Genomic DNA, 248,555 nt, shown 5'->3' with positions numbered 1-248,555 from the left:
TTGACCCAGTAATCCCACTTCTAGGAATATATCCCAAGAAATAAAAAACACCAATCAGAAAGGATATATGCACCCCTATGTTCATAGCAGCACAATTTACAATAGCTAAGATTTGGAAACAGCCTAAGTGCCCATCAGCAGATGAGTGGATTAAAAACCGTGGTAAATCTACACAATGGAATACTATGCTGCTGTAAAAATAAAAGAACTCTGACCATTCGCAACAGCATGGATGGACCTGGAGAGCATTGTGCTAAGCGAAATAAGTCAGTCAGAGAAAGATACATATCACACAATCCCACTCATTTGTGGAATATAATCAACAACATAAACTGATGAACAAAATAGATCCAGAGACAGAAACATCGAACAGACCGTGAAACTTCAGAGGGAAGGTAGGGGAGGGTGAGAAGTGGGTAAGAGATCAACCAAAGGACTTGTATGCATGCATATAAGCATAACCCATTGACACAGACACTGGGGGGTGGGGGGGTGAGGGCATGTGCTGAGCAGTTGGGAATGGCTGGGGAGAGGTCAATGGAGGAAAAAGGAGACATACCAGTATGTAATACTTTATACAATAAAGAATTAAAAAATAAATAAAGTAACAGGACACCACTTAGAATAAAAACACATTACATAACAGCCAAATGACCCAAACCCTTATGTTAACAGGATGCATGGAAAAGTTTACATTTACTTCCATATATTTTTGTAAGGAAAACCTTTACTTCTATTTGTCTGTAGGAGAGGTAAAGAAAACTGTTAAAAGCATCTTTAACAAAATTGTAACTCCAAGAAGAATGATGGTGTTAGGTATTTACAGAAAAAGATGTAGGTAACCTGAGAAACAATTTTTGTGAACGTCATGGACCCATTCCTTCAGCTGTGAACCATCTTCCACTGTGATGTGCACACTACCTCTGAAGGTGAGCCAAAAATTCCAACTAACCTCAGTCCTCCCCCCACCGCCCAGTCACAACTTGAGAAACCACTGTGCCAATTTAACCTTTAAGATGTAATAAATAAACTTCGACAGCAATTTCCCTCCTCCTTGATCTGAAACTGTCAAGAAACCTCATACCGTTATTGACCGAACTCTACTGCCAGCAGCGGAGGCCAGGGGAGTCACGGACACCATGATGCCGAGATATTCTTGGGCAAAGTGATTTCTTCTTTCCTCTCAGATCCTCTTTCACCTTCCATAGGACCAGTTCCATGCAGGCATTTTCACTTGAATTGTGACCTCCAAACAGTGCAGAATATAAAGTAACACATGAGACACAAGATGGTTTATTGTGCTGTTATCCATGAATGTTTTCAAAACAAAGCCATTTATAGCAAAACTAGAGGCCCAGTGCATGAAATTCGTGCACTGTTAGGGTCCCTAGTGGCTGCCAGCTGCTGGCCGGGTACTCCCTCCCTTCCCCTGGCTGGCCCTGCCCCCTAGTCAACTCCCAGATTAACTCCCGGTCGAGGTGACAATTTGCATGCTATGCTTTTATTACATAGCATTGACACTGCCACTTACCAAAATATGATTTTTAACACCTAAAACAACCCCTAATGATTGCTATATAAATGTTTTCTATAAATCCAGAGTAGCAAGCATCTCCCTTTTTCTGTGGACCGTGTCGTGCCACATGGCCACTTCCCTGCTGGGACTGGATAGCATATCAGTAGCTTCTCCATGAACCTCTTTTCCAGGGAGATATATAAGAGCAAAGTGATGCCCCCCCAAAGGAGATCTGGCAAGAAGCTGGAAATATGGAGTGCTAGAAAAAGTACACTTCTCTAAACAAAAGAATGACATTAGATACAAGATTATACGGCTTCAAGAGTAGCTGAAATTTACCCAGAATATAAAGCCTATGGATCTGATGAGAAAAGTGGTGTCTGAGATTAAGTGAGAAAAATCACATGATCCATAATTCTAAAATAGGATAAAATCTGTATTTTGTACAATTAATAACAGAATTAGAGGAGTATCCCATGTATTAAATATATTTAGAAACATAACATTGTAACACAATTGACTTTCTTTCTTATTGTATACATAGGTGGGGTCTATATGGGAATGTACGAATATACAGAGTAACTAACCTCCATCCCAAGTCAGGCATTGGTAAACTGTGCATATTGCAATGCCACTAACAGGTAGTTGATGGCTGTACCTATTGTACTTGACTAACTTGTTTAAAGTTGATATATTTCATCAGAAAAAAAGAGAGAAGTTCTGGGAGCAAGACATACCAATCCAGTATAAAGCAAGCACACATATAATGAACCTACTGATTTGAGCTATACTTCTAACAGCACGCACATATACTTTACTCAGGGTGAGATAATGGAGCCCAATCAGTTTTAGAATCTCATTTGGTTTAATGAAAAGCACGTATGAAAAGAGGTCGTCAGCAAAATTTAGAATGGAATTAGCTCTCCATCCCCACGGAAGTTTTATGCACGAGTTCAAAGGATAGGCCGCCTGCTGAACCATTCTCTAGCCACCATTCTCAGTGTAGCTGCTGAGATGCTAGGACTGTACCAGGCAGTGGGCCTGTGATGCTTACGTACATAGGCAGCTGCTTTAGTCTCCACTGGTTTAGAGAACCCACAGAGAAGACCCACTATAAGCATTTCAGACAGCAGACTTTTGCCATGGACGCTGGCTTGTTCAGTCAACTCAGACTCAGGATTCTGATATTAATCATAAGCAAACGGTCCTTACCGTTATTCGGAATGATTCTCTGCAGGTAGTCAGCCGCGAGACTCTTAAGGGGTCTTTGTGAGGCAAGCCTAGCCGATGAGGAAGCAGAACTGTTGTGTCCAGAATCGGAGTATGAATTAACTGTCAAATGAAAGACAAGCCTATCAGAAGCTCTTAAGGACGATGACAGCAGCAACTCTAACTGTAGCAGAAGTGACTAACACAACAGCAGGTAACAGAGCAGTTATGTGAGTCACTAAGCACTTTACATGGATTATGTCATTACAATCTCCCAAGTAACATAATGAGGTATTTTATTGTGCCTTTTTACAGCCAAGGAAACAGGCTTTGAGATGTTAAGAAAGTTGCCTAACCTGAGTTAGTCGAGTAGAAAGAAATCAAATCATGAGAGCACCACCAGGGGGCAGCATAAGCACAGAGAGATTCCACCAATGGCAGGGTATAGGAAGAGCCAGGCTCCTCCCACCTTGGGACCAGTGGAGGGGCACACCTCAGTTCAGTGCATGTCCTTTCAGTGATTTCTGACCTGTCTCTGTGGAGGACCATGGACAAGTGTCAGTCCCAGTTAAGTCCAAATGCCCTGTGCTCACAAATGAAGTGGAATCCATTTTTACTGAGATTAGATAAAGCCTGAAATATGACAGGCGAGACACAGGGGAGAGCGTCCGGTAACAGCCTAGCAAGCCAGGTACCGCTTTGGGTTCATCCTTAGGAGAGCTGTAATTTGAAAAGGCGCTAAATAAGATCAGCCTCAGGACAAGCGTAGCTTAAAGGATGACCGAGAAATGAGGAGCTGGAGATGTCATGTTTAGCACCTACTACGCCACGCCCATAAGCACCTGAAAGAGTCATTTCATGTGCCAACCACCACAGGGGCACTGGTTCCTGGCTACAAGGTATTGAGTAAATAAAAGAAGGTGGTGATGGAGACCAAAAAAGAGAAATGACTTATTTGGATGAAGAAACAGTCTGGTTACAAGGAGTGAAGGAAACGCGAGGCTTTGGGATTTTCTGCTCTGGGTGACAGGCGGCATTCAGTCCCTGTGAGAAGTCCAGTTTGAGATGTGATGTCTCCGAGGCGACAGAAGGACATCCCCGTGAAGAGCTTTCTCACAGAAAACTGATGTCCCCAACTCTCTTTCCCACAGTTTGGCCAGGTGTCCGTGGAAGCACCTCTGGGCTTATCTGTCACACACAAAGGTAACACTGTGGTGTGAAATAAACATCTACACTTTGGACAGCAGCTTCACAGAGAAAAAGGCTAACATGCGCCTATGAAAATTAAGTGGCCTTACTTGTATTCCTTCACTGAAGAACCAGCCCTTCTCTGCATAAAGGCAAGTCCTAGGGTGGCTGAAACAAATCCCCAGGGAAGTCCCCCAAAGTCCTAGAGCTATGCTGTGGGGCGCGGCAGCAGCAGACACAGCCACCTGTGGCTATTTCAATGTGAATGAAACAAGGTGAAAACATTTTCCCATTTTCATTAGACACATTTCAAGTGCTCAATAGCTACATGTGGCTAGTGAAATACTGGATAGTGAAAATGTAGAACAGAAGATTCTAGATGTCTAGAATGGATATCTAGAGCAGCCATCGCCAACCAGTGGTCCGCGGACCACTGGCGTTCTGTGAGGTCCGAAAGGTTGGCGACCGGTGATCTAGAGCACTGTTTTTGAACAGGGGTGGCCAGTAAACTAAGTGACAAACTGTAAATATTTTAGGCTTGCAGTCCCTGTCAAAACTACTCAACAGCCTCCACGTACTGTGAATCAGCTATAGACAAAACGGAAATGAATGGTGTGGTAGCTCTGTCCCAATAGGAAATGAATGGGTGTGGTAGCTCTGTCCCAATAAGATATCTTCAAAAACAGGTGGCCAGCATGGGCCACAGTGTGCTGACTCCTGTTCTAGAACACAGACAAAGGACAGACCGTTTTAACCTGGAGAGTATTCAAGGTGAGATTTTCCAGCCTGTCATGCCAAGAGAAAGGAACATGACATTTCATTCTGAGCCCACCTATAAAATGTACTTGATTTAATGTAAAAAAAAAAGTATCTCCAAGTATGCGAATAAAATAACTTGATAAACTTAGTCCTCTTCATTTGATAAAGACAACGATTTTGCTTGATCATAATTGATGGCAGCCTTTCCTCCTAATCCTGATTAGCCAAATGATTGTAGTAGCTCTTATACCGCACCGACAGGGATTCTTGTCATCTTGATCAGCAAATCAAGCATTAATGATAACACAATGTTAATGAATACCATCTTAACATAGAATTTTGAAAAAATATGAGCCTGTAGTTCTTTACCTTTAGAGTATGTAGACTATGTTCATAGCTGTGTCCAGCTAGTACAGTGTCAGCACTGGAGAGGTTCAACAAGATGGCTTGCACATCGCGGATTGATGTTTTAGCGTTCTTCAAGTCATCCTCCACCACACCGGAAAACCTACCCCATAAGACACATAATGCATATAAGTCAAGGATATACCTCAGTGGATTTCATCCTTAGTTAGAACACTTTACTCACCCAAAGCGATAAAGATCGCTGAACAAAACAGAGATCTTACTTGTGTGACTGTCAACTATCTCTTTACCAGGTTATACTGGTAACCTAATAAAATTTATAATTTGGAGCATGGGGAAAGACATTATTGTAAGTTCATAGAGTTCCTTTATCCAGTTTAGTTAAGGAATGTGATATATAATCAAATATTTGGATTTAGAGGAAATTATCATAGAGCACTAAGGTTCATTTTATAACATTTTTAAAAGAATGCAGTGCATTGAATGCATTTGAAGTCTTTTTTAAGATTCAGTTTCTTTTATGTAAATGTAAGCCCTTCAGTTATCATTTGCTACTATGAATTATCAATAAGTACCAAAGTATTTTCTGACTTGTTCCAAGGAGTTAGGAAAGATCCCATTAAACCCATGAAAGACTAAGAACCAACAAGAGCATAACTTTAAATATATTACAATATTACCTGTCAATTATATCCCAATAAAGCTGGGGGGGGGGGGAGCACAATAGATGGAACTGCTAGGATATGGCCAAAATGAGTGGGCGGAAAAATTAAATGAGGTCAGGAGAGAGATTAGGACATAAAACTCAATTTCTGATAACAGCAACCTTTATTGAGTGTTTATGCATATAACACTTTTTCTGAATTGTGAGGGAATTTAGGTTAAAAAATCCTTATTAGCTGGCCAGTGTGGCTCAGTGTTTGAGCATCGACTTATGAATTAGGAGGACATGGTTCAATTCCTGGTCAGGCCATATCCCCTGGTTATGGACTCCATCCCCAGTATGGGGCATTCAGGAGGCAGCTGATCAATGATTCTCTCTCATCATTGATGCTTCTCTCCCTCTCTCCCCCTCTCCCTCTCTGTCCTTCTCTCTCCCTCTGTCTCTCTCTTGTCCTCTCTGAAATCAATAAAAAATATATTTTAAAAAACCTAGTTAACAGAATTCTCTATAATTATTCAATATTTATCATCAAAATTTTTTTTTAATTTATATGACCACCTTACTTCGTGTTCCAAAATTATTAGACACACACACACATCCATATGTATAAAAACCTAAGCGACCATTATGACTGAATGACCGGAACGACTGGAACAACCAGTCAACCAGTTGCTATGATGCACACTGACCACCAGGGGACACTCAATGCAGGAGCTGCCCCCTGGTGGTCAGTGTGCTCCCACAGCCAATCTACCGCAGCCAGCCAACCTCTCATGGCCCCTAACCCTGGTCAGCCAGGCTCCCCCATTGGCCCCGATCGGGGGGAGGGGACCAGCCGGCCAACCTCCTGCAGCCCCTCCTCCCCCTGACTGGCTGGCCTACCTCCTGCGGCCCCTCCCCTTTGCCAGCCGGCCCCCCCAATAGGCCCCAATCAGGGGGCTAGCCAGCCAACCTCCTCGGGTCCCTCCCCTGGCCGGCTGGCTCCTTGATAAGCCTCGATCACTGGCTAGGCTGAGAGACCCCATCTGTGTACAAATTCATGCACCGGGCCTCTAGTCTATCTATACTAATAAAAGTGTAATATGCTAATTAGGGTGGACATCTTCCGGATGTCCATCCGGACAAAGCCACAGTGGCTGCGAGGCCCAGGGCTCAGGCAGCCGTAGGCTCAGGCAGCTGTGAGCCCTGGCGGCTGTGAGGCCCGGGGCTCAGGCTTCGCAGCTGCTGCGGCCAACAGTAGCAGCAGCAGCGGGGCGATTGGAGCAGCGCCTTCCCCTGATCAACTCAGTCGCCTTCTGCAGAGGGAGGCCAGTAGGACATCTCCTGAGGACTCCTGGACTGTGAGAGGGGGCAGGCCAGGATAAGGGACCCCCCCGCCCCCGTGCATGAATTTTTGTGCACTGGGCCTCTAATATGTATATATAATGCAAAGTGTCCCCTTGGGAGTTCGACTGACTGGGAGTTCGATCACTCACATGACATGCGCTGACCACCAAGGGGCGGTGCACAATGAAGAAAGGCCCTTGGCCAGCAGCCCGCAGCCAGGGAAGGGAGGCCCCTGCCAGGAGCTGGCTGTTGCTAGGGACCCTACCTCTGTTCAAATTTCGTGCACTGGGCCTCTAGTATTATATAACATGATATTGTATATATTGTATAGCACTATATATACTGAGTGGCCAGATTATTATGACCACCTGACATTTGTAGGCAAATTAGCCGTACACTGCATTGTGTGGGATATGGAAGCCAAAGGCCTGTTCGAACACCTTTGCTGTCTACAATTACCAAGATAAAATGTCTTCAATTCGCACAGGAATACAAGGATTGGGCAGTTGAGCATTGGAAAAAAGTCATGTGGTCCCATGAATCACGTTTCCAGTTGCATCATGCAGATGGCAGAGCGAGAATTTGGCAGAAACAGCATGAAAGCATGCACCCTACATGCATGAGTACAAGCCTTCAAGCTGGTGGGGGCAGTATTATGGTTTGGGGCATGTTTTCCTGGCATGATTTGGGCCCTTTAATTCGTGTGGAACAACATCTGAATAGCACAACATACCTAAGTATCGTTGCTGATCAAGTTCATCCTATCATGTTGATGGCGTATCCCAATGGAGATGGCTTCTTCCAACAAGACAATGCGCCATGCCACGGTGCTCGTATTGTGCAGGAGTGGTTTCAAGAACATGAGGGAGACTTTACCTTGCTTCGGTGGCCCCCACAATCACCATATCTCAATCCAATTGAGCATTTGTGGGACGAAGTTAAAAGAGCCATCAGGCAGCTGGTTCCACAACCATCCAGTCTCACAGAACTGGACAGTGCTATTCATCAGGCATGGTGTCAGAGTCCTTGCATCACCTTTCAACATCTCATGGAGTCAATGCCAAGAAGAATTGCCGCAGTATTGAAGGCAAAAGGTGGCCCAACGAAGTACTGATGGGGTGGTCATAATAATCTGGCCATTCAGTGTATAGTATATACAGTACATGCTATTATATAATGCATATTATATATTCATTTATGTGTGTACAAATAATATTTGTTTATATATATATACTAGAGGCTCGGTGCACAAAAATATGTGAAATCGGGGGGAGGGGGGCCCCTCAGCCTGGCCTATGCCCTCTTGCAGTCTGGGACCTCTCGGAGGATGTCCACCTGCTGGCTTAGGCCTGCTCCCTGGGGGATTGGGCCCAAGCTGGCAGTCAGACATCCCTCTGGCAGCCCGGCAGCCCTTGGGGGATGTCCACTTACCAGCAGGGAGCAGACCTAAGCTGCAGTAAGACATCCTTAGTGCTGCTGAGGAGCCGGGAGAGGCTCCCGCCACCACCGCTCTGCTGGCAGCCATCAGCCTGGCTTGTGGCTGAGCAGAGCTCCCCCTGTGGGAGCGCACTGACCACCAGGGGACAGCTCCTGCATTGAGCATCTGCCCCCTGGTGGTCAGTGTGTGTCATAGTGAGCAGTCATTCCCAGTCGTTCTGCTGTTAGGGTCAATTTGCATATTACCCTTTTATTATATAGGATAGAGGCCTGGTGCATGGGTGGGGGCCGGCTGGTTTGCCCTGAAGGGTGTCCCGGATCAGGGTGAGGGTCCCGCTTGGGTGCCTGGCCAGCCTGTGTGAGGGGCTGATGGCTGTTTGCAGGCTGGTCAAGCCCCCCCCAGTGGGGACCCTCACCCCATGGAGGTTTGGCCAGCCTGGGTGAGGGGCTGATGGCTGTTTTCAGGCTGGCAACAACCCCTTTAGGGTGGGGGGTCCCCACTGGGGTGCCTGGCCAGTCTGGGTGAGGGGCTGAGGGCCATTTTCAGGCTGGCCAAGCCCCCCCAGTGACGGAAGCTCCCAGCCTCTCCTATTTTTCTTTTTATTCTGGGGTTTATTTACCTTCTATAATTGAAACTTTGTAGCCTTGAGAGGAGCTCAGAGCCGGCCAGGGCAGGTGGGAGGAAAGCTTGGCTTCCTCCATCGACAGGGGCAACCCAAGCCTCCTGCTCATTCCAGCTCCGTGGCCACAGCCAGTTGAAAGCAGGTATCTGGGGTTTATTTATCTTCTATAATTGAAACTTTGTTGCTTTGAGTGGAGCTCAGAGCCGGCTGCGGCAGGCGGGAAGCTTGGCTTCCTCCATCATCGGGGCAACCAAGCCTCCTGCTTGCTCCAGCTTCATGGCTGCTGGCCGCCATCTTGGTTGGGTTAATTTGCATATAGTCACTCTGATTGGCTGGTGGGCGTGGCTTAAGGCATAGCAAAGGTACAGTCAATTTACATGTTTGTCTTTTATTAGTGTAAATAAAAGTAATTTTAAGTACCATTGGAGAATTTGTTAAAGAAAATTGAACAATGAATACAATTGCACCAATAATAAACACTTCTAAATTTTCACTCCAGAAAAGATCATTTCTTTTTATATTATATTTAAATACATATATAAATATGTCATGTCATTGCTCATATGCCTTTAGGAAACCCATTTTAAATTGATCAGTAGTAATCCAAAGAGGACCACACCAAGACACATCATAATTAAAATGCCAAGAGCAAAAGACAAAGAGAGAATCTTAAAAGCAGCAAGAGAAAGAAACTCAGTTACCTACAAGGGAATACCCATACGACTGTCAACTGATTTCTCAACAGAAACTTTGCAGGCCAGAAGGGAGTGGCAAGAAATATTCAAAGTGATGAATGCCAAGAGCCTACAACCAAGATTACTTTATCCAGCAAAGCTATCATTCAGAATTGAAGGTCAGATAAAGAGCTTTACAGATAAGGAAAAGCTAAAGGAGTTCATCACCACCAAACCAGGATTATATGAAATGCTGAAAGGTATCCTTTAAGAAGAGGAAGAAGAAGAAAAAGGTAAAGATACAAATTATGAACAACAAATATGCGTCTATCAACAAGTGAATCTAAGAATGAAGTGAATAAATAATCTGATGAACAGAAAAAAAAATGATTAGTAGTATCATTGGTGTTTCATATAAGGTTTCTAAAAACTAAAGGCATATAACTTGTACCATCTCAAGTTACCATTGAGTTTGGATCAGTATTTTGTCATACTTTAATAACTAATAAAATAGAATCTGCCCTGAGCCATTACTCTGATGCTATTTCAAGGCAATGTATACTCAAGGTCAAATCTATAAGATTATAGAAATGTTTACCTAATGGGAATAATACTATGGTGTTCTGAGAAGGAACTGATTAATGATTGAACAAATGAATGAATAAGATACTTTATTCAATATTTTTGCCTGTTTCTCTAGACTCCTACCTACCACTCCAACATGTAAACACCATGGGGTCTGAGGCCTTGTCTCTTATTTGGGGTTTGTACCTCAGGGCCTAGCACAGTGTATATATAATTTTAGCAGGTACTTAATAAAATATATTTTTTAATGAAAACATGAATTAAAGGAAAATAGCACAGCTCTTGCTCTCAAGTTGAGTCAATAAAAGTACCTAAATTAAAACTTCACAGAAACTACTCATTGAATGTTCTAGAGTATCAAAAACAAATACCTTTCTATGATGCATACCTTGTGTTTTAGTCAATGACTTCTCCATCTGGTTTCACAATGTATTGCAGACCACCTGGGATCTGGGATCAACCACGGTCACTCGAGAAAGTTCCAAGCCTTTGGCTATATAGCACTAAAAGGGGGAAATATTAGTGTCATATTAAGGAAATGTAGTTTCTTTTAACATCTGAGATATATTAAAGAAATATTTCTAGCTAGAATATAATTTAATCATACCATTCAGTTTTGCCAACAAAAGCCAGTGGATTTGACAGTCATATGAAAGATGGTCTAAGGTTTTATTTCGCCTTAATGTTAGTAATATTTATGTTAATAAAATAAGTTCTCCCTCTTGGCTCTGCCTTTACAATTATTTTCATTAGAAATCAACCTTATCCAATAGAAACTTCTGTACTTCTGTGTGGTCTACTATGTTAGCCACTCGTCATATATGGCGAATGAGTATTTGAAACATGGCTGGTGTAGACTGAGGAAGTGAATTTTTAACTTTACTGAATTTTGATTTACTTAAGTTTAAATAGCCACATGTGGCAAGTGGCTACCATATTGGTAACTGCAGTTGCAGACTTTGCTGACTGAAATTGGAAAACCCTACCTCAGTTACATAAACATGGCACCCAGAGGACAACACACAATGGTATTTGATTTCTAAGCTGGAAGCAGTCTGCACTGTATTCACTTAAAGACGTGAGCTTGGAAACTGAACACTGCCCTTCTGTATTTATGACCATTAACTCTACAAATCCGCTTCCTGAATATCCTACAGGGAATAAATATTTAATTCACATGTTTTCTTGAAGATGGCCGTTCACATGATATCTGACACCCACAAAGCACTTTCCGTAGGTTAGCTCATCTGAGTCTCAGTCACTGGAGGTTATTACCCCACAATTTACAGATCAGGGCATCAAAGGAGACTTGCTCTGGGGTTGCAGCTGGTGGCGGTGGGGAAGGGGGGTTTGCAGGGGGAAGTTCCCAGCTCTCATGATTCCAAGTGCTGTTTTCTCATTCCTTTTTATTATTGATTCTCATATGAAAGATAAACCCCTATAAATATTTTACTGTCTCTATAAACAATAGTGTTTTAAAAAGTACTTATTAAAACTTTTATTCTGACTTTGGGGATAACATCAGTACTCATTACACTTTCTACCCCTATAATTTCAGCAATTTGAGGAGTAGAACCACCACTGGTAATACACAAAGGTCAATAATAAATAAAAAGGGGCTCAGGGCCCTAGCCGGCTTGGCTCAGTGCATAGAGTGTCAGCCTGTGGAGCAAAGGGTCCCAGATTTGATTCCGGTCAAGGGGATGTACCTTGGTTGCAGGCTCCTCCCCGACCCCGGTCCTGGTTGGGCAGTACAGGAGGCAACCAATTGATGTGTTTCTCTCACATCGATGTTTCTCTCTGTCTTTCCCTCTCTCTTTCACTCTCCCTAAAAATCAATGGAAAAATATCCTCGGGTGAGGCTTAAAAAATAAAAAAGAGGCTCATGGACCAACGCCTGGTTCCATCCTTTACTAAGCGGAACTCTGCCATGTCACCTAACCCTGTTCAGCTTCAGTTGCTTCACCTGAGAGTGTGTGGACACATTGCAGAGTGATGTAGAACTGAAAGCTAAAGCCTAGGAAAGTGCTTTATCTCACGTACAGTGTTCCGCACCGTTCCGTTGTAATTGTGCATTCAGGTAAAATCTAAAAGCGACACACCATCTCACAATTCACAGCAAGAACACCGTGATTGCCGTCAGGCGGTGGGAATCTGACAAAAGCCTTCACAAAGCCCCGGAGGCTTTCTTTTTGGACATGAAGCTGAAATAAACACTGCCAAATAAATTACTATATGTTTTTGCAGGAGCAATTAAGCTCATAAAAATTTCATCAACTGAAACTTAGCTGATTAATTCTTTCAAATGCTTACTGGTCCCCAAGGTCTGTGCTGGAGGCAGCGACTCCTGTTCTGAAACAAGCAGCACTCTGGGTGACAAACCCTGCCTTGGCAACCTGACACCGCGGACCCAAGGACACCTTCACAACAGCTGTACCATGTCTCTAAGCCACCGAGATCTGCAAACCAAACAAAAAATTAAAATTAAAAAAGCAAGCTTTGCAAGGCAGAGTGGCTGACCCTAGAGCACGTGTCTTATCTTACCCTCAAATACTTTTAAGGACATTACTGTGCAAGTGATCTGATGCTACACTCTGCACATCACGTTTTTAGTTATCACATAACGAACAGGAAGAATCGACTCCTGGAAGTGGAGTTCTTAGGGGTTGTACTTTGAAGGGGAATTACAACTGCCAATGTCCTGACCACCTTTATCCTTCCTCGTCCCCTCTTTCCCCCACTTGCCCTGGTGCCTCAGCTCTCCTCCTCCATCACTCCTTTATCCTGCTCTGATTCCACCTCAACTCTCTCTCAACATCTTCTCCTACTGCCTGCCCCTTCTTTCCCTCCCTGCTGGAGCCCCATGGAAGACTGGCTCCAATGACAACCTCTCCCCTCCTGTATCTCCGCTGTTGACCTGGCCCAAGAAACATCATCCAGTTACACAGGCCGAGACCACAATACAGATGTTGTCTTCAACCTTGACTGGACCTCCAAAATCCTGTGGTCCCTTCTTTTGCATCCTTGGCACTTTGTGCATTTTAATAGCAACAATCACAAGCCTTCAAATCTCTTTTATCCAGTCACTTCCATTTGTGAGATTTTAAGAAAGAAAAAAAAAAAACACTGATGAAACCAACAATTACTTAAATATAAGAACTGGGGGTGGGGGGGGCAGTTATGTAGCACAATAAAATGGAAACTATAAATGCCTCAACATTAGCAGTTAAAGGGAAATAATGTTTAGCTTCCAAAAAGCTGAGAGAGAGAGAGAGAGAGAGAGAGAGAGAGAGAGAGAGAGAAGAAACCAGTGAACACATGTGTATCTGACTCTGGGCCCTAGGAAGGACATAAATCCCTTTTGAACCTGCATATCTGCAATGCTCCACAAAAGCACAAGTCCTGATTTTGAGGTTAGAAGTTAATTTTAGTGAATAGGTGAATTTGAAAATACAGAATCTGCAAATAAGGTGGATGACCTTAATTTATGGGTAAAAGGCTATGCAATAACAATATGTCTATTTTAAAAATATATATATTTTATTGATTTTTTACAGAGAGGAAGGGAGAGGGCTAGAGAGTTAGAAACATCAATGAGAGAGAAGCATCGATCAATTGCCTCCTGTACACCCACTACTGGGGATGTGCCTGCAAGTAAGGTACATGCCCTTGACTGGAATTGAACCTGGGACCCTTCAGTCCCCAGGCCAACGCTCTATCCAGTGAGCCATACCGGTTAGGGCACCAATATGTCTATTTTTAATGAAAATGTTAGATAATGTGGGGAAAAAAATAAAGGATGTGGAAAATGCTTATTAAGTAGGAATCAATTTACTGACTGCCCACATGTGCCCCCTGGTGGTTGACAGGACATAAGTACCAGAATACACAAGAAATGGCAAGGTATGGACTGTAACGTGTGGAGAAAGAGAGGCACTGAGTCTAAATGACTTACATCAAACATGGCAGTGTGTGCAATTCTCTTTTTTTGGTCCATAAATATTTGGTAATACAACATATCCAATTCCATTTAATCTCCTGAAGCCTAGTGGGGAAAAGGTACAAATTATCCAATTTCAGCATAGTAAAGGCAAATTTAGCATGTTTTGTGGAGAGCCAATGCAATGCAAGGTATAAAATACTGGGCAGTTTTTTAAAAAATAATTTAATTTGGATAATTTGACAGGCATTGGTCCCCAGAAAAGATTGTTCTAAGTTGGGAAATCAAAAGTCACTGTATGTAACATCATCTGGAACTGTCAAGTCTGCAAGACACTGGATGGCCAAAAACCAGGGTTTTTGCCTTGTCCTTCCAATTCAGGGTGAGGCGAAAGTAGGTTTACAGTTGTTCATATGCAAAGTAATACAACAATTAATCAATAATAACATAAGAAAGTGTTCAGCGTACTCACAACTGTAAACCGACATTTCCTCACCCTATATATTATTATCAATCACAAGTATTAGAATACATATATTATATGCACGTTACACTATATATATTCTATAGAGTTTAGATATATAGAGACTATGTATTTAAGGGAGACCCCCTTAGATTTAGAAAAATGATTAAAAAAAAATTTGACCAACCTGCTTAGCATTCTCTCCCTCACAAGCTCCATTGTCTGTGACCTCAGGGAAAATTCAAAGACATTCCTCCATAGCATCAGCAGCAGCAGAGGGAGTGTCTTCAGTAAGCTCTGCGTCAAAATCAGATTTTGCTGAAGAGATCTGGGGTTGGCTTTGTGAACAGCGACATTCACTTTCTTCTTTTTGAGTACCATCAATTGTTTTTAGATGTTTTTTGCTCTTTGGATAACTTTCATTATGCTTTTCATTCTGTATTTCTTTGCCACTGAGAGATGCACAAGATACACTTTCTTCTGAAATACAAATATGCTTTTTATCACCCATCTTAGAAATGTGGTTTATGACACCACACAAGTTTATGTTACGTTTAATACCTAGTGAGGTTTCCACGAGTGATTTGGGTGGTTCTGATTTGTTACCATCATCATCTATTTGTATCGTTAGCTGGGTTTTATCTATGTTTTCCTCTTGTAATTTGAAGCGTTCTCTCCTCTGGGGACGTTATATGTATTCTTTCATCCATATTCTGATGTTTGAAGCCTCAATTGGTTTAGATTTCTTAGAAGTAGGCATGGTGGAAGGTACAGCTAGCACCAGGTCACCTTCATGAGAATCTTGAAGATTTATTTTAATTCTTATTGGTGAAACAGAAGGCCCTTGGCTCTCCAGGGACTTGTGACAATTTCAGTTGCAGATATATTACAGTGGTGGAAGTCTGCGTTTCAGCCTCATCCTGCTTGGCTCCAGATGCCCCCAGCAGCCCTGTGGAATAACTGAGCGAGGGATCGTCTTCAAGGCCTGTCGTTGGACATCCATGATTGACTCTCTTTGTTCTTTGATGGCTCATTCCTCCTCTCCTTTGGAAGAGGGTTATGTTCAGGAAAATTGTGTCTCACATTTGAGCCACTCGAGGAGGCCAGAGGGCTTCGTGGTAGCTCTTTAAGCATTAAAGAGAACTCCAGGAGTTTCTTCTGCTTTTCTCTAAGACTATTAAAGTTAGTCTTGACTGACTTCATTCCTCTGTCCTTTTCAATTCTTCCAGAGCTGTGCCTACTGTCGTCAACAGAAGGGGAGTTTTGTTTTACCTTTAAAAAAAATCACACAAGAGGAGGAACCAAGATGGTGGCATAGGTAAACACCTAAACTTGCTGTCTCGCACAACCACATCAAAACTACAACTAAAAGACAAAACAGATATCATCCAGAACCATGGGAAGGCTGGCTGAGTGGAAGTCCGACAACTAGAGGGAAAGAGAAAAGCACATCTAGACTGGTAGGAGGTGTGGAGGTGCGGAAGAGTGGAGGTATAGAGGTGTGAGCAGAAATGGGCTGGCAACTGGGTACGCTGTGGTCTTTTTCATTGGGGAGGGACATACAAACTCCTGACTGCTCTGAACTCCAGTTCTGGGTGAGACTCTGGAGACCCAGACTCATAAGGGGAGAATCTCACTGGACTGTCTGGCATCTGGCCGGATCATGAGGGTGGCTTTCTCTCAGAGGTGGTCGCAGCGTTCATTGTTCCTGCACGGGGCCGCAGGACATAGAGACCCAGGGACCTATCCAGGGCAGGGCCAATGGGCAACCATCGCTGTTTACTCTTCCCTGTGATTTCCTGAGACCATGCCCCACCCAATTTACAACCCCACCCAAGCTGTGTGCAGACGCATTTGCATATGAATGGCCTGGCCTTTTGCAACCTAACCTAACAAACTGCAGCTGGGTCAAAGAACACCAGAGCTTCCAAAAGAAGGACTAATGCTCCTCAGCAGCCTGCATTGCTTCATAGCTGTGCCTCATCTGGGCACCTTCAAACCCTAAACAAAGAGGAGGAATCTGCAGATCTCTCTGTAGCTCCTGCTGGGTGGCCTTAGGCAGTGGTGGACTTTGCACCTCCTTGGAGATCCAAGAGCCAATGTGCCCAGTGGTCAAAGTGAGACCACACCAGATTACAACTCTTCAGATCCATAAAAGACACACTCAGGGGGCAGACTCAGTGAGCACAAAAGCCCCACTGAAGCAAGTCCTGCTCCATAAGGGTGTCTCCAGCACAGCAGTTTTCCCATTGTAGACACAACTGGTCCTCACAGCCAATTGGTCTGGAGGTTAATTCCTCCCAGTGATACCAACAGCAATCAAGGCTTAACTACAACAAGACTGTGCACACAACCCACAAGGGGATGCACCAAGAGCATCCACCTCAGGTGACTGGGGAGGCTGAGCCACTGGGCCCTATAGGGCACCTAGCACACAAAGCCACTCTATCAACACAGGGAAGCAACCAAAATGGGGAGACAAAGAAACATGTCACAAATGAAAGCAATGGAGGAAAGCAAACTACTGGATATAGAGTTCAAAACCATGGTTACAAGGTTACTCAAGAATCTTCTAGAAACCTCCGAAAAATTTAGTGAGACCCTCAAGGATATGAAAAAGGACCAATTAGAAATTAAGCATACACTGACTGAAATAAAGAATAATATACAGAGATCCAACAACAGACTACAGGATCCCAAGAATCAAGGCAAAGATTTGAAATACGAAGAAACAAAAAACACCCAACCGGAAAAGCAAAATGAAAAAAGAATCCAAAAATACGAAGATAGTGTAAGGAGCCTCTGGGACAGCTTCAAGCGTACCAACATCCAAATTATAGGGGTGCCAGAAGAAGAGAGAGAGCAAGATATTGAAAACCTATTTGAAGAAATAATGACAGAAAACTTCCCCTACCTGGTGAAAGAAATAGACTTACAAGTCCAGGAAGTGCAGAGAACCCCAAACAAAAGGAATCCAAAGAGGATCACACCAAGATACATCATAATTAAAATGCCAAGGGCAAAATACAAAGAGAGAATATTAAAAGCAGCAAGAGAAAAACAGTTACCTACAAGGGAGTACCCATACGACTGTCAGCAGATTTCTCAACAGAAACTATGCAGAAGGGAGTGGCAAGAAATATTCAAAGTGATGAATAGCAAGAACCTACAACCAAGATTACTCTATCCAGCAAAGCTATCATTTAGAATTGAAGGTCAGATAAAGAGCTTCATAGATAAGAACAAGCTAAAGTTCATCACCGCCAAACCAGTATTATATGAAATGCTGAAGGGTATTCTTTAAGAGGAAGAAGAAGAAAAAGGTTAAGATAAAAATTATGAACAACAAAGTTCAAGTGAATAATAAATATGATGAACAGAATAAATTGGTGAATATAATAGAATCAGGGGCATAGAAAGGGAGTGAACTGACAATTCTCGGGGAAAAGGGGGTATGGGGAGTGTGGGAAGAGATTGAACAAAAATCAAACACCTATGGACGAGGAAAATGGTGGGGGAGGGAAGGAGTAAGGGCATGGGGGGGTGGGAACCGGGTAGAGGGGAGCTATGGGGAGAAAAAAAGAGGAACAACTGTAATAATCTGAACAATAAAGACTTATTTAAAAAAAAATCACACAAGATGAAATGCAGACTCCAGGATAGCCTGAACAAGTGGTTTTCTATCATTAACTCTTTGGAACCCAGCTTTAAACACAGGGAGCTGTTTACTATCAGCTCTTAGAAGGAGAAGTCAATGACCATCACTGTTGAAGCCTTTCAAACGTCTAGCAGCTCAGTGGTCGGCAAACTGCGGCTCGCGAGCCACATGCGGCTCTTTGCCCCCTTGAGTGTGGCTCTTCTACAAAATACCGACTTCTGCGCATGGGCCACGAAGTTTCAATCGCACTGTACGTGAGCGCCTGCACGTGGTATATTGTGGTATTTTGTGGAAGAGCCACACTGAAGGGGCCAAAGAGCCGCATGTGGCTCGCGAGCTGCAGTTTGGCGACCACGGGTCTAGCTCATTCCCATGACTAATTAAAGCACACTCGTGCCTTATCACTGTACAGCAGTGGGACAGGTCAGGCTTATACATAATTATTGAACTGTGTCAAATGTGACATAGATTGTATATACACTACTCACCTTACTATTTACCAAACACTGACAATTTGGAAACAATTCAAATTGCTGAATGCCTCTTACACAGAACTATTATTTAAAGCAGCAGTCTTTTAACTTAGTGGTCCCAACATTCTAAGGTCCCCAATATTATAGAATGCCTCGAACACAAAATAAAACAAAACACATACCCCTACCTACCAACAAACATTAACAAATCAACAAGTAAAACTAAACTCCAGCCCAGCCGGTGTGGCTCAGTGGTTGAGCATCAACCTATGAACCAGGAGGTCACCGTTTGATTCCTGGTCAGGGCACATGGCCGGGTTGTGGGCTTGATTCCCAGTAGGAGGCGTGCAGGAGGTAGCCGACCAAGGATTCTCTCTAGCATTGATGCTTCTATCTCTCTCTCCCTCACCCTTCCTCTCTGAGATCGATAAAAACACATTAAAAAGAAAACAAACTAAACCCCAGGGGTAGAAAGGGCTCCTTCCTTTCCACCTCTTCCCTCTTTCCAAGATAAGCCTTCCTGTATCGATTATGGGGTAATTACACACTTTTCCCTTCTCCCAAACAAGAGATTTCAGATATGAGGTGTGGTCCAAATTATGCTTTCTAAAACTCTGAATTTACCTTAGATAACTTTCATGTTTGGATAACACACATGTGCTTCCTCTTTACACAATGCGCTTTCTCCTGGCTTGATAGCATTTTAATTTATCATTCATTTTCTACTAAGACACGAACTCCATTGAAATCCAGAAGAAAGTGTGTGACAAGGTGTATGGCATTTTGATGGAGGAGGGAGAAGGGGGCGAGCAGGCACAAGGACAATGATCCCAGATCCAAACATAAACGTCTGGCTCTCATTTCTCTTTAAATAAACCTGGGAAGGGAAGTCAGTTCCGGATAATCAGCCAGAATTGCTTTCTGGCAAACGCTGGGTTTATTTGGCTGCCATGATTCAGAGAGGGCCGCGTAAGCAGTGCTCCGGGGTGCGATTGGGGGAGAGCGATTATGCTTTTCCTCCATTTCACAAGTTTAAAAGTTTTGCTTCTCAGCAGCTGGATTCGGAGGGCTAATTGTGACGCTGGAAGGCACACTCAGAGTCTCCGCTCAGGCTAGCGGCGATGGAACAGCGCCTTCCGATTTACAATGACTCCCTGCCCAGCCTGGGTCCGCCCCCTCCTTTCCACCAAAGCACAGGAAGCCCTTACTGACAACCCCACGCAAACCGTAGGAGGCCACGCACGCACGCATCTTACCAGCTCTGCTGCGCACCCTTCCAGGACCCTTGCTCCCAGGAGCTGGCAAACGCTGGTCCTTAGAGGAGCATGCACCCCCTCGCGCACCCGCAGAGCGGGGCAGCTGAGCAGAGCTTTCAGCTGCTCCTGGGGGAACGCCCTGTTCTCCCACCTAAAGAGACGCCTTGGGGCAGGGAGCCCACCCAACCATCTTCCCAACACCCCTGGGACGCCCCTCCCCGGGTTTCAGGAACTGGGCGACCCCCCCCCTCCCCCATAAGGTCATCGAAAAATGCCCCTAAACAGAACCCCATGGCACCCTCACTGCTCGGCGCCTCTCAGAACACACTCTCAGTGGGAAGGTCAAGGAAGGAGGGACCAGGGACTCGCCCCCGGTGTGAGGCCGGGAGGAGACTCGCGGGGACCCTGGAACAGCCGCTCTGGGACTTGCCCTGAAGTAGTTCAGGAAGGGAAACGTGGACATCCCTGTGTGAGGGCTGGGCAAGAGCAGGTTATGGGCGTCAGAGAAAGGAATAGGAGGGTGTTCAGAATGGGGGAGACACGGACAGGTTCCAGAGGGGTGTATGTCCTTCCCCGGTCAGGGGAACCTGCTCAGGAAATGCAGGCTTAGCCACGGAATAGGAGGTCAGCAGGGACCCAATGAGAGGACGACCCCTCCACTCTCTCCAGCCTGGGCTGCACGACCCTCCGGCTTCCACACCAGCGAAGTGGGGAGCAGATCTTGGTCACCAGCAAGGTCCCTCCCCACCCCAGTACCTGGACCACACTTCACAATGGGCCGTGCAAGCATGCCCGCTGAGGATAACAAGCCAATTTTAAAAAACAGTTATCATTTCTCTTAGCCATTTTAGCCAGAATAATGCTGTCATGACGAACTTGCTCACTCTACAATACTTGAGCACTGGAGACAAGTTATATGATTCAAACGTGACTATTACACCTATTTCCTACGAAGTCCTGGCACTTCCCAAGAATGGGAATGGTTGGTAGTCACCCCTCCCCCGCCCTCCTGCCAGTCTTCCCACCAGCCCTTTCTCACCCACAGACTCCACAAGGCTTTCGGCACCTGCAAGCAGCTGCAACCGCTTGCCTCGCTCCGTCCCCACTGCGTTTCTCGGGGCGGAAGGGCTTGGAAAATGACAAGAGTAACCCGCAGAGGGTAGCACGGACTATTGGTCAAGGCTACCACCACCGGCTCAGAATTATGGGTATTATTAGCAAGATCAGGACAAAGCGAGCACCTGCCCTGACACCTCTTATTCTGAAGGGGACCATCTTATATGGCCCGTGGCTACTCAGAGGCGGAGCTTCGGAGCTTCCCCAGCCAATAGTGAGGCTGCGGTGAGGTCGGGAGAGAAAGTGGGGATGAGCAATGATGCTAAGAATGGGTGGTAGGCCTGGCGGCACCTGGGTGTGAAGTGTGTGTCTGTCCTCAGCTGGAGGGAAGGAAAACAATTCTCCGGCAGCTGAAAGAACTCCCGAATTAAGGAGCCTCCTGCCTTCTGGAGGCAGGGCCTGCCTTGCTCCTGGACAACTTCCTTTGAATTTTGTTAAAAATTGGACTGTTAACCTTCGTGGATCACGAAACCTCAGTTTGGAAGCACATGTTAGCTTTGCCTCTCTCACATGATCTTGGTTTTTGTTTCTTGAGCTGTAAAAGAAACTTGCCTTTCCTAGGGGAGTAGAGGTCAGTGTGATGTAAAATACAAAGTGTCTCCAATACAGTAGGTGAGAATTTAGGACAATGAAACCTGTCGTAAGTTCTCCTCCTCTTTCCAGTCCACACATATCCACACATACCTACCTGATCCAGGCCCCTGAAATCCTTCCAGGCGAAACTGACTCACAAAAGGGAAAACATGTCCCCATTCCATTGGTCTTCTTTGTAAATTGCAATACCCCTGGGGTTATTAGGGCTGCATAAGTCACTAATAAGCTAAATTAGTCTTTGAGATGTTTTTCTTTTCTTCTAATAGAGCAGGGGTGGGGAACCTTTTTTTCTGCCAAGGGCCATGTGGATATTTATATCATCATTTGGGGGCCATACAAAATGATCAACTTAAAAAATCAGCCTGCTATATTTGGTCAAACATTTAAGTAACTCACTCCTAAGGCCTTGGCAGGGGCAGACCCAATGATTTCTCGGGCCTTAAACAGCCTGCGGCCGGACGTTCCCCACCCCTGCAATAGAGCATGGTGAGGCAGGATCCCTGGGGGAGGAGAGAAGGAAGGGCCTTTCAGCTCTAAAAGGCTCGGGTCCATGAATCCCCTTTAAGAGGTTACGTGCTGGGCCTCCTACCTTTCTCTTCGCTGGTACACCATGTTGTCTCAAATGTTTATGGAAACTTTAGAAATGGGAGGGAAAATAATTTATTTTTCTTACTGTTTGTCTCAGGGGCGCAGCCCTGATGGCTTTTAAACAATTCAAGAGTGCTAGGAGTCTTTTGTATTAATTTAGTTTCATCTCTTGATATGGCACAACTGTTTTGCCAGTAAAACATACAGGTGTATTCTTTTAGCTTTGGTGGTGGGAGGGGCACAGGTCATGGTGATAGACCTGAAAGTCCTCAAAATGCCCTCAGGTAAGGTAAATAGGTATGTAAGACCTCATTTAAATATTAAACAGCCTTGCCCTGGCCAGGTGGCTCAGTTGAAGCATCCTCCTTAGGTTGCGGGTTCAATTCCCTAATTGGGGCATATGTGGGAGGCAACCATTCAATGTTTCTCTCTCACATTGATGTTTCTCTCTCTCTCTCTCTCTCTCTCTCTCTCTCTCTCTCTCCCCCCCCCCCTTCCTCTCTCACTAAAAATCAATTAAAATAAAATAAGCAGGCAAGCAAGCAAGCAAACAACAACAACAAAAAAACATACCTTGGGTGAGGATTAAAAATGAAACAGCCTAGAGTGAATACGTTTCATAAGTCACTTTCTAGGATTATTTTTACTTGATGAGTTTTCCACACCTTAAATGATCTCCTTTTATTTTTCCATTAATTTTTATAACCGTGAGAATTTTATTGAACACGTCCTCCTTTTAAGACGCCAGAAAAATGTAAACGTCTCAGCAGAGTTTCTAAATCATGACATCCGTGTGATTCACAAAGAAAGATATTTTTTTTATGACACAAAACTAAAGTTCTCTATTTATCAGTGGGAACATCGCCACTCTGAGGTCTAACGCATGTATTCATTCGAGGTTGTCATGCCCATTCCTGGGTCCAAAAGGGTGCTGCTCTGCGGGCTCCTAGAGAAGGATGTGTCTGAGACGCCCTGGGCCGGCTGGAAGTAGGACAGCGATGCCAGCTCGGGGTGGACGGAGTACTGACGCTCAAGTTGCTTGTTATAACTGAAAAGAGAAAACATACCTCAGTAATTGTGGTAAGTGACGTACGTCTGCAGCGCAACTCAAAACGGTATCACAAAAGTTAAAACAGTGTATGGATTCTGTCCCATCTATCGCTGACTTGGTAGCACGCTATGTAAAGGAATGAACACTGTCGGGCCCTAAGCAGGTGTGCCATTTAGAACAGAGTCGTGGCCCTTCTGTTCCAAGGCCCTCAACAAAGGATGCCAACCAGATGCTCGCTACCCCTCCCAGTTGAGTAGGATGGTTTCTATTTCTAGAGGATGATTTTAAAATATCGGGGACCTGTTTAAAGAGGGCATTCCCTCAGAGACAGCCAGGCTTCTTTCTGAGTCAGGGAAATGTGGCCAACGGAATAGCGTGCGCATACATTTGGGAGTCACATTTCCGGACCGTCTGCTAGAGAGGCGGCTGGGAGCTTCGCAGGTGCGTGTCCCAGACCAGACCCTCCGGAGGTCTGTGGACTTACGTGGTCTTCAGCTTGTACAGCAAGGCGCTAGATGATGCCAGGAGGACGGTGAAGAGGAGGAGGGTGAGCAGGGAGATGCCCAGCATTAGTTTTAACTTGTCATCCTGTGTTGCTGCCCCCTGGTCTTCACTTGTCGCGTTCAAATCAGAGCCTGAGGAGAGAGAACATGCAACGAAAAGGGTCCTTGTGTCTCGCAGGGTTGGTTTTCTGCAGGGGAAGGATTACAAAGCCCCTGCAGGCCTTCCACCCTCGGGAGCAGTCACAGCCACAGCCACAGCCACTCTCCTGCCCTCGGGCAACGCAAGGAGAGGCTGTGGTGGCCCTGTACTCCTGACTTTTCCCGTGTCGCCTTCCCAGCGGTCATGAGAAGCTGTCTATAGCTCCATTTCACAGGATCCCAGAGTGCGTGAATTTGCCATGGCACGGAGCCAGTAAATGCCAAAATCTGGTTTCAAACCCAGGTTACTGGTATTAAAATGTGTATGCAGCAGACTTCCTCTCCGACTAGTAAAATCCAGTTCACGACTCTACAGCGATTACTACTGACAATATGGACTTACACACATCCCTCAAAAGAAAAAGATGCAGTTCTCCTATTGGGACATGCATTGATTTTTCTTTTCAGCTACAAGGAGGGTGTACCAGATGCTTTCTCCATGAGGCTTAAGAACTGAACTTGCCACTTTATTACTGAGAAGTGGAAACTTACCTCACTTTCCAAACTAAGTTCTATAATAAAGATATGTCCAGATCCAGATATGTCAGGTCATTTTACTAAATCTATTAATGGAAATATAACCTTGCTGTCAAATTTTTATTTTTTAAATATGTCTGACTTAATATTTGTATACTTAATTTATATAATGATGACTTTGCATGACCATGTTGGTATTTCTCCCCTTTACCCCAACATCCTCCCCAAAGTTTGAAAGGCTTTCATTATTTTCCAGATAATGTTGTTTTGGTAATAAGCCATGACAAGCTCCATGTCTCTATTCTCTGATTTAAAAAAATTGCAATTGTCAGAGTGGAGCGAACAGTGTACAGTTACCAAAGACTGAGATTTTGACTTTGAGGCAGAGTACTTTGGGAATAATCAAACAAATGTTAAAATGGACCATGCTCCTGAATTGCTTTGCTACTCCTTAAAAGGGCTTTTGTAAAGAGCTGTGCTTACAGTACATCTTGTTTGTCAAGGTGATGGTCCAAACCAGAGAAGGGTTTGGAGTTCCTGGCCGCTGGAAATTACGCACACTCCCACTGCCTCAGTTTCCCCATCTGTAAAATGGGGGTAATGCCAACGTCACAGAGTTGCTGTGAGGACGGACATAATAATGTCTGTGAAGCACTGGCATGTAGCATGTACTCAGTATGTGGTTAAAAAAATCAATCATGCTCAATTGATTTAATTACTTGAAAAGACAATATTTCTCAAGTGGCCCAGCATTTGTCATTCCTCCATCTAGCTCTTCTGAACAAAGATGCCTCCCTCCATTTTCTTGAAGCTCTGAAAGCAAGAGGCTGTACCCGTCACATAATCCAGGGCAGAACTGGTGTGACAGGCCTAAGATAGAGGACCAGATGCAACTTCTTTTCAATGCTTTATTTGCAAGACAGATGTTTGAGGGGCAGTAATATATTGCCTTGTCATGAGTGTTTTCATTCAAATCAGGCGTTACTGTACTCATGTAAATATAATTAACCCATTAATGAAAGTTACTGCATTTAAAAGCAGAAATTCTCTCATTCATTGCTGGGGAGGATGCAAAATGGTGTAGCCACTTTGGAAGACAGTTTGGTAGTTTCTTACAATGCTAAGCATAGTCTTACCATACAACCGTCAAGCGCAATCGCTTGGCACTCAAATGAGTTGAAAATGTATGTGCACACAAAAACCTACACCTGAATGTTTATAGTAGATGTATTCATTGTTGCCAAAACTTGGGAGCAATCAAGATGTCCTTCAGTAGGTGACTGGATAAGCAAACTGGGACATCCATACGAAGGAATATTATTCAGTGATGGAAAGACATGAACTTCCAAGCCATGGAAACCTACGGAGGAATCTTATGTGCATACTAGAGGCCCAGTGCACAAAATTCATGCACTCAGGGGGAGGGGGTTCCTTAGTCCAGCCTGCATGCCCTCTCGCAGTCTGGGAGCCCTCAGGGGGTGTCTGACTGATGACTGACTCCTGGGGAGCAAGCCTAAGCCATCAGTCGGACATCCTCAGTGCTGCCGCTGCACTTGCCAGCCATGAGCCTGGCTTCTGACTGAGAAGAGCTCCCCCTGTGGGAGTACACTGACCATCAGGAGGCAGCTCCTGCATTGAGCATCTGCCCCCTGGTGGTCAGTGCATGTCATAGCAATGGGTCTTTCTGCAGTTCGATTGGCATATTAGCCTTTTATTATATAGGCTTACTAAGCGAAAGAAGCAAGTCTAAAAAGGCTACGTACTGTATGTCTCCAAACTTACGACATTCTGGAAAAGGCAAAAGAATAGACAATGAAAATGTCAGTGGTTGTCAGCAGCTGGGCGAGGGAGAGGTGGACAGATGGAGTACAGGTGATTTTTAGGGCAAGGAAACTATTCTTTTTAAAAAATATATATTTTATTGATTTTTTTACAGAGAGAAAGGGAGAGGGATAGAGAGTTAGAAACATTGATCAGCTGCCTCCTGCACACCTCCTACTGGGGATGTGCCCACAACCAAGGTACATGCCCTTGACTGGAATCAAACCTGGGACCTTTCGGTCCACAGGCTGACGCTCTATCCACCGAGCCAAACCAGTTAGGGCAAGGAAAATATTCTTTATGGTACTGTAATGGTGGACATGTGACATCTGCATTTGTTAAAACCCATAGATTTAGAACACAAAGAGTGGGCCTGGGTGTAACTATGGGCTTTACTGTAGTTAATAATGCATCCACATTGGCTCATAAATGATAAATACGGTGCCACATTAATACAAAGTGTTAATAAGTGGGAAAACTGAGCAGGGGAATATATGAGAACTCTATAATTTCTGTTCACTTTTCCTGTAAGCCTAAAATCACTCTGAAAACAAAGTCTGTTCATTAAAAAAGCAAACTGCATTCTATACTTTTTTCACTTGCCTACTCCATTTGGTTTATCTGAGTCAGGAACAGAAGTTACAAAACAGGAAGACAGAAATAAATAGGTATGTGCAGTACTGTAACTGGAGAGCATGCTTGAAATCCGCAACTTTCACAAAAAAGGAGTGTGTGCTCTGCTACCATGTTAGCCTTCACACTCCCCTCTGACATACACCTCACCAGAAAACAGTCCCCCCACGCAGGCCTACAATGTATGCCGGCACGTATGTGTTCATTTCATTGAAGTATTTTGTTCTTACTTGGAATTGCTTGGAATAATTGATCTCTTGCTTCTTCCTCCGGCACTGTTTCATTTAAAACTGTTAAAACAATAAATTGGTGTTATGGGAAACAAAATTCACTTACTAACATTGTGTGCGTGTGTAATATCTACAATTTATTCTCATTTATTCATGCTAGTTATTTTTATAATATAGAGGAAATACAGGGTTAGGATCCTGCGAGGTCACAACATTTCCACCCACCAATCAATGCAAAGCCCTGTTTTATGTGTGTTTATGTTTAAAGACACTTTATTTTAGTACATATGGCTGATTCATTACATTGAACTCACAGCCAACTCCTGCACTATAACTCCCGCTAAACAAAGCTTATCTAACACACATTTTCTCCATAAGGTACATCACAGCCGTCTTGTGCTTAGGGACACTAACCAGTATTTGAATGCTATACGTGGGGGCCATTTTAAATAGCACAATCACCCACAGAAAACACGGAATACATGTTGCATGAAATAGGCCACAAAAATGACACGTATTTACAGTCTGAGAGCTGAAAAAAGAAGGCGGAATGCAGCCTTTTTCCACCTCAGCTAGGCATGTGAGCAACGGGCAATTAAAATGTTTTGCTGCTCTGAGCATGTCTGCACATGACTGCAAAATGTTCTAGTATTGCTTTGGGGGTTACAAATCTTAGGTGTTGGTAAATTCTCAAATACAGAATATGCAAATATTGAAGATTGACTGAATATGGCATATGTCTTACATTTCTATTGCATGCATATATGTGTGTGATATTACATTTATATATGTGTGCATCTACAGTAAACATGTAATACATATATGATATGTGCATTATATTTATAATGCATGCTTAACTATGATGTATACATTCATTTTATGCATGCATATATTTTGATAGGTACTTTGCATTTATTCATACATCTCCACGTGCTTAGGTGCATGCTGCTCCTAACACAAAGAGGGGCTATATTGGGCAAGAGCCTTATTTAAACTTTTTAATCTTAAAAAAATTGATTGCAACATTTGTAGGTGCATGAAACTTTTGGGAGGAGAATCAGAAAAAGCGAAACACTTGATCAACCTTCTGGATGTGTTTTGCATTTACATGTGATGATGGCAGCAAAATGTTGACATTTATTCTTAGTATTGGAACTATTTACATTGATCTTGGCTTTCTTACATAAGATTTTGGGACAGAAAAGAAATCGTTTTCCCAGTTACCTAACTACTATGACTTTACCTTTAGCTAACATTGTCCAAAATGCAGGCTCATTTGGAACCTCGGTTGTTTCTGTTTAAAAAACAAAATAGAACAGTTTGACAAAATAAGGTAATTTGGCTTTAGTAAATTTGTGTCAGAACATTCACTCATTCACTTGCTAGTTTAGTCATGTAATAGTTCCACCTTGAGCTCCTACCATGTACCAGACCTGCAGTTGGCACTGAAGCGACAGAAATGAACACCAGTCTTAATGGTCAAGAAACACACTCGCTTTTGAAAGCAGACAGGAATCACTGCTTATTATGTTGTAGGATAAGGAGGGCGTTAAAGGAAACGCACGGATGGTATTCATGGAGGGGCCAAAATCAAGTTGCAAAAGCTGGAAACCCTTCAAAGGGGAGATGGTGCTTTAATACAGGGGCAGAGGGCTAGACATTGCCAGGCAAACAAGTTCAGAAGGAGGTCATTCCACTGTGAGCAGACTCAGACCATAACAGGCTGGGCCAGCTCTCGGAGCTTCAGGAAGTCTGGAATGAAGAGCGTGGATGGGGCGTGTGACCAGGGAAGAGACTGAAATGTTCTTTAATGTTCAGGTCACGTCAGACTTGACTGCCCAGTTAGAGGTTAGAATGTGACCCCAAATTTAAGTAGTGAAACTTAAACTTTTACTCATAGAATGATATGCTCTAGGTATGCCTACAGTGCTGTAACTTTAAAATTTTGAATATTCTTTCTACATGGTTCTTTAGTATTTTTTTCTTCATTTACTTTTAGCAAACTAAAACTTTAGTGCAAATGACTAAAGATATTGAAGAAGTAAAATACCAGCACGATCAGATTTCTATTTTTAAACATATCAAAAGCTGATTAAAGGTTTTTATGTTTAGTGGTGTTAAAGATGCAAATGAATTTAGGGTAATCATATTAGTAACATACTTATATTGCATGAACTGGAGAAAATAGTTTCATGTAACAACAGGTCCATTGTCCTCAATTAGACCACTCACTCAAGACTTCCTGGGTTGTTATGGTTTCACAAATATTTTATAAGGGACAATATTTTTGGCAGGAAAGTAAAATGATTATTTTTTATTTTGCAGCCTCTTACTCACAACCCCACCTCCCTAAGTAATCTTAGGAAACACTAATCATTGCCTCTATGCAGAGAAAAGTTTATTTCTCGAGCAGGTAGAAATTTTTATGTAATTATTAAAAGTTATATTAAGCACTAGCCAGTTTGGCTTAGTGGATAGAGCATCGGCCTGTGGACAGAAGAGTCCTGGGTTTGAATCCAGTCAAGAACATCTACCTTGGTTTCAGGCTCCTCCCTGGCCCAGGCCCTGGTCAGGGCTGTGCAGGAGGCAACCAGTTGGTGTGTTTCTCTCACATCGATATTTCTCTTTGTCTTTCCCTCTCTCTTTCCCTCTCTCCAAAAATCAATGGAAAAATATCCTCAGGTGAGAATTTAAAAAAATTATATTAAAATGTATTAAATATTTATATATATTTATATCTTTATGTGAAATATATATGTATTTATGTTAAATATAAATACATTTAGCATAAATATATGCATAAATATAAATTTGATATATTTTATTAAAATAAAATTGTATTATAAAAAGAGCTCATTTTCTACCCCATGTCAAATACATCTGAAAATTGACCCTTAGATTTTCATGGTTTAAAATATTTTAGCGCCCTAGATGGTGTGGCCCAGCTGGCTGAGCGTCGTCCTGATTCCTGGTTAGGGCACATGCACAGATTACGGGTTTGGTCCCAGATTGGGTGCGTGTGGGAGGCAACTGATCAATGTTTATCTATTGACTAGATGCCTGGTGCACAAAATTTGTGCATGGGGTTTGGGGGGCATCCCTCAGCCCGGCCTGCACCCTCTCCAGTCTGGGATCCTGTAGGATCAGGCCTAAACCAACAGTCAGATATCCCTCTCACAATCTGGGACCTCTGGCTCCTAACCGCTCACCTGCCTGCCTGCCTGATTGCCCCTAACCCCTCTGCCTGCCTGCCTGATTGCCCCTAACTACCTCTGCCCTCCTAACTTGACCCCCTGCTAGCCTGATGGCCCCTAACCGCCTCTGACTCGGCCCCTGGCCTAAGCCTCAGTCTAGCCTCCCTTTGCAGGAGGCAACCTGGCAGATCAGGGGAAGGCGCCACCCCCATTTCCCTACTGCTGCTGCCACTGCCGGCCTGAGCCTCGGCCCTTCGCAGCTGCTGCGCCTTTGTCCGAAAGGATGTCCAGAAGGTCATCTGGAAGATGTCCACTCTAATTAGCATATTACCCTTTTATTAGTATAGATATTTCTCTCTCTTCCTCTTAAAATCAATAAAAAAATTATTTTAAAAAGATTTTAGAGTGACTTTGAACTGCAGAGTACAAGTTCTTTAAGCATGCTATTATTTTATGAAATACTCAGAGTAGTGAAACTTAAATTTTTACTCATATAATGACATGCTCCAGGTATGACTACAGTGTAGTAACTTTAGTACTTGGAATTCTTTGCATGAAGGGTTCTTCACTGGGTGTTCCAGATGTCTCATTGAGTTTATCTAGGAAGAGGGATAAGTGGGTTATCAGCATATTAAAATATTGACTCCACATCTGTGATTAGGCATATTTTTTAGCTAAAAAGTGGAACAAAGAAAAGGAGAGAGGGAAAAAAAAATCCCAGAAAGATGTTGATAATTTTTTGAGGAAACTCAAAGCAGGGGAAAGAAAAGGTAAAGTTGTTGCCTGAGGTGGGATTCATACGCCTATAGTTTTGTGGGATTCTGGCCCACAACCAGAGGTGAGGAAAGTCTACTGGATCAGACACACTGTCCCAGATGGTTCCGGCCCTCGCCTTGCAGTGATACCGTCAGCCCAGGACAGTCTGGTAAAGGAAGGCAGCATCAATTTCCTTGTAAATTGGAAACATATGCATGTTTACTACTTAAGACATAACTTTGGATATAAAGATGTGGGGCTACAAACCAAGGGTTTTCAGGCCAAGTGCCTGAATCAAGTGCATAGCTCAGGCGATCATATGTCCATCTGGACCTATGTCAGTAAGAGTGTATTTGGGGATCGTTGTGACTGGAGGACCATACTTTCCCCCATGAAGTTGGCCTGAAATTTCAGTTAACTTTGCTTAATACAGGAGTCAATCAAGTTCCATAAGCGGTACAGGCAGTCCCCCCTCGGGAGGAGTTCTACAGAGACAGAATGAATTCGGACGAAGCCTGCAAACAGCACCGTTACAGGAATCTTGGTGGCAAGAAAGGATGGAAAAAGAGATTGTTAACGGAGTTGACACTGATTCAGGCAGGACTAGAACAAGTGGCCAGAAATCCTTAAACTCTACCCTGCAACCCTCTTCATCGGTTCTGGAAAAAAGTGTCTGGACTGCTTCAGCTACTTGCCCTTGGAATTTCTGGACCAGCAGAATTATTCAAAATACTTCTGGAGATTTAATCTTGAGGGGGTGGGGGTGGGGGCTTGCTCCTCTGAAGCATCCCATCCATGTCAGCCTGTCTCCCTCTGTCAGAGCCCCGCTTAAATGGAACAACTGATCCCTATCCAACTTTCTCTGACAATCCTTTGGGGACCTGAATTGTGGGAACATAGGTTAGGGTTTTGGACTCTCTTCCCTGGTCCTCAATAAGCCATCTCCTAAGGGAATCTGAGGTACGTGGTCTGTTTTCTTCAACAGTCTCCCTATTCTGTGTCTTGTCCCAAACAACTCAAGAGCTTGTTTACTTGTAGGAGCAAAATTCCCACGAGTCAGCTGTCGCATTAGTGAATGCCCTTGAAATGTCCCCCTCTCAGTTATGTCCCAAGGTTTGAAACTGCTCAAAAATATCCCATTATTGTCATGTGGCTTTATTTACTAAGTGGGCTTACGGAGTCTGTCATTCATCAATATTGAAATGCCATTGCCAGAAACATCCTCTTTTCCCTACTGACTTCCATCCCCTTTTCCTTGTAATTCTGTTTTGTGGCTTATGTGTTTCGTAGATCTGAGCTGTCACATGCCGAGGTAATAGATGCGTTATATGCATTTGGAGATTTAATGGCCTCCAAAGTCATCTATCAAATAGTTATGCTTGGTGGAAAGGTGCAAAAGGAAGCCATGTTTGAAGCTGAAGGTATAAAGCAGAAAGGAGTAAAAATGTGGGTTGAAGAAAGACATACAATATTCTAGTCCTAAATTTAGTTATTTAGTTTTTAGTTCCATGCAAACCCAAAATAGTCTAAAAAAAATGTAAGAACCTCTCTGCCTTCAGAATTTCTCAGTGCAATAGGCACGAGTGTCCTTATTTAGGAATGAAGACTTCTGACATTAGCGCCAATAAGATCTTTTTCCTACCCAACACTCTAATGCTGTTTTGAAATATTGTTTTAAGAGATGTTCATATTTGCACTGGTGCCTTTCAATACTTACAGTTTCTTAGAGAAAAATCCACAGCAGTTGTTGCTTTCACGGATATTTCAGACTGGGAGCCAGTTGGAGTTTGGGTTGTGAACACATCTAAAAGCATAAGACAAAAGTTTTCAGCTGCCAAACAAGTTTAGACTTTCTGTTTCTTTACATTTTTCATCATATGATTTTTTTAAAGAACAGATGCAGTGACTAGTTTTTTAAAAAAAAGAATAATAAAATATTTGTGACATTCTTCATCTACAAAATAAGGAAGTGGACAAAGGTCAAAAATAAAATCTGTGGGGAAAAAAGCCAAATTAGTATCCTTTTGCTAAATGACTCTTTCTGAGAAGAAATAATTGGAGAATTTATGGAAAAACATATTTAAGTGCATAATAGGTACCAAAGTAGATTTGTCGATGTGTAATATTATCACTGTATTGACATTATCAGAAAGCCAAGTAAGGCCCGACTGCTATAGCTCAGTTGGTTGAGCGTTGTCCCATGTACTGAAGGGATGCTGGTTCGTTCCTGATCAGGGCACATGCCCAGGTTGTGGGTTGGATTCCCGATTGGGGCATATACAGAAAGCTACTTATTGATGTTTCTCTCTCTCACTTTCTCGCAAATCAATAAAAATAAATATTTTTTAGACAGGGGGGAAAAAAGCCAAGTAAGAAACACTCATTTGCATTGAATCTTCTGTTAGACTATGAAGCAGTTCCGCTTAAAAAGCATATACTTCAATAACAATCAAGGTCACCTACATACCTTCACATTGGCATATGCACAGAAAGGACCCTGCTTTCATTATTGTATGTGGAATTGGTTATAATGCAAAACTAATGGACATATCCACCTGACCCGAGTCAAATAAATTGGATAAAGATGGCTGATTAAACATATATATACATCTTCTCTTTCCAAAATACCATGGAATGACAGTTGTATATACATGAATGTATACATATTTAATACGTGTGTGTGTGTGTGTGTATATATATATATATATATATATATATATATATATATATATTCCCCCAGAACACACACATATGCATGAGTGCATGCACACACACACACACACACACACACACACCAGTGCTGTTAGTGTAAATTTTTAGAAGTTTCTGAGCTAGATCTATGGAGAACACAAGGAAATTGCAGTCCAATATTTGTGTTATGAGTTATGAAAGCATAAAAATTAGCCCTAACTGGTTTGGCTCAGTGGATAGAGCGCCGGCCTACGGACTGAAAGGTCCTAGGTTCGATTCCCATCAGGGGCATGTGCCTTGGTTGCGGGCACATCCCCAGTGGGGAGTGTGCAGGAGGCAGCTGATCGATGTTTCTCTCCCATTGATGTTTCTAGCTCTCTATCCCTCTCCCTTCCTCTCTGTAAAAAAATCAATAAAATACATTTTTTTAAAAAATTAAAATAAGGTGGTATTTGTCCTAGCTGGCTTGGCTCAATGGTTAGAGTGTTGGGCCCGTGGAAAGAAGAATCAAGGGTTTAATTCTGATCAAGGGCACATATGGTTGCAGGCTGAAACCAAGCCCGGTTAGAGTGCATGCGGGAGGCAACCAATAGATGTTTCTCTCTCATATCAATATTTCTCTCTCTGTCTCTCTCCGTTCCACTCTCTCTAAAACAATAAAAATCAATGGAAAAAAATATCCTCAGGTCAAGATTAACAACAATAACAAAAAATAATGTGGTATTTTTGCAGAGACAGACAGATCAGGAAAAAAAAGGGAATAACTAAATTTCAATGAGAATTTAGATTATATTAAATGTGAGTTTCACATGAGTAGGGCATTGGTGTTATACATTTGGCAATTACCCTTGAAACATGTAAATTTTTATGCCTATTTTATGTCACAAAAATAACTGAATTTAAGACCCAAGAGTTAAAAACAAAAATATAAAACTTAAGAAAACTAGGAAAATATTTTAATACCTATTCGGATAAGGTCCATCTAAGCAAGATACACAATGCATAAATTATAAAGGAATTAAAAATCTATTTTATAAAGTTTAAATTTTTCTCTGTGATTAATATACCTAAATAGGTTTAAAGATAAACCACAGCCTGGAAGAAAATACTTGTTACTTTTACTTTAGAGAAAAAGTTAATATACGAAATATAAAAATATCTCTTACAAATAAGTGAAAATATAATCTAATAGAAAAATGAGCCAAAGATAAAAACAGACAAATCACAGAAGTTGAAATTAAATGCCCAATAAATACAGAGAAAAATACTCAACTTCACAAGTAATCAAGATGCAAATTAAAAACACTAATAAAGTTTCTCACTTATTCACAAAATATGATTAACACTATTATTGTGAGATTAGGGAGCACTCTTGGGAGATACAATTTGGTAGGTACCTTTTGAGGGAAATGTGGTGGTATCTACCAATATTTTAAAGCTTTATCATTTATTCAGCAATTGCAGTATTTGGTATCTATCCAAAAAGAGATATACCCAAGAGTGTCTGAAGAGAGCATACATGGGAGAAACTGCCCATCATTTAATTCTTTGTAAGACAGTGGATAGAGAGTTCCAAAGCTATGAAAGGAGAAAAGTCAGTCATAAGACCATTCTTCACCACAATTCCATTTATATTTTAGATAAATGTGTGTGTGTGTGTGTGTGTGTGTCAGACAGACTTTTTCCTTTGCTCAGAGCAATCACCAGGCTCTTGAGTTATGTGTCCTCCGGTGAATCCAAATGGAGGCACATCTGAAGAGGAATGCCTGCACCCCGCAGGGCACAGCAGAGGCAGCTGGTGGTGGAAGACGTGACACCCCTCCGGGCTCGCTCTGGGGTAGCTGTGAACCACCTCTCTGAGCATCAGGGTGCTTTTGTTGTGTTGTGTTGTGTTTTGTTTTGTGTTTTTTTTTTACATTTAAAAGAGGGGTAATAATTCATCAAAGAAAGAAGTACAATTTATGGATTGTAGTTTTCAAAGTACTTCATTGTATATGTATTTCTATTTTTCTTTGATTGATACTAATAAAGAACCCAGAATAACTAGATTTCATCTTAATTTAAAAGAATTTTTAAAAAGAGTTTCTTAGGAACTTTTCACTTTTTAGAATGGTGGCCATTATAAAGACATAGGGAGAAAGCCCATATGAGGAATGGTGAATAAAGTTAATTGGGCCTCCCACACACCTTAAAGTCATCTCCTATGGGTTGAATTTTGTCACTCCCCCTACCCCGGAAAAAAAAAAAAGGGTTGAAGTCCTAACCCCCAGAACCTCAAATATGACGCAGTTTGGATACAGGGTCATTGGAGATTTAGTTAAGATGAAGTCACACTGGAATAAGGTGAGCTCTTAATCCAATATAAATGGTATTCTTATGAGAAGAGGAAAATTTGGACACAGTGATAGAGGAAGAATGCCGCGTGAAAACGAGTCAGAGATTGGAGTTCTGGTACTATAGTAGCCAAGGAATGCCTGGGGCTACCAGAAGCTGGAAGAGGCCAGGAGGAACCCTCCCCTAAAGACTTTGGGGAGAGCACGGTAGAGTCAAAATTTTGATTTTCAATTTCTGGCCTCTGGAATTGTGAGAGAATACACAGTTTGTGTGACTGTTTTAGCAGCCCTAGGAAACTCATACACAACTCCAAATAAATTCTGGTTATCTCACCATAGAATTAAGTTAGTTGTTACTCATGTGAGTAAGTAACCATAATGCTACAATGGAGCCCATGTTAATTATAGACAATTACCAAGATAACCTTGTTAAACTCCATAACATCCCAGGAAAAAGTTGCAGAAATTAAAAATTTCATTTTACACACTGAAATGTGTATAAGGTAAATTTAAGAAGTAGAAAATAATGTGATTATAGTTTTTAAAAAAGTTAAATCAAACCAATATAATCAGTTCTCGTAGATGTATTACTATTAACTTTAAATACTTACAATTTTTTTCCTCTTTAAAATGATGGTCATTTTTATCATTATAAGGGATGTTATGCTTAATTTCTTCTTTATGTTCTTCATCAACTAGAGGTTCCACATAAACCTCTGAAAAAAAGTATGACACACCGTACATCAGACATATGTTAATTTCTTTGAAGGACTTTCATTTTTTCCACAAAGGATTGGAAGCAGAGACTTCACTTCTAAATTGTACCATATTTCCAACAATAAAATTGCTACACGTCAATTTTCTAGGATAATGGGGTCATCTTCCTTATCTATTATGTCTGTGAAAGCTTCCCATGCTTACCCACCTTCATTATTGGAAGTCACATCACTAATCTCTGAGGAATGAACCCCAGATAAAAAAATAAACAGTATGAAATTCATTGGGACGATGTGATTGATCACCAATGTCCTGTGTCTCTCGGAGTTTCCTTCCAGTTGCCGGCAGGTCCTGTAACTAGCTGGGACATTATGACGTCACCGACAAAAGGTCAGAATGCTGGGGAGGGATTTCCAAACGCTTTGTGACTCCGTCTGCTGTCTGTTGTATCCTTGCATTCTAATGGTCTTTAGTTTTAAAAAAGAAAACATCATGATATTTTCTTTGAAAATTAAGCAATATGTATTCAAGAAATAATGGGAATTATCGGCCCCTGGATTTTATTTCATTTAAAACATTATTTTTCAATTGTAGTTGTCAACAGTACAAATAGTTTCAGGGCTCCAGCATGGCGGTTACACATTTATAGAACTTTCGAAGTGACCCTGCGAAGGTCCCCAGGATTTTAAAGAAGCATTAATGTTGTTGCTAATAAAATGAGAACACACCTTTTGGGTTTTCAAAGCATTACAACAACATCTGTTCTTTTGGATAACTGAAGTGAAAATGTTTGTTAAAAGCTAATCGGAGACACGAACATTCAATCCAAGTGCCCAGCACCTTCTGGTTCATGGGCTATCTTAACTAGAGTTCTTTAGGAAAAAAATTTTGAAACTCATTTTTCCAGGTTTTTCTTTATAAAATATAAAATATTTGTTTTACTTACATTTTTTTAAACGATGAAACCCATTTTTTGCCTCGCATACATTGATAAAATTATATAATATTTAGTCAGTCAAAAGAGGAATTTCATATAGATGATATTATCCACATATTTCTCATATATAACTCATAATCAGCAATAAAGCAAGCAATTAAATGGACACTATCATCAATATTCTGCATGATATTAAAGGATCAACTCACTTTCTCTCAATTTTAATTGTTGGTGCTGAATAGCCTCTCAGCATTAGATAACATTTATAATTAAAATGACACACTCATCAGTAAAAAAAACACATAAATTTAAAAAGACTTAAAAGTTTCCTTCGGTGCAATGAAGGCTCACAAATTAAGTCCAACCTGTGGTTTCTACATACCTGATGAATTAGAGAATCAACTTGAAGGGAGCCTAATTGCAGAAGAGGATGAGGGGAAGCAGAGAGAACTTAAACTCTTAGTATAATGGCAGCCTGATTTCTCACTGCCAAAGGAGGGAGTTCTAAATATCTAAACAATGAAAGGTAACTATGTGAACCCATGATTTCTGATATATATAGGTAGATATAGAAATAAATATAGATGTAAATGTGTATGCATATGAATGCATATATTACATACACATATACACTCATGCATACAATAATTCCCTATCTCTGTCCAATGGAGAATATGACAACAGTGCTATTCCAATTCCATGAACACATCTAGTCCCCAGGTCTTGGTGTGTGAATATTATTCTCCACTAAAGGAACCAGGAATTCTTGGAGAAATGGCTGGTTCCAGGGCTGGGGCAGATGAGTTTAGAAAAATAATTGTCAAGAGCCTAAAAATTGTTCCCACTTAGAAATTCCACTTCTGGGAAACTATCTAAATGAAATAATCATGATTGCTAAAAGAAAAACAATTAGTCAAAATTATGCTCATTACTTCCTTGTTTATAATGAGAAAAATTTGAAACAACCCAATACAAATGATAGGGTAATTGACCAAAAAATGTCATGAATGTTCACTAAATTGAATGTTAAACAGATATTAAGATTAAGTTTATGGGAATGCTTATATTATAATGTTAAAGTATAAATGCAGCATCTAGATCAGGGGTCCTCAAACTTTTTAAACAGGGGGCCAGTTCACTGTCCCTCAGACCGCTGGAGGGCCGGATTATAGTTTAAAAAAAAAACTATGAACAAATTCCTATGCACACTGCACATATCTTATTTTGAAGTAAAAAAACAAAACGGGAACAAATACAATATTTGTATTTGCATGTGACCCACGGGCCGTAGTTTGAGGACCCCTGATCTAGATCCAATGTGTGTACAGGTTTGGGCTGAGATCTGGCTGTTCACTGCAGCCTCTAGATTCTCCCACATCCCACGTACATTAGTGTGTATCGGTGCGTTGAGGTGGGGTTGGCATTCTTGCTGCTTCAGGGTTTTGACTTTCCTGCTCTCAAATACTATCTGTCCTTCAAGATTCATGCCACTTAGCCATCCCATTCTCCATCACCCACCCACCACTATCATCTTTTGTCCTTCTCTAAACCCGTCCCAATTCATTGAAGACTCTTATACCGATCTCCATTTCCAAGAACACCTCCCGAGAACTTACCGGCCACACAGACAACGCATCCAACTGCTTGGTCTCTCAGTTTGACATCCCACTGCCAACACTCTTCTCTTCTAATCTAACTTAGCAATCTACACCCATTCTCTTGGGCCTCAGTACCACACATCTCTGTTCCAGCTGTGAAATGTTAAACTCCCAGATCCTGAAATTAAAAGTAACCATTGGAACCCATGGATTTTGACATATATTTCTTCCTGACCTTATATTTCTATCTTCCAAATATTGATTTGGTTTCAATATTCTGCAAGCATCCCTTCTCCCGCTCAGATGTCCTTCTCACCCCACTCTGGGCCACCGTGGCTCCCTTTACCCTACCCTCACTCGTATGCCTCCTGGGTCGGACCCTACTAAAGGCTTTGGGATGGGGATTATCAGGAAGATGAGGGGAAGTAACAATGTACTTACTTTGAGATTTAGTGGACCCAGAAACATTCAGAGCTTCTGAACACGATTTTCTCTTCCTTTCTTCTCAGTGATCACCCTGCCGCAAATCTTGTTCTAGTTCCTTTCTCCACTATCTTGTATCTTCTCATTCAACTTGGAGTGATGATCATGTTTGCATCTTCTGAAAAGCCAAGGACACCAGTCTTTTAATGAAACTTAGAGGCCTCTAAATAGGTGTGCCAGCTACACCCAGGAAGGCCTGGCTAAGTCTTTCCTTATCCTGGTTCCATTCCGGCAGCTCAGAATGGGCATCTGGCTACTTGTAAGCTGCTATATCCCCTCACTGGTATGAAAGGGTCAATACCAGGAGGTAGTTTCCCTTGTCCACGGTTTTGCTTTCTACAGTTTCAATTACCCGTGGTCAACAGTGTGCTCCAAAAATATTAAATGGAGAATTCCAGAATAAACAATTCATATGTTTTAAATTACACTCCATTCTGAGCAGCGTGATGAAATCTCGCCCCATCTGCGTGGGACAGAAATCGTCCCTTTGTCCAGCACATCCACGCTGCATACGCTACCTGCCCGTTAGTCACTTAGGAGCCGTCTCAGCCATCAGACTGGCTGTCACTATATTGTGGTGCTCCTGTTGAAGTAACTTATTTTACTTAGTAATGGCTCCAAAGCCACCCACATACTTTATATTGCAGTATATTGTTATCATTGTTCTATTTTATTATTAGTTATTATTCATCTCTTATTGTGGCCAATTTATAAATTAAACTTTGTTATAGGTATTATGTATAGGAAAATCATAGTTTATTTTATACTCTCTGTGGTTCAGGCATCCACTGGGGGTCTTGGAACATATAGCCCATGGATGGGGGCGGGGGCCACTGCACTAGTCCCCCCTGGAAGACTAAGTCTGGGTGGGAACGCCACTGTTTTATTGGGCAACTGGAAGGTGCGAATCCCTCTGAATCAAAGGTGCATGGGCTCTCCCATCCCTGTGGCTGTGCTCCCAGGCTGGCCAGCCCGCTGCCCTCAGTCTGTCTTCCCCGGGCAGTGGCCTGGCGACAACATCTACCCGGGGGCAGTGAGCCCACACGTTTCCTCCCCGTCACTTTGACCATCTTAGCTTTCAGCGCATTTTCATCAGCCTCACCCTTTCTCCCGCGAAGGGAGCGTTCATTCCATCGCCTGAGACTTCCTCATCCTTGCTTCCCAAGGTTCCTTTGGGCTTTTCAGGGGGAACTAATTGTGTGATCCTCCTGGTGAAAGTAGCTTTGTTTCCAGGGTAGCAGGTGAACAGGGTAGCAGGTGCAGGAGGGATCATTTTTCAGTAAATAAAGCCTGTGTGTGGAAGGGGATACGAGATAGCAATTAAGAGCAGGGGCTCTGGAGACAGATATGTGGGTTCAAATCCCAGCCCCACCACCAGCCAGCTGCATGGTCTTGAGTCAGATTCTTGTGCCTGAATCTCAGTGTCCTCATCTGTGAAATGGAAAGAATGACAATGCTATTGACTTCAGAAGATTGTGGTGAAGATTCATCCGATCACCCGAGGGAAACGCCTGGCACGAGGCCCAGCGCTAAGCCAGAGCAGGGACTTCCCCGCTGAGCTCACACTGCCCCCCCGCTTGCCACGGCCCTCAGCCTCCACGTTTGCAGCAGATTGCAGGACGGTCGCCTCGCCATCACCATGCTTACCTCCAGGAACAGCCCTGAGAGGTGGATGGGAGAATCTACCTCAGGCACCCAGCAAGCACGGTGCTTGGCATAAAGCAAATTCTCGGTAAACAAGTTCCCAGCAATTCTTCCCCCTGGTGCCATCCTAATGTCCCCTCAGCGCCTGGCACGTCCTTCCCAGGACAGCCACTCGGGAATCTGGAGCTGCAGGTGCGGTCATTCAACACTCGCCTCTCCCATCTTCCCTTCCTCTGGGCATCGGTGAGAGCCGGGGGACCTTTCTTCCCCATTTCTCTGTCCAAGTCACGCAGAACCTTCCCCAGTCACTTAGGAGAAAGAATGCAAATTCCAAGGAAATAGCCTGAGCCCAAGGGTAGCACAAGCTTTCTTCTGAAGGAAAACTGTCAACATGGCAATAACCAGTTTGTGGCTCTTAGGAACTTTCTGGACTTGCAGTTTTTTATTTCTTTTACTTCAAACCCACCAGCTCACAGAGTTTTGCTGAATTCAGTGTCCAGATAATGCCCGGCCAGTGCTTAGTATCAGAGCTATGCCTCATGGTATCTGCACAACCGCAGGAAGCTCATGCCAGGACGGAAATGTGCTAAAAATTGTTCTTGAGAGTGTGAAATGGGGCTTCCATTTTGAATGAATTTTCTTTAACTTCCATGGGTCAGTATTTGCTGCATCTAATGGTTTACTATTAAGACAAAACCCAACAACACTCCTACCTGCTCCCCTTCTAACAAATGCTGCCTCCTTCTATGATCTGTAGTTCAGTTGTTTCATGGACAATATCGATGGTGCCCTAGGAACAGGAAGGTAAAAGTCATTCACTTCATCACGACATATTTACTAGTACTTCATCCACCTTAAATCATAGACTGGCCTTACATCCTGACGTATTCAAGGTCTCCTGATGGAACCAGGAACCGAAGAGCATTTACCCTCTGCATGACTCCTGGTGCCCTGAGAGGAGGCTGCACAAACCAGGTGGGTGGAGCAGATGCTGCTTTTAAAAATAAACGAGATTCCTGCTCATTTCTAAACTTAGTTTAGGGAATAGCTGCATTAATAAATTTCACAGCTGGGCCGGTGGCACAGTGAGTGTCAACCTATGAACCAGAAGGTCACGGTTCAATTCCCGGTTGGAATATGTGCCTGGGCGGTAGGCTCCATCCCCAGTGTGGGGCGTGCAGGAGGCAGCCAATCAATGACTCTCTCAGCACTGATGTTTCCATCCCTCTCTCCCTCTCTGAAATCAATAAAAATATATTAAAAGAAAGAAGTTTCACAGCTGCACATGGCCCTGACCTCTCAGCTGCATATTTCTAATTGTTCATGTACTGGCATGTATTTTATATTATGGTTTAAGAATTAATGCCACTTAATTTCTTGAGCAGAGAAAGAAAAATAGCAAAAAATTAACTGTTATAGGTCTGCAAACCTCTTATTGTCAAAGCTAAGATGTTCTGCTTTGGGTGTTTCTGTTTATTAATGCTTACTAGTCTGCTTGTCTTCCTTTAAGGATGAATACAATGCACGCTTTTTTTCTCACTTTGCAGCAAAGAACAAGACCTAAAAATTCCTTATGTACTCTTTTTTAAAAAATTCTTTATTGTTTACAGTATTACATGACTATCCTTTTTTCCCCCATTGACCTCTCCCCCACCACACCCTCTCCCAGGCACAAGCCCTCAACCCCCCTACTGTTTGTGTCCATTGGTTATGCTCGCATGCATGCATACAAGTCCTTTGGTTGATCTCTTACCCCCTCACCCCCCATCTTCCCTCTTATGTTGTACAGACTGCTCGATGCTTCTATGTCTCTGGTTCTATTTTTGTTCATCAGTTTATGTTGTTCATTATAGTCCACAAATGAGTGAGAACATGTGATATTTATCTTTCTCTGACTGGCTGATTTCACTTAGCATAATGCTCCCTAGTTCCATCCATGCTGTTGCAAATGGTAAGAATTCCTTCTTTTTCACAGCAGCGTAATTGCTTGCTGGTGAATCCTCCAGGACTTTCTGATTGTCTCCCTGGTTCCTTCCCACTCAGGAACCCCACCTTCACCTCTGGAATTACCCTCACATCACTCAGCAGCACTCAACACTAGTCATGCTGAGCTTGGTGTCCCCTGTTAGATCTGCTGTCCTCCCTAATCTTTGGGTCCACTTTATAACTGTGAGTGCACATCTTGTGAATAGAAATAACTTTCTGATCTCAGATGGACAGATCTGAGAAGCACCAATGCAAGCACTTGAACAAATATCCAGAAAATAAATGGAAAGCTGATTGCTATACTATCTGGAGCCTGTGTCCACAGGAAGGGGAATGGTGGGAAAGCCCAGTGCCTGGTGGGTGAAGGTGATTCCAGTGGTTAAGAGTATAGGGTCCTGAGCCCACTCATGTGGCATTAAATCCAGTTCCATCACTTTGTAACATTGACCATGAAATTGGAATAAACATAGATAACCATCCTTGTGGAGTTGTCACGAGCATTTGATGAGATTATCCATGTAAAATGCTGAGGATATATTTAATGTGTAGTATGCACTCAATAAATGTATGTTTATATTATCATTATTATATATTGCTTTTACTTAATCTCTCTGATAGCAGACCTTAATTAGGTACCTATTTGCTATTCATTCATTCATCCATCAAGGGTTCATTGAGCATCTACTGTGTGCTAGACACTCTCTTCTAGATGCTTGGGATACATCAACAAATAGACAGAGATCCCCAGTGTCATGAGTTTATATTTTTAATGGAAAGAGATAGTAAACAAAAGCCTAGTAAGTAAATTATCCTATATAATAAATGCCTACTGTGCTAAGTGTCCAGTTGCTGGTCATCCATTCAACCAAAGCATAATATGCTAATGGTATGCTAAGACTGCTCAACCACTTGCGATGACATGCACTGACCACCAGGGGGCAGATGCGCCGACCAGTAGGTTAGCTTGCTGCTGTGGTCTGGCTGATGATCGGGACTGAGCAAGACAGGCCTGACATGCCCTGGAGCCCTCCTGAGGCCCCTCCCTGGCTGGCCAACCTCCTGAGTTCCTCCCTGGCCCCAGTCGTGCACCGGTGGGGTCCCTCAGCCTGGCCTGCACCCTCTCACAATCTGGGACCCTTCAGGGGATGTCAGAGAGCCAGTTTCAGCCCAATCCTGCAAGCCAGGCCAAGAGACCCCATGGTGCACAAATTCATGCGTTGGGCCTCTGGTATAATATAAATGCTAGGGGAAATGTAAATTTGAGCACAGAAAGGAGGCTTGGGTGTCCTTCTGGGCAGATGCAATAATCAGGGACTTTACTGAGGTAACATTTAAGCAAAAACTTCAAAGAGAAGGAGTTAGTCCAAGGCCATCTGGGGGAAGAGCATCCAGTCAGGGGAACAGCCAATGCAAGGCCATAAAGATGATTGTGCCTAGTGTGTGTGAGGCCAGCAAGGAGGCTGGCGGGGGGTGGGGGGTGGTGGGAGGGGAGGCCTGGGATGGAGGGATCAAGGGGGAGCTGAGGCTTTTAATCTGAGCATAGAAAGTAGCATTGTAGGGTTTTGAGCAGAGAAGGGGCTATGTTCTCATCCACAGATAGGGCAGGGGTGGGCAGCTGGTTCCTCACTTCCAGCCAATGTTAAAAAGCCTCAGCAGCTTCCCCTTAACCACAGACTCCTGGGGGCCAAATGCCCCTGTTGTACCTCCATGGGATTATACTTCTGACTGAGACAAGCCCAAGTGAAGTCATTAGCCTTTAGACAAACAAACAAGTCACAATTTAGGAATTTTCCAAATGCTGCTGCCTCTTGTGGGAGTCAGCATGAAGTTTGTACAAACACATGATTGTAGATACATAATATGCACAATCATGGAGAACGGGTATCCGGAATATTGTTTCTGAGTTAATAACAGAGGATTCTGTTGCTACCTTTTCCGACTACGTTCTGTGAATTTCTTGAAGATGCTTAGACTCTTACCCTTTGCTGATTTGATAATATGTGAGGTCATGTCTCAGGCGTATGATATGATTTCCTCTGGAGCAGATGTTCAGCGTAATTGAATGGGCAGTAATACAGTTAGAAAATCAATCAAAGTTTAGCTAGATTGAATTGAATTTCCTCATTTAGTATTAATTTATCGTACTGGGATTTTTTTGCTTCTCTTTATTATTATGAAAACTCAGATGATGAACGTTGCATTAAAATAATGAGAAGTTTCAGTGAAAGTAAGGTATTCTGCTAAAATCTACTTCACATGAAGAAGGTAAGTCAGATAAAATGTATTATTGTTATAATGTGTGATGCTACCATTGGCTTTTCAGTGACATTTATCATTTTAGTCAGTGTGGCAATGAACTTTGCTTGGACACAGAGCTGAGAATTCAGGATAATTGAAAGGTTAGATAGACTGAATGATCAGCTTCATTTCTATGGGAAGTAAGCTTCTCAATTTTTGCTGTTGCAGGCCCACTGCAAGATGAAGAAATAAATTGAGTACACACAGAGAAAAAGACAGAATAGATAGATGATGGTTACATGTCCTTTATTGTTGACATTTGGATTCCAAGCTCACACAGAATTGATTTCATAAATGTTCTTTCACTTTATCTTGCCTTTCTAATTGATTTGTGTAGGCTCTTATTGTCAAACCCTTAATTTAATCACAAATGGAACTAAAAATAATCATTTTTCTGATGCAATTAGAAAAGATACTAGAAACTTTGAAATGAGAATACGAAGAGCTAGCAAAACAGCTTAACTGTCAGACTAGAACTGGACTCTTCCCTCTAAAAGTTACAAAAATTCTTATTTACTCCTTGAAAACTTCTTACCCAGAATTAATAACTGGCCAGAAAGAAATAGCCTGTTGTAAAGAGGTGTGCTTTTTTGTTTGTTTTTATTGTTGATATATTTTTCAAAGCAGGGAAAAATCAATTCTTTCCCAAACACACTTTGTTTGGATAATTCTAAGAGAGAATCATCTACGTCATCAAGGACCACAACGATCCAAGAACAAATGACAACAGGATTACCCAAGGGACACATCTGACCCCTTCGTACACACCCCTCTGACACATGGTCATGCCTTTCCTGCAGTGTTTCTTTTCTCACAGTGTGATGCTCACGGGGTGTGGGTGTGATGGAAGGCGAGGGGCCACAGGAAGTGCTGTGCTTCCACTGGTGACCAGATTGATGGATTGGCGTAAATCACCACAAAACGGTGAGAACCCTATCCAAGTCCCTTAGTACTCTGCCAATTAAAGAGGTGTTTAAAACAAACAAAACTCAAGGAGATACATCAAAATGGTTGAATATAATATAGATGATAATTTAGTGTGGGCAAACAGAACAGAAAATTTAACAATGTATAAAAATCAAGTTAGGATTGAACAAAGGCACAATATCATTTGTAGAAAACATGCAATAATTTTTTACATGTTCACTCTTGGCTCCATCCTAACGCACAGTGACATGGAGAGCTTTGGGAAGGTTTCTCGTTGGACTACAGAACTCTTAGCGGAGCAACAGACTTCCGAGAGAATTCTGCCAATGAGAGACGGCTAAGGGAAAAAAGGCTGAAGGGCCATTGGTAATGGTCTTGAGATATTTCATGGGTATGCAGACAAAGCTCTCATTAATTATGTTTTTACTTATTCTATTTAGTCTTTGGATCTTTCCTAATGTAGAGACAATTGACAAAGTATTGTAAAGTTTTATGAGGTCTGCATTGTATTTTGACATGATTCATCAATAAGAATGAATATTTACAGAGAAAGAAAATATGGAAATGTTAACAGCTGAAAAAATGTTAACAATTAATGCCTGTGAGGAAGGGTCTATGGATGTTCATTATAATCTTCCCTTTTTGAAACTTCGCAGAAAGAAAGAAGAGTGGCTACATGTATAATTCAACTAAAACATAGTGGGAGATGGAGAGCCAGCAGGTTCGGAGGAAGAAGCCAGGTGTCAGTGTCGGACGCAGAGCCAGGGGTGCCTGCGGGGCTGCCTGAGCTCAGGTCCTCCATGTACAATGGGATGTACTTATGATGTGGTCGAGCCAAAAAGATAAAAAAAACAAAAGCCCTCCTGTAATGATTTTCTTTAGAATTTGCCAGACAAGGTTCTGCGGGAATAAAAATGCTCTGTAATTAAAAAATAAGAGCCATATGCCAGCGCTTATCCTAGAGGAGTTGATTAGTGCAATGAGCGATATAACCAGGAGGAATCTGTTCCAAGGAGTTGAAAAAATATTTGTATTTTTAAATTGAATGGAAATTTCAGATGCACCAACAGTGACTAGAAATAAGCTTAAAAAGAATTAATAACAAATGTCTCCAGAGTCCAGCACCCTATGTGACGGAGATGCAGGAATGCAGTCCATTTTCAATGCAAAGCCCCGTGGTTGCCCCAGGTCCAGGCTTCCGAGCTCCTCCAGGTCCTGCTCTGTCCCAGCGCGCACTTGCTGTGTGTGGTCCTGCAGGGGCTCTTGTTCCTGTTTCTCTGGGTCCCTAGGACAGTCAGGTGTTCTTTCAGCCCCACATGAAGCTGAAACATCTCTGCCTGTCTTGTCCTCTCAAACATAAAAAAGCAGTGAGTTTTGCTGGCCAGAGCACAACCACACAGAGAGAGGTAGCAGCATTTGGATTCCATGAGTCAACTTTGACGAGAAGCAAAGTAAGGGTTGGGTTGGGAATGCAGGATGCCACCGAGCCCAGACACTCAGCCCTTTCTTAGTCTGGACGAAGAATGAGTTCATGCTCTTAGGCTCTTGTGGCTTTAATATGTTATGTATAATGAAACAGAAATCAGAGTTGCTTAGTTATTCTTTAATCGGTACTACATTACAATGCACTAATACATTCGTTTCTACTTCCCTCCACCAATGGCTATTTTGCCATATTCAAATGCTCACTGGAAGTATAGTTACCACCTAGTCACAGGCTTCCGGGGCCTCCACCACGTGGTGAATGAATCAGAGAAGTGACACTCACCTGGGTTTCAACAGGCAGGAAGTAGCCCAGAGTGGGCATCCTGTCTTGGGGAGGATGGAAGAAGGAAGTGCGCTGCAGCTCCACGGTTACCTTGGCAACTGTGGCACAATCATTGGGGCAGAAGCTAATTTCTGGCCATCATGTAATACAGCAGAGGCGAGGAGAGGGTGGAGGAAGAGGAAGCGGGCATTGGCTGGGTTCAGAAGCTCAGAGGGCCAGCCGGGAAGGTTAAGGCCGTGCCCGGGAGTCTGAGCTCCATGCACCAATAGCCAATTGTACTTTTGTTTTTTTTCACTGAAATTTGGTATTACCCAGCGACAGCCACGACCCCCCCCCCCCCAATGAAGAACAAACACGGCACTAATCTGGCTCAGGGCTTCTGCTCACCGTCCCTGGTCATTTAGAACTCCCTCCCACCCCTCTCCTCTGGGAAACAGGACCAAACATCTTAAGTGGAAAGAATGGCGTGGTTATAAAAACACATTCGGTTCAGGGTGAACTGGTGACTAGAAACCAGGCTCTTCCCTGTAGGTAAGTGTGCAGACCCCGCCGGGGGCAGGGGACAGCCCCCCGCGGAGTGTCCCTGATAGGATGCCTGCTAGGGAACCGGTGTGGATACTGCCGGGGCCTGGCGTCTCCAGCTCCACAGCCCTGCACACAGTCAGGCTACAGGAGCAGGGCAGGAGTTTGCAGGGACCGAACGGGAGGAAGGCTTGTTTTAGACAGACTCGCAGGGCATCCAGAGATCCAAATGCACTCGGGACTTAGAACACACAGACGGACATGTCGGCCGGCGGACAAGACAGAGGAGGGAACGCACACACAGTGTCTCAGTCTCACAACCCGAGTCCGGCCCAGCGCGGGCCCAGGCAGGGCTGCGGGGCTCGAGGCGTCCTGCGGACGGGGGTGGGTCCTTCTCTCGCGCCACGGGCGGCCACTCCGCAGGGCAAGGCTAGCAGCACTCAGGGTTAAGACGCAGAAGTGAGGGGCGTGTCTGTCGGGAGTCACCCCGGTGTCCCCCTCTCCGGCTCCTGGAAGTCCGAGCGCCATCTCAGCCAGGTCTCCTCCCGCCCACCTGGGCCTCCAGGAGCGAGCAGCTGCCCTCTCTCTTCCGCAGGGTAGGGTGGGGCGCTAGTGACACATCCGGCTGGTCATCTCCTTCTGGAAAGCAGGGAGAAGGGTGGTTAGGGAGCTGAAGGCAGAGTGGTGGCTTGTGGAAGGGTCTGACATACCCCTGTGACCTCTGGAGGCTTTGAGCAAGATGCTGCAAGCATGGCCATGAATAAGGCTTGGCTTGCAGATGTCGTCTGCTTCCTGTTTTTGTTTTTAAATCAAAGCATCTTTAAAAACACAGCTAACTGGCTGAAAATCCAGGCTGCTTGCTTTTTCTGAAATATTGCAAGACCCTTTAACTCCAGCCGCTGTGGAGAGCGGCTACAGTGTTTGGACAGGGTCAAGCCTCGGACTAGCGAGAGGGCACAGTCCTCTCGTGGCCACGTGCAAGTCCCAGCTTGGAGGGCAGGGCCCTCCCAGCACAATTATAGCCAACAGCTATAGTTAAAAGCTTGAACCTGTGGTCCAAACGCGTGGCCCCACGTGCCTGAGTGATGTGGCTTGACAGAGTTCAGGTGCATGTAATTGAGTAGATTCGAAACCCACGAGAACGTTGTAACCACACCCTTACTTTGCCTCCTGGAATCTGGCTATAAAATAAAAGACACGGCTTGTAGTCCGTGGCACTGTCGCAAGCTCTCCATCAGAGAGGACAGCGTCCCACCCTGACCCAGCTTTCATTCTCTTGTCTGTCTTTTCTCCATCCTTCCCCGCCCCCTCTCAGGCTCACCGAACCTGGATGAGCTGGCTCGGCACGAGCTGCCCCTTCAGAGGCAGGACATGCTTTCCAGGTTACCCCGGGCCCCACCACTCCCACTGGTCTCGCCATCAGGAACCAAGTACCATGTACGGATGGATAGGATCGTTGGATATATGCTGCTGTGTTTCTTGGAGAATAATTTCTCTTTACCTAAGTTTCCATCAAAGATTGAAAAGATGAAGCACAGTCTAAGTGGGTATAAGTCAAGAAAAGCAGGAGGGAAGACATTTCTTACTGGAAATGCAGACTATACTAACGGGTCTGACATGCAACCAACCACCTTGCCTTTTACCCACCCACCGCCCGGCTGGCTCTCGTGGGCATGTGCAGGGGCTAAAGGTGCCACCCGTTCCCATTCTGTGGGCCTCTGCACAGGCTGAGCCTCTAGTCTGTGCCTGCTCCTACCACATCCTGCCCTCTTTCCTTGGCTACTCGCCATAATTTTTCCCAATCAGCAAGAGCAATTCACTGCCTGGCACACCTTCCTACACTCCCTCCCACCCCACTGTGAAGCTAGCCACTCCCCCCGCTTGTGCCCACCTGGAGTCCTGCATGCAATGAGCTGGTCCATACTCTGTGTGTGTGCACGGACTATGGGCCTTCGCCACTGTGGGCGACTAAATGTCAGGAAAAAAAACCTCTCATTCGATCACACATGTGCTTCCACCATGTGTCCCTCACTTTGCACAGTGCCGGGCACAGGGCAGCGGCTCCTCTTTCCTCATCCAGGGCCTGGAAGGCAGGCTGCAATGAGCCCTGCCCTGTGCAGCATTTGGCAGGACACGTTCAATGTCATTTCTAGTAGATGAATGAGCTGCGTCCAAGTCCCACCTGCTGCAGCACTGATGCCAGAGGCTGCACCCCTTGCACACTGGCCCTGGATCACCCCAGCCTAGAAAATAGGAGTAAAAGGAGCTTGAGCATGGGTGTGTCCAGGTGCTCAGAGACTCTTGGAAAACATAACAATGTGTTGGTTAAAGAAATACCAGAACATACTAGTACATAGAAGAATTTAGCACCCCTAGAAGATTATTAAATGCATGCAAGTACATACAGATACATAAATTGAACAATTAAATGAGCATCTAATTAGGCCTATTACTTGTACTATGTAGCAGGTGCCTGGGAGATGAGGTTGCTGTTTGCAAGGAGCTATACTCTATCTTGGAGAAAGAGCTATAGATCACAAGCTAAAATATAATAAAATTCCCTGGCCAGGGTGGCTCAGTTGGCTGGAGCATTGTCCCATACACTGAAAGGTTGTGGGTTTAATTCCAGGTCAGGGTACATACCCAGATTTCAGGTTTGAGCTCTGGTTTGGGGTGTGTGCAGGAGGCAACCAATTGATGTTTCTCCCTCTCCCTTTCTGTTCTTTTCTTGCTAAAATCAATGGGGCATATCCTCGGGTGAGGACTTAAACAATAAAAAAAAAATTCAATGACATACATGCAAATATTTAGAGGAAGGGAGGCCATGAGGCATGGCAGAACTGAATTCACCCACATTTACAATTTTTAAAAATATGTTCTTATTGGTTTTCAGAAAGAGAGGGAGAGGGTGAGATAGAAACATCAATGAGAAACATCGATCGGCTGCCTCCTGCATGCCCACACTGGGGATTGAGCCCGCAATCCAGGCATATGCCCTGACCAGGAATTGACCTGGCCACCTCTTTCACCCACATTTAGATCCCACTTCTGCACTCACTACCCTTGTGTGACCTCTCTGTGCCTTTGGGTCTTGGCTGAAATGCCCCTTTTTAGGGTGCCTTCTCTAACCTCCGAGACAGCCCCACCTCTACCCTGCGGTGCCCATATTACATCATGTAACCCTTCCCCTAACCCTGTGAAGTGAGACTGCCACCCCTTTGGACTGAGGCGCAAACAGGCTCAGAGACTGAGAGCAATTTATCAAAGCCACACAGGAAGTGGCAGGGGTGGGATTCGAACTCAGGGCTGAGTGCAAAGGCCAGAGGTTCCTATGAATATGCATTCAGATGATATTGATTTAATACTGACTTATATATATAGTAATCACAGATGGTCGCAGTCATTCCTGAATTTTCAAAATGCCAGAGATGTATTTTCATCACCCAGACTCATGCCTCTTTGAATTACAGGTGCAATAAATACTCAAACACTTTCGTCACTAAAGACTGCAGGCACTAGAAGTAGGGAAACAAACAACAACAAAGCAGAAGAGGGAACCGTCTGAGAGCGCACAGGGGGCTATTCCGAAGCCCTTGGGCTAGTCTGTGAAAAGCCAGGACCGGCGCCTCCTCACACACCCTGCAGCCCCAAATGCAGGAGAGAAGCTGCCCCCTGGGATGCCTCCCGACATCCTTAGAGAGACAGAGCGCTTGCAACAGCAGATCAGAAACCCGAGGAAGGCAGGCTCAGCTGGATGCACCCTTCAAAAGCCTTCAAAGCTGTATTCTAGCACTTCCCCACGGGGTGGCGCACAAGGAGCTGGTTAAGAAACAATGGATTCTGTGGGGGGAAACCCCACACCCCAAACTGGCCAGGATAGGGATCCATAGTTTTCCTCCCCATCAAAGCCCTCCCGCAGGCCCTGGCAGGACCAGTGCACTCCTTCCTGGAGGACAGCGGCCTCAACCGCTCCTGCCCGGGGCTCTCTGCGGACGCCTTTGCCAGTGCAGGAGCTGGGCATCGGGGAGTATCAGGGCATGCCGCTGAAGAACTCCACAGGGTGCCGGCAAGGCTTCTGCCGCAGTTACGAGAATTTTCAGAGAAATATTCATAAGGACTGCATTTGGCCTGTATTTGAAGATTTTTGAAAGCACTAGGTGTTTTTTTTTTAAATAAATTTATTTATTTTGTTAATCCTCACCCAAGGATATTTTCCCATTGATTTTTAGAGAGAGTGCAAGGGAGCGGGAGAGACAGAGAGAACATCTGTTAGATATACATCTATTGGTTGCCTCCCACACATGCCCCAATTAGGGCCAGGGATCGAGCCTGCAACCCAGTTATGTGCCCATGACTGTAATCGAACCCAGGACCCTTCAGTCCAAGGGCCAGTGCTCTGTCCATGAAGCCAAACCAGCTAGGGCTGACGCTCTAGATTTAAAAAAACAAAAAATCTATCCTTAAGGAAAGAGGAAAGCTGGGTTTGGGTTCTCCTCAATCAGTAACACTTGCTTCCATGTAAGGGAGCATTGATTCCACCAAGCCCCTGGTTCCCCACTATCAACAGGAGCAATTTCCTACTCCGCCCCCTGGCAAGCAATGCTGTTTATAACAGGGACCTCCCCGCCCTTCACCTCCTATTGAGCGGACCCCCACCCACTCCCACAGCCCCTGGAGTCCTCCCCGGTCTCCAACAGGCCATGGCCTATCAAGGTTTTCAGTAGTTCCTCAGGCTGCTTGTTCTGGGAGAAGCTTTCTGCTCTCCCAACCTGGCAAACTTGACACCCTTCAAGACTCAACTGTCAGCTCCCAGGAGGGTTCCCGGCCCCTTCCTGGGCTCCCCATCACTGCTTGCACGCTCCTGTCACACCTCTCTCCACCAGCGGTGGGCTTCAGCATCCATTTTTCCCTGAAACTGAGAAGACCTTTAAAACCTTGTTGTATATGAGAGTATGATGTGGGATATGCTGGCCCTCACATAACAGGATATATGGTTTGATCCAATTATTTGGGAAAAAGTACAAGCAAAATATGAGTGCAACATAAGTGGATCAAACTATATGTACTGTAATTAGTATAATTTTGATCCATTCCCACAGGACGGCTACTGCTGGGCTGCCTGTTGACATTTTTTATTTGATCATCGAAGGGAGCAGAGGCCAGGGCCCTGACTGAGGAGTCGGGGATTGCGTGTTTAGGAAGTTCTTGCAGCACATGGGTTGAAAATCGCTGCACTACATCCCACGTTTCAGTAACCTAGTTTTTACATGAAACAGAGACAAATAATTGATGTCTACTGGGTGTCCGTTATTGTGCTAGCAAGCAATTTTAGCAACATTAGAAATTATAAAATAAACTCCAAAAACAATGACAAAAGTCAGGAATCGTAGACTCTGCTAAAGCTGGGAGAACACAGATATTATGTAGTCCAACCTCTTCATTTCAGAGGCGTGAAAACTCAGACCAAGAGAGCCAGTGACCTGCCTGAGGTGGCACAACTACATAATGGCAGAAACACTCTACCCTTCAGGTTGGTTTGAGAAAAGCAAGAGTGTGAACAAGTCTTTTTAAGAGCTGGCTCAGTGAGCTCAGGTAAAATCCCTCTCCCACCAGGCTCTCCTCAAGCTACACTCCTTCAGTGGCTGTCCACAGTCTGCAAACGGAGTCCCACCCTTAGCATACAATGCTCTTCTCAGCTACTCAGCCTCAGGTCCCAACTCTCCCCAACTCTCCTCTCGTGCTCCAGCGGTTCTCAACCTTCCTAAGGCCGCGACCCTTTGATACAGTTCCTCATGTTGTGGTGACCCCCAACCATAAAATTATTTTCGTTGCTACTTCATAACTGTAATTTTGCTACTGTTATGAATCATAATGTAAATATCTGGTATGCTATATGTCAGGGGTCCTCAAACAACGGCCCGCGGGCCACATGCAAATACAAATATTGTATTTGTTCCCATTTTGTTTTTTTACTTCAAAATAAGATATGTGCAGTATGCATAGGAATTTGTTCATAGTTTTTTTTTTAAACTAAAGTCCGGCCCTCCAACGGTCTGAGGGACAGTGAACTGGCCCCCTGTTTAAAAAGTTTGAGGACTCCTGCTATATGTGTTTTCCGGTGCTCGCGACCCACAGGTTGAGAACCGCTGTCAGCAATCCCCGTATATATGCTTGCATTTGCTCCTGGCTTCCCACAACCCCTCTCTCCCAACTCTGCATCCTTCAAGGCTCTTGCTCAGTGCTGCCTCCTGGACAACCTCTCTTGCCCCCCCCCCACCCCCCCTGTGCATCCCCCTGAAGTGGCAGGCCTTCCTCTTCTGGTTTCCCTGCGATCCTTGATCACTTCCTGGTTCCAGCACGCGATTTGCTCTGGGGAGATGAACCACATCTTGTTTCTATTTGGATCCGGGTGCGAAAGCTCTGACACATTCAGGGACTGAAAAACATTTGTTAATGAGACTAAATCCAACGGAGAACAAAATTATTAGGTCGATAGACCCAGTGAGATGAGAGGTGGAGGGAAATCTGCACTGAGGACCTACTCTGTCCTCATGCGGCACCTGCTCGGAGGCACTTGCATTTATTTTGTGTACTTCTTTCTCAGGACGCTACGAACTACACTTTGCTTTTTCTAATTTGCAGAGGAGGACACGGAGGCTCAGAGAATGGAAGGAACTTGCCCAACTTCACACAGCAAGCAAGTGAAAGAATAAGGATTAGCACCCGTATTTGGTTGACCAGAGAACAAAAATAAACAAAAAACATACTGTTTCCATTACTCTGCGGGGGGCTGGAATAAAAGGAAAAGAGGGAGGGAGGCCCTTTGTTCTTCTAGTGCTTTAACCCGTATTAGGACTAGCAGTTCCCGAGAAGGAGAGCCCTGCTGAACTTCGGTGAAAAAGACTTTTATGTAAATGAGACGCTCCCCCATCAACCACCAGGAGAAAACCAACGGCTTAAAACTGGGCAGTTTGAAGCACTCAACCTAATGGTAGGTTGGCCCTAAGAGGGAAGTGAATTGCCTCTCAGCTATGAGCACACACACATACACACACTTTCCCCACTAAGGGCTCTTTGTCAACACATTTTAAAGGTAATATGTTAAGGTAACTGCTGCTGAAGAGACAAAGGAGAAACAGGGAGTCACCAGAAAAGGCAGTCAGGCTGGTGCTCTTTCCACAGAGTGCTTCCTTGCCCACCTGCTCAGCCTCAGCCCCCGGCCCCGGCTGGAGCGTGGCCATGCCTCCCCTGGAATCAGTCACCAGTCTCCGCCCTGATAGAGACTTGGGAAGGTCCCTTTGAAATGCTGCAAGAACCACCGGGACATTTCTGCTGGGGCTGGGTTTGGGATGTGGGTAACACCAAAGCCGTATTATGGGGAAGATTTTCACTCCTGACAGCAAAGTTAGGCCCCCTGTGTGTGTGTGTGGGGGGGGGGGGGGGCGCAGGGGCGGAGAAGAGGGGAGAGATGCCCAGGTCAGAACGATGGTTCCTGTGTACCTTCCATCCTATAAATTCCATTTCTTAACAGGCTTTAAAACCACCAATTTGTATCTGCATTCTCCATTTGTTTCTTTTGTTATTGGCTACGTTTTCCCTTCCCTAACATTGTGTGGATCGAACATGTTGACATGAGAAATTCCATTTCTCTCAGGAGTCTTCCCCCCTTCCCTCCTCCATCCAAACAACGGTGCTGGTGACATCACTGCCAAGATTTCATCAGAACCAGCCAATCCCCTCGCTCCTCCAGGGTCCTCAGCCCCTGCCCACACCCGTCTCCCTGAGGCCATATTCCACACTGGGGGTCAAGCAGGTATTGGGCTATTTCTTTACCGAGATCACACTCACTGGTAGCAAAAGCAAGTCGCTTTGAAACTGTCAGGTCAGTACGAATCACTCCAAGATATGCCTCAGTGTACGTGGCTTGTTGTGAGTTAAAGGCCACTTTAGCTTCAGGCTCACGAGGGCCTTCTGCCCCTCCCTTAGCTTCCTAGAAGAGCTTGAATTAGGGGCCTTGTTCAATATGAAGAGATTATCAGCAATAACCTCTTCTGACCTATCTATCTATAGGGCAGGACACACTTCTAATTACTAAGCAGCTCTCTTCTCAGCATCCTGCAATGACCCTCTGAAGCCCTCCAGGCGCCGTACCTCATCCCTAGCCCAGGATGTCTTATGCACCCACGTGTCCTTTCTGTTTTTGAACCTCTCATGCATGCGGGGTCTCTAATTCATGTGTGGGGGGTTCCCAAACACATATATGTAATTAAATTTGGCCTTTTCCTCTTGCTAATCTGTCTCATGACTATTTGATCATTAGACCAGCCAAAAGAACCTTGAGTTTCTTCCTCCCCCACAAGGAGAAGCAGAAAAAAATGCAAGTTGACATAGCAAGGGATGACGCAATAGTTAAACCACGTGGTAATTCCTGAGTGCAGACACGGGCAAGGTTCAGTGAGGTTTCTTCGAGCATCAGACACTATGAGCAGCATGACCATCCTGGTGTCAAGAATTCCAGGAATAGATCAAACCCACAACGCGGGCATATGCCCTTGACCAGGCGGGACCCTTCAGTCCATAGGCTGATGCTCTATCCACTGAGCCAAACCAGTTAGGGCTTATGGTGATTTTGATTTGAATTTCTCTGATGGTTGGAGACGTTGAGGATCTTCTCATGTACCTGTTGGCCATCTGTATGTCTTCTTTGGGAAAATGTCTATTCAGATGCTCTATCCATTTTAAAATCAGTTGTTTACTTTTGCAATGGAGTGATATGAATTCTCTATATATTTTGGATATTAGCCTCTTATCAGATATATGCATAACAGATGTTTTCCCCATTCAGGAGGTTGCCTTTCATTTTGTCGATGGTTTTCTTTGCTGTGCAGAAACTTCTTAGTTTGATGTAGTCTTAATTGTTTATTTTGCTTTTGCTGTCAGATTAAAACAAATTATTGTCAAGAAAAAAAAAGAATTCCAGGAATGGGCAGGTGTGGTTTTAGGAGCTATAGATGTGGAAGCGGAGGTGATATTGTCTGAAGGTATTTGATAAGAATCAAAATCAGCTGTTGTCTCCAAATCCTTCATCTGAAGGACTCAGAATGCCCTGTGGCACCAGGCTGCCTACTGACTGCAAGGTCTACCCTCTCTAATCCCTGCTGGTAGCAACCCAGCAGCTGGGGAGGAGCTGCTGAAAGCCAGAGGCATGAAACTTGTTCCTACTCATCTCCACCTCCCAGCAGATAAAGTCCCAGCAAGTTCCAGGGGCTGCAAGCATCTCAGGACCGCCTCCCTCTCTCCAGCCTCACACACACCTTCCTTGTTTGCTTCTGTATCTGCGCTGTTTGTTCCGCAGGGAGAGTCCCATTCCCTTCCCCGGCCCGGAACACGCCTGTCCATCCACCCATGCCCTGCTGATGCATCTCTGAGGTTACACGCTGCAGAGAGCGAGACAGTGATTCAGAGAAAGGAAAAGTCTCGGCCCCAGGGCCTGTCAGACAGCTAGCTGTCCCTCAGACAGGGGGCGGTTCTGCTCTGAGGGGCAGGTTCCCCTTTTAAGAGGCAGCCCCGGAAAAACAGCAGGCTGCTTGCTGCAGGGAAATCCCTGGAAGAAGAGCAAAAAATTGAAAGAAAAACAAGCAAATACTAAACATCCCACCTGCCCTTGGGCACAGGGGGGCCTGGGTGTCAGGACCACAGCTGTCCACCTGCAGTCAGAGCTCCCTCCAAGCATCGTTTCTCCTCTCGCTTCCTAGAATCCAAACAGCTGCATGTGCCAGAGAAGGTAACATTGGTCCTTCCCAAATGCCTTGACAGTTCCCGGGGAAGGGCCCCCACCCTGCTCCCCTGGTTAGGCGAGTAGTTGCAGGGGCTGGGCACCGGGCATGACTTTCTCGGGAGCCCTCACTCCACCCACAATGAAGGCCCAGAGAGGACGGCTCTGCCTTGGCCTGTAGCAGGGCCACTCCGTGCCTTCTCCAGGGGTGCGAGCCCAGCTCCCCTCCCCCGCTGGGCCTCCAGCGGGTTCCTGGCCCTGGGGAAGGTCGCAGCTCCCAGCTCCCTGAGTCCACCTCGGAGATTGTGTCCTGCTCGCCCCCAGGGCTCAGAGCACTTTGTTCCTGTCCTCAGAGCCTTTGAAGCAAGGAGGATGCGGCTCCAGCCCAGGGCCGGAGCCCAGAGCAGGGGTCACGGGCAGGGCCTACACATGGTTTTTAGAACTATTAACGTAGTTGCATCTGCTCAATGGGAATTGGGAGAACGAATTCTGGTAGGAGACTGACACCAGCCACTTTGAATGAATTTTGGAGCAAGGCTTTAGACAGATAAATAACTTGGTGAATGAGTGAATGAATGAATGAGTGTCAGGTCACACAAATGGAATAAGGAAGATGGGGCAGTGGCGTAAAGCCTTAAGTAATCAACAAAAGTGTGCTGTGCTCCCGCCCACCACTCTTGCACTTTCCCCATGTGCCAGGCACTGTGCCCACCGCTGAATATCCATGATCTTATCCAATCCTCCCAGCTGCCTATGTCCTGAGGGGTGTAGTCCTCATTTTACAGATGAAACACCTGAGGTTAAGCACCCTGGTCAAAGGTTAGGGTAGTCAAGGTTGGAACGTGACGCCCCGTCTTCCTAACGAGTGCCCTGGCATCGTGCCCACGGGATCTTCATTCACACCCTTAGGTGCTTTCGGTTCAGCCTCTGAGTCAGCGGCCGCATGAAGCTGGCGCTGGCCAGGGGAGCAGGGACCGGCTGGGGAACCACTCGTGGGCAGCCACAGCTGGGGCTGCTGTCTTTCCTTGCCAGCATCCCACAGTCTGAATTCCTATGAGGCAGGCAGGGCAGCCAAACTACAAACATTTTTTAAAAAATTCCTCCCAAATTAAAGGACATGTGGGAGCCAACCAGCACACAGGAATTAAAAACGTGCCTTCTGCTTTCTGTTAGGGACGTGGGTGGCAAACGAGCCAAAAGGAATAAAAATAGAAGCCTGGCAGGCTGGCCCTTCCTCTTTGGGAAAAACCAGTATTTATTTGATTAATTCTGTTCCTAAACAGCAGCCCACATTGCTGACCCGGAGGGCGCGCCCCGACGGGGTGTGTGAACCTGTGCACATACTTGCACGCCCCGAGTACATGTACATGTCTGTAGGGATGGATAAACACACAGACCTGCCACCCACGGAGAATATTTACTCAGGCGATATACGAGTCACACTGCTCTTCTTTCCCCAGATCCTGCAAGCATTAAAAATAAGCCGCTCTGTGTAAACATACTCAGTTTCTTGATTTACATTGGTTCCTGTAAAGGCAGATTTACACATTTTTGAAGCTCTCTCATCTAACCTCGCCACGCACCATGAAAACCAGAGCCTGAATCAGAGCGTTTCACTGTCGCTGCATTTCTCACGGTCTCCTCCCCGAAGCCCCACAGTCCCCCCGCCCGTGCTTTGTAACATCCTGACTTACGCTGCAGACCTATCTGTGTGTCCTCCCAATGCCAGCCTTCTCACTGGGGCTCTGTTAGCTCCTGCCCATGGCAGTGCGTGAGTCCAACCTGACTTCTGCTCAAAGGGATGTGCCTGTATCACAGCGGGCGCAGACCCAGCCCTAGGGTGGCAGCTGCTCCTCCCTCCTCCTTCCTCGCTCTGCCGGCCCATCTCCCCTGCCTCCCTCCTTCCCACAGCCCACATTTGTCAGCATAGCTGGATTGGTTTCTGGTAGATACTCCTCATGCCCTTGTGCAGGGGTGAGCGTGGGTGACTGAACGCACCCATTCCCTTAGCAAGATGTAACCGATTTGAACATGGCCGGGCCCCCCGTCGGGTTGCCCAGCTCTTGGAAGACTAGATGTGGGAGGACAGGGTACGGAATTCTGCCGTTTGCCCAGGTCACCTGGCCGGCCGGTGAAGCGGAGTTCCACTCTAGGTCAGGTGGCAGGCACACACTTTTATTTATTCTGAAAGAAGCTTAATGGGTCCAACTCTGAATGACATTCAAGAAATCCTGAAGCAGCCTGATTCGTTATTTGGGTAAGCCATGAACTTTCAGGGCACGGGGCCCTGGAGGAAGAATTTACCTCCCTCGGGAAGACAAAGAATTCCATAGAAACCGGTCAGCCCGGCTGAACTCACCGCAGCACTGAGCTGGCCATCGCTCAATAAGACCTCTATTGTGTATCTGACGAAAATACACGGAGATTTTTCTTCCTCGGCGAGCCTGTAATTTAGGAAGTTTGTAGTTTCTTAGCAGCCTCATGCCTTTGATGGGAACAAAGGATTATGTTGATGGAGTGTGCAGACATGAAGCAAACTGAACTTGCATTTTAGTAAAATAAGTTCTACTGCTAGGAGTTTGGCTGCCACCAATTGAAACCTGTTCCCAGGCCTCCCCGGAGAGAAACTGAGCCTCCCCAGAGCTGTAGGGGCAATGACCATTTTGTGTCCCACTCTGTCACTGACGGCACCTCCCCGGTGGTCCTTCTCCTTCTCCGATGGAGGAACTGGAACGTGCAGAGCTGAGTGACTTACCCAAGCTTACACGGTTACTACTTGGTGGAGAGAGAATGTGAACCAAGATCTGTCATTCAGATCTTGTCAACGGGCCTTGGAATCTGTATTTTCTTTTGCGTCAGGGACCTCAAAATTGCAGCCCACGGACCCACGTTCAGTCCCACATGTTCCATATGGCTCATGAGTTGCGAATGACCTTTACACTTTTAAATTGTTGGAAAAAAATCAAAGGAAGAGTCATATATCATTACACATGAATGCTAGATGATATTCAAATTTCAAGTTCATTTAAATAAAGTCGTATCACAGACACACCCATTTGTCTGTCTTGTGTACGGCTGCTTCCCCAGTTCAATGGCAGAATTGAGCAGTTGACTGAGACCATGAATGGCCCACAAGCCAAAGCATTTAGCATCTGAATCTTTACAGAAAACGTGTGTTAAGCCCGCTCTGCAGCCTGCAGACACCATGAGAGGTGTGATTCTGTAGGCTTAGAGCCCCCGTGGTTATAAACGGGTCCCCATGCTGCCTTTCCAAAATCGCCCTGACCATGAACAGGCCAACATTTCTCCTATCTTTGGAGAGCAGTGATGCTGCACCAGGAAGAAAACACGTGTAAAACAAGAACGGAGGAAACTGCCTGCGTCCCTTCAAACTACACTTTGGTGCCTTTCAGAATGCAGAGGAGGCAAGCCCTCCTTTCTTATACTCAGAGCCCCAATTAAAGAGCCATAAAAACAATATGAGTTTTACATAAAGGGGATGTTTCATAGGACTAAAGCAATGTTTACCTGCTAGGGCTCCTTCCTCACTCTTTATTGATATTTTTTTTTGAAGCTGCAATTTTGGACTTTTTAGCGATAGAGATAGGAGTCGTTATGTGCTGTGTTGCAACCATGTGTTTTGTAGAGGGAATTTGTCCAGCGTATTCACAGTGGGTAGCTGCCCTGCTTCAGTCGAAGAGGAATAAGAGCAGGTTTGCTTTTCGTTTATGTACTTTTTGTTGCCCGTTTCCAACTGCACATCCTAAAGACTTGACTCGCATAGGAAAACAAAAATTAAAAATAACAATCGTGCTTAGTGATGAAGAGTTCTGGAGATGGATGGTGGTAATAGTTGCACAACCATGTGAGTTTGCTTAATGCCACTGCACTGTACACTGACAGACAGGATGGTAAATTTTATGTTATATGTGTTTTACCACAATTTAAAGTAAAATTTAAGAAAACGACAACAATAAAGGCCCCATAAATATCAATTTTGGAAAAAACAATCTCAAAAGCTTCAAGGAAGAAGATTTTTACATATAGTTCCATTAACAAAATAAAAAACGGAAACTCTCAGAGAACGGATTCTGAGAGATTTGAAGCTTCATCAGGAATAAATGAGCATCAGTGTGTGTGCTTGTACACATGTGTGTGCATGTGCTTATGCATGTGTTTTCCAGAAGATATTCATGTCCACTTAATTACTTCCCTCTGTTAACACTATCAATATTGGAAATAAAATGCTTACATGAATTCCTCCATTTAGAATAATCTCTCTTAATGCAAAATATCAAGCACCCTTGCACCGGCAACAGAAACCAAAATAAAAAGTGACTATGTCTGAGAACCTCTTGTAACTAACATCTTACACCCGCGACAGCAAAGACAGAGCCCACATCCAGTGAGCGCCTATCAGGTTTTTCTGTAGCACACGTTCAAAGGTTGTTGTCAACACCAGGGTAAGAGAAAGCTCTGAAAAAAGAGGAAACCACAATAGAAACCTTATATTATAAATGGAATGTGGAGATGAGAGGGCCTGCCAGTCTTAATGAAAACCCTTCCTCTTCAATCATTAGCTCGTAAAACTGAAACCAGCATGTGCTGTATGTGGGCAAACATCTTATTTGACTCCTGTCTGCTTTGCCAATGTTTTTCGAAGGTGAAGAAGATGCAGTCCCGCGAGTGGAGGCTGGGAGAACGCCAGCACTGTGTGCCAGTGCCCCAGAGCAGGGGTGGAGTGTGGTGGGTTTCTGAAGGCTCCACTGTTCGGGGTGAGCAATACAATAACAACAGCTGCTTACGGTCCAGGCCGGGCAGCGACAGGGTCAGCAATCTCAATGCCAACTGGCGATGACACTGGCCGTGTCACGTGAAAGCAGTGACAAAGGGACAGACGTGCTCTGTGTCTCCTGGTGCCTGCAGCAGCCCCGCCACTGCAGACCAGCAACGGTGAGGGGCACAGGGCAGCATGGTGTGGGGCCCACCTCGACTCCATCACATGGCCCCTGTCTTGTCTGCTTCGTACAAACCCTGTACACCCCCCAACACACACACATGCTTCACGGATGTTCTGGGCTTTCAAGAGGAGGAAAAACTCTACAAATAACACTTGAAGCTCAGACACTGTGGATGTGCTGCCAGGTTGTAATGGGCCAGACCCTCTGCTGCCCACCTCAGGCTCCATGTAAGGCATGAGTGCAAAACGATGGCCCTGAGGCAAAGTGCAAACCTAGAAAGAGTTTGTTGGGCCGTAGATTTAAAAATAAAATAAAATAGCCCTGGCCGGGTGGCTCAGTTGGAGCATTGTCCTGTACACCAAAAGGCGGCGGGTTTGATACCTGGTCAGGGCACGTACCTAGGTTTCGGGTTTGATCCTCAGTTGGGGCACATAGGAGAGGCAACAGATCTTTCCCTCTCTCCTTCTCTCCCTTCCTCTCTCTCTAAAATAAATAAAAATAAATAAAAATTAAAATAAAACAAAAATCAGCGGCTCTCATCATTTGCCATCATTTATAATTCTGGGGAGTTCACCTAGAATGTTAGACCTCCAGTTTCCTTTGCTTTGGAAACCCGGGTCTCTACTCCCCCAATGAGCTGGGGTTGCAATGGTGGCTGCCCCCAGCTTCCTCTTTCCCACCACCTCCTTGCTAATGCGTTCCTGCTAGATTGCCGGCCTCATAGGCTTTGAATTTGGGTCTTCTGATCTCCAGATATTCAACTTTCTGAGGCAAGGGTCATCCTTTCAGTTGCCCAGCATTTTGCATGAGCTCCTACTCACTGCCAACTCATTTGAGTTCCTCAGAAATGCACATGGCATGGGCTCAGATAGCAGATGGACTTGGCACGGCCTCACACCCAGATGCTGTTGAGGGAGGGGCGGGACCTTGGGGATCATCTGGCTGCTGGAGATCATCAGGACCCATGTGGCTGATCCACCTCAAACGGACTTCCCCAGCAGAGGCCAGTCAGACTGGGCTTGGGAGTCAGACTGCATGCGTTGCCTCCTGCCTCCGCAGAGCCAGGGGAGTGACACTGCACAAGTCCTCCTGCCCAATGCCTTTCCTCGCTAAAGCAGTCACCTCACAGAACTGTGTGCGCATTAAATGAGGTAATACTTAAACAAATTTCCTATAGCATCTACAGTCTACGGTCCAGAGACGATCCACAGCTTTACTCAAAAAATGTCCCTATTATGTCCTCAGAAGCTGGACATATGAAATTTAAAAAGTACATCGTTATTACAGACCATGTAAAGTTCTTCTGTGCTGAAATAGTTTAATAAGACATACATTTCTACCATAAACCTCTGTTCTAAATAATATACTATAGAAATACAGGAAGAGAGGGGACAGTGACAGCTAAGTCACTCTGGATCCACAACATGGCCAAATGAACAGATATCTAAACCTTCCCTAATCCGTGGATTTACAACTTACTTTAGGGGCAGAAACCATTTCTTTAGCGTAATCCTGCCTGGAAGCCACTGAGGAGAGAAATGGGACAGCTTTGGTTGAAGTGGAGGTGAGGTCCCCAAACTGGGCTCAGGCCTCACGCAGAACAGTCACAGCAGCTGTTGCTAGGGACCGACCACAAGTCTTAGTAATAGCCTGTCATTTTATTGGTACCAGCAGGAGAATTAAGACCGTTCCTATCGCTGTATTGATAGGAAGGCTCATGCTAAGACCAAGATGGGCCAGTGACTGTATCCCCAGCACCGAGCCAAGTGCCTGGAGCCCTGGGCCCCAGCAGCACTCAGGTCGGTGTGATGGGGGCTCTAACCCAGGTGAGGCCTCAGCTGGAAGAGGTGAGCTGTGTGTGTGGGGAGGGAGGGGAGGGAGGAGGGGAAGGAGAGGGGAGGTGGGGGGGGAGGGGGCAGGCAGTTGGAGGATGGTGATACTCTGCCAGCAGGGGGTGACAAAGACCACTATGGTTTAGACAAGGTACTAAGTGTAGGGTTGATACTGAGGGTAGGCTAAACTGGGGGAAGTAAGCCTGGGCTTAAGCAAACAAAAGTAGTTGGGCTAGATGTCATCAAAAATCCAAGATGGAAGAGCTACTCTTCGAGCCAGGCATCTTGTTGAACTCAGTTCTTAGAAATTTGGGAGTAGTTGATATGAGTTTCAGAGTGTGATGCCTGAATCACCTGCATCAAAAATACCTGGGAGCTTATAAAAAATGCAAATTCAGTCCTGGCCGGTGTTTCTCAGTGGTGAGATGTATCAGCTGGCGCACTGAAGGGTCTCAAGTTCCATTCCCGGTCAAGGGCACATCCCTGGGTTGCAGGTTTGACCCCCCAGCTATGGTTGGGGCATGTTTGGGAGGCAACCAATTGATGTGTCTCTCTCACATTGATGTTTCTCTCTCTGTCTCTCCCCTTCCCTCCTTCCCTTCTACTCTCTTTGACAAGCAATGGAAAAACATCCTCAGGTAAGAATTAACAACAACAACAACAACAAAAATCCAGATTCATGAATCCCATTCTAGATCTGCTGACTCAGAATTTCCAGTAAGAGAGCCCATGCATTTACATCCTTCACAAGCTCCCCAGATATTCTGTTCAAGAAGAAGTCTGAGGAGCACCACACTCAGTCTCACTGGGGTTCCTCCCGGTGTCACACTTGAGCTTTGGTTGGAGATTCTGATTGAATAGGTCTGAACACGTCTGGCAGGCAGGCAGTATCTGGGAGGAGGCCTGAGAACTGAGGTAGTTCCTGAGCTCTCCCCAGGTGATGTGCAGTGGAATGACTTACAACCATTCATAACTGACTCCGGAGTTGAGGGAAAGCCACCTGTCCCTGTGGCATGAATTCCTTTGGTTGATAACTTGCTGAAAGTGAAGATACTCTAATTGGACCTTAGAGTTCCTTGCCACTCCCCTCTTCAGTGTGTCTCATTAACCACCCAGGCAGCAGGAGGACAAAAGTTTTCCACAAAGACCTGTCAAGACATTCTTGGGAATACTGAGGTTGTTTGTAAAATAACTTGGATGCACTCACCAGGCATGCTTTAAAAATAAAGTTCATCGAGGTATATTTTCTCATCAAATGTACGGTTTGATGAGTTTTGACAGGTACATGTTTCCATGAAACCACTACAGTTAGGATAGGAAACATTTCTGTCATCTCTGAAAACTCCCTCTCGCCCCTTTGCAGCTAGTCTCCCACCCCTACCCTGGGCCCAGGCAACCACTGATATGCTTCCTGATGCTTTGAATTCACTTAGACTGCTCTAGAACTTGATATAAATGGGATCCAACAGTGTGTACTTTTTGGGTCTTGTTTCTTTGGCTCTGCACAATGTTTTTAAAATTTATTCCTAACATGAATTATTAGTGAATTATATTGCTCAGGGTATGACTTCGGCAGAAGGAGCAGGTTTCCGGGGTGAGCGAGGGCGGGTTCCTGTGAATTGAAAGGGAAGTGAGAAGGTGGAGAGGATTGGCCAGGATGCCTTCTTCCGGAGCTTGGCTGGGAAGGGGAAGAAGTGATCACTCTGAGTGCTGGGAGTTTTCCCTGAGGCAGGTGATTTCTGGAGCAATGAGCACTTTGGGGAGTGCTGACCTGAGCTGCAGGATGTAGGGAGTGACAGGAGAAAGGGAAGTGCAGGATGAAAGACAAACTGTACTAGGCAGACAGGCATGAGCAGTGAAGGAATGATGGGCCAAGTGCATATGGTCGCCAGGGCGAAGAACCTGGGTGCCTAGCAACGGGCAAAACTACAAGCCCTTGCAGTACCAGTCCCTTCAGCATTAACCCCTGGAGATGACATCTAGGCTTCAGCTGTGTTTCAGCTCCAGGCCCAGAGAAGCAGCAAAATCAGACAGAGGGACGCCATGGCTGACGTCAGGATGAGCTGTAGTGCCTAATGACCCCCTGACCTAGCACCGACCAGTCAAGAGGAGACCATGACCCTGAAAGGACACACCTGGAAAGCTGATGAAGATTCCACTGGGATCCTCCCCTGAGACCTCCAGATAAACATGCCTAGGATGGAGGAGCCAGCTCCATCTCTGGAGTACACCCTAACCTTTCCTTCCTCTTTCATATCTCTCTCTCTCTCTCTCTCTCTCTCTCTCTCTCTCTCTCTCTCTCTTTCTCTCCCCCCCCCCTATAACTTGTTTCCTGAGCCCATTTTCCCCCCTATGGCTCTCTTCTTCTACTCCTGAGACTTCCTAAATAAACTCACTCTTATAATTCGAGTCTTGGCTCTGAATTCTTTCTTAGCCAGAGAGAGCTCCAGAACTGAGGTTGATGAACTGAGGTCTAAGACCTGTTGCCATTTTTCTCTGTTAACAAAACATCACCAGTCAGGTTTTTGTTTGTCCGTTGTAGTTTAAAAATATGTCAAAAAATTATCTGATATTCCTCTCTTCGAGAGATAGAGCTTCATTCCCTGCCCCCTAAGTGGGGGGTGGACTTAGTGACTCGTGTCTAAGGAACAGAAAATGGAGGAGGTGATGGTGTATCACTTCTGACATCATTCCATGAAGATGCTGTCGCTTGTATCTTAGTTGCCTTCTTTGGGATCAGGGAACGCTGAGAGCAGAGCAGTCAGTGGAGACCTAACATGGTGGAGAATGAGGTCCTTTCTGGAGAGAGGGTGATTAAGCTGAGATTTTCAAGACTTAGGAGGACGTGGAGGTGGAGAGACTGCACGTACTATGGCCTGGAGGTGAGAGGACATGGCTCATTAAAGAACTCCATGAAGTCTCTTTGGAGTAATCTACATTTCACGTTCACCCAGACCTACCTGTATGCATTTATTTTTTATTTAGTGGTGCAGTTGCACTCAGATTCACAATGTAATAGGAATCTGTGGGCACTAATCTCCTGGAACTAATATTGATTAATACAAAGTTCTAGTACAAAATCTGGCCAGACTGGCTTTGTTGGTAGCTTGTATATCTGATCTTTATGTCTGAAATTATTCCATGGGAAGAGGTGTTCTTAGGTGACAACACAGTCCCTAGGTTAGGGACTGCCTCTAACCTCATCCTCATGCTTTGATTGTGGTGGGACAGGTGGGTGGTGGGAGAAGATATACCGCTGTATTTTAACAAGGAAAACCTTTTCACTTTTCACAGTCCCCAAGTTAATACTCATTTGACATCTTTTGGTGCCAAAGAATCTACTCTTATCTGGCCAGGAAATTTCAACTAATCAAGACCACACATGGCAGCTAAGATCTGGCAGGCTTATTTATATATGGGCATCAAGCCATCCTGACTATTCATATTTTCATGTAAATGCTTGTGAAGATGAATTCATTCCTGCTGTGATTGACATTCTGCAGCAATTTCAACACTGCAGGCACAGCGAAGTGTGACTACGATCCGGAGCCCCAGAGACCGGCAGCCAGCCTGAGGTATTGAGCTCCCCCCTGGAGCGGGCATTCTGACGTGGGACCGAGGGAGGGACACTGAACATGTGGCTTTGAGTCTGTTCTTCGTCTGTAAGCTGGGAGAGAAGTGGCCTAGCAAAGAGAAGTTGATCGTCCCAGGAGCTTAAAGAACTACACGGCAATGCTTCATTGAGACATCATGGGGACAACTTTGAACACATCTGGCAGGCAGGCATGGTGGGAGAAGGTGCTAACAGTGCATTTAGGCGGTAACTCTGGCAGACAGAGCCTCTAATTCAGGGTGTCCGAGAGATAGTCTCATGTTCACTGTCTACCCCATACAATAGCCACTAGACACAGGGGGTGGCTTTTGGGTACTTGACATGTGGCTAGTGAGATTAAGAAACTAATTTTTATTTAATTCTAATTAATTTACATTTAAGTAGTCACGATGGGCTAGTGGCTCCTGTACTGGACAGTGCAGCTCTAGGTAATGGGTCAGAGGATATGATTCTTTAACTGAGCTTCTTACAGAATGGAGGTGTAACTTATTTGACCATCATTCTGGCACTCAGCACAACTGCTGACTTACAGTGGGTTTTCAATAAATGCTTAACAGACCTTCAGCAGCCAGAAGAGGACTGACTTATAACCCAGAAGGTAGATTGTGAAGGCTGTGTAGTTCAGATTTCCCAAAGGGTATTTCAAACCTTACACCCACACAATGCTCTGGAGAGAAAGGACTCCCTGAGCAAACACAGCGACAAGTTCCAGCCTTGCTTGGAGGGTTAGGGTGCCCACCAGGGCACTAAAGAAACTGGAATACCTTTATTAACTATTTCCCATAGTTATTTGCCATGGAAACGCTTTTTCACATAATCCTTTTGACATCCCTTAGAACTAGTAGATTCTGGGGAAAATACTTTGGGAGATGCTGCAGTAAAGACGGATTCGGCGGAAACTTACAATGGATTCCTTGAAAGTAGGGACCTGATTTTCAGCACATGGCCAGCGTGTAACATATGTGACTGAATGATTTAGAAATGACTGCCAGGCAAAACCGGAGGCAGTCTGTAAACCACCCCACTCAGCAAAGGTAAAGAGAGAACAGTGTACGATTGGTAAGCCTGACGTTCTTAGTGGCATTCCTGCAGAACCAGGACATAATCTGACACGTAAGAATTAGATGGAGGTACGCAATAGCAAATTGGAACAGAAATAGTAAGAGTCATGAAAACATATTAATCGTTTTATAAGGCTCTGTATTTTAAAATGTAAGCAGTTAAACACTGAAAATTCACCCTAGCTGGTTTGGCTCAGTGGATAGAGCATTGGCCTGTAAACTGAAGGGTCCCAGGTTTGATTCGGGTCCAAGGCACATACTTGGTTGCAGGCTCAATCCCCAGCCCTGGGAGGCAACCAATCGATGTCTCTCTCTCTCTCTCTCTCTCTCTCTCTCTCTCTCTCTCTCTCTCTCTCTCTCAACAGGAATATGATTGAGACCAGGGCAGAGACATACAACAGAGTCACTTCTGGTCCTCATTTTTGCTAATATCTTAGTAATAAGGGGTTGGAATGAACTGTAGACCCACACTATAGTTTCAGCTAAAACTTAGTTGTAGTTATTGCACACACACTTATAGTTAAGTGTAATAAACTGTATACAGGCTATTCCATGGTATGAATTAATTTCTTTTCAACAAATCCCTTTTGTTCTCTTTTAAAACTTGAAGTTAGAAAAAACCAAAAATCTCTTCAGACCCAGTGAAGTAGAGAAATCTGGATGGGAAAAACACCAATCCAAACCCTCGGTCAAGATCACTGTACTTTGGCAGTGAGGGGCCTGAGCAAGGCTGGTCCCCACAGGGCTGGACACGTCACGCACAGGTGATCTGCAGGCTTCATCACAGGCTTTAGAATCACAAAGTTCTGCCTGCTTAAAATAGGGGCCCTCAAACTCCACTCTCTAGGAGGGAGCACCCCAGATTCAGGGAATCGTTTAGTCCAAGGTGACCACACACGTCCAGCTCCCGCAGTCACAGAGGAGTCTGTGAGACCACTGTCTGCTCCTCTGAGCATCTCTGTCACCTTGGCTCCCTGAGGGAGCAGGGGGCAGGCCAGAGACGGGGAGAGCACTCAGACCCCAGGTCCTGGGCACACAGGACGCTCGGCTTGCACATCTTCGGTCTTTGTTGTTAAGGCCTTTGAAAGCAACAGTTTGATTTTTCTGCTGATTACAGAAGTGGTCATGTTTGCAATAGAAAACCTGAAAAGCCCCAATAGGTCTATGTAAAAAACAAGCGTGCCCATCATTCCACCAAAAGAAAACCACTTCTGACACTTTTTGCCATATTTCCTTTCTCATCTATGGTGATGCTCACAGACAGTACTAATAAATAGATATGAGTAGAGTGATTTTCCAATACAGTTTTGAATTCTGTGTTTATTACTTAATACTATGTGCTGACAATATCCCCATTATTGTCTTCAACTCTGATTAATCATACTTTTGGCCCTGAGATAAGCCAGAGACCACATCTCACTCTGACCCAATAAAAAAACCCCAAAATAAAAACAAAACCCAAACAACCAAGCACCTACCATCCTACAAACCAGAAGCAAGAGCTGTCTGGAAATCAGCAAAGGTTGAATAAACAGGACTGACAAAGGCATGCGGCTGATGTTGCCACATTCCCAATAACCCAGCACAATGCAGTTCATTGAAAGCAACCCCACATTTCTTTGCTATTTTTCAAATTGACACTTTACAGTATGTCTGCCAAGGCTCCTAAAACAGTTTCTGGCAAGCTTTCCCACCCACCCATCTCTGGGCATCTGGGTTGCCCTGAACAACTACCACCAGCAGATGCCACGCTGGACACACACACACACACACACACACACACACACACACACACACAAACACACACACCATCTAAATGGACAAAGTCCCTTGAATGCAATCCCCAGTTACTCTGTGCCGGGCGCACCTCCTGCTGGCATGGTGAGCTTTAATTCATGAAGGCCTCTCTAAGGAAAGAGATGGCCACCTTGAATGAAAGAGGACAGGGCTGGTGAAACACCATGTCAGAGATCATAATCTCAGTGAGACAAGCTGGGGGGAGGCTCTAGATATGCTCTCTCATCGATGGGGAAACTGAGGCAGCAGGACTTTACATGCCTTGCTCAGGGTCAGACAACTCATGTGGTAACAAAATAGTGGAAAAGTCAAAGCTCTTTCTTTTCAACACCCGAGTCCCCGTCCAAGCCATTTGGCCGGAAGTCAAGGAACCCGCCCGACAAGACGCAGCCCAGAGGCCTTTGCACAGATGATGTTTCCAAAGAAAAGGCCCTTTCAAAAGCCCCACAATGGCTCTCCATTGCCGGCTATTTTGGGGAGCAGCTCTGGCTCATGTGAGAAGCTCTGCTTCTTTTCACAGTCCTGACCCGATCTTGCCATGACAGGCCAACCTTGGCTACTGCACTCACCCCAGCGTCTGCTGGGCCACCTCGAAGGGGAACACAGGGTGAGCATATGCTTGGACCTCGATGGGCTGTGCCAGGCCTTTATGAGACAAGGCTTTCCAAATCTGTGCTTTTCAAACTTTCTTCCCTCTGGTCCACCATTTTTATAGCTGTGCTTTTCGTGCTAAAGCTGGCAATCGTTTGGGGCATGAACCTCCGTCTGACTACAAACGGGGGCGGAGGGGAGCTCTGTGTGACCAATGGCAGTGAGGAGAGTCTGGCGGGATGGAGAGCAACGTGGCTTGGATGTTGAGAAGTAACATCTGTTGGAAGTAAAGGTATCAAATGTGAGAAAAAGATGAAATAAGGCGTGTAAAGAGCATGCTAGGACATCTGGAACTCAAGAAATGAAGCTAGTGTTTATTTCTTGAAAGGCCTGTGTGCCGCGCACATGGTAAGAACAGGCCTCAGCGACGGGGCGTCATGCGATGATGTGGGAGGAGTGAGAATGAGCAGCGCTGGTTTTCTTTTCCCTGGGAAGCCCTCCCAAATGAATTTCACTTCCCTCCCACCTCCCTCTCAGGCTTCCCTGGTCCTTACCCCAGGCAGCTGTGGAGGGTGTGTGGTTGGGGCCAGAGCAGAGGCAGTGAGGCAAAGCTCCGACTCGAGACACACATCACCACAAAGATGAACAGTGTTGCCTAACCTGTGGATCATGTCCATGGGCCGTGATCTCTATAAGATCTCATGAGCAAAGCAACAGAAATAGCTGTTAAATTGGTTGGACTGCAGAGAATAGGACCAGTGTCTTCACTGGATGGCTTCTCGGGGCCTTTAATCTGCGACTGCACGTTGTGAGTTTTTGAGGGTGGAGATGGTGTAGCCTTTCGCAAACTCATCTGATCAAGGAAAAGAAGCTGTTTCCCTGAGCATGACTCAGGACCGGCATTTTGAGGACTACTCTTAGCAAACACTGATCCTTAGATTTTGTTTTCTTTGCTTTACTTCCCCATCTCACCGACTTAACAACCTCCAACCCTAGAAAAGGGGAAGAGATGGTGTGCGCGAGAAAAATATCAGTTCTCAAATGTGAGCATCTCGGTCGCCGACAGTCTTGCCTCTCAGGATGTGGTCTGGGAACCAGCAGCATCGACATCACCTGGGAGCTAAGGTACACGCTCAAGTCCAGCCCCAGGCCCAGGTGCACTGACACAAAGCCTGCGTTTTGGTAAGAGGCCCAGGTGGCACATTCAGGTCTGAGAGGCAGACTGAGGTGCTTGGGTCTAGGCACGGACCTCAATAATTCTGACTGCTGTGTGCCTGTGGTGAGGCCCAGGTGTGCACATTTTAAAATAACCTCCAGGGGATTCTGACGGGGCTGGTGTGCAGACCCCCGCGGAGAAGCACTGACTAGAAGGTAACAGCCTGCGGTGACATCTCGTTTCATAGCAGCACTGCTACAAGGTAGGAAGTGGTATAGTCTCCTTTCCTGTAGAAATAAAGAAATGGAGCCCTGGAAAGACAAGGTGAAGGCCCTAGACCAGTGATGGCGAACCTTTTGAGCTCGGCGTGTCAGCATTTTGAAAAACCCTAACTTAACTCTGGTGCCGTGTCACATATAGAAATTTTTTGATCTTTGCAACCATAGTAAAACAAAGATTTATATTTTTGATATTTATTTTATATATTTAAATGCCATTTAACAAAGAAAAATCAACCAAAAAAATGAGTTCGCGTGTCACCTCTGACATGCGTGTCATAGGTTTGCCATCACTGCCCTAGACCAAGGTCACCCAGAGGTCAGCAGGTGCATTAGGGGGAACAGCCTCTCTCTTCCTCCCTAATCAGCTCCGTATTCAGCAGCTTCTGCATTGCTAATAGCCCGCTCTGAGTCAATTTTTGTTTTTAGTGAAAGGCCAACAAAATACTGCTAGCCGCGTGTGCTTGCTAACAACGATTCTGATGAGCTTGATCCCGTCAGCTGACTTCTAGACTGCCAAGGCCCCAGCAGCCTGCTTACTCAATCAGGGTCTGGCCCGCTTTCTAATTACCAGCAGCATTTGGACTCCTTGCCTCCAACTGTTAACTTGCTTGAGTTCAACTTGTATTTACATGAGAAATGGGTCCTTTGTCACGTCTGTGCCTCTGTCAGTCCTCCAGCCTCCCCTCCCTGTTGGAGATCAAGTGACATGGCCTGTGATTCCCTGGGTTCCCAGGCTGTTGCTGACCGGCGCAGGTCCCCACGGGAGCCAGGAGGCAAGCCCTGTGGTGGGTGGCTGCCCTGGCCGTCCTCAGTGCCTGGCCAGGGTGACCTCTTCCCAGCTTCTGAATTCCAAACTGTATTCCCACTCAGAGGCCTGATGGAGTGACCAATTGGCCCTGTTTGCCAGGGACGGAGTTTTCCCAGGACATGGGGTCTTTAGTGCTAACTCTTTGGAGGTTTGGTCCCCGTATGCCCGGCACATCACGGCACATGCAGCGTGTGAATATTCAACATCCCTGAGTGAGCTAGTCGGAGTCTGGAATGGAGAACTGGCTAGAGTTTCAGTCCCGTTTTTCTCTGTCAGGCCTAAGACTGAGGATGCATCTCTTCACTGCTCTGCACTTTATTTTGCTTTAAATCTCTTGCTAATCTGATAGGATGAAGCATTACTTCCAACAGTGGGTAAGTGAAGGTCTGTAGACATGTTCTGAAATGAGGAAGGCACCAAAGAATGAACTCATCATGTATAATCCCTTTTGATGGAGGTGGGTCACCCACAAAGTACTCTTCTCAATTCAAAAATACAGTTAGGATTTATTATGTACCAGGCAACATAGGCAATGCAAGCTATGTCACATACACTGCCATCCCTCCAAGAGGGAGACACCAATTCAATGAACTATTTCTGCTACCAGGCTACCAGGCAGATCACTAACATGGCAAAGGCCAAGGGATCTGGAGAAGAGAGCATTAGGGTACCTCTGCTTATTACATGCCAGCTACATTACATTCATGATCTCGCTTCACAGCTAACACTTCTTGAGCACTTACCATGAGATTAACCCATTTAACTTTTATAACAATTCTATTACTATACTCATTCTATGAATGAGGAAAATGAGGCTTTGAAAAGTCAACTATCTTGCTCAAGATTGCAAGTTAATAACGGAAGTCTCTAGGGTCTGAATCCAGAGAGTTAGGTTTTGTCCCCAGCACTGTATGAGATGGAATCTCTACCCTTGTGGGAGGCTGGACCCTCAACACAACCAGTGTGTTGGACACGCAACCGGGTGAGTCTGGGAGCAGAGGAGTGGGGGTACACTCAGTGGAAGCATGGCGGAGGAAAACAGGAGGTGGGGTCTCTGAATCTAAACTGTAGAATCCCAACGCATGACAGTGGGGGCCCTGGGAATGCTGATGCTCTAAGGGACACCGACAGGACAAATGGTGTCCTCTGGCCCCTGGCTGCATTCGAGTCTAAAGAATGTATGACTAGAATGTGAAGCCAAATGCCTGACTTCTTGGTCATCCTTCAAGGGCCAAAGATGAGTGGCAATCATTATTTTACATTTTTTAAGAGTGCATCTGTAAATCCTCAAAAGTATATCTTTCTTATGTACTTAGAACACCTGAGCAACTTCCTTTGCATATACTGGGCGCTTGATCTATGCAAATCAAATAAAAATAAAAATGTGTTGATTTGATATGCTGTGACTGACTTTAATACGTGCATTTGCAACAGTGGATTTAGAAGTTAGGAATTCTAGCACCGTCAGATATTGAAAGCGCTCATTTCAGTAATAACAATCCACAAGTACAGTATTCATAGTGGGCTATGCTAAGTATCCAGAGTTTGACATTGCATAGTTATTGTTCGTGAAACATCCTCAATACCTTTTTCTTTTCTTTTATAGGTTCTGGTTTGTGTAAAATAAATATATAATTTCAGATAATTAAGCATTAAAAACACTTGCTGTTAATTTGTAAAAGCATTAAAATTAGTCTCCCTGGAATCATAATTAACAAAGCATAAAGGTAGGAAGGATACTACCTGAAGCAAGATTTAAAGAAATATAAGTTTCTGATACCCTCCCCTCCACTGCTAATAATTCCTGGTTAATCCAGTGGTAGTTTTCCCCCCAAAGAGGCTCTTATCTAGAATAAAGGGCTTTAGGGGGCATTTCTGTGGCTCTGAGACTTCAGTCAGCTCCTGGCACGGCCAGGTCTTAGAACCCCAGTGGCCTCTTCTTCAGAAAATAACAAAGTTGTCTGATGGCAAAGAAAAGGGCTTTCTGTACTTTCTGACTTCCACTCAGCTACGTCCTACAATGGCCTTTATGTTTCTGTAGAAGTAGAAACTGATGTTCAGATCTGTCCATCTGATGCTCCGGCTCCTTTAGCTCAGTGAAACCAGCACTGTGTGTGCTTAGGGGCGCTCTTCGTCCTGGGGGACCTGCGGGTCAGATGAAGGTATTCCCTCCACCTGAGCGTGTCAGTTCTACACTTGCGGGAAGGAGAAGCGCGTTCTCTTCTCTGTGAGGTCAGAGTGGTTTCTCTGCTCTCTTCCTTTCATGGCCCCGCCCACTCTTTCCTTTGCCCTTGACATTTTCTAAAATTAGCTTTATCACTCTTCCCAGCATTTTACCAGTAACCCCCTTGAGCTGTTTGCATAGCCTTTTCTTCTTGAAGTGGCTGTTTACTCACGGCAGCCTTTACACAGGCCAGACTAGCCAACTCACTCAAGAGGCACTTTAGCTTCTTCCCACACTAGCTGTCCAACCAAATTCAGGACAATGTACTTCCTGTCTCCAAGAGCTTTCTAGAAAGCTGTTGTAATAAAAATGAAGAAAATTAGCACTTCTTTAGCCAATGATATGCCTTAATTATACCCAGAAAGTCTTGACCTCTTCCAGAATTCTTGAGTGATGCAAAAAAATAGTAAATAGCTACACTAATAAAAAAAAAAAAACATGCGAACTGGTGTCACTCTGCTATGCCCACAAGCCAATCAGGATGAGTATGCAAATTAACCCAACAAAGATGGTGGTTAATTTGCATAAGCAGGTGTGGAGCGAAGACTGAAGACTGAAAGAGGCTTGGATTCTCTGCTGCAGCTGGACCAAATACCTGGGTCCCGGGTGCGGGAGGAAAACCAGTGCCGGCAGCCAGGGGAAGGAAGGCCTATTGCATGAATCTTTGTGCAACAGGCCTCTAGTAATAAATAAAATGAAATAAAAAAATCTACCATGTATTCTGATAGCATTATAACAGATTTCAAGTTCAGAAACTCTAAAGGTCATACATGACATTCACTAACACCTTCTTTGCCAGATACAGGTACTGTATTAAACATGTGTTTTATTTTTTGTACTTGGATTTTTTAACATCTAGAGCAGCCGTGGGCAAACTACGGCCCGTGGGCTGGATCCGGCCCGTTTGAAATGAATAAAATTAAAAAAAAAAAAAAGATCGTACCCTTTTATGTAATGATGTTTACTTTGAATTTATATTAGTTCACACAAACACTCCATCCATGCTTTTGTTCCGGCCCTCTGGTCCAGTTTAAGAACCCATTGTGGCCCTCGAGTCAAAAAGTTTGCCCATCCCTGATCTAGAGTCTTATAGACCACGAAGGTCCCAGGGCTAGCCAGTCCTAGGGGTAGTAAATAATTCAGCCTCAAGCTATTTACTCACTCATCAATCCCTACCAACAGGACCCACACCCCAACCACCTCCTTTCTCTCCTCTTACACTTAGGTTCCTACTCCCCTGCCCTCATCACCCCAAGGCCAGCTACCAGATAACCAGGTAGCCCCTAGGCCCAGAGCCCTCTGAAATGATTCAAACGGGTTAATCTTAAACTTGCTTATCTGCCTTGCCCGTTCCTTCCCAGGGAAACCATAATACAGGCTCTTGCCCACATTCTCCCTGCTCCCTCTGCCTCAACCAATCCAGTTCCTTCCCTGTATGGCCCTCATGACACAATGTGCCCTTTCTCTTGGGATCTGTGAGCATAACAAACTATCTTTTGAGAGTTTGATCTGCTGGCCTCACCATACATAAACAGTAATGAAACCTTTATTTTAGAAACATTTACATAAAGAGAAAGTTAGATAGGATAGCACAAGATGACAGCCTGCTCTGCATTCTGGCCATTATTCAATGCACATGGATGAAACACAGATGCTCTCTCAGTTACATTTCACAAAACTGCCCCTTAATGTTTCAGGAAGAAAGCAGGATTTTACTATAAAGCAGTGTGTTATTCTGGCTAAAAAAGCCCTTTGTAGAGCTGACTGGAAATATCCATGATGGGCATCACATTAAGATACCACATGTCACGAAAGATGGTGGGTTTCCCAAGGCCCTTGGCTTCTAGAGTGCAGACTGGGTCTAATTGTAACAATAACTTGGGGATTCTTACCATTTGCAATAGCATGGATGGACCTGGAGAGCATTATGCTAAGTGAAATAAGCCAGTCAGAGAAAGATAAATACCACATGTTCTCACTCATTTGTGGAATATAATGAACAACACAAACTGATGAACAAAAATAGAGCCAGAGTCATAGAAGCATCGATCAGACCATCAAACCTCAGAGGGAAGGTAGGGGAGGGTGGGGTTAAGGGAGAAATCAGCCAAAGGACTTGAATGCATGCATATAAGCCTAACCAATGGACACAGACACCTGGGGGGTGAGGGTATTAGTGTGTGTGTGTGGGGGGAGGCAATGGGGGGATAAAGACAGATATGTAATACCTTAATCAATAAAGAAAAAATAAAAAAATAATAACTTGTGAAGAAAATGAATGCAGGCCCCTAAATGATAACAACAAAGTTTTGTATCAAATGTTCTGGGTTCTAATATGTTCTATTAAAACTGTGTTCCAGCCCTAGCTGGTTTGGCTCAGTGGATAGAGCGTTGGCCTGCGGGCTGAAGGGTTCTGGGTTTGATTCCAGTCAAGGGCACATGCCTGGGTTGTGAGCTCAATCCCCAGTAGGGGGCATGCAGGAGGCAGCCAATCAGTGATTCTTTCTCATCATTGATGTTTCGATCTCTCTCTCCCATGCCCTCCCTCTCTAAAATCAATTTAAAAAACACACAAAAAGTTGTGTCCCAGCGGATCTGTATGAAAAGCAAGGGTCCTGTGATGCTGTACTCTCGTCTGGTTTGTTTCTATCCCAGAGTAAAGGCTACTCAAGGCACCTTCACAGCTGCCACACAGAAGGTGCTCAGTATCTATTTACCCCCTGAAGAGATGCTTTTGATCATCTTTTGATAATAGTTAAGAGATGACACGAGAGAGCAAAGGTGTCCATTTAAGGGATTAAGTCATTAGGTGACTGGTGTTGGAGTTGAGAATTAAAGCTACTCCCTTTGGCCCAACCATTACAATCCCATTTTATCCTGCCACCTCTCTGAGAGGAATTTAAGACCTTTATTTGGTGGTCATGGACATTTGGCATCTTCTGACCTTCCACGACCTTTAAGTCAATCTCATTCTGCAATGCTTCCGCTAACATGGACCCATTAGTGAGCAATTTGCCTGGGCCCGAAAGTGCACTGTGACCAACGGCTAAGCTCCGGGGTGTGAATTGGTTACTGCAGGGTGACACTCACCAAGGGCTCCAGCTCCTTGCGGTCGATGAGGTTCATCTCCGTGACGAAGTAATAGAAGTGCTTGTAGCAGGTGTTGACGTGGGCCTCTGCGCCCATGACGATGACCCGGTCGAAGTGGTGGATGTAGACATGCACGAAGACGCGGAAGAGGCGACACAGGATCTTCTTGCAGATCTGGAGGAAGTTCTTTGGGAAGGGGACACCTGGAGAAGGCAACAAAGAGAGAACAAAACCATGACGGGAAAGCTCCGGTAGCCCCGGGACCAGGCGGAGGCTGAGAGCATCCTGGGCCCGGGTCCCCAGGCCGCCTGCAGAGGTGCCAGACACCGCCTAAGACAAGTGTTAAAGTCAAATGCCAACAACAACCAGGAAGAGACTCCCCAGGAAGAGGGAAAGGGCCTGGTTTGTTTCTTTGGGTCTATCTTATTTTGGTGCAAATAAGTGGGCAGAAATACTTATTTTTACATAGAAATGTGCACTCTCCCATATCGCCTTTTAATTTTTTCCTATCTTATAGAGCACAAGAAAGTTCATTTCCCTGCTCTAATATATGAAAACTGGTAGGAGGAGGGTGACCCTGCAGGGAGACTGGCATGCCCTGTCACAGGGTACTAGGGAGTGGTGGAGACTGTGGCAAACACAACTCTAGCCAGGGGTGGCCAGCTTGGGATTTTTCCAGATAATTCAATAATCTGGAGCTCTATGTGATTTGCTGCATTAAAACAAAACAAAACAAAACAAAACAAAAAAACCAACAAACAAACACATTAGCAATTAATCTAAAAGTTTAAAGAATATCACAGCTCAAAACAAGACATTTTTCTAAGATAGATGCGCCTGCAGGTTACCAGCGCACCAATTCTGATGGGAACTTTTCCTGAGACACACTGTTTCTGAGGTGGGCAAAGGCAGCAACCTTCAGGAATACCTCGCATTACATTCATTGCCACTTGATTGCCTTGAGGAGGGTGAGAGAGGAGGGCTATGTTTTTCATAACACCGACAGGGTGCGTGGTCAGACGAGGCACCCACAATCCCCTTCTGACGACAGCTACTCCCAGGTGGTCAGGCAGCAAACAGCAGGCCCGCAAGCCTATTCCTCTCTCCCCCTCACACAATGCCTAAGCGCCTGTGAGTTACACTGTCCTAAGCGATGACACGTTACGGATTGCTGAGTGAAACAGACTGTGAATTCCCGCTCTGCTCCTTTCTCAGCTGCTTGACCTCTCTGACCTTCAGTGTTTCTATATGTAGAATGCAGATAAATATTCCGATGATTGTAATTAGAAGTAGTACCTGTGCAACTTTGGTTTCCCACCTATGATAAGGGGGTCGTGATGAGGCCTTCCTTGCATGGCTAGGAGGGTGTTAACCCAAGAAAAACCCTCCCAAGTGCCTAGAACAGAGGGAGGGCTCACTAAGTGGGAAAGACCCTTCTCTGTGCAAGGCAAGGCCTGCAGCATGTAGCTGCTGTCATGAGGGAAATAGTTACCTTGTTGAGAAAGGTAGACATGATAGCCGGCAGGGCGGCCCCTGGCCCCCCAGAGCCTGGGGTTTGCTGTCTGTGCCTCCACAGGGTCCCCGTGGCAGCTGCCTGGTAAGGGACACTCTGTAAGTGTAATGGGATCACCTGGGACTCCCAGGGCAAGACGAGAGAGACGGCACATGGCTGGCAGTTGGCAGAGGCAGGACCTGCCTCCCGGGGGCGCAGCACTGATAGCGGCTTTTCTTCAAAAACAAAGTGGCAACATATCAAGTGAACCCGGGAGAGACTTGGGCACAGCTTGGCAGCTGACTGTCTGGGCAACAGATGCTGGGATTTGGAGGGGAGTGGGGAGGTAAAGCTGGGGAGGAGGTGCAGGGCAGCCCCTCAAAGAGTTCATGGGCTGTTTCCTCTGCTGCGGGAGAGGGGTGGGCAGGAGAACCCCCTGCTGCAGGCTGGAAGGGGGTCTGGAGCCTACTAAGAAGCTCGAGTCCCAAAGGGGATAGATCCCCTCGAAGACAAGTGTGCTCCCGTCAGAAGAGGCGTCCGGTAGCCCCACAGTGCCAGTGCCAGGGGTTGGCCTATGTGACCTGCGCAGCCCGCCCGTGAAATGGGCTTTACTCCTGTGTCACAGACGAAGGACACTGAGGCTCCGGTGCGCCGACGCACTCATTCCAGCAGCTTAGCTGGTGGCGGGGCTGGGATTTGGACCAAGTCAGCTTGCCTCTAAAACCCAAAAGATCTGGTTGTGTTTGGAGTGTGACTCTCTCTCTCTGCCAAGGATAGAGGCACAGCCCATTGCTAAGCACAACGAGGCATCTGCAGGTTACCCTTGGTAGCACAAAAAAAGAATTCAAAAAAAGAAAGGGGAGCCGTAGCTGGTTTGGCTCAGTGGACAGAGCGTCGGCCTGCGGACTGAAAGGTCCCAGGTTCGATTCCGGTCAAGGGCATGTACCTTGGTTGCGGGCACATCCTCAGTAAGGAGTGTGCAGGAGGCAGCTGATTGATATTTCTCTCTCATCGATGTTTCTGGCTCTCTATCCCTCTCCCTTCCTCTCTGTAAAGAATCAATAAAATATATTTAGAAAAAGAAAAGGGAGAGAGGGTGAAAAATGTCCACCCCTAGGGAGCCACAGACCCGAGTGATGAAGGTCAGCTAACACAATCCGCAGTCCCCAAGGAGAAATGTGTTTTCTCGCCCCTGCCTTAAGACCATGGATTTGAGACGAAGAGTAAAAGCCAACATTTACTGAGCACTTACTATGCTCTAGGGACTGTACCAAGGGCTTTACCTGGATTACCTGATTGAATCCTTGAACAACCCTCGAAGATAGATGCTAATATTGTTTCCATCTCACAGATGAGGAAACAGACTAGAATCCATTCCTCTGACAAGCTCTGAGCTCTTGGCTCTGCCCTCCACTCCACACCTGGTCTCTGGTCTTTCCTTTGGCCTTGACCTTGGTTTGCTCTCGCCTCTCCCCTTTAGGCTATGGCAGGGAATTTCCTTTTTTTTTTTTTTTAATGCATTTTTTTAAAACGTTTTTATTGATTTTTTAGAGATGGAGGGAGAGGAATAGATAGAAACATTGATGAGAGAGAAACATCATCGATCAGCTGCCTCCTGCATGTCCCCCATTGGGGATCAAGCCTGCAACCAGGGTATGTGCCCTGATGAAGAATCAAACTGGTGACCTCTTGGTTCATGGGTCGACGCTCAACCACTGAGCCACACCAGCTGGGCTGGGAATTATCTTAAAGTAGTTGAGAGGAGTTGGTTTTGAAGATTGAAGACTTTAGTTTAAAATCCTAGCTCTACAACTTACTAGTTGTCTAGGCCAGTGATCGGCAAACTGCGGCTCGTGAGCCACATGCGGCTCTTTGGCCCCTTGAGTGTGGCCACGAAGCTTCAATCACAGTATGCGTGCGCGCCCGCACGTGGTATTTTGTGGAAGAGCCACACTCAAGGGGCCGCAGTTTGCCGATCACTGGTCTAGGCAAATTACTCCATCACTCTCCTTCATCATGGAGAAAAACATTTACTCTGCAATGTTCTTATAATAGGATGTGTACAATGTCTGGCACCTAAGGGGGAACTTTGGGACTACGTCCTACTTCTGTTATTTCCCACCTGGCCTCAGGTAGGTAGGACATCAGGCTCCGAACCTCTGCTCGGGCTGCTAGTGAATGCTGCAAATGGCTCGTCAGGACACGCTCAGCGTGCGCCATAGTCAGCCCAGGCCAGCTCTGGAAGCTGAGAAGCCCCGACTGGGAGTCTTAGGGGCACTAGGTTTCACTGTGAGCCAGAGACAAAATCCCAGCTCGCAGAGCATGGGGTTGAGAACAAGAAAGTTACGGAGCATTTGGGAAATTCATTCAATATTATTGATGGTTCAGGAAACAATTATGTAGTTTGTATACCATTCTAACCCTTTCCTCCCTTTCTCCTCTGCCTTGCAGGTGTTCAGATATGCATGTATGTGCATCTTTGTATGTGTGTGTGTGCTTTTCAATAAACCTTCCTCAAAAGTGGGGAGTGGAAGAGATCGCGCCTTTGGATGTAGAGAACTGGGTGGCCACCCCTTTGGGGGACCCTCTGTCACTGGCCTCATGGTAGCAAGACAGGGAAGGGCTCAGCCCTGCTGATCCACTCCCTTCCCCAACAGCTCCAGAAGGGCCAGATCACAAAAAATTGATTGACATGAGAGGTTTCGTTTTTATGGTGACACTAGAAGTCTCCCATCTCCATAGCCACAGACAGGCAAACCCTGAGTGAGGCCTGAGATGTGCAGGTAGGATGTTGTCTAGTCCCAGTGACACCTGAGCAGTGGCATTATTGTTATTATTGTTTTTTCCCCACTGCTGAGATGACTGCTTTTCGACCTGCACTTTGTTCAGTACCTGCCTTGTAGAAGCTCAAATAATGTCCGTTTGTTTGCTTTTTTAAACTTATTCTATTGATTTCAGAGAGGAAGGGAGAAGGAGAGAGAGAGGGGAACATCTGTGATGAGAGAGAATCACTGATCGGCTGCCTTCTGCATGCTCTACACTGGGGATCGAGCCTGCAACCCAGGCATGTGCTCTGACCTGGAATCAAACTGTGACCTCCTGGCTCATAAGCCAACACTCAGCCACTGAGCCAGGCCGGCTGGGCTGTTTGTTTGCTTTAAATGAAACAGTCTAGCTCAGCGGTCGCTAACCTTTCGGACCTCACGGAGCATCAGTGGTCCACTGACCATCGGTTGGCGACCGCTGACTTGCAGGAGGAAGAATAAAAGGCTAGGGAATCATTTCAAGTGGACACTGGGCTAGTCTCAAATGGCAGCCTGAACCTGAGGTGCTGTGCAATGTCTGGGTCTGGGCCAAGGGCAGTCTATGGGGTCCACAGGGCATCCCTGACCTAGCTCAGGACCAAAGTCCACCCCCTCCCACTGCCAAGTTCACAGATTCTGTGGACACTACACTCTGGGTATATTTTAAATATCACTAATCCTGGGAGATCCTTGGCTAAAACAATAGGATCCTGAGGTCAAATATATTTGCAAAAATGCTGCTTTCACAGAAGTTGGCAGTATCCTAAACACAGGAAAGGATCTGAGAATTCCTGCAGCAAAAAGTCCTATTTAACTCCGGAACCTCCTTTCCCCGTATCTGTTGATTTCAAACACAGCATCTGTAATCAGCCTTCTCAGGTCTCTTTCTGGCTCTGTTCCCTATTAATAGCATAGCTATAGGCTAATGGCTTGCTGTCTCTGAGCCTCAGTTTCCCTATCTTGGAAGAAACTGGGTGTCAGCGTTATCTGTAGCTCAGGAGGTGGTTGTGAAGATTACATGCACCTATCAAAGGCTTTGCTGATGCCTTTCAGATAGTAGGCACTCTTCTGTGCACTGTTAGTTTTAGCTTACGGAGACCACGGAGACCGAATGTTCTCTGTAACATACGTTGGCATTAAATTCCTCCTGTGTATTTATTTCCGGGACGGCAGTCTTGGTATCAATACATCGATTCTGAACTTGCAAAGAACTTAGAGTGGCAGGTACTCAGTTAAGCACGGGGTTAGAGTCGGCCTTGGATTACTTTCTACAGGTTTCTCATACCTATGTCTTGTATTACTTTAAGTTCCCTGAACAAAGGAACTGTTTCTACTTCTTTTCTACCTTTAAAGCACCTGGCACAGGGCTAGGTAGGGAGTACTCATCAATCAAAATTGCATCATAAAAGAGCAGTGATCTTATTTAGTCAAGATGTGAATCCATCATCTCCTATTCGGGGGAGGAAGAAAGACCACAGGGGAGATGATAGCTCGCTGCCAGGGTCCTGGCACGGCCGGCTGCTCTCGGCTTTTGGTGGGAAGGGAGGAGAGCTCTGTGATAAGAACGCTGTGATCCAGGATAGGGTGTGGGAGAAAGAATCTGAAACTCTCCTCTTTATCAGGAAAGCCTCCCTTCTTTGCCTTTTTTTCAAACGGTGATAGTTAATTTTCAGTCATTGTACTCAATTAGAAAGTTAATGCCAGACGATATTAACCAGCAGTCTTAATCGATTGCATGTTGGAAGAATATGCTGTTAAACTTTGACTAGTCTTGTAATAACCCAGACAAGCCATCTGACACAATCCCAGGCAGATGTCTACGGATGCCACAGACACAACTTTTGATGGTTCGAGGTGGTTGGCAAGCATGAACTGATCTCCCAGCATCCCTTTCTCTATCCCACCCTCAGCCACATCCTATGACTCTCAGGACCGAGCAGGGCAATGTCAGACTCCAAGAAGTGGGCTCAAAGTGAGAAAATGTGTTCAGAATGTGCACAAAGAGGTGACGGACATCAAGGGTGGCCTTGTCCTGGATGGCTTGGGTCATGGGAGGGGCTTGGTCTTTGCACACGGGTCACTGAAATGGAGTCAGTGAATCCAGAACAGGGCCAGGCTGAGCTCAGGTTCGAGTGAGCCGAGCAAGAGGCCTGGGCAGAGGTCAGAATCCTAAACCGATCACTCATATGCGGTTTCAGCAGGAGTTTGCTCAACAATGCGACTCCAAGCAGGACTGCTGTTTGCGGGGTGATTGACCAGAGAGCTGGGGTGAAGCCGGCCAAGGAGGTGACCCTGCAGGGCCTGGGGTCCCTCTCGAAGGCCTGACAAGGCAGCCCACGGCTCTTCCTCTGGTGCTCAGCCAGGAGCCAGCATCTGAGAGAGCGATGGAGTTTGTGAATGTGTCTAACCACAGCTTTCTGATCTCCCGGCCACAGGCCGTGTGGGAGCTAAATCAAGCGTGGGACAGAATCCTCTTTCTGGGGCCCCGTGCCGATTTGCCTTTCATCTCCGACTCAGTAAATCGCCTTTCTCCCAAACAGAATTTAATAAAAATTCCAGTAAGGTCTGAGCTCCAGCCCACTTTCTTTCTTTCTCTTTCTCTCCCCCCCTTCCCCAGAGCCCTCGCATGCCCGTCTGGGCACCCCTGAGAGAGAGCAGGCTGTCTATTGGCTTGTGTGCCTGCTGTCCTGGCAGGGAGGCCGCAGGGGGAGACGCCCCTCGGAGAACACAGCAGAAATGTTCTGGACGTGGGGCCACCACCTGGGACACGGGTCCTACAGTCAGGCAAGGCCCTGGTGCACTGGCTGGCTGGTTGCAGCTCCTTCTGTTTCCTTGTTTTCCCTCTTTTCTTTGGAAGAGAAGCCAAAGGCTTAGGGATGAGACTGGTCTGTGATGGTGCTGGGCGGAATCTGGCTGTGGAGGGTGCAGTCAGTGCAAGGGCTCAGAGGTGGTCTGGGGGGAGTCCTGTCCCCAGACAGCCCAGGTCCGCAACAGCAGGCAGGCACTCCGCCTTGTCATATACCCAGTTCATGCCTCCTTTTCCTTAAGAGCTCAGCTCAAGGCTCCCCTCGTTCCCGGACTCAGGCTCCCTGTGCCCATTATCTGCTCGGAAACTTCCTGAGCAACAGACGCAGACGGTAACGCCACAGTGATCTGCGGGACGCAGGTCTGCCTCTCTGGGCGCTGCATGCCGACGGAGGGCAGGGGGTGGCAGGCTCTTCGGGTGGCTCCTCAGTGCCTAGGTGGGGCCTGCAGGGAGGGGCTGTGTGACAAATACGTGCACTGCTGGATTCTGAGTTGAGCTCGTGTGCCCTTTGCTTACCCTGAAATCAAAGCCCAACAAGGCGGGGGGCTTGGACTCACAGAGCCAGTTTGCAGTGCAAAGGGATCTGAATTCCCGTCTGTCCGATTCCAGAGGGCCCGTAGTTCGCACTGGGCAGGATCCCTGGCACGGCTCTCACAGCTCCGTTCCTGTCACCCAGTCCAGCTGCCAGAGCTGGGGAAGCAGAACTTGTTAAAGACGAAGGTGGAAACGGGAGGCTTGGTGACTTCCCCAAACCTGTGTCCCCGGTGAGGACAGTGGCTAAGCGTCTGGCTCTGGGGCCAAAGTGCCTGGGCTCTCCCTGCCTCCGTGGAGCTTCCCCGCTTGCCAGGGAGAGAGTTTGCTCACTTCTCAGGCTTCGCTGCCCTGGCGGGAGCTCAGCGGGTAAAGCATTGTCCTGCTATGACAGTGTGGTGGGTTCGATCCAAGTCAGGGCACATGCAAGAGTCAGCCAATGAATGCATGAACAAGGGGAACAACAAATCGATTTGGGGACCCCTGGTGTCAGTTTCTCCCTCCCTCTCTCTATAAAAAATTCAATAAATAAAAATAAAATAAAATAAAAGGCTTCGTTTCCTTATCTGAGGAATGGGGACAGCACCACCCAGTTCTGGGGAGGCTGTGAGGCTCACGCAGGAAGCACAGCGCCAGCAGGCACTCGAGGCCCCAGTGCCAGGCAGGTGTTCCCACTGCTCTCACCATGGCTCTTCCTCATGGAGCCCAGGGTGGGGGCGGGCCAGTGAACGGGCAGGTGGAACTGTCTTTCCCCACAGGGCCCACGCCTTCCGGAGAGTGGATTTGGGGCCAATGTGATCAACAGGAACCTGCTGTGAGCTGTGCAGCAGTTTCCACATGACACGAGATGAACCCTCAAGCCCTGGTCAATCCTTTGGGGACCTCTGATGGCTTGGCAGTTTACAACAACCTTAAAACTGTTACTCATGTCGGAGAGCGGTTGTGTCTTTGGAGTCCAACACGTGTGAAAACCCCTCCCCCAGGCATCAGCATCACTCATTCTCAAGAGCTCATGAATAAAAGCAACAGCCCGCCCACGTGGGAAAAGAAAACAGGCCTCCTCCCGCAGCGTGGCTGAGAACATACCATGTCCAAAGTGCTCACAAAGCAAAATGCCATTGGGTCACACGCTAAACACACACACACACACACACACACACACACACACACACACACGCACACACACCAGCTAATAACACAGACCTGTGTCTTAAAAACACACCTCCTCCCCCTCTTAGTTTACCGTCCGGCCCCTCCACACATCCTCCTGCCGCCTGTGAAGCGTATGTTTATCTAAAGGAGCCGCCTGCTCTTGCTGGTTCCTGCAAGCAGATGTTTTGTGTTATCTCCGTGAGCTCCCCAAGAAAGTGTCTGTTCCCCGCGCCAAGGAAAACAACCCCGGGGAGCAAGACTTTGTTCCTCTGCCTAGAAAAGGTCCCCAAACAAGCGGACAGCTGCGAACGGTTAGAAATAAAGTGGCTACTTCTTTATTCTCCGACTCCCTCCGCCCGGCCCCCGCGCCCCCTGGGTTACCCTCCGACCTGTTATCAGAGGTTGGACCAAAAGAAAGAAAAATAGACTAGCATGTGAGGGTATGTTCTCAACAGATTGTTAATTGCTTCCGACATGCCATTGGCCGGGCAGGCGGGGTGCTGTGTCAGCCACCCGAAGGAGCGACTGTCAACACGGTGTGCCTGTTGTCACACGTCCCCTTCCCCAGTGCCACTTCCCTGCCACCAGGCTGTTCCCATCTGCAACCCCATCTGCCCTCTGCTGTCATCGCATGGAGGTGCCGTAAATCAAGAAAGACCCAAGAAGACCTGAGAAAGGTGTTCATTCACTATGGATGGGCAAGAGAAGCCATAAAAACAAACGCTAGCCACTTCAGACTTGCCGAGTTTGCTGAAGATCAAATGGGCAAATGAGACGGAGGGAGATGAGAACATGATGTTAATGGGCTTCACTGGTGCTGGAAAGGTAAGCAGCAGGACCGGTACTGGGATCATGAGCCCCAGTCAGAATATTAAAAAATATATATATATTTATTGATTTCAGAGAGGAAGAGAGAGGAAGAGAGATAGAAATATCAAAGATGAGAGAGAATCACTGATCTGCCTTCTGCACACCCGCTAGTGGGGCTTGAGCTTGCAATCCAGGCATGTGCCCTTGACTGGAATCGAACTCAGGACCCTTCAGTCCGCAGGCCAACGCTCTATTCTGAGCCAAACCAGCCAGGACCCACTCAGAATTTGAAAATGACTCAGACGCTTTGTCGTGGATGATATATAGTGAGTATCTTAACAGACAAAACTTTTCTTTATTCACCAGCAAAATCCATTATCTGAAGGGCAATTAACACCTAGTTTTGTCTGGAAAGTTTCTGATCTATGAACTTCCCTCTAACCCACTGCCACTTCCCCAGCTCAGCTCCCATCACCTCCTGCCTGGTTGGCTGCAGTTCCCCCTTAACTGAGTTCCCTTCCTCTCCTCCAGGATCTCTCCCATCTCCACCTGGCAGGGCATCTCACCAGGACATTTGTTTTTCTGCATAAAATTCGAAAGCAGCTTCCGACTGCTTCAAGGGGAAATCAGGGCTATTTAACTGGGCAGGCATGACCCCCTCCGGTTTCATACATGTGTGTCTCTCTATCATCACCTCTGGATCCTCCCAACTTACATATAATAACCCAGCCCTCCTAGAGCTAAGCTCCTCTTGCTGGCTCACTTCTGGGTCAAAGTAATAGGAGAGCTAAATTCACAGACTATGCTGTGTACATTAGCCGCTGCTACATCCACGGGATACATTCCAAGATGCCCAAGGGATGCATAAACCCTCGAATGGTACCAAACCCTCTATCTTCTATGTTTTTCTCTATTCATATAAACCTATAACAAAGTTTAATTTATAAGGCATAGGAAGAGATGAACAAAAATAGCCACTAATAAAATAAACAATAGAACAATCTACTGCAATAAGAGTTCTGTAAACGTGACCCCTCGCTCTCTCTCTGACAACTGGTCTGATAACTGAGACGCCTACTAAGTGACTAAGGCAAGGAGCACACACAGTGTGGATTTTCTGGGTGAATCAGAGTGGGATGGAGTGGACAACATGGGATTCCATCATTCTACTCAAATGACGCACAAATTAAAACTTATGAATTAAGAGGTTTTCCATTTAATATGTTCTTACCTCAGTGACCACAGGTAACTGAGAAGGTGGGAAGGGAAACTGCCAACAGGGGGACTACTGTATCTGTAAGTTACCTACTTGAATGGACTCATGTATTCAAATGTCTTCGAGGGTCACAAAGGAACATGAGTCCGGTGAGTGGTGTGATACAACAGGGAGTGGTGCGGCCTGCGGCGGCCTGGAGAGTGCTCAGTGCAGGAAAGGAGAAGAGCCGCTTGGTCTTTGCCGATTGCTCTCAGCAGGGATATGGGCTCAGGATTGCTGGACCTTCTGGTCTCTCAAGAGAGTCCGGAAGTCTAGATTCTAATGTGAAATCTCGTCCTCGTGAAAATGCTGGTATTTCAAAACCATTAAGCAAACATTTTAAAGCCTTCTATTTATTAACATTGTTTATTGTCATGCCCAGTTTAGCCTAGAAAAGTTGATGCTCCATACGATAACTGCTTAATTCTTAAAAATGTCAATGTAAATAAAATAAAATAAAAAAGACACCCAGGTAGCCATGAGCACAGGCAGCACCCAGATCTTAGTTTCTAGCACATTCTTCAACCAAGGGAGTCATGGCTCCTGGGAGAAGCGGCGGGTGCGAGGGCTGGGGCAGGATGTGCACGGATGGCCTGGGACACCCTGCAGTGGGGGAAGAGAGGGGGCGAGGCTCCCCGCCTGTCCTTGGCTGTGGGGTTCGCTGGGGATCTTGCTTCTGAAGAGCACAGCATGGAAGGGGAGGCAGGAAGGAGAAAGTGGAGAAGCCTGGTGACCACTGCGCTGACCAGGTGATCGGGATCAACGATATCAGTGACCAGTCATGTTCATGGCCTTGGCATGCATTTGATATCACATGATGGACACATGGCCATCTTCCCAGAAACCATGAGAAAAACATGAAACAAACCCAAATTGAGGGACAGTTTACAAAATATCTGACAAGCACACTCCAAGATTGTCAAAGTCATCAGAAACAAGGGAAGTTTGAGAAGATGTCATTCATTGCTCAGAGAAGCCTACGGAGATGTGACGAGTAAACGTACTGTGGTATCTGGGTGGAATTCGGGAATAGAAAAAGGGCACTGGGGGGATGTGGTGAGATCTGAACACTGTGCGGAGTTTAGTTAATAGTAACGTACTGAGGTTAGTTACTTAGTTATGAGGAATGTATTATAAATGTAAATATGAATGTAATAGAAGATGTTGGGAGCTGGGTACGGGAACTCACTGTATGATCTTTTCATCTTTTGGGTACATCTAAAACTATTCTAAGTAAAAAGTTTATTTATATTAAAAATAACCACTCTCTGGCCAAGACTATTTGATCGGGTCCAGAGGCCATGGTTTGTGCCCTTTGGCTTCTGCACTGACATTTCTGTGTTTGCTGATGAAACGCTCTGATCAGGACTGGCTACATCGTTTGCAGAGCCCCTTGTTCAAAAATTATTAAGAATCTCACGATGGTGACAGCAGAGTACTAAGCAGGCACAGGGCCCTTCTGAGGGCAGGTCCCTAAGACCCTGCAGGCTCCACACCTGGGGAGCCGCATTCTCTGATAGGCGGCACAGTCTGGTCAGAGTTGTCCAGCGTGGAGTACCCTCCCTAGATAAAATATCCACCATGTTGTTTACTTGTTCATTCACCAATTTAAATAGCTAGCAAACATATTTATTTTGGAATGTGCTAGACACGAGAGATTCAGCCATAAACAAAGGAGTTAAACTGGCCTGATAGATCGTAAGGTCACCTTATATGGACATGAACGTGGGCACTGGAAGTTGGCCCTAGGACCTCCTCCAGGTACAGACATCCTGAGGTTCATCCCCTCACTCTATTTTCTCCTTTCCTCCCATCTCAACTGTAACACTACTTACTACAATGGGACTTCTGAAGACAGCAGATTTTTAAAATTCTAATATCAAATGTGTAAAATCTTTATGAGGCTCATTTTACAATATTTGCAAGTAAGTTTCAATTACATTGGCTCCCAAGAGAACTTAATGTTTCCTCAGCATCTAAGGCAGCGGTTCTCAACTTGTGGGTCGCCAACCTGTGGGTCACGACCCCTTTGGAGGTCGAACGACCCTTTCACAGGGGTCGCCTAAGACCATCGGAAAACACAAATATAATTACATATTGTTTTTGTGATTAATCACTATGCTTTAATTATGTTCAATTTATAACAATGAAAATACATCCTGCATATCAGATATTTACATTACGATTTATAACAGTAGCAAAATTACAGTTATGAAGTAGCAACGAAAATAATTTTATGGTTGGGAGTCACCACAACATGAGGAAGTGTATTAAAGGGTTGCGGCATTAGGAAGGTTGAGAACCATTGATCTAACGGCACCAGATATAAAATACCCTTCATTATCCTAAACCAGCAAACCCAGGAGTTGTCTTGTGTCTGTGTGAGTGTGTGTGCGTTCCTGAGATCTCATTACACCCACAGCCCCTCCCATTTTGCAGATGAGAAATGGGAAGCAAACTGAGGCAGAGTCACCTGCCCAAGTGATACAGAGATAGATGGTGAGCTGAAATTTCAACCCAGATCCATCCCCCTCCAAGGCAAACCTTTCTCTACCCTCTACCCATCAAACATCAAGACAGTGCCTTTAAAATTATTTTAGAAAGTGGCTCTTAACACAGGCATAGCTCAGAGATGTTGCAGATTCGGTTCCAGACCACCCTAATAAAGTGAATATAGTGATACAGTGAGTCATAATTTTTTTTTGCTGGTGAAGGGTCTTGCCTTCAGTTTATAAAAAAAACAACACCTGGCCCAGCTGGCATGGCTCAGTGGTTAACCTATGAACCAAGAAGTCATGGTTCAATTCCCAGTCAGGACACATGACCGGGTAGCAGGCTTGATCCCCAGTGTGGGGTGTGCAGGGGGCAGTCAACCAATGATTCTCTCTCATCATTGATGTTTCTATCTCTCTCTCCCTCTCTCTTCCTCTCTGAAATCAATATATGATATGTATATGTATATGTACATGTACATGTACATGTATATGTATATGTATATGTATATATCTAACACCTGTAAAGTGCAATAAAGTCAAATGCAATATAAAGAGGTGTTCCTGTAGCTACTTTTAAAAATACTCAACTAAAATAAATTACTGAGACCATTAGCCGACTTTAAGGTTTTCAATGAAACATGACTTCTGAGGAGAAGAGTCTGAGAGTTTAGGAATTTTCTTTGGGAATTTGGTGGAGGTGGGTGGGGGGAGGAAGAGGAGTGAGAAGACACAGGTGGCTAAAGCAATTGCCTCTCAGGGACTCAGATTCTGAAGCAGGGGTGAGGGCTGCAGGCGGGTGCCTGCCAGCAGGCATGGTTTCTTCGGACTGCATGGTATTTTTGAAATGCTGCCAACATTTAGACATTGGGAGCTATAATTCAAAGATCAAGAATTCTGACTCCTCTTGGAAAAACTCGGAAGACCTGGCACAACTGGACCAAAATTCCCTCATGGCAACAGCTAAGTGATGCCGGCTCCCTGTAACTGGGAGGTGCTACACTCACCTGGGCAGCCCAATCATTTCATTCATTTGTTTTGCCAGCCTGGACCCTTTAAAGAAAATGTTGCGGGTGATTATACTAGTAGATTTGATTGCGGTAAATGATAGGCACTTCCTGCTAGGTGCCCTTCGAGGAGAAGATGCCACCTCAGAATGGTGCCCACGGCCCTGCCCCTGCTCCTCTAGGTTAGCCATCAGTCCCAGCGGCAGTGGAAGCTGGTGGTTTTGTTCTATTGGTTGCATGGAAAATCCCTGTTGGAAAACCATTACACTAGTGGCGTTCCCCCTGAGTATGCAACACTTTCAGATTCCTGCTTCCGTCCAAGCCCCTATGAGCATTGCAGAGGGACAGCCCTCTTCCTACCGCTGCGTTTGGCAAAATGTGCAGAAGGCAGCACCTGCTAGTTTTCAGAAGGCAACCCCAGGGGGAGCAGTGACAGAGAACTTGAGGGGTGGTGAGGCAAAGGGGCTCAGTTTTGCAGCACAGCAGCTTTCTCCCTGTCTTTTCTTTGTTAACATGCAAAGGCGGTCTTCAAGTTACACCGGCATGACTTTCTTAGCACCTGCATATGTGCAGTACACATGGGCATTGCTATATCCCTGTTACTGTGGCACATGTAGTCTATTCTACATGCACTCACTCCATGGTGCCTTGGTGATGTCCCACAGAAGCCTGTGGGCCAGCCGTACTCCCTGGAGCAGAGAAAGAAGGCCCACCCACCCACTGCATTCATCCTGAGGCCCAGGAGCTCCAGGCCCCCTTGCAGAGCACATGTGCCTGCCAGCACCACCTCTCCCAGATTCCTACTAAGGTCCTCACACTTCCTGGGCCCAGAGGCATGAACACACTTTGGGATGGTAATCAGGAATTTTTAAATGCTTTCTAGTTCTCAGAAAAAGCTTCCAACCTATAAACCTATGGTCTGTATTTCAGACGGGTCGTTGGGAACATATATTATAAAAGTAAGTGACTGCCTAAATTCTTTTGGTCTAATAATGAGAAATATTTTAAAAATTAGAAAATGCTGTTAATTATAAATACCACCATCACTTGCAATCTCACCAAGAAATAACCACTGACAATATTTTGGCGTGCAGTCTTTTTACTTTGCACATATATGTTGTATACAGTCTTTCAAAAGTCAGATTAGAATCACATTATACATTCAGTTTGTGTCCTCCGCTTTGCACCTAACATAATATCATGAATATTAAATATTCTTTGAACAATAGTCATATACCCATTACACAGGTTTAAAAAGTGCCAAGACGAAGTAACGACTGGATGAGTCTCCTTGAGCTAGCTTATCTTGGGCAGTTAAGTCAGCCTCTGACAATTTCCCTTGGTTAGATTCTTAGGAGTGCGTTGAATCCCATGGCTAATATAAACAGTTGTGCACATTTTGCACTTTACTTCACAGTAGGTTTGTTTTGTTTTTATAGAGAATATTAACATTTCCCTTAATCTTGAAATAAAACGAGTGGCACGACTTACCCTGCAGTTGGTACTCCCTGGCCCACCCCTGCGGCCCCGCAGTGGGAATGCCTCAGCTGGGGAGGCAGACATTGGACTTACACTAAAGCTGTAAACAGCAATTAGGAGTCTTCCTTTGCATTTAGGAGAAGTTCTCAACCCTGGCCGCACATTAGAATTATCTGGGGAGCATAAAAACCAAAGCTGGCAATGTCCCACGCTAGAGCAACCGAATCTGAAATTCTCCAGATGATTCTAATGTGCGGCCTTGGGTGGAGGCAGTGGTCTACAGCAGTGACTCTAAAGTGTGGTCCCCAGACCAGCAGTGCCTGCTGTTGGGAACTTGATAGAAAAGCAAATCCCCAACCCCTAGCCTAGAGGCACTGACCCTCAGAGCAGTGGATTCTGGGACTCGGGCCCAGCCGTCTGTGTTTCACCCGCCCTCCCGAGAATCCTGGTCTGTGCTAACATAAAGAGCACTGGCCTAGAAAACTCCTTTGTGCATAATCCTGGCTCAAGGATTAGCCTGCTTAACCAAGCAGGGAGGCTGGTTGAAGATTCACAGAATCTGGCATCAGACAGATTCAAGTTTAAGACTCTTGTCTGCCACTGAATTAGCCTCTCTGAGGCGCAGTTTCGCCAGCAGAACGTGGGGGTGACATGAATAGTACCTAACCGCATTGGGTTGTTATGAGGATTAAATGGGAAAAATAAGAAAACGTATTTACTGACGTAGGCAGAGCTTGATAAATATTTGCCGTTATCATTCTCTAACAGAGGTACCGTTATTATTGGTCAGATCAGGCAGGAAGCCAGGACAAGAGGAAAAAGCCAGCTGAGCTGGGGGCTTGAACATCCAGAACAGATGTTTGCTCCCTGCCTCTTCCCTCCTACAGGCCGGGATGTAGATTCCACCTGCTGTTGGCATGAACAGACGTGCCTCTCAGGATGGGAAGATAAATCATTCTCCCAGGAGCTGTCTTCAAACTGAGGAAGTGTTAGGGGCAGAAGCAGAATAGCGGAGGCTAGCTATAGTTATAAGAAACATTAATTGTGCTCTGTTACCCACGGTTGTTTTGTTCTGATTAAAGAAGGCACATTCTCGCCTGGCTGGGAGCTGTGCCTGGGAGTTAACCTGGAAATGAGGCCCATCCTCCTTACCCGAGAAGCACCTGTTATCATGGAAAGATTAACAACCTCGTTGCCGCCCTTTGCAACCCTGCAGCCGGCATTGCCTGCAATCTGTAGCCATTATACCCATCCTTAGCCCTCTTGCCTACTTCTCCATGGAATCGCTGTCCTTCTACCCCATATAAACAGCTGGTTTATAGGGGATTGCAGAGCAGGTTTTCATGGATGACCTGCTAGCCAGAACCCAAGTACAGTGGGGCCTTGACTTACGAGTTTAATTCGTTCCGAGACCAGCTCGTTAACTCAAATTACTCTATCAACTCAATGCAAAAAATCAGCGAAGAGACATTTGGTATCTCAAAAAACGCATTAGTCGGGACACTCGTAAGTCAAGGCCCCACTGTACCGAGGTTGCAGAACCCAGGTCCAGTCTCACCCCATGGCTCTCCCAGTCTGCCAGCATGATTGGGATAAATGCTCATATAGGATTCAACCCTGTCTCTGCTTAATTGGCTCAAGTAGTAACAGGCAGCCTGGACCCATTGGTTGTCCAGTTTCAGAAGGGCTGTAAATATGACCAGAGACTGGGGCTTGGTCATCTGGATCTGAAAACTGCCGGGGGTGGGAGGAGGGGGAGCAGGGAAGGGGACCCTGCTGATCCTGAGACTTCAAACGAGCCACCAAAGCAGCGGATGCTTGTTGAAGCAGCGGATTGCTCGGCTGAATGTTTGGGGGTGAGGGGTCCAAGGTGTGCACTTCTAATAAGCTCCCAGGTGATGCTGGTGCAGCTGGCCCAACCACACTTTCTACGATAAATTGAAACTTCGTGAAACATTGAACTGTGACCTATAAAAGTTCAAGAAAGGAAGCAATGTTCTCCCAGACGCACACATTTCCTCTGTAAAATTTAAATTCCACATTTGCCCTAGAACAGGACTGGAAAACTTCACAGATGTGCTGATGGCCATCTTTTCATTTGAACCCCAGGGCCTGTGCAGGGGATAGGAGAGGTGTGTGTGTGAGGGGGGAGGGGGGGGAGGAGGCTGCGGCCCTCCATCTGCTCTCCCAGGTGGCGGTGGCGGGAGAGAAATCATTCCCAGTTGCACCGCCTCCTTCTGAGGCAGGCAGTTAGACATGAGCAGAGCCAGGACCGGGGGCCAGGTACTGAAGGTCACCAGGTGGCAAGCCAGGTGCCTAGCAAAGGACGACTGCAGGGTGGGACCTGGCCCCCAGCGTGAACTTTCCTCCTCTAGCACATCACTGGTCATGAAGTTCGGACCCCTTTTCCTTTCCTCCTGGAGATAACATCTAGGCCTCGGTTGGTTGTATTTTAGCTCCATGCCCAGCAAAGCAACAAAACCAGACCAGAGACCCCAGGGCTGCCCTGATGACCAGTTGCATGGAATAATGACCCCTGCTCTGGTGCTGACCAGTCAATCCGTGGAGACCTAGACCCTGAAAGGGAGGGCACACCTGGAAAGCTGCTGAATAGTCTATCAAATCTCCCCCTGGAACCCCTAAAGTCTTCACCCTTAAAACCCTTAGGATGGAGGATCCAGCAATCTCTCCTTCCCAGGAGCACGCCCACACCTTTCCCTTTTCCTCCCCACCTCCTTCTCCCCCTGCAGGCAAGTTACCCTTACCTTCCTCACTCCCAAGCCCCAAGGGCCCTTCCTTTGCCTCTATAACTTGTTTCCTAAGCCCATTTCTCCTAGGAATCTGCCTCTGTGATTTACCCAGTAAATGTTCCCTGACAGTTTGGGTCTCGGCTCTGAATTCTTTCCAGAACCCAAGTCCCGAGGTTGCTGAACCCAGGTCCAGTCGGACCCCAGGGGTCTAACACCCGGGGGTTCCCTCTGCCTACAACACTTCCAAGAAGCGGATACCTATCAGTCACTTAGTGAATACTGTTTGTATACAGTGTCATCGAATCTTTCCTGCAATCCTAGGAGGTAGTTATTACAGTAAAGTCCTCACTTAACATTGAGGATGGGTTCTTGGAATCTGCAACTTTACACGAAACGACATATAAGGAAACCACAGGATATCCTGGCTTACCATAGGCTAACTGATATACAGAAATACGCTATGAGAACTAAACTCTCCTTTATATCCATGTCTATGGTGAACCTGGTAGGAGTTGCGGTTTCTAAGAACCCATAAACAGCACTGGGTGAGGACTTACGTGCTTGTGTCTGAGTGTTACAGATGAAGGAACTGAAACTCAGAGAGGGGACATTTTCTGGAGACACATGGTAACAAGCACCTTCAGAAATCAGATGTTGAAACCTCTGCTTTTCCCTGTCTGACCCGTACAGTGGGAGGAGAGTCCTTGGTTCAAGACTAAAAGTACCATGTGCGTGGTTGGGTACGAATGGGCACTGCTGGTATCGGGGTCTGACTGCGCCTGAGCCTGAGCGGGGTGGGCTGCGGTAATGGCGTGGACTCAGCATCTGGGCAGGGGTGACAGGACCACAGCCCATAATCCTCCACAGCGAGCTCTGGTCTTAGCACCTGGACAGACTGAGCAGGAGGGGCAGGTGGCCCTGACTCCATCCAGTTCTTTGCTCGCCACCCTCAAGGATGTGGCCAGGTCGATGACATCTACCCCTAGTCCCAGGTCCAAAGGGACACAGCCAGGGACTGGTCCCAAAGCATCAGAACCAGGCCAGCTTAGCTGAATGGCGAGGGGATAGGTGTGCCAGGGTCTGTTCCCCTCTCGCCTGCTGGCCACGCTTTGGCTTTCTGGTCCACTCTCCCAGCCCTTGCAGCCCGGTGCATTCCCTGACCCAGAACCCCACCTGGGGACCATATGCATCTTTGTATTATATGACTGAGCAGGGGTGGAGCCTGGGTGTGTGACTCCAGTGACCAGGGAAAAAGGAGGTCTTATCATGGAGGGAGGCCAGGGGAGGCCTGGAAAGATAGGGTTCAAATTCTGAAAGGCTGTCATTTGGAGGATGAAAATAGCAAGCCTCTGCCCAGGGCCCAAAGCTCACAAGCACTGCCGTGGAATCCAAGCCCGTTTCTCTCTGACTTGAGCCTGTCCTTTCCTCTCCCTGTTCCTCCTCCTTGTAGCCAGAGGCAGCCCCTGCCTTCTCAGGCCCAGGTTCATGTTGCCAGAGTGTGCAAAGTGGGGTGCACTGCCTCAGGTGGTCGTGAGCTCCTCCCCCAAGGAGGCGTCAGGCAGAGGCCACTTGCTAGTGTTGTCAGGGAGGGCACCCAAGCAAGGGAGGGGGTCCCACCCCTGGCTGACATTACAATTACCTGCCTTGTTTGTTAACAGGACAGATTCCCAGGCCTTGCTTCTAATTCCCTGGGGTCACAGGTACAGCTTGGGAACAGCCAATTAAAAAAAATAATAATATCTTTATTGTTGAAAGTATTACAGATGTCCCTATTTCCCCCATTGACACCCCCCACCCACCCACCCGGTTCCCACCACCCTCCCCGACCCCAATCAGGCCTTCACCACACGGGGTTATGCATATTTGCATAAAAGCAACTTCCAGGATTCTAATGCAGCCTTTGGGAATCCCTGGAGTCTCCTTTAAGTCCGAGGCTCTCTGACTATAGGGCAGTGGTTCTCAACCTTCTGGCCCTTTAAATACAGTTCCTCATGTTGTGACCCAACCATAAAATTATTTCCGTTGCTACTTCATGACTGTTATGTTGCTACTGTTATGAATCGTAATGTAAATATCTGATATGCAGGATGGTCTTAGGCGACCCCTGTGAAAGGGTCGTTCGACCGCCAAAAGGGTCGCGACCCACAGGTTGAGAACCGCTGCTATAGGGACTCTGGTGTGAGACAGTGCCAACAGTGGGGTGTCACTGCCGGTGTTGGCAGTGACAACAGTACTAGCTAACTGTTGAGGTCTTACTCTGGGCCAGGACGAGCACACGACCTCCCTAATCCTCACAAAGACCTCGCGAGGCAGGTGCCACTGTCGTTCCCATTTCACAGGTGAGGAATGAGGCACAGGAAGATTTTCCCTGGCCCGGGGCTCGCCACGAGGACTTCCAGGAGCCGGGCTGTGAGCCCAAGCCGCTGGCTGTGGGTCCTCACTCCCAGCCACGTAGCGGGTGAAGGCACCAGATGAGAGCCGACCCAAGGCAGGTTCTGACTAAAACCCACCAGCAGTTACTCCCCCAAATAACCAAAACTGCACAGCTCGGGGAGCACCAGGAGAGGGAAGCAGACAGACCGTGACGTGACGATGAGAGCTGAAAAGTCGTAGAGCTCTCAGCTAAAAGTCAAGCCATCTCTTTGGTCCAAATGAAATATTTGGGGTTTTTTTAAATGCGAACTTTTCAGTATGGCATGAAGTGCGCCCAGGGAATTCCTCCTGCCATTTCCTCATTTAAAAACAAAACAAAACTTGCTCCTTAAAAATGGAATGTTCAAACACAATGGCATTGAATATATTGACACAATGGTTAAAACATTAACCTCAGTGAAACTCCTGATCTGCTAATTCAACAGAGCCACCCCTGCCTTTCTGGGAAAAGCTAGGTCACCCCGTACCTTGCAAGGTGTGTCCAAACCTTCACCCACCACGTGGCCTGGAGGCCACCACCAGGAGGGCAAATTTAGCACAGAGCCTTTCTCAACCAAATATGTTCTTACTGGGCAGCTCTAAAGTCTTAGGAGGACCGAGTACCAGAAAAAGAGGTGGGATCTCTGTACTGAGTGCTGAAATCCCTGGGCACTTTCCATGCTGAGCTAACCTCTCATTAAAGTTGGGGGGCAAAGTGGTGGAGAGGTAGAGGAGGTCCCGCCCCCCAGCACTGCCAATCACCCTTGTTCTTGCTTCCAACCCAGGGTTTTTAAGCTATTCTTGCTGTTTAGTGGTCCTCTCTCTCTCAAATTTGCTAGCCCCTTGTGGAACTGGTTGAAACAGAGAGAGCTGGAACAGCCTGAATGGGGTCCACCAGTCAGAGATGGCTGGGTTTCTGTGCTGCCTACAGAGATCAGTTTAACCTGGGAGAGGGCAGAAGCAGAGCCAGCCTCTCCTTGCAGACTCGGAAATCACCTGGGGATGCCAGTTCATGACCCCATGACCTCTCACCAGTTACTCCCATGCCCTGACTCCCTCTTCGCACCCAGAAGCTGGAAAGTATGTACACTGTTCAGAAGATCAAGGCCTACCGTTCCCCAAGTCCCACCTCCCAACCCCCATGCTCATGCCTCGGGGCAGAGAAAACCACCTAATAAGTCAAGCACCTTGTGAGTGCCTTCATGCTGACTCATACAAATGGCTCCGTGGCTCCTACCTGGGCTGAGAAACGAATTCTTATCAGACCAAGAATTCCCTGGACCTTGCCCTCCCAGACACAATAACAACGCGATTAAGTGTGGGTTTGTAGAGGTAGCTGGTTCTCCAGGTGCCAGGACAGGGGATGCTCAGGGGCCAGTCCCAGTGCTATTCGTCCAGAACCGAGCTAGCAGACACTGCTTCCTGCAGTTCCAGGGGCTGAAATCACCAGCAGCCCACAACCCTACTCAAAACTCTACAGCAGTGATGGCGAACCTATGACACGCGTGTCAGAGGTAACACGCGAGCTCATTTTTTTGGTTGATTTTTCTTTGTTAAATGGCATTTAAATATATAAAATAAGTATCAAAAATATAAATCTTTGTTTTACTATGGTTGCAAATATCAAAAAATTTCTATATGTGACGCGGCACCAGAGTTAAGTTAGGGTTTTTCAAAATGCTGACACACCGAGCTCAAAAGGTTCGCCATCACTGCTCTACAGCAACGTCATGGACTTGCAGGACTTGGTGCGACGTGGTCTTTATGTGTTAAACATACAAACCACTAAACAAAAACTTACTAAGCAAGAAGGTACAGGGGGAGGGAAGAGTACAGTGAATAAGATACTAAGCGATAACAGATGAACAGAGGGAACAGACGTGAGAGAGAAGAAATGTCATCGAGATACACTGACTGCCAGCCAGGCACTATTCAGGCACCTCCCGGAAAGGCGGGAAGGTGAAGGAGAAGGGGGTGGATCTGGGACCAGCCTGCCGAACTTACATCCTGGTACACGGTCACTTGGACGAGTTACAGGACCGCTCTGTGCCCCCCTCTGAGCTCGTAACAGAACCTCACCCACAGGACCTCCGGAGGATAAAACAATTTTGTATGCGTTGGCTCTCACAGCAGAGCCCGGTACACAGGAAGTGGCCAGAGCAGTGGTCGGCAAACCCATTAGTCAACAGAGCCAAATATCAACAGTACAACGATTGAAATTTCTTTTGAGAGCCAAATTTTTTAAACTTAAACTATATAGGTAGGTACATTGTTATTAACTTAATTAGGATACTCCTAAACTGGCCTTTGCTGAAAACGTCCTCAATCTGATTGAGGTACGTTCGCTGAGGTCGACCCCTTCCAACTCTCCCATCCCACTCATCTTGTGTACTTGTTCCGAAAACCGATTTCTGCGCATGGGCCACGAAGTTTCAATCACACTTTACGTGTGCACCCGCACGTGGTATTTTGTGGAAGAGCCACACTCAAGGGACCAAAGAGCTGCATGTGGCTTATGAGCCGTGGTTTGCCGACCACTGGGCCACTATTCATGGGGTTCTCGTTTAACCTTTCTGTCTCGCCTTTATCTTTATGAAGTGTATAGGGTCCAAGCTTTCTAGTTGGAGAAACCAGGTCACAAGGGCAGTAGTGGAGGTTTGGGAGTTCAACCTCAGGCTCAAATGATTCCAAGACGGCAGGGACCCGCGAGGGTTACAGGAGAGAGGCCCGGGCACCTGTCAAAGGGACTGACAGAGGGGCTGTGGGCGGCTCCTGACTCGAGTTTAGAAGGGCGAGCAGGTTGTTTAATGTGGATGTGAGTGTGGGAGCAGAGTATTTTCCTTCCACATTAGGAACAGAGCAACGCTCTAAAACTGTGAGCCGGTGCCTGTAAAGAAGGCCTGGGAGACGTGTGCATCTACCAGGTATGCAGCCCTGCTCAGCGCGAGGCGGCTGCTTTCTTCTCTTGTTATTTGTCCTGTATTCCACCCAGCACAGGGGGCCTCTCACACACGCTGCGACCCCCCTCACTCGCTACTCTCTCTGTGCCGGTGTGAGGTATTGTCTAGCATGCCCCAGAGATGGCTCCGGTGTGGCTAGATGTTACTTAACGAAATTTTAAGGGCATCAGAGTTAAGTAAAATACTGTTTATTCCAGCCCTTTCCAAGTGTGTCTAAGCATAATAAAACAGGTGGCAAGGAATTCTACCATAAAGAAAGCAGTTTACGTTTAATGCAATGTTTTCTATACCTACTTGGTCACAGAGCCTTTCTTATATAAATAGAAACTTGGGGGGATGTTGAAGATCCCTGATTAAATTTGACTTCCCTGAAAGCGAGGGATGACTATTGCCACTCTGCAGGTGAGAAAACAGACGGTGGAGAAGCCACCTCGAGATGCCCAGCTCTGCTCCAAAGTAATAAGACTCTCCATTCCCCAAACCCAAAACCCTGCACTGTAACAGCCACCAGGACTGCCTTTTGCTTTTCATTTTTAAAACTTGCAGGCAAAACTAAGTATTAGTTGAATTAAGTGACTTGGCCCAAATCACAGAGCTGCTCAGAAGAGGAACAGGAACTGGGCCTAAGGTTTCTAACTTTAAAGTTTGTAACAAGCTGGGATTCCCCTATCATGAACGGTGTGAGCGCGCACCTGCCTGACCCGAGAAAGGGCCAGCGCTGACCTCCGAGGGCATTTAGGGTTGGTTCCACTCATCTTGCCAACTGGCCAGCACACACCTCATTGGACCCATGAAAACAAATTTGGTCATTTGGCAAATAAACTCATTCCCATTAACACCCTCATTCGGCAGTAACACTTACTCTTCCGGAGGAAACAATAGTGGAGGCGGACGTGCATCAGGGTTGGACACACCCCGCAGCAACGCTCCCTCCATCAACACCTCCCTCCAGCGTTTCCCTGAGGCTGCCAAGTGCTCAACCCCACGCCACCTGCTGATCTGTCTTCCTGGCCACAGGGTGCCAGCCTGTGCCTGGGAAGGGGAGCTTGGGTGAGGGAGAGAATGTGAGCCTGGTCCTGGGCCAGCAGTGCCCAGACTCCAGTTCCCCCGCCAGGAACCCAGATCATGTCAGGGGAAGCAGGATGAGCATCTGGGCACCACTCAGGTGTAGAGGCAGGCATCTTGCCTAGAAATGAGCGTCAAACCCAAACCGTTTACTGCTGCCTAGTCCTGCCATAGAGCAGGAAGCAGGATGGCAAGAGGGAGCTGGAGAAAAGGAGAGTCGGGAGAAGGCTTTCCTGAATTGTTTTCTAGCCCAGTTTCCTCCATAGCATTTACATAGTCACCTGAATTCATAAACCATCATGTGTTTCAGGAACAGATGATATTTTGCCAATTCATGTCCCTCAGCTGAAAGAGCCCTCAGCCCTTCAGTGTCAGGCCCTGCTGGGCAGCGAGACTGTGCCAAGGTGATGAAGAAGGCGGGCAGGACTGAGCAGAGGTTTGAAAACTGCTTCTGCTGGTTACAGAGGTGCCTGAGGGGCCCTGATGGGCTGGGGTGTGAGAGGCTGAGAGCCAGGGGTGCTCTCTTGCCCTCTCTCCTTACTCTCTCCCCACCCCCTCAAGCAGGTCTACTGTGATCTGTTCTGTTTCCTGGCGGTGGGAGCTGCTGGGAGGCTTAGTTTCTTGATGTTTATAAATCCCGGGAGAATATTAGAGGGTGCTTTCTGCAGGACTGGTGCAGGAGCACGGCTGTTACTCAGCATGCGAAGCAGATGCCACTATTGATTGCCCTAATGGTTCCGGCAGAGGACACACACTTACACTTAATTGTTTGCTGACAGCTTCTGAGCACAGAGCGGAGCGCTGGCCCGGCCTGGCACAGCCCCAGGCATCACGTGCTCCCTTTGACAGTCTGTATGGCAGCTGCTGGGACAGGCCCTGGAGCGCCTCGAGCTTGGGATGCTTCTGGTGTCAACCATGATGGAGACGGGTGCCTCCGGGCACGGGAATGAAGGAGGTTCTCATTTTCCCCACAGACATGTCTAGGGTGACTCTAACCTCGCAAGCTCTGGTCACCTGGAACGCAGTACACACATGCGCAAGAACCACGGTCAGCCCGCCTGCCGCTGCCTTTGCTTTGGTGTGTGGTGCTCACAGGTGGAAGCAGCCCATAGGAGACACTGGGTGCCCGAGAACGAGTGGGAAGTTTAAGTCCTGGCCCCACTGCTGCCACGCTGGTGGCCTGGGTAGTCGACGCCTCTCTTACAGCCTATATTTTCTCATCTATACATCAGAGGGCAGTGAAGGGGTTACATTGTGAATGTAAGGTGATAAGCACATTAGATAAGTACCTGATATATCTTAGCCATGTCCCATCACAGCAATAACCCATCGGATGGTCTGGAGCTGGGAGTGAGGCTCATTAAAACAAAAGTCGAAAGCAGATTGAAGGAACTGCTGTGTTGATGGCTATTTTCTATCTTCTGAAGAATATCATGAAAACATTTTTTTTCCCCAGAAGTTAGAATGCATAAATGCAAGAAATGCCTCTCCTTAGAGAAATCCCCTGGATAGAAGCTCTTTTAAAAGAAATTTCAAAATCTGTAAATATAAAAACGGGGTCAGGTGTAGCCCTCTCCCCGCTGTCATCACATTCTTGATGGCCCTTAAGGCCCAGTCAGGTGAGTTTCACTCATATTTTATTAGCTACAGGAATTGCATTTCATAAACAGGTTCTGAAGAAAAATGTCACGAGCTTATCTTTCCGGGGGCCAAGGCAGCAATCCGAGAATCAGCTCAGGACTCGCGTTACACCCCTCATCCCAGCACATTTCTCTCTGCAGTCTGCTTGCGGCAGGGGGGTTCGGGGAAGAATGTGAGTGTTCAGCCACTAAACCCGGTGAACTCCGCACACCTGTAACTTCACGGCTGCCTGCAGCTGCACAGCCATGTAAATGTTTGTGTTGGCTTCTCCGTGCCATCTGGAAGTGGCAGCTAATGTGGCAGCGCTGCTCTTGGCGCCAAAAATAAAGTTACAAGCCTGTAAAAGTACATCCCTGAGACTTAAAATCTGTGACCTAAGTGTGTGTTAGAGAAAAAAAAAGTGAAGTTAGATGCCTTCTTTAAACAGAGGGAGGAGGCGGAGTAGATGAATGAACGATTGCATAAAATATTTCTCATCAGTGGGAATCGCAATTTCTAAAAGACTTATGCGTATGGGGATTTTCTACTGTAGAGATTTTGTAAATGTATAAGCATGATTAAGGATTGAAGGTGATGTACTGAGCAGGCAGACCATTTTATATCCACCTGCCCCATTCTCCCATCAGATGCCCTTTGGAAACAGTAAAGCTATGAGGATGGACTGTGGGGCGGTGGGGGGAGCAGACTGCCTGGGTCTGAACCCAGCTGCTATTTAACTATCAGTGTGAGCTTGGGTAAACCTCTACAGCTCAGTTTCCTCATCTGTAAAATGGGGCTGATAATAATACTACCAACATCATAGTGTGGCTGTAATATTTTTGAAATACTTAGATGTGTATAGGGCACGTTTCTATATAAATGCTAGCAGCTGACATTTTATTATTAATTATTATTATTATTATTAATCCTGATTGTCATCAGATTCTCCCATTGTTCCTCCTGCAGGAGGAAGTGCCCCAGAGTTCCCTGCATCAAAACCAACAGTGTGACCTCGCAGGAACTTCGTTTCTTTTCTCATCCAGCCCCTGACTCACCTGCCTGCTTCTTCCTGGCATGTCCACTCCCTAATCCATAAGCCCTCAGGACAATGAGGACCTGGTCAGCATTACACAATCTTAGAAACCAAGCCTTAGGCCCGTGGACCACAGAGACAGATTTTCAATCAAACTGAAGATAACATCTAGGTCTCAGTTGTGTTTCACCTCCAGGCCCAGGAAAGTGGTGAAACCAGACAAAGTGACATCCTAGCTGCTCAACCCCCTTCCCTAGTGCCCACCCATCAGTAGAGACCACGACCCTGCCCATGACCCTAACTCAGTCCCCTGTATAACCCATCTCCTAGAAACCGTCGGGGAGCCAGGTCTTGAGGATTAGCTCACCCGTGACTCTGGGGGTGGTGGGTCACTTCCTACACATAAACTTTCTTTGCTGCAAGCTCCTGGTCGTGTCTTTCTGGGCTTTGATGTGTGCAGGCAAACTCAGCCCTTTAGTCTGGTCACAACAGGAGCATTTTAAGGGCATCTCCATGGGCCTGTATTAACATTTCAGACTGCTTGAAAGTCACCTTGAAAGACAGGAAGTTCTGAGAGGCTGGGATGAAACACAGGTCTATTCAATGGAGAATGCAGTTTGTCTATGGCAAGGGGGACGGCACGGGTATTAGCATGTAGGGCAGTGCTTCTCAGCTGGAGGTGACTTTGCTCCCTGAGGGACATCTGGCAATGCCTGCAGACCCGTTTGGTTGCCATGAATGAGGAGCAGGTGCTGCTGGCATCTGGTAGGTAGAGGCCAGAGATGCCGAGGACAGGCCCCTTCTCCGCCTCCCCTTAGCAAAGCATCTGTCAATAGTGTCCAGGTTTAGGAACCCTTGTTAGGGTGGACCTTGGGCAGAAAGCATCCTGGCCCCACAGGAGCATCCGCTGAGATTGCATCTGGTGTTAACCTCCTGCCACCCAGGAGCGAGGCTAGTTTCCGAAGGTGCCCGACCTACTTAAAACAATTAACAGCAGATGCCACTCCTGCAGGGCAGGGGAGATCTGTTACCGAGATTCCTGGTTCTCAGAGAGGAGACTGAGATGCTGGCCTCATCCCCAAGCTCCCTGGTAGTTTCCCTTTCAGCAGTGCCTAGGAGGCTATCGCTTTAAATATGTTTCGTTTCATGCATTGAAGCATTTACTTGCAAGGTTCTAAGGCAGTGGTTCTCAACCTTCCTAATGCCGCGGCCCTTTAATACAGTTCCTCATGTTGTGGTGACCCCCAACCATAAAATTATTTTCATTGCTACTTCATAACTGTAATTTTGCTGCTGTTATGAATCATAATGTAAATATCTGATATGCAGGATGTATTTTCATTGTTACAAATTGAACATAATTAAAGCATAGTGATTAATCACAAAAATATGTAATTATATATGTGTTTTCCGATGGTCTTAGGCGACCCCTGTGAAAGGGTCGTTCGACCCCCAAAGGGGTTGTGACCCACAGGTTGAGAACCGCTGTTCTAAGGCCTCTGAGATTTGTTTTAATTTAACATGTATAAAACATGCTCAATGAATTCTTTCCTCTCCTTCCAAAACATGCTCCTGCCTTGTCCATATTCTCTGTTCCTCAAGCCAGAAGCCCAGGCAGCATCCTCCACTTCTCCTTTTCCCAGGCAGATCTCGTCGCTCCCACCTCCTTAATACGCCCTGAATGCTTCTCTCTACTGACACCACCCTTGCCTGACTGCTGTGGATAGCTTCCGTAATGGACTTTTCAGTCTTGACAATTTCTAATTAATTCTCGGCACAATGCTCTGAGTCATTCTTTCAAAAATAGTAATTAAAGGCTATGAGTCTTGACATCCTTTGATGGCTTCCCACTAATGCTTCACATAAAATTCAACCCCCTCACCATGGCCTGACATAGCCTTAGAGTAGGGGTTCTCCAAGAGTGGTCCCCAGACCAGCACAATTGGCATCAGCTGGAACGTGTGTAAAATGCAAGTTCCCAGGCCCCGCCCCATCCCAGACCTACCAGGTCAGAAACTCAGGAGGGGGGCCCAGTGCTCTGGGTTTTCACGAGCTCTCCGCTGTGACGCGTGCTGGGGCTTGGGAACCACTGCTTTAGTGAGCTGGCTCCTGCCTACCTCTCCCTCCTCTTGCTCTGCTCTCCTCCTTTCCGATTACACTCCAGCCAACGGGGCTTCTTTCCACTTCCTTGAACTGCCAAGGTCTTTCCTACTCAGGTCTTGCACCGGCTGCTCCCGCTGCCGGGACATGGTTCCTGTCTCTGTCCTCATACTCAGGTCTTGGCCTCTGACCACTCTTTCCAATGTAGGCTTCGGCCTCTGTCTTTAATTCTCTGTGGCTACAATCTATTGATTCATAGCACTCCCCACCACTAGTTGCTTTCTCTCTATTTTCTTGATTACTTGCTATTATCGGGCTCCTCTATTAGTCTATCACCTCCACAAGGCCAGGGCCATGTCTGCTTTGCTTGTTAATGTGTATACAATGGCTACGACAGTGTATGGCACATAGATGATCAATACATTAAGCGCATGAAGGCATTAACACCCTTGAGGTCCTTCAGGTAGAGTACAGGAAGAGAAAATATGTGGGATACTGCTCCCCACTTCAGCATTTGAATGAGGCAGACATAACTAGTTGATCACCAGTGTTTCCCCTAATGCCTAGATATGCCCTCTGAATATGTCATGATCATTCACTCCAAGCATTCTCTCTCTCTCTCTCTCTCTCTCTCTCTCTCTCTCTCACACACACACACACACAAAATTGTTACTTGCAATGGAAATGAGACAAGTATATCAGTTTTCTAAATAATATTTAAGAATAATTTAATTGATAATATCATTTGTGTGCCAGAAATATGATAACATTTCACAAGCATTATCCTGTTTCACAGTCCTATGATCCCTATATGGAAGATATAATTAATTGTTCCCACTTACAGATTAAAAACGGAACTGTAAGATAATGTCACCTGCCCAGGTTCCCACAGGAAGTGGCAAAGAGAGGATCGAAAGTCAGGATGGTCTGATTGCAGCGCCTGAACTCACTGCTGAACCTTTTCACTGTGGTCAGAACAACACGCGATACAGGCCATCCGTGAGGCGGACAGTGGAGCGCCTCACCCAGGCGAAGGTGTCAGGGAATCCCAACGGAATTCTGAGGCAGGGGCAAGTCAAAGGCGAGGGAAGCAAAAGGTGGGAAACAAACGTGTAAACCCTTTACCCACACCTACTCCTTTATTAAAAGAGGTCATAGTGGGGAAGGAGGAGGAGAACTTTGGTAAAACGTGCTCCCTTCCTGGGCCGTTTGGCTGAGCACATTCTATTCAGAGGTGCTGCTGCCTACCCTTGCACCCAAGGAAAGTCTTCTTTTTGAATATGGGCAGCATATCTGACCTCTGCAAAGGTCACCTGTATAAGTGAATACTGGGGTGTGGGCAGTGCTGAAAAGGAGACAGCTGGGAAGAAGACAGCTTTTCAAGCCGCCTGTGTGTCCCAGCTAAGCGGATCCATCTCTCCTGAGCCAATAATCCTTCCATGCCATGAGTTCTGTTGTTGTTGGAAGAATGCTGTTCATGTGAAAAATGTGATGGCAGAAAATGTTTGGAAACCATAAATCATTAAAGTATTTTAATAAAAGTCAGTGTTTACACTAAATATCCTCACTGGGTAGGATCCAAGAAAGAAAGAATTCTTAGTTGATTTTCACCAGAGGGAAGTCTGCATGGAGGTGGAATTGATCGCACAGCCTTCGCTTCCCCGGCAACTGACTGATGCCACGCACAGGACGAAGACCTTCCCGGTGGGCCCAGGGTTCAGCTTGGAGGTACGATACATTTAGTGAAGCAAAAGTGATTTCAAATGGAGGCAATATTTTAAAGATTAATTTTACTTAAATTGATTTTGTAAGGAAGTGATTAAAGCAAATCAGACGATTCTTTCCAATATCCTAACCAGAAATCCCATATAATTCACAAATTGACCTTGACACTTTGCCATGACTCAAAGATAAAAGAATCTTGAGGTGGGGGAGAGACCGTTCATATGAGGTCCACCACCTCTGAGTGAGGATTTCCAGATCAGCAGCATCAGTATCCTCTAAAAAAGGTCCTAAGAAACTCAAATTTGGGTACCACCCCGAACTACTGAGTCAATCTCTGAAGGCAGAACTCTAGAATTGAAATTTTAATGTTTCCCAGAGAATTCTTAACTAGAACCATTTTTGGTAGAATGTGAACAACCTAGGACACATTCCTGCATCATACCTGGGAGCAGGTAAGTCTTGAACGTCATTACATCTCCATGAGAAATACCAGCCGCAATCACATCCTCGGCCCCTCCACTCTGAGGAGTATCACAGAGAGCAAACAGGGGCACGTAAGACATGTGCATGTATTTTGAGGGAAGCAAAACAGTGTCACATAGTAGGACCAGACTTCTGGATTTCAAAATCCAGCAAAATTTTAAGAATTGGGCAAACAGATGACCATAAGTTGTCTCCTTTATTTTGCCAATAAAGACAATTAAAAATGCCTCATCAACTCTCACTATCATTTCATAAAAGAAAGGGTACTTAAAACACCAAAAAAAGAAATGAGAAGGAAAAAAATTAACCTCAGAATAAAGGACAGCCCTTCACATGGAACGAATTGAAGGGTAAGTATGAGGCATGTGTCGCCATGTCCTCATTTTCCTCATTCTGTCGCAGGCAGCATCGACTCCCGCGCTGACATCTGGGAGCCCTCAGGCAGTAGAACAGTGGTTCTCAACCTTCCCAATGCCGCGACCCCTTAATACAATTCCTCATGTTGTGGTGACCCCCAACCATAAAATTATTTTCACTGTTACTTCATAACTGTAATTTTGCTACTGTTATGAATCGTAATGTAAATTATCTGATATGCAGGATGTGTTTTCATTGTTACAAATTGAACATAATTAAAGTATAGTGATTAATCACAAAAACAATATGTAATTATATATGCGTTTCCCGTTGGTCTTAGGCGACCCCTGTGAAAGGGTCGTTCGACCCCCAAAGGGGTCACGACCCACAGGTTGAGAACCACTGCAGTAGAGAGACCAGAGTTTCATGAAGACAAAAGCCAATTCTAAGCTCCACCCCTGTGAGCTGTGTGGTTTGGACATCACTAACATGACAGGTTCACCCCAGCTTGCTTATCGATAAAGTAAGGATAATTGTCATTGCAGCCATCAATGATCTAACATGAGTTGATCAGCTGTCACATGAGGGGCTTACAGATGTCCTCCTGTCCTGGTGTCCTCTTCTCAATGGCTGTGCCATCTACTAAGACTCTTGTTGGATGTGAGATAAAGACTAGAGATGAAAAGTAGGAAGAAAGGGCTGGTTAACCAACTGTTCCCAGACGGTTTTTTAAAGCCTTTCTTGCTTTGGGTTCTGATGGAGTTTCACATTAGAAACCTTTGGTACCTGACTGTTACCAACTATCTGAAACGTGTTCTCTGCCTTGTTTGTCACAAATTGCTAGGGGTACAAGTAAACGCCTGCCACATGTGTTTAAAATACCTTTTTGCTTTTTTCTATTACACCTATTTATGAGTAAATTATTTCTCCAAAGTAAGAATAGTCCCAGTGGTTATTTGTAAGTGGTACAGAAATGTGAATGTGTGGAGAGAGAGGGGAAGGAGTTGTGTAAAATGATAGAGAGAAGCTCACAGATAAATATTGTTCCGCAAACAAATTTTTTTATACAAAGAATTTAATAAAATACCTTCAGAGCTAACAGTTTTTGGAGTGCTTGCTTATGTGTCAGCATTCCCCTAAGCACGCTACACGCATCGTCACATTTTAGCACTCGCAATCACCTACGGTTGTCTTCCCCACTTTCATACGAGGAGACCAAGGCTTAAGTGGATACCTGCCCAGCGTCACCGGCTGGCGAGTGGCAGGGGCAGAATGTGAGTCTAGGTCCGGGAATGCAGGGCCTAACCCCAGACCTAAACCTCCTCTCTAGGTCAGAAAAAAATACAGAGAACAGAGATTGTGTTTAATGTTTATAAACTGGAAAGAAAAGCTGTTTTCTCTTCTTTTATTCTTCTTAGAAGGCAGTTGGCCACTTTGGCTTGTGTTTACCTTCGTGAAGGTAGAAAGAAAAAGAGCTTTTGGAATAACTCATCCAGAAACCCCGAGAGCATCCATGTCTCGCACCCGAGGCCCTCTCAGCACGAGTTGGTCATTGTACCTCCTAAAGGGATGGCCCCCTGTCTCCCAGAAGGACTCACCCAGGCCCCACGGACTGCACAGCAAGTGGTGGCCAAGGGTCTGTCACCCAGCCTCCTCCCAGGCAACGCGGGGAATGTTCCTTTGGAAACGGCTCTAAATCTGTCACGTTAGGCAGCTTTGCTAAGACTCACTTTATTAGCTAGCACCAAGAGCTAATAAAACATGTCAGGAAGTCTCTGAAAGCTGTAACAACATTTCCAAAGGTCACTGCCGACACTCCGGACTTCAATGACTTTTTAAAGGAAAAGAAAACACAGGCAGAGGCCCAGGGTTCCCAAAGCGGTGGCCCCCGATGGGCGGCACAGGCTGACGCCCCACACTGCACCAGCCGGGGGATAACTTCTGCCCGGAGGGTGAAGGAAAGGCCCAAGGCCGCGAAAGGGCAGTGGGGAAGGTGGCACGGAAGGAAAGCAGGACGCCAGGCCTGAGCTCACAGGCGGTACTCTCTCCCTTGGCTATTTAGGTTTGAGATTTGGTGTGGGAGGGCATCCAGTCACACCTGCAATAGACTCCTTATACACAATGGCACCGGTAGCAGGGAAGTGATTCATTTCAGGTTAACCACAGCACATCGGGCATTCCTCTTAATACATGAGGTTTTTTTTTTCTATTATACAAGTAAGCATACTTTTAAAAAATATGTTTTTATTGAGTTCAGAGAGAGAAAGGGAGAGAGAGATAGAAACCTCAATGATGAGAGAGAATCATCAATCGGCTGCCTCCTGCACGCGCCAGGCTGGGGATCGAGCCCACAAGCCAGGCATGTGCCCTGCCTGGGAATGGAACTGATGGACCTCTTGGTGCATGGAATAATGCTCAACCAACTGAGCCACACCGGCCGGGCAAGCGTACTTTATAATAGTAATCAAATATATTTTAAAAGGGGGAGGAATGATTACATCACCTTAAAGGCTGGGAACGCAGTTTCAGGTTTCAAGAGCCATGCGTTGACATTTGGGATGTTTCAATACAAGTGTCTGAGAGCCAGTGATTCTGCTAGACTGGAAATTATAACCATTGAGATTTCCATTCACAGTTGATAGATAGGCCCAGGCCCAGAAGAGACAACACATTTTTATCCTGGTGTCGGATAAAAATTTTAGACGTGAAAGCTGAACTTTGTGGTGAGGGTGTGCAGGGCTGACGGGTCATCTGCAGAGTCAGCCAGTCAGAATTTCATCTTGTAGAAGCTCAGCGTGACAAGTTGGTCTGCCCCAGATGGAGAGCGGCAAGTTCTGTCCTGCTTTGCAGCGGCTGCTGCGGGCTGCTCGGGCGCACAGCTTGTACGGGGCTGTCCTGAATAATTTACTGCAGCCTCCAATAGGGAGCGAACGTGAATCAGTTCCCTAAACATTCAGATGCTCAGGGAACTGCAAAAACCAGAGATACCGCAGGGCTGAGCTGCTCCGTCCCTTTTCCTTACTCTGTTTTATTTCTCCTCTTCTATTTCCTAAGGCAGACAACACCGCAGCCAAAAGGGCCTAGACCTAGAAGCTCCTGGGGGCTGAGCCCCTGCTGTGCCTTGCCTGCCTCCTAAGTACAGGCTACTTCTCCACTCCTCTCTGTTGCATCTACATGATAGAGATAATAACAGGACTAGCCTCAAAGTACACTTGGGGGATTAAATGAGATATGCTTTTTTAAAAAAACTTCTTATTGTTATCAACAACTTTTTATTGTTGATAGTATTACAGATATCTCCCTTTTTCTCCTCCTTTACCCCCATCCTTCCAGCCCTTACCCTCCCCCCATTTCTTCACTACCCTATTGCCCGTGCCCATGGGCTATGCCCATCTATATATATAAAAGCCTGAATGACCATTATGACTGGTCGGCCAGTCGCTATGATGCGCACTGACCACCAGGGGGCACATACTCAATTCAGGAGCTGCCCCCTGGTGGTCAGTGCACTCCCATAGCTAACCTCCCATGGCCGGCCAACCTCCCATAGCTGCCCAACCTTCCATGGTCCCTCCCCACAGCTGGCTGGCCCTGATCGACCCTGATCAGGACTGGGCAAGACAGTTCCGATCGGCCCCGATCACCGGCCAGGTCAAGGAACCCCAACCATGCACGAATTCATGCACCAGGCGTCTGGTCTATAATAATAAAAGTGTAATATGCAAATTGATTGAAAGGCCGAACAGTGGAACGACCTTCCAGACGACCTTCCGGACGAAGCTGGGGCTGTGAGGGTCAAGGCTGTGAAGGCTTACTCTTGCACAAATTTCATGCACTGGGTCTCTAGGAAGCGTATATGTTCTTTGGTTTATCGAGATATGCTAGTCTGTTCCATGTCTCCATGCTTTGGGTGTTATTTTGTTGATAAATTCATTTTGTTTATTAGATTCCACATATAAGTAAGATCATGTAATATTTGTCTTTCTCAGATTGGCTTATTTCACTTAGCATAATATTTTTCAGGTCCAACCATACTATCCCAAAGAGTAAGAGATCCCTCTTTTTTACAGCTGCATGTTTGTTTGTTTTTTTAAAAAAAAATATATATATATTTTATTGATTTTCACAGAGAGGAAGGAAGAGGGATATAGAGTCAGAAACATCGATGAGAGAGAAACATCGATTAGCTGCCTCCTGCACGCCCCGCACTGGGAATTGAGCCCACAACCCAGGCATGTGCCCCTGACTGGAATCGAACCCGGGACCCTTCAGTCCGCAGGCCAACACTCTGTCCACTGAGCCAAACCAGCTAGGACAGCTGCATATGCTTTTAAAGCTCTCAGCAAGAAGCCTGGCCCCAGTGGGCACTCAATAAATGAAGGAATTCACTACACTGTGTTCCTGGCCTGGCAGCTCTCTGAGGGCAGAGGTCATGTCTCTCCTCTTTCAGATCCTCCAGCACAAGGTGCCCGGGCACACAGGGAGAAGGGCAGCTTTAAATATGCTCGAGAACAAGGTAATTTGGTTTGATTTATTTCACTTTCCTTTCCTGGTTACCCCTCTCCCTCTCCCCCGCTCCCCCCCGCCACCTCCCAATTTTTTTCTTCTCTAAAATAGTAAACCGTGTTTCTCTTGTATCGCTTTCAGATGTATCATCAACAGCTGGTTGAGTCTGTCCAACTCTCTTCCTATTTTTTTTTTACTTGTTCTAGATATATTTATCTTTCCTGTATTATTTTTGATATTCAGCATTCCTTTCTCACTTCCTCTTTTCATAGCTTTCTGCCCTGGGAAAACAATTTTTCTCTCAGTTATTGAGGTTCTGGTGAGTTTGCCAATATGTTATCCCTCCCCCAACCCTACTTACCCCAATTCATATGTACCCAGAATCATCCTCATTTATTGGACTCTGAGGTTACCTACTTTCTAATAAATCCCTTTTCCCACCCAGGTTGTCAGTCAGTTTCTGTTGCTTGCAACCACAGGGCCCTAATTGATCCCTGTTTTGTTTATTTTCTTCCTCTCTAGTCATGTTTCTTTTCAACTTCATGGATGGTCTTTCATCTGTACCCTAGACCTGTGGTCGGCAAACTGCGGCTGGCAAGCCACATGCGGCTCTTTGGCCCCTTGAGTGTGGCTCTTCTTAAGCCTTAGGAGTACCCTAATTAAGTTAATAACAATGTACCTACCTATATAGTTTAAGTTTGAAAAGTTTGGCTCTCAAAAGAAATTTCAATCATTGTACTGTTGATATTTGGCTCTGTTGACGAATGAGTTTGCCGACCACTGCCCTAGACTATCTAACACCAAATGTTATCTCCTTCTTCACTGAACATGACAGAATTTATTCCATTCTGTGATTAAGGATAACATCACCTCTTTTCTAATAAGTTCAGTTCTCCTCTTAACTAGCACAGTGGCTCCATGAAATTCAGTTACCTTTAAACACAACCTGATTTTTTTGCTGAGTAAAATGTTAATGGTAGCATCCTAAGTGCCCTAAGACATAGCTATCACGATTTAAAATGGTCTTTATGAAGAAAAATAGCTACCATCTGCTTTAACTCTATTTATTTTACAGTGTGGAGAAAAGAGGAAAGACTTTTAATGACTTGCACAAGGCCAAACTACCAGATAGAGGGCAGATTAGAATGCAGTCTCCTGATACCTGGTGAAATGCTCTCATCATCTTATTGAGCAACTTATGAGGAAATGCTATTTCGGATCAAATCCAAGCACATTTTCTTTGTGAGGTCGAAAAAAAAAGCCTTTGTCATAGAACAGTAACGTCTATAAGACAAACTCATAATAAAGACATCTAAGATTTGTTCAAATCAAAAAGAAGTTAGAACCCTCGCTGGTTTGGCTCAGAGGATAGAGCATTGGCCTGTGGACTGAAGGGTCCCGGGTTCTATTCAAGTCAAGGGCACATGCCCGGATTGCAGGCTCGATCCCCAGTAGGGGGCGTGCGGGAGGCAGCCCATCGATGATTCTCTTTCATCATTGATGTTTCTATCTCTCTCTCCCTTCCTCTCTCTGAACTCAATAGAAACATATTTTTTAAAAGTATGCTTACTTGTATAATAGAAAAAAAAACTCCCTCTTCCTTCCTTTCTGAAATCAATAAAAATATATTTAAAGAAAAAGAAGTTAGAAAAGGAATCAAAGAAGAGGAAGATAGGTGGTAAGGGAAAATGCCTGATGTTATTTCTTCTACAGGAAGGTGCAGGAATCCTCCACAACAAAATCATTCCAAGTCATTTGCCAGCCAACACATAATGAGTTCTTAGGTGCAGTGAGCTGGTTTAAATTTGAGGGTCTCCCTCTCCCAAAAGAGCATTGGGCAACTCACCCAAAGCAATGAACCAGTAAAAGAGTTCTTTATTTTAAATTCATATATAAAAATATTTAGTTTTCTTTTATCCCCAAGGAACAAAAAGCCATAGTCTTTTAAAACTCCTTGAGTGGTTGAGTGAAGGAAATATTTAGAAATGCACTGTATAATACATGTATGGTTCCCCACAATTTTGTTAGATACACTATTGTGACATTGTGCTCCCCAAGGAGGAGCACCAAAGGCACATGGCAATGACACGCATCTTCAAATTCCTCTGATCTAAAATCTGCTTTATTGCAGAGCAGAGGCAGCTTTCTGAGTTTTTTGTTTGTTTGTTTGCTTGCTTGCTTTTTACAGGATCTAACTCAGACACCTTTTAAACTTAGGGCTTTGGATAGTACTTAACTGTTAAACACATAAGCAGTAGTCAACCATATTGTCACTATATTGTCAAATATATGGCTTACATGTCACCAGGCTCCCCACCACACTTCCAAAGCAGGTGCCACCAGTTGACTACAGCACTCTTTTCCACCAAATGGTCTCAGAACCTTCTTTCTCAACACAGTGCAACAAACAGCCATAACCTACAGGTAAACACACACACACACACAACCCACTTAACATTTCTCTATTAAACTACCCTGGTACTCATGCCTGCTTATTCAATTGCTAGAGTTTCCCTAGTTCTGTTATTTAGTAAGCTCATTAATTATGAACCGATAATGAAGAACCACATGTATCAGTTACAAATGATTCTAAAAATGTACAGAATGCCTGGGCTATTAGTTTCCCCTGGTTCTCAAGAATGTATAGCTGGGCCCTAAGGATCCCCATGCACTTCAATAATCTACCTCGGCACTTCCCATAACATTTCATTCTACACCTCTATAATTGAAGTAAAAATATCATCAAGTTGGGGGTTGGAGGTAGGAGTATTTTTTCGTAAATCCAGCTCCAAATTGGATTTTTTTCCCCTCAATTCAAGACATAGGCCCTGATCTCTTCAATTTTATATCCTCCTCAAAGTCAAAGTAGGAATAAACCCATATGACAGGCCTAGGATTAGACACTGTGACTCTGAGTCTTACAGACGTGCCCCCTGAAAAGGGTCAAGATTGATATATAAACACTAGGGGCCCAGTGCATGAATTCGTGCACCTTGAAAGGAACTGTGGGCTGCGAGGCTGTGGTGGGCACAGGGGCGGGTCTTGGCCCATCCTCCGCACGGTGCGGAATAACTGAGGCCAGCACCATCAGCAGGTGTGAGCGGAGCCACTGCCAGCATTGGTGTGAGAGGTGGCTGCCGGCCCCAAATCACCCCTCAGGAGCCGGGGGGAGTTGGAGAAGCCCTCAGGGGTGATCGGGGCCAGCAGCTGCCACTTGCACCCACTGACAGCACTGAGTAATCGGGGCTGGTGCTAGGCACTGGCAGTGGGTGTGAACACTGGGCGGGACCATGGAGCGCGGGAGCAAAGAATTTTCAGTAACCACCAGAGGCTCACTCCGATGACAGCGACCGGTGCCCGACCTTGGTCTGGTGCCATGGCTAATGCCTTCCATGTTTCGTGCTCTGTCGCTTGCTGCTGACGCCTGCCATATTCCGTGCATGCCCCCTGGTGGTCAGCAGACGTCATAGTGACCGGTTATTCGGTTGTTCCGCCATTCAGTCTAATTGCATATTAGGGTTTTATATTAGATTCTCATTTAATTCAAGGCTTTTCTTCCACTGAATCACAGCATATTTAGGATTATCATATACATTAGAAAGCAATAGCCAAATAAATGCAAATCAATAGGGTCTCCATGAATTATTATGCAGAGCCATGCATTACAAGGGAATAAACCAATAGTGCCATAATATTTTGAAGTTTTCACTAATTCTCAGTGATTAGCTCCTCTCCTTGCTCCAATGAGTGAAGTCTCTGAAATTTGACTACATCTCTACTATTAAAAAATACTTTTAAAAAAGTTCATAGAACCCTCTGAAGAATCTAATATTAACAGTAATAGTAATAATGATAATAATAGAAGCTCCCTCCTGAGAATTGTTTTTATGATTAGATATTTTATAATTTATAATTTATAATTTCAGTAATTTTTTATGTGCAAATAGGTGCTTACAAAATACTTCATAGTTCATGTAATTCACTTGCTCTTCTAGAGCAGCTGAACTGTACTCCCAGCAGGTGCACCTGGGACCAGAGGCTCTCAGCCTCCTCACCATCACCTTTGGGGCTGGATAATTATAGTAGGAGGCTGTGCTGTGCAGGGGGCGGGGGGGGGTAGTAGTATGTGCCTACTAGATGCCAGGCGTACCCTCCCAGGTGTGACAACCAGAACCAGAAATATCTCTAGACATTGCCAAATGTCTCCTGGGGTACAGAATCATTCTCAGTTGAGAACCCCCGTTAAAGACATTCATCTATTCCACACTAATCTCTCCCTTTTTCTGAGAGCTGATCCAAGACAAATCTTTTTTTTAAAGAATTTTATATATCTATATCTATATCTATATCTATATATGTATATATATGTATATATACATATATATATCTTTATTGATTTCAGAGAGGAAGGAAGAGGAAGAGATAAAAACATCAATGATGAGAGAGAATCATTGATCGGCTCCCTCCTGCATGCCCCCTACTGGGGATCGAGCCTACAACCCAGGCATGTGCCCTTGGCTGGAATCAAACCCGGGACCCTTGAGTCCGCAGGCCAATGCTCTATCCACTGAGCCAAACTGGCTAGGGCCCAAGACAAATCTTATGTATGGCATCAAAAGATCACCCTATTGGGATATCCAAGTAAAAACTAAAGTGATTTTACCTTTAATCACAGCATCCCTTGGAAGAGCTCATGTGCTACCATCAATTCATTGTCGAGCAATAGAATCCAATGTCAGACAGTGAGACCAGCATAGGATGCGTGTCCTGAAATGTATCCCCTCTTCACCCCGCCCCACCCCACTCCCAGTCAGGGCAGATAAATCATCACCTCACTTATTGCCTTCTTCCCTTGGGGAGATAAAGTGCACTGGGGACTTCCAGAGCTCAGAGCAAGAACTAGCCAACAGCAACCATCTCCTAGGTAATTTTGGGCAAGTTATCTAGTCTCTTAGAGCCTCAGTTCTCCAAGTCACAAAAACCAAGATAATTCCTACCGTACGAGAAAGGAAGAAAACAACATCTATAAAGCACTTAGCACAGAGCCGAGCATATGGCAGCTGTGTGAAACAGTGTTAGGCCTGTCACTCCTCTTCACAGGGCATCTAAACCGGCCGCCACAGGGTCTGGCGAGGTCACGATGGAGACAGCAGAGCTGTGTGGAAGAGCAGGCAGCCTGTGCACCCATGGGCTGGGGTGAACGGGGAAGCTCAACATGTCCGAGGGGCAGAGAACATTTTGGAAGCATCTCTGTGTAATGCTGCCACGCCTTTTCTCTGTGTAATACTGCCATGCCTTTTTTCAAATAAATAATTACATAAAAAGAAGTGCCTTTTTAAAGTCATGTATGATCTGAATGAACAAAAAGAGACATCTACACCTGTTGTGACAAATTACGCAGAGGTGCATACAACATCACTTACTTTAACCCCACCATCCCCATCTTTTGCTGCTGGTAGGCTGAACTGCATGAAATCGCTGACTTTCAACCACTTTCTTTTATCTGCAAACTGGCACCTTCTCAGGGGTTGATCTACGTTTCTGAGGGAAAACAGCCTCTTTCAAATATCTAAAATGTGAGGTTCTCAAGTGGAGGTCAAGGAAATGATTCCTAGCTACGCGTGAAAAATTCTGAGGGAGCCCACCCGAGATGTACTACTATGATGGGTGAAAAGTCTATTCTCCCCCATCTTTCTTTCCTTCAGAAACCCAGGGTGCTCATCTCAGAACTCCCAAAGGATCCTCCTGCAAAAGAGGCAGATGCTTGACCCGAATCCCAGCAGGGCTCTGAGTTAATCCCAGGGAGGAGGGATAACTCATCTTAAGCTGCTAATAGGCTCTTAAATTATAAAAACTGTCTTTTCACCTCTATGAATCCTTCCACTCGTCAGAAGGACAGAGAAATAAAAACTCCCAAACCTGTATATTCAACCCCAACTCCTTTCCCAAGCCTCAGACTCCCTTACCTGACAGCCAACAGATCTCCCCCTTACTCTCTTATCTGGACATTTATTAAAATGTCCCTACATGCACTCCTGTCCCCCTGCCCACCCCCGTTCCTGCCATCTGTCTCAGCTAGTGCTGTCCCTGTGGACTCCATCTCTAACAAAGGTATCCGTCAACGCTGGCTTGAGGGTCTCTTTTCTGTTTCCCACACATTTCAGTAATTCTGACTCAAGCGTGTCTCAGGCCCGGCTGTTCCTCTTGAGTCTGCCTCCACCACCTCCGATCAGGAGCTTGCTCCTCACCTAATTACAGCTGCCTACTCAGCTTCCCTCTCACTAGTCTCCTCAGAATCGCTCCCAGGGTCCTCATCCCCAAAATGTAGCTTTAAAACCTTAAGATTGGTTGGACATTGTCCACAACACGTCCCCGTGGCATTTAACTGAATGAGAATAATACATATAAATGACTTACTTGGTCTCTGGTAGAGAATAATAATACTTATTATAACTATTAATTGCATTGTTAATTGTATATACAGCTCTTCAAAATCTGGCCACAACCTACCCATATTCCTGCCACTCACCTAAAACAGCCACTTTTCCAACCACACTGACTTCCTCCTGGTTCCATAGCTCAACTTCCTGCCTTTGCACATTCTGTTCCCTTTGCCTGGAGTGCCTGCCTCCTTCCTTCCTTTCCGAACTGCCAGGCAGTTACTCACCTTTCAAGACTCAGTTCAAAATCCCCTCGTAGGTGGTGAAACCTCCAAACTCCTCAGGTGAAATGAGTCATTTCTCTTCTCCGAGGGGTATTTTTATCCCCCTGCTACAGGAGACCCCACGTTTTATGGTGACTTAGCCATCTGCAGTCCTCTCCATGTCACCCTGTGAACACCCCAAGAACAGGTGCTCATTCCCATCTTCCCTGTATCTAGCATGGAGGCCAAGTTAGACAAGGTCTGTGTATTGGTGGTAAAAGGATTGGCCAGTGGCCCGAGTGCATGATGGTTCTTCCAGTGTTACATTACATGTATAAAGGTAATTACTTAAGGGAGACAGTTTTCCTTATATGCTTTCTATTCCCTCTTTTAGTGTTACCCTAAGGAGAGAATAACATGAAAAATTAGCTTAGCCTTCTGTGAAGAGGGCAGAAGCACCAAGACCGAGAAGGAGGACCTCATGGGGTTCCGCTGTTCCTCCATGTTATGGTACAAATTACTTTACCTGCTTTGAGAACTGTGTTTTAATCTCTCCATTCTAAGGGAAAGAAACCTGTTCAAGCTACTTGAGCAAGTGAGGGATGGACTGTGTTATAACATTGCACCTGAGAGTAGACAACGAGGCACAGAGATGGACTGCAGGGAGGAAGGGAAGGGCGGGCCTGGGTGCTCCTTTCTCTCAGGAGCCACGTGGCTTCACTTCCCTGCCTCACTCTAGTCCCTGGGCTTTCTCTCCAGCCTCCTGTGAGGCTGTGCTCACTCTTCACGTGACATGCACAGGAGCCCCTAATGGCACCCTCAGCTTGGCTCCCCTGACTTTTCAGCTCAAGGGCTCTAACGACTTCCCTCAGGGCCTAAGCACTTTTAAATTAATTTAAATAGGAAGCCATTAGAGCGAGGTGGCTTTATGCCTTAGTTCCCTATGTAAACAAGCCAAAACGTGAGCCTGAAATGCCTCCAGCTTAGGAACTCAGAACCCAAGGACAACCAATCACAAACAGCCAGCTGGGCTTTCCCAGAGAAGGTGCCTGCTCAAGCACAGTCGACCCAGTCACTTCCTGTCTTTGCTTCTGCCTCTTCTCTCTAAAGGCCTTTCCCCTGGCTCCTGCGGTGCAGTGCTTCTAACCACTTCCAGTTTGGCGCTGCCAGGTTGGAATAACGTTTGCTCAAATAAACTCTTCTAGATCTCAGTTTATCTTTAACAGTACAAGGCCATGAGGGAGGTGCTCTGGTTGGCACAGCTTTCCCTGTGGCTGGCACACAAGCTACATGGCATAGGCCCACCTATTGGTGGGCCTGGCTCAGGTCAGGTGTCCACCCTGGTCCAGTCACCTGTGTCAAAGAGGAATGGGATCACATGGGATCTCCTGTGGGGCTATCAGCAAGGATGGCTAATCTGAGAAGGCTCCCAGGCAGTATAGCTACCTCCAAAGATACCTGTCTCCAGAGGGGACATACAGATAGGCAACAGACATATGAGAAAATGCTCAACATGACCAAACATCAGAGAAATACAAATTAAACCCAGAATGAGATACCACCTCACTCCTGTCAGAATGGCTATCACCAATAATCAATAAACAGCTAGTGTTGGTGAGGATGTGGAGAAAAGGGAACCCTCATACACTGTTGGTAGGAATGCAGATTGGTGCAGTCACTTCTGGTATTTAGCTGAAGTCATCCAAAACACGAATTTGAAAAATTTATGCACCCCTATGTTCACTGCAGCATTATTTCTAATAGCCAAGATATGGAAGCAACCTAAGTGTCCATTGACAGATAATTGGATAAAAAAGTGGTGCGTATATACAACAGAATATTACTTGACCATGAAAAAGAATGAAACTTACCATTTGCTACAACATGAATGGGCCTAGAACAGGGGTGGGCAAACTTTTTGACTCGAGGGCCACAATGGGTTCTTAAACTGGACTGGAGGGCCGGAACAAAAGCATGGATAGAGTGTTTGTGTGAACTAATATAAATTCAAAGTAAACATCATTACATAAAAGGGTACGGTCTTTTTTTTTTTTAGTTTTATTCATTTCAAACGGGCGGGATCCGGCCCGCGGGCCGTAGTTTGCCCACGGCTGGCCTAGAAGGTATTGTGCTAAGTAAAATAAGTCAGATGATTTCACTTATATGAGGAATCTAAAAAATAAATGAACAAACCAAACAGAAACAAACTCATAGATACAGAGAACAAACTGATGGTTGCCAGATGGGAAAGGGGTGGGGGCTGGATAAAAAAGGTAAGGAGGCCTGGCCGGTGTGGCTCAGTGGTTGAGTGTCAACCTATGGACCAGGAGGTCACGGTTCAATTCCCGGTCAGGGCACATGCCCAGGTTGTGGGCTTGATCCCCAGCGTGGGGCCTGCAGGAGGCAGCCAATCAATAATTCTCTCCCATCACTGACGTTTCTATCTCTTTCTCCCTCTTCCTTCCTCTATGAAATCAATAAAAATATATATATTTTTTAAAAAGCAAAAAGGTAAGAGGATTAAGAAGTACAAATTGGCAGTTACAAAATAGTCATGAGAGTGTAAGTACAGCATTTGGAATATAGTCAAATATATATATTAATCTTCACCCCAGGATATTTTTCCCATTGAGAGTGGAAAGGAGGTGAAGAGGGGAGAGAGAGAGGAGAGTGAGAGAACCATCAATATGAGAGACAGATAGATTGGTTGCCTCCCATATATGCACCAATCGGGGCTGGGATTGAAACTACAACCCAGGTACCGCCTACCTTTGACTGGGAATCAAATCCGTGACCCTTCCATATGAGGGCGGATGCTCTAACCACTGAGGTCACTGACTAGGGCGAGTCAATAATAGTGTAACAACTATGTATGGTGTCAGGTGGGTACTAGACTTATTGAGAAGATCAATTCATAAATGTCTAACTACCAGGCTGTACACCTGAAACTACCTCAATATTAAATGTGAACTGTAAGTAATTGAAAACATTTTAAATTAAAAAAAAGTGGTAAGACAGGAAGTTAGAAAATAAACAAACAAAAGTCCGAGGAGACTATCAAGTCAATAAAAACTGCCATGAAGCCGGGTGTTGGTCATTGTCATCACAGAGCACTGCATGGTGTGCCTTCATTGTCCCATTTCCAGCTGGCTCCTCAGGGCTGTGTGGACACTAACAGCATTCACTTGGCCCTGTGGGCCCCCTGGGCAGATGAGAGAGGCAAAGCGCTGAACTCCAGCCTGACAAGCCAGGAAAGGTTAAGACTGTTCTGTGCAACTCCCAGAAACCTGCTGGCTTCAGGGACCCAGAGACAACCAACAGCATGCAATCCTGCGATAAGCCTTTGGATAGAGGAAGACCGTTCCAAGGCACTGTGTGTGGCTCAGGCTACTTACTGTACTTTTTGTCCAAAGATCCTTCTTAATTGATTCCCTGCATCTCTCATCAAACATTCAATCTCCCCTAGGGAAAAACAGATTAGCAGGGAAGAGAGTCCTGGAGAAAAAGAAGGGTAGGGGGTGCAGGGCAGGAATCTGGTATCTGGGCCTGGAGACAACCAGGACAGGGTCTGGATTGATCAAAAAGACCTGGGGTGGAGGTGTGGGGGGTGGGGTGGGGGTGGAACGGGGGCAGCTACAGTGAAAAAGGAAGACTTCACCCAGCCATACATATATCTTTAAATTTTCAAGTAATGGCCAGATTATGTCTCTAGATTTTAGTATGAACTCACTTTTAGAGGAGCGGAATGTTCTTTCTGGTTTTGACAACAAATAAAGAAGGAACAAACTATAAAAGGTAAAACATTTAGAAGAAGATCGGTGACTTTTGATTATTTAACCTGCAGCAAACCACAAATATGCATGGGGAGAAGGGAAAAAGGGAAAAATGGCTGAGGTCCACAAAGACCAACACACCACGTTATCTCCGAGAATCCTCACCGCTGCTCACGCCCCCCCCCCCCCCTCGTGTTATCTGGCGGGTCTGGGGGCGGCTGAAGTGGCCTGCAGGTCACCATCTGAGTTTAGAAAACAAGCTCAGAGCAGAAGTCAGGGAACCGTCCCCAGAGGAGGCTGATGACGGCCTTCATTTCTCACGGATTCAGAGCTGGTCTTTTCAACTCAAGCTACTGTTTACAGAAGCGTTGCCACAGGATTATAATTATGGGTTTTGTTTTGTCATAAAGAGAGGCTGACTCCTCCATCAAAGGAGGAGGGAACAACTCACTCCGAGGTGTGGAGTGAATCTCTCACACTCGCTGCTCGCTGGGACTCCAGTGGGCTGCTTGGGTTCAGGCCAGCACCTGGGCCTTGCGGCCTGGAGAGCTCCAAGCTCACGGTGGGCAGCAGGGCCCAGGGTTCTCCCTGCCTCTCCCCCTTCTTAGAGAAGCGCTGGAGGTGGAGGAGGCCAGGGAGTCCTGTGCTCCCCCCAGCCAGCTCTCCCACCTACAGGACTTCCTCCTGCTCCAGGGAAACTGGCCACTCTAAGGCCTCAGGTGTCTCTGGCAGACAGGGATCCCCGCAATAGCCATTTGCTCCCCAGATTGCTTCCCCTTAACTTCTTTCACTGGCTTTTCTCCCATTTTTGGCCCTAATCCTGAAACTTGGGCTCCATGATCTTTGACTATCCATCACACAAGTAGCTCCAAGGACCCCAGCCCTCGTCCTGACTGTCCTCATTGCTACCCTCCCTGAATCCTCACAGGCCTTTTCATCACTAGAGGCCATTTCTGGGCACTCAGTCTGGTGCCCAGAGCACCAGCAGCTCAGCAGTGCTTGAGGGGGTACACCCCGCAGGCTTGAGTCTGCACCTCTGAGAGACTGTGGTAAGCCCAGAGTAGGATCTGTTGACCTTCTACGTCATGAAAACCATATAGATTAATATATAGGTGACTTAGCTGCTGGAATAATGCATGTACCACTTCTGAAATATACCGGCAGGCTCCGTAGAATTGATAAGACTGACAAACCACACTGGGGCTGGAAGTAGACAGTACCCTCCTCCTAAGAGAAATCCACTTGACACCCTCCAGCATCTGTTCACTGGACTTGTAATGGACCAAGGAAGGCGGGGCTCAGTCTTCAGCCTGCTGCAGTCCCAAAAATCTACACTTCTGCACCCAGATGAGAAGTGCATTTTTCTATCAACACTTGAGGAAAGGGGCAAATCCCCAGCTTTCCCCTCCTTCAGTCTACTTCCTCCTGGACACAGCATTCCATAACATTTGGTTACAAGAAGCTACATTTCCCCAGTGCATTATGCTGCATCTTGAAAAAACATGGTCACTGTCCCTGCAAGACCCCCTATCCATCACTGGTCACTAATCCCCATTGAGTGTTCCTCCTGTTGCAACCTCACAGTTCTGTCTTAAGGTCCTGCTGGCCGGGCCCAGTGGGAGCAAGTCTCTGGTTCTCCTCCCTCTGCTTCCAGCCCCCCAGCATCATTGCTGGGGAGTGCGACTGCTCTGGGGAGCTCTGGGCTTAATGGATTTTGCAGCACTTCCCCTTCCTTCCTGCTATAAAGCTCTGGCTTAGCATGAAAGCGGCGCAGATCCCTGAACCCATGGCACGCTGCCTGCCTCTGGAAACTCATCGCTGTGCTGCAGACCAGGCTGAGCACTGGCCTGTGTAAGAAGCCCCCTCCTTAGTCATAACAAGCATCCCAGCTACCATTTACAGAGTGCTCGCTGTGTGTCAGGAGGCCTGCACGCACTCTGTGGGCACTGTGGCAGTTAAGCCTCATGCAGCCCTGGCAGAGAGCACTGTCTGTCTTCCTACATTCTGGTCAAGGAAACAGAGACTTCGGTTATTAACAGGTCAGGTCACATTGCTAGTAAGTGATGGAGCTGGAATTCATCCATTTGACAGGTATTATTAAGCTCTTACTATATGCCAGCCTCTCTTCTAGGGACTGGGGATACATTAGAAAGTGAGACAGCCTAAAATTCCTTCCCTCATGGAGCTGATTTCCTTCTGGGGTTTAAACTCAAAGCTGTTTGACCCCAGAGCTGGAGTCAAATGATGATTAAATTACTGTCCCTGTACAGTTCAGAGGTGGCCACAACCACAGAGAAAGACGTGCTTTAAATGTTTGATCGCAACCACGATGAGATAGCACTCCACACCTATTGGATGGCTATTATTTTAAAAAATGTAAAATAACAAGTGTTGGTGAGGATGTGGGAAATTGGAACCCTTGTGCATTGCTGGTGGACACGTACGATGGTACAGTTGCTATGGAAAATAGTTTGGCAGTTCCTCAAAGAGTTAAACATAGAATTACCATATAATCCAGTAATTCTACTTCTAGGCATATACTCAAAAGAACTGAATGCAGGGACTTGAACAGATACTTGTACACAAATGTTCAGAGTAGCATTATGTTCAGTAGCCGAAAGGTGAAAATAACCCACTTGCCCATCCATGGGTGAATGCATAAACAAAATGTAGTACACACACAGTAGAACATTATTCAGCCTACAAAAAAGAATGGGATTCTGATACAAGCTCCAACATGGATGAACCTTGAAAACATTTTTGCTCAGTGAAATAAGCTAGGCACAAAGGAACAAATGTCATATGATTTCACATATATGAGGTACCTAGAATAGGCAACTTTAAAGAGACAAAGTAGAATAGAAGCTATCAGGGGCAGGGAGGAAGAGGGGGCTGGAGAGTTAGTGTTTAATGGGTGCAGAATCTATGTTTGGGTTGATGAAAAATTCTGGAAATGGAGAGTGGTGACGGTTGAACAATATTGTGAATGTACAACATGGTGACTGCACTAAATTATACACTTAAATAAGAAGAATGGTGAGTTATATTATATATATATATATATATATATATATATATATATATATCCACAATAAAATAAATAGATTTTTTAAAAGTTTGATCATAAAGGAAATCAGCCCCAGAGCTAGAACTCAGCAGCCAATCACTGAGAACCCTTGGGATGGGAGCAAGTGCCTGTTTATTCTGTCATTTGAGTTCAGAGTGAGCAAGCATTTCTGCCCAAGGCACTGAGGGAGGAAAAGATGCCAGCTCTCCGCAGGCCTCACTCAGCTCATCCACCCTCAGTGGGGCCAGGTATCCCTGAATGTACAGGCAGCACAGTGCAACTGAAATGAATACAGTGTGATGACAAGGGTGGGAAGGGGATATTTCAGTGACCCGGTTCAAGAGTTTTTAGATGCACCTGGCTAGGAAATTTTTAGAAAGAGGATTTTTGCCTTGAGTTTCTGGAAATTCTCTCTGTTTGAGAGTACAATTGCTCTTGTGATGCTCTTGTGATGAATGCATAATTCACATCTTTCTGGAGTTAAGCACAGCAAGCTGAGCCCTTAAGAGTGAATGCTCTGACCAGGGCTCTGCACCCCCATTACTCCCAGTGAGCCTTGCAGATGAAAAGCAGGCTGCCTGGCTGGTTTTCAGGCACACACACCAGTGTCACTATCTTCAAAGTTATTATGCTTTTTTCCTGTTTGTAAATTAATGACGATCACTGTAGATAATTTGGAAGATGCAGAATCATAAAAAGAAAGACTATTGCTCATAACCAAGTCAGCGAGAGATGAGCACTGCTCAATCAACTTGGTGATCTAATTTTCTTTCTCTCATCCTATATAATAAAAGGTTAATATGCTAATTGACCGAACAGCAGAATGATTGGTTGCTATTTTACACACTGGCCACCAGGGGGCAGACGCTCAATGCAGGATCTGCCCCCTGGTAGTCAGTGCACTCCCACAGAGGGAGCGCTGCTCAGCCAGAAGCTGGGCTCATGGCTGGCAAGCACAGCGGCAGTGGCAGGAGCCTCTCCTGCCTCCACAGCAGCGCTAAAGATGCCCAACTGCTGGCTTAGGCCTGACTGCCAGCTTAGGCCCAACTGCCGGCTTAGGCCTGGGCCTAAGCTGTCAGTTGGATACCCCCCGAGGGCTCCTGGACTGCAAGAGGGTGCAGGCTGGGCTGAGGGACCAACCCCCTGGTGCATAAATTTCATGCACTGGGCCTCTAATATATAAATTTCATGCACTGGGCCTCTCTATCTAATAAAAGAGTAATATGCAAATTGACCATCACTCCAAAACACAAGATGGCCACCACAAGATGGCCGGCAGGGGAGGGCAGTTGGGAGGAACCAGGCCTAAAAGGGAGGGCAGTTGGGAGGATCCAGGCCTGCAAGGGAGGGCAGTTGCGGGGAACCAGGCCTGCAGGGGAGGGCAGTTAGGGGTGACCAGGCCTGCAGGGGAGGGCAGTTAGGGGGTGACCAGGCCGTCAGGGGAGGGCAGTTAGGGGTGACCAGGTTGGCAGCTGAGAGCAGTTAGGGGCAATTGGGCCTGCAGGGGAGCAGTTAGGCATCGATCAGGCTGGCAGGGGAGTGGCTAGGGGCAATCAGGCAGGCAGGCTGGCGAGTGGTTGGGAGCCAGCAGTCCTGGATTGTGAGAGGGGTCCCAGATTGGAGAGGGTGCAGGCTGGGCTGAGAGACACCCCTCAGCCCATGCACGAATTTTGTGCACCGGGCCTCTAGTATGTATATATATATATGTATATATGTATATGTATATATCCTATCTAATAGAGAGAAAATATGCTACTTGACCCTCAGGCCGTCACAAAGATGGCAGCACCCATAGCCAATAAGGAGGGAATATGCTAATTGACTGCCCCACCCTCAAAGATGGTGATGCCCACAGCAAATAAGGAGGGAATATGCTGTCTGCCCCGCCTTCAAAGATGGCAGCGCCCAGAGCCAATAGGAGGGAATATGCTAATTGATGCCCCACCCTCAAAGATGGCAGCACCCACAGCCAATAAGGAGGAAATATGCTAATTGACTGCCCCACCCTCAAAGATAGTGGTGCCCACAGCCACAAGATGGCGGTGCCCAGTCCCTTCAGCGCCACCACGTGCCTGCCTCCAGAGTCCCCCAATCCTCTCAGTCCCCCAGCTGCTCAGGGCTTGCCCAAGGCACAGTCAAGCCTTGGATGGTGGCTGCCCAGCCGACCAGGGACGCCCGAGGCTCAGGTAACCAGGGCCGGCCGAGGCTTGCGCTGCCGGCAGTGGCAGCAGAGAGGTGTGATGCGGGCGTCACCTTCTCCTGATCACCAGGTCGCCTCCCGCCCCTGAGGGCTCCCAGATTGTGAGAGGGGGCAGGCCGGGCTGAGGGACCCCCCTCTAGTGCATGAATTTTCATGCACTGGGCCTCTAGTGTGTGTATATATATATGAACTGTACTAGATACATATAAATTATACCATGAATGCATGAATTATACTACAAAACATGAATCATGTACTATATATAAGCTTGTATCCCATTTCTCTTTAACATTATACTGCATAAATATTCTTTGAAAACATGATTTCTAATGACTGCCTAAAATTGTCTTGTTGATCTCCCTCAGGATTTGGCAAAGTCTTTTGAAGATCCGAGGCAGTGCCAGCTGTGCTAAGTGAACCGACAGGAAGGGCCTGGCTCGCACTTGAGGCATGACACATATAAACACACAAGTAAGTCAAAGGGATGCAAAGGCAGAGCCCAGGGGAGTTCAGGGCAGGGAAACTGTTCTGCCCGATGCTGTAACGGTAGATACATGACATTATACCCTTGTCAAAATGCATAGGCGGCGCAACACAGAGTGAAGTCTACTGTAAACTGTGGCTTCAGTTAACAATAATGAATCCACTGGTTCTTCCATTGCAACAAACGTGCCCACTGATGGAAGATGTAAACAATAGGAGAAACTGTGAGGGGCAAGAGGCATAATGGAACTGTGTACTATCTGCTTAGTTTTCTGTAAACCTACAACCGCTCTAAAGAAAGTCTTTTATTTAAGAAAAATAGAGGGTGCTTGTTAGCCCCAAACCATTTATTATTGGTGTGTTTTATGCAGTCAGACAAAGTGAAGTGAAACAATTCAGGTCGTGTGTGCCAGGATACCATGGGGCAAAGGACATAACAAATACTTGGTCTTGGAATCTGCCCTTATGTTAAAAAAATAAAATAAAACGAAAACAAGGAGGAGCAGCGTACCTCCCCCGTCCAGTGCAGTGGTCACAGGGGACTCAGATTCTGGGGATGAAGACATGACTGGCCATGTTCGCTTCCTCACTGGAGGTTCTTTTCCAGAGAAATACCTTAAAATCTCCTGGCCGACTCTACCAGGGGAGGGAGTGGGTTCCACCACAGAGCCCCATCTTTCTAGATTCAAACGCTTCCCTGACACCCAACAAGCCATTCCTGACACTTAGTTCAGGCCATGAGGACACATTCAGCACCATGAATCAATTCCTTTTGTTTCTGTCGTTTTTAGGGTTTTTTTCTTTTCCTTCCTCTTTTCCCCTTTCCCTTTCCTTCCTTTCTTCCTGGTTAAAGTACTGAGTTCCACTTTCTCCAGAGCAGGTCTTCAGGATTTGCAGCCATGAGTCCAAGGAGAACTTGGAAGATGTAAACAATAGGAGAAACTGTGCTGGGAGAGAATGGCGAGGCTCGTGCTGACGGCCCTCTCAGGATGAAGGCGAGGGCTGCGTCCATCCTGCTTTATGCAGAAATGGTGACTGACAGCTTAGCTCAGATTATTACAGCTCATCCCAAAGTCCCTGGATTGCAGCGGCCTATTTCTCAGTTAAATTCCGGTGACCCGCACACAGACCCGTGATGTATGCACCCACGGCAGCCCTACCTATGGAGACATCACCCATCGTCCGCGGCCACAGAGGACTGGACCATGAGTGGAGCAAGCTGGACTGTCCATTCAGATGGATTCTGCTCTGACAGGTTCCCTTTACAGAGTTAGCCTTTGCCATGTTGGGCCAGAAAGCACAAGGCCACCTGACCACACAGGAGTACAAAACACCCAACTCGGCCCTGACTAGTTTGGCTCAGTGGATAGAGCATTGGCCTGCGGACTGAAGGATCCCAGGTTCGATTCCGGTCAAGGGCATGTACCTTGGTTGTGGGCACATCCCCAGTGGGGGGTGTGCAGGAGGCAGCTGATCGATGTTTCTCATTGATGTTTCTAACTCTATCCCTTTCCCTTCCTCTCTGTAAAAAATCAATAAAATTAAAAAAAATGTCCTCGGGTGAGGATTAACAAAAAAGAGAGAAATAATTTTAAAAAACAAACAAACAAAAAAACCCACCCAACTCGGTAGCGTCCAGAGCAGCGGTCCACAGTGGGAGGAGGGGCCGAGGGACAGGAGTGGGCTCCTGCACCTGTCCACTGCTCCCGCCCCTGCGGCCACAGCCCAGCTGTGCATCTCAGCACGGCAGGGGGCGGGGGCAGACATAGGAGGGCGAGTCTTAACTTTGAAATGTTATTGCTATCTTGGATTGGATTCATTCTCACTGCTGAATTCTGACTTTCTTGTGACTTTGATGTACGATTGCTATTAGCTGAGAGTGAATGCGAAAAGCCACCGCCTGTAAGAATTTTGTCTGAGAACAAGTGGGGAGACCACCACCCTAAGGACATTTTTTAAAGAAACAGTAGGAGACAAAGAACAAAGCTATACTTTGGCTGCAACACTACGTGTATCCACTAGTGGACTCGTTACATACGTGCCGAGGTTTGTTCTAGAAGCTTACACGTGGCAATTTTGAAGAGAATGGATTGGAGAGGGGTCACAAGTGAGGTTGGCGTACAAAATCGGAGGGGCTGCAGCAGTGCACTTGGGAGATAATCACAGAAATGGCAATGAAGAGACGTGCGTTAGAAGGTACAAGCAACAGGAGAGATTGAGGGTAGACTGAGGGTGGGGTGAGGGAGAGGAAGGAACCAAGGACTTTTCCAGTTTCTGGCCTGAGCCCCTGGCAGAAGGTCTTGGCAGAACTGTGAGCTGGAGAATCTTGCAGAAGCACGTTTGGTGCAGGGCGGAGAGGGGGACCCCTAATACATTCCAGGCTCAGCAAGTTGCTGAGGCTCTTTTCAAACAGCCTTCTACAGAGTGCTGGATTCTTTGAGGTGAACAGAAGGCAAGTGCTGGCTTCTGAGATGTATTTTAAAAACTGACTTTTGCGTTGGCTGGAGTCAAGCTTTCCGTTAGCGTGGGAGCAACAAAGTACCCGGTGACATCTCCCCACCAGGCCACGCCCTATACCTCTGAGTGGATTCTGCTAGAGAAATGTGTGCCTCCTCTTGCCAAAAGATGCCAACCCGTACAGGTAGCACTCGCTGGCTTCAGAGGACCTCGGAGCAATACTGTGAGTAACCAGCATCCCTGACATCGGGCTGTGAAGCTGCACATTCACTTCCCACTGTGCAGAGCACAAACATCTGTCCAAAGCCACAGGCCTGGGTGGATGCAGGCAGCCGTGAACCCGGGGGGCTCATTCATCTCCACGCCAGATTGTTACAGATGTTCGCAGCCGCTGAGAACCCATTCGGAGACCCATGGCCTCCGCTCAACTAGGGCTGGGCAGGGGGTGACCCCGAGGGTTCCTCCCATGAGGCAAGACCCGCCTCCTGCCTCAGCAAAGCGAATACAGGGATTAGGTTTAAAATGTCAGAATTGTGAACGAAAGGCAGTTTTTGTTGGCTCCTGCGACTGAGGTTATACTCCCTCTGGCCCTGGATCTGGTGGTAAAGAACCGGTTACACGTGGTGTAATTTTCAAAGTGCTGCCTCACGGCTTACATCAGCAGCATCAACATGAGATGGCTCGGTCACAAGGGTTGTTCCTCCCCAATAAGTCAGATGCATGTCGGCTTTCCAAGCAGCTGTGTGTAGGACTTGCTGCTCAGATCTTCAAAATTCTTAAACGAAATGAAAACCTTCTGCAGGAGAGCTGGGAGCAACTGTACTCTAACTGTGGCTTTTAAAATCCTTTAGAACGAAGGAATTTTACAAAATGGCTTTATGTGTGCACACAATCTGTCAAGATAAAATACCAATTTTTTTCTCAAACATATGCTAAAAGTAAAATTTTACTATTTTCTTTCAGAAAAAATACTTAAAATTATGATTTAATCGGTGTCAATTACCTGGGCTTGAAAGTTGCTCTAGGGCTCTGTAGTATTTTAACATTCAGAGTGGTCTGCTGAATGGTATATGGAAACTCTGTGGACTATTTCCGTAACTTATTTCTGTAACTATTTCTGTAAGTCTAAGATTATGTCAAATTATAAAATAAAATTTGAGAGATCAGGACATGGTTCGCTCATCTCCACATTTTCCCATCCGTGACTTCTCTCTCTAAAAGTGCTCTTTCCCACTGATGAAAAAAGTCTCTGATCCATTTAGGGTGGGATCACTAAAAATTAAATGAGGTGGGCATTGTATTTTATATCAGCCTAAATGTTTCAGTACTTGACCCTACAAGTTAGCAGAGGGAGAAAGATCCTCATTGTCACTTCCAGATGGGAAAAGTCCTGGCTGCCTCACATGGCCTGGCGTTGGATCTGAAAACCATTGCATCGTCTGGGGACACCAGACAGACAGACATCGACTTCACTGAAGGGCTGCCTTGCTGAGGAAAACACAGTTTCATCACGCTTGGTTCTACAGTGCATGATGAGTGGATTCCACCATCACTCATAGAGGTTTTAATTTGGGAATTTTTGCACGTATTTAGCTAACTCATGCAGACATAGGATTAGATTTGCTTTTCATATGTAGTCACCTTTGAGTTATCTATAGTTACTCAACTCTTGCAATATGTTTTCATCCTCTTATTATGTGACAATAAATGTATTTTGGGTTAATACATTATTCTGACTGGTAAAACTATTGCACATAATAGTTTTCAATGTACAAGTATTATTGGATTATGAATGATTATAATTTAATAAACTACACTCATGAAAAAAAATCAAGTATTTCTATTCAAGCATTAAGATTTCCTTCATAGCCTTGAAGGACCTAAAACTTTATTATAGGTGTGCGTAAGGATCAATTAAAAAGAGAAATCTAGTAAGTGGCATCTCGGGAAAAGAAGCTTTTCTTGGATTTGAATATGAGCAAAATTGGTGAAATGGCACTAGTAGAGGGACCTGAGAGAGCATCTGGCCTAATCCCCTTGTTTTGGGATTTTCAGAAGTTTCAAATGGCTGTTACTTAATTTGGGGTTGTGGTGGGGTAACCTCTGACAATCTGGTAAAGCTATAGATGCTCTACCTATAAACTGTATTCTTACACAGATATAATTTGAAGGGTTGTGCAGAACCCATGGAGTCTTTTTTTCTCCATTTTTGTAAAGTAAAAACAAAAGACAAGCACCACCAAAACCTGCAAATGTGTTTATGACTGTTAGAATAAGCAAAGGAAAAATAAAGATACATACCAAGTTTTTATCTTTAGTTACATCTGGAGTTTTGAACTGGGGTGAGTTGAGGGATAAAAGAAACAGTTTTTTTGAGACTTGAGACTTTTGGTGTTGCTTAAATTATCAGCACTAGGATGTACTGCTTTTGAAACACAAAAACCTGAAATGAATGAGAAAGGCAGGGAGAGGAAGAAGGAGAGGGAGAGGGAGAGGGAGGGGAAGAGGAAGAGGGGGAGGGGAGGGGGAGAGGGAGGGAAGGGGAGGGAGACGGGGAGGGACAGAGAAGTCAAGACAGTGCCTGGGACATTGCTGAGGGAGGGAATGAATAAATACAGGAGTAGGTAATTGAATGCTACCTCTCCTCAGGTCCATAAATTATAAATGGAAAATGGTAAGGACTGAATATTCAATTCAGTTTACAAATCTAGGGCCCATCCTGCTTCCCAAACAGGTGGCTAGCTAAGCAATTTACATTTGAACTTTCATTTCCCAGTGTTTCCTGAGTTCATTCACTTTACCTTCTCTGCATTAGAATAAACCAAGTAGCCACCATTTCATGCATAAATTAAGTCCAACTTTACTACTTGCTTTCAGAGACTTACAGCAGAGGTGTTTGGTGAAGGTGAAATATGCTCAACACCTATCTTGGTGTCATTTCCTAATTCTGCTGATGTAGTCTGACCTAGGTTAAGTTTGGACATCCTGAGGAAGTTAAAGATACCGGTGGAAAGTGGCCAAGCCATCATTTCTAATCAAGACAGCTGCAGACAGATTTTATCTTTCTGTTTTCACTTCTTTGCAATATGTGGTTTTATATCTTGCCAACAATTCAAGGGAGTGAGGCAGTTCCTAAGCTTTCTGTATGACAATCTTTGTGAGATCAGCCTCTGGTGAATATTAATGGCTTTGAAAAGATAGCATCTGGAAGAGATAATCCTAGCACCGGTTGAAGCATGTACATCACTCATTGTTCTTTGCCTTAAATTGCAGTTACAGAAAAAAAATGATCAGAAAACAGTACATTATGATTTCTAAAAGTTATTAAATGTACTTAAAAATTTTAAAGATGTGTTTTGAAAATTAGTTTTCTGTGTCTTGAATCTATAGATAGAAAAAGATAAGGATATATAACTCTTGGGACTTGATAAGGTCAGGAAAAAAGTACTGTTCAAAGAAACAGTATACATCATCATCCCAATAAAATTAAATAAGCATGCATTTATGGGGGTGTAAAGTACAGCATAGGGAATCCTATATAATAAAGAGGTAATATGCAAATTAACCCTCACACCCTCACAAGATGGCTGCCTACAACCAGGCTGGCAGGGTGGTTAGAGAGGAACAACCAAATGACTAAACAAGCAGGCTGTGTAGGGCAACCAGGCCAGCAGGGGGGCCGTGAGGGGCAACCAGGCTGGCAGATGGAGGCAGTTGGGCGCGACCAGGCCAGGAGGGGGTGCAGTTGGGGGCAACCAGGCCAGCAGGAGGGGCAGTTGGGGGCAACCAGGCTGGCAGATGGGGGCAGTAAGAGGCAGCCAGGCCAGTGGGTGGTGGCAGTTAGGGGTGACCAAGACAGTAGGTAGGGTGCAGTTGGGGGTGACCAGACCAGCAGGGGGGCAGTTGGGGGCGATTAGGCTGGCAGAGGGGGCAGTCAGGGGTGACTAGGCTGGTGGGGGGCAGTTGAGGGCAACCAGGCCGGGAGGGGGGAGCGGTAAGGGGTGACCAGGCTGGCAGGGTGGGGACAGTTAGGAGCAACCAGGCCAGCAGGGAGGGGGCAGTTAGGGGTGACCAGGCTGGCAGGGGGGGCAGTTAGGGGCAACCAGGCAGGCAGGCAAGTGAGCGATTAGGAGCCTGCAGTCCAGGGTTGTGAGAGGGATCTCTGACTGCTGGTTTAGGCCCGATCCCTGGGATTGGGCCTAAATTGGCAGTCAGACATCCCCCAAGGGGTCCCGGATTGGAGAGGGTACAGGCTGGGCTGAGGGGACTCCCCTCCCATGCACAAATTTCATGCACCAGGCCTCGAGTCCTATATAATAAAAGCATAATATGCAAATTGACCAAGAGGTGGAAAGGCAGGCCAGTGGGGGGCGGGGCCAGTGAGCAGACAGTGCCAAGCCAGCCAAAGTGCATGCCAGTGGGCAAAGGGAGGGGACAGAGATGGGGGGCAGCAGTAGTGACCAGTGGTGGTGGAGGGGCGATGGGGGGGGGGATCCCCTGATCGGCCCGCCCAGCCACCAGGCCTTTAGTATAGGCAATAATATCCTAATAACTATGTATGGTGTCAGATAGGTATGAAGTTTTCGGGATGATCACTAATATGCCTGAAACTAACACTGTATTTCAATTGTGATTGAAAAAGAAAAAATGATTAAAAAAATTAAATCGGCCCTAACCGGTTTGGCTCAGTGGATAGAGCATCAGCCTGTGGACTCAAGGGTCCCAGGTTCGATTCTAGTCAAGGGCATGTACCTTGGTTGTGGGCACATCCCCAGTAGGGAGTGTGCAGGAGGCAGCTGATCGATGTTTCTCTCTCATCGATGTTTCTCTCTATCCCTCTCCCTTCTTCTCTGTAAAAAATTAAATCGGCATGAACTGTAAAACTACTGCAGGGTGTAGGTTTGGGCTACGTTCTGCATAGAGAACAAAAAGACCAATCCATGGAAACTCAGGATGGCCGGATGCCATTCTCTCCAATAAACATTCCTGGTGCTGATTCTGTCAGGCACTCACCCTGCCTGTGACTTGGGGTCACTCATTTTACTACTTTGGGCTTTAGTTTCCTTGTCTGGAAATTGGGCATAAAACCTGCCCTGCTGACTTTACATCATAGTTGGGACAATTGAGTGTAAAAAAATGAGCCACTAAGCATTACAAGTCTTCCAGTTATTATTATTGCAAGTAAATACAATAATTTAACATGTTCTGTAGATATCTTTGGTCCCCATACATGAGGCAGGATAGTAACTCTTTTAAAAAATTATCATCTAGCTTGCTTGGCTCAGTGGTTGAACATTGACCTATGAACCAGAAGGTCATGGTTCAATTATGGGTCAGGGCACATGCCATGCCCAGGTTGTAGACTCGATCCCCTATAGAGGGTGTGCAGGATGCAGCCAATCAAAGATTCTCTCTCATTATTGATGCACAAATTAGGTTCCTCCCACTTGCTATAGATAGGGCCCCAGGGTTATAACTATGCATCAATAGCAGCCATCATGCTTTTGCCCATAGCACTCGAACTCTAGCTAGGCCTTGCTACATCTCCCAGGCCTGTGTCCATCTCATTCTGAAGGCACTTGTATTTCAGCTCTGGGAGATATGCCTGTAATCCTTGCAATAAATGTCTTGTCTACCACCTCCAATTTAGTGTTTATTTGCTCAAATGACTTCAAGTTACTTTTGTCAGAGAAAAATCCTATTTAAAGTCATTGGGGGCAGATTTAGTTCTAGAATTTGGGATTTTTCAGAAATAAGAATGGTAATATGGAACATATACTGCCTATTACATAATACCCCCAGCAGCACAGTGACAGTATCTTGGAATTGAATAGATTAATATCTTTGTAGTGAAACATAAAAATGGTCATACCAAGTTAAATCACGTCAGAAGAAAACATGTATGCTTTTCAGACCGTTCCTGGACTCCAGAATGGCTGGTGATAGATTGAGAACCATATTTATAACCCGAAGCCCAATACAGTGGGCTTTACCAACCTGGACATGGTCAGGGTGGGGTGGGAGACAGTATTCAGTGTGTCCATCAGAAAGCCTGCAGCCGTTTCACCAGCCCTCTCCTCACTTCATTTCTCTTTTCCTAGAAACCCTGTCCGCAAGGTATTTTCAAACTTAATGCATTTCAAGCATACATTTTCCCATCTGCTCATCAACCAAACCTCAGATACTTGAAATGTAGACCAGAAACGGCATAGAATAAGTAAGGAAGACTGACTGCAAGCTGACCTGTCCACTGCGCTGATTCATTGAGCAGAAGGAGGGTCTGCTCCTCTCTGAAAAGAAAAGAAAAAAAATAGTGCATCTCAAAGGACTGTGTGTTAAGCCTTTAAATATAAGGTCTTATGTCCCTCTCTCAGTAAATTTTAGGGGGTAGGTGCTATTATTATCCCCATTTTATCTGAAGACATTGAGACTCGATATGATTAAGTAACTTGCCACTAATTGGCAAGATTGGAATTCTAACTAGACTGGGTTTATACCAGAGCCCACATTTCATCTGTTTAACTTGGTGTCAGTAAAGTCATCTACATTGAGTGGTACTCAAACCCAATAGTCTCCGTTACAAGCATCTTCAGGGAGGAAACACGGGCCATATGTTGTGGTGGTGTTGTCATTTTCGTTTTGTTTGTCAGGGACAGGGCAGGAAGGTGTGTGTGTTGAGAGGTGGGAGGAGTCTTGGGGAGAAATGCAGTTTTTCAAGCCCTTCTCAGTGCACCAGGCAGGTGACCAGGCTGCTGTGAAGCGAATCTCTCATTTGGGCACATAATTCCATTCCTGCGGGGACTTGTGAAGCTGCCTTGGGAATGTCGATGCCGTGCCTGTCATGGAGCTCCAGGTCATGTCTAGGCAGCAGCTGCCGCTTCTTCAAAAGAAGTCCTAGCTCAGCCGAATGCTGATCTCAAGATAAGACATGCCACGTCCCCCTCCCAACACAGATGTCCAAGGGAAAATGAACTGCCCCGGGTTCCCCAGGACTCAGCTTCCCGACTTGTTCTACTTCCTTTGCCTGGACAGGGAGGCCTGGCTTCAGGCAGAATCGACTCCCCTTCCCCATGAATGCGTTGGAAGAAAACTCAAGAGTTCATTAGAAGCACAGAGAATGGGATGGGCAAAGACGCTTGATTTTTCTTGCAGAACCCCATGCCTGTGTAGGCAAGATGGAATTTGCAAACATGTACGGATTATCCTAGGTGCCAACTTCAGCAGAGGGCATCCAAGTTGGCCCCAAGCAAAGGCAGAGTGGGTGCTACATGCTCCCCTAAATGCAGATCCTGGCACTCCTGGGCAGGGTGTGCAGGAAGCCGCCAAGGCCTGACTTCACACCCATCTGCCGTGGAGCTCGGGGCCCTGACGCAGCCCTAACACAGTGCTGCTTCCATTTCCCCAGCCTGGATCCAGTGCTCAGCCTCCTTGGTACAACCCACAGAGTTTATGTTCTGCAAAAGGCGAAATTTCAATGACTGAGGTGGCACCCATGTTCAAGCATCCCAAAAGAGCATCTGGTTACCTCCTAGGGAAAAGGAAGTGCCAGTAAGAGCAAACCACTTCACCTGCCAGACAATTCCCGCGTGGCCGACATCAAACATTCCTTTAAAGTAAGCAGTCTGAAAGAACTGTCTGCACAGACAGGCACAGTCTTTTTATAGCCTGCTGCCCGTCTGCCCAGTTACTCAAATGGTGCCTTAATGTCAGTGCAGGTGTTCATGTCTGTGTGAGAAGTAGGTGTGTAAAAGCCACGACTAAAATCTTGTATTTCCTAGATAATTTGAAAGGAGATTTCATTCAATTTTTGGCTCTTCTCCCAAAAAAATGCACAGAACAATAAAGATTCTGTTCATATCTTTGCTCTTGTCTCTGATCTAGTTGGAATTTGAGTTTCAATAGTGGGTGGGAGCCCTAACTGGTTTGGCTCAGTGGATAGAGCATCGGCCTATGGACTGAAAGGTCCCAGGTTCGATTCCGGTCAAGGGCATGTACCTTGGTTGTGGGCACATCCCCAGTAGGAGGTGTGCAGGAAGCAGCTGATCGATGTGTCTCTCTCATCGATGTTTCTAACTCTCTATCCCTCTCTCTTCCTCTCTGTAAAAAATCAATAAAATATATTTCAAAAAAAATAGTGGGTGGGAAATGAATGCCATTGGGATTTCAGTGTACCTGTCCAAACTTATTTCCCATCATGCCCCTCAGGAACCCTTACAGAGTTTGCCTTACCTATTCTTCCATTTCTTTGGCTCAACCTTTGCTCCCCTCTCTCCTGGGTCAGGCTCTCCAGTAGATTCTCCACCCAAGTCCGCCTGGCCCCACCATGCCTGTTGCAGTGGTTATTATACCTGTGGGCCTGGCTACCTAACCTGAGCCTAGTCCACCATTCCGGCTCCACCAAGTGATGTCTCAACCCACCTCCGTCTCCAGCTTGGTCTAGCTTAAGAGCTCCAAAGTCACCCGTTAGACATAATCTTCCCTCTAATAACAGCCACTGCACACTGAATGTTTGGTCTATATCATTCTATAGGCTATCCACGCATTTGGCAGCTATTTATTTATTGTGGAGTAAGCACTGGGAAAGGGAAAATGTCCTTGTGATAAAGGAGCTCCTGATCTGCTAGGTCTGTGCTTCCCACACTTTGACATGTATATGGACCACCAGCAAAAATTAGTGAAATAAAGATTTTGTTCCATGAATCTGATGGATGCAGAATGACCAATAGTATCTCACAGCAGACACCAGCCAGAATCTCGGTTTGGGGCCTGAGATTCTGCATTTAAACAATTTCCCAGGTGATTGTAGGGCAAATCATACTTTGAGTATAAGGTAGTGGGGAAGTTGATGAGCAGGTAGAGAGGGTGCCAACGTGGGTACTGCTTACGTGGTCAGTGATATTACAGATGAGACCCAGAGGATGACTGAGAGTATGGCAAGCCAGCACGGCCATGGCATACTCAGCCCCAGGGTGCCTTATGTGTCCAGCAGCTCAGCCAGGTTCAGTGACCCTGAGGGGTGCAGTGAAGGATTGAGAAAAGACAAAGAAGAGAAGAAAGCTGGGTCTGGGTGGGACGCTGTCCTCTCTGATGGAGAGCCTCTCTAGAGAGCTAGTGACAGTGACACGGACTACAAACTATGTCTTTATTTTATAGCAGTGGTTCTCAACCTTGGCTGCACATTAGAATCACCTAGGAATCTTTAAAATCCTGATTTCTGGGCCTCATCCTCCAGAAATTCTGTTTCTTTGTTATGGGGTGGGGCCACAACATTAGTAACAAAGAAACAGAATTTCCAGAGGATGAGGCCCAGAAATCAGGATTTTAAAAAGATTCCCAGGTGATTCTAATGTGCAGCCAAGGTTGAGAACCAATGTCTTATAGCCAGATTCCACAAGGCAAAGTAAGGGCATGGTCAAGATGTTTATAGCATTCTCGTGAGTTTCAATCCTACCCAATTACATGCACCTGATCTCTATCAAGCCCACATCACTCAGGCACATGGGGCCACGTGTTTGGACCATAGGACTAGGTTCAAGCTTGCAACTATAGCCTTTGGCTATAATTGTGCTGGAAGGGCTTTGCCCTCCAAGCTGGGACTTGCATGTGGCCATGAGAGGACTGTGCCCTCTCATTAGTCCAAGTCTTGAACCTGTCCATACACTGTAGCCGCTCTCCACATGAGAGTTGGCCAGAAATAGCTTGGTAGGTCTGTAAGGGGAAATGAGCGGTGGCAGAGGCAAAAGGTAAAATACAGATGTTGAATTTCTATTCCCTGAAGTCAGAAAGCCTGAACAGAAGGAAGTACTTCATGGATTGATGACTTATTGCCAGGAGAGATGGCAACCCATCAAAGGTGATGGCTTCAGGGTGCATCTAAAATGGCTGAATGGCAAGTGCCGGGGCTCCCAGCTCTGCCAAAGATTCCTATGCCCCAAGGTTGGCACAAAAGCAGCACACTCAAGAGGACCAGGTGGTCACCAGTGTAGATAAAGGACTGGCTGGCACTGAGCCAGGCCCTGGAAGCTCTGTCAAACTCCGAGGAAGGACAGAGGGCCCCAGCAGTGTTGGAGGGGCGTTCCCACCACCTGGTGGGAAGGGGACTGTACTCAGATATCAGTTAAAAAATTAAGGAAAATAAACATGACATTCTGCTCACACTCACGTTTGTGTTCTTGATCCACACACACTTCAGAAGCTTAAGGAATTCAAAATGGTTTAGTCTGCAGATGACATAAGGGGACACTCTGGCCTTGGGTCTGCGCTGTGGATGCCAGGGCGCAGGGGAGAGGCCAAGTGTAACACGTCGAGTGGTTCTCACCAGCCCTAGGCGCACTCTGTCACACTCACTTCAACTAATACGTTTTTAGTTAGCGTTCGGCTCCAGAATAATGTGGTAAGATGAACCTCTTGGAAAGCACAGTTAATTACAGCAGCCAGCACACCAGTGAACCGCATAGCCCCACAGTGAGATGTGTGTTGTTTGGAAGTGGCCTCCTGGGAGGAGATGGTACGTGCAGGATGACCAATAGTATCTCACAATAGACACACCCGCCAAAACCTGATCGCTGAGGTCATTGGAAAAGAGAATCAGGGGGGAAGCGCTCCTACAACATTCTCATCCCACTCAGAGCAATTTTTCAGAAGATCGGAAACAGTTAAGAGAAAAATATATCTGAAAATCGTTAAAATAAACAGGGGAAATACTCTTGGAAGCTAGACCGTGATTCGTTTTCTGATTTGCGGTGTCAGGAGCTGGGAGCCGGGCAGAGCACTGGGAGTTAGGGACCTGGAAAGAGGAGTATGCAGATGGAGGCTGCGGCTGATGCCTGGATGGAAAGCTGGAGTCAGCCCACGAGTGGAGGAGGGCTCCCAGTTTCAAGGTTACCATTCATGGTCATGAGGCTGAAGTGTCATAACTATGAGTTTCAGGTTGCCATTCGAGGAATAAGACCATCGCCAGGTAAAAGACAAATGGCATCTCTCACAGTTACTGTGAAACCCGGTACCGGGGAGGAGAGGGGTATGTTGAGGATTAGATCTAAGATCGTGTCTGGAGCAGCAAGATCAGTGCTTGAAGCTCAGGTCTCTGGAGACCTCTGCTCAGAGCTGCCTGATGGGCCTGCGGGTGTTGATTGCCTTGCAGGAAATTCCCGGTGTGGTTCTTTAAACCACCTGCCTGATGAACCTTCCGGATTTAAGGAGTCATCGCTTCTCCCTCACCAGTTACTTTCACCATCCACAACTGTGGCCAGTCAGAAAGATAAGTACCACATGATCTCAGTCATATGTGGATTATAATGAACAACATAAAGTGATGAATGAAAACAGACCCAGAGACATAGAAACATCAAACAGACTGTCAAACCTCAGAGGGAAGGGGGGGGGGGCGTAGAGGAATCAACCAATGAACTTTTATGCATAACCCATAGACATAGACAATAAGGTGGTGAAGGCCTGGGGAGGAGGTGGGCGACGGAGGTCAATGGGGGAAAAGGGGGACATATGTAATACTTTCAACAATAAAGATGAAAGAAATTACATTCTATAGAAATAAAGAAGATGAAGAAGAAGGAAAGCAGGCTCCTAGGGAAATTATAAGTGACAAACGCTTAGGGAGCAAAGGTTTGCAAACTGTGCTCCTCGAAGCTTTAGGGGTCCACGTTACGAGTGGGGGTGGAACTTGAGCTGTTCGTCCACCACGGCAGCAACACAGATGCAACGTTCCTCATGTTATTTGAGGTTCCATGTCTTTGCTTGAAAGATATACACAGGTTTAAGACCAGTCAAATGATGTGTCTCTGTCAACAGCATCATAGCAGGTATCTTGTAGTGGAAACAACTGAAGGGCTGAAGGGCTGAAGCCAAGATGAAAAAAAGCAGAGTGTGTCCAGGTGGAATTCAAAGGAGATGGAAAATTCCTAAGAGGTCATCACGCAACACAAAAAAGCTCATCGGGCCCATGGTGGTGCCTACGAAGCGAGGGTTTCTGTGGTATCGTTTTAGAAGTATTTTCTGTGAGAGCAGGCACAACAGCTCCTGGCTCCTGCCACAGCGTTAACCTTCTGACCCCCCTTCAGAACATTAACCACGGGGATTGTGTCCCACCATTTGCTAAGCTGCGGTCCTGCTTACCAGAAAAACATTTCCCCGTCCAGGATCAGATTTCAGACTCGTAAGCTCCAAGAATTTTGGCCCCTGCTAATTTAGCCATTCCTTAAACAGGTTCCTCCACTTACGAAGGGCTGGGATTTTGTTCATAGCTAGAAAAACGGATTTCTGTGATGTGTGGGAAACTCGACATTCCGTTTAAAGAGAAAAAGTTTCATTTTTTCAAAATAATTTTTTGCCCCACGGAAAGGACATTCTCTCTGTTCCCCAAGGAGGAAATGTGGGGCTGCCGTACGATTAAAAAACAAACAAACACATCCCATGAATCACATCCAAAGAATCAGAAGTTAAACAAACCACATCATTTTCCTCACATGACTGGAGATGTGTGGGTTTTATTTCAGTCGTTAATCTAACCCCCACGCTCCCTGAGATTTAAGTGATTTAACAACCACATGTGAGAGGCTATCCAAGGATGAAATGGAGACGGGACGGGGACAGATTCATCTTCTTGGCTGTTTCTTCCCCCATCGTCACAGATTCAGAGGGAGCCCAGCCCCAGAGAGAGGAGCGCCTCACGCACTTCTGGAAAGATAAGCCTTCCCTTGGGGAGGAGAGCTGGACCTCCAGGGGCCACAGGCGCTGACTACCCTGGAAGGAGCAGGAGGACTTCTGATGTCAATCTTTCTTGCAAACCAGTGAAACCCAGATAACTGTCCCCTCCCCACCCTCATTGGCTGCCCCCTCCCCTTCTAGTCTGTGTTTTGAGTGGTGGAGTCCCGTGACTGGGGAGGTGTGATTTTGAAATGGAAAACGCTTGAGGCAGCCCCAGAGGAAGAAGAGAAAGAACATTCTTTTCCAAAGGACACCAAGCAGCCTTAAATAAAACTATTTGTTCGGAAAAGGTCAGTAAAGCCATGCTTTTCCCATTTAAAACTGTACACAACAGAGCAGCATGAGGGATCAACACAGCTCCGTGCACCAAGAGACCTGAGACACGCCCAAATTCCCCCAAACTTGCCCCAAACTCCCTTGGGAACAGGGCTGAGGTGTCACACACAGAATTGATGAGCTGAGTTTTCGGGCATCTCAGCGCCAGGCAGCTTAGAGCTGAGCTAAATAAACCTTTCAGGGCTGGAAGAGACGAGCACCAGCCTGGAAAAAAAAGGTAACGTTAGAAACAGTCCAGCATCCAACACAAGAGCAAAACACATCAGGCAGTCAGCTGTCACTTTCAGGAAAGAACCGCCTTGCACAACTGAGAGAGAAATGAGTTAGAAGCAGCGGTCGCCAACCTTTCGGACCTCACGGACCACCAGTGGTCCCCGGGCCCACCGGTTGGCGACCGCGGAATTAGAGGGAGGCAGCCTGTTACTACGGTGGCCACAGGAAAGAGCGGGGAATCTGAGGTTTTACTTCTAGTCATCTCTATGAGGCTCATTTTGATCACCCAGCCCGATAGGACGCTCCTCCTCCTGCAATTCTGTAAGATTTCTTTCTGCGAACTAAATTTTCTCTCCTGCATCGTAACTCCATCACACAATTATTGCCCTCCGACATGCTATATTAGAATAGTCTGTATCCTGACACAGCTCATTTACGTTGGTTATCTTGGTAAAGCTTGTATCTTCACTGTGAGATGGCAAGCCACGGGCAGGGAGCTCTGTGGGCTGCTCCTCCTGTGCCCGGCAGTGACTCCCCCAGGCCCAGCACATGGCAGTCAGCAGCAGGTCTCGTTTGAACTGAACTGAACCCCCGCCAGGGTCGCATACCCTGACCTGGCACACCCTCAGAGCAGGCACCGTCGTCCCTCAGCGTCCACACAGCGTTGGTTCCAGGTCCCCATGCGGATACTAAAATACAAGGATGCTCAAATCCTTTATGTAAAGTGGCACTGTATCTGCATGTAACCTATGCACGTCGCACTGTAAACTTTAACCTCTAGATTACTTATAATACCCAATTCAATGTAAATGCTACGTAAGTAGTTGTTGTACTGTGTTGTTTAGGAAAGAATGACAAGGAAAAAAAGCTTGTATGTGTGTTCAGTACAGACACTACCGTCATAGGCCTAACTACACAATTTCCTGAATCTTTTCCAGTCGTGGTTGGTTGAATTGGAACCCAGATACAGAGGGCCAACTGTAGTGCCATTGACAATCCTTTCGTTAATAGAGTGTTAGCAACTGAGAAGACCCCGAAGTCTTCTAATTTCATCTCCTCCTACCCAAAAACAGTATTGGAAATGCAGCGTTCCCAACCTTCCTGTTTGTTTTGTTAATACTCACTGGAGGGTATATTTTCCATTGATTTTTCAAGAGAAAGTAGAAGGGAGGGACGGGGGAGGGGAAGAGAGGTGAGACAGAGAGACATCGATGAGAGAGAGACACATCGATTGGCTGCCTCCCGCACATGCCCCAACCAGGGCCAGCGATCGAACCTGCAACCCAGGTATGTGCTCTTGACCAGGAATTGAACTCGTGACCCTTAGGTGCATGGGCCAATGATCTAACCACTGAGCAACTCCCACCAGGGCAGAGTTTCCAACTTTTAAATGAGGGTGGGGTTTGATTCCAAACTGTGCATTAGCCAGTGTCCCTGGAGGATCCTCTTCTGCCCTCTCAATTCTATGCCCTCTAGTGCAGGCAAAGGGAGGTCAAAGGAAGGCATCCGGACGGGGGAAGTAGGAAGAGGCGAGAGAAAGCTGCTCCCAACCTTTGCTAAAAACACAGAGCGTTTCCCAATGACACTGGACTCGCGGTTCACCTGGAAGATGGAGAGTGACGCCAGGGAATGGATTCAGAAACACCCTTTTTTCTTCTCTCAGACCTTAATAAAGATCAACATTTCCCTTTCAGGAAATTGTTTTCTAAAGCAGACTTGCTGATTTTCAACCAGGCTTTTCCCAAATTTTAAATCAGAAATTGCTCCAGTCCCCATGTGCCCTCTTTTCTGGCTCCACACACATTCTCCACCATGTCTGTCTCTTGCTATAGCTGCTCCCTTCACCCACGTTGGGCAGCAAGATGATTCTAACCTGAGAGGCAGCCATGACATAAGCCACTCAGAGGTGAAATCGGTGTCAGATGTTCAGTGAAAATGGGAGTACAAACCTCATTTATTGTCACAAAAATCAGAGATGCAAAATGCCTCTGAGATAAACCAACCTCATGACTTCTGCCTTAAAAAAAGAAGTATGCCACTAGGCTGGGAGTGGCTCAGTGGTTGAGCATCAACCTATGAACCAGGAGGTCAGAGTTCGATTCCTGGTCAGGGGATAAGTTGTGGGCTTGATCCCCAGTGTGGGGCATGCAGGAGGCATCCCATCAATGATTCTCATCATTGATGTTTCTCTCTCTCTCTCCCTTCTTCTCTGAAAGCAATAAAAATGTATTTTAAAAATAAATTTTAAAAAAGAGAGAAGTATGTCTCTCACTTCTTGCCAAGGACCCCAAAAATGAGCCTGCAGAGCCCATCTCCACCCTTCCAGTTCATCAAGTCTGAATGAATTCCTGGAAGCGGAACAGCTGCGGGAGGGTGCCCTGTGCATTGTCAGGGCCTTTAGAATCCCCGTGATTTATAGGGCAGAAAGAAGCCTTTCAGTGCCTGTGGAAGGCGCATGGGATTCTTAATTTATGGTTTAGGAGTTGCAGACGATAGCAGTAAACCCGCTAAGCTACTGAATCACTGCCAAGGGCAACCTCTAACAGAGCCTGCAGAGGTCAAGCAACTTCTTACCTGCCAGTCAAAGGGCTCTTGGCTTACCCAAGGCATTTTGGTTGAACAAAAAGAGAACTACTTGAGTGAGCATAAGCCAACATGGGCAATTTGGTGGAAGAAAACAAGAGCAGGAAATGTGACCCAGCAACCTGAGGGGATGGAAATGGAGCTGAGAGGTCCAGGTCCGCAGCCCTCACTCACCCTCTCTGAAGATGCAGGGCAGCTTCCAGCTGCTCCTCCAGCCACAGACAGACACGCTCTGCTTTGGAACGAGGACCCGGGAGCTGGGTGGGCTCTGATAGGCACTGATGTAGACGGAATAGGAACTCTGGGAGGACGGTGCTGCCGTTAACTGTTTTTGCCTCTCCTGGACTCCTCCCTGCCCCTCGGCAGGTTGACCTCTCATGTGCCTGTCATTTCTGGGCTCATCTTACTTAACCTTTGAACACCACTCTCTTCCCTCTGCTCCTGGACACCTGGATTTCCTCCAAACTGACTTCTCAAACTCCTTCACCAGCAGACCCCTGCTCTGCCTGTCTACTACCAGGTAAATGTGGTGTCCCTCAGGCTTCTGTCCTAGCCTTCCTCTTTATACTTTAAAGTCCCTCTTTCAGTGATTTCAGCCACACCTATGGCTTCAGTGTCCTTCATGTGACCCACCTATTTTCTGAGTCCCAGACCTGTATATCTACTTGCCAGACCCATAATCCTACTGGGAAGGTTCAGAGGCACCTCAAAATCAGTTCATGCAAACCACCACTTCCCCAACCTTGGTAAAGGGCTCTAACTCAGTCGCTCCAACTGGAAACCAAGGTGTTATTCTTTACATTCTCTGTTCCCTGCTCTACCCCCATATATCCCATCACTGATTGGCCCTCTCTCATCCGTCTAATTCTCTCCACACTTGATTTAAGCTCTCCCCACCCCTTCCCTGGGCCACAGCAATGGTCTCCATGCATCCATCCTTGTCCCTCCCCAATCTATAGCCAGAGGAATCCTTTACACATGCAAGTCTTGCCATGCCACTCAGCTGCTTTCAGAGTCTCCTTATGGCCATAGAATAAGGTCCAGAGTTCTTCTACGGACACCCATGGCCTGGTCTCCCAGGCCTGCGAACCCCTGTGTCCCTCCTGCCTCACTCACTGCGCAGCACTCACATTGGCCTTCAATCCTTCAGACAGGCCCAATTCTCTCACCTCGGAGCCTTTGCACAGGTTGCTCTGTCTTCTGCACAGACCGCCTCCCTACCCTACCCTTTCCTCCTTGCTGAATCTCACTCACGCTCTGGTCTCAGCGGAAAGATCACTTCTGAGCGCCCTCGGTTATAGAGATAGAGATAGAGATAGAGATAGAGATAGAGATAGAGATAGAGAGAGAGAGAGAGAGAGAGAGAGAGAGAGAGAGAGGCAGGGGGGGAGGGAGAGAGAAAGAGCGTTTGGGAGTATTTGTGTGTGTGTTTGTTTGTATTTTGTATATTTGGTGCACTGCATTTTCCTCTGCCAAACATACCTGTAATGATTTATTCCACTTGTTCACTCACCAGCTTGCACAGGTACTGTGCCAGGCACTGCTCTAGGCACGGGCTGCAGCACAGATTTGGAGCGGTTCCTGCACTCAGGGGGCTCCCATTCTTTGTATTTGATTGTAAGTTTGTGAGCAGAAGTCATGCTTGTTTTGTTTAGCACTGTATCCCACTGCAAGCTGGCACACTGTCTAGCACGTAAAACATTCAGTAAATATTTGCCAACTGTCTGGTTGGCCTCCCAAAGTTCCTCCCATACTGGGCACATGGTAAGTAAATGTGCATTGAATTAGGCAACTTCTTTCAGGCAATCATGCCCATAGCAAAAGGTATTCTCTCAGATTTATGATGATAATTTTCAGTTTTAAAAATTTTTATTAGGATTTACCGGTTCTCTTAACCCTGTCAACTAACACAAATGAATAAAGGAACAAGACCACAATTTCTGAATGGAGATAATATTAAGGAAATAGAACAGGATGACCTGAGATAAACCAAAGGGATCTATGTCACATTATAGCAAATGGATAGAAAAGTCCCCTCCAAGGAGGGCAATTGTGAGCTGAGACCTGGATAACAAGAAGGAGCCAGATATGTAAAAACCCAGAGGGAGGGCTACCAACATAAGGAACAGCAGGGCAAAGGCCTAGAGGTGGGAAGCGGAGGAAAGACTAGCTGGGATGTGTGTGGGGAGGGTTGTTTGAGGAGCATCAAGAAAGCTTAGGATGGCTGGAGTCTAGGGCCAGGGGCAATGGTGCCCTCAGAGGTCAAAGAAGTAGCCAGGGGCCTGCTCACAAAGGGGGCAGCCGGCCAAGGGAAGAGTTTAGGACATTTTTCGGTAGAGAGAAGATCTTGGGTTTTTTAAGCAGAGAATGAACAGATCTGATTTATACTTTTTAAGGAAATGACTCTCTGCTCGGTGAAGAATGAGCGAAACGTTTGTGCCCCTCCTGGCATTAAGAACCTCTTAGAATATCAAAGACTACACTACGAAAAGATGAGATTGTTTTGAGATCAAAAGTCTGACTTCACTTGGGGCTATCATATAATTGTAAAGGTATTTGATGGCTTTAGTCCTTTTTGATGAGTTCTGGTCCTCACTGACAGCAGGGAGACACAGACCCCACCTCACTGGACACAGTCAGTGAAGGGGCCATGGCTCTGTTACCAAATGTGTTTACTCATATGAGATCTATTTATTTACTGATCACCGATGAGTATGATCCACTTGCTGTGCATTAGAAAGAACACCCAGTCATTTCTGATAAGGATCTTCCTGCAACCGCTTGACACTGTCAGCAGAGCTCTTGCATTCGAGATTCACTGAAGCATCTTACGCGTGTCCAAAGCATTATTTATGAGCAGTGAGCCGTGCTATAGAGGCGAGAGCCATCCTTATGGACACAGCTGCCTGTCTTGTATCTGAAACTGCTTATCTCCAAAGAAAAAAGGAGACTTTCAGTTTTTTATTGTGTCATTTTAAAAAGTGTATTGCTGTATTTTTAGTCTGGAGCCTTCTTCAGAAAGCATGGGATAACAACTTCGCTAAATCCTACTGAAAACAAAAAGACGTCTAGAAGCTATGTTGCTCTTTCTTTTCTTTCTTTTTGCTATTTCTTAAGTGAAGGCCTGCTGGGTGAGATGATCAGAGGCCTCTCCATGGGCCCTCCTAGAATATGCCAGGTGCATTTTTTCTTTTCTTATTTAGTTGCTATAGCATTAAGACATTGTGATGCAAGCCAGTCACTGTTTACCTCTTAGAAGTCACATTCACAGACACAGTAACAGTGAGTGTACAGTCAAGAGCACTGAGAATTCTTATGTACATATATTAGAGAAAGAGAGTGAGGGGGAGAGAGAGAGAGAAACATTGGTTTGTTGTTCTACCCATCTATGCATTCATTGGTCGATTCTTGCACGTATCCTGACCAGGGATCAAACCCCCAACCTTGGTGTATTAGGATGACACTCTAACCAACTGAGCTATGGGCCAGGGTAAAAATTCTTTTAAGGAAGGGGCTGCACCACACTCAGTCACTCAGCCTTTCACCACCGCTTCAGCTTGGGCAAAGGAGCCAAGCATTAACCTTAGAAGAAAACCTGATCAGTAAATTAGGGCACTAGCAGCTGGAAGAGAACTGGAGTTGGAGCCCATTCCTGCCCGAGTCTAGGAGCCTCACTTGCTCCCCGCTGAAAGCATTGCGCCCACCTGAGGTTGAGTCTGGCTTCAGAACTTCTACTGCTGGATTGGTGAAATCTAGCTTTTTAAAGAAATCTATCCTTATGGACCTATTTATTGGGTAATTTAAAAGGTTCACTTTGCTCGGCCAGCATGGCTCAGTGGTTGAGCATCACCAGGAGGTCATGGTTCAATTCCCAGTCAGGGCACATACCTGGGTTGCAGGCTCGATCCTCAGTAGGGGCCTGCAGGAGGCAGCCAATCAATAATTCTCTCTCATCACTGATGTTTCTATCTCTATCTCTCTCCCTTCCTCTCTGAAATATACACATAAATAATGAATAAAAGGTTCATTTTGCTAACATCACCTTTTCAAATTGTTTTGGAAAAGGCTCCACTATTTTATTTGAAAACCTTGAGTGCCACTTTGGCTTGTTTTTTTTCTGAGCTGACGGAGTGCCCCATGGACCCCCTCAATGGGCAGCTGCTGGTTAGCCCGGCCGGGGGCCAGGGGCCTCAGGCAGTGAAATGTACACCTGTGGCACCTGAAACAACAGAGTCCAATCAGCCCCCTGGTGAGTCACCACAGACTGATAAGGGCCGCCACGGTTCATGGCTATTATAAGAGTCAACATGTTTAAGACTACAAATATTTCATGGGCCCCAAAGTGTCAATTTTCTGAGGGGTGACTGAGAAACCACGGCTCAAGCCCAGAAAGCTGCCTCTGCCCCTGTCTGTCGAGGGGCTTGGGGCCTCCAAGGTCTTTGTTTGGGGACCTCAATAACTTATTGGTACGTTTATTACCAATAACTTATTGGTGCAGCTTCCCATATGGGAGACAACATAGCAACTGCTTTGCAGAAATAACACAGTATTGAAGATATTGTTAGTGATCATGGTAGCTGATATTTACCAAACACTTTATACATATCACGCTCACTGTATTATCTTATTAAGAGCTCACAGCAACCTTTTGACCCATGTCTCCTGGGGAGAAAATAACCCAGGAGAAAAAGGGTTAAGAGACCAGAGAGTGAGAAGGGAAGGCGACAGCGTCGCAGGGTCTGAGGGTTACAGGGAAGGCGCTGAGTAACATGGGTCTGCTCATCTGTTCAATGCGAATCTAGGGGTGCTAGACGAGGCTAGTTGGCATCCTCTCATACACTTGTTCATTTTTTCCCTCCTTTTCTTCCTCACCAGTGAGATTTTTATCTTTAAAAGACACACACACACACACACACACACACACACACACACACACACACCATCAGCCCTCACCACACAGGAAAAAGCCAGTGAGCCATCTGTCCCGTCTTATTAAGGGAGTTTGTCCCACTGGTAACAGTCTTCCCAGTTTCCACAGACCACGAGTCAAAATCAACGCACAGTATTGAAGGCACAATGAGAGAGGAACACGGCATGACTTGAAATATCTTATTTCATCCAGGCAGGATTTCTTCTGCAAAGGCCTCAGACAGCCTTCCTGCTTCTTCAAATTATCCTTTTGATTTTGCCTCTCTCAGTCTTTGAACCTGTTTGTCTATGAGTTTATGAGAAGGTATGCGTGCACGTGCCTAGAGTCACAGGGGTTTGCAGCCGTCGTGAAAAACACAAGGATGTCAGAAAGAGCTAGGCCTTCAGAAGCCGAGGGACCTATGCCTTTCTGAGATGCCGTTTCCTCATTTGGAAAAGGGGTCAAAACAAAAACCCGTTCTAAAAAGGCTGTGAAAAGTAACTGAGCTCTGTAAAGCACCTCAGCTATTGTAGACAATGAACAGTAGACAATGTTTTTACAATAATTGCATAAAGGCAAAGCTAGATATGACAAAAAGTAGGTGTGAAGTTTGCCCCCAACACCCACAGTAAAGACATGTGTCATTTAGCAGAGATGTTTTATAAACCCCATTCAAAAACTAGTCTGTCCACAGACGGTAGCTCCTATCTGGCCATTTGCAGGTTGCAGGAATGTGGACAAGCCCGTCTAAAGCTGCCTGGTGGTTGTCTCCATCACAGTGGCATTGTCGTGAGACTCGGTAAACGCTGAATTCAACTACCTCTGCTGATATCAAGAGCAGGGACACAGATAATCCAAATGGACCGATACTTTCTAAATTATTCATTCAATTTCTTTCCAATAATAGCTACCTTGCAACATGACTTAGGTCTTGGCTATGATAGCCTATAGGAATATGTATCAGTTGATGGTGAAAAGAAACACGTAACCTTTCTGACCAAGATAGGAAGCTGTCCTGACTTGAATACTGTTGCATATCATTTGCAAGTTAAATAACTGGTGGTGGTCTACCACACTCTATTGTATGGCATAACAACTATACTACAGCAATCCCATCCAAATTTTAAAATACTCCCTATGTGCACATCAAGGACTCTCAGTTAAGCGTGTAGTCTGAATGAGCTCATGGGGTCAGTGTGAACATAGTGCTAAGGAAATCAGAGGGTGCATTTTTTCAAACACTAATTAGCATCTTTTGGTGGTCCTACAAAAGTCTGTGCGAAGGAAACTGCGTGACATGAACGCTGAGGTTAAAAGCCATCAGTACCGCTGGGTAAACACCACAAAGCATGTGTCCAACTGGTCAATGGGGCCCTAACAACAGTGTCGTCTAACTGGTTTCTACTGCCACAGTCTCACCAATGTCACCATTTATCACAGGGACACTGTGAAACCCTCAATGCGATCTTAATTTGTGTTTATTCAACCAAAAATGCCAAGTGACTACTAGGTGCCTAGGACTGGCCTCCCCATTGCTGTATCTACAGCAGTAGGTCTCAAAAGGACTTTAGGGAGTCTTGGGAGTCCTTTCAGGGGTGCACAAAGTCCCCCCCTTTCCAACTACATGTCTAAATAAACCCAGACTCAAACTTAAAACACATATCACAATAGATTGAAATTCAGAAGCACATAAGAGAATCCAGGTGTTTTCTATTAAACCAGACACTAAAAAGATTTGCAGAAACCAAAACAATGCCACTCTTGTCCTCAGTTTTTTGTTTGCTTTGGGAAATACAGTTTTTTTAATTAAAAATTATGTTTATGTTACTTTGTGATGGGTTTATTAATATCTTTTCAATGAATTAATTAGTAATACTTAAAAATATTTATAGTTTTAATTTCTAATATGGTAACTGTTGATAGATATAACCCATGTTAAAAAAAAAAAAGAGCTTTGAGATTTTCAATATTTTGTTAGTATGAAGGAGTCTGAGGAGCAAAAATAAAATGAGAACCTCTGTTCTACATCTATCTTATTTAAATCTTATAGCATCCCACCTGGCCGGGGGGCTCAGTTGGCTGGAGCATCCTCCCATTCTATTCCCTGGGTTTCAGGTTCCATCCCAGGTCAGGGCAGGTGTGGGACGTGGCCAACTGATGTTTCTCACATCAATGTTTTTCTCTCTCAAATCAATGAACATATCCTCAGGTGAGGATTAAAAAAAAAATCTTACAGCATCCTGATTCCCTTTCCCAATTTTAACTGTCTTCTTAGAGCTCATCACTACCAAAAAGTATACATTTTTATTGATCTGTGTTCTTTGTATGCCAGTCGTTTGTCTACCAGCTCTCAGGTCCATTCCCTACCCTTCCTCTGCAACATACATTTCCCAGGATCCTTTGCCCAAGGCAATGGGAAGCACTGGCAGGAACTTAGGGGAGAGCAGAGCCCAGTTTCTCCGCCTCTCTCTCCTTCAGACTCAGCCTCTCCTCTGTGCCTGCTCCTCCTTTTTGTGTCTAGTCCTGGGTGTAGTGGTTTGTGCTCTGGGTTCCACCAGATTGCTTCACCATCCCAGTGTCCCTTTCGGTTCTCCCCACCTTTTGCGGGGAGAAACGTGTCTCAGCTTCCTCCTGTGAAAACAGGGATAATAAGAATGGCCAACCGGCGCTGCTGTGAGGATTAGCAAACACACACATAAAGAACTTGGCACACTGCTCAGCCCAGAATAGGAAAACACGGTAGTGAACATTATTATTTGTGTATTTTAAACTTTGCAACTGCTGCCTTCCTTACAGAAAAAGTAAACCTGTTGCTTTCAGCTGGTGTTAAAGTTTTGATTATTAGCTGAGATTCTAATGGACATGGAAGTTATTTTTCCAAGATAGCTACTGTAATTATGACACGATCACTTGCTTTCCTCAATTTTTACTTCAGTTGGGGAAAAAATGTGCAGAGAATACTGCAGGAGAAATTTTATGTAATAGAGCACTACAAGCTGCAATAAATCAGAGGTCTTCCCTTCCTCATCCCTGTGGAAAGGAAATAAAGCTCAAATATATTCAGCACTTAATCCGGTGCCGGGAACTAGCTAAGAGCTTTCTATGCATCATGACACTTAATTCTCACAGCCTTTAAAAGTGGCCATTATCATTATTACCCCCACTTTCCAGGGCAGGAGACGGGCTCAGAGAGGTTCTGGGGTGGCCAAGATCACACAGCCCGCAGGAGAGGAACAGCTTTGAACCTGCACTGAAGATGAGCCCTTACCTGAAACCTATTTTTGGAAAACAAAAATAAAGCCATCCAATAGTTAATGCCTACAGATGGTTTCCCACGGGACTTGGTGCCCGTAATTAACATACTTGCTCATGTTTCTCTTCCATGGCACAGAAAGACAGACACTCTCAGCCGCAGGCTTCTTCTTTCCCACGTGGGATGGCCAAATAGAAACGATTTAGCTGAGAGCCATAGCAGGGAAGTCCTCAATCTCCAACAGTTTTCTTCACTCTGCCCCTGCTGGCCATGGGAGGAGGCCCTGGCTGCGTCAGGCAATCAGGTGATGCTAAAGGTCGTCATCCACAAATAATTGCTGGTGGTCCTCAGATGCTGACACTCCATGGTGCTGCCCACAGGCGGGGGGTGGGGGGTGGGGAGAGGGGGGGAGGGGGGGAGGAGAGGCTCCCTCACTGCAGCCGCACCGGAAGCCAAGGAGCCTGTCCCTGCTGGCGGATTCCGGAGAGTATGACACGGCGGTGGACAACAAAATAAACACCTGACTACCGGCTGGAGTTTCCTCCCTGCATCATCCCGGCTCTCCAGCCCTGGGATCCTGGGCTGGATGATGCCAAAACACCGAAAACCTATTGCTTCCTTTGAAGAAAGATTTTTCCTTTTCCTGAGTCACAGCTAACAACTTCAGTTTGCACTCCACATCATTTCATTAAAGAGGTATTCACATATGAAGGGATCCTTTGCCAATCTTTCTTTATTGAACTCTCTCTGAGAAATGAAAATCGTAGCCAAATGACAAAAAATTGAACGGCCTCCAATTTCCAGGAGCACACCTGTTCTGCATATGACCTATGGAACCGATGGATCAATTCACATGTGCACAGTGGTGATTCACTCACCACGTGTCCTCTCAGCGCAGCGTTAGGCTGGGTGCTCCGTCCCGTGGCAGAAACGAGAAGGTGGAACTGGCTTCATGCAGGCCGTGTGCGGGCCTTGGGCTTTCCCTGTGAAACACCTGCAGGTCTATTGTGGACCCGTTCCTGGTTCTGGCGGTCAAGGCCACACAGTTAATCTCATCCCATCAACGTTTACCTTTTCCTCTGCTGCTTCCATAAAATGTAGCAAAGATGAAGGAATATGTATTATCAACTCCATAGCCAAGTGTTTCATGTAATGATGCATTTTCATCCCAGGTTCTTTCCTTTCTCATCTGACCAGTCTATTTTTTCATGGTACTATGTGATATTGAGAGAGCTAACATTGGATGCATACCCAACTTGTGCTAAGTGTTTAAATGTAGCATGTTATTTTATTCTAGAGGCCCAATGCACAAAATTAGTGCAAGAGTAGGCCTTCCTTCTCCCGGCTGCAGGCACCGGCTTCCCTCTGGCCACCAGCAGGCACCCGAGCAGGCACGTGGGTCCCGGACTTCCCTCGCAGCCCCATCTTCATCTGGAAGGTTGTCCAGAAGGACATCCTGTCTAATTAGCATATTACACTTTTATTATTATAGACTAGAGGCCCAGTGCACGAAATTCGTGCAAGGGGCTCAGCCCTCGCAGCCCCGGCTTCGTCCGGAAGGTCGTCGTCCAGACAATCATTGTGCTGTTTGGTTTAATTAGCATATTAGCTCTTTATTATGTAGGATTAGTGACAATCCTGTGAAATAAATACTTTGACATGCATTTTATAGACAAGCAACCGGGTTAGAGAGTCTGAAAACTTGCTAGTAGAAGTTGGTAACTGGGAATCAAACTCAGGTCTTAGACTAAACTTCTGTTTCTTGCTACCACCCCTCCTTCCCAAACTGGCTTATCTTCCCAGAGCACCCACTTTGCTAGATAAAGACTTAAGGGAAGGAATAATTATGTGACAGAACACATGGATAGAATTATCATTTAGAATATGAATTTAACATGAATTTTCAAGATAAAGCACCAGGAAAGCATCTTCAGAGGCCTTGCAGGTGTTTTAAAGGAAAAGCTTGTGAAACACTTTCTACATATGGAAGTCTAGGGCAGGTGAACCATACGGCCTCTTTTCAAAATGAGGTTATTTCAGTATCTAGACGCTCTAGCTAGCAGGGAAGCAGAGTGAAAAGGCTATAGTATCAGGGCCCTGCTGATACGCTCTGCTCAGAAAACAAAAACCTGTGCTCTCGTTAGAACTTGGTTGGGACATCAGTGACAACTCCCGTGTGCTCTTGGGGACATCACCCCTACTTCAAGTGGCTTATATAGGGTGTCCCAAAAGTCACACAAGAAGTAATTTTGATAGAAAACACAGGTTTATAATTAAAAACTGTAAATTTTTTATTGATTCATAAAGTATACAGTATAGGGTTATGTATGGAATAGCACATCGGGTAAATGGCCTCCACAGCTTTTCTGGCACATACACAAAGCCGTGGTCTTCATTGGTCTTCATTGTCCCTGCTCCTGGGCCATAATTGGTACTTGGTAATGCTTATCAAATTGAAGGGATTGAAATCAAAGGGTAACAGATATTAGAATCTGATTCAATAAACCAATTAAATTTGGCTTTTATTTTTTGTTATTGTTGTTGTTAATGCTCACGCAAAATTCAAATCTGGCGTGAATTTTGGGACACCCTATACAATGGTCTGTCCAACTCCATATTCTGGTCTGGGCAAGAGTTCTGGTTTAGTCCTCTTTCTTCATCCCATTGCACTTCCAGGCCTCTGGATACATTTCCACATCCCTCACATTTGGCGATGCCTCTCCACGCAGCACTGATGCCCACAATGAATGCAGCCTCCCTGGGCTGAGGATGGGCCCCACGTCTACAGCCACCAACTGAGTAAGAGCAGCAGATGCCCTTCCCCCACCCATCACAGCCTTTGCTTTTATCTCTGCTTTCCACGGGATATCACATATCCCACGTCCCTGCCCAGCTGATGCTGAGATGTAACAACCTGTCACCTGAGATGTGGCCCATTAAAGTTACATTGCACAGGTAATGGAGAACTCAGTGCAGGTCCGGACAGCAGGTAATCAGCCTTAACCTGCAGGGCAGCCTCATCTGGGCTCCCTGTCTCCACTCCCCTTCCTCTCTGCTTCTTAGCACATGGACGCCCTCACCATGTCTCAGAGGTATCTCTTGGGATCTGTTGAGTGGGGGTGGTTATTTAACACTGTTGTGATGAACTCAGCCACCAAGTCACTGAAGCATTGGGTTAACAAGGTGGGGGCGGGGAATTGTGGTCATCACAGTAGACCATCAATTCTCCAGCAGCTGGTGGGGGTGGGGAAGAGCGGATTCAGCTGTCTCTGCATGTTTTCTATGAACAGACAACTGGACAAATGTGAATAGCATCAGAATCTAGAGCGGCAAGATGTAAAAAAGCAGAACCTCAGAGTTGCTGTCAGTAAGGGCCCTGTACAATTTGCCTCGGATGAAGGGCCTGTCCCTTTCCACGTCCCTTGCTGTGACTGATGGGTTTGGCTGGCCACATTGCTTAGAGAGGACTTAACATTGGAGGTAACAGGCAGGATGAAGAATTGTTGATTCTGGGGCAAGAACATCACAGACACGAGATGCTGGAGGAGGGGCGGGCAGGAGCTGCGGAGCTGGGTGGCCTTGGGTCTGAGTCCTGGCCGCGCCTGCGTGACCCTGGGCATGGTACTTACTCTTTTCCATCTGTGAAATGGAAATCAGATGACCTGCCTCAACGGTGCTGTTTTACAGGTTAGATGACACGATGCAGCTAAAACGTTTAGGGCGTGCATGTTCAGAAAATGGCAGCTTTATGATTATACCCTCCCAACTAGGAAATTCTTAGGGAGTCAGCTGATCAGATCCCAAAGGCAAACCACATTTGCAAAGCCTCGGAAAAACTCGCCAGTTCACAGGGCTACCTTGGGGGCTCCGTGCCTGGAGTTGTCTGAGACACCGTTTCCCATCCCCTTGAGAGCTCAAATCCAGGTCACCTTGCCCAACACTGATTTTAACGAGTGGCTTGCCCTAGAGGTGACTAGTGGGCCCTCTCCCCATTTCTCCAGCTAAACTGTTGCTTTGACATTGGGCACGAGCAGATTTAATACTCAGTCTTCTGAAAACCAAACAAGAAGATTCATCCAGGCTTTCTCCTTTAAGAGTGAGGCACTCATCCCTGAAACCAGGAGTTGGTCTAGCTCCTAAAGGAACATTACAATTTCCCCAACTCTCTGAGTGACGAAAACCTGATTTATAACCTCATCATGATGATTCAGCAATGAAGATGGCTAATTTTTTAAAAATCTTGTTGAGTCTTTTACAACCCATTTTATTCTTCTGGGGTGTTGTTCAGAAATCGTTTAGTGGTCTACATGAGTTCTGGTTAATAGCTATGTAGAAATGTATGCGGAGAGGTGACTAACACATTTGTTTTTCAGCACCTCTTCTGGGTGCTGATGGCTCTGAGCCATGAGTTTTTACTCACACCGCCTCATTTAATCTTTACAACAGCCCTGTGAGATCAGAATTATAATCTGTATTTGACTAAGAGAGAAATGTTGGCTCAGAGGCCATACCAGTGTCGCAAGCATCTGCAATGCAGAGCTAGCTGACCTCCTCCAAGCCTCTACACAAGCCCAGTGTTGGGTCTACCAGACTGGAAACCTATGTTGTTGATGTACATTCTGTCTTACCAGTATTATATACATTTCTATCAAAATTAAAATACCACGAGGGAAACATGCAACAGAAAATGCAAAGTTACAATTTAAAGGCTCATTACAAACTCAGTTCTCCAACAGCCCATGGCTGAAAAGCTCATCTCTATGGACAGTTTTCTAGTCTCGTGTTTCCTGCCACAATATTCTGAGAGAGGATGAAACTCAGCTGTAGTCTCATGAGAAAGGTTGCCAGAGGGATGCAACTCTTCCCACTATGCCCTTGGCCGCTGAACAAACTACTCACGTTAGCGAACGTGCAGAGCAATTTGGAGCAACTAGACCTTCTGGACGTTAGGGAGCCTGCTCAAGGACAGGATCTCTGTTTGCTCTCTTGGTGCCTAAAATAGAACCTGCTTCCAAGCAGGTGCTCGACAAACGTTTACTGAATGAATGAATGAATGAATGAATGAATGAAGGACCAAATGGCAGTAACAGGTAGTCATGAGCTCACAAAGCCTTTCTTGGGCTACGTCATCCTCTGCCCAATCTTGGGATGCTACGTGGGAACAGCTAGAGTGGCAGTAAACCCCTCAGGCATGCCGGAGGTAATTAGTTAAACAGGAGTGAACAAAAACAAAACCAAGTAAAAACAAAACCAAGTCGTTTCTTTAAAAATTATAGCAAAAACTGGGTTTTCTGACATTTTCTCCATCCTAGACAACCTCCTAAAACCATTGAAGTCTTTAGTTATGTGAAGGAAAATTTACAAAATAATGATACATACTGTGAATGGTAGTGGATGACAAAGGCATAGATTTTTGGCCAGACACTCTTGAGCTAAAATGCTGACTTGTGAATGACTTGTTAGCTGTAAAACCGGAAAGCCCCTTAGATTGTTTAAATATCAGCTTGCTCATTGGTAAAATGAGATATTTAATTCATTGAGTTATTATAAGGATTAAGAAAGATTAATAGTGTCTGGCACTTAGCAGGCTCAATAAATATGAGTTCCCTTCCTCACTCCTTCCCTTCCTTTCCCGGATCTTTCCTTCCCTGACACCCATTTATTCTAAAACCATAGAGGTAGGTGAGATCATGTAATTATTTTTAAAAATGTTCTTATTGCTCCACATTCAAAGACTTTTTTAAAACATGAGTTGGGGGAGCTCTAAGTTTTCTACTCATTTTTTTTCTGAGTGTCAGATCTAAGACAGTGAATCCTATTACATAATAGAAAAATGGGAAGCTGAGGGCTAGGACACAAAAATTATTGTAATTAGACAGATAACAGAGGGGGGAAAGGTTGTGGCTTCGTAGGCTTCCTATTTTCTGTCATCACCTCTATAAGTGGACAGAGATACAATTGAAGAGGAGATGGCCTTGCTTCTGAAGTTACTGCTACCTTAGGAGCGTTAATGGGGACATCTGTTGGCTTTTTAACAAAGGAAGCTGGAGAGGATCAAGGGAAAGTGCAGGAGACTATGGTTCACGAGGGAGCCACATCTGTTTGGTATTTCCCCAACTGAGAAAGCTCAACTTCTGAAACAGCCCCGGTCTCCTGGTTACCCTGGGATCTAGGAGCAGATGAAAGCTTTTCTTTCCTCCATATTTCAATGGTACTGATCAACAGCTGTTTATATCCTTTAATACCTAATGCAGGGCGAAGCCTTCACATCTGTCAGTATTTTCCTGCTCTATTTCCTTGGATCACAGTGGGGAGGAGGCGAAGTTGGAGCCCCTCCCACTCCCCAGAAGTATGCCTTGGGTTCAAAGCTGTAATGCTAAGCAGAAGTCCCGGATTCTCATCCACCCAGGGTCTGCTGTTTGCTGAGAATTCTTCTCTTACTCTATCCTGACAGGTGTCTTGATCATTTCCATGATAATGATGACTCATAGCAGCACAAAGATCAAAAAGAAGAAAAGTAGGCTGGAATAGGGGGAAGGAAGAAGAGCAGGAAGTGAAGTCTAACGAAGGAAGTGGCTCCTGAAGATAAGTTATTTCAAAAAATAGCAAAACTATGGTCTGAGGGCAAATAACAGAGGTGAGCAGGAAGCTCATGAAGACCCTCAGGGTGACGGTGGATGGTGGTTGTTTTTACTGAGCCCTAACATTTCACCTTGGAAAAGTAAAACAGGGAAAATTAAGTTTTGTGGAGGCAAGGTACACAAAATACCCAGGATGATACTAAAGGGATTCAGAGACATTTGTTTAACTTCACTTTGATCATCAGCAACACAGACATGTTGGGATTTTATAAAAATTATTTTTCCACCCGTCCTTCCATCCGCCCGTCCATCCACCCATCCATCCTCCCACCCACCCATTCAACAACTTATAAGGCACCAAGACTGGATTAGTGCTGAGACAGTCAAATGAATATGACATATTCCATAACTGTAAGGGGCTTACACTCAATTGACGGAAGAAGACATGGTATCAAGGATGCAAGAGAAGACGGTGAATCCAGAGGAGAGAACAGTGTGGATAAAACCAGAGAGGTAAGAAACACACGGTTTCTGGGGAATGAAAAGCATTCTGGATGGTTACATTAAACAGAGGATAGAACGCTGGGTTCTTATTAAAAGTGCACATTCTTAGGTCTTACCTAAGAGATTCTAATTTAGTTGTTAAGGGGGGGGGGGGGAACCAAGGAATTTATATTTTTAACAGAAGCCCCAAGTAATTCTGACACAAACAAAAGTTTGACAACTCTAATTTATATACATCAACATTTCCCAAAAGATGATAATGATGTTCCATTTTAAAAAAAGCCAGCAGGTTCAAATTAAGAAAAACTACATATTAAAGTATTATTCCTTTCTTGGAGATTTATAATGCATATTAGCATATTAAAAGTCTTACAATAAAGAAATCAATTTCACTCAGGACTTCCCAAACTTATGTTTTCATGGGGGGAAAAAATCATGGTGCATCTATTAAGATCTCCCAGAACATTGGTGGACTATGGAGCATAAATTGAAAAGGTTTCTGATGAGGAGAGTATGCCCCCCAAACCAAGTGAATGACTAAAAAAATGTCTAGAAAAAGATAGCAAAGTCAGTTACTCTAGGGGACATGGTGACACCCCCTGATTTCCTCCAAGCAAAGTCTAAAACCACCTCCAGGAATTTCCTCACCCTCAAGTAACACACCATGGCCCTACATGGTAGCCACAGCTGCCAGCAAGAGCAGAAGTGCCCAGAGTTCAAAGCATCAGGAAGCAGGAACAGAAGGGAAAGGACAAAGAGGAGGTCTCCTGGCCCACATTTATTTATCTTTATTGCAAGCACGTGCTCTGCGCAGAGCATTGGCAGTGGCTGGTGATGCTTTTGGAAAAGAAAAATTCTTCCCAACAACAAAAGAAGCCTCTGACTGTCAAAGAAAGTGCAAAAAGACATGAACCTAAGAAATTCTCACCCACTGGAGGTGCCTATTAGATGGCTGGTGAGAGGGGTTGGAATCTGCCCTCTTCCTCCTAGTCTGGTGAGTCAGGGTTTGCAATCCCCCCCTCCCCACCCCACCCCCAGCCCCCGCCAACCTCCTTCCTGAACAAGGGGCAGCAGAGAGAAATCGCATGAGGGGACTGGACAAGTCAAGGCAACACCATGATTCTGAGCAAATTGGTTTCTGTGCTGAATATTTCAAGATGTACACACTGCCTTAATCAATTTATGCACTTTCTTCTAGTATTAACTTAATTACTTCCATACGCCCCACCTCAAGTTTCCATATGCCACATGGGGACACACGCATCCCAACTAGAAGTGATTTCAGCAATGCATTTCAAATGCTTCTTTTATCCGCCAACCATTTCAGAGCTTTTAAATAATACTTTCTAACAGCACAAGTATTTTTTCAGTCATTCCACAAATATTTCCTGAGTGCCTACAAGGGTTTCCGGGCACCATGCTAGCTAGACACTGGAGATATGACAATGGAAGTAAGGAGATTGCTCTTTCCCACTGAGCCTAGGGCCTAAGAACCCTGAATTTTAAATTCAGTCTGTCAGTGCATGGAAACACCAATGATCAACAGCATAAAGAAATAAATACAAGGTGTAGAAAAGGTTTGGCTCTTCCCCTTGAAGAGTTTTATGATTCAGAGCACAAGGGAAACAAAATCATTTGCATTTCAAGTATCCTGGTGAGTCTAGCAACTACACAAGGTTCTAGAGTTGACAGCATAACCTGGGATAAATAACCTGTGATCAAGAGAAGGAAGAACAGAATGGCAGGATCTTTATTTTCCCAGAATCCTAACCCCTTGTTTGATTGGTCCCCAAACAAATCCATGGGTTCTCCCATTAGGATTTTTTAACCCGAGAGGTAAATACCATAACTGCACCAGAGGTCATGTAACTTAACTAGTTAATCAGTTAAATAATAAGAACCTTACCAGAATGACTGGGTGGGTTTGAGGTCTAGTCCTAAGGAAGCCAGCAAGATCAAATCCAACACTTCACCAAGACAATGTTCCCCAGTATGTGACAGGTGTGATTTCATGATTGAGGTCCATGAAATTATTGTGTATCCACAAATGATATTTTTCAAAATTTCAATGAGGTTCTTAGATATAGAAAAAGAAACTGCAGGTGTGTGAGAGATGGAATTTGGGGAAACATTGACTGATGACGTGTGGTATCCAGTGTTCAAAGGCAGTCCTGGAAGGAACCTCTACAGACCTTCTGAGCTCAGTTGGGATGTGACAAAATAACCAAGAAACTGGCCATGGACTTACCCACGCATGTTGGAAAGATGTCTTCGTTGTTGATCTGGACCTCGATCCAATCCATAAGCAGGTTCATGTACTGGGGAGCGGGCAGTGCGGTCGGCTTCTTGTACTTGAGGTCATCCTGCCACCGATACTCATATTTGGGGCCCCCTGACATCACAGGGCAGGTCCTCTCGGTGCAGAACTCGCAGATGGTGCCGTAGATGAGGTTGATCCGATTGAAGAAGTCCACCACGTGCACGGCCACCCAGTCGTTCTGGTCCTCCCCGCTGGGCAGCTGCACCGCCGCCTTCAGGTCCACGCCTGAGTTGAGGGATGCCTGAGCCCGTTTGTGGAGCTCAAACCTCTGTGTGCCAGGTTCAAATTTCCTCTTGGGCCGGAAGGTCTTGTCCTTGTTGAACACCTGCTTCAGAGCTATGGACATGGTCTTCTCCTTTTCTTCCTTTGTTTTGCAGGAAGCAAAAAAGCACCTGGAACTTCTCAGTGAGAGATCACAACCCAACAGAGTTTTCCACTGCCAGCCCTCTGGCCCCAGTCTTGCGGCCTGCAGCTTCTGTCACTTTTAAATGGCCCCTTCCATTTTCCTCTCGAGCGATTTCCAGGGGAGTCTCATGATCTCATGTTTTTTCCTAAAGGAGAGAAAAGAGTCTCATAAATGCCCAGGTTGCATTTAAGAAATGGCAAAGGCTTAGACCAGATTTCCACTTTGCATTTAGCTGTGCCCACTTCCATCCAGGTATGTGGATGTGGAGGTTAAGCCAAACCCCTGGGAATCTGTATTTGTGATCTTGGTCAAGTCTCTGGTTACTCCTCCCTGTGTGATCATAGGCCCAATGGACCTCTCCAAGGTGTTATGGATGAACATGGTATTCAAGATAGATAACAAATCCATCATGCCATGAATGATTAAACAAAGAGGCATCTGTCTGTGCCTTTATCTGGTGCAAGGTGCTAAATTGGGGGAGGGGTACACAAGAGTTTTGAAATGGGCACAGGAAGTCTACCTGCCTATTTTCCAACCCAGAGCCCCATCAGGACTCCTGCCTTATATTGTAGGCATATTAAATGGTTAGAACAATACTTCTCAAATGTTAATTTAGGATCTTGTTAAAACCCAGGTTCTGACCCAGTAGGTCTGAGATGGCACCTAAGAATCTACATTTCTTTCTTTTTTATTGTTTTGTTAATCCTAACCCCTTCACCTGAGGATATTTTCCCATTGATTTTAGAGAATGGGAAGAAGAGAGAGAGAAAGAGAGAAAGGGGGGGGGGGAGAGAGGGAGAGAGAGAGAAAGAGAGAGAGAGAGAGAGAGAGAGAGAGAGAGAGAGAGAGAGACATTGATGTGAGAGAGACACATCAATTGGTTGCCTCTGGCATGTGCCTCAACCAGGGCCAGGGATCAAACCTGCAACCATGTCCATGCCCTTGACCCAGAATCAAACCCAAGACCCTTTGGTGCACAGGCAAGCACTCTAACCACTGAGTAACACTAGCCAGGGCGGAATCTGCATTTCTAACAAGCTCCCTGGTGGTGCCAAATCTACTGGTCCACGGATGATGCTTAAACTATCAAGGCCTGATCTAAGAGATCCTATTAGAAATGCAGACTCTTGGACCCCCTCCCAGACTTAGTAGATCTAAGTCTGCATATTAGCAAAATCTAAGAAGTAAATGCTTTGAGGAACACTAGTTTGAAGGGGTGCCTGATTGGCTGAGGAAAGAGATGATTAAATAAACTTTCATTTGGTGTTTTGTGGGCATCATAAACATAGTTTTCTGTTGAGTTTGCATATGTGTGTGTGTGAGAAAGAGAATAACCCAGAGACGCACTGTTTTGAATACAATGGCCTTGACAGATGGTGACAATGACCGGGTATTTTGATCTTGAATGATTTGGACAGCACAGCACCCTGAAGCTAGGAGATTACCAGTGAATACCTTTTCATAAATACCAGCTAGAACGTGGCTGCTGATACTGCTGCTACAGCCTCATGCAGAAAAGCTTCTTGCACTAAATAAAATGTAGTGTTGGCAGTAATAGTCATTATTCTCTGTCCTTGTTGTCTCCAGGAAGAAAAGAACAAGTCATAAGTTTTGTTCCCTGGGTAGAAACTATAAGCACATTCTATATTATGAACAGCACCCACTACAATGCTAGTTCTCAATAAATATGTGAAACCAATTGTTCTTTTAACCAATAAACATTTACTAAAGGCCTTTTATGTGGCAGACATGGGACTAAGGCAGAAAGGATACAGAGCAACTAAAAACTTGGTCCCTTCCCTTTGAAAAATCCACAATGTGATGTCTAGCTTTGAGGTTAGTCTTTTGGGTTTTGCTTTTTAAGCTACAAAGTTAAAAGCGCCAATATAAATAGTGATGTGATTCCTGCCCATTGCTACCCAGGTTAGAATGAAAAAAGATGATAATGAGGTCTTGTAGAAGGAGAAACATGGAAATCCAAATAAACAGCATAAAACTGACAGGAGCTCCATATGTTCTCCATATTTCCAGCTTAATAGATCAATTATAGAAATAAAACATGATGTGCACTATAAAAATATGCAGGAGAATTCAGCAGGGCTCTAAGGGAATGTTGACAAGGTAACTAAGCAACACTGGCAAGGAAAGTTCTTATTTTTCTTTTCCTATTGATGTGTTCTGCCTTATTTGTTAAAAAAAATGAGAGCCCTTGCCAAGGATAAGGAAGAAATAAAACAAATCTCCCATTCAGTCCTGAGAGATCCATCTTCTCTAAAGAGACCTTGGTGGCACAGAAGGGTGGGCAGGACAGAGAGGAAAGGGACTAACGCTGATATTAGCTGGGAAGAAAGAGGATGAATATCTCATCTGTCGGATGAAGGATTCCTCCTGGCAGGACCACCTGGCAAGGCAACTCCCTACAGGAAGGCCATAAGAGAAATGCCCCAGAAGTACCCCTCATGAGGGAGCTACCATGTCATGGTCATTCCTGGGGCTCCAGGGGCTACAGTGGTGCCTGGTACAGAGCCAACTTCACCGAATGGTTGCTGAATGAATGAATGAATGAATGATAGTGCATGAAGAACCTTTTGTATAAATGTGAAACCGCAAAAGTGAAATGCAATTGGACCTCCTGTCTTTAGTTCTTTGGTGGCTCTACCTCAACTGTAAGCCCAGCTGCTGGGCTGCTCTGAAGTGTCCTTTCCTGAAAGATCTAGGCATGTGTCCAACATCTCTTTCAAATGGGCCATTCGTCTCCACTGGTACCTAAAATTTCCGTCTCTTCAAAATTGAAGAATGACTAGTCTGATTTCTCATATTCTCACTGTATTTTTCTCTTTATGGCTGGAACAGTCTGTGGAACCTTCTTCTCATACCCCAAATATTGAATAAAAATAGGTTTATATTTTAAAGTATGTGTGTGTGAATAAAATGAACATCATCTGACCTTCCCAGGATCCAATAAAGGATCTGCCTATAATGGTATACTAATGCTGCTGTAAAAAAGAAAGAACTCTTACCATTCACAACAGCATGGATGGACCTGGAGAGCATTATGCTAAGCAAAATAAGCCAGTCAGAGAAAATAAATATCACATGATTTCACTAATTTGTGGAATATAATGAACAACATAAACTGATGAACAAAAATAGAGCCAGAGCCAGAGAAGCATCGAAGAGACCATCAAACTTCAGAGGGAAGGTGAAGGTGGGATGGGGGTCGGGGTGGAGGTAAGAGATCAACCAAAGGACTTGTATGCATGCATATAAGCATAACCAATGAACACAGACACTAGAGGGGTGAGGGCATGTGCTGGGGGGTGGGGGTGGCTGGGGAGAGGTCAATGGGGGGAAAAGGAGACATATGTAATACTATATGTAATACTTCAAACAATAAAGAATTTTTTTTAAAAAAGGATGTGCCTAAAAATGTGATTCTATCAACATTTATGTACTGTTTTACTCCGGCCTACTTATTAGGCGCTATCTTTGCTCACAAGGCAATCCCCAAATTAAAGATTCCTGCCTAAGAAACAGCCTTGCAATTTTTTTGTGTGTCCAACTAATCTACATCCTCAACTTTGAGCTGCCATATTGTTATACTCTAGATCAGTTAGTGCTGGAGGCTAATTCCAGCAGGTCATAAATGCAAGAAGTTCATCAAAAGGTTGGTGAACCTTGAGGCTTCAGCAGGGCTGAAGATACATATTATTGCCTGCTGGCCAAACAGCTGAATGGCCAAAAGCATCTCCCCAAACCTGAAAATCTACCCAAGTTATTACCTGCTGCTGAACATCTGTAGGTAGTTCCCCCAATGTAATACTTTACTGCTTACCAAACCTTACCTTTGATATGTAAATCTGCTTTACTTTAGGGCAAAATGTGTGACTAAAAAGCCCTGGAGACAGAGATTCAGACAAAGCTTGGTTATTAGAACTAAGCTTCCCCTGGCTCCCCCATGTATTCGAATTTATATTTCTAGTCTGTTTATAAATTTACACACAGCCCCTTTTCCAGATTCCTTGAACCCTTGTAGATTCTGAGAACAACCCTGGCAAGTCAGCAGAAATACTACGGCCTCACTTTAACCTTGAAAGACAGCCATGATTGAAGAGCTTTAAAAAGTCCATGTTATTTCTTAACACAGATGAAATCAGGACAAATAGGTGGAGCCCTAAGAAGTCTGCCACATGACCTTCACTCCCCCATCATCTTCTAGCTTGTCAATGTCCATTCAAGTTGTATTCTCACTGTTTCATTTACATATTTATTGTGTAGGACATTTTAGCATTAAAAATATGAGTAAATATTCCAAAGATAAAAACATGGCGTGCAACCTTGCACAGTGCAGCAGCAGAACAGGGGGGAGCGCTCAGTGCACAGGTGTCTACGTCAGAGACCCACAGGGATTCTCCCTTTCACAAACTCAGCACTGCCATTCAGAAGAAGACACCGTGGTGACAAAAAGTGGAAGGGTAGAAAGGGTGTGTTTATTTGGTGTGGTTTCATTCACTACCTACTCATGTTCTGCTGAAGAAAACACAGATTTAAAAAAAAACGTTTTTTAATGAACATAAAATTCCCTTAAATAAAGGCCTTTCTGAGGCCAAGAGACTGGCTTGGATTCCCAATAATAAGGAAGATGGCAAACCTTTGGTCCACACGTGGATAGGATGGATCCAATGTTACCACAGTTTTAAAAATAAATAGTGAAGGTAGAATTGTGATAAGATAAATGCTCAGTTGACCCACTTATAATTTATGAAAGACATACTAATTATTTTAATAATTTTTTCAAAGAATAGAAAACTCCAAGTCAGTTACCACTTACCCTATTATTTCCAGATCTTTGGACTGGCTAGGAAATATTTCTGTGTTTAAAAAAAGACACATGATTTGAGAAAACAATAGCTAAGGCAAGTGGGAGAATGGAGGGTCGGGAGGGCACTACAGATAAAGATAATGTAACAGCTTAAATTAAAACAAATTAAGGCAGAAAAAAAGGTGTTTTTAGTTTTTCAAGCACAGGTATATACTAGCTAATATACCATCCCTCAGAACCTCCGTCTGATACATGGGAGAAAGGTCATTGTCAATTACCATTCCCTTCTTTCTCTTTGAGACAGGGTATGCCAATTCTTTCTCGGAAAAGTCTTGCTTTAAAGGAAAAATACTCAAATTCAAGGAAGTTCATTCCTGTGACTGTCAACAGACTTATTTCATCCTAAACACTCGAAGTGAATTTGAGTCTTGGGGTCTGGCAAATTTTACCCCTGGCACTATGGCAACTTATGTATGACATCTGGAAACACTGCAAGAGAGTACAAAATGGGCCAGAAGACTGAAAATTAGAAAACATACTTCTAATTTTCAAAAGGGTACTGTGTTAAGCTTGGGAGTGGTGGGTAAAATTGACACAACTGCAGGGAGGATTTGAAAGCAATACAGCCACGCAGCTGAGAGCGCAGCATCGGTGGGGTTGCTGTGAACGTTCAGGAGGGTATCTGCAAAATGTCTGGAACACAGTGGCCACTGAGTAATGTGGTTGTGCCATCACCCTCATCATTATTACAATCATATTAGGATGCACATTTTAATAGTCAGATTATTGAGAGACCGACCAGCCACCTAGAATCTTAAAATTCTATTCAACTTCATTCCACAACAGTGACAATAACTCACATTTATTTTGCTACTTATTTTAATTTTCACAACAACCAAATGAGTAGGCATTATTATTTTCCCCATTTTAGGGAAACTTGAGATACAGCACGACTAAAATGTTGTCTCCGGTAATAGAACCAATAAGTAGTCAAGCTGACTCCAAAACTCTCAACCCCAATTAAGACTGCCTCTTTAGACCGTTGCGTAGTTCACACACACACACACACACACACCAGGGGAACTTCTAGGGCACATCTGAGGGGGCTGGCGAGGGGGGTGGGAGAAGCACAGCCCTAGCACACAGTCACATGCCACTCCCAAGGACACATGTTTCTTGAACCTTTGTAATCTAGTCGGATGACCTGGATTCAGGTCCTGGCAATCACTCTAACCGACTATGTCTTTGGACAAGAAACCCTTTATGAACCTCAGTTTTAACTTCTTTAAAGGTAATAGTACTTATTTCTCAAGGTTATTGTGAAAATTTAAAGAGACATTGCCTGTGAAAGCACTTCATAAGTGGAAAACCACTACAGTTATTAACAGGGTGATGAGTAACAAATGAAACAACAACTTCTGACATGACACCAAGAAATCATATGAGTAATGAAAAATAATTCAATGCAAATGTGTGTTTATAAGCAAGAGATAGGGAAGGGGGTAGGGGGAAGGTTAACAATGGAGCCCTGGATAGAAGAAAAGAGTAAAATCAACACGTCATTCTTGCTTCATTTGGATGGACTTCTCATTCTCATGCAAAAGGAAATAATATTAATCCAAGTAATTTGGTGGTGAGTCAATAGTCCTCGACATTTATAACCCACTTAGCTTAACATTGTGAGGGAATTCCAATATTTTTTCAAGTAATAAAACCCACTGCAATATTATCTCATGAATTTTGGTATACCAGGGCAAACACTTTTTCAAATGAAGTATAAAAGTTATTGTTTTAAACTTAAAAATGCTTTACATTTAATACAGTACCCCAGGTGATGACTCAGCAGGGATCTCTGTGTTCAGGTAACAGGAATAACTTTCTGATCTGGCTGGAGGATGAAGGCTGCATCCCCAGAAACTCTCAGGAGAGAAAAGACAACCCTCTACCTGGGAGCTTTTCAATCTGCTGAGGTGAAAACAGATGGACAAAGAGGATAACACGAAGACAAATAATTAATGATGCTATCCTCTCTACGCTCTTGAACAGGCCCACAACAACTACAAAAGAGGTTTGAAATAAAATAGAATCAAGCAAGTAACTGTAATTGATATGGCCGCCTGGAGAACTGGAGAGAGCCCTGCCTTTTGAGTCCAGACTCTGCCCTTAACTAGTTACCCTCTGGGCTAAACACGATCTCTTGTTTCCACATTCTTCTTTGGTTAAATGAAGGTGCTAACGTGAATATCACAGAGTGTTTGGGGGATGAGTGGGATGACGTACGTAAAGGTGGGCAAATATCAGTGCTATATTTATTAACCCCGATTTCTCATGTATCAGGTTATCTCAGATTATTAACTAGCTTCATGGTCAATAGGGATCCCAACCAGACCTGGTCTGGTCTTTGACTTCTTTCCCACAAGACCTGAACACCTGGCCCTCACACTGTATAAAAGCTTGGGAACTTTTAGAGGACAACCCCATTTCCTCACTCCTGCTTGTTATGAGGAAGAATTTTCCCTATGTCCACGACTGGCCTTTCTCTGTCCTTTTACTAAGGTTGCCTCGGGGCAAGTGGAGGAACAAACTCACTTGGTAAATTTGAGAAGAACCAACTGGTCATGCTCAGCTGCAAGCCTTACCTCCTGGGAGGTGCCTGCCCGCCTGAGCGTGCGATTCGCTCTTCCCCAACTTCCTGAGGAGCGGAAGCCTGCTCTGCCCAGCACTACATGGGAAACGGTGGGTAAACCTGGCCTTTAGATTTAGCACACACACTTGGTTATGGCCTGCAGCCTGGCCTCTATACGATGACCTATAGGATGGTCTGTTCCTGCAGCTGCTTCCGTCAGCTTCTCCCCAGGCCATGGAGAGGAGAGCGGTCTTGTCTCCGGGAGGCCCTCTCGGAGACCCCAATCCGAACCAGAGTTAGTCGTTTTCTAGAAGAGCTTCCTTATGACATCCGCTCAAGCATAACCTACTTCTGTGCAGAGGTTCTGTGTCTACCTCCCAGGCACCCAGTCTTCTCCAGAGCTTTCTCGACGAGAGAGAGCCCAGTTACTGCCCAGCCACAGGCACAGAGTGGGGATGCTCAGGGCAGAGGACCCCTCATCTGTGAGGCCTTGAGAAACCTCCCCAGCTATCAGAGTGTTCGGTTGACAGTCCCACGCTCTGCCAGTGGCTGCTGTCCAGGGCCAGTGCTCCCCGTGGGGAATCTAAACACTTCCACCCAGAAAAGGCCCCTCCCTCACCCCACCTCATTTTCTCAAACGTCTCCCTGGTTTAACTTGAAAACTCTGCTCAAGCAAGGGGAGAGAGGTGGAGAAAGAAGGGGGGGAGAAGGAAGGGATGGCTGGTCACGCCTGGCAGGTGAGGTCTGCACCTCAGGTGTACATCTCTCTCACTCTCATACGGTGACCACCCACTACGCTCTGTTAGTCTGTGAGGCCGGATCGCACCGTAGACCTCACTGCAGCACTAACACCTAACCGAGGGCCCGGCTCATGTTCTGTGAGGGAGCTATGTATCCAAGTCATTTCTGATCAAATACCGCACAGACTGTTCCTTCTCCAGCTGAGAGGGCCCAGCTCCTGGAATCATGATGAGACACGATCGACAAAGAAACCTCGGGAAACAGAGACACCACGCAAAGAGCAACATCAGCCCTGCCATGTGCTTCCCGGGCCAGTCCAAGCAGCTCACACATTTTCGTTTTCCAGCATCCACTGAAAAGGCAGCTCCTTTAGAAGCAGGCCCAGCTTTAAAAGAATGTTTAAAAATTCGTGATAGATCTCTGGAACATCTTTGCATGGCGCTATAAAGACCTCTCCCTGTGTGTGCTTTAAAAATATGCCTCAAAGGAAAAATAATGGGTTAGAAAGGAGGTCATTCAGCTTGGGGAACTTTTTGTCTCTAATAAGAGAAGAGATGTATCACATCACCTCCTTTACGGCAAACGCTGTGTCTGTGAGTTGGTTGCCCATCCCCAAGCTCTTGCCTGTGCTGCATCCACCCTCATCCCCTTACACCCTTCACACCGGGTGTCAGCAGGCCTCCTTGGCCCCTATCCCGTGCCCTCTGCCACCCTGCACAATACATGCCATGAAATTCATTTTCCTCCAGCCACCTCCCTGCCACCCACCCTCCTGTGGCTGTGGGGAGGCCTAGAGAGAGGTCATAGCTGATAGCATTTTACAGCAAGAACAACCCTGGAAAAGCACTCAATTCAATTCAACCTCTCACTGTACAGAAACAGAAGCAGCCACACCTAAGCAGCCCAGAAAAGTGAGGTGAGGCCCACAGCGCAGACCGGAGCTAATAACCTCGGTGCCTGTGTTCCCTCCACGGACCTCTTAAATCAGTGGTTCTCAACCTTCCTAATGCCGCGACCCTTTAATACAGTTCTTCATGTTGTGGTGACCCCCAACCATAAAATTATTTTCGATGCTACTTCGTAACTGTAATTGTGCTACTGTTATGAATCATAATGTAAATATCTGATATGCAGCATGTATTTTCATTGTTACAAATTAAACATCATAGTGATTAATCACAAAAACAATATGTAATTATATATGTGTTTTCCGATGGTCTTAGGCAACCCCTGTGAAAGGGTCGACCGACCCCCAAAGGGTCGCGACCCACAGGTTGGCGACCCACAGGTTGAGAACCGCTGTCTTAAATGCTTACACAAAATTGACACCTACCTGCCCTCCACTTAACTATCACTTTCAACACAAACCATATACATACAGTTTTTTCCATCCCCGGTAGGTTTTAAGCCTTTTAAAAAATAAAAATAAAAGCAACATAACCTTTTTCTTTTCCACCCAAATGAAGTCTTATGCAGGATTCAATTCTATAAAAATGGATAAAATTCTCTCTTCTGTGGTTGAAGCAGGCAGAAGGACTCTCACTCTTAGTGTACCCACTCCCAACAGCCACTGAGACCCCTCTGAGGACCTGCAGGCGTGGCTCTACCCATCAGACAACTCGGGACTCCCAACGCCCACTGCACTGGCCCCTTCCTCACTCACCACCTGCCACCAGCCTTCAGCCTTCAAGGTCTGGAGAGTGGCCACCACCTCCAAGCAGCCTCTCCTGACCTTTGCTCCAAAGCTCTGAATGGGTAGCCCTTCCTCTGCTTCCAAACAGCCGGAATCAGGCGTTATTCTCATGCTTTACCCCCCCCCCACCCCCCACCCCCCGCAGGCCCATTTATAATGAGGGCCCAGGGCCCACCCTACTGGCAGCCCCCGCATATCCATGGAAGCAGCTTCAAACACCGCGACTGCCCCCCTGGTGACGGCTCAGCCCGCCCCTTCGCCTTCTCTCCAGACCCTTCCCCCTCTGGCTCCGTTTCCGCTCAGTCTGAGCCCTTGCCTCTTTCCAAGCCCATGGATGGGGTTTGGCTTTCTCTCCTGAGTTCCGCACTCTTCCCCCAGCGCTGCCTCTCATTTTTCTCTTTCATTTTTCTCCTCTTGAGCTCTGGCATCTCTGCTAGAAGGGGCTGGCTGTGGAAGAGGAAATACAACCCCTCCTCACCCTGAAACATCTGTCTACAGCCTGACTTCAAGCTGGCCCTGCACCTGCCTCAGTAATGACGGGAAAACCAAGGTTGCCCCCTCGGGCCCCACCCTCACCTTCAGAGGTGGGTGGGTGACTCGGATGCACTCTAACCTTTAAAGACTCCCTGAAATGGGAGTTTCGTACTCCAGGCCTGGCATATCCTGGGGCTGCCTGGGCCAACAGTCGCTCCTGCGGAGAACGGACAGATAGAAACACAGTCCTCGGAAGGGTTGAATTTCCAGCAGGACGAATGAGAGGAAAGTCCTCAGGGGAAAGGAGACAAACCTGAGTCACACTGGAGATTGGAGACGGCCCTCCCCTGGTGGGTCTGCCTGCCACGCCACCGATGGAGAGCCTGGCTCGCCTGCCACCTGCTGCCTGCGGTGCCTGTGGGCCGTGCTGTCTGTGGGTCTGAGATCAGGCTGCCTGGGTGTGACTCCCCGGTCTATCGCTTTCAGAGCTGCCGTCTCTTGAGCCTATTGTGTAACATCATGAAACTGTAGTTTCCTCTTTTATAAAACGGAGATAATAAAGTGACCTGTCTTGTAGTGTTGTGAGAATTAAATGACATCATCCAAATAAAGCATTGGACACAGCCCCAGGTACCAGGTAAGTGTGTCATAATTACTAGCTCTTCATTCTTATCATTCATGCAATGCTTTCTTTTATATGTGTACTAGAGGCACGAATTCGTGCACAGTGGGGTCCCTCGGCCTGGCCTATAGGATCAGGCTGAAACCAGCTCTCTGACATCCCCCCCTGAGAGATCCTGGATTGCGAGAGAGTGCAGGCCAGGCCGAGAGACCCCACTGGTGCACGATCAGGGCGAGGGAGCTAGGCTAACCTACAGGTCGGAGTGTCTACCTGCCCCCTGGTGGTCAATGCACGTCATAGCGAGCAGTTGAGCGGCCTCAGCATATCATTAGCATATTACACTTTGATTGGTTGAACGGATGACCGGGCACCCAGCCTATTAGGCTTTTATTATATAGGATACCCCCTTCTGGACAGGTGACTCCATAGGCTTTCTACTTTCTCGCCCTTATAAAAATACTCTTAATTAATTCTGCCTCACAGGATGTGGGGATGATAGAATAAGACAGTAGGCAAACAAACGAACAAAACAGAAACAAGCTCATAGATACAGGGAGCAAACTGATGGCCGCCAGATGGAAGGAGGGTTGGGGAATGGGTGGGAAAGGCGAAAGGTATTAAGGAAGTACAAAATGACAGGTACAAAAATAGTCATGGGGATGTGAAGTATAGCATAGGGAATAGTGTCAGTAATATAATAAGTGCGCATGGTGTTAGATGGTACTAGAGGTATCAGAATGATCACGTCATATGGTATTAAACATCTAGTCACCATGTTATACACCTGAAACTGATATAATATTATGTGTCAACTGTAATTGGAGAATTAATTAATTTTAAAAAAGAAGGCAGGTGGAAAGAGGTCAGCAGGGGTCTGGCACACTATAGGACAGGGGTGGGAAACTTTTTGACTCGAGGGCCACAGTGGGTTCTTAAACTGGACCGGAGGGCCGGAACAAAAGCATGGATGGAGTGTTTGTGTGAACTAATATAAATTCAAAGTAAACATCATTACATAAAAGGGTACGGTCTTTTTTTTTTTTTTTAGTTTTATTCATTTCAAACGGGCCGGATCCGGCCCGCAGGCCATAGTTTGCCCACGGCTGCTATAGGCACTCAGTAAGAGCAACGGTTACCGAAGAGGCTGGCCCACCTTGGTCACACCCGGAGCCTTCCCTCCCTAGGTCTCCCTCCAGCCACTGGGCAGAGGAGCCCTTCAGAAAACCAGGGGCCAGGTTGAGAAGGTTCCTCAAAGAACCACAGGGAGCCACTGGCCACAAAGCCTGTGTGGATTGGACATTTACACTTATTGTTTTATGATGGGAATTCGAGCTTCCTCACAGCAGTGCCAGAAAAACTCATCCTGGGTCCAGGGGTGCGTCTTTAATACTAACTATCTCAATTTGGATTTTGTTATGTAACCACCATGTGTAGACTTGCCAAAAATGTTAAAAATAGAAGGCAATAAAAACAAATCAAAGAGAAAACCTTCTCCTAGTTTCTAGACCGACTTGCATGGAAACAGTGACCCCACAAAGGCATGACGGTGTCAATTTTTTCGTTCACTTAGGGGAGTGTTTTTTGTGTTTCCTGTTGTTTTCTGTGGGTCGTTTTATTTATTATTCCCACACTATTCTTTAATGACAAGTGAGGGTGCCACCACTCTTCTTAAAAACAATAAAAGCCACAGGGGAGGCAAATCAGCCTTTGCCAGCCTCCAGAGGCCTGGGGATTTGCCCAGAGAAGTGTGCTGCTCAAGCACAGCGTGGCAAACAACTGCCCCAGGCCCTGGGCTGAGCCAAGCCCCTGCGGTGAGGACTTGCTTTATTTTTGGTCCAAGTACAGAGTCCAGGAAGCCACATCTACTGACTTCTTTTTCATTTAAGATTACACATTCATCAATGAGCCTGGTTGAGAAAGCCTCCATGAGAGATTTTCTCTCTTTGTTCCAAGAAAGAATAGGAAAAACAGAAACACAGACACCATTCCTAGGAAAACAGCACCCGCCCAGCAAGAGACCAAAACAGGTGTGTGCTATCTCCTACTCTCTCTTTAAATTGCATTTTATCCCCCCCCCCGCCCCCCCCCCCCACACACACACAGCAAGCAGCTCCCCAAGCTGAGATAGTTTTTGGTTTTATATAAGTGCCAGATGACTCAAATTCCTTTTAGAAGAAGGAGGTGTAGGAATCTATAAAAATGCTGATAAGCATTTAACCACAAACACACTGACAACTACACATGGTGGTTACATAACAGAATCCGAATGGAGATAGTTGGTACTAAAGACCCACCCCTGGACCCAGGATGAGTACTTCCATCAACTTTAGTTAATTAAAAAAAGGTCAAAGGCTTAATATAGTCGAAGAAGGAAAAATACAAATAAATACAAAAACTAGTAAGACTGCCATACTAAAAAAAAGAAGAAGAAACCCATTTGAGTCACTTCAGCACATCTCAAATGCAGACCTCTACATAACGGATCAAGGTACACCGTTTGCAAATATTTCTATTTTAAATCATAAGATGGCTGCTCCCAAACTGTAGAAATTGAGAGTGATTACACAATGAGCTGGTGCTCATTTGATCTCCCCTAATTTGCCATAACCCAGCGTGGCTTCTAGAAAAAGACAAAACCTGACAGACCACGGCAGGACGGCCAAGGAGCCCTGATTTATTGCAGCTTTGAAAGGCCATTGCACCAGGATTTTCATTTCTGCCCAGAATGCAATCCACACGCCTGGCCTCGAGGTCCTGAATCAAATACACGTTTTTCTCATCTAGCAGAGAGATCTTGTGAGCTGTGAGCACAACCTGCCCAGGTGCCTGGGGAAGAGGGGAGGGGGAGGACGGGGTCGCGCTGGGACATGGAGTCACTCCTTGTTGTGCCCGTGGCATCAGACTTGGCTAGCTCGCAGAACGGCCCAGACAGGAAGAAGGCAGGGCCTTGGCCTTCAAGATGTCCAGTAAGAGAAGTTTGGCATCACAAGCCGAGAAGAATCTCCTGCCTGGCGAGCTAGGTCCCTAAACTGATCCAAAGCAAGGAGGGCCTCACAGCTTCTAGGGGCAACACAGGGACCTGCAGACGGGCCGTGGGACACAGTGCAAGGGAATTCCAGTCTTTTCTCCACCCAGGGGCCTAGCCACAAACAGGGAAAGTCAATAATGGACCGGACCCCATGAAGATGTTCCCTCAAGGTCATCAGAGGTCATGCACCCTCCCCAGCTCACAGGCGTAAGCTCCTTGGCATTCATTTGGGAAGCTGCCCAGAGAGTCTAAGCTTTCACCTGGGGCACCTCACCTGAGAGCAGCCATAGACACTTGAAACACTGATTGTTTCATTTTTATAACAGTCTAGGTCAGTGATGGCGAACCTTTTGAGCTCGGCATGTCAGCATTTTGAAAAACCCTAACTTAACTCTGGTGCCGTGTCACATATAGAAATTTTTTGATATTTGCAACCATAGTAAAACAAAGATTTATATTTTTGATATTTATTATATATATTTAAATGCCATTTAACAAAGAAAAATCAACCAAAAAAAATGAGTTTGCGTGTCACCTCTGACACGCGTGTGATAGGTTCGCCATCACTGGTCTAGGTTTAGGGTGGATTTAATTTTATAGAGCTCCCTCAAATTGTGTGGGTAGGAGATAAAGTAATCCTGATAATAATTTGCATTTCTTCCAACCATAACCCTGTAAACAGAGTGGGGCCTTTTAAGTACAGGTGCTTTCTGACTAATGATGAAATACGTGACACCTCACCAGTCCATGGCCTGCCAATATCTCCTGGGGACTGAGGCTTAGAGGAAGCGAGTCAAGTGGAATTCCCCCAGAGCTTCCCAGCCCAACCTGCCTCTCCCCATCGGTTACCTTGCCATCCCTCTCATGAAGGCTGACGGAATAAACCTCACCTCAGCCAGCAAACAAGTGGAGGCAAGGACATCTCGAATGGCACAACCCAGGTCAGCACACCCTAGACCAGTGATGGCGAACCTTTTGAGCTCGGCGTGTCAGCATTTTGAAAAACCCTAACTGAACTCTGGTGCCGTGTCACATATAGAAATTTTTTGATATTTGCAACCATAGTAAAACAAAGACTTATATTTTTGATATTTATTTTATATATTTCAATGCCACTTAACAAAGAAAAATCAACCAAAAAAATGAGTTTGCGTGTCACGCGTGTCAGAGGTTCACAATCACTGCCCTAAACTAATTGCCGTGATGACAGGGATGGCATGTGCCTGCTGGTTAGAATCTTCCTATCATTTCTGTTATGAGACACACAGCTATTTCCCATTCTGGGAAGTTTTGAAGGGGCAAGGAAAGGGGAGACAGGAAAGAAAGGTATCTTCATGGACAAAATCTGGCAAAGGTGCATGGAGGATCTACAACACTTCCTAAATAAAGCACACCCCACCTAACCCAGTCTCTCTCTCCCCTATAACTCTGCTTTAAAGTTCTTCATAGCTCCATCTGGTTTTACTGTGTTTTTTATTTTTATTTTTACAAAGCCATGATCTACAGATCTGGCCCCTGGATACCTCTTCCTCTGCAGTTCTTCCTGTCACTTATCTACCCACATTGGGCTCCTTGATGTTTCCATAACACACCAAGTTCACTATCATTTGAGGGGTCTATTAGTTTGCTAGGGCTGCCATAACAAGGTAACACAAGCTGTGTGGCTTAAATAACAGAAATTTATTGTCTCAGCGTTTTGGAGGTTAGAAGTCTGAAATCAAGTTATTGGTAGGGTAGTTGGGTTCCTTTGAGGCGCTATAAAAGGATGTGTCCCATGCCTCTCTATTTGCTTCTGGTGGCTTGCTAGCAATCTTCAGTGTCCCTGGGCTTACAGACTCATCACCCCAATGATGGTGTTCTTCCCAGGAGCCAGTCTGTCTCCAAAATTCTCCTTTTTATGAGGACACTGGTTTGCTTAGATGAGAGGCCCACCTTACTCCAGGATGACCTCATCTTAACTCATTATAACAATTATAGCAATGATCCTTTTTCCACATTCTGTCACATTCTGAGGAACTGGAGCTTAGAACTTCTCTATATGAATTGGGGATGTGGGGATACACTTTAACCCATAGCAAGAGCCTTTGCAATCACTGTTCCCTCTTCCTGGAAAGCTCTTTACCCAGTGTGGTTGCCATCAGGATACGCCTTGCAGTCATCCTACTGACAGGGACCATAATTGACAAAGAGTCATAGCTGCTATGCTCTGAAATCCGTTCCTGCATTTATGCCAAAGTCATGATCTCCACGACCTGGTCCTACCCAGTGACTGAGAATGTTGGAGATACCTAGGCAAGCCTGTTCCTGGGAGATAAAAATTCACCTGACAGGTTGTCTTTGGTTCAAGAACTCTCCTCAGTCTCGTCAAACTCCCTTAGCACAGCACTCTAGGCTGCTTCCACTCACCATTCCTTCCTCGCCTTTTCCTAATGCCATACTAAGTTCACCCAGGTCCTCCTTCACTTCCAAACACATATAAAATATAATCCAGTGTGGTAATCTGGTGAATGTACTTCATGGACCTATAAAATAAAACTTTTACTTTGTTTTGTTTAAATCTTTATTGTTGAAAGTATTACATATGTCCCCTCTTGTTCCCCCCATTGACCTCTTCTAACCTGACCCCACCCCCTGCCCCAGGCCTTCACCACCCTATTGTCTGTGTTCATGGGTTATGCATATATGCACCCTTCCCCTAAAATATAAGTTTTTAAAAATACAGGCCAGAAATGAGTAGAGAACCCAAAGCTGAAGCCGAAGCAGTAGGCATGAGAGCAAATGCATCACCAGAGGGGGATGAATCTGGATACAGCTGCTTCACCAGAGGGGGATGAATCTGGATACAGCTGCTTCAGGGCCTAGAGCTGGGATTTTAATGACCAGGTTAGGACAGGCGAGCCCGTGCCAGATAGGAGACTGGAACTGAGGTAACATCACACAGTTAGAATTATTGAAAACCTCCCTCTACATAAAAACGAGACTAGAAAAACTACCACTGCTTCCTAATAGTTCAGTGAAGAGGCAACTAATAGTAAGTCTGTATTCTGCCCCAATCTCAGTGTGAAAAAAAAATGCATCTAGTGAAAAACACAAAACATGCACAAGCATGTTGCCCAAATATACATTATTTAGGTTATGCAAGAATCCTGAGCTGATAAATCACCATAAAAATGTCCCTAGGACCACAGTAAGCTCTATAGAAGCAAACTCAAATTGTTATGTAAAAATATGTTCATAACTCAGGACTCAAAAGACTCCCTTAGAATAAACAATTCCTGCTGAACAAACCAGACAAAGAAGCAAACCAATCAGGAGTCATATACACAACAAGCAGAATTAGCATCCCAAGAACTAGTAGTAATAGAATAATCTGATAAATCTAAACTCTAACAATGTTTAAAAGTATATTTAAAATGAAATAGTCAACTGATATAAAAAATATGGTCAGAACTGGAAAAAAGAAGTAAGTAGAATACTAAATATTAAAAATACAATGTTAAGTTGCATATTAGATACAGCTGAAAAGAGAATTAGTATTAAGAAAGATACTTTGCCTAACCTGCCTGAGGGCCCTGGGCAAAGCAGACCTGGGTGCACAGCTCAGTCCTTCCTACATGCATCCAGGCCATGCATCCAGAGCCATAAGCTGTGGATAGCTGATGGCTCTAAATAGGATCCTCAGCGCCAGTCACAAAGACTGAAGAAATTACTCGTAGTGTAGCACAGAGAACATAAAAAGATAGAAAGTGTTAGAGGATATAAGACAGAGAACAGAATGAAAAAATAAAATATATATTTATAGAAGTTCCAGGACACGGGAGTAGAAAATTGTGAAAGAGGCAAAATCGAAATGATAATGGCTAAGAACTTAGCAGAATTAAAGTAATACTTGTGTTCCTCATTTGAAACATCATAAGCCCCAAGCAGGATTCAAAAGAAACAGAAAACCACACACACACGCACACACACACACACACATGCATACCCCTGGACACATTGTGGTAAATTGAAGAACACCGTAACCAAAGACAGTCATGGAAGCAACCAGAGAGAAAAATATAGTTTAACAACCTAATAATGCTAATCAGATTAGCAGCAAACTTTTCATCAATGATAGAGACTAGAAGAAAATGGAATAACATATTCAAAGTGGGAAGAGAAAATAACTGTGAAACAACTATTTGATACCCAACTAAATTACCACGCAAAATGAGTGTGAAATAAAGACATATTCATACAAAAAAGAAGACAATATCTAACTCACAGTCACTCCTTAAAAAACTAAACAATAATAATGTTTCATATGAAGTAAATTAAACTAAGAAAAAGATAAACAATGATGAGTAAAGGAGATGATAAACATTACAGTCACTTTATAATCACCCTACTGCTTAAAAATTTTTAAAGATTAATGGGGGAAAATCATAAACAACTTGGAGCTAAAATATTAGTAATAATATGGAAGGATAATTAACTTAAAATATTCAATGGCCCTTGTGTTGTTTGATAAAAGAAAAAAAATTATTTGAATGATTATGTAAAAAGTTAAAGGGCAGTTTAAGTGGAAGCTACACTAACATTCTCCCAAGACCAAACAGGAATTGCAACTAAAATATAGAAAAATCATCCTGAATAACCAACAAAAGACAAGCTGGAGAGAAGCCTTATAACCAAGGTTGTAAAGAGGAGGCCGCATCGAGACTGGTAGGGAGGGGGTAGCCACAACAGGGCTGGCCAGGCTCCCACAGGCAGCAGCTGAAGGGATATCTCAGCTGTGGGGCATTCACCCTGAGAAGTCTTGGGTCTAAACCCGGAACCAGTCTTCCCAGCCCAGAGCACCAGAACTGGGAAAGGTGCCCACATAACATCTGGCTATGAGAAGCATTGGGGTTCTGTCCAGCAGGGACAGATGGCTAGATTACGCAGACACCCCTTAAAACGGTGATGCACTAAATTTCGTTTGCAGCCACTTACCTTGGGCTCTGGCAGGAAGAAGGCAGAGTGGACTAGAGCTGCAGGATGAGAGCCTGGGGTAAGAGCAGAGAGGAAAACCTTCAGGATCCATGTGCTGAGTCATTCCCTCACATGACAGAAACCATCTTTCTCAGGCAGAGCTTTCCCATCAGTGCAGCTTTTGCCTGGGGGGAAGAAATTGCCCCCTTGTTGGAAACCCTCTCACCCCACCCTGTGGAGTTCTGAGCTCTACAGCCTGAGGCTCCTTTAGTGGCTGAGACCAACAATCTGCCTGCAGGCAGAAGCTGATTTCTGGGTACTTTGAGTCTTTGCTTAACCTGCCTCAAGGCCCTGGGAAAAGCAGACCTTGGTTCACAGCTCAGTCCTTCCCAGTGTGTCCAGGTCTAGCAGGTAGAGCCACAAGCTTTGGATTGCTGATTGCTCTAAATAGGGTATTCAGTTACAAACAGCGTCTGACACTGTCCTGTACCAGAGCCCTCTGAAGAGGCCCCAAACCCATAAGCTCAGTGGTAAGCTTCAGACAACAGAGCAGGATCCAATAAGCTCCACAAGTGGTATATCCATAGGTAAATATCCAAGACAGGCAGAGGAGAATTCTCCTTCCCGTGATAAGCAACTGCACAGCAGACTGCACGCTATGTTGGGGGTAGAGTCTGAGAGTCAAGTTCATGTATGAATGAGCCAATAGCAATGAAGACTCAATTACAACAGGAGGGCCAACACAACATGCACAAGGAGCATTATTAGAGCACACAGGTCTGGTGACCAGGGAGACTGCACCACTGGATTCCACAGGTCAACCATTACATATAGCCCAGTGATGGTGAACCTTTTGAGCTCAGCGTGTCAGCATTTTGAAAAACCCTAACTTAACTCTGGTGCCATGTCACATATAGAAATTTTTTGATATTTGCAACCATAGTAAAACAAAGATTTATATTTTTGATATTTATTTATATATTTAAATGCCATTTAACAAAGAAAAATCAACCAAAAAAATGAGTTTGCGTGTCACCTCTGACACGTGTGTCATAGGTTCACCATCACTGATATAGCCACTGTACTAAGATCTACCTAATACATAGAAACAAACCCAAGCAGGCATCCAAAATGGGGAGACAAAGAAATAAGCCCCAAATGAAAGAACAAGAGAATTCTCCAGAAGAAGAGCTAAATGAAATGGAGGTAAGCAACTTATCAGATATAGAGTTCAGAGTAATGATTATAAGGATGCTCAACATCATGAGAAAAGATATAGAAACTATGAAAAATGACCAGGCAGAAATAAATGAAGGATTACATAACTGAAATAAAAGACACACTGTAGGGAATAAATAGCAGAGGAAGCAGAGGATCAGATCAGTGAATTAGAAGACAGGGTAGAAAAAAAATCACTCAATTAGAGAACCAAAAAGAAAAAACAATTTAAAAACAGGAGGACTGTCCTGGCCGGTTTGGCTCAGTGGATGGAGCGTCGGCCTGCGGAATGAAGGGTCCCAGGTTCGATTCTGGTCAAGGGCATGTATCTTGGTTGCAGGCACATCCCCAATAGGAGGCGTGCAGGAGGCAGCTGATCGATGTTTCTCTCTCATCGATGTTTCTAACGCTCTATCGCTCTCCCTTCCTCTCTGTAAAAAATCAATAAAATATATATTTTTTTAAAAAAAATAGCCCTAACTGGTTTGGCTCAGTGGATAGAGCATCGGCCTGCGGACCGAAGGGTCCCAGGTTCGTTTCCAGTCAAGGCCATGTAACTTGGTTGCTGGCACATCCCCAGTAGGGAGTGTGCAGGGGGCAGCTGAATCAATGTTTCTCTCTCATCGATGTTTCTAACTCTCTATCCCTTTCCCTCTCCCTTCCTCTCTGTAAAAAATCAATAAAATATATTTTAAAGAAACACACACAAAAAAAACAGGGAGGTCAGGCCTAGCTAGTTTTGCTCAGTGGTTAGAGTGTTGGCCTGTAGAATGAAGGGTTGTGGGTTTGATTCCAGTCAAGGGACTGTACCTCGATTGCATGCTTGATCCCTGGCCCTGGTTGGAACACATCCAGGAGGAAACCAATCAATGTGTCTCTCTCACATCGATGTTTCTCTCTCTTTCTCTCTGTCTCTCCCCCTCCATTCCACTCTCTCTAAAAACCAATGGAAAAAAATATCCTGGAGTGAGGATTAACAAAAAAAATAACACAAAAACAAACAACAACTGGAGGACAGTTTAAGGGAGATGTGGGACAACATGAAATGTTACAATATCTGCATCATAAGAGTAAAAGGAGAAGAGAGTAAGCAAGGGATAAAGAACCTGTTTGAAGAAATAATTGCAGAAAAATTCCCTAAGCTGGTGAAGGAAAAAGTCACACAAGTTTAGGAGGCACAGAGAGTCCCAACCAAGAAGAACCCAAACAGGCCCATCCCAGACACATCATAATTGACATGCCAAAAGTTAAAGACAAAATCTTAAAGGCAGCAAGAGAAAAGCAATTTGTTACCTACAAAGAAGCTTCCATAAGGATGTAACCTGATTTTTCAACAAAAACTCTACAGGCCAGAATGGAATGGCATGAAATATTCAAGGTAATGAAAAGCAAGGATCTAAAACCAAGACTACTACATACAGCAAGGGTATCATTCAAAATAGAAGGTGAAATAAAGAAATTCCCAGAAAAAAAAAAGACTAAATAAGTTTATCAACACCTAACCAGCATTACAAGAAATGTTAAAAGGACTGCAGTAATAATTAAAATAAATAGAGAAAGAAATATAGGCATAAAGAATTATTAAAATGGCTATTAATAAGAACCTACCAATAATAACCTTAAATGTTAATGTATTAAATGCCCCAAACAAATCAAAAGACATAGGGTAGCTTAATGGATAAAAAAAACATGATCCACATATATACTGTCTACAAAAGATCCACCTCAGAACAAAAGACAGGATGAGAATGAAGGGATGGGAAAATATTTTCCATGCAAATGGAAACAAATAAAAAAGCTGGGAAAGCAATACTCTCATTGGACAAAATAGACTTCAAAATGAAGACCATCACAAGAGACAATAAAGGTTACTTCCTAATACTAAAGGGATCGATACAATAAGAGGATATAACCCTGGTAAACATATATGCACCTAATATGGGAACATCTAGATATATTTTTTTAAAAAAATTCTGGAGGACTTTAAGGGAGAAAGCAACAGCAATACAGTGATAGTAGGGGTCTTTAACACCTTACTGACTTCACTGGATAGATCTTCCAGACAAAAAAGAAATCAACAAGGAAACAGTGACTCTAAATGACAAACTCAATCAGATCGATTTAACTGACATTTGCAGAACATTTCACCAGGAAGTTGCAGAACATACATTCTTCTCAAGTGTACATGGGGCATTCTCAAAGATGGACCACATGTTAGGACATAAAACAAGTCTCTAACAGTTTAATAAGATTGAAATCATATAAAGCATCTTTTTAGATCACAATCACATGAAGTTAGAAATCAACTGTAATAAAAACACTCAAGGCCAGCTGGTATAGCTCAGTGGTTGAGTGTTGACTTATGAACCGGGAGGTCATGGTTCAATTCCCAGTCAAAGCACATGCCTGTGTTGCAGACTCAATCCCCAGTAGTGGGTGTGAAGGAGGCAGTTGATCAATAATTCTCTCTCATCATTGATGTTTCTATCTCTCTCTCCTTTTCCCTTCCTTTCTGAAATCAATAAAAATATATTGTAAAAAACACACCCAAAAGCATTGAAACACATGGAAGCTAAATAACATGTTATTAAACAATGAATCAGTTACAAATGAGATCAAAGAAGAAATAAAAAACTTCCTGGAAACAAATGAAAATGAACACACAACAACCCAAAATCTATGGGACACAGCAAAAGCAGTCCCGAGGGGGAAGTTCATAGCATTATATGCCTACCTCAAAATCAAGAAAAATTTCTAACAAACTCTATAACTGTACAACTTAAAGAATTAGAAAGAGGACAAGAAAAGACCAGAGTAAGTAGAAGGAGTAAGTTAGTATAAAAATAACAAAGATTAAAGCAGAAATAGATGACATAGAGACTGAAAAAAAAAACACAATAAAAAAGAGCAATGAAATCAAGAGCTGTTTTTTTGAAAAAAATAAACAAGATTGAATGACCTTTAGCCAAATCGTCAAGAAACAACGAGAAAGGACCTAAATAAATGAAATCAGAAACAAAAACTGACACCACAGAAATAAGGATTGTAAGAAAATACTATGAACAACTATATGCCTACAAGCTGGATAATCTGGATGAAATGGACAAATTCCTAGAAAAATACAATCTACCAAAACTGAATCAGAAAGAATCAGAAAACCTGAATAGGCCAATATCAACTGATGAAGTAGAAGCAGTAATCAAAAAACTCCCAGCAAACAAAAAGCCCTGGTCCAGATGGCTTCACAGGGGAGTTTTACCAAACACTCAAAGAACTGACACCTATACTCCTCAAACAGAGAAACTAAAAAAAAAAAAAAAAAAAAAAAATCCCATTTGTCACTGCAATAAAATAAAAATTAAGATACTTTGGAATAAACATAATGAAGGAGGTAAAGGACCTGTACTCAGAAAACCACAGGACATTGAAAAAAGAGATAGAGGAATATATAAACTAGTTGAAGAATATACTGTGTTCATCAGTAGATAAATGGATAAAAAAGCTGTGGTACATTTACAGCTTGGAATACTATGCAGCTGTAAAAAAAAGAAGAATATCTTACCCTATGAGGCAGCATGGAGGGGCCTGGAGAGTATTATGCTAAGTGAAATAAGCCAGTCATGTGATCAAGTATCACATGATCTCACTCATTTATGGAATCTAATGAACAAAATAAACTGATGAACAAAATAGATCCAGAGACATGGAAGCATGGAACAGACTGAGGAATCTCAGATTGGGGCAGGGGGGAGGAAGAGATTAACCAAAGAACTTATAATCCATGGACATAGACCGTCGTGTAGTGAAGGCCTGGTGCGGGGGAGAGAGGGGATAGAGGGAGTCAGTGGAGGGGAAAAAGGGACATCTGTAATACTTTCAACAATAAAGATAAATAAATAAAAGTCAAAGCTAAGTAATTTTAGGGGAAATGAGAAAGAAATGGAATATGTAACTTTCAAAGTAGTAGTGGGGGGGAGGGGGAAAAAGGAAGACTCGCTTGAGACGTGCACAGACAAATAAACCCAGAAAGAACTTGCCACCAGCAGATCCTCACTAAAGAAAATACTGAAGAATGTAGTTTGAGCAAAAGAAAATTGATCACAGATGTAAGGCATATAAGAGGAGATATAAGAAGGAATCGCAAGGATATAAGAAGACATAAGATTCTGAAACATAATAAAGAATTGAGAGGACTGAAAGTGGTAAATATATAGGTAAATTAATACAAGCATTGATGCTCTAAAAGAACAACAACAACAAAAATGCTTTGTGGGATGTTTAAGAAGAAAAAATACATAGTTTTAAAATACACCGAAAGACTAGCACAAGAATTAAAGAAACATGAGCGGGAAGGGTGTTGTTCAGAGGAAGATAAAGATACTGATCGCTTTAGAATTGGGTGAAATAAAAACAGACTGTAAGTTTTGGAGTGGTACAGAAGAAAAAGTGTAGTGAGACACAACAAGCAAACAAACAAACAAACAAAAACACACACAACACAATCAATCCAAAAGAAGACAAGAAAGGAGAGAGGATGCATAGAAATTGTGGAACAAATGGAAAGCACAATGGCAGACATGAAGTAAAATGTATCAGAAATGATAACGTGTAGAGTCACCAAATGCTCCAGCTAAATGATGCCTTCTGGGCAAGCGAGATCACAAAAATGAGTCAACAGTAGGTCTAGGAGAGCAACAGCTCCGATGAAATAGTAACTGATGATTCCTCAGGGTCAGGGAGTCAATAGAGCAGAGTGGGGCCTGGGGCAAATTGCTGAGTCTATGAGTCTGAAGAAGGTAGCTCTCACAGATTGTTGCCACCGTGTAGGAATACAAACCCAGTGTCAGGTTGGTCAACAAGGCTGGAAGTTCAGTATTTGTGAGAAATTTGCATTTTAAACATTGGCTACTAATTTTTGTTTTGTTTTGTTTTTTAATTCTCACCCATGGATATTTTTCCATTGATTTTTAGAGTGAGTGCAAGGGAGGGGGAAAGAGAGAGAGGAACGTCCATGAGAGAGAGACACATTGATTGGTAGCCTCCCGTACATGCCCAGACTAGGGTGGGGGATTGAGCCTGCAACTGAGCCTGTGATATTCACCTTCTGAGTTACATGTGCTTGACTGAACTTGAACCCGGGACCCTTCAGTCTGCAGGTTGACACTCTATCCACTGAGCCAAATTGGGCTAGGCTACTAATTTTTAAAGACGAAACACCAAAAGAAAAAGAAAAAAAGGGAGAGAAAATGCTATCAATCCAGTAGGTAAGAGGGAAAAAGATAAAATGATGCAAAGAGCATGGTAAATAAAATGCAAAAACAAGAACAGAAAGCAAAAGAAAAACCCTTGCAAAGCCTAGCAGCATGAATGGAAGTGATGGCTTACACTAAAACACCACTGAGACCCACACCCTGTAATTTCCACCCTGCTCAACCTTATCATTTGGCTGAAGAGACCTAACATTAACGGATGGGAAAAACACTGCATAATCCAGACGTAAAGTACATGGAGCCCCAGTGGTCACTCAAAACTCCATATAATGTCTGGGTGTTTGTTCCACCAGTTCTGCTTACGCCAGGTCTCCTCTGGGGCTTACTGGTCATCTAGATTTATCTAGCTGTTAATAAAAATAGTAGCGTTAAAAATGGGTAGAGAGGAGGAAGGGTAGAGAGGAGGAAGCAAAGGTGGGAAAAGAACCAATGACAGTCACCTTCTGTTCCTCTGAGTCTGTGATCTGAGCCAGTCCTGGGATACCAGTTCTTGCCCAGGGCCTAGGAGGTCAGGTTCAGCATGGCTCCCAGGGTCTTCCAGACCCAGCCCAGCCCCTACCAGGATGCAAGAGACACCTTTGCCAGTCCCGTACCCCTGCTGGCCGTTTTCCTGTCTTCCTCCCAACTTCAAGCCAGTGCACTCCCCAGGAGAGCATTCTCTAAGGTTGCTTCAGTTTCCCGACGAAATCCCTGCATGAGGAATGCAGCAGATGGCTATTTTTAAACTTAGTTGGACTCTGCAAAAATATGTGTAATAAGACCAAGAAAATTGTGTTTATCATAATTCCAGAAGGCACGAGGGGTAATTGGGTTGGCTGGACAGGGCCTGCTCCTGGCAAGGACTGCAGCCATGGTGGGGACCAGCCTCCTAGGGTCTTGTCTGTGGACAGGCCTCCTATTAAAGTGGTCTCATCACCCGTGTAGCCTGGCTCCAGTGCCTACAGTCTAACCTCATCATGGGTGTACGTAAATATTTGAAGACTTAAGGGAGATACATAATTATGTCCAGAATGTAAAGAGAAAAACACAAAAAAATAACAACTGTTCAAGTGAAGGTCTACAAATGCATGATGTTTATTTCTTAATTGTTAAACCTAATATTCAAAGATATTTTATTCTACATGAAAACAGTTGGCTAAATTTTCTCACTTTCTAATACGCAACAGTAACACTCCTGAGAAATCAGAGCCGGTCAAAACAGAAGGAGTTACTCACAGTCAATTTCAAAAGCCAAATTATAGAAATGCTTGTCATCTCTCGCAGCAAAACCTTACATTTAACGCAGGGCGTGGGTGCACATTGACATGTTCGGCATGTGTGTGGGAGGGTCCTAGGCCTCAGAAGGTCCTACAGACCTGGCCCTGAGCAGCCAGAGGGCCAAGGAGAGCGGGAACCAGCAATGCAGGGGACAAGCGGAGGGTTGGTCACGGTTGAGGTGGTCCCTCCTCTGCTCCAAGTCTCATGAAATCATTAATAAAACTACTGACCCAGGAAAACGCTGATTTCCACTGGGTTTCTTAGAGAAATGGAAAAAGGATAAGACTTAGGACCAGATCAGATTCTGAGTGGAAGTGTGGAGACTGCACAATTCAGGAGAAGGGACAGAAAAGCAAAAGGGTATGTGGGGGGGGGGGGGGAGTGGTGGCGGGGGACGGGGGAGGGAGGAGCCAAAGGGGAGCCAGAGCAGGGGTGAGGGGTCAGAGAGCAAAGGGGAGTCAGAAAAGGGGTGCGTGGCCATGTTGAACTCACATACCAGAAATTGGGGTTCAGACCAAGTTCTACCTAAGTCTTTGAGGGGCAAGGATGCCCCCAAGTGAGCAATGTTACCTGTGTTTCATAACGTATGCTCCTCTGAAAACACACAACCTGCTGAGACTGCCCAGGACTAAAGAGGGGCTAAAAAGAGAGGTGATCAGGGGCCCTTCCTCAGGGCTGCCCCTCAGAGACTCAGTCCTTAGGAGAGAAGGGGAGGGCTGGTCGGTGCTGCCAGAAGACCTAGATCCAACCAGGTCTCCCGGATGGTCACGGCAGCGTGCGGCCCACCCGGTGGGGCTGAGAAGGTGGGGTCTGCACTTCAGTGGCAGTGAACTGGTACTGAAAACAAAACAAAACAAAACAAAACAAAAACTCGGGTGGAGCAGGAAACCATAGGAAGTGCACATTTCTCCCCGAGCAAAGCGCATGGGTGGCAAGCTGTCAGCACAGAGCAGAGTGAGGCCATTATGTGGGGCTTGTTTCTACTCTAAATAAAAAGCACGAAGAACTTGGAAACGTTTGCTGTCAGCCTCAACTTCGGAGTCACCCTACCCCATGCTCGCGGAAGGGCCACCATCTAGGCTCCTTGGGCAGCGGGCCCAGGATGATTCCCTGCTGTTTGCCCCCGACCTTGTTCCTGCTGCTGCCTTTCAGGTCTGCCCACCTCCCCAGCCAGGCACCTGCTCTGTGGGCTCGGCGCCTGCATGAATCAATCCCTCAGTTCTCTCTCTCTGCCCTCAGTGTCCATGCATCCTGGGCTTTTTCTGCAGGCACGCATATCCAGGCCTCAGGATCCCTTGGGTACCAGCCACTAAACCATCTCCACGGAGCCAGACCCAGGTGCCACCTTGGATGCGCTAGCCTGGGACTCTGAGACATACAGTCACAGCGACCAGTACACCTCACTTAATAGAAACTTGAGTATTGCCTTCAACTGATGACACTTGGCCCACCCTGGACAACTGGCCCTGCCCCTGTTTAAACAGACCACCCACCCACGCTCCAGACATTCTTCATTGCCAGACGGACCGTGCTAGCGGATGTCTCATTAGCATCCAGTGCACAGACTGATAAAATATTAATAGCAATAAATCACAGCAAACAGTTCGATATATTACGCATCACTATTAGCTATTGCTAGCTATATAAGTACCAACTCAAGGAGTTGATATGCAAGCCTCTTTGTAATAAAAGGATCAAATCCTACATTTAATTTGTCCAATCAATATTTATTGGGCACCTGCCAGGTCAGGCTGGGTTTGATGTGGTGAACAAAACAGACATGATTCTTATCTTAATGGAGTTTAGAATCCGGTGGGGGAGAAGCCGTTAAACACACACACACACACACACACACACACACACACACACGAAATACAGTAACCAACTGCTGTGTGCTATGAATGAGAAGGGCAGTGCTACAAAAGAGGACAGTGGGGCAAGGGCTTGTTTATTTTTTAAAAAATATATTTTATTGATTTTTTACAGAGAGGAAGGGAGAGGGATAGAGAGTTAGAAACATCGATGAGAGAGAAACATCAATCAGGTGCCTCCTGCACACCTCCCACTGGGGATGTGTCCACAACCAAGGTACATGCCCTTGACCGGAATCGAACCTGGGACCCTTCAGTCCGCAGGCTGATGCTCTATCCACTGAGCCAAACCAGTTAGGACGCAAGGGCTTGTTTAGATGGTGGCCCAAGGATGCCTTTGAGGAAGATACCTGTGCACAGAGACCCCGGGGATCCAGGACCACCTCTCAGAGTTGACGGAGCTTCCAACCCAGGAGCACTGGCAAGGGAGAAGGACTGAGCTGGGCCCACCACACTCTGGTGCCCTTACAACACCACAGAAGTGCGCACTGTCTAGGGCAGTGATGGCGAACCTATGACACACGTGTCAGAGGTGACACGCGAACTCATTTTTTTGGTTGATTTTTCTTTGTTAAATGGCATTTAAATATATAAAATAAAAACCAAAAATATAAGTCTTTGTTTTACTATGGTTGCAAATATCAAAATATTTCTATATGTGACACGGCACCAGAGTTAAGTTAGGGTTTTTCAAAATGCTGACACGCTGAGCTCAAAAGGTTCGCCATCACTGGACTCTAGGCCCTGCCTTCACCATCACCCTCACTCTTGCAGATCCTTTGCACAGGTCCTAAGAAGCAGCCATACTTCCCCACAGGGTGTCTGCTGTCCCTCAGCCTCATGCCTGCCTCTGACACACTGCTCTGAATCGCCCCTGGGGCTGGCGGTCTGCAAAGGATTTTCTCAAGCTCCTTTACCTACAGGTTTTCTATTGTGCTGTAGATGTGGGAGGTAGAAGAGGGAGATCATCAGAAAGAATAAACACAGTCTTCCTACATTTAGCAATTCCAGGGCAGCAGCTGCTGGAGCAGCAGCAACAGGAGGTGACTGAGAACTCTTAGCAAACCGCCTCGCTCGGCTCAGCATCGAGCCCAGCAGGTATCGCGGAGAACTGCAAAATGTTCACAAGAGATTCGAGATGGGCATCACCTCTGCACGCCCAGTGGAATACCACGGCCCAGGGAGGAGGCGAGGCTTGCTTACATAATGCACACTTCAAGGCTGCCTGTGCCCACTTATCTAGGCAGTTTCAGCCCGGGCGAGGAGAAGGACTGGTATAGGGCTATAACCACCGCATGGCAGGGATGAACTGTTCCTACTTATTATGGGAGGACTGGTAACTTGCATGACTAAAAAGGTGAATCTTCATGTTTCAAATGATGATGCGGGGTGGGATTTTAGAGACATACGGTTCCCACCCTCGTTTTGGAAAATTGGATGTTGTTTTTCAGCTTCTCTCTGCTGTTATACGTACACATATCCCTTTGCACAGCCTTTGTCCATAGTACCCCCTTTCACTTCCCCCAGCCCATCTCTCTCTCTGTCGTGGTTTTCTTCCCTGTCACTTCACAGCCCTGCATGGAAAGCAGACAGAAGTGTTGTGTGTGGGGACCCCTCACTCCCAAGCAGGTCTGAAAGTAGCAGGCGCCTCTGCAGAGACTGTGGTTGGACCTTAGACCTACACCCAGCAGCTGCTGATCCTGGGCTCTCACTTTTGAAAGCAGTTTCCAAATGCACTACGCTCATTTCTCTCAACACAGGAAGAGAGAACAGCTGTGTTGCTGATATAGAGTGCAGCTTAAATTGGAGGTGATGGGGCATTGATTTCCCCAATCGGGAGATGAACGTAAACTGTGGGTGGGGGGAGGGTAAGGGTTGGAGGGCAGCTTCCAAGGTGCACATCTGCAAATAAAAGCATAGGTTTCCTTGGCTGAGAAGAGGCCCCCACGAAGGCAACTGTCACACCAGATGAAAAAGGAATATTTTCTTTTTGGAAACTGAGGTTCATACTTTCAGTGAACAAACATGTGTAGATGACCTACTCTGCATCGGAGGAAACTCTAGGCCCCGGGGAGATGAAGACGAATGAGACACAGTCCCTGCCCCAAAGGTGTTCATGGTTTATGAGGGAGGTTTAGACACACACACACATGCGCGCGCGCGCGCACACACACACACACACACACACACACACTGACATATTAAAAATATTATCCTGAGTGTTTGCAGAATTATGAGTTTGCTTAAAGAGGAAGAAGCAAGTAATGGTATTTAAGAGAGGGACACAAGACATGAGTTTCCCACAGGACATGAGATTTGAACTTGGACATTTAAAGATGAGTAGGAGCTTGTCTGGTGGGAGACAAGAAAGAGCATCCAGGAAAAGAAAGAGTGCATGCAAAGGCGGGTAGTGTGCGAGCACTTGGCCTGTTAGGGAAGGGGCTGCTGTGGCTCAGCCTGTGCTGGGGCGGGGAGGGGAGAGGAGGTCTTCAGAGGTTACCTGACTTGCCCTAAGCTTCCAAAGTAGCATAGCTCCCAGGCCCCCCTGGCCAGGCTTTCTCACTCTCCTTCAGAGCTCTTTTCACTGGACCACGGTGCCTTCGTTGCCAATGAAATGCCCTCAGGTGCTGTGGGCCCAATGGGACGCTCAATGAGATGCCAGATGAAAGCATGGAAAAGTGAACGATTATAACAAATATGCCAACCTGAAATAAAGATTATTTCTCAAAGCCCCAAATAACACATCATGTAGTCATTTTTCTTAATTTAGAAAGTAACATATACCAGGCAGGAGGAAGATGGTAATAATAATGATAAAAATTGCAACAAACGTTCCTAGTACTTTACACTTTTAAAATCCTCTTTTACGTATATTATTTCATCACAAGAAGAAGAGAATTCTATAGTATGAACAAAATTATTATGCAGTCCGTAACTAAAAAGAACAATATATTATTTATAACTGTTTGAGGCTATCACTGGTGTCAAAACATAAAACAGATGCCTTCATGCCGAGGGATTTGGTGCCAACTCCACATAAACCAGAAGGTTAGAAAAGAGAAAACAGAGTATATTCATGCTGTTTATTAAGGAGGAAGCCCGTTCACTTTCAAATGCTGGGGGGCTTTGAAGTGATGAAAGACAGCGCAGTGACAGGGGCAGAGAAATGAGTGCAGCCGAGTTCTCCAACATTGTAGGCCCTACAATAATTTTACCAGAATAAGGCTTATTTTTATTCCAAAAATAATCACTGTCAATCAAGCTGCTTCGTTTTGGAGAGTGGGGGTAAAGACATATGTCAGGATCCACCATGCTTTTTCTATATTCTAGATTTGAAAGCTAATTCCTTTAAGATCAACATAGGCATTTGCACGTTTTATAAGCAGCTTTTACTTGGCACCATCACCTTTATAGGCATATCTCCCACAACTCCATTTTGAGATGCCTAAATTGGAAGCAGTCTTCTCATCTCTCCCTTCTCAAATGGAGAGCACTTGTAGTGAAGAAAAAGGAATTTTGCAAATGAGATTTGAGAGTGGGGGTGGTGGTGGGCCGGTGTGTGTGTCCATGACAGAATAAAAGCCAATTGCAGAGTTTGCAGAGTATTTTTTGTTCGATTGAAAACCCTGTATATGGGCATATCACTTGTATATGTTTGCATGAGGAAGGAGAAAGGTGTGGCACAATAGAAGCTGGTCTGGAGGAAGTGGAGGAAGGAAGTGGGAATGAAAGTGAGGGAAGACATTGTTAGCTTTTTCTTCATATATTCTCATCATGTTCACACTTGTTACAGCAATCATAAAATGTCACACTTTTCCTCTAATTGAAAAGGAATTGAATAGAAAAAAACTTGACAAGGAAAACAGACCCCATGAGTTAAAAAACAAAACAAAACACACAACCCTTGTAAGAATTGATTCAATAAGCAGGCCTGAGTAAATTCCAGCCCATAGCAGAGAAAGAGTCCCCGAAGGCCCACATATCTCACAGGGAGTGTGCCAGCCAAGTGACCCCCATAGTGGAGACTCCTAAAGATCTTCAGAAAATGTATTCATCTAGTAACACCAAGCACCGTAAATGAGCAGGCAAGTGGGATTCAACCCAGGACCAAACTGCTTTTGGAACCGGCGGCCGCCAGGCATTATGCTGGCAATTATTCATTGTATCTGGAGAAGAAAATCCACTCGTTTTGGACTGTTTGGGTTAGCATGCTAAATTTCTATCACAAGACCCGCATATACAGGGAACTAAGTGTGAAGCGAGCATTCAGAGACGCGTCCCAGTCCTGGGAGCCTGTGCGTTCTGCAGGCAACACGGCGAGGCTCTGGCAGCCTCCTGCCTTCACCTTCTGGCTCAGCTGGCACTGCCACATGGCCTTGGACGATTTCTATTTTATTTTTATATATATATATTTTATTGATTTTTCTACAGAGCGGAAGGGAGAGAGATAGAGTTAGAAACATCGATGAGAGAGAAACATCGATCAGCTGCCCCCTGCACATCTCCCACTGGGGATGTGTCCGCAACCCAGGCACATGCCCCTGACCGGAATCGAACCCGGGACCCCTCAGTCCGCAGGCCGACGCTCTATCCACTGAGCCAAACCGGCCTCGGCATTGGACGATTTCTAATGTGCAAAACGGGCGGGCATTCCTTTCTTATAGAGAGATGTGAATAAGAACATATATTTAAGTCGCTTAGCAGCCACACTGGCAAGCAGTAAGAAGCAGAGCTATTATTACTAAATCCTCCCAGCACCCATTGATCAAGAGTGGGCGCTCTCTGCTCACTCTTTCCGCACATACATTTGTAACGGGGCCCCTCCCTCATCCACATATGAGGAGCTTTAATCCTGTGACAGTTTGGATCCTGGGGATGTTGTTAAAATGCAAATTATGATTCAACAGGTCCGGAGAGTTCTAACTGCTAGTGATGCGGATGCTGCTGGCTCATGTGCCTCCATCGGAGTAGCAAAGCTCTAGGGTAAAACAGTGATAAATGAAAATACTAGCAAAATGAATGAAGCTGAGGGAGATGGGGTGGACTGAGTGAGGCAGGGTTAGCTACGCCCAGCCTGTGCCTGCACACTTTGGGTGCACTTGCACCTGGAACAGTTCTCACAGGGCTGTCTTCCCCTGTCTACTCCACGGGGCTGCCAGCACCCTCAGGCCCAGGAGCCCGTCCTTAGGGTCTAGAGAGGCTACTGCACTCCTTGCTGGCACCCAGTTCAGTTATGAGTCAATGAAGGAATGGATCCCCGAATGTGGTGAAGGAGTGAAATTCAGGGAAATCGCTGTTGGTTAATGTTAAAAACCTAATGGGTTTGAATTTTATATATATATATTTTTTTAAATATATTTTATTGATTTTTTACAGAGAGGAAGGGAGAGAGATAGAGAGTTAGAAACATCGATGAGAGAGAAACATCGACCAGCTGCCTCCTGCACATCCCCCACTGGGGATATGCCCGCAACCCAGGTACATGCCCTTGACCGGAATCGAACCCGGGACCCCTCAGTCCACAGGCCGACGCTCTATCCACTGAGCCAAACCGGTCTCGGCTATATATTTTTTAATTACTAGGCTAATGTCACATATTAGCGTTGTTGGGGTTAAGTTCTTCATTGAGCTTGATATTCAGGCAAAAGAACCATCAGGAAAGATGAATTCCAGGCATTCACCCTAGATATATAAAGTTTCAAGAGCTCCCTTTATGGTAAATTAAAAAGGAAAGATCCGGAACTTGCTTCTCCTCTCAGGTGAAGTCACCTGTCCTAAGGAGGAGTAGCCATAGTTCCCAATACCTCAGAGACACTGTCTCTTACAAAACAATCATGCTGGCAACACATTGCTAGACTTAGCATAGATTCTCTTCTGAGGCATGTAATAGGTTTACCCCTCTATGCTACTCCAGATTTCTAAGGAATTAGAGTAAAAAAAAAAAAAAAAAACAAAAACAAAAAACCCATTCATTACTTTTATGACAAAATATAACAAGTTTTCCAAACGAGGCTTCATAGTCGTATAGTATTTATATGGTACATTTTACTTCGTGAACAACTGGAGATTATACTTGCTAAGTAAACTATTATGGAAAAATCTTGTTTTACTGCTAGGAATTAGAAACCTCATTAGACTCAGGAGGACCACTGAAAAATTTAGATTTTATTAGCTAACACCGAAGCACTTGTTCAAATTTAATCTGTTTACATAACGTGCTTCTTTTCATCAGGACTTCAAGTTCAAATTCAACCGGTCAGTTCAGGGCCTGTCGCTGTGTGGTTCTTTTGTTGCAAACTGGGACACTGTGCATATGGACAGTACAGTGTCCACTTCTCAACTCCTCCAGATATGTTTAACATGTTAGTTCTGCAGCCTAAATGCTCAAAAGTATGAGTGTGGTTAGCTGTGGTTCATCTACTCAATAGAAAAACAGGACTCAGATCAACAGTGCGTTAAATGTACAATAGAGCACACTTTAATTAGGCCTGTTTTAAAATTCCTCTCTGATTTAATCTAGTCGTCCGTCCCCCCCCCCCCCCCCCCCCCGCCCCAGGCAGCCAGGCACTTGAACCTTTGTCAGTAAAGGAATCCTCCTTTTCTGACCGGATCCTTCCGGAGAGCACACAATGTCCCTACACTGCCAGGGAACTTGAAAATCGTTCTTTAATTAATGTTTTCGGTGTCCCTGTGGTCTCATTACACATTTTGTTTTCTTTGTCCCAGAGGGTCTCAAAGAAAATACATGTTCCCCAGCAGGCATTTATGTTTTCGTACAGAGGAGCTGGTTTTCCATTCATGATACAAAACAAATGGATGATGGTTAAGATGGCCCAGACTTTTCCCAGACATTTTCATAGCTGGCAGCCCTTCACTCTCCTCTTCCTACAACTCAAGAAACTTACATGGTTAACCTTCCTCATGGGTAAAAATATTTAGGTAAAAGGAGTTGAAGAATATTCAGAGTGGCTTCCCAGAAAGACATTCTTAGAAAAGCTCTCTATTTAGGGTTCTCCTAAAATACCATTGGGAGGGTCAATTTCTACAGTCTTTCTGAAGGTCACAAAAAAAGCCCAACTATAACCTTTGACTCACAGGTCACTTCTGGGAATTTGTCCAAATAAAAAATCATAGATGTGTACAAAACTTGGAATTGAAAGCTTATGAATGTTTGTATTACAACAACGTTTATCATTCAAATTTGGAAAGATTTCTTTCCAAAAATAGGTTAATCATGGAGTAGCCATATAATGTAATTCTATAAGATCTTTGAAAAGCTTTAACACAAAACTTAAAGATATGAAAATGTTTATGATTTAGTAATACACAAATAAGTAGATAATGAAATGGCATGTCTAGAATTATCGCAGTTTAAAAAAAATATATTTGACTGAAAAAAGTAAACTTAAAGTGAACAATAATTATCTCTAGATGGTAGGATAGAGTGATTTTCAATTTCTTCTTTTTTACTTCCCTGCATTTTTGTAGTTTTATATTTTATACACTAAATAAATCCTACTTTTGTAGTTATAACATAAAATGCTCTCATTTTTTTTCTCTTATCAGAATGAGCACAGTCTTCATATATGTAGAACTAATTAATTACTAGATTAGTAGGAAATAAAAAAAGATTAGTGAACATAAAGCTAACTTACTATATAGTTTTGGCATTAACTTCTTATACGTAAATAAATTCCTCCACTGGGTAGATTCCCTACCAACTAGCTCTAATTTCTACTAGCTGATCCAGTTTTTCTGACGCCGTTCAGTGATGCTTAGTAAATCCAAATGAGAAGCCGAAGAAGACAAGGAACTACAAGGTGCAAAGGAAGCTGGCCTTGGCGGTATACAGAGAGGTGGAAACCCCTGAGTATGAATGACTGGGGCTTCTGGACAACAGGATAATGGGAGAGGGAAAGGCTATTCCAAGGACAGCTGCCAGCTCCTGCTCCCACTGCCACTCCCCTGCTGCTGCCCCCCTCGGGGCCAGGATTCCCAGCCCAGGGAACCACCGCTGTGGTGCCTGTGGCCTCCCTGGTTTCTCACACTCCCAAAGCTCAGAGGATAAAAGGCCGCTGTGTTGCAAGCTTGTGCCTCACAGAATAACCACAGGACTCCAAGTGCTTAAGAAGACGTTGCTGCTTTTCATATCAATCACTGCGTTTGCTGAGCTACTCCCCAATCTACTGGGAGGTACAAGGGTGGACATTGTTTAATTGGCTTTGGGAGTCTTATGAGCTGTGCTGGGCCATTAATTAGAGGACTTGTCAGAATTAAGTATGTGACGTGTACGCTGGGGAGGGGGAGGCTGGTTCTGCCATGGTCTTGGAAAACCATCTGCAGATGCCCCCTTGGACAGACTTACGAGAAAACAGAAGGAAGTTAGGAGAAACTCACTTCTTACTAAAAACGTTCAAGGCAGCCAGGCCCTCAGGTTTTGTTCAGGTACCTAATCTCTTTGAATACAAATACCATTAGTCATGCTTAAATTATGTGTTCGCAGTGCCAGAATTTTCTCCTCTGACCCACAGAGGAAACCCCGATGTGTAGTACCAGGCCCTCATGTGCTTCCAGCTGGAGATAAAGACAAACAGCGCTGGGGCACCCACCGTTTAGAGGGGGCAGCTACTCAGCACTAGCAGCAGGTGCTCCTGTGGAAATAAAGACCGAGAATTGCTCGATCTTTTCCTTTCCCAGAGGAGCTAGTTATCCAGATTTTTATGTAAAACTGTTTTTACAGGTTGACAGCTAAAAAGGAAAACCAATGCTTTCTATGAGCAAAGGAAACATTTCTGAGGGCCAAAGCAGGCCCATGGGATGCCAGTTTGTAACCTCTGATTCAAAAGATCTTAACCTGGAATTGACACAGTGCATGTTACTAAATTTATCTGTATCTGCATAAATTACCATCTGATACACGGACTAGAAAAGAATCGTGAGTTTAAATTCCAAACTGCCTGGCCAGTGTATGCTAACCAGGTTCCTAAATTCATTTCGGGCCTGTTTTCCTCCGTTTATTAATATAGGATTTGTATACTAGAGTTTTAGCATTTATATATTTTACCCGAGGACTTAAAAGAGCAAATGCATTTAGTTTTATACGTCAGAGTCACTGCTAATAATTTATTTCTTTTATGTGTGAAAAACTGATGAACAAAGAAAAATCCCATAGAAGCCAGAGGCTGAGGCTGGAAGCCAAGAGTCCTGTCTCCTTATGATTCAACGATCCATTAAGAACCCTCTCTAAAGGATGAGTAGGAATGCAAGCCTACTCACCCTCCAGGCTTATGAAGCAAGTCATCATGTACACATGTACACATGCTAATAGTCCCAGCAAGACCAACTCAGGTCCTCGTTTAGAACGCACAGAAAGGAAATGTGTCAGGTGAAGACATCACTGTCTTCAATAACTGGAATATTAATCATATCTAATCCAATGTACATTTCCGAGGGCAGACACTTTAACATTTACTAAGTTGCTTTCCACACGTGCCATTTCTGGTTAGCATGGCAACATCTGGTTCATGAGGGAAATCGCACCGTCTGAGGGACAAGTTAAAGCAGGAAATGAATGGGGTGTGTGTGTGTGTGTATACACAGAAAAACAGTATATTTTAACATTAAAGAATCTCAATGTTAGGGCATCATTTTTTCTAGAAGTTGTTTGTCTTATATTGGATTGAATTATCATTTTGCCATTAAGTTTTATGTTGAAATGATTTATAGTATATATTGTTTATGAATTTTTTATTCAAAGTCAACCTTTGTTTATTATTTTATTTAAAATTAACCTTTCAATTAGTCTTATGCAAAGGCAATTGCGAGTTACATTTGTTTTTCACATCTAACTTAACTGCATCTTCTTAAATGCTGGGGCCATACTTGACCAGACTTGGGAACTTCTGAGAAGTTCCAAATAATGGCTTAAAAAATTACCATTAAAGTGAACATACCAGAAACCAGAAACCCAGACCAGAGGAGCTACATTGCCTTTGAGCCTGGTTCACCTTCTTTAGTTTCTTTCTATCTATGTCTCAAAATCCCTCACTTGGAACAAAACTGTGACTTACCTATAAGGTATCTTGTGAGGAATGCAAAGTTCCTTTGCAAAACTGCCTTATTACGCATAGCTGTCCTTACTTAACAGATGAAAAAATCCTCATTTAAAACTCCAGTTACAGCAACAGGACTTTTTAAAACGTGCAGAAACTTTTTGAGCAAAGTAGTGCGCTTCCAGCATGGGCAAGTGTCAGAGGACTGATGGGCAGCCCTTTGCTATTTTGCTTGACTGTTGGGGAAGTTGCTGGGCAAAAGGAAGTAGAAAAATCACAGTTCAGGTTTTACCTGTAGTCCGGGTTGCTCTTTCAGGGACAGCACACTCAACAAAAAAGATCAACACTGGAATCGAACCATCTGTCCTTCACTCTTGTGCCAATACTGGTAGTTAGCTACCTTATTTCTCCCAAACACACCCCATCCCTCTTCCGCCCAATTGAGTGGATCTCCAGTTTCCCAACATGATTTGCTACGCATGGTCCTTCAAGCTCCACTCTCATTCTTCCCTGCCTGCTATCAGATCAAATGAGAGGATGAGAGAATTCTCCATGTCAAACCCCAAACAAGCAGGTCGAGCCACACAGGACCTAGAACAGTGATGGCGAACCTTTTGAACTCAGCGTGTCAGCATTTTGAAAAACCCTAACTGAACTCTGGTGCCATGTCACATACAGAAATTTTTTGATATTTGCAACCATAGTAAAACAAAGATTTATATCTTTGATATTTATTTTATATATTTAAATGCCATTTAACAAAGAAAAATCAACCAAAATAATGAGTTCGCGTGTCACCTCTGGCACGCGTGTCATAGGTTCGCCATCCCTGACCTAGAACTATCTTGGTGGAGTCACGAATCATTGTCTCCTACACAATATAAAAACCAAATAATACTTGTACATTCTAAGTCCACTATCTCCTTCCCATTCAAATGCTCAATTACCCTTCACCTTTCCTCTAAAATCTAGGGACTACACAATTATCTATCATCCTACATGCAGTATTTTACCTATATGCCACACAAATACTATCATATATACTGCACTGGATTCAAGGTAAGCATTATATATCATTTAAAAAACAACATCCTTTAGCCAACTGAGGAATGTTGGTGAAAACTCTAGTCCAGAAAGGACCAAATACACAGCTGGTGACCTGCTCTCCCAGGTGCACAAGGGCAGCCATCAGCCAATCAGAAGCTCTTTCTGCCTTCAGACTCTGAACTCAGCCTTTCCAGGCAGACACCCCAGATGAGTCAAGGCCTTTGCCAGGTGGCCTGCAAATCCTCAGTCCACCAGGATGCCAAAGCTAAATTCTTACAGGCAGGAGCATCTTCAGTCTTTTGAAAGAGAAAGTAGGTACAAATCATTTTTTATTTAGTATTTAACCTAAGCTTTGAGGTCAGCAGTTCTAAAACATGCTGTCAGCCATTTGTGACAAAGTCCTCCATTATCTCGTTCATCTCCCTGCTGATTTCTTGGCAACCTCCCTGAGATCTGCTGATCCCCCTTTTTTGGTGGTTTGGGGGTGGGGGGCGGTTCTCAAAGCCATAAGTGTGAGCTGCTCAGTCACTTCAGAGAATGAGAGGTGCTGGCCCCACTGATTCCCAATGCAGGGAAGTCGAAGCAGGACTCCAGCCATCTAATTCCTCAGAATTTAATAAGAGCTTGGGGTGACTACCTTGGACCATGGATCAGGTGTATGTGTGGAGTCTAAGAACCAACAGGAAAAGGAGGGTAGGGAGAGAAGAGAATGAAAATCAAGTTAATCTTTTCTGTACAAGATACATGGCTGTATTTTACTCGAGGAAAAAAATCAACCACAAATGTCAAACCTAGCAACTTTTTCATCTCGTTTTTGTCACCCTCTCCATCCGTTTTAATTCAGAGCCCAAGGGCCCTACCAGGCCAAGACAAGACCAAATAACAAGACCGTCAGCTCCTCTCCAATGAACAGACGATCCCAAGTGAAATGAAAGTGGAGGCCAGCTGGGCCCAGCAAGCTGCTGCTCTCTGTTCTGGAAGGGGGGTTGGCCTGGAGGGGGTGCTGCCTTCTCCCTCTGCAGTCCTGGCTTGGGCTCAGCAGCCTGGCAGCTCTCCTGCACCTGCCTCTTCCTCCCATTGACTGGGCCCCAGATTCTGACCTGAAATAGTGACCGCCCTCTAAAACTTGGCAGTCCAGTGGTAGCAGCATCCTATAATTATTAAGGTAGTAGACCCTGCAATGTGCTGCCCAGGCCCCTTTAGGACTTTATCCCCCACCCCAGCCCCTCATTGCTGGGCGTGTTGGAAGCTGCCAGCCTCCACTGAGTGAGAGCCTCTCCAGGGCTTACAATTAGTTCCAGAGGGCACCTGGCTGGAGGATGGCATCTGCTGGGGTTGGGACAGCTCAAATCCAATGACCGACTGATGGAGGAATATACAGAAAGGCCTTGCCCCCTTGCCTTACTGCCATCCGGGTCCCAGGACCCTTCCCCCTGCCACTTCCCCCCTCCCCCTTGCCCCCTTCCCCACTGCATCATAGTCAACTTCTTCCTCTGCCCAATCCTGTGGCTCTCATCTCCCTGTGAGACATTGTTGCCATCGGCGGGCCCCAGTAAACCTCCTACGTGCACATCTCAGCATCTCAGAATCTGTTTCCTGGAGAACTGACCTCTATCATCAGAAATGAGGTACAAATAGTCCTTCACCATCGTTTACTCTACTTTAAATTCATACGTTGTTCACTGACATGCCTGATCCTTGCATCAGCCACATTCAGACTTTGGTATTCGGCAGCTGCATGAAGACCTGGCTGGGCTGCCCACCAGTCCAGTGGTAACAACTAGACTGCAGGATTTGTGCCACAGTTTTAACACATGCAGTCCTCCCTCACTTTTGCACGGCTCTGACACGCATGCGTTTCACCGAACATGGTTTAGTTAAATAACACTGGTCCCGCAACAGCTGGGATTTCAGTAACCATAGTACACTAGTAATTGCATGAAGTATGAACTCGGCTGGTAGCTATTCAGTCCACAAATCACTATCAAATAGCAGGTGTGCATCACCATGACCAACTGCACTGCTTCTTTCAAAGCCTGTCGGTGATCAGTCACTGCACATGGGAGCAGCACAGCAAGAGTCGAGTGATGCTTGAGTTCTGGGAGAGGAGGAGGAAGGACTTCCAGAAAGCAGGACCCACTTGGCCAGATGGTGGTTACTAGCAGGTCTCCACTCAAGAGTCAGTGTCTGGGAGGAGTTTGGGGTCTTGTTAATCCATCCACCTTCCAGCACAGGAAAGGTGGAATCAATATCAGACCCATGTATGAGTTCCCTACGGCTGCTGTAACAAATCACCACAAACGTACTGACATATAACAACCCACAGGTATTACCTTATAGCGTGCAGGTCAGAAATCTAAAATGGGTGGCCGGCTGTGTTCCTTCCGGAGGCTCCGGGGAGAACCCACGTCCTTGCCTTCTCCAGCTTCCGGAGGCCGTGCACACTCCCTGCCTCCGGGCCCACCTCACCCTCACCTCTGCTCTGTCCCTGCATCTCCTCAGACTCCCACTGCCGGCCTCCTGTTCAGAAAGCCCCCGTAATCATCCAGGATAGCTGCCCACCTCAAGCTCTCTCACGGAGTCCCCTGTGCTAACTCTCTGTTGCCGTGGCAGGGAAATAGTTACGGGTTCTGGGATTAGAACGTGCATATCTTTGGAGGCCCATTATTTTCCCTACCAAGTCCCATCAGGTTTTCCCAAATGGCAGTGCTCTCCGGGGCAGTGACCTCCATTTGGCTACTGGAAAGGCAGAGATGCCCCAAAACCTGTGTCTGTATCTGGACCCCTGGGAGAGGGTGAGAACAAAGAAATTATTTCCGCGGGTGGTCCTGGCCCCAAGTCAGCTTTGCACAAATGGCTGCTCAAGCCTCTGGTCCCTAGATGCGTTCTCCATCAAAAAGGACCGCTTTCCAGTAAGTGTGGGAAGTGTGCCATTCAGTCTCCCTCCTTGGAATGCTCGCAGCTCTCACTGCCTGTCAGAGGGTTCGAGTTGGGCAGTAGGAAACCTCTTTAACTTGTTGGCAGTTTATTTTCCACATAAGATTTCCTGGGACTCCGTGGGAAGGCTGCCCTAGATTGTCCGGGGACTCTGGCCAGTGCCATGGCCCTGCTCTGCAGGAAGTCCACACACCTCCCAGGCTCCTCCCGGGAGCCCAGGGTGTGCAGTATTCTCCCTGGGAGGGTCTTCGCCCGCCCCAGCCCGCAGGTGCGCGGCGGCAAACCCAGACCCTGCCTGATGACTCACACGCACAAAGTGTACGTGTTTCAGTTCTGCCTGAAGACTCATTTCCTGGGGACCTGGGGTTTTTCTTCTCTGTTCTCTCTCTGACTCGGAATCTCAAACTCAAGGTGGAGAAACACGCACGAGAAATAACAAGTCACCAAATGCATTCATGGTGTCTTACCTGTCAAATCAAATACTTGGGCGGATTGCCACATGAAAAAAAAACATTGTCTCCCCTCAGCACATGGGCTGCTATTGTCAAAACCCAGGAGTGCAGACATTGCCTTAAGGTTGGTGTGTTCCAGGCGGAGCCCAGCAGCTCCACTGCGGGGATGTCTCATTCCCTGGCCTCTTTCTCAGGAATCACTAAAAGTTTTGCAGGAACCACAGAATCTCAGCATCAGAAAAACTTAGAGATTGCTCAGTTGATTTTCTTCCAAAATCCTGGAATCTTCCATCGATATCCCTAATGAAGAGGCTCTTCCAGTATGTTTCGCACATTTTACAACCACCATCTACCCCTCAATTACTATGCAATTGAACAACTTCTGTGTCCAAGAGGCCAGGGCAACTTGCCAAGCCCGACCAGGCCAGGCTGTGTGTCTCCTCCCTGTGTCTGAGGTGTCATCTGCCACATTTTTCACTGAGAACAATAGTAAATACTATCACACGCCTACCACATGGCAGACACTGTGCCAGGCCTTTCAATTGCCACCTTATTTCATCTTGACCACTGCCCTATGATGTAATATTGCCCCTTTATAGACAAGAAAACGCACAAAACTATTTACGGAGTGCTTTACTGTATTTGCTGATAGGACTTACTGAGAGTTTTCCCCATTCCAGACACTGAAGTGCTCATCTAGGCACTCTACATTTTTATCATCATGTCTATGAGTGGATGCTATGGTTCCTTTTGGCCAATGAAGAAACCGAGGCTTCCGCATACTAAGATATTCATAGCTAGTAAGAGACCGGGCTGGGATCCACACCCAAGAGTATCTTCCACGCATCCTTCACACTCTCCTTCTCCTGTTGTCTTTGAAGCCAGAGGGGTCCTCTGTGTGTCGCTGAGTTCACAGAGCATTTACTCACTGTCCCACTCTTGTTACTCGTCATATTCTGCACAGTGCTTAATTCCTCCTCGCTGGGCAGCTCTTACACTACTTTGCAGCCCTGAGTGTGCTGCTCAGAACGCACACTCTGTAATCCTAGCTGTTTTAGAATAAATCTTACGGCCATCAGGACTGGCAAGAAAACTTGCTTTTCAGAAAGGGTTTCCGGACATCAGTTGATTTCTTGGTTGCTTCGGGAAGCAGCTACACATGGCATTTGGTACAGGCAATTAAACGGAAGAGTTTGTCCTTGATGGTTTTAGTCGCTTCCATGGGAGCGAGTGACTGAATGCCCTCAGATCTACCGGCCAGCCCAGGGTTGAAAGAACCTCTGAGTCAGAACTGACTCTCCAACATCTAGCAAAGTCTCAACAAATGTCTTTTAAATAATGACCAATTACCAACAAAGTCATTTCCTACAGATTCAGCATTCAGAAACTATAACGTACTTTACCTCTAAAGTCACTCTTAGAAATAATTCATCTGGGAGGAGCTTTAGGTTGTCCAAGTAGTCATATTGATAATGATAAACAATAACAAATTAATTTTTCTTTTGGGATGAATTTGGCAACTGACGAGTTGTTGTTTTGTCAGGAATTCAAAGTTACCTAGCAGGAGGATAAGAAGAAAGCACCAATAGAGAACTATGAACTGGCGCTAACCAAGAGCCCCACATCTGTTTGGGGAAACAAAAGGATACGTTTGGGAAATACGACTTTTTGCAATATGCACCCAGGACAGATTTGAATCCTGTGAACAATTTGTGAAGGAACTATTTCCCCCATCTATAATAATAGAAGCATAATATGCTAATTAAGCCAGATGTCCTTCCGGACGACCTTCCAGACAAAGCCAAGGCTGTGAGGGAAGCCCGGGTCCCAGGTGCCAGAGGGAAGCCGGTGCCGGGGGAAGGAAGGCCTACTCTTGCACGAATTTCATGCATCTGGCCTCTAGTATCATAATAAATACCTTTCAGCTAAAGCAGCAATTTTCTAAATATATATTTTTATTGATTTCAGAGAAGATGGAGAGGGAGAGTTAGAAACATCAAAGATGCAAGAGAATCATTGATTGGCTCCTCCCTGTGCCCCAGAAGCCTGAAGTGAATTCCAGCCACGCCCTGGAATCCCACTGTCCTGGTCCCCTACGTCCGGCCAGCCTGCAAACAGCGTGCAGCCTCTAAACTGACTCCATAGACAGGGAAACGACCTCGCGCTCCACGGGCGAGAAAGGGACCCGAGTGTGTTTAACTTATTTTGTCAGAAGCCAGAGAAATCTTTAAAATCTTTCCCAAGAAACCTATTTTGTTTAGGTTACTGTTGTGGATGCTAGTAGGTAACACATTTTCTTCTTTATTAAAAAAACAACATCTGACATGCGACACTTATTTTTCACTTCAATACAGTTGAACAGAAAGTCGGGCAGGCCTTAGTCTGGGGTGGCCTTTGCCAAGTTATATAACTCATTTGTAGCCTTGGTCCCTCAAAACTGTAAAATGGGACCTTGCAGGATTCTTCTGGTGACAACGTGAAATGGTGTATGCACGCTTGGTGGCGCTGTGCTTGCGGTCTGGTTAACGACCAGCACGGAGTTCACACCGGATGATACTGAAGGGTCTCCTTCTACCTGTTGGTCCCCATGGGGAGTAAGTCTCAGAGATTCTGATTTCTAAAGAAAGCAAATGACAGTGTCTTTCTACCAAAATAGGTTTCTTGTAAGGAAAGCATGCTTTTTTTAAAAAAAAAGACACCAAAATGAATCATTTCCCTTATTTGTATAGCCTTGAAAAAGAAATTAAAACTATTTTGTTTCAACAAGACTTCTTCTACTCTTCAGAAAAAGAAAAGATCCCCACTAGAAAGCTGCCTGTGGTTGACAACTCCAATTCTCTTCAAATGGATTTTTAAAAATCTCTAATGGGTATCTGTGTCATTTCCGTGCCAACCCAAGCCACAAGCCAACTCATACCAGTGCTACCACATTTTGATTGCTAGACTCTTTTTCCAAATGGATCAGAGGCAGGGCAGAGATGGGCTAGCTGCTCACCGAACTGTTCCCTCTTCTTCCTGGGCACATGGCTGGACTACACTTCCTGGCATCCCTGGTACTGAGCTGTGACTATGTGACTAAGTTCCCACCAATGGGATGTAACTGGAAGTGATGTGGGCCCCTCCAAGCCCAGCCCAGGTAACACTCCTCTGGACAACCCTCCAGCTCTTTGCCCTTTTGCCCCAGCTTTTTGAAGATAAACCCTGAAACCTTGGAAGCCACATGGGAGAGGGCAGAGCCACAAGATCAAAGGCATCTGTGGCCCTGGTCACTGCTTGGAAGAAAAGCCCACTACAGCTCAAGTTATCTCTGTTCCATACTTTACATGCTTCCATCATGCATGAGCCATTTCACATTTTTGGATGTGTTTGTTACAGCAGCTGGTGCCTGAAGCATCTGGAAGTCCAGGGATGTTTGCAAAATTATGGAGTACTGATAGATTATTGTAAAATTATGGATCTAACCATTGTGTGCCAAATCAGACACGAGCTCATTAAAAAACACACAAATAATCTAAAACTAAGAAGACTAGCCTTGAAAAAAAAGAGAACCAAGATGGCGGCATAGGTTAACGCAGAGGTTGCTGCCTCGAACAACCAATTCAAGGGTACACCTAAAAGACAGAACGGACATCATCCAGAACCACAGGAAGGCTGGCTGAGTGGAAATTCTACAACTAGGAGGGAAGAGAATGTCATACTCAGACTCAGAGGAGGCGCAGTGCTGAAGTGAAATACTGAGGTGTGGAGTGCACGCGCGGAGCGGGCTGGCGGCGGAGGGCGTGGTTGTTGTATTCAATCGGGAGGGAGTTTCAGACTCTGAGCTCCAGATCCGGGCGAGTCTCTAGGGACCCAGACTCAGGCGGGAGAAGCGGGACTGTCTGGCTTTGGTCGGAACTCGAAGGCAGCTTTCTCTCCGAGGTTTGCAGCGGTTGCTGGGACTCTGTGAGGCAGAGCCCCTAGGGACGGAACTGAGAGCAGCCATAACTGCTCGCTCAGCCCGCCCTGTTTGATCCCGTGCGACCCGCCCCGCCCAAGCCCTGCACAGAGCCATTTGCCAGATAGCCTCAGGCAAAGGCTAGATTAGTGCCTCCCCAGAGGACAGAAGTTTTCCCACTGCAGACACAGCTGACTCTCACAGCCAGTTGGCCTGGAGGTCAAATCCCCCCAGTATTAACTACAACAATCAAGGCTTAACTACAACAAGACTGCGCACAAAGACCACTAGGGGGTGCACCAAGAAAGCATAAAAAAAAATGCAGAGACAAAGAAACAGGACAAAATTGTCAATGGAAGATATAGAGTTCAGAACCACACTTTTAAGGTCTCTCAAGAACTGTCTAGAAGCTGCCGATAAACTTAATGAGATCTACAAGAAATCTAATGAGGCCCTCGATGTTATGATAAAGAACCAACTAGAAATTAAGCATACACTGACTGAAATAAAGAATACTATACAGACTCCCAACAGCAGACCAGAGGAGCGCAAGAATCAAGTCAAAGATTTGAAATACGAAGAAGCAAAAAACACCCAACTGGAAAAGCAAAATGAAAAAAGAATCCTAATATACGAAGATAGTGTAAGGAGCCTCTGGGACAGCTTCAAGCGTACCAACATCAGAATTATAGGGGTGCCAGAAGATGAGAAAGACCAAGATACTGAAAACCTATTTGAAGAAATAATGACAGAAAACTTCCCCCACCTGGTAAAAGAAATAGACTTACAGGTCCAGGAAGCGCGGAGAACCCCAAACAAAAGGAATCCAAAGAGGACCACACCAAGACACATCATAATTAAAACGCCAAGAGCAAAAGACAAAGAGAAAATCCTAAAAGCAGCAAGAGAAAGAAAACTCAGTTATCTACAAGGGAATACCCATACAACTGTCAGCTGATTTCTCAACAGAAACTTTGCAGGCCAGAAGGGAATGGCAAGAAATATTCAAAGTGATGAATACCAAAAACCTACAACCAAGATTACTTTATCCAGCAAAGCTATCATTCAGAACTGAAGGTCAGATAAAGAGCTTCACAGATAAGGAAAAGCTAAAGGAGTTCATCACCACCAAACCAGGATTATATGAAATGCTGAAAGGTATCCTTTAAGAAGAGGAAGAAGAAGAAAAAGGTAAAGATACAAATTATGAACAACAAACATGCATCTATCAACAAGTGAATCTAAGAATCAAGTGAACAAATAATCTGGTGATCATAATAGAATCAGGGACATAGAAAGGGAATGGACTGACTATTCTTGGTGGGGGAAGGGGTGTGGGAGATGCGGGAAGAGACTGGACAAAAATGGTGCACCTATGGATGAGGACAGTGGGTGGGGAGTGAGGGCGGAGGGTGGGGCGGGAACTGGGAGGAGGGGAGTTATGGGGGGGAAAAAGAGGAACAAATGTAATAATCTGAACAATAAAGATTTAATTAAAATAAATAAATAAATAAATAAATAAATAAATAAAAATAAAAAATAAAAAGACTAGCCTCTACACTAGGTAAGCCATCAGACATGTCAAAAGCTTAAGAAAAATGTTGAAAACTTTGAAATATAGAATCTTCTTTTCATTTATTTAATCTTTCTGTGGCACAAGAAGAGTCTAGTATTAGTGACAAGAACATCTTGATTCAGCCTATTAAAAAGCAGTGCATCATGGGAGTATAGTTTGTGTCAGAGCATTGGGACAGAGGGACATTTCTGACAATTAGACATTTTAAGATTTTAAATAAAATCAATTCGAGAGGATTGGAGTGGTCAGCTATAAGCTCTTGTCTATATTTAGTAAATAACAGATTAGCATCACTTTCTTAACTTCAGAATTGTATGATTATATTCCATTATGAGAGAACTACAGATAGTAATCCATGATTGATCATAAAATACATTGTTTTATTTAAATGTCAAAACATACAGGGATATACATTTGTTCTGTGTACCCACAGGAAATACATGGGGGACAGTCTCAGGAATTTAATCCTCAGGTTAACCCTGGGAAATTTAAGCCTCAGCTCCAACCTAAATCCAATTAAGTAAATTATTTATTTTGCTGTCCAACGTATGAGACCTAACCTAGTTTAAGGCCACCCAGTTAAAGATGTAATGACAAATGAAATTACGTACTGGTTATCAAAAAACAATCATGTCGATACAGTACAGACCTTATAATCCAATGGATTATCAATGGCACACCTGGAAAACTACCTTCGATCATCAAAGATGTGATCCGGACTCAGATGAGTGTTAAGTAACTTACTAAACATATCTCTCAAATCAGTCTATTCTCTCCATCTCTACGGCTGCCACCTTTATCTAGGTCACCACACTCACCTGACCTACTGAAGCATCTGCTCTTGACCAAATTGTGTCCCCACAATGACATCCTTAAAGCACATGCCATTTCACATTACTCTCTTGCTTAAAATTCTCTCACGTGTCTTCATTGGTATGAGAATAAAACTGGAACTCCATCTTAGTCTGCCACCCTTACCCAATCCCAACCTATCCTAGTGCCAACCTCCCCACTCCCTTCCCTCCAACCCAACTAATCTCCTTTATATTCCTTGAACATCCCAAGCTCTTTTCCATCAGGGCTTTGGGACTTCTAGTTCTCTCTGTCTGAATGCCCACCCTCCAGTTCTTTACATTGGTGATGTTTCTTCATCCTTCACATTTAATTCACGCCATCACCTTCCCCAGTTACCTTCTTGCCCTGTTTATGTCTTTCACAGCACTTGTAACACCCTGTATTTTTAATCTGTATTATCTGAAAATTTGGACACTCTACGGGGACATGAAGTTTTCCTTTTCTTTTTTAATACCTTGTTTTAGGCATCATATCCTCAGAGACTAATGGATACATGGATGGATGGATGGATGGATGGATAGATGGACGCAATGTATAGGCCAGTGATGGCGAACCTATGACACGCGTGTCAGAGGTGACACGCGAACTCATTTTTTTGGTTGATTTTTCTTTGTTAAATGGCATTTAAATATATAAAATATATATCAAAAATATAAGTCTTTGTTTTACTATGGTTGCAAATATCAAAAATTTCTATATGTGACACGGCACCAGAGTTAAGTTAGGGTTTTTCAAAATGCTGACACGCTGAGCTCAAAAGGTTTGCCATCAATGGTATAGGCAGTACTTTTAGCATTCTTTGTCCCATGTACCATCCATAAAAACCTGTATTATCACATTTGGCAAGAAGTGTTACTGCTCTATCCCCTGTCCTGGTGGGGCTAGATATAGGGCAATCCCAATTTGTTTTAGTTGTTTTCATTCAAAGAAGCTTTTTTATTTTTTATTTTACCTTTCTGACTCTGTGTCTGTGCCTTCAACACAGTCACAATGATTTCCTGCTCCGCAGTAAGGAAAGCACGCTCGATCCTGTCACAGACACATTTATCACACACGGATCCACCCTAGGCCCCGCTGACATGTGCTTGTTTGTTTGTTTCATTTTAGCCAATCTCGTTAGAACTTTAGGTCTCACAGCGTGAATTCCTCGAAGTCAGCCTGGGCACACGCCACATGCAAATGCCGGTGCTTTCCCAGCCTCCTCGGTATGAAGGTAAACAGTTCTATTCCCCGGGGTTCAGGAATGCCTAGTTATGCCAGCGCTGTATTTAGGACAGTGTCGGTGGCATGTCAAATGTTGGACCATTATGAATGTCAGTAGACACCATTCAAAGAAGAGGGCCATCCGAATTTCGGTTCTCTTAATTCATCTCTCTTGGGAATACAAAGAAGTCTTTGTTCTAGGACCATCCATGTGGCCCTTCACAGTTTTCCTCTAAATATCCAGGTTTTCAATATTGATAATCCCAAGAGGATGTGTCTTAATATTTCATCACCTATAACATTTGGGGATACCAGGCTATCCTGGCTTTGAATTTTATGATTCAACTCATGAAAAAGCCCTTTCGGGGGAAGGGGGGGGGGCAGTATATCTCAATGTAGAATAGACCCACAGGCCACCTCCTGGAGTTTCCACATTTAGGGCTGTGGCTCTCAGAGGGGACAGCAAATGAACCCCAGAACTCTGTGCAAGCCCAGCGCACGTTGCCGTGTTGTGTGTGGCACTGGGTCAACATGACAGCATGATAGCTCGTTTTTCCTGTTCTGACTTAAATGGAGGAGAGTCATGCCTACAGATAGTTTCCCCAAAGCTCCTCCGTAGGAATCACAGGAAGTGCAGGGCTGGGTCTGGGTGGGGGCTCTGGGAATGCCAAGGCAGGCTGTCCGCCAGCGCCTCTGAGGATGCCAGCGTGTGTGACCACGCTTTTCCCCACTCTGAGCCACGATGAAGAAACGCTCTCCCAGTCCAGCTGAACTTCTGAACTCCAATTCGGAGCTCAAGATGAGAAAACTCAACAAGCCCCTACAGAATGCCTGCCAAGGACATCGCCTCCATGGAGGGAGGTTATGAGGTGCAGACCTGTCCCCCACGTGATGGCAGAGGTGGTGGTGGTGGTGGTGATGTTACCTCATAAGGAAGTGGCTGGTATCTTTACCCAAAGTCCCATAGTGCTCTCCTCTTATTATTATTTTTAGATATATTTTTATTGATTTCAGAGAGGAGGGGAGAGGGAGAGAGAGATAGAAACATCAACGATACAGAGAATCATTGATCAGCTGCCTCCTCTATGCCCCCTACAGGGGATTGGGCAGCAACCTGGTCATGTGTCCTGACCAGGAATCGAACCGTGACCTCCTGGTTCATAGGTGGATGCTCAACCACTGAGCTACACCAGCTGGGCAGTGCTCTCTTCTTGAAGGCCCAAAGGAAAATCCTTCCCAGGACTCAGTACCAAGGAAAGCTCTGCTTCTACTGGGGGTTTAGCCTTGTTGCTGACTTGTTCTGTCTTTTGGACACTGTGGTGACTTTAACAGATCATATTTTCTCTTTGCTTCTAGAGAGATGTACAGTCCTCTGCAATGATGACGCTGGCCATTATGAGGCATTCTCATGCCCTAGCTCTACCCCTGACTCCACTTCGTTTACTTGTACTTGCTTTCCCTCAACTCTGATTTAACTACTTTTTATTCTCTACTATTGTGTATCTTTTATAAGCTGCTTCAAGTCCTTTTGTACACAGTGGATTTTGCACCACCAGATCCTGTAAAAATACCATGTGGCCTCAGGTTTGAATCCTGATCCTGTCAGTTATGTGACCTTGGGCAAGTCGCTTAATATTTCTAAGCTTTATTTCCTCCTTTTAAGTTGAGGATAATGGCATTTACATTACATAGTGGCTGTGAGAACTAAAGGTAATTTACATAAAGACTTGGTACTTTGTAACTATTAAATAAATAGTATCCTTTATTCTTATTAATGACTGGGCAGACAGTTGCCAAAGAATACCTAAAGGCAATGTGTGGAAGACAGGGTCCCAGACCCACGGGAAGTGTCACGTGACAATAGAGGCAGAGATTGGAGTGACGCATCCACAAGCCAAGGAACCCCAAGGACTGCCAGCCGTCACCGGGGGCTAGAAGAGGTGAGGAAAGGTGCTTCCTTAGCAGGTTTGGAGGAAACATATTCCTAATGACTCTGGTTACAGCCTTCTGAGAGAATAAATTTCTGTTGTTTTAAGCCACCCAGTTTGTGGAAACTTTCACAGCAGTTCTAGGAAATTAATACCTCCCGCAACTCCTTTTCTTAGACACCACCCCCCTCAGGCATTGCTCAAACATTTAAAAAAAAACCAAAAACCTAAAACTTGGAGCATGAGAGTCTTCTGTCAGTCTAAAAGAAGCTCACTTAAATTTTTCCATAATAATGCCTTTTTTTGTTCTTTATGAATGTCAAGAAACCTTATGAACACATACAAGATGATAGTGATTAAAAGAAGACACTGTCCTCATCTATGCAATAGAGGCAACTCCTTTTAAAATATTTATCCTAGACAAGTGGACCTCCCTGTCCATCACCCACTCCACTCCTGTCATTTCTTTCTAGACTACAGGCACTCTCTGATGTGGTCTGGGAAGAAACCCACATCTACTCCGGGGTAAAGCAGAGGATTATTCTTGAAGGTGTTATCTTTCATTGCCAACGTCTGAAACATTATGCGCTCAGAAATGAAATCCCCATTGGGGTTCAAATGGACCAAGAGAAACCATAGGGTGACAAACACATGGATGGAAGCTGTTCTGGGAATCCCAAAACTGAGGGTAGGTTTTACTGATGGTGTGTACTCATATATTTGAATCCTTACTCCACCATGTTAAATTCCCTTTTATCAGGGATCATTCTCTTAGAGCTCAAAAGACTCCTGTATGGGAAGTTACTATAAGTATAACCCGAAGCTGGGCTAAAAACAGAACCAAGAGTAAGTTTGCCCCAAGAGTCTCTCTGTGAGTGGTATGATACAGTAACAGCTCATCGGAGCATTTAAAACAAGAAGTGGCACTACTGGAGGGTGGAAGTGGGAGGGATGATCTGATCACGTCTCAGCAGGTGAGCCTCACAGGTTAATACCCAAACTTGAAAAACAGAAGAAATCACATGCAGTCTTTTATTCAACAAGCAGTTAGTCTCTTACAGAAGGGATGCCATGAAAACAAAACTAAGGCACATGTCTTGCCTGTAGGGAAAGATACATGAGTCAACTACACAATGCAAAACTATGTGTTACCACTAGAGTAAAGGTGCTTGCGACCTAACCAGCCCCAGGGAATCCCAGAGAACAGCCACGGGAGTAAGAGAGGGCACTGAACGGACGCTGGTGCTTCCATTTGCCCTTCTGTGGGCTCAACTGTCCTCAACCCCTGACTTTGTCCTACCCGGACCCCTATACCTCAACTAAACCCCCAAATAACTTCCCTGTTATTGACACATGACTTCCTTGGAGTGAAGCATCCACAAGCCAAGGAACACCCAGGACTGTCAGCCAGCACCAGGAGCTAGTCATCCAACAAAGAATTATTGAGTACCCACTATGTGCCAGGTGCCAAGATAGGATCCAGGTCTGGTGACCCATTTATCCTGGACCTCCTATTCACAAAGGGTTTATAATGTAGATTATTTATATTCTTAGCATATAGACAGTCACAGAGATACACTTACAGGATTAAACTTCAAAGCATACTACATTTTTTATAATCCTTTTTTAGCAATTAAATATATATGCAAGTCGCCTAACTCCCAAGCCACACATCATCCATGAAAGTGACCCGGGTCTCCCCTGATCTCTTAGGGGTCTGCTGGGCACTCAGAGGGTGCAGCCAACAAGCCAGCTGTTGCACCTGCACTCACAAAGCTTAGTGTTTAGTGTGGAGACAGATACCAAGTAAGGACACCTAGTTAAACTGATACCTGTAGCTACCAACTGGGAGGACAGGGCATGAGTGGAGGCTTCGTTGACAATCCTGGCTTTCATGAATCTGAAATGTTTGAATTTTTACAATAAGAACCTATCCAGGTGTTACCTGTGCAGTCATTATACATGTCTACATCCGGTACATCACTGAGAGAGAAACAGACAAGGGGGCCACAGGAGAGGCTAATCCCAAGGCAGGAAACAGGAGGAATGAGAGAAAGCCTAGTTGATGGAGCTCCAGGGTGGGTCTCCAGGGTGGGTCTGGCGCTAACAGAGCTGCACACAACTCTGTGGTGGCTGTTGTCCCCACGTCCTGTGGGAAGCACAGCCAGACACGGACACAGGCATCCCATCTCTGAGCTCTCTGCTGGGCCCAATCACCTACTGACCCCAAATGCAACGACTTACGCTCCAGTTCTGAGTAACATGGATGATCAACATGTTACTCTCGAGTGCTGGATTGAAACTTGCCTTTCCACGAAGAGCAATGAATCTTACCCGCATATGCCAAATGCCCCTGAGCTGAATCACAGTTATCTCGTCTAGACTGAAGTGGCTCATTGATATTCTGTCAAGCAAATTGTGTCCTGCCCATTACTATTCACCGTGCGATCCACATGCACTTCCCACAGTTCCATCAATAACACGGCAAGTCTGCCAACCAGCTTCCCCTCTGAGGAGAGCTTGACCAATGTAAACACTCTCAAGACATCACTAGAGAAATGAGAACAGAGATCAGGGAAACAGTAGGCATGACCACACACAGCCCACTAGTGACAGGCTGGGCAGTTGTGACACATTTCGGCAAGAATGTTTCCTTACACTGTGTTTCTTTTCAATTTTATGATTATATTTTGAGATATATTCAGAGGGAATGGCTTTTATGGAACAGAGGTATGACTAAAGACTGATCATCCAGTAGTGCTTTTGATCAGAGTCACTGTGTGAGTGTGAGTGTGAGTGTGTGTGAGTGTGTGTGAGTGTGTGTGTGTGTGAGTGTGTGTGTGTGTGTGTGTGTGTGTGTACTATTTTGTGTTAACATGGCAAGTTCCCCCTTTGGAGTGCACATGGTGGTTAGGGATATGCACACAGTAAAGCCAGTGCAGAGAAACACAATTGAATGCACCTGTGCACCAGGTGACGGCTGGCAGAGGACGAGCCTCCTGCAGAGAACTTCATGTCTGACTTCTGCTTTATGAGGTCAGTAGAAGCTTGCATGGTGGAGAGGGTTGCCAGGTAAAACAGGGAAAACCCAGTTAAGTTTCAATTTGGAATAAACATTGAATGATTTTATAGGTACATCCCAAATATTGCCCGGGTGTTCTGTGTTTTTATTTGCTAAATCAGGCAATACTAACGGTGGGAAAGATATGGATGTCAACCATCTTTTCTTCTTTGTCAATGAATATTGTCAACATTTATAGGACTTGGGGAATGAGGTCCTTGCTCCAGGAAGGGCCGATCAATGGCTCCTGCTCCCTGAAAGACTCGAGCATGCCTGCTTCTCCATCACAGACCGCTGGAGGTCCTGGACTGTACCTTACCCCTCCTTCTGCAAGACCTGGCCCAGTGACTGGCATGTGCTAGATGCTAAAACTACAGTTTGCAATAAATGAGGATATGATGTGGAATGTCTATAAAAGCAGAAAAATTTGGGTGAAGGAAATAAAATGACAACACTGTACATGGAAGAAAATACAGGGAACTTACAGATGGTTAACAACAGCCATGAGTTAGAAGTTGTTACGTGAGGTATACAAGAAGGTGTTGCCCTCAGATGTGCTTTGCGCCTTATAGAGGCTGTGTGGGTACTTACAAATATACGTGTGTATTTATATAAACATATACGGTTTTTTAATGAAAAGTTTCAAGAATAGTACATTGAATTCCCATGTGTTCTATGTTCAACTGAATTGGAACTGAGTCTTATTAGATGGAAGCCCTGGCTCGGTTTTAAGTAAAGGAAAGAATAGTCACAGAACATCAACATTTTCTACCCCAGCCAGTTGCTCAGTGGTTAGAGCGCCGGGGCACATGCGGGAGGCAACCAATGGATGTGTCTCTCTCACACTGATGTTTCTCTCTTCCTCTCTGTCTCTCCAACCTCCTTTCCACTCTCTCTAAAAATCAATGGGGGAAAAAATATCCTCAGGTGAGGATTAACAACAACAAAAGAATATCAACATTTTCTAAAGGCAACAGAAAACCCAGCCAGGTTAGTCCTTTATTTGATAAATGCCACGATCAATTGACCAACTGTTTTGTGTTTTGTTTTGTTTTATCTTTTGTGAGGCCTGGAAAAATCAAATAAAAAGAGAAAATATCCAAATCTAGAAGCTTAATTTAACAAGATTAGCCTTACAATCAAATAATCATAGTCACTTGGTCAATGTCTATGATTAAATTCTTGGAGGATCCCTTTCTCTTATGTCATACTGGTGGGTGAGTGTATAGAGACACAGCCTACAGTTCTTTCTCAAATACTCTGCACCAGTCTTGTTACTATGATCTATAGTACTGGGACGGATCATCCGGGCTTCTAGGAATTTCCAAAGTCAATGTAGTCACCCAAAATGAAAAAAAAAAAAAAAAAAGCCTCAGAGGCAAAGGAAAGGGGCCGAAACCCTGAGAACCATACAATGACAAATGAGAAAACTCCTCCCCACTGAAGATATTCAGGTGTATAAAAGGCACACAACGGCATACGTAAGACCTAGCACAGCGTCGTTCATCTGGAGTATTATGAATCCTTTGGCTTAGAAGAAAAATGAACACCCAGCCTGACGTGATTCGAAAGTGTGTGTGGCCGGCGTGCCTCATGGGCCTGTTCATCACTGGCACGCTCTCTCTGGGCTGTGACTTGCTACATATTCATCTTCGTAGAGTCACCTGGCAAAATGTGAAGCTTCTGACCAATATGAGCAAATCATTTCCTCTGGAGTGCCTACGAGAAAACAAAGCTTTCCAGTTGCCCCGAGAGGTCCTAGCATATAGCCAGCCTCTTTTGCACAGAGACATCAAGGGGGCCTTCTATGAAATGTCCATGCTGGCCTTCAACATCTTTGCTCAATCCACCTTCCAGTCCACTAGGGAAGAGAAACACCTGGAACAAATCCAAACCGGACTTGATCAGCAACTGCAGTACCTGGAACAATGCTTGAAAGAAGAGAAGGGAAAGAAAGACAAGGAAGAGATGGAGGAGGATGAGAAGAGACGCTCGGGAGCTAGGACCCCCCAGCCCAGCAACTTAGAACTGAGGAGGTATTTCCACAGGATAAGCAGTTTCCTGCAAGACAAGCAGTATAGTCACTGTGCCTGGAAGATCGTCCAAGTGGAAATCAGAAGATGTTTCTACTACTTTCAGACATTCATAGAACTACTCAGAAGGAAATAAGGTAGATTTTTTAAAAACTAACATTTCATTTCTCTCCAAAGCCTCCTCCTCCTTTATTTTCTTTTAAGAATTGCTAGGCTATTCTTTAAGCCTGCTCTCGGCTGGATTGGTGGTGGCGTACGTAATGTTTACTGCCTCTAAAGTTTGGCCTTGCAACATCAGCCACATTCACGTAAGAGAAGTAAGGCCCGCCATCCCCAGGGTGACCAAGAGTCTTGTTACAAAGTTTTTTTGTTTTTGTTTTTAAATATATTTTATTGATTTTTTTACAGAGAGGAAGGGAGAAGGATAGAGAGTTAGAAACATCAAATGAGAGAGAAGCATCGATCCCCTACTGGGGATGTGCCTGCAACCAAGGTACATGCCCTTGACCGGAATCGAACCTGGGACCCTTCAGTCCGCAGGCCGATGCTCTATCTACTGAGCCAAACCGGTCAGGGTTGTTACAAAGTTTTCAAGGAATGCTATTTCCTCTCCTGCTTCTACTCTCTGCTCCTCTTTCCTTTTGCTATTTTGTACGTGCTTTGAACTTCACCTTTCAACTTCACCAAGCCAATGGCTAGAGAATATGGATCAGAGAATGTTTGAAAATGGAACACCTCAATGACTGAGCCCTCTTGCTGCCCAGGTTGTTTAGTCTGAAGTTCAACTTGTTTAAAGAGCTTATACAAACTTCCATAATTAAAACCCTCCCTTTCTCTCCCTGCTCTCAAAAAGAAGAAAAAAAAAACACAAAACTTGAAATTTCTGGCCCATTTGTTTCTCAGCTTGGTTTATTTGAAATGATATGAAGTTTGTAGGAGAGCGAAGATCCACTCTCTCATTTTGGATGGTTGAGTTAGAAACCATTAAGATCCTGTTTAACCTGTGAGAGCCCATGATTCGAAGGCAGACAGCATTATTCATTCCTAATGCATATTATTTGACTTCTACATGTAAAGGGGTGGAAAATGATACAGAAAAGTGTAGTATCTGACTTCATTGTTTTGTGTGTCTGAAATGAAAGGCCCACGGTCATACTATGGTAGAATTTCATATTGTATTTTCCCAATTAGAAGATCACTTTCTCTATGTTAAGTAAATTATTCTAATAATACACGACACTTTAATATATTTTATCTCTTTAGAAGTTATTTTGTACCCAGATTACCTAGACTATTTACTTAAATTTTCTTATGTGGTCCCTCATCTGTCTTAATCCACTGTCTAGCTGAAATGAACTTTATCTTCCTCTTTCTCCTCCAACCCATTTCAGAATCACCTGTCTACCTTCAAGCAAGAACTCTAGCATCGAGGTTTCGGCTACACAAATTCACAAAAGAGGGTAAAATGTACCTGGTTCAGGCCCTGGGAGAAATCTCCTGCTATTTGTGTTAACAGTGTGCTGCTAAAGTGATTATATTCAAGATTCATCCAAGTACAGGACTCAAACAGTACAGCCACACGGGAAGTCTTATGCTAAAACTGAGGCAAACTTCAGTCAAAAAGTTAGAATAATTAAAAGAACAAGTTGTGCATCATGGTATGCTGGTTATCAGTGGAAGGAGCAGACCATAAAATGAGTTAGCATCATCCACTCAATAAAACATCTTATCAACAGAATTGTTCTATTAAAAAAACCCCACAAAAACAATAGTACTACAAGCTGTAAAGGAGTTGGGGTGTGCAAACTACTTAAGCAGAAAGTATGCACTTGGATTGTCCATGAATTGCTCTAACAATGCCTTTGCATGGCCTCCCTAATAACTCTTCTGGGATTATGTCAGTTACTTTAGTAATTTATGTTTGTAGTCTTGCCAAATGTTTGCTGTACAAGAGGGAAGAGATCGTACAGGCAGGGGCAGAAGTCAGAACAGAATGCTTTTGCTAAGAGCACCTCTAGATGGAAAAAAAAACCAAGGCCACTGAAAAACAGGTAAGGACACAAACCAGTATCTTCCCTAAGGAAGAAACACTAACAGATAATGTGTTTCATCTAATTTAATGATTTAAAAAATGCAAAAGGAGATGACAGCAAGATACTCCCTTCCCATCTGTCTGGCAGAGATGAAAAAGAATACTACAGAGCAGCGGTTCTCAACCTTCCTAATGCCGCGACCCTTTACTACAGTCCCGCATGTTGTGGTGACCCCCAACCATAAAATTATTTTCGTGGCTACTTCATAACTGTAATTTTGCTACTGTTATGAATCGTCATGTAAATATCTGATATGCAGGATGTATTTTCATTGTTACAAAATGAACATAATAATTAAAGCATAGTGATTAATCACAAAAACAATGTGTAATTATATATGTGTTTTCCGATGGTCTTAGGCGACCCCTGTGAAAGGGTCGTTCGCCCCCCAAAGGGGTCACGACCCACAGGTTGAGAACTGCTGCTACAGGGTGAGATGGGTGTAGGGTATAGGAAAGATCCTCTGTCTATTGTTGGGGGAGGGTCAGCTGGCACAAGTCCCTCCAGGACAATAAGGCAACCAAATATCCTAAAAAGGCAGCAGCTCCTCTGACCTAGCTCTCCTCCCTCCAGAAACTTATTCCAAGGAAATAATGGGAGAAGACTGTTCCCCAGAGCCTTGTTTATAATGTTCCTCCTCCCTTTGTTTTCATTGTCACCTCTCTGTAGTTTCTATTTTCTACAGTAATTTTTGAGGGGATCTCATTCTAAAATTAAAGAAACCTAGAAGCTTATCTTCCACTACAATTACCCTGCGTTCCTTGCTGGGGCAGCTGGGACCAGCAGTGCCGGACCACACTGTCAAGGATGCCTTTGGGCACTGAAGAGCCTCCCAGCTCTTGTTGCTGCTTCTCTCCTGCTGCTGTGGCGACTGCTGCTAAATTTCAAACCTTCCTCAGGGACCATTTTCTTCATGAAGTGTTTGTAAAGTGCCTCAGGTGCTTCAAAGATTTTACTTTTTTCTTTTGTTGATCCCACTGGTAAAACCCAGAAATGGCTGGAGAAAGTGCTCTATGTGTCACCTTCCTGATTAGCAGGCTCCTTTGTTCTTTATTAAGAGTAAGAGCCTCCCCTACCCCCCAGGGTCTTATGTCCATTGGTTATGCTTATATGCGTGCATACGAGACCTGGGGAATGCCAAGGGGGGGTGGGGGGAAGAAGGAGACATATGTAATACTCTTTGTAATACTTTAAACAATAAAAAAAAAGGGGGAGTAAGCGCCAAAGTCCTGTTGCGTCAGGTAAAGGGGAAACTTCTAGATCTGCAGAGACAAGTGCACTTAAAATGCCCAAGTGGGTACCCAGGTGGCAGGCGCTCAGATGGAACCGTCCCCCTTCCCCTGGCTTGGGGTAGGGATTAAAAGGTGGGAGATCAGGGGCTGATCGGCCATTTCACAGGAAACACTGGTATAGGTATGGCTCTTAGTATCTTAGCAACAGGTGCACAGACTCCGCCTCCTCACAGAGCCCCTTCCTGGGCACCCTGGAGGAGGACCCTGCCATCTCAAAGGAGCTACTCTGCTTTTACCCTAGTTCCTTAATAAATAGCCCACACTCACTAAGAACAAGCACTGCGTGTGAGCACCTAACTTGTGAGGGGAACGCAGGACAAGAGGGCCACCTATCATCCAGCGGGCGCCACCCGCAGGGCCGCTCCGGGCCAGTCCCAGAGGCTGGCGCTTGGAAACGCGAACGCTGCCCGGGCGGCATCTGTGCTGTGGCCTTCGCGTCCTCCGGTTCCAAACGCAGCGAGGGCTCTGGGATTTAAACTTGGGACCCTGAGCGCAGCCAGCATTCCACATTCACTCTGTAGGGGGCCACCTCCCCGTTCCTGCCAGGCGAAGGCTTGAGGCGCCCTGGGTTCTTTCCCTCCTCGTCCTCTTTAAGGCTCCTCGCCAGCTCTCCAACCCTGGGAAACTCCGAATCTCAGAACCGGGGCTCCCTGCCGGCCCGAGTGCCTCGATCCCCGCGGGCTGCGGAGACTGAAACCCGCGGGAACCCCGCCCCCCCCCCCCAAAGGACACCCGGAGTGGAGCGGGCCTCGCTTGCACTCTGGAAAGCGGCACCCCCTGTGGGCCCTGCGCCCTCTGCGGCGCGCGCGGGATCCGATCTGAGAAATGCGCCCTGGGCCACAGGCGGCCGAGGGGGCGGGGAAGGAACAACTTTCCCTCCGCCTTCCGACCGCAGGGCCGGGGTGGGGCGGCCTCGCAGGGGTCGGGATCCCGGGCGCGAGCGGGCCGGGCGGCCGGCGTGGGGGCGGGAGTGGAGGGCGCTAGGGGTTTCCTTGTCGCCCCAGCCCCGCCAGATGTTGGAAAGCACACAATAGGGGGGACGCGGAGAAACAAAAGGCCATTCGCCAGGACCTCGATGGCCTCTGTCGCGTGGTCCCCAAGGAAAGGACGTCTGGGGGTTGTGGGGGTGGGGGGGGAGTGGAGGTCAGCAAGGTGGGTGCCAGGGCATCCTGAGGAGCTCGGGGTCTCTGTACTTGCTTAGCAGGAGCCGGGGGCGGGCCGTTTACCCTCCCGGGAGGGGTCCCAAGGCAGGGAGGAACAATCCAAGGAAAGTTAAAGGGTTTTCACCTTTTTCCTCATAGAGGGAAAGGGAGGGGCGGGATTGCAGACGTTTGACAGTTGTTGGCCCTGGGGTTCAGCGGGATTTGTAGGTCCTTTACACACCCTTTCCCCCCAAAGAAGCATCCACAGTTCAGGGGCGACCGGGCGGACGCAGCGCCGTTCCCTCCGCAGCCCCACGCCGAGCCTCCCCCTAAATCAAGGCGCCCCAAACGTCTCCCCTGCCCGGCGCACTTTTGTAAAAGTTTGTCTTCCCGCCACCCACAGCCCAGCACGCACCCTGCAGTCGTCTGCGACCCGCGCTGGGTTCGGGGACAGACTTGTACCCCGAAAGAAGATGGGTTATGCTGATATATCTTTTAAAACCCAGGCCCCGGACCCAGGGTGGGGACCAGGAAGGACGCGCGAAGAGCCGGCCGGGAGCCAAGCCTTGGGCAGGCGGGGAAGCGGGGTCCGCCACCTCCCGAACCTCTCCACCCACCCCCACCCCCCCGTCGCACCCGCTCCCAGGTGCGCCCAGCACCTCTGCCCGCCTGGGCGCGACCGGGCGTGAGCAGCTGCCGGGCGGCGCCACCTCCGCCCTCGCTGGGAGCGTGTGCTCACTCACCGCGGGGTTTTACCTTCGGCCCGGGGCCCTGTCGGCTTCCTGCGCCGGGTGAGCTGCAGCGGCAGAGAGAAGAGGGCGAGCTCGGGGCAGGAGAGGCGACTCCTGGGGAGCCACGCCGGTCTCCGGGCAGCGAGCGCGGGGCTCCGGCTGCAGTCTCTCTGCGCCCAAGTAGCCCCCACACGCTCTCGGCGTGCGGCTGGCGCGCGGGGGCGCCGAGCGGGGACCCCCTGGCGGCTGCTCGCGGAATGGCAGCTCCGTGGGGGAAAGAAGTCAGGTCGCCCTGGGGTCATCGTCCCTAGGGAAAGAGGTGGGGAGTGGACAGTCTACCGGGGCTCACAGCCTTCAGGAAAGGCATTGACCCTCTGGCCAGGAGGGCGAGGGAGGTATCAGACCAGAAAGGATACGTTCTGGGCACGCAAGGCCCCACCCAAGGCTCCAAGGGACCTAGAGAGGGGAATCCTTTATCTGACTTGACGGCCTCCCAGAGGGGAGCATTAATCATGGGGAAATACTTTGAGATTATGCTGGATTTATTTGAACAGGCTGGGAGTAATGAAATGAACATGGACTTTGAAGGCCCACCCCCACCTGCCACTATGTGAGTGATCTTCATCAGTATTCCGCTCTGTATATTGGGGAAAGCACTGTCTACCTGCAGGGTGTTTGTACGGGGTAAACTAAGCATAAAAAGTATTCTTCGTTCATAGTAGGAGTCATTCAATGTAAGCTTCCTGAAGAAAAGAATGCATCTTCCCCATCTCTCTATCCCCATACGTTTGCATCTTACTGCACGCCGATTGAGCGTTATGACTCAAGTATTACAGTTGACCAGATGACTAAGTATTACAGTTTACAATTCTTGCTACACAATTTAAAGAGTTATGAAAATATGTTAAATAGAAATTAGGATTATGTATAGAAAGCATCCCTCCCCCCGCCCCCAAAGTGGTTTCCGCTACTATGAATGAGAACCTCTAAAACCACACACATGTTTTGCAATACCAAGTTCTTTCTAGTGTTGCGAGAAATATTTAATACTAGAGGCCCAAAAATTTGTGCACTCGGGGGGAGGGGGGGTCCCTCAGCCCGGCCTGTGCCCTCTCGCAGTCTGGGACCCCTCGGGAGATAACGACCTGTTGGCTTAGGCCTGTTCCCAGGTGGCAGAGGGGAGGCCCAATCCCTAGGTGCAGCCCCTGGTCGGGCTCAGAGCAGGGCCCATTGGGGAGTTGGGGCACCGCCCCCTGTCATGCACAGAGCAGGGCAGATCAGGAGGTTGCGATGCCACCCTCAGTCATGCTCAGGGTAGGGCCCATTGGGGGTTGGGGCACCGCCCCCTGTCACACTCAAGGCAGGGTCAATCAGGGGGTTGGGGCGCCGCCACTGTCACACTCAGGGCAGGGCCAATGGGGAGGTTATGGCTCTACCCCATCACACACAGAGCAGGGCCCGTGGGGGTGGTGGGGTGGGTTGGGGCGTCACACCCTGTCACACACAGAGTAGGACAGATAGGAAGGTTGTGGCCCCACCCCCTGTCACACACAGAGCCGCAGGGCGATCAGGGGGTTTGGGCGCTGCCCCCTGTCACGCTGATCCCTGTGTCAGGAGGCCCCTCGGCTCCGCTGATCCCGGTGCTGGGAGGCATATTACCCTTTTACTATATAGGGTAGAGGCCTAGTGCATGTGTGGGGGCCGGCTGGTTTGCCCTGAAGGGTGTCCTGGATCAGGGTGGGGGTCCCCACTGGGGTGCCTGGCCAGCCTGGGTGAGGGGATGATGGCTGTTTGCAGCTGGTCACACACCCTTCAGGGTGGGGGTCCCCACTGGGGTGCCTGGCCAGCCTGGATGAGGGGATGATGGCTGTTTGCAGCTGGTCACATATCCTTCAGTGTGGGGTCCCCACTGGGGTGCCTGGCCAGTCTGGGTGAGGGGCTGAGGGCTGTTTTCAGGCTTGCGGGTGACTGGAGCTCCCAACTGCTCCTTTTTTTCTTTTTTTCTTTTTTATTCTGGGCCAGCTTTATCTCTGGCTCCAGCTCTGAGGCCTCTGCTGCTGAAAGCAGGTATCTGGTTTGTTTGTGTTCTATTATCAAAACACTGTATCAACTCCAACTCTGAGATCCCAGCGGGCTGAAAGGAGGTTTCTGGGGTTTTGTTTAGCTTCTATATTTGTAACAATGTTTCAAACTGCAAGCTCAGAGGCAGGCAAGACAGGTGGGGAACGTTGCAGTCCTCCGTCACTGAAGCAAGCAAGCCTCATGTTAGTTTCAAGCTGCCTGGCTGCCGGCCGCCATCTTGGCTGGCAGTTAATTTGCATATCGCCCTGATTAGCCAATGGGAAGGGTAGCAGATGTACGCTAATTACCATGCTTCTCTCTTATTAGATAGGATATAGTCATCATTTCATGATATTAACCCTGGATTAAATGATTCCATATAATTCTGTGTCTTTTGGGCAATGCAAAGATATTGGAGACTGTGAGTATAAAACTCAAACATGAGGGGGGTGGGAAACAGAAACAAAAACCCAGCCACCAAGCAATGTCTCTGTTCATCACCGAGTAATGCCATCTCATTTCCAAACTGCCTCAAGTCCCAGTCACAGCTTTTAAAGCTCCTTTGGATCTTTTAGCCTCACAGCAATCAGTGAACTTCATCATCCAGAACAATTAGAAGCAGCATCTCTTAATCATTGCAGGTTACCTTTAACAGCCCTGCTCTGTCACTCAGTAGTCCCTGATTGGGAAGAGGCTGTTGCTTGCTCAAGAATTCTCATTATGTGATTTTTTCCGTCCTGCCCCTAAGAGAGGGAAAAACAAAGTTTCTTGCCTCAGAAACTAAGGCAGAACATTGAGATCCAACTTCTACCGTTGGAGAGAGGTTCACCCTCCAGGGTGTAGGTGAGCAGGGCTCGCAGGGGGAAGAGGGCATCCGGGTCTAACCACAAACACGCATGGAACTGTCTCTCTTTCACCTTGCTTGGAGGGCAAAGGAAACCTTTATCCCACTTCCATACCCTCATTCCTTCCCTGGGGAGGAATGGTGACGCTGTGATGGGGAGGAACTTCGGTATTTCCTGGAGAATTTTCACTAGGGAGTGGGGTCAGTGTGATGAATGGTGCCCCGGCTCTCAGCCAGTCTGTACAGCTGCTCAGCCTGTTACCTGGTAGCTGGAGGAGGACAGGCCAGCGTTTAAAGTCCAAGCCCTTCTTGGTCCTCCTCTGTCTTAGTCTGTTCAGGCTGCTATAACAAAACACCCTAGCCTGGGTGACTTTTAAACAAGAGAAATTTATTTCTCACGGTTCTGGAGGCTGAGAAGTCCAAGATCAAGGCACAGCAGATTCGGTGAGGATACACGGTGTTGCTATATCCTCACATAGAAGGGGGCCGGGAAGCTTTCTCGGGCCTCATTTATACCGGCACTAATCCCATTCATAAGAGCTCTGTCCTTATGGCCTTCCAAAGGTCCCACCCCCAAATATGACCACCTTCAGGTAAGGATTCAACATATGAATTTTGCGAGGACACAAACATTCCATCTACACATCCTGGGTTACATCTGAATCTCCAATCCAGCTCTTATCAGAACCTTGCATTGACTCCATCATGAACTGAACAAGATACTGCTTATTTCTGCCTGCTAATCTTCATGTGTACGCTTCCTTGCTTCTGTAGAAAAGCAAGCTGAAGGGAAGGGGTGGGGAAGGGAGTTCAGGTACCAAAGTTCACCCAAACTGAACTGATCCTCCACCTCCAACTAGTTCCATCTGCTGTCTTTTCCCCTCAGTGAATGGCCACTCCACCTTCCAGTCCCGTAAGAACCCAAATTACAGAATCATGTGTAACTTTTCTCCCTTTCTATTCCACCTGTCATCTGTCAACAAGTCTTGTTGGTTTTACCTTCAAAGGTGCCGCCACCCCGGTCTAAGCCACAGATACCTATAGCCTCCTACCTAGTCCCCCGCTCCTCCCCTCTCCCATACGGTCTATTTCCAGTACAAAAGCCAGTGTGATTCCGTTAAAGTCTATGCTACATTATGTCACTCTGCTACTCAAAATCCTCTTGTTTCTTCTTACTCAGAGTAAAACCAACACAAACAGGCATCCCTTTACCACTGACCTTGTTGCCTACCACCTTCCTTGTCACAATTCCAGGACATCCACACTGCCCTCTGTGGTTCCTCCAAATGCCAGGTAAGCTCCCACTGCAGGGCCTTATACTTGCTGTGCCTTCAGCCAGGAACACTCTTTCCTCAGATACTTCGTGACTGACAAGCTCACCTCCTTCAGCTATTTGTTCAAAAGTCACCAGGGGCCTCCCCTTTCAACTCTGTCTAAAATTACAATCACCCTTCTAACACTTGCCATCCGCATTCCCTACTCCAATTTTCTGCACATAATTTATTGCATCTGGTTTCTGATGTATATATACTGCCTGTCTTTCCAGGGCGGCTGTAACAAACTTAGTGGCTCCAAACGGTTGAAATTTATGATCTTAGAGTTCAGAAGGTTAAGAGTCTCAGTTCTCATAGGGCTGACATCAAGGTGCGGGCAGGGCTGCATTCCTTTTGAAGTCTATAGGGGAGAATCAGTTTCCTTGTTTTTATCAGCTTGTAGAGCCCTCCTGCATTCCTTGACTCACAGTCCCCTTTCTCTATCTTCAAAACTATCAACAGCGGGTGGAATCCTTTCCATGTGACATCAGTCTGATCTTTTTGTTTCCCTCTTCTCCTTATAAGGGCTCTTGTGAATACAGTGGGGCCTCCAAATAATCCAGGATTGTCATCCTGTGTGGAGGCCAGCTGATTAGCAACCTTAATTCCACCTGCAGCCTAATCCCCCTTTGCCACATAATGTAACATAGTCACAGGCCCTGGAGATAAGAATATGGACATCATTGGGGGCCACGATTTTGTTTACCACACAGCCTTACTCTTTCAATTAGAGTATAAATTTCACAAGACAGGGATCTTTGTCTGTTTTGTTTCTTGCTCTATCCCTAGACTAGCTCAGCAAATGTGTAGGTACTGTCTATGGAGTGACCCAAATTCATACTAGTATGTTGAAGCCCTACTCCTCAATATGATGGTATTTGGAGATGGGGCCTTTGGGAGGCAATTAGGGTTAAATTAACTGATGGGGGGGTGGGTCATAATGAGATGACTGGGCTTACAAGAAGATAAAAGGAAATTGACTTCTCTCTCTCTCTCTCTCTCTCTCTCTCTCTCTCTCTCTCTCAGACATGGCGAGAAGGTGGCAATCTACAAGCCAGGAAGAGAATCCTCACTAGGAACCAAATTGGCAGCCAGCATGATCTTAGCCTTCCCCCCTCTAGCACTGTGAGAGGCAAATGTTTATTGTTTAAGCCACCCAGTCTACAGAATATTTTTTATAATAGCCTGTGCAGACTACTACAGCACTCAATAAACATTTATTAAATAATTATTGAGGAGACCTTATCATAGGCACTATAAATAGTGAACAACTATTATGCACCTACAGGATGCCAGGTACTTGCTAAGCACTTTACATGAAACATCTCATTGAATTCTCACAAGGCAGCTTACTAACAAACAGCAGAGCCCTTCCTTTCATTCTAACTATCCTATGTGGCAGGTCCAGGTGAAAAAATTATAGAATAGAAAGTTGAAGTAACTAACTTAAGGTCATGTAGCTAATACGCTGCGTAAGCAGATTTTAGACTTGGCAGTGGGATTTAAGCCCATGGCTGTAACCCTGATGCTCCCCTATCCCTATCATGTGGCAATGGGCAGCCCTGGGTCTTGCCCTCAAGATGCTTACAATCCAATAAAAATGATGAGATACACAAATAGCAATAATATGAAGAAGACTATTGGGGGTAATAGATTTCTGTGGAGCATAGAGGGAAAGGTTAATTCTGGATTAAGTTGATTGTAGGGAGTTTCAGGGAGAATGTCGCATCTGAGCTTAAAGATGGTGAACATTATTGGAGTGAGACAGAAAGTGTGTTTCAGATAGAGAGAACCACTGGAGTAACGACACAGGAAGGTAGAAAAGTGCTAGATGTGTTCTGGAAATCAAGATGAGTCTACCTCGTATGAGGACCAGGCCTGTCGTTAGAGGATAAGGGCTAGGATTCCAAAGAAAAGTTAATAATTCTTGTTAACAGATGTTAATGTAGAAAAACTACCCGAGGGAACTGTCGAAGTAATGTCTGAAGCTGTAACTCAAAAGGCAACGAGTAATGAGAAACATGAACTTCTTGCTGGGCAGAATGTTTTCAGAGGCTGCTAACTCTGACTGCACATTATAGAAGGGCCTTCATGGACCCTCATTCTGGGTCCGGGGCGCAGTCTCATATATCTTAGACTCACAAGGTTCTCAAAGAGATCAGAATAGATACTGAGACAACTGGGCTACCCTGACCTTTGGACAGGAATGGTTTCCACCATTCCATTTCAGAGATGAAGTGAGCAAGGCAGGAAGGATTAAGTGACTTGCACAAGATTATGCAACTAGTAAGATTGGGACACAGATTCAGAGTCTCATGACTATTAGTGCTCTGTGCCTCCTGGTATATAAGTAGGAAAGGCAGAACCGTGCATGTGTCCAACTCAAAGCTGTCAGCTTTTAGGCTGCTTTAGACGATCCTTTTCAGATTCCTATGAAATATATCCAAGGACCTATTGGAATCTCCCTTCCAAGCTCTTCTAGGGAAAATAGCAGAACCAGCAGCACCGGGAAGATGCATTGCAGAAAGACAAGGTGCATGGCGGTTAAGAGAAAGGGCCTCAGGGTCAGAAAGGCTCATGCCAGCGGTGCCTAACGTCTCCAGGCCTCAGCTACCTCATCTTCTGCAAGGGGGATAGTCACATAGGTAGCTGAATGCATGTAAGCTGCTTGGCACTTGCCTGTCACCTGGTAAACGCTCAAGAAACACCAGGTCTTTTTCATTGCAGCACATCTCACAACACCCTCATGAAGGCAAAAAATAAAAAAAGAAAGAAAGAAAAAAAGAAAAAAACACACACAAAAAAAACCAGAACCCAGCACATCTTACATTCCACACTGAATTCAGAAGCCTCACTGTCCCTTAGGATACCATTTCCTGGAGTTGGGAACAAAAAGAGAATATTTCTGGGTAGTTTGATGTACAATGAATAGCATTCACCATCTCTGCCCAAGTCAGTGCAAATTACTTTTCATCAATTTCAAATGGTTTATATATTTCCTGTAAGAAAAGCCATGCTGGGCTTCAATGGTGTGTAAGAAAACCCCCAGAAAGATTCTGTTGCCAAACTGCCTCATTACAGCTTCCTCTGAGAGGCTACCAAAGAGCAAAGGGATATCAGAATCAGAAGGGGGTCACCATGGCAACATCATAACAGATTGCAATGGAGCAAAAGTGGAAAGGCATGTTTGCAGTCACTGACAAGCAGACCCATAGTTATAATGCTCTGGAGCAAGCATGTCAAACTCAAAGGCTAACATGGGCCAAATAAACAAGGTTTAAGTTTATGTGGGCCGCAAAAAAACAAAAGCTTCAATTTTCATAGAAATGTAGGTTTATTTTGATAGAGACATGCTGAATACAAAGGGCTGAAATACATGAGTCATCGTTTACATGAAATAATAGAACATTTTAATAAAAATTAATATTTTTTCTTGTGCTCGCTTCGGCAGCACATATACTAAAATTGGAATGAAAAATTAATATTTTCTCTTGAACATTAACTCACCAGACACTGAATAACTGCACAAATTAATAAGCATAACGCAAATAAACCTATTTTTCCTGTTCTCCGAAAGCAAAATATTTCCTGTTGCGCACACCCAACAACTCAGTACAAGACTAATGACATGGCCATCGGCTGCTAAAGTATTCACTGCTAGTATTAGTGGAGAGAAATGGTGCGCCTGCGCGTAAGGCACGTAAGGGAAATGAATGCAACACGATTATAGTAATCAGTCATCAGCGAACTGATATGTAGTCTGTTACTAATAATTGCATATAACAGGATATTGTAAAAATTAAGTTATGAAATTTTTATTAAAACGTTTCTTACATACCGTTTTATTTGCTGGGCCACGAATGTGACATGCTTGCTTCTGGGGAGTAGTGCTCAGAGTTCAAGGGCTATTCAAATTGGGCCTGGTGGGAGGGCACTCCTCTTCATTCTGACTGGGCTCATTGCCCAGTGTCACGGAGTGCTAACTGAACTGGTTGGGGGCAGCTCACTAACAGACAGCAGGGCCCTTCCTTTCACCCTAACCAGTGAGCTCACAAACCTAAGTGTCTACCTAACAGCTTTTCTAAGGGAAGGCACATTTTCTCCTTCCTTTGATTTTGTTTCCAAAACCCTGACTAGTCAGAAGGCTGCAGAGATTGTCTCAATGCTTTATTGGAAATCTTTGGGTTCTGGAAATGAATGTGCATGGCTCCCCCTAGGCACTGAAATAATGGCAATTCAAGCAAAAGATATAGATATATAAAATAAACATATCTATACTATATATATAAAACATGTATAGAAGTATCTTTAGACATATATATGTGTGTGTATATATATGTGTGTGTGTGTGTGTGTGTGTGTGTGTGTATCTCTTTTTAAGACATTTCAAACCATTACAGAATCCATGTTATATGAAAGCATGCTTTCTGCAGGCATAATTCTTTTTTTAAAAATATGTTTTTATTGATTTCAGAGAGGAAGGGAGAGGGAGAGAGAGAGATAGAAACATCAATGATGAGAGAGAATCACCGACTGGCTGCCTCCTGCACACTCCCCACTGGGGATCGAGCCTGCAACCCAGGCATGTGCTCTTGACTGGAGTTGAACCTGGGACCCTTCAGTCCACAAGCCAACACTCTATCCACTGAGCCAAACCAGCGAGGGCCAGGCATAATTCTTAACATTTATGACACTAGGCATTTTCTCTGAAACCCACATTACATCAGTCGCATTTTGAGGAGGAACTGAGCATGGTGACAGGGTTTGCGGGCTGGGCAGAACCCACGACACTCTTCAAAGTTGTATCTGTGCAGCTGAGCAAGCCAGTGCTGCTTGGAACCCTAATGGACATTAATCTGCTTCAATTCTGTAAGAATAAAGTCGAACTTTCTTTCCCAAGTTATTTTTTTTAATTAACTTTATTGAAATGAGACTGTGATCTTTCCTTCTGCTCTGAGGATCCATTTGTATTTTTCCTGGGGATCCAAGTTCCCTTCAGATCTCCCTCCCAGATTGTGGGTTGTTTTCTTTAATCGCTTGATTCTTTAATAAGTCACTCTTCTCAGGAGGTGAGCCTGGTGTTGTTGCTCAGGCCCGACACAAGCCAGGTGTGACACACGTGTGGCCAGCCTCAATGATGGAGAGGAATTGTCTCACCATAAAACAGCTCAGCTTAGGGATGACCCAGGAGGGTAGCTTGCCAGGTGAAGGACAATGAAAGGTCGTCTCTTCTGGAGACATCACAGCCCAGATCCCCAAATCAGTTCGAGAGGGAGCCTGCATCGCCTTTCTCAAATGGGAAACTCAGACCATAGAGGACAGGTCAGAGAGTGGGCGTCACGGGTGCTCCCGGCTGGATCCCAGTCCCTTCCCTCTTCCAAACAGGAAAATAAATGATGAGGATCTCAATCGGACTTTCTCCTGAAGTGGGAAACACACAGGCCAACCACCTTTGTGATCCATGGCCCCCTCCAAAGCCAAGAAGTCTGTCGTTAACTCCCAGCGGCCCTGAACAGCAAACCAAGGAACGTCTCTGGTGCCTCCTGAGCTAGCCTGGGGGGGTCTGTGGAAAGAAATGGAGAAGTCAGTTTTCCTACTGTGTCGGGCTGTTGATGAATGGGGAGCCTCTCCAAACCACCCCTTGCCTTCCTGGCATAAAAGTGAACAAGGCTTTTCTTTTCACATCACAGGGAAGGCAAGGCACAAACGTGAGGGCATCCCTCATCCTGACCTCGCTTAGCCTCCAGCTGCGTTACCTACTCAGGACCCTACTTTCTCAAGATCCCAATGAGATGTGATACGCTGCTCAATATTAATTTCCTCCGAAGAGGCCACTGCACCGTTTGGAAAGCCCCTGGGCTGGAATAACTATCGAATTTCTTAATGGCCTCTGGCCAGTTTCAAATGTGATGGTGTTTCATGTCCAGTAAAATGAAAGAGGCTTGCCTTGGGTATTGAGCAACCCTGATGCTGCTTTTCTGAGGAAAAAAAAATATCTCCCTGAAGGTTTTTAGAAAAGTGTGTTAAAACTTCCCCCCAAGTCTTATTGCTTAATGCTCAACAGAGTCTCCAGAGATGAATGGATAATTCCCTTCCTTCCTTCTATTTATTCTCTCCTTCCTCTCTCCCTCCCTCCCTCCATCCCTTCTTCCTTTCTTTTCCTCCCTTCCTTTGTTACTTTGTCCCAAAGGGGATTGGGGACAGCTAGGCAGCTCATCAAGATTTCTGCCCAATGTCCCAAAAGAACAATTCTCCTTTTTTTAAATAAAATTGAATCATACTTTCATTCCCTTCCCTTGTCTTTCTGCTTCCCTGTGTTTTCTGTTTATCTCAGCAGATGCTAAGCCAGGTTTTCATTTAAAGTTGCTGCTTAAATAGTGGACAGTCAGCACCAGAAGCCAAAAGGAACGCACGGGGTGAGAGCTGGAAGGCCCCTGGGGACCATTTGCCTCCATGTAGCACAGCTCAGGAACGTTCACAGGAGAGGGAGGGCTGGGAGCTCACACTTACTGAGCGCTTATTATGCGCTAGGAGCTGTGCTGGCTATCAGCTCATCCAATTCTCACAGAGATTACGAAACTTGCCCAGGGCTCACGCAGGCCTTCTTTGGCGCTCTTAGACCCAACGTTGTATCACCTTGCATCCATCAGCCCTGTAAGAACTGAGGTTAGAGTTCAGGGATAGGGTTTGGTAGACATCCTTGGTGTCCCTCGTCACATCTCTGGTTCCACTGCATCCACAGTGGCTGGTTTCCCAGATCTCTAGCATACACCAGGTGTGAGCTCACCGTGCCCCTTGAGGCTGTTCCCACAGCTGCAGGAGCCCGCTCTGCCCAGGGACAGCAGTGTCTGTTCGCAGGGAGGACGAAGGCCCCAGGGATAACCAATGGGAATGAGAGCCGATGAGTAAACGCTCTACCCTCTTGTCCTTGAGGTGGACAGTCATGGGAGGATTCTGGATGTGTCTTACAGACCCACGCCTGAAGTGGCCGGTCGTCAGTTCATCCTCATATTGGCTTTTCCTTCTTATTGTTCCAGTCGGCCTGCTCTGACTCCTGCTTCCCAGAGTCACCTCCCAAATAAACTAACTGCACTCACATTCTTGTCTCAGGCTCTGATTTGGGGGGAATCCAAAGCAAGATCATCGGGTTCTGGGTGGACTGGAAATAAAGAACATCTTGTGTGCTGAACAGGAGGGAAGAAGGTTATTGTGGTGAGGCCTGTAAGCAAATATGCTCAGACTAAACCAGAGAAAGACCTTGAAACAGAGAAAACAATTCCAAGCCACAAACTCTATTAAGGAATTTTCACTTAAGTAGAACTCTCTTTGAGGAAATACATGCAAAGTGTTCAGTAAACATGCCCGGAAGGAAATGCATCAGAACATTAACTGTTTAGTTCTTTTCTGAGTAAATCTTCAATGGAAGTTCCCTTGATCTTCCTCACTTTTCTATCCATCAGTCTCGACTGCCCCCTGGGGAATTGCCATTCCTATCTCTGCTGATAATACCTATTTTTCCTGCTCCTTAAACTCGGTAGAAGGTGCGTAGCCATCATTCTGGGCCTGGAAGGCAGCACAACATGTTAGTTAGGAGTAAGTCATGGGCAACAGAGCAGGTGAAGTTCAGCTGGGTGAGCTGGTCTATCAGTCAGGTTTTGCTACAGAAACAACCCCCCCAGATTCAGTTGGTTAGAGCTGAGGTTTCAAACTTCAATGCTGAAAGCTTCAAATCTCAAAGCTTAAAACTTAAAACAAAGATTAATGTCTCATCTTAAGTTGATGGGGTGGGCAGGGGCTCTGCTCCTGTAGCTCCCCCTGCAGGATGGAGGCTGTGGAGCAGCCATTCCTGGGCGCTGCGAAGGTGGCAGAGTGCAAAGGAGACAAAGCTCACATTGGCTCTCTAACCTTCCTTTTGATTTTGGAGATTTTGTTGAATTCTTTTTTTTAATAAACATTCTATTTTTTAATTGTATTGGAGTGACATTACTCAACATGAACATATAGGTTTCATGTGTGGATTTCTAAGTTACAAAATCTGTGTATAGGACCATGTGCCCACCACCCAAAGTCAAATCTCCTGTCACCTCACATTAGGACCCCCTTCTTCCCCCACTCCCCTCCCTCTGGCAACCACCGCACTGCTGTTTGTGTTCACAAGTTTGTTTTATATCCCACATGTGAGTTAAAATCATATAGGTCTTAGATTTTACTGTTTGACTTATTTCACTTTGCATAATGTTCTCAAGGTCCATCCACGTTGTTGTAAATGATGCTATTTCATCCTTTCTTATGGCCGTATAGTATTCCATTGTATATATGTACCACATCTTCTTTATCCATCCTCTATCGCAGGGCACTTTGGCTGTTTCCAACTCTTGGCCACCGTGAATAATGCTTCAATGAACATAAGGGTGCATATATCTTTGTGTATACATGATTTCAAGTTTTTGGGGTATATACCGAAGAGTGGGATTGTTGGGTCGTATGGTAGCTCTATTTTTAATATTTTGAGGAATCGCCAGACTGCTTTCCATAGTGGCTGTACCAGTCTACATTCCCACCAGCAGTGAATGAGGGTTCCCTTCTAACCTTCCTTTTGAAAGCGACACGTCACTTGCTCAAATGTCTTTGGCTAAAGAGAATCATGGAGTCATGCCTAAATTCCACTGAAAGAGAAAGTACAATCCAACTTCCAGGTGAGCAAAGAGAGAAAGAGAAAGAAAGCAGGATAGTTGTGAAAAGTGTTCATCACATTTGGACAGTCATTGAACGTATGCTTCAGTGTCCTCTTCGTGGACCATGGGATATTTGCTTTACAACTTTGTTCTGAGGGTCAAATGAGAATTTGCTCATAAATCACCTGGCACATAGCCATGGCTCAATAAATGCTGCTAATCTGACCACGGTCCTTTGTATACCTGAAACATAATATTGAGGTTTACCCCAACATTTCCCATGTCTCTGAGATAGATAGCAAGTTCTTTCCCGCTTTTCCATAAGTTGTTATTTTCTTGTTTTTAAAAATGTTTTATGTGCCCATTCTCTGAATTTCTCCCAGTTCTGTCCATTCTAAGTTATGGATTCTAGCACAGTGATCCCCACAGAGAGAGGACCTGAGTCCTACTAAGGAAAGAGAACATACTTTGTTTTGAAGGGGAACTAGACAAAGATGAAATGATCATCACTGTGTTTACTATTTATAGCAAGTACTATTTTAGTACACAGATAAGCACAGCATAAGTTCACTAGAACATCCTGAGCCTCATAAGAGAGAACATTTTATTGTGCTAAAAAAAACCCAAAAAACCAAGGGCTAGTTATAAAGTTACTATAATAGGGCTCCTTTGGCCAAAAATATTATTACGGTTTCAATGAAACCATTATTTTGTCAACAGAACACATGGAAGAACCTGCAGGGGCTTCCTCTGGCTTAGTGAGTAGACTCTGGCTTTCCCCAGGGAAGAAGGGGATTGGTAGGGTCTCAGCACGGGCTTGAGGCATGGGCTGAAGTCTCCCGTCCCTCATCATCCTAGTTTGGTCTGGAAAGCCAGGATTTTGAGTATCTAGTCAAGGGACTATCTCACTGTCCTTGGGTTGGGTTGTCCTCCCTCTCCTCCCCCCCATCTTGTTCTCACATGACAGTCATTGATTGACTCTTAGCTTTATAAGGTGCTCTTCATTTCAGCAGAATTTGGGCCAGGGACTCTTTCTGTTCAGCCAAGCGGCTCATGTGGACCTTGGGTTGTTTACATGTTCAGGACCTGCTATTGTGAAACTCTGAAGAAGTTTATTTTATGTAGCTGGATTGCTTGCACCAGAATGAATTAATTTGCTCAAGTTATTTTAAAAATGTGGGTGTTTTTTTTTTTTTTTTTAGCTTCTTAGAGAAGCGCTCGTCTTCTTGTTTGTGTGGGTCTAGGCCAGCAAAAAATGCCACGTGTGTTGATGGAAGCCAGAGGATATCCAGCCAAACTGGACCACAGGTTTTCAATTTGGACAGAAAAGCCTCTGCTCCTAGGTGGGTTAAAACACTGTGCTGCTGGTCCCAGGGCTGGAACCCTCAATGCTTCTAGAGCCCAGAAGGCCATGCAAATGAGCCTCAAACTCCTCCTACAGGTGTGTGGGCGGGGCCACCACAAAGGGACATTCATCCAGGACAAACACCCACTGTGGCCCAGTGGGGAATGACCAGTCCAGCAGCAGGGAGACGCTGGAGGTCGGAGGTCGGGCTGGAGACACAAACACACTTCCTTATCTGGGTCAAATGGGCTGATTCATCAAACTACCTCATAAACACTTCACCTCAAGGGTTGTTGTTGTTGTTTAATAACTCTTTAGGACATAGATTCTTACCTTTTGGGGGAATCACTCACCCCTTTGAGAATCTGAACATGCCTATAGACCCACCACCCATAAACATATACATACAAGGCAGTGGTATGATTGGGATAACATCATGTATTGTCAAAGGGGTCCATAATCCCCTTGCTTCAGAATCTGGGGAAATTTTAAACCAGAGACTATCCATCCTTCCAGAACTTCCTGAGTTCCTGTTTTATGGCAGGCACTGTGGTGGGAGCTGGGGATGCAATGACTGTAACACAAGAACCAGCCTTTTGAAGTTCAGAGTGCCATGAGACACAAGCAACCCATAATGATGATGCATAGTTAAGTGGTATGCTAGGACTATGATCACAGAAACCTACGAGAGCCCTGAATAGAGGGGAATTGAACATATATTTAATAAACATGGCGTGCCAGGCAATTATGTGTAAGCTAGTGCACAGACATGGTCCTCGCCTTATGGAGCTTGAAGTCTGGAATGCTTTAGTCTGAAGTTGAGGGAGGGGCCTGGACAAACACACACTAACAGAGGTGAATCCTGACGGACAAGTTGGTCCAGGTGAGTGCCTACTTCAGGCAGTGAGAGTAGCATGCACATCGGCCGGTGATGGGAGCACAGTGAGTTGGGGAAGTGCAGGTAGTTCCGGGGCTCCCATGATGGTGTGAATGGTGAGGAAAAGGGTGGAGAGGTTGCTGGGTCAGATCCCTAGGCCCTGTGCTTCACCATGGATTGCAGGCTTTATATTGTGTGAAAGGTTGCCAGTGAGGTTCCTTAGAGCAAGTGAGTGAGGACTTTAAAGAGGATATTATTTTAGAAAGATCACTCTGCCTTCTGTGGAGGAAATGGATTGGGCAGAAGGATGGTGGTTAGTGGGTGAAATTATGGAGACCAGAAGAAAGCTGTTGAGTTAATTCAGATGAAAAACAATGAGGTTCTAATAATGGCAGTGGAGACAGAGTGGAAGGTTTGGAAAAACAGGCTGAGGCCTCCGGGTAGTATCTCACTAGCACCCTCTCTCTCTTGCCCTAGAACAACTTTCTCCTAAGGCAATACTCTATACTTAGTGTGGATTCAAGCTAATAAAATAATCCTGCTACTGATATGGCATCACCTAGAATCTCGACTGTAGAATTGTTGTGGCTTAATATCTAGATATTGGAAACCCTACATTCAGTTGCTTAACGATGATGATGGCAATGACAGAATGCTAACAGCCACAACTGAATTTTCTTGTTCACGTACTCTGTGCCAGTTCCCTTGAAGCATTCTGCATGTGTTAACCCACTTACTAGTCACAGAACCCGATGATGTAGGCTCTATTCTTATTCCTATTTAATAGATGAGGCTATTGAGGCAGCACAGAGAGGCTGAACATCTTGTCCAAGGTGACAGCTGAGAAG

General features: G+C 45.6%; 3 protein-coding genes across 4 annotated transcripts; 1 reads left to right on the top strand and 2 right to left on the bottom strand.

The window, feature by feature from the left end:
• Positions 1-22,886: 22,886 nt before the first annotated feature.
• EQTN (equatorin) lies at positions 22,887-33,057 on the bottom strand. Of its 2 annotated transcripts, none has more exons than XM_081104251.1 (5): positions 33,016-33,057; positions 28,592-28,642; positions 27,349-27,408; positions 23,971-24,121; positions 22,887-23,483 (listed from the first exon to the last, which is right to left on the bottom strand). In XM_081104251.1, the coding sequence occupies exons 2-5, from the start codon at positions 28,602-28,604 to the stop codon at positions 23,312-23,314; spliced, it is 396 nt and encodes a 131-aa protein (XP_080960377.1). In that variant the 5' UTR covers positions 28,605-28,642; positions 33,016-33,057; the 3' UTR covers positions 22,887-23,311. The 2 variants fall into 2 exon arrangements, with proteins under 2 accessions (XP_080960377.1, XP_080960376.1); XM_081104250.1 differs by lacking the exon at positions 33,016-33,057 and adding an exon at positions 31,082-32,769.
• Positions 33,058-48,500: 15,443 nt separating this feature from the next.
• MOB3B (MOB kinase activator 3B) lies at positions 48,501-232,770 on the bottom strand. The gene is made up of 4 exons (XM_081104248.1): positions 232,618-232,770; positions 169,204-169,826; positions 80,392-80,594; positions 48,501-49,841 (listed from the first exon to the last, which is right to left on the bottom strand). Exons 2-4 carry the CDS (start codon positions 169,619-169,621, stop codon positions 49,812-49,814), a joined length of 651 nt encoding a protein of 216 aa, XP_080960374.1. The 5' UTR covers positions 169,622-169,826; positions 232,618-232,770; the 3' UTR covers positions 48,501-49,811.
• Positions 226,844-227,470, top strand: IFNK (interferon kappa; the record flags this gene model as incomplete). Its single annotated transcript, XM_081103822.1, has 1 exon — positions 226,844-227,470. One exon carries the CDS (start codon positions 226,844-226,846, stop codon positions 227,468-227,470), a length of 627 nt encoding a protein of 208 aa, XP_080959948.1.
• Positions 232,771-248,555: the final 15,785 nt, after the last annotated feature.

Source organism: Myotis nattereri (genome assembly GCF_964212035.1).
Source record: "Myotis nattereri genome assembly, chromosome: 12".
Lineage (NCBI taxonomy): Eukaryota > Metazoa > Chordata > Mammalia > Chiroptera > Vespertilionidae > Myotis > Myotis nattereri.
Note: the sequence above shows the minus strand (reverse complement) of the source record. Positions and strands in the feature narration are given on the sequence as shown.

What these genes read in the sequence shown, in the direction of transcription:
- MOB3B (XM_081104248.1), bottom strand. Translation starts at nt 169,621, where the DNA reads ATGTCCATAGCTCTGAAGCAGGTGTTCAACAAGGACAAGACCTTCCGG. An exon ending in CATCTTTCCAACATGCGTGG is followed by an intron (nt 80,595 to 169,203) that starts GTAAGTCCATGG and finishes TGCCTTCTCCAG; the next exon opens with GTGTCCCCTTCCCAAAGAAC. An exon ending in GCAAGGAGCTGGAGCCCTTG is followed by an intron (nt 49,842 to 80,391) that starts GTGAGTGTCACC and finishes CCTGCTTTCCAG; the next exon opens with AAGGAGATGACCAGCCGGAT.
- EQTN (XM_081104250.1), bottom strand. Translation starts at nt 31,193, where the DNA reads ATGTGGAGTCAATATTTTAATATGCTGATAACCCACTTATCCCTCTTC. An exon ending in CTTCATGCAAAGAATTCCAA is followed by an intron (nt 28,643 to 31,081) that starts GTACTAAAGTTA and finishes TTTTTTAAACAG; the next exon opens with AAACAACCGAGGTTCCAAAT. An exon ending in CTGTACAAGCTGAAGACCAC is followed by an intron (nt 23,484 to 23,970) that starts GTAAGTCCACAG and finishes TTCTCTTTTCAG; the next exon opens with TTATAACAAGCAACTTGAGC.